This window comes from Lampetra fluviatilis, chromosome 23 (assembly GCF_964198595.1).
Source record: "Lampetra fluviatilis chromosome 23, kcLamFluv1.1, whole genome shotgun sequence".
Lineage (NCBI taxonomy): Eukaryota > Metazoa > Chordata > Hyperoartia > Petromyzontiformes > Petromyzontidae > Lampetra > Lampetra fluviatilis.
In genome coordinates this window covers 8,567,857-8,779,542 of record NC_136297.1, presented here as the reverse complement: position 1 = coordinate 8,779,542, position 211,686 = coordinate 8,567,857, and the positions used below count along the sequence as shown (strand labels likewise).

Sequence of the window (211,686 nt, the reverse complement as noted above, 5' to 3'; positions counted from 1 at the left end):
TGCCATCCGTTTAAGGAGCGCCGACTACCTTTTATGCTTAACTGGTCTGGCCCATAGTGTGTGGGGTCACATGGCCGAAATCGCACCGTTTGGTGGCTTGTCAACTCCCATAATCCGACCAAAAAAAATAGAAATGCAATGTATCCCACAAAATATCTCCACGTGATTAAAAAAAAATTACATTGCATAATTTTGCAGCGGCATTTATTCGGTATCAGTACGGTAAAAGAAAAGTCTTGGACCGGTTTCGACGACACACAGCGTCTCATCGGCAGAGTTCGGGTTTTCTTAGAATCAATGCTGGGGAACTTTCCAGACGTTTACACGGTGTCCTATAACGATGATAGTATTACTCTCTGGTTCTTTCGGTAAAGTCACAAAGGTAGAAAAATAAAACAAAAAATTATATATCACGACGTTTCGATCGCAACACAAGCGGTTGTCCTCAGGCGGAAAAAATAATCCAGTGAAACTGCTGAACTCCCACAATGTGGTTCAGCACAGTGACTTTACCGAAAGAACCAAATAGTATGGATTCATGCAGTCACGAAAGCTTCAAATCAAGAAAGAATAATATTCTTTGGGTCTTTCGGTAAAGTCACGTAGGTGGTTCAAAGAAAATTACAAAAAACTACGACGTTTCGATCACAACACAAGCGATCGTCATCAGGAGGAGAGAGGAGGAAAGATGCTTAATGTAGACTGTTTTATCGGGTGTAGTGCTAGGGTTATTAACGAAGTGGGTGGGGCTAGTAATGTTAATGTCAGAAATTCACATTTTTTTTCACATTCACATCACTAGCCCCGGCCACTTCTTTATGACCCTTTGGCTACACCCATTTCAAACCTTTTAAAAGTCTGCCTCAGCAGCAGACCATGCTTTCCCACCTGATGACGGACGCTTGTGTTGTGCCCGAAACGTCGTGATTTATTTTATTTTATACCTACGTGACTTTACCGAAGAAACCAAAGAGGAAAGAAATTAGCATGTTAATGTAAGATCGGAGAACGGCGTCCGTGACAAGTGCGCGGGTGGCTATGTTAATTTGAGAGATTAGCATGTTAATATAAGATCGCAGAACCACCGCGACACAGAGGTCGTCGTCCGTAGGTGACCACGTTGGCGCGATAAATTCAACCTGCTAATGTGAAATCGGAGAGCCGAAGCCACGGGGTGAACATCTGAAGGTGGCAGGAAGGGAACATCACAGCCAGTTTGACTTAAACTGGTTGATAACGTCCTTCCAATGATTGATAAGTTTGTATCCATCTTCTCGGTTGAAATTGTGTCTCTGTCGAAATATATGGATGGCTTCATGAACGAATATTTGTTGATAGCCAGTTGGTTTGCAAAGTACCTTCGTCTTAGAGAAATCAATTTCGTGTGAGCCCACCGCATTAAAACAATGATCAGCCACGGCCGAGGTATTGGTCCTCCAGTGCTTCAGATCTGCCTTGTGTTCACGAACATGGTCCGAGACATGTCGCATTGGGGAAACTAACATGATTCCTTGCCAAAGGTTTAAGTTTGGTGTTTGAACATCTTAACACCTCCTGTTTTATTGCCATAAAGGGTACAACCTATTCTTATATTCTTTGGGTCTTTCGGTGAAGTCACGTAGACAGGTTCAAAGAAAACCTATCTATACATGACTTTATCGAAAGACCCAAAGAATATTAATTCTTGCAGTCACGAAAGCTTTAATTCCTATTCTTGTATTTTGATACTGGCAAGGGAGGTCTAATAACGATGGTATTACTAACAGCAAAATACATATCGGGAACGTGTATGTATACTCCTTGGTTCTTTTGGTAAAGTCACGTAGGTAGAAAAATTTAATTAAAAATAATATATCACGACGTTTCGATCGCAACACAAGCGGTCGTCCTCAGGCGGAAAAAATAACCCAGCAGTGGAACTGCTGAACCAGGAAGAATCACAGCGATAGAGGAAGAATCACAGCGATAGAGAGCTGTGATTCTTGCTGGTTTAGCAGTTCCACAACTCTCTCGCTGTGATTCTTCCACTGCTGGATATTTTTTTCCGCCTGAGGACGACCGCTTGTGTTGCGATCGAAACATCGTGATATGTATTTTTAAATGTATTTTTCTATCTACGTGACTTTACCGAAAGAACCAAAGAGTATGGATTACTGCAGTCACGAAAGTTTCAAATCAAGATTGAACGTGTATGTTGAACTTCGTTCGTACCGTACGCAGCCGACCGTGCTTATCTATCGGAGGTTGGGAACATTATCTTAACACTGGCTGGAATTTTGATTTAAAGCTTTCGTGACGGCAGGGATTCATATTCTTGGTTCTTTCGGTAAAGTCACGTAGAAAGGAAATAATAAAATAAATATAAAACACTTGTTTTATATTGCCGGATCAAAATAAAAAATTGTTTTCTATTATTATTTTATTATTTCCTTTCTACGTGACTTTACCGAAAGAACCAAGAATATACTGGCTGGAATATTGCATCTTAAGCCATTCATTCCCACGTGCACCCAACCTCCAACAACGTTCAACGGCAGTAAACACGGTGGCAAGCCTCTCCATCCCACACCCCACACGATGGCAGTATGAGCAACCCAGTCCCACCTTGGCCCCGTGGTCCACCCATATACTGGAAGCGATCCACTGCTGGATGGAAACGGGTTCACCGGGGGTTATTCGAGCATACTTCACCACCGCACCGTGGTTTTGATTTATTTATTGAAAACATGCTTGATCAAAATAAAGTGCATGTTAATCGAGACCACGATACGCTGGCCTCTAAGTATATCAATATGCAACGAGCGGCATGAACAAATATTCTTACTCATGCTTCTGTACGCTAAAATTAGTGGATAATTGAATCGAATGGCAACGCAGGGATGTAACAAATTGTGGAGGTGTGAATCTTATAATACAACCCGGTCTAATCGAGCTACGCATAATGATGCGCTTATTCACGACTGCGTTAATTGTAAAGATTCGATTACTGTATATTCTACTAGAATATTATAAACTCATGCACGCAGATTCACCACCCAGAATACTGTGGTGAGACATAGCGAGGCCCTCACCAAATAGCCCCGCCTCCTCCACATAGCGCCGCCTCCCTCTTCAAACCACGCCTCCTTTTCTAATAACCACGCCAACATCGCTTTAACCCCCACCCGCAGAATATGCTAATTATATGCTAATCAGATGTAGATTAGGCTTCGTCGATCAGCTGCCCCCGGGGAGGGGGGGGAAGCGCGACGACTCATTGGTGCGTCGCAAACTGACGTCATCACGTTCGCCCCCGCCCCCTTAAACGCCCCGCCCCTCGCTTTGCCTCCATGAGCCAACCGCGGGGAAGGGGGCGGGGCGGTTGAGGCATGTCGGCCATCTTTGTCAGGGAGGGAGTTTAATGGATGTAGGGGAGGGGAGGGAGCGAGGGGATGGTGGTTGGTGACGTCGTTACTCGTCGACTAAAAACGGCGTCGGAAAGGAAGGACCCGCCAAAGAGAAACACACGGTAGAGGGGTAGGCGGGGCGGGGGGAGTAGGGGGGGGGCAACCCCGTAGTAAGATGGCCGCCGGAGTGTTCGGGTACCGAATCGAGAAAATGTCCGCCCCCCCATCACCTCCATCCCTCCTCCCCTCAATCCCCCGCCCCGCCCCTCGAGGCGCGCGCTCACCTCACCCCGCCCCTCGGCCCGGCTCCATTACGAGACCACGAAAACCAAACGCGTTTGTTTCCACCTCCACCAACACCACCACTCACAATTATAACAAACTTCACGGCAGGAAGCCGTCAAACCCCTTTTGAATAAGAAATGCGACAACAAATGTTCGAACAATCGTAGGAGGAGGCGGGGGAAGGAGGGAGGGGGGAGTTTCTGCGTTACCTCACGTAGCGTAAGCTGCGTGTTTCTGAACATACCGAAAAAAATAATTTTGCTCGACGAACAAACTGCATTCGATATGAATCCACAATAATAAAGGGGAGGAATGCGAGGGTAGAGAGAGATGGAGCGAGAGAGTTGTTAGATGAGCGAAGGCTTCGGGGCCGGTAGGCGGAGGGAGAGGCGCGCACGCGAAATGGACGCGCGCGGTGCCCGAGAGCCAAAAAGGAGTCGCGCAGATCGCGGGGAGCGCGAGATCCCCCGCCGCCTTCTGCTGCTCCACACAGACACACACAGCCACACACAACCACACACACCACACAGCCACTCAGCCACAAACATCCACTCAGTCACAGCCACCCACAACCACTCACCCACAAACATCCACACACAGCCACTCACAGCCACACACCCACAACCACCCACAGACATCCACTCACCCACACACACCACACAGCCACTCAGCCACAGCCACACACTCACCACCACCCACAGCCAACCACATCCACTCACCCACAGCCACCCACAACCACTCACTCACCCACAAACATCCACACACAGCCACTCAGCCACAGCCATACACTCACAACCACCGCCACACACAGCCACTCAACCACTCACCCACACTCACCCACTCACTCACCCACAGCCACTCATCCACATCCACTCACTCACCCCTCACTCACACACTCACACACAGCCACCCACTCACTCGCCCCCACTCACCACTCACCCACCCACATCCACCCACATCCACCCACATCCACACACATCCACTCATCCACAGCCACCCACTCACAACCACTCACCCACAGCCACCCACAACCACCCACATCCACCCACAGCCATCCACACCCACTCACCCACAGCAACCCACATCCACAGCCACCCAAATCCACCCTCAACCACATCCACACATCCACCCACTCACCCCACCCACAACCACTCACCCATCTACACCCACTCACCCATCCCCAATCACCCACTCACCCCCACTCACCCACATCCACTCACCCACAGCCACCCACTCACCCACACCCACTCACCCCATCCACACCCACTCACCCATCCCCAATCACCCACTCACCCCCACTCACTCACCCAAACCCACTCCCACCCACATCCACCCACTCACCCCATCCACCACGACTCACCCACCACCACCACTGACCACCACTCACCCACAGCCACCCATCCCACTCTCAACTCTAACACACCGTTAACCATCGATCCCAGCGACGATATTAAACGCCAGCACGAAGTGGGCAGACGCCACGTTTTCGTCACCCATTCGTTCTTGTTGTTGATGTCGTGGCGTCGTGAACAACGCGGATGAAGCCCTTGCTCGTGTTGTTTTACTTTATATTCTCCACGATGATGTGGTTTTTTTTAGTTTTGCATCGAGCTTACGTTAGGAGAGGGCATCCGTGCCCATAAACAATGGGACGCGCTCAAAGCGTGGGTTTTCAAGCAAGCCCGCTTGCTTCTTGCTGATGAGACACTGCAATGTCGAAACCGGGCCAGAGTTGCTTTTTATTTTACTGAACCGATGGGTGCTCAAGTTCGAGCGTTAAGTTGTATCACCCTAGTTTTTTTTAAAGTAATTTCTTCCACTCCATTTGACCCCACTTAGCCATTTGCCCGGCTATTTCACAACGGAGGTCCGCGAACACAGCAACACACAACAACAACACATCAAACGTTGCGAAGAACGGGATATTGAACGGTCTTTAAAGGAACACACGCGCGCGTGAATTATAAACAAAAAAATAAAAGTGCAAATATATTATGAGGCTAAGAGGTACCAGAAAAAAAATGTTGGTACAGGTGCGAGTAACATATATTGTCAACCCCTTATCAGTGCCCCACCTTATTACAGATCAATTCAGATCTTATTGGTCACCCAGTGCCCTTACGAATCTCAACGTTCATCCTACAAAGTACTATCATAATGGAGAAACACAAACAAATAAAACTAATTTTACACCATTGGTACCTCATTTGCCAGTAAAAAATATGATCATTGGTTTTTTACCCTTTTATCTGGCAACAAAACTGACACCTTTTTTACGAGGAGTCATGTTTGCATAGACCACAATACCTGCAGTCATAATGCAAACAAAAAACATAACTCTGATAATGTATGCACTGTCCTTGAAGTTGATTGGTCCACACCCGAGACAGCTTTTCTTAGAGCCTAGTCTCACATGGGTTGGACCAGATGACGCCACAAGGCGCATACATTATCAGAGCTATGTTTTTTGTTTGCATTATGACTGCAGGTATTGTGGTCTATGCAAACATGACTCCTCGTAATAAAGGTGTCAGTTTTGTTGCCAGATAAAAGGGTAAAAAAACAATTATCAAAACTAATTTTGTGCCCGTATTGAAATGCCTGTACGCTGTTTAGACCTAAAAACTCAATTTCCCTGTACACGAACACGGGTAAACCGTATAGATTGACAGGTATGACACTCAATCTCCAACAATTCCCCAAGTTCTGTGATCCTATATTTGGATGGTCTCCCAACTCCAATACCCTATTGGGAGCGAAAGGGATGGGACTGAGCTTGTAGATGGAGCAGCAAAAAGAGATTCCAGAAACGAACGCGGAAAAAACTTTCGAGCAAATACATTTTTTGCACGTAGGACATTATGCACTCTCAGAAGGTCCCGTGACTGATGGGATTGTGTAAAACAAATACTCGCGTGGTTTGTGCGGAGGGAATATGCAATGCAGGTGGCATTGTCAATGCGGGTGATATTATCGCCACTTTTGAACAAGTTAAAAACATGATCCTGATAAATAATAGATATATGGACCTCTGTTTTGCAGAGGTGGGACAAAGTCATTGTTATGCAAGTCCAAGTCGAGTCGCAAGTCATCAAATTCATGACTCGAGTCTGACTCGAGTCCAAGTCACATGACTCGAGTCCACATCTCATAGGTGGGACAAAGTCATTGTTATGCAAGTCCAAGTCGAGTCGCAAGTCATCAAATTCATGACTCGAGTCTGACTCGAGTCCAAGTCACATGACTCGAGTCCACACCTCTGCTGTTTTGTATATCCACACTAATGAAACATGAGTCTGTTGTCAGATTCGCCACACTAAGTTGATCACAGGCCGGTGCCATGCCATTTACACTTTTAAACAATGCCAAAGAGCTAACAAGACAGTCGACATTAAACGTGACTTTCATGGTGTATGTGAAGGTTATAATCAAGAGATTAATATATATGCTGTACTCTAGTCGCAGAACGCTGAAATGTGTGTGACCACTTTGAATGACTTGCACGGTGATGGGCAAAATAAAAAATAGGCTATGAAATGATCACAGCATGTGTGTGGATTTAAAGCTGATACGAAAAGGGATGACATTTTTCAAACAAAACAGAATGTACAGAACGCTCTAAAACCATTAGAAAGACGAGAAACGAAAGGGGGAGGGGGGAATGATGAAGATGCCATATGCAGTGGGAACATTCAAACAGCAAAAAAAGAGAGTTGATCATTGGCAATTCACAAGATGTAACCATAATGCACGTGTCACGACCTCGGGGAAGGAATAGTTGAGGGGAGCGAAGACAGAGGGCAGGGAAAAGGAAGTTTTAGAAGAAGGAAGGCTAGACTAGAGGCAGGATTAAGAACAGATGTGGGGCAGGTGAGCAGAAAGAAGAGAGAGCAAGAGAGAGAGAGATAACCGCATACAGGAGTGGTAGTAAGGAGTGAGACCAGTGTGGAACCATAGCGATAATTGGGGTCGCAGTGTGACACCCAGAGAGAGAGAGAGAGCTAGTGTGTGAGCGAATGAAACGGTGTTAAGAGAGCGAGTGAGATATATATATATTTTTTAAAACACATGTGAACGAGTGCAACATAAGAAATAAGGAAATGAGATGGGGATTGTGATGATGGTCGAAGTTGAGTGCATTCGCGAAGTGAGTGAGCGTGGCGAGAGTAGAGAGGGGCTCGGGCAGAGGGCGAGGGGAGACAGCGCAAATGATTTTGTTCGTGGTGTTGGGGAGAGCTTTGGCGTGAGACGTCGGCATCTGCAAACAAGAGCCTCACAGTACTCTTTGTGGTTCTTTCGGTAAAGTCACGTAGGTGAAAAAATAAAAAATAAGATTTTTTTTTTGAAATAACTAAATTAAATCACGACGTTTAGATTGCAACACAAGCAATCGTCATCAGGTGTGAAAATCACAGCTAGAAATGTTTTAACTAAAGTGAGTAAAAAAAAGTGAGTAAAAAAATCACACCTAGAAAAATTTAAACTAAAGTGAGTAAAAAAAAATTCTAGCTGTGATTTTCACACCTGATGATGATTGCTTGTGTTGCAATCGAAACGTCGTGATTTAATTTAGTTATTACAAAATGTTTTTTCTTATTTTTATTAGTATTTTTTTTTCACCTACGTGACTTTAGCGAAAGAACCAAAGAGTATGGATCCTTGCAGTCACGAAAACTTCAAATCTAGAAAGAGCCTCACAGCTTATCAGATTCCTCCAGTCTGAATAAAGATTCAGAAACCAAGTGGCGAATGTCTGGTAACTTTAAAGCGGTGATTTAGAAGGGCTGTTTGTTTAATTAAAGCAAAGCGGTGATTCTTGGTGAATCGGAAATATTTATTTCACGGATAAGAAACGAATATTACCTCCACATATCGGAGGTAATATTGGATCATTGCAGAATTCAGGTTCATGTTGAAGAAGCTGTAAATAGAGAAAGATTGCAGGGTTCCAGTTTGTCGCGATTGAGCCGCGTTCTTCAGTGCAAGGCCAGTGCGCCACTGGCGGTCCCTGATGGCCTTTAGTGCGGTCCCCGGTAAGACACAAATCTCAAAACACCCCCCCCCCCATCATCACCATCATCGTGCTGCTGTCAAAGCCCCAATGGTTTCAAGTGGTGTAACCGGCCTTCACGCTGATGATGTCTTATCAGGGAAAGTGGGCCCCCCCACCCTCTGAAAATGAGTGAAGGGCACTGGTATATAGTATTACTGGATGGTTGCAGATCGCAGGGTTCGTCTGTTGTTGGGCTGTATATGATCCTTGTGGTGGTACCCCGGGGTAAGAAATAATACATGGCCCAGGCAATTAAATGTTTATTTCTGGGACACTATTTTGTATTTTCCCAGGGGTGTACTCAACACCGTGACTAGGGTAACCAATCAATCCGAAATCAGTGCCACTCCGCGATGTGGAAACGCAGCGAGGACGGTTGCGATGAAACCCTGAACGCTCGTGGCACCGTGGTGGTGCATCGTAGTGTACAGCTCGTCGAGATGAGTCGATTGCCGCATCGCCGATCATCAACAAACTAAAAATTACTGCATCACGGACATTATGCGAGAGCCGGGGTACTGTGGTACCCCGGGGTACCGCCATAAGGTTCATATATTCAGTATCATCTGAGTGTTGCAGAACTTGGTCTCATCGTGGTGTGTACATTGACCGGATCTCATTCACACGTGTCTGAAGAATAAGGGTTATTTTTTAATGAAACTGGAAAAAGAGAGGATTGACTCAGACGCATTACGAAGCAGCGTTGGAAGCTTAGATTATCATTAAGTGGGCAACAACATCAACGCAAGGAAGTGAAGATTAATCCTGGAGGAATCCGATGAGCTATGAAGCTCTTTTTCATAGATGTCCAGTCGGGGGGGGGGGGGTCGACAAGTGACATGACAGATCATCATCATCGTCGTTACGTGACGCGAACCCATTGGGGTGTAGCAATCCCAAAGAGACTAGTACAGAAATTGTACGCAGATCTTCGTCGTTGAAATAATTTCACACCAGGACACGAATTACTTGAGTGAGGAGGAAGATGTTTCAGGTAAGTAGGATTTTCCCTCGGAATTAATCGCGACCGTTTTCAGTATGAAGAGATTCAGCTTCTGGACCAAATGGAATAGCTATGGACATCATCAAATAAGCTGGGTAAGTGATTGGGATAAAAATTAGCAAAATGATGCCTCAATAATTATTCTATTCCGAAAGTGAAACTAAACTGATTTGAAGAATTGCAAAGGTTATGCAACGCAGCTCAAATTTTGACGTAAAATTACGCGTTATATACGCCTTCTTTTATACTCGATATAACGGTTTCTGGGCAGAAACTTGATGGGTTTTATGACTTATTTTCAAGGGATCCAAATAATGGATAATCCCAGTGTGGATGAACAATGTTTGATAAATAATGTTGACCCGAAGAATCAACAACGGTTACGGCTCCTTTGAAAACAATGGGAAAAAACAGTCCCAAGCAATGATGCCGGGAGAAGGGGATGGACCTTCAAACATTAGACAGTGGTTTTAAATCAGTGCGTTGCATTATGCCCGAGCGATGAAATCGGAAGCTGTCTTGCACAGAAGTAGCGTCCCAAGACAGGCTGACAACGTGGGCATTTTGGCAAGGAACGGCTGAATATGTGTAAGACAGAATGAGAATACGTCTTACCACATTACACTCACGTTTGAGTTTGCAGTGAGGGAAAACCACCATGTGTAGTACAGTACAGTTTGTTCTCCCATAGCTTTTCATAACGCGAATTGGATATAATGCTATTAATATATTAGGGAACACATTTTTTTGATAACGCGGAGGCGAATAGATATAACGCGATCGAGCGAACGGAACTACGTTGCGCGAGTTGGAAATGAGCGGTTGTACGGCTGCCTTGGCGTAGCATCATCGCACAAGGCATTGGGATACTGCTGGATGCTTCGAGATGCTACCCACGCGCCTCAGTCTTTGCTCAGCCTGCGTACGCATCCCACGTGTTATCGCGGACTGTGCTGTACCCTATATTTTATATTATTAATTATAACGCGATGTTTCCACGATGCGGTGTTCTTCAGGAACGCAACTACTACCGCGTTATAGGAGAACAGACCGCCATCGGGGAAACATTGCACAATATTTTATTGTAGCCTGGAGGAATCGGGTGGCAGGACACCATCTCAAGGGCTCGTGTCGAGTGGACGGCAGGAGAACGATCACATCAGTCGTAGCTCACGCAAGCAGGTCAAATCTGTTGTTGCTGCTGCCTATCTCTGGTATTTACAGTACTGTAATGTGCAACCGCGTTAGGCCGATGAGGTTATGGTGAGGCAAAAACCTTCAACGATATGAAGTATAAAGTATATACACTGTGAAGGGGTTGGTGAAGGGCATGAGAGAAAAAAACCCTCAAGTGATACAAAAAACCCCATGACAGTACTGTATCTGTTGTGTCGGTTATCTTCCTGGAAAACCCCGCGTGAAATATTCCTCCTGTAATAAGAAAAGTCTTGCTTGTACTGCTATTAGCAGTACAAGCTTGTACTGCTATTAGCAGTACAAGTATTGTTGGTATGATCGTTAACCATTTTTCCTCCGGATATTGTTGGGGTTTGCGTGATTACATTCCCTCAACTCTCTGACCACGCAACCGGTTGCATTCAGCAAGCATACTTCGCATCTTCGTCCTCTTTTTGACAAGTCTATCAACCCACACTGACCACCGTGATGAGGTCCAGTCAACTCCCCATGACACAACGGTGCATGACGAGGCCTTCTTCACCAGCGGATTGAAAAGGGGATGCGGAATTGTTGTTCGAACAAGTCCCATCACGTGCACAGAAAGGATTTACAAAAAAGTAAATAGATAACGCAAGAATGGTCAGTTTAGAGGACAACACATCACGAGAGAAAGCTGTTTTTAGACGAAGAAGAAGAAAACAAGTGTGTATCATTGACCACATAACACGATTGACCAGAGTCTGGAAAATACAAATGAACAATAAATGCCAATTTGCCCAGCATTTTGTAAACTAAGAAGATGCGTTTGATTCAGCAGAAACTGGTGCAATCTCACACACCAAAGTCCATCCACGCCCTCGATATTTTTCAGCTTCTCCAAACGATCGTGATTGATCGGCAATCTCGCCGCTCAAAAACGGGAGACTTTTCAAGACACTTTTGAAGCCGGCGCCGTCTTACCCAAACAGATCCAGGAGGCTCAACCTCGCCATGCGCCACTTCCATGGCGACAAGCAGGAATCAATGAAAGTTGTAAAGATTCAGACGTTGTCTTTCCGACAGACCTGTTCTTCACCTGAGGACGGCTGCTTGCGTTGTGGCCGAAACGTCGTGATAATTGTATTTTATTATGTTTGATTTTTATTATTTTATTATTTCCCTTCTACGTGACTTTACCGAAAGAACCAAGAAGATGAATCCCTGCAGTCACGAAAGCTTAAATCGAAATTCTAAAGAGAAGACAAGTGGCATGTGTTGGGCATGTCCTAACAGGGTCAGCTGTAAATATGACAACACTTACTCTGCATGGGAAAATGGACAGGAAGAGGGTAAAGGGTGAATAAAATGGATCAGTTTGTGAGACAATGTAAGCAAAATAGGTTTTTTGGGGTGAGTTCGCGTAAATATAAATGTGTCGTTAAACCCGCCACGGCCAATTGGGAAGGTTTGTCACGTAAATAAACAAAAAAGCCAATTCGTTACTAGTTCAGCATACCAGTGTGTTGGAGAGCAAACACACAACATTGACAATTCGAGTTTAACACGTAGCAGGCTTTCGCGACCAGTATTATCTCCAGATAAAAAAGGCAAAGTTGTGATTATGTGTGTTTGTTCAAAATGTTTAGCGTACTTCCCAACATGCAACACACTTGAAATTTGCCATGTGGGTACTTTCCAGACTGTACACCATGCAACAATTTGACTTTTGTGTGTTTTTGGGGGGGGGGGAGCTCAATAATGCATTTTTTTTGCACGGCAAGTGAGCTGTGACGTCACATATGTCATGTGACCCGCGCGCGTGGAAGCGTAACGCATTGTCGTGTAGTGGTTAGCGCGCTGCGCTACGCTACGAACCCGGCGACTTGAGTTCGATTCCCGCCCACGGCCACCACCGGTGACGATTATTTCAACCGCTCCTGGGCCTCCCCTAGGTCCACTCAGTCTCAAACGAGTAACTGGTGTGGTGTGTGAACATCGCCACTGGGGAGACAAAGGCAGCCGGGCGTGGTGAATCCAAGTCCCGGGCGAAGCCGGGTAGTCAAGCTAGTTCATAATAAAGGCTTTTGGGTTCGATCGCACAAGTATAAATGTGTCGCAAACCTCCACCACCCGACACGGCCAATCAATAAAAAATGTGTCAAATCGCCCGAAGATGCTGGATGTAATTACCAGAGGTGTGGACTCGAGTCATGTGACTTGGACTCGAGTCAGACTCGAGTCATGAATTTGATGACTTGCGACTCGACTTGGACTTGCATAACAATGACTTTGTCCCACCTATGAGATGTGGACTCGAGTCATGTGACTTGGACTCGAGTCAGACTCGAGTCATGAATTTGATGACTTGCGACTCGACTTGGACTTGCATAACAATGACTTTGTCCCACCTCTGGTAATTACCAGCGAAACGTCGTACAACTCAAATTCTAAATGTTGTGGATTCACTCTTCAAACACACCGGTGGGCTGAAGAAGTAACCAATTGGCGTCTTGTTAACGTGACACATTTGTTGGAGGGTTGCGACCAGGGGCGGTTTCTTCATTAGGGCGATTGGGCGACGCACCACCAATGTCATTCAACCACAGTCACGCTAGCCGTCACTGTGCCTCTGGATATAGTCCAATCAGCGTCATGTCACGTTCTGTGGAGTACCGCCTCTTTTTGGGCGATTTCACTCCGGCTGAGAATCGCCCAGAGTGTTCCCATAGACTTACATTCAAAGATGTTTTTTTTTCGAACGGGGGGCGCTGCAATGCATTCTCTATGGCTTCCGGGAGGGCTCGCATTAACGTGCTTACGTCATCATACGTGAAGTATTGGAAAATGACGGCAGGAAACTCCTTGACGGGAACACACTTCTTTTATTAAATCTTGACTTGTAACAATACAACGCGTGGCCTCTCTTCTTCACAATGCGCTTCTCTTGACTCTGGATTCTGTGCTGCCGGCTCTCTGTGCCTCGTGTAGACTCCGCGCCTCGGCTACACTCCTCTCTCGCCTCGTGTAGACTCTGCGCCTCTGCTACACTCTCCACTCGCCTCGTGTAGACTTTGCATCTCTCTCTCTGGCTACACCGTATGCATACTCGGCTCGTGTAGACCTTCCTCTCTCGCTGGCTACACCGTATGCATACTCGGCTCGTGTAGACCGTTCTCTCTCGCTGGCTACACACTATACATTACTCAGCTCGTGTAGACCGTTCTCTCTCGCTGGCTACACACTTATACCTTACTCTCCTCTACTCTCCATTACTCTCCTCTCCGGGCTCTATCTCTGCACCTTCGTCTTCATTCTTAGATGGTTCCACTTCTGCCCCTGCTCCTCTGTGCATCACCTTATATACCCCTTCTTCCCGGGAGACGGAGCGGATGCGGACCTCAACGTCGGCACCGCTCCTCAGTTACCCAATCCCCACGCGCTATCCCTACGATCCGGTTCCGCTCAGCGCGTGTTTCCACTCCCCGACCAATCACACCGCGCTGCTACCCGATCACTCCCTCTGGGCGCGTCACCGGCACACAGCCAATCAGCAGCACTACCCCCACCCGCGCACTGACGCCTGCTCCTCCCCGTCAGCGCGCGTCACCACACACACACCCGTACATACGCGCTGGCACACGACATATACACCCAGCGCGTATCACCACTACATCACCCCCTCCCACATAGCTCGCAGCCGGCCCGGCTGCTAACAACAACCAACCGCGACGATAAAACGACAACCAACAAAAAAAGACCCCGTAACCCCCCGAGTGTGCCCCGTAACATAACACCACAACAACAACAACAAGAATAACTATGTACAGATTGACAATGAACCCGAAAAGTCAACAATAACACGATACGAGCAAATTCGAAACGAACGCGCCCCACGTCCCTGCGACTACACGCAGTGACGAGGCGCTCCAACTGCCCCGACTCCTCACGAGGCAGGTCATGCAAAGTAGCACGACCTGGCGCGAGTCCGTCTGGCTGGTCCATCGTATGGGGCGGGACACTGACGACCGTCCGGCGGTTCCGGCTGCTCCAGACGGCGCGGAACGGGCCTGAAAGGGCCGGCCCCGCCGCGGAGATCCGGCCGCCGGTGATCGGCAGCTGTCAGTTCCGAGACACCTGGGAGCAGATCAGGCGAAAATACGTGTGGATCAGGCAGAGACATTTCCCCCTCTGGGTCGCCGGTCACGTCACACGCCCGGCCATCACGACACAAGGGGAGGCCATATGGAGGCGAGAACGGTTTCAGTCGGGAGGGGTGAACGTACCACCGGCGCTTTCCCCACTTTATCTGAACGCACTGGGGCCGTGCAACGCGCACGACCTCCACGGGTCCCCTCCACGGTCTCAACAATTTAGGCGACGTAGCCAAGGGTGCCTGAGGGCAATGCAGCCAGGCACTGTCACCTGGTTTCCATTCGTGCATGGACACCTTCCGTGCCCGCAACCGTTCATTAGCAATTTGGCGAGCCCGCGAATTAAGCCGCGCGGCCTCCCTCGCCTCTGTCAGCTTGTGAATATTAAACTTAATATGTTCTGCCAAATTAGAATTAGTTCGTGGAGCGGACAGGCCAAGTTGCGTTTCTATTGGCGGGTCAGCTTCCCGACCGTACATCAAATAGAATGGGGAAAACCCCGTAGCTGCATGGGGAGCCATTCTATACGCGGCAAGGACTCCCGGGACCTGCAGGTCCCAATCTACATGTGCCTCGCACACCTGCTGGCACAGCATGGAAGTCAAGGTTTTGTGGAGTCTCTCCACCATCCCGTCAGTCTGCGGGTGGTACGGGGAGGTACGCACCTTCTTGGTACCCAACAGATCGCACACCTCTTGCAACAATTTACTCGAAAATTTTTTACCTTGGTCGGTCAGCAGGCGTTCGGGAGCCCCCTTGTCCAGGACATAGCCCTGGACGAAGGCATCCGTCACAGCCGCTGCCGACTGGTTAGCGAAAGGCCACGCCATAGGCCATCGGGTAAAGTATTCGACCCCCACTAACAAATATTTATTCCCTCTCGGCGTGACTGGGAAGGGCCCCAAAATATCGAGTGCAACGAGCTCGTTGGTACGCGAGACCTGAATAGATTGCAGCGGTGGATTAGCTGCCACGGCCGGTGGTTTACGCCTGGCGCACTCAACGCACCCCTTCAGAATATGCACCACATCACTTCCCATTCCCGGCCAGTAATAGTCACGCTGAAGCAGGGCAAGCGTCTTGTTAACTCCCAAGTGCAAGAGGCGTTCGTGTGCCGCCAAGACAACCCTCCCCCTCACAGCGGAAGGCACCACGAGTGCGTTCCGCCGGGACAAACTGTCCCATTTCAATAACACGCCCCGCTCAAGTACATAGGAGCCGGTACGCTCCTGGTCCCCCTCGGGACCCCCAACCTTGCGGCGCAATGCTAGCAGCGAGCTGTCCGCCATCTGGAGGCGGCCCCATTCGCTGAGCGACAGCGAGAGCAGCGAGTCCCGACCCTGAGAGGCAGTGGAATCATCCCCGATCGGTGCGCCCGCTGTCGCAGCCAGTGCCCCCATCTCCCCCGCAAGCGTCGGTTTACAGCGCGCCGATCCCGACAAACACGCGCATTCATCACAAGGCAACAACCGCGACAAGCAATCGGCATTCGTGTGTCGCAACCCCTTACGGTACGTAGTCGTAAACTGATAGTCCTGGAGGACTTCCAACCAACGCGACAACTGGCCCGAGGGCTGGGCGACCCTCAATGAATACTGCAGCGCCGCGTGGTCCGTTCTGACTGTAAAGTGACGACCATAAAGATATGGCCTAAACTGCTGCACAAAAAAAACAATGGCAAGCAGCTCGCGACGGGTGACACAGTAGCGCTGCTCCGCCGGAGACAACACCCTACTACCGTAGGCGACAACTCTTTCGACACCCCCAACGACTTGGGATAGCACCCCCCCAATGCCCGTGTTGCTAGCATCCGTGTCCAGCAAAAAGGGACTGGCAAAATCGGGATAACACAAGGGTGGGGCACCCACCAAGGCGTCCCGGAGGGAGCGAAACGCGGCCTCCTCCTCCGGTCCCCATTTGAACTTCACTCCCTTCGCCGTTAGAGCGTGCAAGGGTTTTGCAATAGTGGCGAAGTGCTCAACGAACCGCCGATAATAAGAAGCAAACCCGATGAAACTACGCACGTCGGAAACGGACGTAGGTGTCGGCCACGAACCGACACAATCCGTCTTCGCGGGATCGGTGGAGATCCCCGAAGAATCGACAATGTGACCCAAGTATCTAACGGACCTACGAAGGAGGTGACATTTGGCCGGTTTAAATTTCAACTTAGCCGATCGCATTCGCAAGAACACCCCTCTCAATCGCCGGAGGTGTTCCTCAAACGTTTTACTGAAAACAATGACATCGTCCATATAAATCAAGCATGTATCCCACTGCAAGCCCGACAAAACCAGCTCCATAAGTCGCTGAAACGTCGCTGGAGAGGAGTGAAGTCCCATGGGTAACCGGTTAAACTGGAACAGCCCCCCTGGAGTCCGAAATGCTGTCTTAGGTTTCGACTCTTCGTCGAGCGGCAACTGCCAAAACCCCGATAACAAATCAAGAGTCGAAAAATATCGCGCACCAGACAATGCATCGAGGGACTCATCCATCCTAGGGAGCGGATACGCGTCAGCCACAGAGATCTTATTCAGGCGACGGAAATCAACGCAGAATCGCAGGGACCCGTCCTGCTTCTTAACCAGCACAATAGGCGCTCCCCACGGGCTAGAGGAGGGCGAAATAATATCAGCTTCTAGCATATCGTTAACAGCCGACTGAACATGTTCCTTCTCCACGGGACTCAGTCGGAAGGGATTTAGCCTGACCGGCGCCGCATCGCCCGTTTCAATGTGATGGTGCAACAAATCCGTGCACCCAATGTCATACTTATGTTTACTGAATACATCAGAGAATTCAATGAGCAACTCGCGCAGCGCACCCAACTGCGCCGCCGACAAATCGTCCGAGGCGGCACATAACGAATGGACCCACTCAAGGTCTTCCCTTGGCTCAACGTTCCGCGCGGGGCTCGAGCCCACCTGCGCAACCAACCCATCATCCCCAGGGACCTGCGCCGCGTGAGCCAGCACGGTGCCCTGCGGAATGACAGCTGGTCGCGACCCCGCGTTCAAAACCATCACAAACGGATCCCTGTCAGCCCGCACCAAAGTGTGAGCCACCGATAAATCAAGACCCCCGACAGCCTTGTTAGAAGGACCCAAAAGCATACTCTGTCCCGAAGCCTCCCTCACCCATGGTTTCCGCAACCGGAGGGGAATCAACATCTGTGAACCCGGGGGCACTTGCACTGTCTGCGTCGCCACCGCTTGTATCGTAGCGCACGCCGTCCGAATGTCAGTAGGGCCCGTCAAAAATGAAATCCGGCGACCCGATGGCAGTTCAATGCATCGTTGATCGATAAGAATTTTAATGGGCATTTTAGCCAAAAAGTCAGTGCCCAAAAGACACGGAACTGCCAAAGAAGACGAAACGAAAACGGGTCCCGACAATTTGATATCTCCAATGCAAATGGACGCCCTAACCTGACCGATAATGCCCAACGATCCCCCATTAGCGGCGTAAAATGGCACATCCACTGGAAGCAGCGGACGACATTGGACCGGAAGAATATTATAAATGAGGTCCGATATAATAGTTGCCGATGCCCCCGTGTCCACTAACACCCTAATCTCAACCCCATCAATAGATCCCGTAACAACGGACGAACCCGCCGAAGCAGCCACAATTCTATGCCCCAATTCCGCCCATTCAATGTCTCCCTGGTCCCGGCCGAACCCCCCTCGCCGAACCGAATCCCCGAACCTTAACCGGCCCTCCTCCGCCGCAACGCGGCGTCCCATGTGTGCCGAATAAACAGGCCGAGCGTGTGAGGTGCCGCGACTTGCCGGGGATTGTAGAGATGACTTGGGCTCTCGGTCGTCGTCCAGCCGAGCTCCCATGGCGCGCTGCCGCGGAGCGCGGCACCCGGACGCCACGTGGCCCCGGAGGCCGCAGTTATAGCACGTGACGAGGGTCGGAGTAGATCTTGGTTGCTCCGACTTTCGGCCCGATCGCAGAGGCGACCGGGCCCCCGGCCTCCAGTCCCCTGGTCGTCCCGTGGCGAACGCCTCCTCTCGTGGGCTGACGACTTGGGGTTCGGCGACCACCAAACCCGGGGCTGCGACGACAGCAGCGTTGCAACCAACGCCTTGCTTCCGTTGCAGGGCCTCGTGCGCTTGAATACTCGTGGCGACTCTCAAAGAAGAAATATCAATCTCGTCAGCTGTGTTGATAGGGACCCCCAGGTCCTGCGCCAACTTGAGCAGCTGCTCCAAAACCATCGCGTCTTGGCCCTCCTCGTCCATCCGAGGGAACGCAGCATCAGCAAGAGCCAGCAACGCCGTGCGATAGGCCAGCGTGGTCTCCGTGGCCGCTTTCCGTCTTGCGTAGAACAGATGGCGGCACGTAGAGGGAGGCCCGTAGACCCTGGCCAACAAACCCAGCGCATCCTTCAGCGTGGAGCGGTCTGACTTCCGTGCAGCCCTGAAGGCCGCGAGCGCATCGTCGTCCAGCATGGCGGGCAATGCCCGCAGCGCCGTAGCATCGGACCACGCTGACATCTCTTGATGCGCCAAAAACCTTCGCTGAAATTGGCCCCAGTCTCCGCCTTCCGCCTTGAAGGCTGACAACGTGGGCAGGCGCTGCTGAAAAATGAAGTCATCCGCCTCGTGGTTCCTCTCCGCCTGTCCGTCGGTGTCTAAGATGGCGGCTCCAGCAGCAGACGTAAGATGGCGGACCCCCTCGCGCGCTGATGACGTCGATGCGCGCGCTTGGGAACCCACCACCACGTGGCGCTCGCCGTTCCCGCCAAAAGTAGGCCCAGGCGCAATGGCGGGAATCCCCCATTCGTTTTGGCGGGAATCTGCGGGGCGACCTTGTAAAATGTCCCCCACCGTCCCCGCTCCTCCCGACGAGCTGATCTCCGCCAAGATGGACGCGGCGGCGAGCAGCAGCTCCGCCAGTCGGGAGTGCGCCTCACGAAGCCCGGCGTCTGTCCCCGGTCGCTCGGCCGGCGCCGTCGACGGACCCTGCAGCGTGGGCAAGTCCTCTTCCTCACCCCCCGCCACCAGCGGCCCCGAGTCGTCCAGGTCTTCCTCGCGGTCAATCCCGTGGGTCCTACGGGTCTTCCTCGTCTCCATACTTGGAAGCCCGTTTCACTTCTGACGCCAGATGAAGTATTGGAAAATGACGGCAGGAAACTCCTTGACGGGAACACACTTCTTTTATTAAATCTTGACTTGTAACAATACAACGCGTGGCCTCTCTTCTTCACAATGCGCTTCTCTTGACTCTGGATTCTGTGCTGCCGGCTCTCTGTGCCTCGTGTAGACTCCGCGCCTCGGCTACACTCCTCTCTCGCCTCGTGTAGACTCTGCGCCTCTGCTACACTCTCCACTCGCCTCGTGTAGACTTTGCATCTCTCTCTCTGGCTACACCGTATGCATACTCGGCTCGTGTAGACCTTCCTCTCTCGCTGGCTACACCGTATGCATACTCGGCTCGTGTAGACCGTTCTCTCTCGCTGGCTACACACTATACATTACTCAGCTCGTGTAGACCGTTCTCTCTCGCTGGCTACACACTTATACCTTACTCTCCTCTACTCTCCATTACTCTCCTCTCCGGGCTCTATCTCTGCACCTTCGTCTTCATTCTTAGATGGTTCCACTTCTGCCCCTGCTCCTCTGTGCATCACCTTATATACCCCTTCTTCCCGGGAGACGGAGCGGATGCGGACCTCAATGTCGGCACCGCTCCTCAGTTACCCAATCCCCACGCGCTATCCCTACGATCCGGTTCCGCTCAGCGCGTGTTTCCACTCCCCGACCAATCACACCGCGCTGCTACCCGATCACTCCCTCTGGGCGCGTCACCGGCACACAGCCAATCAGCAGCACTACCCCCACCCGCGCACTGACGCCTGCTCCTCCCCGTCAGCGCGCGTCACCACACACACACCCGTACATACGCGCTGGCACACGACATATACACCCAGCGCGTATCACCACTACATACGTAAGCACCTTGCATCCAACAATATTATTTGTCGCCACCTAGTGGAATCTTTAATAAAAGAAACTTGAGTGGATTGTATTAAGTGAGTATAGAAACAAACAAGATGTATTGTAAGAGTCACTTTATTTTTCATTAATATTAAAGAAGTGAAGTTGCCTTTACATGCTTAAGCTGTTAATTTATCCTTTGCATGGGTGGACCTTATCCTTATAAATCATCCTGACATTTGCCCCCCTTGAGAGATTTTGCAGAAGCCGCCACTGGTTGCGACACATTTATACTTACGCGATCTAACCCAAAAGCCTTTATTATTGACAATTCGAGTACGACGCTTCGCCGGTAATTACAACCAGCATCATCTGGCGAAAGCCAGAGTTGTGGAGAAATCCTCCTCCTGTTTCGGTCTTAAATAGAGGGATAGATGTGATCTCGTCAATCAGGTGCAAAGACCAAGGGGGCGGGGGTTAATGTATTCATAGAAATAACAATGGATGTCCATTACCGGTTGGGTTTAACAATGTAAGCAGTTGGACAGACCTCTCACACACCTGGACCCCCTGTAGCACCAATGACTCTAAACACGGAAATGCAGAATTCCAAGCACATCAGCTAGAAATGTTTACACGTTGCAAGGTCTGAACATTCACCCAGTGTCATTAGAATAGCAATCGCGAGCTCGAGTGGTGTATAACTGCGTGGGAAAGCAAATTCCTCACTTGAGATCCAACTGAGAGCATGTGGGTGATGTGGTGTTATAGATATACAATCGGAGTCTGATGTTTTGTATGCAGATGAAGAGTCGGAGACTCTGCTGCTGAACCTGGAGCATGTCACAAAGAGATGGCGGCCTTAGCATCAGCCCCACCAAAACTAGGCATCTGCCTGAGTATTTTATGTCATCAAATACTCCAGCCCGTCAACGGTCCCATGAGTCATGGGGCAGTTGTGGAGAGTGGAGAATGTATCATACCTGGGCAGTGTGCTTATGGCCAGCTCCGGTTTGGCAGCAGATGTTTCAAAATCAGTCGAGCGTCATTATCTTTTCATCAGCTGCGAAATGCTGTGGAAATTACCTGATCTGTCACTCCATGTGAAGCATTGGGTCTTCTCGGCCACAGTTATGCCCTGCCTTCTCTATGCTTACGAAGAGTACATCCTTCTAATGGAACACCTGCGCCAGTTCGAATCATTCAGGCTCGCCTGCCTACGATCCATCCTGGATTTAATCCAGACTGGATTGTGCGAGGAACTTGCAGATCCTTGAAAGATCTGTACTGTACATCGTTCCTCCACGATAATCATATCGTCTGCTTTTCAAAATATCTTGATGTTGTGATTAACGTTGCTTATCTATATATTTTTGTATTAAATATTTTTTCCCTGGAAGCATATTTTGAATGAACAAGCACGAAATTGATATTTAAATTAATGCATACATCCCCCCCTCCCCTCTCTCGTCTTCGCATCTGACTGGCTCACATGTGACGACATCACGTGTGTCCCTCTATCTAAGACCGAAACAGGAGGAGGATTTCTCCACAACTCTGGCTGTCGCCTGATGAGGCTGGTTATAATTAACGGCGAAACGTCGGACTCGAATTGTATACGTTGTGGGTTTACTCTCCAACACACCGGCGTGCTGAACCAGCTTAAATAGTCGCTCCAAGCCTGGAGTGTGTCATTCAAACTCTGTCTACTCGACAGACCTGCTCTCCACCTGAGGACGGCTGCTTGCGTTGTGGCCGAAACGTCGTGAGAATTATTTGATTATATTTTATTATTTCCATTCTACGTAACTTTACCGAAAGAACCAAGAAGATGAATCCCTGCAGTCACGAAAGCTTTAAATCGAAATAGTAACTGATTGGCACGTTTTGTTTACGTGACAAACCTTACTAATTGGCTGTGTCGGGTGGTGGCGGGTTTAACGACACATTTATATTTACGCGATCTAACCCAAAAAAACACTATTTTGGATATTGGTCGTGAAAGCCTACTGCGTGTTAAACTGCTATAAGTTTACCTACCAATGTGCACATTTTATTGATATATTTTATTCATATTGATATTTCCAGTTGTGCATTAAAACGACGTATCCATTTATGTTTTGTAAAACGTGTTCCGTAGTAATTGACTGCAGGGTAGTTTATACGCCCACAACATTGTTGCAGTTCACGTAACGACTTAACGACTGCGTGTTTATGGAGCAGTCGATGGGGTTTTCTTCTCGCATCGATTGATCATTAATCAAACTTAGATTGATAAATGAGTTACTTACAGTTCAAAAGGGCTGAGCTCCAAAATTACTATTAATTATAATACATTTTAGTTTGGAGAACTATTTATCCTTAATTGATTTTCCCACCCACACTATTTTATGTGAATAAACTGGACAAGTTTAATCAAGATGAAATTTGAATGGAAACTGAACAACATTATCATCATCATCATCATTCTAACGCTGCCTAACTAAATAAAACTATCAAAAGTTTAAGCCGGATATTTTCAGCAATGACCCTTGGTTCAGCTGTTTTGCTAGGCCAACGCGTTCCTTCGGAGTGGGCAGGTAGGAACTTGGTTGGACAGCGCATTCGTGCACGACAGACAGACAAATATGCACGAGAGACAGACAAATAATCCCTGGTGGGCAGTGTGGAACCTATTGTTCCTACCTGTATAAATGGAAATTGGGTTCGGCTATATACCACATCCACCATGATGCCACCACATGAACAACCAACCACAGGCAACTAAATAACACAGTTACCGGTGCATGTTTGGAAACAAAAGTTTTTCAGTTTAATGTTTTATTGTGTAAAGAAAATCTGATAGTATTGTTTTCTCATTCCGGAAGCACATGATCGATGCAACAACAACAAAACCGAAAAGAACAAAAGACTAACTTAGTAAACAAAGGCACTGGTAAAATATATCTGAGAATAATGTGCTACAGTATTGAACACATTCACGTAAGGCATGATGATAGAAGTAGGCTCAGCTTACTTTGGATGAATACAAAATAAATCTATTATCAACATTGTTATTAAGTCTGCATAACTGTACATGCAAATACGCTACACAACGCGAGGCTTCAGATAAGATTCCTATTTGCTCCAGTTTCTTCACCGTAAACAAGGCCAAGCTGCCTCATTACTCTATACATCAAACCGCTGTTCGGGTTAGGGCTTAGACAACTCTTCACCCGAGTCCGAACGTGGTTCAGCTTCGTAGTAGAGCTTCTTTCTCAAATAGAAACCTGGGCCAAATATGAAGGTGGCTTCAGCCTCACCTCGATGGTGCCGTTAAGCTAAATGGAACGGCTTGGCACATGTGCAATTTTAGCCCGGCGCGAGCGAAGCTATTGTGGGGAGGAACGACAGAGCCAGGCCAGAGTCAACTTGGTTTCCACATCTACGGCCGAGCCCAGGAGATTTCATGGCAGATTTTGTGTGTTTGGCGTGTGACACCTGGTGGGTAATCTCAGATGTACCAGGATGCATCCGTGCACGCTACTCGTGGACACCCAAGTCTGGAATTTACAAAACGTTCCTGCTTGCCCCTAACTTAAGTTGCATCCACGAACAATGATTTATCCTTTTTCGATTTAAAGCTTTCGTGACTGCAGGGATTCATCTTCTTGGTTCTTTCGGTAAAGTCACATAGAAGGGAAGAAATAAAATAATAAAAATAAAACATAATAAAATTGTTTTATTATGTTTTATTTGTATTATTTTATTACTTCCCTTCTACGTGACTTTAACGAAAGAACCAAGAAGAATGATTTATCCGTCACAAAATTACGGGTGTCGATGTGCACGCAAAAATGTTGAAGCGTTTTACAAAGCCCAGACAGGGGGTCATTTCATCTCAACGACGGCATGGAGGTGTGTTCTTGGACACGTGGGAAACCTTGTGCCACTGCCACACCAAGGCTCCCTCGGCTGTTCCTAATTCTACCAAATGCTTTCTTCGTGGGCTATTCCACAATCTCCCGGGACAACGGCAGTTTTATGTGGACTGGACATAGGGTGGATCAATGGCAATCGACAACTGACCAGTCAATATCGAACAGCTCTCTAAGCTGGAAGAGAGCTGAACCAATTCATTCTGCAATGCACAATTTATGCCCCCCCCACCCCCCAAATATGATATGGACTGGGAACAGTGGAATGGTTGCCGGCTCGTCGAGTTGAAAACGGTTATAGGCGACGTGGCTAAGACGTACAACAATACAACAAACGGAACACGATCGCTCGTTAATAGGCTTTTCAAATTGACCACGGCAATGGCCAGACGCATCTGTATAACACTGAACAGGGGATGACCCAAATGTTGCATGCCACAAGTAGTTGCTCCTGAGCGAGTGCCCTGGTCTTTACAGAACCAGAATGTGGACGAGGGTGTCACCCATAGGGTGTTCTATCAATCAATGCACGCGGGTGATGCTCTTGCAACCCAACGCGACCCTGTCGCCCCGCGCCCGTACACATGCAAAGACGCCGCACAATACACAGGCATCGCGAGGCAAAACGTTAGCATCAAAGCCTCCGTACACTTTGAGAGCAATGTGTTTCAAAGAAAACTTTAAAAGAAAAAAAAAACATTCCTTTATCTACACTTGTTCGCAAGTGGAGGATTTCCGATGCTCGTGAAATCGTACCGTTGTTCATACACGTTAGAGTCCAATTCGGGCGTATTTTTTTAATGGAAACGGTTGTAATAGACTCTTGAAAGGGGCAGAAAAAAAGTTATACTCCAAAAATCAACGTCGTACACCGGCTAAAACAACGTGCCGAGTTAATGAGAACCCATCAGCTGGGAAGTGCAGGGAATGCCCATAAACAACACCTCCAGATGGACGACCGATTGCTCAACAGCAGCATCCGCCAATGTCGCGCGCACGCCATGAAGACGAACACTCTCAGCCGGGCAAGCCGCAGGGGCCAAAGAGCTTAAGGAAATCGTGTTGCGCGCTCTGAACGCTGCGCATTGCACGTTTAGGGAGTGCAATTTTAGCCCGTCCGCTGTACAGACATTTGGGGGCTGCGATGATTGCCCGCAAGAACGTGGGCAGTTAGCGCAAACAAAACGCGCATGGCCCCCCCCCCCTCGCATAGAACTCCACATGGCTATAGGCGAAGGGGTTCTGGACTCGGCAGCCACGGACGAGCGATGTTCTTGTGTTTAAGCCATCGCACACATGGGAGCCCACTCGCAGCAGCTTGAGTTAAAGCCTAAAAGGCAATTTTATATTTTGTCCGTCGCAATTTTTCCATGCTGTGGTGCTGCTTCAGAAGGTCGGACATTGCGGGGGGCTTCCTCAACAGAGTTTCCTCGGCAGCGCTGAAGCAATCCTCCCAATCCTCCAAATCCTGTAAGCGAGACAACAATAATAACCCACCCTGGGAAAGGTCGCTAAGCCCTTTTCGCACAAGAGGAAAACAAACCTGTTTAGCGCGACCAATTTAACTAAACGGTTCGTGTAAAGCCAAGTTTAAACTTTCAAAACGTCGCAATGTTTTAACCGCGCCTAAAAAAAGGTGGGTTTACGCTTTGAAAAGTTTTTTTGGTTAAAGCGTTTAATTTAATCCGGTGTATTGTCTGCCACGCCAAAATACGACTATGAAGCCATGTGGTAACAATGCATAGCCCTCCGCACCTTTGGAAACACAACAGTTAACCTTTCCACATCAGTCACTCAAGACGAGTATGTGTGTGTGTAAATGCTGTGCCCCACTTGACACATGCACCAAAGTTGCGCTGCAATGTGAACACGGGGGCACTGTTGATGCGGAAAGGGGTCCTGTGGCAGTGGCCAAATGCCAGCAAATCGTTCAGTTCCGGCTCTCACCGGCACGTGCGCCTTGACAATGCGACGCAGCCGTGGCAAGGTGAGAATTCCGCGTGTATATTTTTGTTCCTTTTTCGACGGTACAACGCATTAATTGCAAAAAAAATGAAATTAATTAAGACGTTTATAGTCGTATACATTAACGGCGGACGAACCCGTCACACTTTTTGCAGACAAAATTCCAATACGATCGTAAAAGTATGCCGACAGATTTCACAAGTGTGCAGTTAATACATTATCGTAAGCTAACGAATGGTGAGCACCTTCGTGTAGCTATGAAGCCATGCTTACAGGCAAAGAGAACCACATCCAAAAGAATCGTTCAGAAAACACTGCACACTGAGCGCCCCTTTCACTGCGTAACGAAGCGGTGGTTTTGTTTCGAATGGGACAATTTTAGTTGCAATATCAACTGGGTTCAGGAAACAAGCAGCAAAATCCCTGCAAACCGCAGTACACATCCTCGTATATCTCGATGTTCGCGCGCGGTCATACTGCAAACCAATCCGAGCCAGCGGCCATGCAGAGCCATCTCCTTTTAACCCTGTTTTGCAAACGCACCACGTGCCAGGATCTCTTCGTGTGCCTTCAACGGTGCGACGTGGCGGAAACCACTGCGCTAAAGTCTGTACGCGTATATTTTGTTTGGGCGTGATGACAGTCGACATGAACGAGGAGTGACCCCCTCAAAAGTCCAACAACAATGGGGGGGGGGGGTCACATCGGCCTGTAAAAGGCAGAGCGAGCTGCACGTTTCCACACATCCCGGCAGAAGAAAACCAGCAGCCGTGCGGCGACGTGTTCGTTCCCTTTGTGCATAACTACGAGAATTCCAGGTCTAGGTGTACCACGGTATCAGCCTCACAATCAACTGCTCAAGACTTAACACTAAACTGCTTTTTTTTTCAAAATTGTATTTTAACACATAAAGCCCACTGAGCGATGCAGATTTTTTGCAGAAGCGACCTGGCCAGGAAAAATGGCTCAACGAAGTGGCTTATCGTGTGGAAATGTATAGCAGCCAAATAATGGAAATGCATGTTGTTTCTAAATGTGGAGGGAAAAGCCCGGAGGACCTGGAGAACAATCCACGCGACCGTGGGGAGAACATTTAAACTCCAAATATACAGGCGTCAGAGTCGGGATCTAACCCATGACATCCTGCATACCAGGTAAGAGAGCGAACATCTCACCACCGCGAATTGAGATGACAGACAGTTGCAATGTGACGACACGTCCTCAAGTAAAGATTCATTTGAGCTGCAACCATTTTGTTGGTGGTATAGTTGAAGAACAAAACATGTCGTGACTGTAATCGACTTGTTTTGAACAATTGTTCAGTGATGAAATCAAATAGGCATTGTGCTTTCTAAGACTTTGAAGCTGCTGTGCATTTCGCCGAGGCCGAGTCCTGCTTGCTTCTGCACGGTGATACGTACGTATGTTGAACTTATTTCACACCTTTTTCTTGGTTCTTTCGGTAAAGTCACGTAGAATGGAAATAATAAAATAATAAAAATAGAACATAATCAAATAATTCTCACGACGTTTCGGCCACAACGCAAGCAGCCGTCCTCAGGTGAAGAACAGGTCTGTCAGAAAGACAGCGTCTGAATGAACACCACCAGGCTTGGCAGCGTATATTTAAGCTGGGTTGGAGGGGGAAGAGCGCCTTGACAAAGGCATTTGCATATCAAGAAGAATTTAGCATATTTATATGCTAAATTCCTCTTGATATGTCGTGAGAATTATTAAATGTTTTATTTTTATTATTTTATTATTTCCATTCTACGTGACTTTACTGAAAGAACCAAGAAGATGAATCCCTGCAGTCACGAAAGCTTTAAATCGAAATTTATTTCACACCGTACGTAGCCATACCGTGCTAATCGGAGGTGCGAGGGCAGGACAATGAGGATACCAAGCTAAGGAGGGCTACTCAGTACGTTGATGCTACCTGCAGATTAATGCAGGTTCCTGCAAACGCTTCCTTGTCGCTAGGCATGTAATGAGTCATCACCCCCCCTCCACCGCCACTAGATGATCGAATTAATTGTCATGGCTCAAGGTTGATAATTGCCATCTGACTTTCATAACCTTATATTCTTTAGGTCTTTCGGTAAAGTCACGTAGACAGGTTTGCAACACAAGACGACCGCTTGTGTTGCGATCTAAACATCGTGGTTTTAAAAAAATATATTTTACCGAAAGACCCAAAGAATATGAATTTCTGCAGTCATGAAAGCTTAAAGTCAAGATTTCATAACCTTATTTACATATCTTGTTGTTGTTCTTTGTTTTTTGTTCGCCCCATTAACCCGAATGTAAGACTGGCATATCATTTGCATAAACTGTAAATAATTCTAACACGCACAATGCAATGTATTTATCGCAAGGGTACGACTTGATTTTAATCGGGGAATTTATGCATCGTTACATGCCTCCTTTTCGCGTACAAAACTAAAATTAATGCTATATGCTGCAAACGCACATGGAGATTTTTTATTTAAAGTTTCAAACACGTTATGTACTTTTAAACCTTTTGCCAATCCTGATACGTATGTGAGTTACGGAGCAAAGTTTAATTCCAAACCGATAAATGTGCATACCAAGAGGAAATACATCCCGGAAAGAAGCAGCTCCTACATTGCACACCAGAAGGTCCCCCCTCATCGCCCTTAGACATTACAAAGCACTTCAATTGGTAGGAAAGGGGGGGAAAAACACACATTTGAAAATGCGAAGGAAGTCCAGATGTGTCGCTAAACCCGGAGCTGCTTCATGCCTGGCGAGTCACTTGGTAGCAGATTCCGATGATGAAACCAAACTTCACAGGGTAGCCAACACCGGTAGCAAAATTGGCAAAAATGAGAACATGAGAAGAGAACATGACCCCAAAACAGTTCAGGACAAAGCTTAAGGGGGGCCCCCTGCTGTAATGCAAATTTAAATTCGGGAAAATGTGCAGGGCAATTATAAAATTAGTTGGGACGATCATCCCCGAACGCGGTTTACGCCATCTCTCTCCCACAGTGCCGTGCACAAGGCTACTACTACCCCTGCTCTCTGCGCAGCCGATGGGAATATCAGGGGGGAGGATTGGTGGCATGGATAACACCATAACGATCAGTTCACGTCCACGGTAAGCCTGGCCACACACACACAATACTGGATTCACCTGGTGTCTTTATAATCTTCACCAACAACCAATTATAAAAAAACACAAGTGTTCTTGCCTGCATATGGACTGGGATGAACGTCTCCCAAAATGTACAAGGTGTCAAACCAAAACTGTCGTGTATTGCTACATCACAAAATGACAGCCCCCCGGGGGGCAGGTGCAACTGTGACAATTAACATACTTCATCATCGATTCCTATTATTACTTAAAGCATTAAGATATATTTATATATATATATTTTTAAACTTTTTACATTTATATACTAAATTACACATTTAAGAGAATTGCATAATAGTGTCAGAACTTGTGAACGGTTTGATGTGCAATCGCATGTGATGATGCAGCCAAAGACCTGCCGTGCGTGGTCACATGCCACACAGATTAACGCCACGGCGCAGCTGGGGGGGGGGGGGGCAGGGGGGGGGGGCTGGAGTTTCCGTGAGTGCGTTTGCGTCCCGAACCCGGGTGGCGCGCGAGACCCAAAAGAAAAACATTGCAGCTCACCGGAAACGACGAGGGGAATAACGTGAGTGCACCACTACCCCACACACACTCGCTCAACAGGGGCAGCCGACATCAACCGGAACTCCTTTTCCAAATAAGAATTTGGTTGGATATGGCAAACACTTGTTTGGCTGCTGCAGAACTTTAAGAGCAAAAATTGTAACTTGGGGGGGGGAGGGGAGGGGGGGCGGTTGCTCAAAGCAGAGGTTTGTGGGTAAGTGGCCTGTCTGGCCGTGTCACCATCGAAAGTTTTAGAGTCTCCAAAAGTCATACGCAATGAAAGAAGCAGTTTTTCTGATCTGGACTGTATCCTCCACGTTTGATCGTGCTTTATTGCTTGCAATGATGCGTACGACGCCCACTGAATGAAACGCCTCTGCCGAAAAGGATTGCCTTGCGTTCTGGACGTGGACCATGGCACGTGGGTAAAGGTTGCTTCCAATGAAATGGCAAATTAGAAAATTAAATACCATGCAACACACTTTTTTCTTAAACAAAAAAGCAAGTGAAAAAAAAACCCAAGTTAGCAATTCAGTTAATCGCAAAAATGTACAAGGATAGGACAAATTCACTTCTTTACGGGAATTTTTTTTTTAATTAAAGCGGCCGGATGAGGCAATTTGAAAAAGAAAAAAAAATCAAAGATCCAGTAAAAATGCAGGAACCGGGAGATTTAAGACATCATTGGTTTCACGCCATGGCCCAGGATTTGCCCACAAACCAGTCTCGCCTTGCGCCCTTGCGTGACACGCACCAACCAATCGATCCGGTGTAGTCATGCGGACTGACGCGAGGTGTTGGGGCGCGCGCGGTGTGGTGTGACGCGGGCACAGGAGCAGTGTTCATTTTGTAAGAGCATTTTATTTTTGGTCGTTTTCCGTGTCTAGTCGATGGCAACCTGTGGAGTTTTATTCAGGTCTAAGTCGGTGGATTTCATTGAATAATTCTCTTGGTCTAGTCGGCTCATGGTTTAATGTTGGCGTGAAGGCCGTGGCAATTTGTTCCACCCAATACTATGAGATCGCCCAATCATTCAAAATACACACATAGCCAATTACCATTTTTGGTCTTCCTTCTGCACTGCAGTCTCTCATAATGTTACTAAATTATCTGAGTCTGCGCCTTCATTCAGACTCGTTCATTTCGTCTCATCAAAGGCAGTCAAGCGATGGTCTTTAGTGGATGTAATCGCAGTCACCGTAGTCATGCTTGATGATTTTTCTCCACTCGTAGTCATCGGTTCACCCAAATAAAATACGCCTCCTTGACAAATATTTCCATCGATAATTTCGTTTCCAAGATGAAGACTGCATGGGGAGGGGGCCCAGACCCTGGCCAATTATACAGGAGTCGAGCCCTCTCCACTCGGTGCCCACCTGCCATCATGTTAACGCTCTGAGCAGTAAAGCAAAGGGTCCCGACTGTAGGACGAAAAAAAAACACAAATCCACACAAGTGCCCAGGGTCAGTTGTACACGTGTTCGCGTCGCGCTCTGCAAACCATTTTTTTTTGGCCGATGTGTGCAGCATTCTGGTAAAATAGTTCAAAACCAACAGTTCTTGGTTCGTAAAGTTGCATAAAGTCTTGTGTTTGGCGATCACGGAGCTCTGCAGACGACGCCTCCTCAATTCTACTGCGGCTGCTGTCTGTAATTCTGCTATGTCAAGGTCCACCACTGCGTCCCAGCAGCAGCACTGTGCCCGTCCAAGCGTTTCGTCTCGCTGAGGCTTAGCACTAAGGCGCACACGGAGGGGGGGGGGGAAAGCCACTGCGAGCCTTGTTTTCGCACACGCACAAAAAAAGAACAATTGCTTCGGAAGTGTGAATTCTGACACGCGGTACAGACATCGGTTACTGAGCCAGAATCCCACGGGAGCGTCTCTGGCTCTGGTCGTTTGCTCAGCGGCTGCAGCCGGCCTACCGCTCACATTTGCACTGTTTGCTGTTTTCATTAGGGGAAAGGCTTGCGCAATTGTTGAGGCTTCAATAGGAGTACAAAGATGCGCGCGTACAAGTACACAGTGACGTGCACACTTACACCGATACGTATTCGCAAATACATGTACACACATATACACGTAACACACGTAGGTATGTACAGACGCGATGAACACACACGCAGATGTGTGCGTAGACAAGTACGCCATACGTACACGCATACATACGTGCATGTATGTATGCAGTGCAACACAAACACATCTATGAACACATGTACACGCACACACAAACACCCACGGACAGCTCCTTTATACTGCACTGCATCCCGTCCACAAAAGGCGGCGATGGGTAAACTATGTACAGTCCACTTCCACGGGCTAAAAAGAAAGACCGCAAAATGCATATATTTTTACGCAAATGCCCTTCTGTTTTAAAGCTGCATTCCGCACACAGGCTTTGGTGCGTGTGCACGCACGCGCGCGTGCGTGTGTGTGTGCGTACGTCTCCGCATTAACACAGACGGGGCACCGGCAACATTAAGCACCGAGCTGCACCTGCCCCTCAGTGCTATCGGGGCCAGCACACGCGTCACGCTACTTACGCGGCGCTCGCGCCTCGAGTTTTAATTCATGGGGCAGCTGGGCGGCCTGGCGGCCTGGCAGCGGCGGCGCAAACGTCTCCCCCGTCAAGCCAAGGAGGTGACGCCACTAGACTCCGGTCAGGGAAATTACTAAAAGCTCCGCTGCACAACGTAAGGGTGGAAATCGTTAAGAACCCCGCGACGTCGTTCGAAAGTCTGGGCAATTTTCTGCCCGTGACAAAGTTCAAATGTTGTATTCGAAATGTACCCATAACTTAAGTTGTTTATCACAGGAACGCTCCCCTTCGTAGCTATGGTGACCCTGGTTTTTTTTAGCAAAACAAATGGTCACTATCATAGGCTCTAATCGGGTTAGGGATTTTTTTATTTCGAAGGAACGGTAATTTACGTTGCTAGTGGTGAAGCTCGAAAACTCCTCCATTAATGTTTAGCACTGGCAGGTTTCGTCATTTTAAAAGTTGAGTTTTGACGGGGTCTTGTTCCACCCTAAGCTTGAGTAGGACTTTACTGTACCTGGTGAATACTTACACATGAACTGTGTAAACAATCGTATTTGTATATTTTCAATAATTATAAAAATTATTAAAGAGACCATTTCCAGTCAGCTGCTGATGCCCCTTCACGAAGTCACCACCTTGTTTTTTCCAAGATCCCACGACCACAATTGTGAAATTCGGGTTTTAATCGCCTGCCCTGCCGTTAGAACACAGCCATTCGAGAAAACAACAACCTTAAGCAAACACAGGCTTCCCTTCAGCAAGGCACTTAAGCAGTTGAAAGTCTTGGCTGGAGACCCCTAACTGAAGAGTCGTCCTGTGTACCTCAGGAGACAGCCACCACCCATCACCACCACCTGTGCCAGGCCGGGCCTCATACGGAGTCCTGCATGCACATGCCAGCGCGCTCAGCCTCTGCGGGGAAGCGACACTCCACCCCGTTGGGCCGACACTCCGGTACGAGGCCGCCGCCCTCTCTGCCACCACACGGTCCCGGAGGAGGAAGCTCCTCCTCCTCCTCGCTGCCCTCGTCGCTGTCCACTCCGCTGCTCGCTCTGCTGCTGTCCTTCACTGCGCCACCCCCATCGTCCAAATCGCTACTGGCGTCTCCGCCGCCGCCGCCTTCTCCGTCGCCGTCCTCCCTCGTGCGACTGCGAGTCCGCAGCCCCTTCTCGGCGGGGCGCGCATCGGCTCCCACGCCGTTGTGGGCGGGAGGAGGCGGCGCGGAGAACGCGAGGGCGGCGACGGCGGCGGCGGCGGAGATGGGCGGCCTCGCGTAGCCACGGCGGTGCCCGCGGGGACCTGCGCCGTGCGGCAAGCTCGAGAGCGACGAGGCGCGCTGGCCACGCACGCCCCCCGCCAGCGCGCGACGGGGGGAGTCGCCGCCCCCCCCGCCGCCGCGCGGCGGAGACTCGGAGAACGTGATGATGCACGCGTCGGACGCCGACAGCGACGCCAGGAGGCTGTGGGCCTCCTCCTCCGCGGGCGAGCGCCCGATGCTGCCGTCCACCTGCGTGTGGATGTCGGGCGTCATGGGCAGCAGCGGCGGCAGCGGCGGCGGCGGAGGCTGCGGCGCGGCGTGGCCCCCGTCCGTGGGCGGGAACAGGTACGTCTTCATCTGGCCCTTGCCCTTCACGTTGACCGTGCCTCGGTAGTCGAACTGGTAGCCCATGTCGCACAGCACGTGGTAGCTTTCCTGGCTCACCTGCGGGGGGGCGGGGGGGGCACGCGACGTTGAAGAGGTTGGGAGAATGCACGAGGGCACAATGCGAAGGGTCCAACAGAGAGACGGTGCCATGCGGTCAGGAAACACGTGGGATTTATTGTAGACAAGTCTGACGGGGCGATGTATGGATGTGGAGAGATCGCCACCGACAGCGTTGAGGGTCCGTCAGACTCGCATTTCACCTCGTATCGCACTTATTTCTGTGCATTCAAACATTCAAAAACAAACATCTCTTGTGCACCGCCTCCCTATGCTTGCCCATATGTTCACTATCATATATTAGTGCTGGTCACACCACCGGCCGTTTATAAATGCAAAATCGGGAACGCAGTGGTCACTGTAGAATTACAAGATTGCTCGTGTCGGAAACGACCACAATCACATGATGCTGCTGCTGTAGTAGTTGCAGCAAGTGAGCGAGTCAGCGAGTGAGCGAGTCAGCGAGTGAGCGAGTCAGCGAGTGAACGAGTGAACGAGTCAGCGAGTGAACGAGTCAGCGAGTGAGCGAGTCAGCGAGTGAGCGAGTCAGCGAGTAACACAAAGTTGGAGGGGTGGGTGGCACCTGTATGCGGCAGTCGACGCCCGTCGAGTCCATGCGGCTGGCGATGTTCACCGTATCGCCCCAGATGTCGTAGAGCGGCTTGGTCGTGCCGATGACGCCGGCCGTGAGCGGCCCGTGGTTGAACCCGATCCGCAGGCGAAAGTTGAACCACAGCATGTCCTTGTTGAAGTCCTCTACAATGCTCATCATGTCGCGCGCAAACTCGAAGAGCGTGCGCAGGTGCGCGTGCGCATCACCCGCACGCGGCTCCGGCACGTTGAGTCCCGACGCCGCCATGTAGGTGGCGCCGATGGTCTTGATCTTCTCGATGCCCCCGTAGTGCTCGCGCGCCAGCAGCTGGTCCAGGTCGGACATGAGCTCGTGCAGCACGCGGTAGCACTCCTTGCCCCCCTCGTAGTTCTCCTCGTAGAACTCGCTGAAGTTGACGATGCTCGCGAAGATGACGCCCACGTCCTCGTGGTTCTTGGAGTAGTGCGGCTGCACCTTCAGCTGGTCGGCCACGTGCCCGGGGATGATGTTGTGCAGCAGCAGATCGGCCTGGTTCTTCATGTGCTGGATCTTGCGCTGGTGCAACTCCGCCTCGACGTTGCCGTGGTAGTTGAGGCGGTAGGCCACCTCGAACTCGCGGTTCAGGAACCAGATGAGCAGCACCAGCAGCAGGAGGTCAGCCGCCAGCTCCCAGCCCCGCACACTCCCACTGTTGCCGCCGTGCCCTCCCTGGGCGGCTGACAGCGCCGCGAGAGGCACGGACACCACGGGCGCGCTCACGTTCAGCGGCAGGGACTCATTGCTGCGATGGAGAGAATAACGTGGCAAAGCACAAAACCGTGAGACTTTTCCCTCCAGCCAGTGCAAACTGACCAGATCGGAGGTCAACCCCGATGGTTCTCCGCACAACGGGAGGCCTCTCCTCTCCTGCTACTCCAGTGAGCTGCAGTCTTCCCCCTACTGCTTTCAGTTTTTGTACTCCCCTTTGTTTTAACCCAGAATTATGACTCTCTTCTCTCCCTATTCTGTGCGATAATAACCAAAAGTCTCCTTTGCTACCTCTGCCAGTAGGCAGGCGCTTACTGTACTTCCATGTCAATAATTGGACCTAACACGTTGTCCTATCTTCCGAAATGAAATCCCACGTGACAAGACAGCCAACTGCGCGCGCGCCACGGTCCGCGTTGGCCGAACCGGCCTGCCCGCCAGAGGTCACAACCGGGTACCCGATACCCGTACCCTACCCGATACCCGGCTAACCGTACCCGTTTGCGACCATGGTGCGGCCGGGTACGGGTACGGGTAGGCCGTGAGTCACCGGTGAGTAACCGTTTGTCACTCATTTCCCAACATCTTGTCTCTTCTCACAATTCAAGTTCCTAGAATCAACCCACCCGCGCCTGCAACATGGCTTCATCCCAGAGGTCGCAATCGGGTACCCGATACCCTTACCCTACCCGAAACCTGGTTACCCGTACCCGGCCAGGTACGGGTACCCGTTTGCGACCCTGGTGCGGCCGGGTACGGGTACGGGTAGGCCGTGAGTCACTGGTGAGTAACCGTTTGTCACTCATTTCCCAACGTCTTGTCTCTTCTCACAATTCAAGTTCCTAGAATCAGCCCACCCGCGCCTGCAACATAGCTTCATCCCAGAGGTCGCAATCGGGTACCCTACCCGATACCCGGCCGGGTACGGGTAGCCGGGTATCGGGTAGGAACGGGTACCCGTTTGCGACCCTGGTGTGGCCGGGTACGGGTAAGGAATCAAAACCCTCTTCTTGGTTCTTTCGGTAAAGTTATGTAGAAGGGAAGTAATAAAATAATAAAAATAAAACATAATAAAATAATTCTCACGACGTTTCGGCCACAACGCAAGCAGCCGTCCTCAGGTGAAGACCTGAGGACGGCTGCTTGCTCATTCAGACGCTGTCTCCCCGACAAACCTGGTCTTCACCTGAGGACGGCTGCTTGCGTTGTGGCCGAAACGTCGTGAGAATTATTTTATTATGTTTTATTTTTATTCTTTATTTACTTCCCTTCTACGTGACTTTACCGAAAGAACCAAGAAGGTGAATCCCTGGAGTCACGAAAGCTTTAAATCGGAATCAAAACCCGTCTGCGACCTCTGCTGCCCACACGTCGTGCTCACCCGGCGCCCCAGGGCCTGTCCCCGCACACGGGCACGTAGATGAGCAGCAGCAGCAGCGCGGCCACCACCGTCGCCAGGCTGGAGCGCAGCCACGAGCTCAGCTGGCAGAAATTGAGGTAGTGAGTGACACCCACGATCATGACGCAGCAGAAGAACAGGCGAGCCTGCCGAGGGGGAGGGACGGAGGGGGGGGGGACAAGTCAGTTCCCTCACAACCCCCCGAAACGCTCATCAGCAGCTGCTCATTCACCCAGATCGCCCGTCTCTTCTTAAACGCCGTGCACACCCCCAGCTCGGACTACCTGAGAACGGGCCACTTGCAGGGCTTATTCTAGGCTTGGTCTTCCTCGGGCAGGTACCTTACCATGGACTTATTCTGCTAATTTACTCAAGGCTCGTCTCGTTACAGTAGGGCAGAAGTTGAAAGATACATATCCATGTTGGACGCACCATGGCTTTGTGTATGCCGAGATGGAAACCATTATTGCCAGCTTTAATGTGGTGCATCTTTGTCTCATGGCCATGAGGGTCGAAGGGTTCCACCACAGGTTTGGCATGGGGGCAAGGAACACGGGCGCAATCTGCTAATTTATGAAATGTTCATCTTCTTGGTTCTTTCGGTAAAGTCACGTAGAAGGTAAATAATAAAATAATAAAATTAAAACATCATAAAATAATTCTCACGACGTTTCGGCCACAACGTAAGCAGCCGTCCTCAGGTGAAGAACAGGTCTGTCGGAAAGACAACGTCTCATTCAGAAAGACAGCGTCTCATTCAGACGCTGTCTTTCCGACAGACCTGTTCTTCACCTGATGACGGCTGCTTGCATTGTGGCCGAAACGTCGTGAGAATTATTTTATTATCTTTCATTTTTATTATTTTATCATTTCCCTTCTACGTGACTTTACCGAAAGAACCAAGAAGATGAATCCCTGCAGTCACGAAAGCTTTAAATGGAAATTTATAAATGTTGTGAACTTGACGGATCCGACCATGGATAGCTGCGATACACAATGGTCTGTGGCAGCGAACATTGCCACGGAATCTTAAACGCGCACACGCAATATTCGACGGTTATTACGGAATAAAAAAAACGAGCTCTTTAAAAAAAAAACAGCAATGCCCAAGGAACAAAATCAAGACAGTAAATATCAATTAATGGTAAAAGCCAATACACTGGTAATGTAGAATAAAACTTCACTTCAAAATCAATGGCCCCATGTAATGAAATCATAAAAGTGAGTTGTGACCCGCCCCGAACCCCGCACACTACACCTATCAGAAAGAAAAAAAAACTGTCAACCTGGAGCCCTAGCAACCAGAGCAGGTCCTGCAGTGGCCGGGCATGATTGCGGTGCAGCGGCAATACCTCCCCACTTTCGGGCGCTCAGACCCAGATGAAGCCGTGCTCTGAGCGAGTGGGGGAAGCGCTCCAAGCATGCGCTGAGTACTCTCAGCAACCCCTTCTACGTTTTTTATCAAGTCAAAATAATTTTTTTTTCTCAAAATCAGCATTTAAAGCTGTGCTCATGTCCTACTAACATCCCTGAGCCGGAGGTAGAAATTCCACGCTGCTGTGACAGGGGTGAGTCTATACGTACGGCAATGGGCCCGTGTAATGGCTTTCCCACAAAGTCGCACTTAGTTTATTTACCCTGGAGGGACGGTGGCCTGATTCAACCGTCCAATCAGGATTCGTACTCGCAACCTTCAAACTGCGAGCCGCTCACTCTACCGCTGAGCCATTTGCCAATTAATGTGACTGCAATATATCACAGCAGCGTGGATTTTATTTACAAGTTCGCCAGTTCGGCAAACACCCATAACCATAACACATTCCTGCGGAGGGAGCTGGTAGGAACGTTGGGTTGCTCGGTCAATGGCCAGGGTCAACGGCGGCGTGGTGTATTCCGCAAATATGCCTGACTGTGAGGGTGGGCACTAGCCAGCGTGAGTAGGTTAAACGTTGAGTTTTATAAGGGCACCACGGGGTGACCAGCCCCTCCCCACCCAGCCCCACCCCCCACCCTCCCCACCCCACCCTCCCCACCCAGCCCCTCCCCACCCACCCCCTCTCCACCCTCCCCACCCAGCCCCTCCCCACCCAGCCCCACCCTCCACACCCAGCCCCTTCCTCCCCACCTAGCCCCTCCCTGCACAATGGACGGACGGACACAATAATCCCCTGTGGGCTGGTTTAACCAGGAGGTTCCTACCAGTATATACTGTGCCCGTGTTTTCAAGTTTACCATTTACTCCCCCCCCCCCACCTACTTTTCACTATAGGGTTGTACCACAGTCTGATTCTCATCAATCTGCCAATATTCTCCATCAATTGCATATGATGGCAGGGCACATGCAGCTGATAATTAGAACACATCTTGCAGCTGTGGTGAGATGTTAACTACCTCGCCTGGTATGGAGGAGGTTGTGGGTTCGATCCCAACCCTGACCTCTGTAAATTTGGAGTTTGCACGTCTCTCTCCGCGTGGTCGCGTGGATTTTTATTCGGGTCCTCCCGTTTTTCCTTCCACATTTAGAATCATGCGTTTAGAGTATTTGTCTGCAATAACATTTCCACATGACAAGCCACTTCATTGGGCTATCATTTATGGCCAGGTCGCTTCTGAAAATGTTCTATATAACTCAGCTGGCCTTACCTGGTAAAATAACGATATTCATTCAGACGCTGTCTTTCCGACAGACCTGTTCTTCACCTGAGGACGGCTGCTTGCGTTGTGGCCGAAACGTCGTGAGAATTATTTGATTATGTTTTATTTTTATTATTTTATTATTTCCCTTCTACGTGACTTTACCGAAAGAACCAAGAAGATGAATCCCTGCAGTCACGAAAGCTTTAAATCGAAAAATAACGATAGTTTAGAAGTTAAAAAAAAATTGTAAACACGGAAACCCGGATGTGGTGCTTGGGGCCTGTGTGCCGAGTTTTGGATTTCCCATTCTCAAGAGAGATGCGGAAGCCCACCGAGCTACCCCTGGTGGCCGACTCCCGCTACTGCAGCGCGAATTAACAAGGCTGCAGAGCAAAATGAATACGTGGATTATCAGAGGAAGGGACCCCCTTGCCGACGAACATCTGGCACTTCGCTCACCAGCATTGGCTCAAGCAAGGCTGACTGCTAATGAGAAACTACTGAAGGTTCAAATCGCTCCAGAGTTTGCTTGTATGCAACCAATTACAGTTGGCTATGTTCTGCGTGAAATAAGTTCAACATGCATATCATTATGCTGACAAAACACTCCCATGTGGACATTGTGATGTGAAAACACATACTTAAAAAATATATTACGTGGATACAGATTTGGAAAGGAGGCATAATGTCTGCTTATTTGTTTCATTAAAACAGTGATCCATTTATAGACATGTGACTGACTTTTAAAGATCCACTTGCTTTCTTCTCAACAGGAGAGTGAATCTTGTGAAAGCGACGGTAGAGGCTCTGAATTTAGACGTTGTTATCTGTACATGTAATTTCACCACATTATTTTAGTTGGACCGGCCTGGTCGCTCAGAGGTAGAGCGAGCGGTTCGCAATTGGAAGGTTGCAAGTTCAAATCATGCCCGGTGTGTGCCCAGCGCGTGCCCAGCGCGTGCCCAGCGCAATACGCACCGTGTGCCGTGGGTTGGACCGGCCTGGTCGCTCAGAGGTAGAGCGAGCGGCTCGCAATTGGAAGGTTGCAAGTTCAAATCATGCCCGGTGTGTGCCCAGCGCGTGCCCAACGCAATACGCACCGTGTGCCGTGAGTCCAGGTGGCAGGTGAAGTGCGTGAGCACCATGACGGCCGGCAGAGACACGTACAGCGCCCCGATCAGGTGGCGCGGGATCCAGCCAGACACAAACTCCATGACGAGCCGCGTGCACGTGAGGACGTGTTCCAGGAAGAACACCATCCTGTAGCAGCGGCGGCAGCAGGGAGCAGCGGCAATGGATCAGCGACACGGGCTTCGGGCAGAGGTCGCAAACGGGTTTTGATTCCTTACCCGTACCCGTACCCGGCCGCACCAGGGTCGCAAATGGGTACCTGTACCCGGCCAGGTACGGGTACCCGTTCCCATACCCTACCGGAAATGAGTGACAAACAGTTACTCACCAGTGACTCAAGGTCTACCCGTACCCGGCCGCACCAGGGTCGCAAACGGCTACCCGTACCCGTACCCGGCCAGGTACGGGTACCCGTTCCCTACCCGTACCCATACCCTACCCGAAATGAGTGACAAACAGTTACTCACCAGTGACTCAAGGTCTACCCGTACCCGGCCGCACCAGGGTCGCAAACGGCTACCCGTACCCGTACCCGGCCGCACCAGGGTCGCAAACGGCTACCCATACCCGTACCCGGCCGGGTACGGGTAGCCGGGTATCGGGTAGGGTATGGGTATCAGGTACCCGGTTGCGACCTCTGGCTTCGGGTAGGGCCAACCACCTCCCATAGTGCGTCATCATCACACTCCCACCCTGCGGCCTAAAATTAGGACTCTCAGAGCCGAGGTGTAAGATACGACGCGGATCTGTGCTTCTGTAACTTTACAAAGGCTCTTGACGACAGTCAACAATGGTAACATTTGTTTTTTGAACAGAAGCAGGAGAAATTAATCGACTTGTACCAATGAAAATATATTTTAACTTCTCATTTCTCTCTCTTTTATGGTGAAGCGTCAAACTCTGCACTATTCATCTTCTTGGTTCTTTCGGTAAAGTCACGTAGAAGGGAAGTAATAAAATAATAAAAATAAAACATAATAAAACAATTCTCACGAAGTTTCGGCCACAACGCAAGCAGCCATCCTCAGGCGAAGAATGAAACACCCCAAGCTTGGAGCGTATATTTAAGCTGGGTTAGAGGGGGGGGAGGTGGGAAGAAGAGCGCCTAAACAAAATCTGCACTATTGCCGGAGTGATTTCTCTTCTCTACAAGTCTTAATGAGCCTGACCCCCCTTCCATCTTATTGGCAGTCTTTCTCTTGGTCTTGTTCCGCTTGCTTTGTACTCTTTTTGGCAGCCTTTTCATCTGCTGTTCTCAAATAATGGGCCCAACAACCTGTCTTCTAGTCTTTAACCAGTTCCTAATCCCGACTTACCCATCCTGCTTTTTTCTCAACATCAAATTTGATGTAAAATATTTTTCTTTTATTCTAGAAAAACCACGAGTACTCTCGTCTCCTCTGCCGCCAATCTCCAAACATCAGTTTGATTCCATGCCACTACAATCCTAAACTGAACTATTTTTATTTTATCAGATAAGGCCCACTGAGCCATAACCTAACCACAAGTTGTTGATCACGTGGAAATGTATTGCAGCCAAATACTCTAAACACATGTTTATAAATGTGGAGGGAAAACCCGGACGACCCAGAGAAAATCTACACGACCACGGGGAGAACATGCAGACTGCAAATATACAAGCATCAGGGTTGGGATCAAACCGACAACCTCCTTCATACCAGGCGAGGTAGTTAACATCTCGCACCATGGTGCCCTTCATTTTTTACCACACCATAAATGGATAAGCCTACGATGAAATCGCATGAAATGCACCTGATACCATCTGATCTCAAAAGCTAAGCAGGAGTTGAGCCTTGTTAGTGCTTATATGGGTGTCCACCATGCAGGGCAGGAAGTGTTTATTTTCTTGTCCTTCGTCCGCACCTCCAAATAGCACGGTTAGCTACGTACGGTGCGAAAGGTGTTCAACATACATACACACCAACGTCATAGGCGGCTGCGAGGCTATATTGTGGGCAGGAGCCTGCGAGGCTATATTGTGGGCAGAAAAATCCAGTGTTGTACTGTGCTTAGATGTTTCCCCGCCTTCACTGGCCCGCATTGACCAGTGTGGTGATGCACGGTCAAGTAACCCCCAAGACCCGCATGGTCATGGGAGGCCTTAACCAAGAAATGGATTGACAAACGGGCTTGTCCTGATTGTAAGTGGCATGTTTTAATAGAGGTATGGTTTTTATTTCCCGTCTTACTAATTTTTCCGCGCAATTTTTTGTTCTCAAATAAACAATGCTAAATCAAGCCAAAAGAAAATTGGTAACGAAGTGAATAACAACAACACGGAGCCTTAGAAGATGAATTGACGCAGGAATTGAAGATCCTCAACGTTTATGTGTCCTAGAGCAGCCGACGGCACGCAGCGCGCACGAGGAAGCTGTGGTGGCGAGATGTTAACTATCTCACTCGGTATACAGGAGGTTGGGTTCGACCTTGATGCCTGTGTATATTTTGAGTTTGCATTTTCGCCCCATGGTCGAGTGGATTTTTCTCAAAGTCCTCTGGTTTTTCCCTCCACCTTTAGAATCAACGTGCGTTTAAAGTATTTGACCGCTGTAAATTTCCACGCGAAAAAGCCACTTCGTTGAGCTATCATTTGTGGCCAAGTCACCTTGTGAAAAAGAGCCGTGTACAAGTACAGCTCAGTGGGCCTTACCTGGTCAAATAAAAAATAGTCCAGTTTATAATACTGGTTCCTTGGGTTAGATCTCAGAAAAAAAAAAACCTGTATTATGGATATTGGTCACGAAAGCCTACATCTTTTCTTGGTTCTTTCGGTAAAGTCACGTAGAAGGGAAATAATAAAATAATAAATATTAAACATAATAAAATACTATCGTATTTTATACTATCATATTTTATGATGTCGTATTTTATTATGTCAATATTATTATGTGTTATTTTTATTATTTTATTATTTCCCTTCCACGTGACTTTACCGAAAGAACCAAGCAGATGAATCCCTGCAGTCACGAAAGCTTTAAATCGAAAGCCTACGCGTTAAAACAGTTTACAGTCGAGTAGTTTCATAGCGCTATGCGACCAGCATGGCGACGCTGACCGTATGGAGACGAGCAGGCAGAACAGTTGCAGGGTGAAGGCAACGGCGAAGGTGACCATGGGCAGCAGGGGCACCTCGGGCCACGGGGGCAGCACGAGGAGGCAGGCGAGGGAGGCCAGCACGAACACCAGCGACGACAGCAGCACGTCCAGCAGCGAGCTGAACGTGGGGTTGGCGAAGGTATCCACGTGCCGCCCGTTAGCCACCTGCAGGCGGGCACAAGCGGACAATGACCTCCCGTTATAGCCGCACAAGACGGTTACGGACTCTTGGCCACAAGCGCCGTGAATGAGCGCGTACTAATGGCTGGCGCGGTGAATGAGTAGGTGGTGTGGACAGCACAAAGCTCCCCTTTGCAGGGATTGCTGAGGAAAGTGCCGTTAACGAGAACCTATTTGGTGCAGATATTTATACGCCGCACCAGATAATAATTCAAGGCCGCGTAGACCTCAGATGGGATGGAACAGTGGCGGTGGTGGTTAGCAATGCGCTATGATCCCAGCCGCGGCTAACATCAGTGGCGAGTTGCGTCTCGGCTGGTTCTGCACTCCTCTGCACCAACCCACACTGAGCTGTGACCAATGACACTGACCAGTGTGATCAAGTGTGGTCGTACAACCCCCACGATAGACATGGTGAGCCCCTCATCCAGTCGTGGATTGACAAAGGGCTGAAATTTGTTTTATTATAGACTTGGGATGCCGCCACGGTGTAATGGTCAGCGTACTGGACTCGCAATCCAGAGGTCGTCAGTTCAATCTCCCGGCGCTGCAGTTGAAACAATGGGCAAGTTTTTTTGATCTCTCCCACCTCTGTCCAGCCACGAGTAAAATTGGGTTCACCACAGATAAGTCCATCGGCAGGTCACGTGCGGGTGGCCTAAAGTGTGGGTATGTGCACCTCTTCCAAGATGTGTGGCCAGTGTGGAAGAGTAGGCCAAAACACCCACTAGAGAGGGGGCTCTTTTCGAGATTTCTCGAAGCGGGAGGCCCTTCTGGCAGCAGGGACGCGAGCAAGAAACTGCAGGTGCTCGCTGTCTGAATACTCTTCTTCTTCCACCCGTTTGTCCCACTCATGTGGGGTCCCCTGTCCTTGCCAACCTTCTCCACACTGCCCTGTCCTGCGTCAGCTCTCTTTCCGCTCCTCAGGTCACCATGTCCGCACCACATCGCCCCACCTCTTCTTCTGCCTTCCTCTTCATCTCTTTCCTTCCACTTGCATCACTTGCACCTTCTGAACAACATAATTTTCCTGTTGTCTCTCCACATGACCGAACCACATGTGCCTTTTCTCTCTCATCTTCTCTGTGATGTCTACCACACATTGAGTCTTCCTCTCACTTCTTCATTTCTCACCCTGCCCTTCCTTGTTAAACCCAACATCCACCGCAACATCCTCATCTCTGTGACTGCAACAGCTTGGTCCTCCCTCTTTCTTTTGCCCCGTCACTCGACCCCATACAACAGCACCGGTCTCACACCGTCTTGTACTATACACTACACTATACACTACTATACACTCCACACTCTTCCCTTCAACCAAACTGGGACCCCCTCTTATCGCATACTACACCAGTCATCTGTCGCCATTTCAGCCATCCATCCCTTGTTCTTGTTCTCATCCATCAGCACACATCGTTGCATCCAGGTGCTAAAACGTGTTCGTCTTCATTAACTGGTCACTTCCAATTTGCAGTCTTCCTTCTGAATTATTTCCACTGAAATTTGCCACCATACACCGAGTTTTTGTCCGACTGATCCTCTTACCAATTCCCTTCAATCTTTTGCACCCAGATCTTCAAATCATCCTCCACTACCCCTCTGCTTTCACCGCATAGCACAATGTCGTCTGCATTGTGCTATCTCTCGTAGGTGCGTCCAGCACCAGGATGAAAAGGATGGGGGCTCAGGGCAGAACCTCGCTTCACTCCCGCTGTGACGTGAAAGCTCTCCGACACTCCACAGCTGGTTCGCAGGTGCATTTTCCCTCCTTCAAACATGATCCTGGATCTGAATACTAACGAAAACAATTTGTTTTATTTTACCAAGTAAGGTCCACCGAGTTACACAGCTCTTTTTGAGAAGCGACTTGGCCACAAATGATAGCTCGACGAAGTAGCTCATCATGTGGGCATTCATAGCGGCAAAACACTCTAAACGCACGTCGATTCTAAATGTGGAGGGAAAAACTGGAGGACAGGGAGAAAAATCCACGGGGGAGAACATGCAAACTCCAAATATACAGGTGTCAGGGTCGGGATCGAACCCATGGCCTCCCACCTACCGGGCGAGGGAGTAAACACCTCGCTACAGAGGCGAATATGCCCGTTGTTCTCACCTCCTCCTGGTAGCTGGCCCGGTACGCCTTCTCCAGGTTCTTGTCCAGGAACTGCAAGCTCAGCTTGTTGATGGGTGGCTTGAAGAAGTAGTCCTCCATAAGTCTGCATAGCGGGTGGATACAGACAAACGCGCGCGCACGCACACACACACGGGTGTCTTTCGGTGGCTGTGTCAAGATCAGGCTTGTCCAATCAGTCAATCGACGTTCTTTATGTAACCAGGACTGGCCTTTCATAATCATGATCTTATTGTGTCGTGCAGATGTGAGTATTATTATTACTGTTGTTCAAGCAAGGAGTGATTAAAAAAAAAAATTTGCTTATCGATGGCCGATTGTTCAACTTTTGGATTTAAGCGGTGATATCGGCACACATTTGTCTACTTTGTGAATTCTTTCACAGGGTCATTAACGGCATATATTTTTTACGGTGGCAACTGGAATGGAAAAATCTGATTAATGTTCAAGTGAACATTCTCATCTAGACTCTGCCCAAACTATTTCGCTTCAAGAAGTTTACTATATTCACGAAGGAGCTCTTCAACATTCGGGACAATTTTTTCCTATATCTCCGTTTACTCAGGAAAGTCTCACCGAGTCTCACTCTTTTTCAGGTACACTCCTGTAATGTTTTTCGCGTAAGCGGTTACCGTTGCTATGTCTCATGCCAATTATGTAATTTTCAGGTAAATTTTCCAGCATTTGGGATGTAGGGCAGTGAATTTTGCTGAACTGCCCACCACAGAGCCCCCCAGCCCAATGACAACTTGTTTGTGTGTGGTGGCTGGCCACTCTTCCAAGCACTAACCAGGTTCACACCTTGCTCGGCTTCCGAAATCTGCGTGAAATGGTCAGAGAACATCGACGATTTACTGTAGTTCTATGCTCCCAGATACAAGCTCTCCGAATTTCAGTGTGGAGTTTTTGTTTTTGTTTAGCAACGGTTGAGGTGTACCTGTAAATGGGTTCTGTGTCGAGCACACACTGCCCTTAATCCACCCTACCCTACCTTAATCTAAGTTGTCTTGTGGTTATTGTTGTTTGACTTGCATCCCACTGGGATATTTGCACAGGGTTGGTGTACGGTGATTTTTTCTGCAATATTTTGCTGTCTTTTCTTGGATTTTCTGTTTGCACACTTTAAGATGTTTTCTTGTTCATGTTTTTGTTTGTTGCGGTTGCACCCGATTCAAGAGCCGAATGGCTCACAGGGCTATACCTAATAAATTAACTTTGAACTTTAGTGGCGCACGCTCTGTAATCGAGCGCTGCGGAGGCGAGGATTGGCGGATCGCACAAACGACGTTGCCAAACTCCTTTCCCATGGGCGTTGAGGAAGTGCCATACGCTGGCTCTGTGTGGAACAGTGGTTCTCCCTCGCACGGATAGTTTTTCTCCGGGTGCTCCGGTTTCCTCCCATGTGTGAACACTAATTGATTGGCCGATAACACCTTAATATATAGACGACGGGAAGTGACTGCTCACGCGTGTTTTAAGTTGAGGTTATGATTGTTACAGAGGCTCCATTCATCGGCAAAATCTGTGGCTTACTATATCGCTGGATTACTTTTTTATATTCTCATCGATTTTCTCACCAGTTTTATTCCAAGTGTGCCATCGGCATAAAAGTGCTGCTGAAGTAAGCTATTGATTGATTAGTTGGGGGTGAGAGCCTGGGCTGGTCTATCGAGTGTGATCAACACGTGAATGTATCGTTCCCAGTGATTAGCAAGGTGTGCTCACTCCATCAGGACCGGTGACGTGAATACTCATGGGACCAAATTCTTCGGCCATTGTAATATAAACATTTATGGATTGTTAGCAATGTCGCCAGGAGACTGCAGTGGCTAAAGTCAATAACTATTGCAAGAAATAGCCATAAGCCTAGCCAGGCAGGCAAGAGACTAATCTCATGTGGAAAATAGTGGTGATGGTGAAGATAATGGTTGAGGTGGCGATAACAACAGTGGTGGTATAGATGGCGGTGACAGTTGATAGTGGCGGTGATAGAGATAGTGGCGGTGATAGAGATAGTGGTAGTGATAGTGGTATTGGCGGTGGTGATGGTGGCAGTGATCGAGACAGCCATGGCGGGTGATCGAGCCGTGGTGGTGGAAGCCACTGTTGTTGGCAGTGGTTGTGCGTGTCATACCGATCGCTCTTGATGACCTCCACGAAGTGAATGTCGCTCTGCCTCAGCAGGTGCTTGTAGCGCATGTTGATGGGCAGCAGGGGCGCGCGCTCCTTGCACATGCGCTCCTGCAGTGTCTCGACGAGCGACGTGCGGCTGTTTGCCAGTTTTCCCTCTTCCTTGACGGCCAGCAGCCCGTTGTGAACCTTGGGCGGACCCTTGCAGGGCGGCTGTGTGGCACACAGTGCAGCGCGGTAAGGCACGGCGTGCGATGGATCTACCGAGGTCGCAACGGAGAGGAATACGCCACAAGACAACCAATCTATGGGCCTTGTGGACCGATGTTTTCAAGGGCCACTTGTCAACAGTGTGTGGACTGACACACTTTGGGCTTGTGTAGGATGCACTGTTGGATGGGTGACGACTGTTGACAAAACAAGTGATGGAATGGCAGCCTCAGGAAAGAACACAACCGATAGAAATTTAACAGTGTGGTCCAGAGCGCAGCACAGGTTCGCAATGCCATAAATGCTCGTCACGTATGTTATGAAATGCTGTGTGTGATGCGACGTGTAAATAGTGTACTTTTTAGTTATCCAATTAAATATAATATTTGTGTATTTTAGTTTAAAATCAATAAATTACACAGGCTTAAAAGAAAACACACTTGAATTATTCATGGTTTTCAAAAGCCACTTGTCCATGCCAACATTTGCAAAAGTAAATTGATGTTAATATTAATTAATGTTTGAGTGCTGGTTTAATTATGGTTGTTTTTGCTCTAAGTCATATTTGATAGGTTTTTTTCCCTCCTCTGATTTATATTTGAGTCGGAAATGTACTTTATTTCGTTTGTTTTGCTTTTATCATTTTGGAGGACTCAGGTCAATCTTGCAAATGATACTCTCCTAGTCCCTTCAGTTCTTCCCTGGCTAAACAAAACAAACCTGGAAATTTGAACATAGATCAAATAGGAAAAAAAAATCAGGGGCATCGCATTTGTGAAAACAAGAGGAAGTGGACTTGTATGTCTGAATGTACGTATTTTGAACTTCTTTCGCACCATACGTAGCCAACCATGCTAATCGGTGGTGCGTGGGAAAGACAAAAAAACTAAACACAAGAATCAGTTTTAAAGACATTAGTTTTTAATCTATATTTAAAAAAGCGCAGTTCCAGTGGCGTCCTAATATCAGAAGGAAAAGCGTTCCAGACGGCAGCAGAAGCGCATCCGAAAGTGCGCGATGCAAGTGACCGTCTTTGTTCACTGGCCAGCCAAAAGCCGCTGCGAGGATGACCGGAGTTCGGGTGACGCATCACAGGAAGAGAGGATGGCTGACGAGCGAGACAAACGATGGAACGGCAGTCAAGAGAGCGAATAGTGGAGCAATAATATCAGGTTGTGTGTATCAATGAGATATATTGTGGCATCACGCAATGGTGGGAGGTGGTATGAGCGTAGGGAGGTCTTCTTTCACCCAGCATTGGGTTTATGACAAGTAAAACAAGTATAACCCGTAAAAACAAAGTTTTTCACTATAAATCCTTTATATGCGTGGCATCGGGGCGGCTAGAGTCCTCTCGTCCTCTGGCTTGAGATGGCTGCCACCTATGGGTCAGATGATTGTGTGCCAGCATTAACCAATTGGTAAATAAATATTTTGAAAAAATTCCCTAAACAGTGTAAAATTTTGGAAAAATTTTTTCACGAAAATTCATTGTCACACACAACGAGTCTGTGTGCAAAATGTCAGCTCGATTGGATCACGGGAAGTGGGTTAAAAAACGACCGAAAGATTTGCACGGTCCTAAGCAAGCAAGCGAACTTAATATAAAGGATTTTAAAAAAATGCGTGATTTTCGTCACAGCCACACTTAATTTTGTGCCAGAGCCGGTGTTTCAACCCAGAGACCACAGCAGTTCTGGCTCGATGTCCTGATGGCACTGACAAAAGATCAGCTTCCTCATGTTCCCAAACCGCCTATGACCAAATTCACGCAGAATTCTGAAGCTAAACAGGTGGTGAACCTGGTGAGTGCTTTGAAGGGTCGCCACCATGCACAAACAGGTTGTAATGGGGTTGTGGGCTACGTGGTGGGCAGTTCAGCAGATTTTAATGCTCTACCATAATTCTATGCATCCACATCCACGTTCCCTGCCTTCACCAATCTGCACTGACCAGCGTGGTAAAGTATGGTTAAGTAACTGCCACGATCCACACAACGCGGGGAGGCCCTGATCCACTCGTGAATTGATAAAGGGGCCTGTTTCTTGTACAGGACAAGTACCCTCAGCAGTTACCTGTGAAGATGCCACAGCATTTGTACAACTATACATTCGTTGCCCAGTAGATGGCGCGCTTGGAACACTGTGTGTGTTGCAGTGTGCAATAGTGATCCAGTCACGATATGGTCACCACAATCTTGGTCCGTTGTGGTGCCCACACGAGCGATTTGGTGATTCGTTTGCAGTTCTCTTACGCGATGAGAACTGAGAATATAAGCCAGATGTTCTGTCCTCAGTCTTAGGACAATTTTGAGCATGTCTGCAGGCAGGTATATAAACAAAAAAGTTAAATTTTTATTTTAAATTTTAACAGGTAAGGTCCACTGAGCTCAAAAGCTCATTTTCAGAATAGACCTGGCCACAAATGATAGCTCACCGAAGTGGATCGTCAAGCAGACATTGAGAGCGGCAGGCAAAGACTCTAAATGCACGCAGACGCTAAATGTGGAGGGAAAACCCAAAGGACCCGGAGAAAAATCCACACAACCACTGGGAAAACATGCAAACAAACTCCAAATATGGAGGCATCAGGGTCGGGATCCAACCCAAGGCCCTCCCCTGTGTACGAGCCAAGGGAGATAACATCTCGCCACCGTGGCATCCATGACCAAATCACCCAGAATGCACCCGGTCGTCAAATGTCTTGACAGCAATGCAAAGTCAAGCCTGGATGAGTGCGTTAACAGGCATCCACCCTGCACAACACAGGTAGTCGGGGAACTGCGGGCCTACGTGGGCCTACGTAACACGATTGGCTACGTACGGTGCAAAAGAAGTTCAACATACATACGGTCAGTGTAGGGCAGATTCCTTTGTTGTACTGCAGTTCTATGCTCCCACATAAAGCTCTCCGAAATTACCAAGCCGCGATGGAAAGCGTGGTGAAAGTAGTGTCAAATAACAGCCATGACCTTGCACAGCATCGGGAGGTCCTGATCTAGCAGTGGAGTGACAAAAAGGGGGCTGTACATGTATATTCAGACAAATACATGTCCTGTACAAACTAAATTCTCATTTGCATAAATGTATTTAGTTAGAGACTAGACAGAACATTGTACATCAAGACACAAAAACAAGACGATGATATTGAGAAATAAAATGTTTGAGTTCGAGGGAACAGATATCACAATGATCGTTATATCATGACATTTAATATCTTATTTAATTAAATGCTATCGCAGCAACCCTGCTGGATACATGTCTCCAAGATAAGATCTGATCCATATATGTTTTTGGGTTGGGTCACGTGGTGGTAGTTTTATACCAACATTCTTGCCATTAACTCTCTAACCACCTGAAAAGATATTCACGTTTCCAGAACTTTTATTGATACGAGGCCAAATGTACTGATCAAATTCTGATCAATAAATCACCTAACCTGTGGCTTCAGATTTTTATTGACTGAATTTAACATCAATATTCGATGACGTTTTGCTGTGAGCTCCATCAGGCAATGAGCCCGGGAGTCCATGTTTTACGTCAAGATAATTCTAAACCTGGCAACCCCTGATCAGTGCCTACCTTATTACAGACCAATTCAGACCTAATTAATCACCCCGTGCCCTTATAAATCTCAACGTTCCTCCTACAAAGCCCCATCACAAGGGAGAAACACGAACAAGTAGACAGTTTTTGTTTTGCTGGTATTGGAATGGCTGTACGCCGTATGGACCTGAAAACTCAATTTCTCTGTACAAAAATAAGGGTAAACCGTATGGGTTGACAGGTTTGTAATACCTGTTTGTTTTAGGTTGCTTCTTTATTTAAACACGGGGCAGTGAGATACTGCATTTGTACAGAGTGACAGCAGCAGCACCTTCACTCTGAGCCACAAGTGCAGTGGTGTTTCTTGATGCTCGATGCGCTCCGCATGGTCCCATTAGCTTTCACGATAATCGGTGACCTTACAAGGAATCGGGGCCCAAATAAGGCAGACGCAGGCCGGTGAGGGAGTGGAGGCGAGACCGGGAGACATGGAATGCAAGAGGGACAGTGTAAGATGGCCAAGTCCAAGGGGAATGACCCAGGAATATACGAAGACCATTGGAGCGAAGCAGAGTGCGCAGGGGAAGAAGTTGCGGAGCATCTTCTTGGTTCTTTCGGTAAAGTCACGTAGAAGGGAAATAATAAAATAATAAAATAAAACATAATAAAATAATTCTCACGACGTTTCGGCCACAACGCAAGCAGCCGTCCTCACCTAATTCTCACGATGTTTCGGCCACAACGCAAGCAGCCGTCCTCACTTCTACGTGACTTTACCGAAATAACCAAGAAGATGAATCCCTGCAGTCACGAAAGCTTTAAATCGAAAAGTTGCGGAGCCACAAACAGCAAGCACAGCGGTTTAACGAGAAGCAAAGGGGGGAAAAATACAAACATGTAAGAACGAACAGAAAGCAATGGGAAGTGCAGGAAAGTCGACACCAAATTGAATGCTATTGATAATTAAATCAGAATCAGAATATTTAATTCTACTGGAGGAATCCGATGAGCTATAAATCTCGTTTTCACAGATGTCCAGTAGGGCCGTGTAAGAACATTACAACAACAACAAACAAAAGAAAAACACGATAGCAGTGCAAAGTACAAGAAAGGTAAACAAATCACCCAAACAAAGAAAGAAATAACTTATTTTTAAGAAGCAACCGGTCCACAAATGATAGCTCAACAAAGTAGCCCATAATTTGGACATTTATAGCACTAAAATAATCTAAATAATCTCAACGCATGAATGTGAATGCAGCACAAAGTGGTGGAAATGTTGTCCGCTGCACATTGCCCATTTAAAATGTTTGAATATGCTTCAGCTAATGGACCTTCTTATAAGGTTGCTTGAAGTGTGACTGCCTCGAATATTACCTTTGTTTTTTTTCTAAACTCATGACAACAATGTATGTGGAAAATTGTATATACTGTATATATGTGTGTGCATAACAATGTATATAGTATATGGACATGATAGTGTAGACATCATCAATCCATCCATCACTCATCAACCATAATCTTCATCCATTAAATTAATCATCACCCATCAAAATCTTTGTTGACTGGAATGTTAAAATTACATTCAGATGTGCCAATGCTTTATTTAACTTTGAAAAATTAGACATGCAAAATCAGCCTCTGACCAAAACGCCAGGAATGCTCCCAGATTCTCGGCATATCTCGGAAGCCAAGCAAGATTGAGGGATTGAGTTGGGATCGTGTTTGGATGAGTGACCACAATGCACGAACAAGTTGTCAGAAGAGAGCTTGCAGGGATAGCTAGCGGGCAGTGCAGCGCAGTGCAGCAAAGTCCATTATGATACTCTAACGTATGTAATCACAGGTATCGGGGGGAAGGACAACAAACTAAACACAAAAAACTGTTTTAAAGAATTTATTTTTGATCTACCTTTATACTCCCCACGACTGTTTCCCCCACTTTCACCAACCTGCACTGCCCAGCGTGGTGAAGTACGGTCAAATAACCCCGGGGATTCGCATTGCGTGGGAAGGCCCTCTTCCAGCAGTGCACGGACAAAAAGGATGTGCATGTGCACATTAAAGACCGAGGGAATTTAGACCAAAACGTTCGTTAGGCATATGTGCCGGGCACTTCATTTGTCACGAGAGAGACAAGGAGATGATGTGGGGCTACCTCCGGGCCCAGTGCTCGGTCCTTGCTGGCCGCGGAGTCCTGGCACCCATTGTGCCCCCCCACCGCTTTCTCCTTGATCGCAGCACCACCACAGCCGCCCCCGCCGCCACCTCCACCGCTGCCGTCACCGCTGCTGCTTGAGAAGACACTGGGCGTACACGGCGCCTGTCGACATGACAGCATCAAATCAGAGGTGGCCGAGGTAGCCAGGTGGCTCTCAAGAGGATAATGCCGGGTCAGAGAACGGAGCCGGGCACGGCTGAAATGCTGATCCGGTAAGCCACCCGCGATTAAACAAGGATCTCAGGTTTGCAAGGTGAAGGTCCCAGTGCGGTCACCAATGTTATCATACAAAAACCCGTAATGTTAAATGCAGCTTTCGCTTAATTTGGCATATTTCCAGCTCTGAGGAGTTCAACATTTTCACTTATAATTACCATCTGGTGAATGCTTCTATAGCAGAGTACTTGTGAAAAGTGTCGTGCACCTGGTGTGGAAAAGAGGCAATTAAAAGGACCTCAGAAGTGGTCATCTTCAATTTCCCGAGGCTATCCTCTAGCATGGGGAGAAAAGACTGCTTTAATTGATAGATACATGGGAATGAGAAAAGTGGTTGGGAAGCACATGGCATTGCGCCACGAGTTGGAATCCCTCTATCGCAATTTAGAGATCAAACCACGTTCCTAAGAGTTTCGACACCACTTTTTTTTTACCACTGGGATGATTGGCCAATGTGTGGCGTGTGTGGAGAAATTTAAGTACAGTACCTGAAGTGAGCTCAGTGGACTAAAATTCGAAACGCAGCGTTTCCAGGTCAAAAATATATCCCCTCTAGTATGCAATAAGTGATGTCAAATAGCGCTGCCACAAAGGTTGCGGTGACGTTTGCGGTCCGTTTCAAAGTGGCCGAACGCGTTTGTGGCCATGGGCCGCATGAAATGAAGTCGCGGGCCGTTGTCCAGCCCAAGGAGCCGTGGTTTCCCCCCCATTTCTGCTCTGATGATGCTCGTTGCAATTATTGGCAAATCGTCATACTCAAATTGTAAATGTTGTGGTTTTACTCTCCAACACACCGGCGTGCTCAACCAGTAACGAATTGCCACGTTCTATTCACGTGACAAACCTTACTAATTGGCTGTGTCGGGTGATGGTGGGTTTAACGACACATTAATAATTACGCGCTCTAACCCCAAAAAAAACACCATTTCGGAAAGTATTGGTCGTGAAAGCCTACTGCGCGTTAAATTGCTCTAAGTTAACCTACCAATGTGCACTCAGCTGTAGGGGTCGGCACGGTTTGGCTCAAACCACCAAACCGCGGTTTGAACCGAACCAAATCGGTTTGGTTTGGCTCTGTTTGAACTGGTTCGGTTTGGTTTGGGGCTACGAAAACCGACTCGGTTTGGCTCGGACAGGGTGGAACCGGCTCAAACTAGTTTGGTTCAAGCCAACTTAAGAGGTTTGGTTTAGCTTAGTTTGGTTTGGTTTTGGTTTGGTTTGGTTCAGTCGTCGCTGGTTTGGTTTGGATTGCTCAATTTGAAACCAGTTTGAGTCGGTTCAAACCGTGCCGACCCCTACTCAGCTGTCAGCTGGGGAAGGGGGGAGGGGTCAGCACTCGCCTTGCTGCCGTGTGCGTTTGCGCCGTCAGAGTGCGGCCGGGGGGGTCGCGTGGCCGGCGCTGCCTCGGTCTGGGGGTCCTGGTCGGCTCCGGCGGCTGCTGCTGGTATTGTGGGGCCCACGGGGGCCCCGGCCGCCAGAGTCTGGCCGTCTTCCAGGAGGTGGCTTGAGGGCAGGGAGCCGCCCTAGAGGGAGAACGGACGACACCCGTGGCTTCTTAAAAAATGCGTCTTGTTAAACATTGAAAGGTGGTGGAAACTCTCCATTCTTATGACAGTGCAGAGGTCGCAAATGGGTTTTGATTCCTTACCCGTACCCGGCCGCACCAGGGTCGCAAACGGGTACCCGTACCCGGCCGTACCCGTACCCTATCCGTACCCGGCCGGGTACGGGTAGGGTACAGGTATCGGGTACCTGATTGCGACCTCTGGGATGAAGCCATGTTGCAGGCGCGGGTGAGTTGATTCTAGAAACTTGAATTGTGAGAAGAGACAAGACGTTGGGAAATGAGTGACAAACGATTACTCACCAGTGACTCACGGCCTACCCGTACCCGTACCCGGCCGCACCATGGTCGCAAACGGGTACCCATACCCGGCCGGGTACGGGTAGCCGGGTATCGGGTAGGGTACGGGTATCGGGTACCCGGTTGCGACCTCTGTGACAGTGACCAGTCTTTCATTGGCTCTCCGTCAAGTAGTGTTCATATTCTACCAAAGGGATCACAGGCTAAGTTTATCCGGCCAGGATTGTAACTTTTAATCTCACAATCATGCACACGCGTATTTATCCCATTTGCCAATTATTTAGTACTGTGAACAGGGCCGCTGCTTGATTTCTTCAACGTGAAACCCAAAAATGTAATAACTCTAATTATGTACGTGCCTTGGCACGTACATAATCAGTCAAGTAAGCCATTACAAGACTCTCATGACATCACTGGTTTAATATTTATCTGCTTTGGGTGTTCACCTTGTGTCACATGGATGGCATTTGCTAATAAACTAACTAAACATCGCCGTGTTTTGGCTACAATACATTATAATGTCATTGCAGTGGCATCACTACAGTGTTGTGATGGAATACATGAAGCCTGTGATTATTAAGTCTTTATTTCTCATTCAGCTTCATTCACGGAACCTGGGGTATGTTTCTACAAAACGTTATTGTATTTTTGGTTGCAATATTTTTAATAATAATGGTATTTATCCAGTAAGCGCTCACCAAAAGTTTTAAGACTCATTTTCAGTAGGACCCTGCATGGGGATATTTTTTGTCAATTCCACTAAAGAGTGTTTTGGCTTCATATGGGAGGAATCCAGAGTACCTGGAGAAAACTCACGCATACGAGCGGTTAACATCCACATCTCTGAATATATGGATGGACGAAATAATCCATTGTACTGTGATGCTCCGGCCACCTTTCAACCCAAGGCTACAACACCTGCTATTGCCACGTGGCCTCCTAAGCTAGGCTCAAACCTGCCTAGCTTCCCAAATCTGCCGAGATCGAGCGCACTCAAGAGTGACCTGGTGTGGGTATTATGTGTGCTGCGTTTCCGTGTCCATGTGTGTGGTTTGAGTGTGGTGTGCATTTGGTGTGAACGTGCCGTGTGGTATGCGTGTTGTGCCATTGCGGTGTGTATTTGTGCGTGCCGTACGCTGCGCGCAATGCGACCTGCGTGCCGTTGTTACTTGGTGTGTATGTGTGCATGGTATCCGTGTGTAGTGCACCTAGCCTGGCACAGGTGCCGTGGTGATGTCACCGCCACTCGGTGGCAAATTGCGGCTGTTGTGTATATGTATAGCGTGTGGTACAAGTCTAATCGTGTCATCATCACCTGCGATGTGTGGTGCATGTTTGTGTGTCTTTATGGTATCCGTGTTTTTGTAAGGAGCAGTGATGCAGCGGTTTGCGCATTTGCACTAAGAACCCAGCGACCCTAAGTTCAAATCCCGCTCGTGACAAAAACCAGGAGCGATTATTTGACTCAGTCTTAAATAAGTATCTGGTGCAGTCTGTAAACATCAGTCCTGAGGAGACAAAGGCGGCCAGGCATGGTGCTGGCCACCCAGCCTCTCGTCTACAGTAACCGGCATAAATAGATAATCGCTCACAGCACTTGCTCCAACAGTTTGTGAAAGGCTCTATGGGGGATCTTTGATATTTTATCTCTGGAGGGTATCCGTGTTTTTGTAGTGTGAAGTAAACTTCAAGCTAAACTATTTTTATTTGACCAGCTAAGGCCCACTGAGCTATATAGCTCTTTTTCAGAGGCGACCTGGCCACAAATGATAGCTCAGGCGTCAGGGTCGAGATCGAACCCACGACCTCCTGCATACCAGGCGAGGCAGATAACATCTCGCCACTGGGGCGCAGTGTACTCTTGCAAACACAAAGATCCCCGTGTAGCCATAACAAACTGTTGGAGCAAGTGCTGCTAGCGAAAAGCACCTCTGAAGGTCAGAACGTCACAGGAAGGGGTGGGTGGCCAGCACCACGCCCGGCCGTCTTTGTCTCCCGAGCGGCAATGTCTACACACCGCACCAGCTACTCATTTGAGGCGGAGTTGACCTAGGGGAGGCCCAGGATCAGTTCAGATAATCGTCACTGGTAGTGGCCGTGAGTGGGAATTGAACCCAGGTCGCCGCATTCGTAGTACAGCACGCTAATCGCTACACTACCACTCACCAAAGACAAAGATCCCCCGTATAACCTTAACAGACTGTTGGGCAGGTGCTGTTAGCGAGCACCTCCGAAGGCCGGCACGGCACACGAGGGGGCGAGTGGCCAAGACCACGCCCGACCGCCTTTGTCTCCCTAGCGGTGATGTTTACAAAACCACACCAGGTACTCATTTGAGGCCCAGGACCGGTTCAGATACTTGTTACTGGTGTTAGCCGTGAGCAGGAATCAAACTCGGGTCGCCAGGTTCGAATCACAGCGTGCGAACCGCTACACTACCACTCACCATACCCTGACACACAGACACACACGCGCGTGCCGTCATCACCTGGTGTGCATGCAGGGCAAGCGGCTCGTCTCCCCAGGGTGGGCTCCACGGGTAGAGCAGACAGCCCTGGCTGGAGGACAGCACCGGCTGGGAGCCCTCGCGCCAGCTCGGACGCGCGTCCTCATCCCGGTAGCCAGAGATGAGGAAAGTCTTCATCCCTGCACGCGCATGCGCGCACACAGGCATCGTCTAGTTGGCTAACGTACTCAGTTTGTACATGTTGTGGCTTGGCTCTCCAACACACCGGTGTGCTGTACTAGTGACGAATTGGCATGTTCTGTTTACGTGACAACCCTTACTAGTTGGCTGTGTCGGGTGGTGGCGGGTTTTAACGACATTCATATATTTACGTGATCTAACCCAAAAACCTCGATTATGAAGGCATCGTCTAGTTGGCTAACAAGCGAATACTGTGCGTGCCGGGCGGTGGTGGCTATGCACGTGGCCTGTGATCGAGCCAGCATTGTGGAGGCAGCGAGCGTTAGTGGAGGTACACAAATGTTGTAAAACTCCCTTCCTGTTAGCATTCGGGTGCCATACCCTGGCTTGCCAGGAGAATATGGTAAAAAGAAAACGTGGGCTTTATCTAATCTATCTGTATGGGATAGAGGATTGCCCCCTCGCACGTGTGAGTTTTCTCTGGGTGGTCCGGTTTCCTCCCGCATGTAAACACTTATTAGAATGGCCATGGTAATATATAGAGGACTGCAGAGCTTAACAAATTGTTCGTGTCGGTTCACCGCGTGGCTGCTGCCTGCTTATCTGTGGTTCTTTGCACTTGGGCTGGAACAATGCTACGAATTCCAATAACTCTGTGAGCAAGTCAAGTGGTTGCCCGATTGATACACTTGCCCCCACCAGAGGAATGTCGAATATCCGCCACTGGCTCAGGGCTGTAAACAGGAGATGAACACCTCCTCAACGTAGGCGGAAAATCACTTTGGTTCTGTACCAATTCACCACTCCACCTTCCACATTGGGGATCAGGATTCAATTGGAGAATCAATTAATGTTTTGTCCATTATTAACGCCACTCAACTAAGGAATTGCCGGTGCCACTGGTGGGCAGATGAAGTTTCCCCACCCAATGTGTCACTTAAAACCGCTTGGGTCGGAAAGGTATAACTGTTTGCGGCCCATGTGGGTACATTTTGCATCGTGCTTTAAATCGACTGGCTTGTGAACACATATGTGAGTTAATGATTGTCCGGGTGTGTTTCCATTCGGTGTCCATTATGTAACCATGTGAGAATCTTTGAGGCTTATATTTTGCCAGGAATACCTGATGCTCGTTTGTTCTGTATCGTCTGTGCAGTGATCACCTCCATTCATCATCATTATCATCAACAGCTATGCTTCATGCACTGCGAGCTGAAGGCAGCGCATGGCATTGTCGTGCACTGCAGCGCCTCTAGTGGCTCTAGGGTCCACATTAATTACCTACTATAATCACCCAGAAATGTCTGTCCGTCCCGCATGTGACGTCACTGCACATGAGGCCCACCCCCCTCATTAATATTCATGAGTGGGTGGATTTTTACACGAACGTAGAGGAAGGTCGAGCTGAATTAAATAATGTATTACGCAAAGTCGCTTCTAATATGACGTTTCTTTACAGAAAGTGACGGTAAAAACTAAATCTACGCAGCACAGTGCTACATCCGTGCGTGACGTCACTGCAAAAGAGCCCCCCCCCTTCATTAATATTCATGCCCGCATGGAAATTTACAGTAACGCACAAGAAGGTCGCGCACTCCACATGCCGCACCCCTCCCCAATAACCATTAGCGGGTGACGTCACTCCACATGGGGCAACCCCCCCCTCATTAATAATCATGAGCTGAACAATTTTTCTTTTGAATGTTTCAGATTTACTGCAATATACACACATCCTTGGACGGGAAATAAGCTAGTTGCATAGAACGTATAACAATCCAAAATAATACATTGCTAAATGCAAGATTGAATGCATTCGTGCATGCATGCATTGTGACGGTAAGAATCAATTTCAATTGACGTGGACCGATGCATTGTTACACTATGAATACACAGGTTCGTGGACGGATATTCAAGCCAGGCAGAGCTCTGTTTATGCCTCCTTCCACTAACTCCGCCAAGACGAAGCGATCTGCCAGGCTTAAATATCCCTCCACCAACAAGTGAATGCCACCAATACTGTACCTCGACTCACTCACACACCCCATGCTTTTTCATCGACCAATTTATACACGTACCCATTTAGCCACGTAAAGCACGCAAGGAACACTGCTCTCGTCAACACATCCGCCTACCTGCCGACCTTCCTGCCACTGCATTCACTCATCACACACACCTAACTATTCAAACAAACAAACCATTCATACACCCGCGTTAACGTGCACAAAGGCAAGACCCAGGAGATGGGCCGCCACACACACACACAGTTAGACCGGTAACAGGGCGGCACCACCGCTATTTAAAATAAGACCACACAAAGAAGCCTACACAGCATGCGCCAGGACAAGGACACTCAGTTACAGTAACAGGACACTGCCTGCAATTCCAGGCTGTACGAGCTCATTGCAAGCTATTGGAAGGACATTTTGTCTTGTTTCGGCAATAACATGCGGAGAAATGGCTTGTTTACCAAAGTCATCGCACGGCTGACTCTGTAAACTAAACACGCCATTAGTTAGGTGCTTTTACAGCGGCGAGGTCGCTGTACCAGCAAGAGACAGCACAGCGTCCAACGAGAGCCATGTGCTTGAAACGCTGTATGTCTAGAGCCTCACAAAAGTTGCGAGAAAGCGGTCAGATAATATAATTGGAGGAGGCATTGTGTTTGTCCAAGTCAGCAACAGTTAAAAAATATATCTGCAATAATCTCACACATATGGATATATATGGAAAGACGCGGGGATATGGGGGGGGGGGCTGCTAGCTGGCATAATTTGTTCGTGGGATGCAAAAAGAACCACAGCAAATGTAGAATCTGCATCCCGCGTGGAGGGCGCATGCCGCCCAGTGTTCCCAAGGCTTCTGCAAGCCAAGAGAGGTCACATCTGTAACGCTTGCCAAATGTTTTTGAATTATTCAGCCTTATTAGTACCTGTGACCATAAAAGGAGGCCACCGTCCAAGAGAGTCACGCTCGTGATGTGGATTTTTTTTTCTTCGTAAAACCTTATTTAGAATCACTCTCATTTATTCTTTATTTTCTTTGACGTATTTTCGTTAGGGCGGCCGGGGCATGCGAGATCTGTGTAGTCGCACGCGCGCGTCACGGGCGGTGGGGAATTTACGGGGGGTGAGATTGCTGCTGGGTGCGTCACCTGCACTTGCTCATCAACAACTGCGCTGCACTGCTGTCTTCTGCCGTTTAACACGTAGTTCTTTCACGACCAATATTATATCCATAATAAAGGGGGTCTTTTTTTTAGGTTAGAGCGCGTAAATATAAATGTGTCGTGAACCCACCACCAGCCGACACAGCCAATTTGTAAGGTTTGTCAAGTATACAAAACGTGCTAATTTAGTTATTACTTCAGCACACTGGTGTGTTGGAGAGGAAACCCGCAACATTTACGATTTGAACGCGACGTTTCACCGGCGATTACAACCACCTTTGTCAAACAGATTATTTTGCAAATCGCCTGATGAAGCTGGTTGTAATCACCAGCAAAACGTCGCGCTCAAACTGTCTCTTCTCCTATGCAAATGTTCCACTGGTGCAAGCCAATGCCAATGGGGAAGGAATACCTAGATAATGTTGGCTAAACTATTAGACCGCTCCCCCTACCCCCCTCAGGCCATTCTCCAGAAGAGTTTTTTTGGGGGGGTTTTGTTTTGTTAACGTGACAAACTTCACTTATTGGCTGTGTGAGGTGGTGGCGGGTTTAACGATACATTTATATTCGTGCGATCTAACACAAAAAACTTTTCTCATGGACATTGGCCGCGAAAGCCTAGGTGTCAAACTGACAACGCATTCTATCCGCACAACACACATGATATACTGAGAACCCACGTCCTTTATCACGGCGATGACAACTTTAGGTGGTGTTGCAGAGCAGATTAACATGCAGTGGGGTTTCCTGATGCCTGGGTAAGACCGACACTAATGCTGTGTGCTCTGCTCCAACTAGGAATGATGGAAACATCCGATGTGAAGCCGGTGCGAAAGACCCTATGACATGATTCACAAGAGCAGGCCCATTTGTATGCTGGTGTCATACACCCACATGGCATTTTTGAATATAAACCAGCTTAACTATTTTATTATAAGTTACTAAACATTCAGGTATCCCTGACAAAATATAAGCCTCAAAGAGTTCTCACATGGTTATATAATGGACACCGAATGGAAACACATTCGGACAATCATTAACAAACATCTGTGTTTACAGGCCAGTCGATTCAAGCACGATGCAAAATGCACGATGCAAAATGCACCCGCACGGGCTGCAAACAGTTATTGCTTTCCGAGCAAAGGGGGTTTTAAGTGACACATTGGGTGGGGAAACTTCATCTGCTGAGGCCTCCATCAGTCCACCAGTGGCACCAGCAATACCATAGTAGAGTGTACGGACGTGTCCGCTCGTGGTGGTGGTGGGGTAAAGTGTGTGAAGGCCCTCCCCACCCACGCCGGTTGCGAGCAAGCCCTTTGCGTGAGCAGGGTTGACCCCTGGCTGTAACCCTCACCGAGCATAAGGGCTGCAGGGAAATATGAAGGGCATCTGTCCCCCGGGGGATGATTAAGTGGGCGCCGACTCCTCGCCAGCGGGTGGCGGTCTCCGGCGAGCTCACTAGCTGGCCACTTAGACGTCGGGTGAGACATTTTTGTAAAAGGAGGCAATTGAACCCGGGTCACCGGCCTGTGTGTAATGGAAATCACGCGACGCATACAAGTACACCCGCATTCATGTACATGTACTCATAGTAGCATCATCATTAGCCACTGCTGGATGAAACCATCCCCATACCATGTTGGTCACAGGGGTTGTTTGACTATTCTTCAGAATGCTGGTCAGTACGAATCGATAAAGGAGGTCCAGGATTGGTTTAGACATAGCTCTCCAGTGATTTGAGGCAAAGCCGGATATCGGCACTAATCGCTACATCACCACTATTCCCTTGTGGAGTAAATGGAGTCAAATGTAAAATATTTAATTGGAATTGAACCCCTTGTGGGTCGACCAATTGTCCACTTAGCGAGCAATGAATTGTCTGCAATTAAGCGTTCACCTGCAGACAGTTTGCGAGCGCCTCTTTTAGTCTCGTATTTGTAGAAATGTTTTGTAAGGCATTACGTTGTGAACGTACACGTGATTTGTTGTGCAATTTCTTTTTCCTTAAATTTACGGCAAGATATTTACGTATCTTTTTCCTGAATTACAACAACAACGAGGAGCCTTGGTCCTCGCCTGCAGATTTAATAATATTGCCACCTCAAAATTGGCCTCTCACGTTAATATGACAAACGACACAACGCCACGACATGCTATTTATACGGCATTCAAAACGGAGGGGCCTAATAATATCTCCTTGCCGACAGCATAACAAAAACAAACACATTCCTGGGGAGGGAGCTGGTAGGAACGTTGGGTTGCTCGGTCAATGACCAGGGTCAACGGCGGCGTGGTGTATTCCGCAAATATGGCCGATTGTGAGGGCGGGCACAAGCTGGCGTGAGTAGGTTAAACTTTGAGTTTTATAAGGGCACCACGGGGTGACCAGCCCCTCCCCACCCAGCCCCACCCCCCACCCTCCCCACCCAGCCCCTCCCCACCCTCCCCTCTCCAGCCAGCCCCACCCCTCCCATTTTTGGATGCACGACGGACGGACACAATAATCCCCTGTGGGCTGGTGTAACCAGGTGGTTCCTACCAGTAAAACACGGGGTTTATAGCGCCCGTGGAAACTGAGCAAACACAATTAATGGCGGAAGAGAACCAGGCTTAACCCAATCCTGTGCCACCGTGTTCCCACACTCGCACACAATGTGGTACCCATGCCACGTGGAGCCATTCCTGGGCTCCCTGAGAACACGAGCTTCACTTTCAAAAAGTAAAAACCAAAAAAACAGGAAGCCCCATTGCAACAGCAGGCACCCAAACGTAATTTCGGAAGTGTGGGTAAGAACCGCAGATGGGCAGGGTGTAAGGGAGAGGTGTGGAGTGTGCGGCATGCGTGTGTGTGTGTGCGCACGCTACTTGCGTGAACAAAGCTACAGGCCCACTCAAAATCGTGTGCGTGCCTCAGTCTGAGGTACCTGCCTTCTCCTCTGCTGCACTTGTTGCCTAAAACAATCTTCTCCTTGGCTGCATGTACGGCTGGCTGTCTCACTGTTTAAATCCAAGCTAAAAAAATATATTCTTACCCACTGCATGCGATCGTTTACATTACACATCCCCGCTTGCAAAAAATACATTTGCACCACCAACCATTCACACAGGGCGCCGTCTTCCCCCTGTTCTCAGCACACTGGGTTTCTTCGCGACGAGGTTCAAAGATAATCAAGCTCCAGAGCCAGCGAGGGGCGAGAGGTGCGGACCTTGAGTGACACCTTCAACAGGCGGCCGCGCTGGTCAACACGCGCGAGCGATTAATAAATCACAACGCAACCGCAACACCCCATGAATTTTGCATGTGGAACGTGGAGGGTCCACCGATTCTCCGAGCCCAAGGACAAGATGTGGTTAGCAGCAGTAGTAGTAGTAAGCAGCACCACCGGATTTAAAAGTGGTTGCTCATTTTCCTCGCCCAAACAATGTTTGTTGTTTGTAACATATGCATGTACGTTGAACTTCTTTCGCACCATACGTAGCTAACCGTGCTAATCGGAGGTGCTTAAGAAGGACAACAAACTAAACACAAAATCTGTTTTAAAGAATTTAGTTTTCTAACTCTGATCTGCCCCGACTAGACATCTGCGAAAAAGAGCTTTTTAACGTATCAGATTCCTCCAGTATCAATCAATATTCTGATTCTAGATTAAAAAGTGGTTGCTCATTTGCCTAGCACAAGGTAGATCTCATCCGAATCCACAGTCACACAAATGAAGAGAAGATCAGGAGTAAAAAATGGCCTACACTCTATAAATGATATCACGGAGCCTTAATAATGCCTACTTATGAGAGTGGCGCATGACTGCTTGTGACCCAGTATACAAGAGGCAAGGGTTAGTGTATCACTCAGATATGTGAAACTCTAAAACCCAGTGGGGCTTGCAAGGCATCCAGGAAAAGCCAATAGATCAAGTGTATTTGTGAACCCATCTGTGTGGCCCTCTTGAGCATTACGAAGTCATGCGCTTGAGTTTTCTCTGGGTACCCTTGTTTCCCTCCAGATGCAAAAACGCTCCCGGCCAAACATCCCAATTGCAGAACCCGTCCCGAGTCTTGTGACTCGGTGAGACTTTCCTGGACGATTAAATTCAATAGATCTCCTTGTTATTACAATCATCTTTACTTTCCAGCAGAGTGCAAATGTTTAGTGGGCCCTGGATTTGAAAAGGCGAAGCAGGCAGGATTTGCACTGTCGAACACTCACAATGTGCCGTCAGGTTTCCCAGCCGACCAGGCAGCTGTGGCCGTGGCGGGTGTGCAGCGAGACGTGGACAAATAAACAACAGACGCCGCGACACCCAAAATAGGCGAGCGGCACATGGCGTGTTTGTGTGAACGTGCACGCTGGGGCTATTCTCACAATTCCCGGACCGCGGCACGGACAACGTGGACCCCTGAACCCTTACCACTCCCTGTTCTCTCCCCAGAGAGCTGGGCGTGGAGGGGAGAAGGGTACACACGCACGCACGTGTTCGCTCGTGCACACACACCGACAGTCGCACGCCCTCACGCACATGCAGGTGCAATTGCACTCGTATACAACCAAAAAAGACAAAGACCAAGATCCCCCACATAAGCCTTAACAGACTGTTGAGGCAAGTGCTTTTAGCAAGCACCTATGAAGGCCGGCAAGGTACATGAAGGGGTGGGTGGCCAGAACCACGCCCGACCACCTATGTCTCCTCAGTAGCGATGTTTTTACACACCACACCAGGTACTTATTTGAGGCTGAGTCGACCTAGTGGAGGCTCAGGACAGGTCCAGGTAATTGCCACTGGTGTTGGCCATGAGCGGGAATCGAACTCGGGTGCTGGGTTCATAGCGCAGCACTAAATGCTACACTACCGCTCCCCACTTATATACAACACCATAACACACATACAGACACGTTCGCAGAGGAAAGGATGCACACACAAGGGAATTAGCATGCATCTATGACCGAGTATGTGCATATGCACATGCACGTGAACATGTGCATGGACACATGCTCAGTAGCCCAGCCAATGGGCTACTGAGTATGCATCCCAGCTGCAACATCCCCAAAAGAATGTACTAACACTCCACAAGTGCAACATGAGCTCTGTGCTGGGTGGCGAGGGCTGGACAAAGGGGCACGTGGAGATGGAAGGAGTTGGGATGCAGTGAGTCCTGGGCCGTTTCCCCTCTCTCGAGGGCAGTGGGTTAGGGTGGTGTATTTATGCGTGCATGTGTATATGTGTGTATGTGTGCATAGTGGGGAGCGATAGTGTAGCGGTTAGCGTGCTGCGCTATGAACCCGGCGACACGAGTTCGATTCCGGCTCACGGCCAACACCAGTAACGATTATCTGAACCGGTCCTGGGCCTCCCCTAGGTCGACTCAGGCTTAAATGAGTACCTGGTGAGGTGTGTAAACATTGCCACCAGGGAGACAAAGGCGGTCCGGGCGTGGTGCTGGCCACCCACCCCCTCGTGTACCGTTCCGGCCTTCATAGGTACTCGCTAACAGCACTTGCCCCTACAGTCTGTTCAGGCTATATGGGGGATCTTTGATGTGTGCATGTGTGCATGTGTGTAGAGTGCAGTAGCACCGTGGTTCATGGACTACGAACCCAGCGACACAGCGACCTGTGTTCAATTCCCAGCCACGGCTGACAATAATGGTAGGGGGTGTCTGATCCGGCAAGGCTTCGGTGGTACGGCCATGTGATGCGAAGTGAAGAGTCATCGGTGGCCAAGACTGCCATGCGTATTGAGCCAGAGGGCCGCCGTCCACGCGGACGTCCGAAGAAGCGATGGATGGATCGAATAAAGGAAGACGTGAAGACGGTCAACGCATCCCCCGAAGATGCCCTGGACCAAGCCAAATGGAGAAGACAATGCCGAAAAGCGGACCCTGCGCCACAGCGGGAACAACGCTAGGAAGAAGAAGGTGTCTGATCCGGTCCTGGGCCGCAGCCTTTACCAACCCACACTGACCGGCATGGTCAAGTATAGTTAACACCACCCTCATTTCCAATATGGTGTGGGGATGCCTTCATTATTTTGAAGCTAGGGCCATGGCCAACACCAGTAGTGAATATCTGAACAAGTTCTGAACCCCCCCCCACCCCCGCTTGGGCTGACTCAACCTGAAAAGAGTATCTTGGTATGTTGGGTAAATACCAGCTCTGGGGGGTAACAAATGTGAAGGCCACTCCACCTCAACGTGCACCATGAAGGCCTTAATTTAATGTTCGCTAACAGCACTTTCCCTGGTGGTTTGACTTAGCTATACGGGAGTCTTTGTCTGTTTTGGGTGTGTGCGTGCACTTGTTTAAAGTGCCGCCCTTGATGAGTCGGCCCTGTGGCGTGCTCGCCCGTGCCTGTTCAGGGCAGGAGGATATGGGGGGGGGGGTTCTAATAGCCCCATCCGTCAAGGCGACGTACGCTAACCCCCAAGACTTTCATATACGCACTCACCGTCAAGGCAAGTGCAGCTTCCACTGTGCTTTTTTGCTTGCCTGGACTTTCGGGATGAGTTTTGGATTTTTGGGGGGGATTTCGCATTTTTGGAAGGAAAACTTTTTAGGAGAATTTTTTGGGATAATTTACATTACTTAATCGTCGCCCCTAAAACGCATCCACACAAACCATGCCAGATGCGGATACCTGATGCACAAATGCAAAATTAAAAACTCTCCAGCGTGCGACTGTGCTCATCCAGAACAGACCATACAACAAATAACGAAGCAATGCGCGACCCATAAACACGAAGGAGACATCACAGCGATACACTACTCTGCTGCTCCTAACGCGGTGGTCTGGCTTGACCACCTGAATGTGAAATTGCAGTTGAAGCTCTGTATCTACATAAGACATACGAAATAAGAACATTTTATAATTTAACGTGTGCCTCGTGTTGATAAAAGTGGTACCACTTGATGCCAGGTGATGCCACTTCTGGTGGGGAAAACAAGGAAGTGACATCATTTGCGAGATCTTACTTCCTGCGACATCATATTTACGGATCAATCACAAGTAATGATTTTGCTTTAACGCATCTTAAATTTCATATCAAGGCCCAATGTTCGGAGTGTTCAGATTAATCTGAAAATCTGTATCAATCGTTTGCGATGTTAGCCGTGGCCAGGAATTGAACTCAGAGGACACCAGGTTCATAGCTCAGTGCGTGAACCACTATGCCACGGTGCCACTGGCTAGCTTTGATTGTTATCGAGCACCCATTAAGATGTTAAACATCTTCTTGGTTCTTTCGGTATTATAAAACATAATAAAATAATACAATTCTCACGACGTTTCGGCCACAACCCGAGCAGCCGTCCTCAGGTGAAGAACAGGTCTGTCGGAAAGACGCTGGCCGAAACGTCGTGAGAATTGTATTATTTTATTATGTTTTATTTGTATTATTTTATTATCTCCATTCTACGTGACTTTACCGAAAGAACCAAGAAGATAAATCCCTGCAGTCACGAAAGAAGCTTTAAATCGAAATGTTAAACATCAGCACCGTGCCTGATGACCTCCGTCTCTCAAACACTTGTCCCCTCAGGTCACTCCCTTGAGTTCCAAAATGGTTCAACAAAATTAACTTGATTCTTGAACTTATAGATGCTCTGCCAAAACGGATAACTATATCATTGAAGGCCGGCCTAGTCAAACTAAAGGGTGCCCGGAGCCAATACAGACTACCCACGTTGTGCATGGCTGGCAATGGAACGGAGTGGCGGCAGCGTGCAGAGAGCATCAGGGTGCCGCTCCCAGCAACAATACACAAAGACAAAGATCCTCAGTATAGCCTTACCATACTGTTGTGGCAAGTGTTATTATTCACGTCTTTGTCTCCCCAGCGGCAATGTTTACACACCACACCAGGTACTAATTTGAGGCTGAGTTGACCTAAGGGAGAGAGACCCAGGACTGGTTCAGATAATCGTCACTGGTGTTGGTGGCCGTGAGTGTGAATCGAACTCGGGCCGCTGGGTTTGTAGCACAGGGCGCTAACCAGCTGCGCCACCACTCCCCACAACTCACGCGCGCACACACGGGCACACAAAGATACCCCGTGTCGGCTTAACAGACTGGAGGAAAACGCCTACACACACACATGCACGCACACACGCATGCATGCGCAAAAACCCCACCCCAATTCTTCAACCTCCTTGAATTCTCTTCCTTCTCTCACATGACCCAGCCGCCCACTCACCACACACCACAGTGGGCCACAACAGCCTCTCCTCCTTCTGTTACAGCCCAGACATAATACCCACTTGCCGCTAAGTTAATTCAGCACAAGAGCCATATTAATTGCTGGCTTTACAGCACATTATGGATTGAAGCCCTGTGGCCCTGCATTGTTGTATTGATGGGTGGAAATTGTACAATTGCAAGGGTGTAATTTATATATGGTGCAGGGATCAAAGTAGTGTGTTAACGTTAAAATGAACTCCGCAATTTTAACAGTCGATAACTTTTAAATTACCCATCGCTTAGTTCCCACCTCTTTGACAAAAATAATTGCCCAAATTAACCGATTACATAACCAAGATATTTTGCGTGTCATGAATGATGCACCGTGACTGTGGAATTATCTGCCAGTACATAAAGTGTCAATTAAGTGTATCAAATATTACTCAATAATTATAATTAGATAGTAGTCTGAAGCTAGGTCAATGAAGCAAAACAAACACTTGTGCATGTCCATCTCGGCGCAAGCAACACGCGTTGTATGGAGCAGCTTTGAGGGTTTCTCAAGATGTTTGCTAAATTCTCACAATCGCCGAGGAACCATAAACGAGTCGGAAGGCAGCAACAATTGCGCAAGTTCTGCAGTCCTCTAGATGTGAATATGTTTTTAGCACATTAATGAGTGTTTGCACGTGCTTCTGTTTTGTTCTGTTGAAGACCACCCCAGACTGTCAGTTAATAAAAGAATAATTTTATAAGGAATATGTTGCCAAAAATTTAACCGAGCCAATGACGCTGATATATAATTATATGTTTTAATAATATACAATGCCTTCACGCACATGGTATCTTCAAAAAAGAGCACGGACTACAAATAAGGACATTCAAAATGCTAGCAAAATCCAGAGGCCTTTTCCATAACCAATTGTCCATTGCCAAAGTAGTGTCTCTGATGGCTCATCCATACATCTCTTAATCTCCTAAACACATTGATAATACAATGTGAGATTTAGGATTTTTTTAATGTAAGGTATAGCTATAAAGCGATGTTGACGTGATGATAATCGTGCATTGGTGATGAATGAATGAGTGTACATACGAGTGACATCCTGTCTGCACCATAGTCCTCTCTCATCCTCTCTTCGCGCCTGCCGGCAGACGTGACCTTGGGAGTTTTGTCCGGTCGGGAATCCTGGGGATGTGCACCGCCCATCGGAGTCGTTCCCCTTGAATTATTATCCTCCACAGACTCCGCTCTGGCACGTGCTGGAGCCAACAGTTTGCATTATGTATCGCGTGTGCATTAAGACGCAATTATACAAATATTGGCCAGTGGAATGGGCAACCACACACAAGCACTTACGCGTACAATGCCGACAGGGATTCTACCTAGGTAATACTTGCACGCAACAACAAAGACAAAGATCCCCCATGTAGCCTTCACAGACTGTAGGGCCAAGTGCTGTTAGCGAGCACGTATGAAGGCCGGAACGGTACACGAGGCGGTTGGTGGCCAGCACCACGCCCGACCGCCTTCGTCTCCCCAGTGGCGATGTTTACACACCGCACCAAGTACTCATTCTGAGGCTGAGTCGACCTAGGGGAGGCCCATGACCGGTTCAGATAATCGTCACTGGTGCTGGCCGTGAGCAAGAATCGAACCCGGGTTGCCGGGTTCATAGCGCAGCGCGCTAACCGCTACACTAGCGCTCCCCACACAACAACGTGCACTGTAGGTTACGCAAACACGTATAGCCCGGTGGAAATACACTGCTGTATGAGAGCCTCTGCACGCAATGTTATTTGACCACTACCACTACCAACGGACAATTAAGAATAGCCCATAGTCTGACTGCGGTCACCAATCTGAAACCATGGTCTGCATCGTAACACCACTGCCCATGTTGGCCATTTTCTGGCAGAAACTTCATATTAATAAGGACGTTGCTCAATCTGTCCACTGGCTGTTCACCAAAGTTAGACATGAACGTATAACAACATAAAGCAGTTGAGCTTGATTCATGATCCATGTAGAGGACTCGCTTTATAAGACCCCTCTTTCCTCTCATCCGCGCTGTGTTCACCCGGCACACCGCAGGACAAAACACTTCTCTCGCTCTACTCTTTCTCTTTGCCCAAGACCTTGCAATAATCTTGCTCAAAGCAATAAACGTGTCAACTCTTATCGATGACGGCGATGATAGCGCTGTTTGTTGTCGGCCTCTTTATGTTTGAACCCTTTCGGGCCTGTGCTCAGCAACTGTATTTTAAAATATATACAAACATTGTGAACGAAACTCTTCACCATGCAAAGGAAGAAGACAACGACTACGCATCGTCACAGATAGAAATGCATTTCGGCAAGAAGACCCCTGCACAACGCGACCTCGCACGCCCCCCGTGGCTGCCGGCAACGTGGCGGGAGGGGGGGGCAGCCGCACGTGACATTGGGCATCGCTTGAGGTGAAACGGATACCCCGCCACCTCCCGCCCATCCCCCCCTCCCCCCCACTGACCACCATCGGCTCCCAAAAAAAAAGACACACGTGCCACGATCAGACCGCTTCACGAGCCACAAATATCTGCGGGCACAAACGCCGCATTAACCGAGCGGTGCTCGCGTGTGCCGCAACTCTCCAGGCCGGGGGGCAGCCAACGTTCTCGCGTGGCGCCACGGGGTACCGCGCCGTCTCTGCGGACGAGATGCCAGGCTCACGAAGGCAACTGGGAACATGGGGGGGGGCGGGAGAAGTGGGCGGGGGCCGCTTTGCAACTTCAGCATTAGGTTTGATGTGACCACCCGGGGGGGGGGGGACTATTTTTTAATGAATAAAAAATGCATTGACGTGACATCCCAATATAGAATCCTGAAAGAGAGTAATGCGTGAAAGCTCAACGAGAACTTTCCTCGATAAATCAATTGCATTTTAATGTTTATTATTCACTGGCTTTTGGGAATGTGCCAAGGTGTAACGGTGAGCACACTGGACTTGCAATTCAGAGGTCGCTAGTCCGACAGATTTCCCGGCGCAGAAGTTGAAACAGCGCAGCAAGATTTAAAAAAATTCTGGCCAGTGTGGATGAATAGGCAAAAATACCCTCTGGAGAGTAAAGTGCAAGGCAATCACGGAGGTGCCATGCATCATGGAGATTTGTAAACATTCAAAGAACACAAAAACTCAACTCATTCTTCCAAAACACTGCTTGAAAATATTACGTTTCAGGCATTGGCCCTTATTCACAGCAGCTCAAAAGAAAGGCCCAAGAGGGTTGGCCGCTAATGGGGCTTGATGAGAATTACATTTTAATTCCAGATCTTTACATTAAGAATTTTGTATTTCAATCCTCAATACACTTTGCACCAAATGCATGAGCCAATGGGTGGCTTTGCAGGTCTGAGATGTCCCCTGCAAACGATGGAAGTGAACATCGAGTTGCAATAATTCTACGACCAACTAACTATGGTCACTTCCGTAACCAAGACATTTGTAAAAAGTCGACGTAATAATACTGTTAATAAAATAGGTATGTATAGCCATTTGTTAATCCACCACTGGATGAAGGCTTCGCATGCCGTGCGCCAGTCATTGGGGTTGTTTGACCATACTTCACTACTCTGGTCAATGTGGTTTAGTGTGGAAGGCCCAGGGTCCGGTTGAGATATAAATCACCACTTACGTTTGCTGTGGCTAAGCGAAGCTTAGTCTGCTAACCACTGCACCACCACTCCACGTTTTGCCAAAAATACGTTGTGTGTATAAAACCTCGTGTAAAAGACCGTGAACAAGAGCATCCGCGTGTTCCCACAGCACTGCAGCTAAAAATAGAAAGTGAAGCACATTCGAAATCAACTGGGTAAGCTTGCTGTTCCGGCTACGCCAATAAATGTCTACAACTGTTAAGACCGAAAACCAAATATACACTTCATTGTTGACACAGCATGGGCTGTGTTTGCCTGTGCACGGCTTGCTTACAGAGAACGACAACGCTTGCTTTGTGAAATGTGATATCAAGCGAAATGGCCCATGTGACACCAACAGCAAGGGTGCATTTTGCCTGTGGAGTGACATCGCCGGATACCACAATGTTGTGGGTGCAGTACCGGCCCTAGAGGGGCACGGTGTGCGCTGAATAATAGCGCTGGATGGCACCACGCTTTAAGTGCAGTGCCGACCCTACAGGACAGGGTGTGTGGGTGCCGACCGAAGGATCGGGTTGTGTGAGGTCATGGCACTCTGGTTGACCCGGGAGGACACGTGACCGGTTAAGTTGACAAAGGGGCCCCAAGAGGGGTCTAGGGGGTGGTCACGTGATTGGGACCCAGATCCTTCCCGAGGATTCTGGAAGGTGGACGTGGCCAAGGACGGAGCCGGACACGCCACAGAGAGAATATAAGCCGGGTCGCGAGAGGGACCAAGGTTGTTGTTCATCCTGGAAGAAACCCTTCGTCTACGATCTCCGTTCAACGAGTCTCCAACACGTGGTCCCGGGCCCAAGTCATTGGTCCCGGTCTGTAGTAGCAGTTACGTAGTAACTAGTGTAGTTAGCCGGGTGGTCACCACCTTAGGTTGTTATTCTGTTAAGGGGAAGTTACCCCGTGTGTGGGAACTGAATAAATGTGTTGCCTCCAAAGTCTGCAGCCAGGATCAATCGATGACAATCCTATTACCTGCAGATATTTAACAGATGAGATACGTTGCACCGTTAATTCCTCCCGTTTGATAATACTTCTCTTGTCCGTATGCATCTGTGCAGATAGGTTGTTTTTTGCGATTAAGTCATAGTCCCCACATACTGCTCGTATCAATGCGGATAGAAGGAACTGCGACCCACTACTCTGTAGAGTAACATTGGTATAAACGCTTGTTACAATATGAACAGCGCATAGAAAACACGTACTATTTTACGCACTGTTTACAAAGTGTGTTCACAAATTCACACTTAGAAACACGATGATTGACAGAGGGGTGTACATTTTTTCGATAGTCGCTTTAAATAGAGGTACTGCAGGTAAGTATTTTTCAGTTTTAAAGGCATAATTTAACAAGACAACACTTGCCACCATCCTTCAAACCCATTGGTGAAAAAGAGCCAAGTTTTTGTTTAGATAATAATATGTTTACGCGAGAGCCGGGGGCTTATGGGACCCCAGGGTCCCGCCATAAGGTTCAATTAGTGTGGACGAAAAACAAAACATCCCCCCCAGGGCCTTTGCTTGTAGGCACCGTGGCCAGATTTTGAGCATTAGCCAATCATATTAAATGATTCACAAGTTCATGCTTGAATTCTTGATGGGGCAAGATGCCTTGGGGGAAGACATGGGCTAAGATAAAATGTCAGGTATCACGAAATATGGGCACACATGGCCATAAAGGATGCCAACTCTCTGGGCTCACACACTGGTGCATCTTATCCTAATCTCCCTAGAGAAACAAAATGTCGTCATCAGTGGGCTCTCACCTGGTTATTAAGAGAATAAGTGAATGTCAGTTTAACACATAGGCTTTTGCGACCAATATCATCGATAATAAAGGTTGAATAAGTGAATGTATGAGAGCATTCATTAATATCCACATACGTAGACACGGAGTGACATTTGTACAAAATTACGCGCACAAACGAAATTGACTTGCTGTTGAAGTGCCTGTCAATAGATGAAGACGTTGGTACGAAATGAAGACTTACGTGCTCTGTTACGAAATCTGTCCATGTTTTTCAGCTATTGGACCTGTGCAAAGACTGCTCACAGCCAGCAGAACAACGTGGTGTGGACTGCAAGAGACCGCCTGCCTTGAGCAGTTCAGCATTACTTTCGAGCAGAGTTTTCTCCATACACTTCAACCACATTCAAGGGAACGACTTACTGATAATCACGATATCCGTATGCTATATTCCAATTACCTGTTACATTACACGGGGGATTTCAATAGCGTCCAATTTACAACTGCAAACATCAAAGCGTCGGTGCGCAAGTTTGCCTGTCAACAAGTTCACGGCCTTTCCACTACATAAGCCGCAGCCACAAACTTTCCTGTGCTGCAACCAAGTGCTTACAACTTACTTTAGATGTTTTTTTACATTTTTATTTCCCCATCTCCAAAATTTATAACATTGTGCACAATGCGGCCCATTCAGGCCTCCGCATTCCGTGAGAGAAATCAGATAAATGTAGTGGCAGGCCAAGAGGGGAGCGAGAGGGAGAGCAACGCGCACCACGAACAGACGTGATTTCTGTCCCATTCATTCCCGAAGCATTTCTCTTGAAATTATTTTAATTCAGGAATGAAGTCGCACAAGGTGGCCAGGGTGATGTCTCCCTCCCAGCAGCTGTTTGCGAAAAGGTTGCGTTGACCATGCATAGAGTGGACTGTATGTATGTTGAACTTCTTTCGCACCGTACGTAGCCAACCGCACTCATTATAACAGCATCCGTGACACGCTATTGAATAGCTTGCACGCTCGGCAATTCATAAACTGCCTCTATCTGTGAAGATGCTGTTGAGTTGTAACAGTTAGCAAACTGGACTAGCAATCCAGCGGTTGCTTGTTCGATTTGATTTCCCCGCACGGTAGTTGAAACAGTGAGAAAGATTCCTTAATAACCCATATCTTTGTCCGCCCAGCAGTAGCGATATGTTAACCTCCTCGCCTGGTATGTAGGAGGTTGTGGGTTCGATCCCGACCCTGACGCCTGTATATTTGGAGTCTGTATGTTCTCTCCGTGGTGTCGCGTAGATTCTTCTCCGGGTACTCCGGTTTTTCCCTCCAGATTTAGCAACATGCGTTTAGAGTATTTGGCTGCTATGTATTTCCACGTGATGAGCCACTTTGTTGCGCTATCCTTTGTGGCCAGGTTGCTTCTGCAAAGAGCTGTATAGCTCAATGGGCCTTACTTGGTAAAGTAAAAAATAGCTTATAGTTTTTTAGTTTAGAGTATAAATGGGTGTGCCAGTTAATAGATCGGTAGGCCACAATACCTCTGTGGGCGTCAGAATGGCAGGGTGGTTTCACACAGCACTAACAAGGTGACGACGCTTGAGCGTTCTTCCCTCGCAGTGGATGAGCCTTCTCTGGTCATTCCATTTTCATTGTGGAAGTGGCCAAACATCTTGAAATGCAGGAAAGCTTTCTAAAGTCTCGAGACTTGGCAAGAAGAAAATAAATAAATCGCCAAAGGAGGGGAAAACAATGTCCAGCGGTAGTGCATTTTTTATTTTGTCGCAGAGGTTCGCGGTCCAAGCCCTGCGGCCGCCCTGTTTAATCCCGCGGGTTTTATTAACCGTTAAATACGTGCCATTTACTTAACAGCGGATCTTAAGGATCCCGTGATGTCATTCAAAACGAGTAGGGCCGTTGTGTGCTGGCATCATGGTCCAAATTTGACAGTTGTGAAAAAAACGACCGACAAATTACTCAATTGTGATTACACATTGGCAATATCACTTTACTGGCAAACTAATGGCCACTAGCAGGACCAGGTACCCATGTAACTTCGTGGCAGCAGAAGACAACTGCCACCATGGGTGCCCTTTCAAACGTCTGATATGAGATGCGATGCAAGTCGCTTGTCCCGTGTAAAGCCCTCCTCTAGATGCCCTGGCGTAAAGGGCACACTATATACATGAAAAAAAAACGAATTATTATTAACATCACCATTATCGTGAAAACGGAGTGGCCATTTCATTTATTTATTCTCATTACAAGCAAGTAAATGTAAACGTGTGTTTAAAGACCCCGGGGCTCATATGTCCACCCACCACCGCCTGTGTTGGAATTCCTCTCTTCCATAGCCATGCCACTGGTGGGTATGAAACCTGACACTGCATCGTGCACACACGGGCGCTACATTACTGAGTCTCCCTACAGACATAAATACCATCCGTCTAATTGAAGCGGACGCGTGCGTGTGGGCGTGCATGGCACGCGTGGCGTACAGTGAGAATCTTCATAATCTCTCACGATGGGAACGTTTCCTCTTCAGTCTTTGTTTTGCTCCTCCCCTCGGGGGGAGGGGGGGCCCTGGTGATTTAGGGGTATAAAGAAAGCTTAACGAACTGTAATCATATTTTAAAAAAGTGCCCTCATTAAATGGGATAAATGTTGTGAATGTTACAACCGCGCCTTACTGATTCCCTACACGGGGCTTGCAGGACCCACACGCTTGTTATTTACACGATTCAGCAGCGCAACATTCCAACCTCGCTCGAAATCAACACAACGGCCATGCGCTCATACACAAATCATACGAAAGAAAAGGTAAACTAACGTGAATCATGACACCACCGTAATGCTACTGATATAATTAAACTACGTAATCATTTGCTGGCCATTGCCAATCCACTGCTGGCTGAAGGCCTACCCATGGCCTGGGATTTGTTTGATCGTATCTCACCACACTGGTCGGTGCGGGGTGGTGAAGTAAGCCCATGACTACCTCAAATATCTCATCCAAATATCTCAACATCCTGATGTTAGCTGTTGTCAGGAAAATAACTGAAGTTGCTGGGTTCGTCATGCAGTCACTCACCACTGCGTCGCTGCTCCCTCTACGACTTATATACAGCACACACACACGTATTCTCTGTTTTTAAATGTTACTTTTTCCACGTTATAAAAAAAATCAAGGGGCCTCAGGCAACACCAAGCCAGCATCATCCGAGAAGCCCCGATGGAGAAGAAACGTGTGGCCGAGTAGTGGAGAGGAATCTTACCACTCGAGGATTGGGGGCTGCTCAGCCATCAACGGAAGCACCCCAACACCATGGCCAACGAAGACGAAGCAGCTGTCATCGGTTGACATCGCAGACAACGCAAAGAAATGTCCATTCATCTCTCACAGCCATCAGCTGCGAACAAACTGTCGGAGGATGGCCCCAGATGGCGAGGCAGAACTACTTCTGTAGTCACGTCAATGGGGCCGCTTTATCGACACCTACAGTATAGGCCTCGCACGCTATTCTCAAAATTCCCAATACAACTCTACGGCATGAGACTCCATTCATACGGCTCCATTGATGCTTTGAACCACGTGGTTTATGACACTTTCTCCACCTAGCTCCAACCGCGTTGCGCAAACTGGGAAACCGACCGAGGCGAAGGAATCGGCTCTGCTGCAGCGGTGACAGAACACACACGGACCTCCTCCAAACGTAGCATTGGACCAGCACTGCAAAGCGTATTGAGAATTAGTAGACAGCCTGCTATTAGCACGGTTGCCAAAGTAGGGTGCAAAAGAAGTTCAACATACGTACATATATACCGTCTACAATGGTCCTTAAGCAGATGGGGCCAACGCCAATAAGGTGACGCACTGTGATAACACCCGGGGTTCTTTCCAGCGAGCAATGCGAATGAATTACTCGGAAGGCGACGGGGCGTGCGTCTCGGTGAGCTTGCGCGTGAACGATAAGAGGCGTGCGTGCCGCCTTTCGCCGAGTAAACTGCAATGCGCCAGCGCTGACCAGCAGGGAACCACTCCACTACAATCCCAGGGATTTCTTAACACCCGACATTGTGCTCAAACAATGTGGTGGTGTGTGTGTGCGCGTGTGCATGCGGGTGAGCAACAGTGTAGCGGTTAGCACGCTGCGCTACGAACTCGGCGACCAGAGTTCAATTCCTGCTCACAACCACCAAAAACAATGGCGAATATCTGAACCAGTCCCGTGCTTCCCCTGGGTCGACTCAGCCTCAACTGAATCTACCTGGTGCAATGTGTAAACATCATCACTGGGGAGACAGGTTGCCGGGCATGGTGTTTGCTTTCATAGGTGCTCGCTAACAGCACTTGCCCTACCAGTCGGTTAAGGCTATACACAGGATCCTTGTTGTGTGCATGCGTGTACGTATGCATGATCTTGTGGGTACATATGCCAAGGGTTACAGTTGTCTGGATATTCATGCGCAGAGGTGCTCAATTTCTCGTCGGTATTTTTTTCGTCAAGTTTTTTTTCCTTCTCGAACGATCCATGCACAATGCCGTACATTGAATCGTGAGTTCAACAATCAATATTTACGATTTAGCAAATATTAAAACGGTTGGCCGACTCGAGCTCGCAACTTTTTAAAGCCTCTCCAATCGATATAAATTGCGGGAGAAATCAGTTTTACGAGAACCTTTGTGGCAAACATGACTCATCGTGGCTTTTGGAAAAGCAGCAATTTGAAATAGACGACCAATGAGTAGAGTGTATGCGGTTAGGGGCAAGCATATACCACGAGTGACAGATAAATAATGTGTTAAAGATGTGCTCAGAAAGTGTGGATTGTAAGGTGCCGCATTGAACTGGTTAAGCAGTTAAAGGCAAGCTCAAGTACCTGCCTCCTCTAATGAGCACCGAGGCAGTGTTGACGCTCCCCACGTAGCATACACATGAAGACCAGTCACTTCTTCATTAGGTTGGCAGGTTGGCAGGGTGGCAGTGATATAAACACTTGTGCCTCACGGAAAAAAGATTCTGGGTTCGGTCGACTCGGGGTGCCTTTCTATGCCCTGAATGGGATTCCTCCAAGTTCTCCGGGTTTCCTCCCATAGCTTAAAAACAAAAACACACACAACGTAGCTGGCTATTGGCGAAACATCCCAATGCTCAAAAATTGTACCCGCAAATTATTCAAGTGCGATCGCACCACAGCAACATCGTGCCCCACTGCGAAAACCTGGCAGGACCCTCTTGAAAAAAAGCCTTCAGGCTTGTTCAAGCTTCCCTGGGTAAAACACGCAGAGTCATTTCTTTTTTAAAACCAACCCCCACGACTGTCTTTCCCAAGTGGCGCAGCCTCACCAGGTGGTTCTCATTTTAGCTACCCCACAGATACGATGGACTGAGTCACTACGGCCAATGGCACCCACAATGTGGTACTGGGATCCCTGGATAACCATAGAAAGGCCTTGGGTGACACAACAGTTGATTCATTCCCGTAGAGGACAATGTTTAGTTTTGGGATTCCACTTTGTTCGCGTGCCTTCAAAAATAGACTGCGTTGTTTGTGAACCTGATGGCTCCGACTGTAATTGCTGTTATTTTTCACAAGTTTTCAGACGGTTTACAGAAAAGTGCTATTTTAAAACTGGTGCGAGATGATAATAACGCTGACACTCACAATGAACTAAAAGCCAGAGTGCCGACAGGCAAGGCGAGGCTGTGATATTTATACTTCAAGTGACAACATTTAGAATTAACGATGGCTGTTAAAACGTCTTACAGTGATCCCTCGTTTATCACGGTTAATGGTGACCGGAACCCCTCGCGATAAGTGAAAATCCGCGAAGTAGGATTGGCCCCCTAGGAATTTCCGTATATGTGTGTGTGGGTACCAGAATGTTTAAGATATGTATATTTATACTTTATATATATATTTTACTTAAATCTATTTAATTATAAAACCTTAATATTATACATTCACTCTCTCTCTCTCTCATACGATACGTATTATGGTGTTCTACACTCACCAATGACAGTAGTATCTTGAGAAATGACTCCAGTAATGACGACGACGACGATGACAATGACGATGACAATGACGACGATGACAGACCTGTGCAGTTCGATGAATGTGATGATGAACGATGATGATGGTGTTACTGCACAGGTATAATGAGGCTATTAAATCAGTTCGAAAAATCCGCGATGCACTGAGGCCGCGAAACTTGAACCGCGAAGTGGCGAGGGATTACTGTATTAGGTATTTACAAGGCGCATCATGATGCCCCGGTTTTCTAAGTATAATCCTTTCTTACACTACTCAGTTTAAGAATCTATATTTATGATTTTGTAAATGTTAATACATGTTAATACTTTTACATGTTACAGTAATTAGGGCTAACTGAGCAAACTCAATTTTAAAAATGAGACCAAAGAATTTTTTATTTAATTTAAACGAGATATTAAAGACAAGATGACAGAACCGGTTATTGAATTGAACTGTGACCTCAAAGTAATTGTTACATGACTAACATAAATACGGCACTGTGCCGACATAATGTTTTATTCAAATACAATTCTGAAATGAAGAATGTATTTGTATGCAAGATAGTATTATTAAATTAATTGTAAAACATGAATAGAATTAAATATTTCATGAAGCGTTATGCACAACTCAAATAAAAACTTCAGTGTTCTCAATGGCCTGTTAGTTGGTTTAAAGGTCATGAAAGTTATTTACTCAAGATTGGTTGACTGACTATCAAGGAATTCAGGAGGATGCTGCTGGGGCAGAGGTCGCAAACGGGTTTTGATTCCTTACCCGTACCCGGCCGCACCAGGGTCGCAAATGGGTACCCGCACCCTACCCGAAATGAGTGACAAACGGTGACTCACCAGTGACTCAAGGCCTACCTGTACCCGGCCGCACCAGGGTCTCAAACGGCTACCCGTACCCGGCCGGGTACGGGTAGCCGGGTATCGGGTAGGGTACGGGTATCGGGTATCCGGTTGCGACCTCTGTGCTGGGGACAAATACACATCAAAGTTGTATTTACACATGTATGCAAGGAAACCTGAATGACCAGCAAAAACCCATGTGTACAAGGTCAAAACACTGGAGACTCCACAAATATAATCATTCTAAACTAAACTATGAGCTTTTTTTAATTTAACCAGGTAAGGCCCACTGAGCTATGAAGCTCTTTTTCAGAAGCGACCTGGCCATGTGGATATTTACAGCAGCCAAATACTCTAAACCCGGAGGACCCGGAGAAAAATCCACGCGACCATGGGGAGAAAACACGCAAACTCCAAATATACAGACGTTAGGGTCAGGATCGAACCCACCTCCTCCTGAATACCAGGTGAGGTAGTTAACATCTCGCCACTGCAGTGCCCCATTCAATCCTATCTGTAACCTATATGCTGTACCTCCACCTACAAACACCTGAGTGTCTAACACCCTTTTCATTTTTTTGAGACAAAAAGAGGTACACGTAGATTAAAGATGAATGCGCAAAGCAAAGATCTAATTAAAACTGTTGAGAAGAGCAAGTGACCTTGAGCAGGACACGTCATGGCTAAAAGTGATGATGGTCAACAACTGTGGCACAGCAGCAGCAGCAGCCAAGGGAATGAAACGAATCTGAAAGGATGTCCACCCGGAAGACCGAGCGATGAAATCAGCTCATATGGAGGTGTTAATTGAATTGTTACATTTCAGAACCCAGACATAGAGCGGCAACCGGGCGTGGTATGAGGCCGTCATCCAGCAACGGGACTAATCACGACTGAAAATAACAACGATGATGAAACACGGGCTGGAGTGGAAGTCCGACAAGAGGCAGCTTTGGGGCCGAGCCATCGGTGGCCGCGCTATCAGATCGCGTCACGTGCAGCCACTCCTCGAGCTCCCGTGGCCACAGGAAGGTGTGCGTGCCGAGGGTCAGGGCCGTCCCCACGTCACGGCCTCTCCTTACGCTCGGACAGTGACGCGCATCCAGGCATCTGCTGACCCTTATCTCTCTCGCGCATCTGCCGCGCAGAGATAAGCACAGCACAAAGCCTTTCTTTCGTCTTAAAGTTTTTTCTTTTAAACATCATGACAGCGAGCGACGTGACAACTTGTGGATGGTGAAATATAAAATGAGGGGTGGTTTTCAGGTGACGTGTGTTGAACATGCGCGCGTGGCATGCGAGTGCACGTGTGCGTGCGTGTTTTGCTTGGTTCAAAGTGCACCTGGCCTGGCACAGGCGCTGTGGTGACGTCACCACCACTTCGTGGCGAATGACAGGCGTTATATCGTTGTTGTTTGCTCGGTTATTCTCGATATTTGCTCGCTTAAGTTAATATTTAAGTTTCTAATTTAAATAGCAACTTAACATGGTTCATGCAAATTAGCATATTGCTGCTGATGTTTATGAATTCAAAAACATACTTTTAAGTTGAACGTTTAAAATAATGTAGGGTATAATCACATTTTAATGGACATTTTCTAAATTGTTACGACGCCCTCCATATGGCAATCTCATCTACCCTGGAACATTTTGCTCGTTCGATTTTAATCATTTACTTTTGCTATAATAAACTTACGTGCACACTTTAGCCATGCATGAATGAATACACACACGTTCACAAAGCCACAGGAATACATACATGTGCGCTCACACACACACAAAGCACGAGTATTTTTCAACAAGAGGGCGACGTGTATTCGGGATGTACCGCGCATTGTTCGGCACGGTGTGTGAAGAAGCTCCCAGTGCGGAGGGGAATGTTGAGAATATTCGCACTTTGACAGCACGCGGTACAACCCGAAAACAAGTTGGAAAGGTCTGCAGCACCACCACGAAATCATAAAGAGGAGGTTGTGCTTTCCTCAAAATCTCACGTGGCAAAGCCGCATGCCAGCCTTGTTCTTTTCGGTTATGGGCGCCTAAGAGAGGCATTGGCAAACGGCGCGCGAGTGAGACGCAGTCAACTTCTGCGCCCTTGCTCGCAGGGGAAATTGCTGCACGGTCAGTTTCACGAGCTCACAAAACGTGCATTTTAATTGATTGATCTGACTTTAGAAATCGTGATGTTATGACAGGTGATGTCACTCGAGCGCACACAAGCTTGAGAGAGAGGAATTGTTTACAAACAGCAGCCCTTTCAAGGATTTGGAGCGTGCCGTGGCCCACAATCGACCAGGGAAAGTGCCCAAGTGTCAAAATGTTTCTACATCCCGTTATATTGCAATCAGATACGTTTCTGTTCCAAGTCGGCTTTATTGAGCAAGACACCTGGTTGCATCCAACCGTAAGAACCGTGTAGAAGGAAACACGTGGCCTCTTAAATGTTTCCCGTTCTCGAAAAAAAACAACCAAGAGTGATTTTATTCTTGATTTGAAGCTTTCGTGACTGCGGGAATCCATACTCTTTGGTTCTACGTGACTTTACCGAAAGCACCAAAGAGTATGGTGATTTTGTTGAGTCACTAGCACATGCACACAGACACACACACATGAATATTACCGTACTGCAGTGCATGCTGCATGCGCAATGGACAAACATAAGCGAGCATACATGCATAATAAACACTGCATGCGCGTATACTTATACACATTATTCACGAGACAAGAAGGTAATGTCAGTGCAATGAAGAACAGTTTCTGATTGTGAACATTTTACGTACATGTGCACACGGTAAATACTCGCACATACATACATAAAGTACATAACATATGGATATATATACAGGACATACAGTACGAGAAATATAATCTGGTTCTCATTGTACTCAATATACAAGCAAAACACACGTCCATAATAAAGGTTTTTGGGTTAGATCGCGTTATTTATTAATGTGTCGTGACCCTCCACCACCCGACACGGCCAAACAGTAAAAAAAGTGCCACGTTTACAAAGTACAAAATAATTCACTTATGAATAATATTGGTTCGCGAAAGCCTACGTGTAAAAAAAAAACTACACGTTGCATCTTTGTTAAGAGTTGTCAGGGTAAGTACTGTTCTCGTGCACCCAATTAAGACAAACAGCACGCCGAGGCCAAGTGTATATATGCGTACTGTGCAATACACACGTCTTTTCGCAGTCCCGGTGAACAATAGAGATATTTTAGTACCATGACAGGTGGGCTTCATTTGTTTGCCAGTGGCTCGAAAGTGTTTTTTTTTGCCATTGGGCCGCTATGCGCCTGTCCCAGGGAAGTGGAGCAAAAAAACCACAGAATTCCCCTTGTAAATAAACTACAACCGGCAGCCAAGGTCCAGCCACTTAATGGAGTCTCGCATCCGAGGGGCGCGTGCTCAGGCATCCCGCGTCGCACAAAACATCCAAATATTTACGGACGGCGCACGGGGGGGGGGGGCGGGGGTGGTCGCAAAAACATTACTTCCTTTCGTGGGCCTCGGTGGAAAGACGCCAGAACCAAAACTATGCAGTCGTGGCAATTCTAGATTACGACATAGGGATGTTCCACCGTCAATCTTCGCGCACAACACCGCTGGCGTTCGGCGTGTGCGACATGAAGAGAGTTGGCGGGTCCTCGAAATGCCGTGCTAATCCAGGGGGTGAGTTTGCCCCCCGGTATATATCCGTTTTTTTAATAAATAAAAACCATGTTATTTGCATGAGGATCAGAATTAGCCAATTCACAACTTGCAATTATTATTGTGATTGCTTTTTAATATTATTTCAACGCAAAAAAAGCCTTCATGAAGGGCAAAATAGCACGACACTCAGTGAAAAATCGCAAATAAACTGCAAAGCAAGTTCATTTCTGCACAGTGGAGTACGGAAAAGTGGGGATGCCTGCCTGGCGCATGATGACATTTTATGCGTGGTGCGGAGACGCAGCTGACTACAATGCGGCAAATGGGGGGGGGGGTTGTTTTTTCATGCTGTTCAATTCTTGAGCTTCCAGAGAAGAGATTTTAAATTTCTTCCTCTATATTTCCCCCTAAATTTTTATGGAATCCCAATAAAAACCCCATTGTATATATACGGAGTACGTGCATCCGCCACCTATTTTTGCAGGACACTGCTGTACAGCGGCCGATGGGAGAGGCTATAAAACGTATACAGCCTGGTGAGAATTACTTTTTATTTTAAGGGGCACCTGCCAATGTAGAAAACTGCCGGAGACAGACCAGCTTCAAAGAATTTAGCGCGTACCACTGGGATTTAAAACAGCCAAGCCGGTTACAAAAATCAACAATTATTTGGTGATACTGCATTGCCAGTGGGTGCCACAAAAAGCCTTATTATTATCATTGAAATGAATAAGCATATAATAGGCAACGTTTTAGGCAACGGTCCTTCTTCATGTGCTGTGAAGAAAGGGCATTGCCCCACACGTCACCTTTCATATACTTTTTCTTGTTAAGGACGTGTTATTGAGGAATGTGGAGTGTTTTAAATACTTTTTTTATCTGTGACATGCGACCCAACTGCTATGCTGTCTGACAATACATCCCTGCTGAGCAAGAACCACCACTTCCTACAGAGACATTATTTATTTTCCCCTGCTGGTCACCCATTTAACCATTGATCTGTCCCAAAACGGTTTACCTTTGATCTGTCCCAACACTGTTTAAAAACGTTCATCTGTCCCAACACCGATTCAAATATGACAAAGGCGCTACAGCTACAGGTTGCTATAACCTTGCTCGGGAGATTATTGCGAGACGGTGGATTATTCCATTGCACACGAGTGGTTCCGTGGCAACGGTTGCACTAAACCAGTTTATTTTCTTTCATGCAAACCCACAAAATAATGCCCCTAGAGAGAGAGGGAGGGAGGCTCGCTGACCGCCTTGGCTTGCGCGGCTTGCTCTTGCCGGCAGACACGTTGTACAGTACCGGGGTCGGGGGCTCAGCCCTGCAAGTGGCAGCGAAGGCTCCCAAAACAGGATATGGGTGTGGTGCGGACCCCACCGTTATCACACGATGCCTCGCAAAGGCACGATCATCACTCGCTCCGTGGGGGGTTCTAAGCATTCCACGGCAATGCCCAAGGCTCAGGGAGTCAAACGAAGACGCCCCAACAAAAGACTGGGTTCTGTCTTGAACATTAGCATCATTATTATTATCAGCGGCCATGACCAAACCATTGCTGGATAAAGGCTGTCCCCATCTCTCTTGCAGTCACACAATATTACTTGCAGATGAGCCGATTTCATTGCTCCATCTCCACGGCGAACGTTCTCTTGGACACGCTTCCCTCCCTTGGCTGACACTGTTGTTTAGACTCAACAAATCGATGTATTGTTTTTTTCATTAATTTCAGTTCATTTATTAGGTATAGTCTTGTGAGCCATGCGGCTCTTGACTCGGGTGCAACCACGACAAACAAAAACATGAACAAGAAACATCTTAAAGTGACTACACGCAACAGAAAAATCCAGGAAATAACAGCAAAGTCTTCCCGCTAGTAAGAACTAACTGACAAAAGACTTCCTCAGGGGAAGGCCCATGACAGGTCAAATCTCTGTGTGATCCACCATGCCCGCCCCCCCCCGCCATGTCTGTGGCCATTGCACCAGGGATTAGGCTACACTTTATAAGTTGAGCCTGTCCTATTGTCGGGTGGAGGTGAGTGTATGACAGATTAACATTCACGCGACCTAAACCCGACAAACCTCATCATGAATAATATTGGTCGCGAAAGCAATTTTACTTTTTGCCAGCAGCACAAAATTGCATGGGCGACTCTGAACCAAACATAAACATTTTGAGGGTGTCCGGACACCCAAGACACTCAGGGTGGCTGCGCGACTGCATTGTGCATTGCACTACAGGGCACGTGGTTACAAGAGCGCTGCACCCGGCAGAGACACGAGCCGATTGGCACACCCGCACCTCTCCTCCCCTCACCCGCCCCTTCTCTGCCGGAGTGAACCTGGCCATGGCCGAGAAGCGTGCCGCCGCTGTGCGCCGCGTTGGGTGTCAGGCGACCCCCCTTCGCCGTGGAGAGGGAAGAAGGCGAGCGCATGCACGCCGCGGCGCCACTACGCTGGAGGCCCTTTGATGTGAAGAGGCAGCGGGCTTGGCAGCCGTGCCCGCTGAGGGAACGGCCCAGGAATGCCAGGAAACCCTGGCCACATCGCCCATATTGTTCTGTTTACCGATCGCAATCGCAGGCAGCAAATACAAAGCCTCAGGGGCGAATCTGGGAAAGCACGGGACCTCCACTGGGAGCCTGGAAAAAAAGAGGCTCGGATGTGGGTTATAGTCTGTTATACGGGAGTACATTTCAGCCATTTGGTCTTTATTAATGATAATAAAACAATAATGGAGGCAGCTGGATGGCTCAGGAGACCAATGCACATGTCAACGAACTTGAGTTAGATGCTGGGCTGAAGCCACAGACTGAATACGTTTCTCTCTGCAACAGTTTTTTATGGCTTTTACCTGGTAAGTTATACTAAAAACCCAGACTGAAATGTGGGATTTCGGAAAAAGCATTATTTCTATTTTGTATGCATCATTTAAAAAACACAAGATCTGGAAGATTCAAAAATATAGAATTACACTTAAGTAATTCGATGCCCAAGTCAGAGGATATAAAAGAGCATTTAAAGGAACACCGAAACGAACACTTCCTTCCACAACTTGATCAGGGACTAATTAGATTAATTTTAATTGCCGAACCAAAATAATACATGCGCTTGACATTCCACTTCTCTGTAAAGAGCTTTTTCTTTGTAAAAACCTAATCTACTATTACACACTTTAGGTATCCAAATCACTGCAATGCACTTGTGTTAAGCCAAACAATCTCTGCAACATGTTTTCTTATTCTGCTCAAGTGTCGGCGGGCGAGGAAACGACTTCCTATGGTTGTATCTGGATGATGATGCAATCGCTTCGAAAAGACGAGCGAATGCCCAAACACGCTAATTACTGAAAATACAACGGCGAGGACGGCACCTGGAACGTCGTGATGAAGAGCCCGGGGGCACAAGCGTGAGCAAGCACGATTGGTCGGCCAAGAGGATGTAAGCACGGCTCTAATAAACAAAAAACAACTTAAGTTGTTTATTTATAATGAACCGCTTTCATAACAAAATAGTTGCACATACACCAATAAATGCACTTTCAATTAGCCATATTGTGCACATTGCAGTGATTAGGTACGTATTTAAATGCACAGTACACACCATCTTAATCGGCCATGATCTAACCACGGGTGGATGAAGGACATCCCGCACGCTGTCACCTTCTCTCATGGTCTTGCGATACAATAAGAAGCCCTCTAGCACCTGCACACGAGGCGATTTTATTGCTCCATCTCCACGGCTGATGTTTATCTCGGTTGCATTTCCCCCTTCAGTCTCGACCACCAGCCACCATTCCTTCTAGTAACGGGTCCTGCCCGAGCAAACTTATTTTATTTCACAATATGATGTCTTTATTTTGCATATGTTCTCAAATCCAAGGTTGTCCTTTTCTTCTCTTCCCCTGTAACTCGAAGCATGCCAATCTGCACAGTTACATTGCTTTTCATGAAGTTCAGTTTTCCAAAGGAACTTCAATGTGATCTTATCTGCCTCTTATTTGTTAATTGTATTCCGATCTACCTTCAACAACTATCCTGGGTATAAATATTCTGATGTGTTTTCCGTTTTCATCACCTCTGACAAGATGTTAATTCCCTCACCTGCTATGTAGGTAGTCGTGGGTTTAATCCTGACACTGACGCCTGCATATTTGGAGTTTGCATATTTTCCCCGTGGTTGTGTGGATTTTTCTCTGGGTCCTTCGGTTTTTCCCTCCACATCAAGAAACGTGCTTTTAGAGTATTTGGCTGATAAAAAATCCACATGATAAGCCACCTTGTTGAGCTATCATTTGTGGTCGGGCCGCTTCTGAAAAAGAGCAATATAGCCCAGTGGGCCTTACCTGCTAAAATACAAAAACATTAGTTTTAGTTTAGTTTATGTGTTTGCGAATTAACTGCACAATGCTTGTTAAAATATTTGGCGAAACAAAACGATGAAATTAAAATGGTTAGAACATTAGCTATTTCACATTATCTGGTGGACGGTCATAACAAGCTATGGAAGTCAACTACAGACAATGATCTTGTTCTCTTTCATTCCCTACCATCTTCGTTTCAAGATGATGACACCGAAGCTATTTCCAGAATAATGGGAGAACCTAATAAGAAGGCTGCACAGTGGGCTTCAAGATAAATATGTAACATACAACAGTAGACATGACGAGTGAGTAAATTCAGCACGTATACACACACATATTAAGTGCTAATGCATACGGTTAATGATTTTTGTCTTTTTTTAAGAAAAGGTCAAAACAATATATTTGATGACGCTGTTTTTAAACTACAGGTTACATACTACACATTCCTGTATACTGTCTATAATTTTTCAAAAATACTACTGGGAAGACATTGCTGCAATGTCTACTATAGCTACATAAACGCAAGTCTCCCGCTTGTACAATAATGAATAATAACATTATCCATTTACCACCACAAACGCACACACTCGTCACTAAATATAAACAGCTCTAAGCCCAAAACACCTCTAAAGCCACGTGGGTCCAAGCTTTTCAAATTAATTTAACGTGAAGAAGCTTCACGACTGATACAAGACTGCTTACGCACAAGTGACACGTGTAACCTACAGGGTGCTCATAATGGAATCATCCATTATCAGAGAATAACAAATGGTGACAACGGTTTTAGCTAGGTTGGAAAAAAAGCGATGTGCACACACACCAGAGGTCGCAACCGGGTACCCGATACCCGTACCCTACCCGATACCCGGCTACCCGTACCCGGCCGGGTACGGGTACGGGTAGGCCGTGAGTCACTGGTGAGTAACCGTTTGTCACTCATTTCGGGTAGGGTACGGGTACGGGTAGGGAACGGCTACCCGTACCCGGCCGGGTACGGGTACGGGTACCCATTTGCGACCCTGGTGCGGCCGGGTACGGGTAAGGAATCAAAACCCGTTTGCGACCTCTGACACACACACACGCTTGTAGCAAGAAGGTTTAATCGTACGAGATTCATCCCTCTAAACCTCCACGCGTCTGCTGTGGTATTGGCGACGGACGTCATATCAAGATTCTAGCGTCCCGACATCTCTGGCACGATTATTATAAATGCTTCGCTCACGAATACATGTCGGTTTACAAAAGTAAAGTATGTCAGGAATGCTGAAAAGATATCTGGGATGCAGTTCAAACTTGCCGTCCATTTTTGATTCTTTAACGATAGATGATACATCTTGATTTAAAGCTTTCGTGACTGCAGGGATTCATATTCTTGGTTCTTTCGGTAAAGTTTTTCCCTTCTACGTGACTTTACCGAAAGAACCAATAATATGATAGATGATACCTTTACGGACACTTCCATGAAAATCAAATATTAATTACAAAAAATATCACGAGTTTGTTACGGAAACATTACCGATGGATTACACTTACTGATCCACGAAAGGCGAGAAGAGAACTGGGTGCACCAGAGAGCAAGTGGCGTGATTCTTCTAGAATGCGAATTGTGGTGGCAAGCGAGATTACAAGTTGAGTGCGTTACACTCGGAAGGCACACGGCAGAGGTCGCAAACGGGTTTTGATTCCTTACCCGTACCCGGCCGCACCAGGGTCGCAAACGGGTACCCGTACCCGGCCGTACCCGTACCCTACCCCTACGCGGCCGGGAATCGGGTAGGGTACGGGTATCGGGTACCTGATTGCAACCTCTGGGATGAAGCCATGTTGCAGGCGCGGGTGGATTGATTCTAGGAACTTGAATTGTGAGAAGAGACAAGACGTTGGGAAATGAGTGACAAACGGTTACTCACCAGTGACTCACGGCCTACCCGTACCCGGACGCACCAGGGTCGCAAACGGGTACCCGTACCCGGCCGGGTACCCGTACCCGGCCGGGTACGGGTAGCCGGGTATCGGGTAGGGTACGGGTATCGGGTACCCGGTTGCGACCTCTGGCACACGGCCAGTGTCGTGCCGAAGCCCGCTACACGGTGTAACACAGCCAATCGCAAAAACACGGTCATGGAAATGACACAACGGCTCGTTGTTATTAATAATCGGGTTATTCAAAATGCTCTTTAACATTTTAATTCCACACTCCAGCGTTACCAAAATAGTCATCGTGGCTTAACGAGAGCGTGACCTATGGCAGGGCGAGAAAGCATTTACATCCAACATTAAGTATGAGATGCATAATTGCTGCAATGCACGTAATTACAGAACAACGGCCATTCCCAAACGCAAAGAAAGCCTGCATAATCGCAATTGCATTGCCCATTACCAATTAGTCCACACTCTGTAATGACACAATTACAGTCGCTCTCGTGAAAATACTCGGAATAATTACTCCGTGAATTGTAACGTCTGGCTGCAATTGACTCGCGCGCTTCACAGAAGCGGATTCTTAGGCTTCCAGAGACCGACAAAATGCTCAACAATCACAGAGCTGAACTAGACATTGAATCAAGGAGGACTAGCAGGGTGCATGTCCAAATGTGCAAATGTACTGGTCCGAGATACTACGTTGACACACGTAGAGTCCTGACCCCGGAGTCAGAAAATTATATTGGTGGTAGTTTAGTTTGTAATGCTAACCGTAACCGGGCAAGGGGGGTGTTTGCCGGGCGGTGTCATATTGCGATACCATGTTTCGTACCCCCGTGGTTCAAATAATGTATAGTATTCTTTCCCCGTGGTCTCAATTATACGTGTTCAAATACCTATCTCGCACTGGCACCACCAAACGAACAAAGGCTGCGAGCCGATGCCCATGAACAGGGTTACTGGTGGTGGTGGTGATCATCATGAGTGAACGACTGAGGAGCTGCACACGTGGTGGACGATCCGTGCTCAACCAAATGCACGGACCGAAATCCAACCAATCAAACGGAAGTGAGCGGAGAGTCAAGAGACACACGGCCGCTTTTACGACCCATTTTGGAGGACAACAATCCGCCAATGACCTCGAGCACAGGAAACGCGCGCGTGACACCGATTGACAGGCGTCACCAGCAACACAATCTTGCGCTGTCTTCCAACTGCATTTCACAGCGTGTTTTTTTTTATTGCGAACGGCCATTTTAAGAAAAACACAACACAGCCCGATGAACTTGAATCGTTGAAGGGGGGAGGGATTGTATCCTGTACTGTATTTGCACAAAACGTCCGTGTTTTAATCTTCATGTGAATCCTGCTCTTCCACCCACCCACCCCCAGCACAGCTGGTCTAACTGAAGAGTAATAGCTCAAGCCAACCATCATGGGAAACATAGACGACAACAACTGACATGTCCTGCCACTTTTGATCAAGCACAGATCCTCATAAACTATTTGCAATTGTTTTTTAAAATAGTCATCCCGTACAGACAACAAATAGCTTAGTGTTGCCTGTCCTGGAAAGAAAGACCTACCAGGTGCAATTGGCTGAATTTTTTAAAATGTTATTTTATATTTGGCTTTTAAAAAAAGAATATGCCAACACGCGGCAGCCAGATTACAAAGCAACGTGCGATTCCGCTTTCAGAAGCCCCTTTTGCAATAGCCGAGCGACTCTGAGCCAACCAAAAACGAGGCCTGCTTTGCGTGTGCACTGGAGTTTTCCAAGCAACTCTTCAGTAATTTCTCTTAGCTGCTCTGCAGGGATCCCCACTTACTTGAGGAAGCAAAAAATGTGTTTCGCTTGCTCCAAGGCCTGTTTCTGTACGGCCAACGGGATATGGTCAGTTTGTGAGAAAATCTACATTTTAGGATGGGTTGTTTTGCTGCAAACCAGTCATTGGTAACACGACTGATGAGAAAATATTATTATTTCCTTGCTTTGGGAGTGCAAGATTTAAGCCCAGCAACCTAAGCAGTACCGATTCATTCCATGGACACAGACACAGCCCTCTCTTTCAAGGCAACAGCCTTTGTCAGGATTTCACCATTTAGTAAGGGCTTCAAAGAGGACATCTCTCCTTGTCTTTACTGTACAGGCATTCACGGCAGTTAATCGAGCACTGCACATTGGACTTGAACCAGCGTCACTGGATGTACAAACACGGAGCTCTTGATGAGAACAGTGGCTCAAAGCATCCGAGCGTTCACCTAAGGTCAACAGCTTTTTTTGTTCCTTACTAGCCTCAGCAACTTCAGGAAGGGCCACCTGCCTGTGTTGAGTTGATGGTTTTACTCTGAAACACTGGTTACATAGTTTTAAAGAATTGGAAGCATGCAAACTTTACCAGATTGTAAATTCATTTGTATGGCACTCAACTAAGCACATAGTTCGGAAGGAGGCTACAGAAATAAATGAAAGAAACACACGGAGTTTCAACTGCCTTAACTAGCATTTAAACCTCATATTTGAGTCAGGGCCTCAGTGGCAATGGCTTAGATCCTTACACGGGCATCGTGTAAAGAAGTCGCCCAGCTACCACTGTTTTCAATCAAGTTTTGTGTGTCTGTTTGTTATGACTCATTCAACCTACTTTATGTATATGCATTTGTATTTTATGTTCGCCCTAAACACTTCATGTTTTTATTTATTTGTGCTGCGTACATAACTTTCATAAACAATAAATAATTTCAGTTTTATGATGGGATTTTATACATTCGAATATGTATGTGTATGAATATTAAGCAACGGTTTTCCCACATCAATCAATACCGGCTTCTAGTATTTGAACTATTGTGGCTATTCCAAGCCTACGATTAGCCTCCATCCTAGCTCAGCAAAGAGACTTCTCACTCTGTCAAGTGCATTAGGAGAGAACAATCACCAATTGTTTCCATTTTATTACCTGCGGTTTAGGATATTGGGCCATGACACCTGCACACAATAACCTACACTTGAGAATGACGTCACATGGGCTATTAATATCCAAATTACATCAGGCAAACCCATGCAGCGTGAAAGAACATGTTATATTCGAACCATGAAACCCTTGCATTCCATCAAATCGCATTCAAACAAATAACTTATTCTCTTGCCGTTCCCATGAACGTCGAATTCTCCACTCATGTCGAGGACTTGGGTCTAACCGACCCACCGTTTCATCTCATCTATACTGTGTTCAAAGACCACACTGCAGGTCACAACACGTCTCTCTGTCCGCTTATTTCCTCGCACTGTTCGACTTTGAAATACCTTCCCATAGCCTCTTATGTTACAACTTTGCTCAATCCACATTCACTCTTATCTACTACAATTCGGTAACACCTATTTGTTGCTGGCTGCATGCCTTTTTGGGGCATTTGGGCTTATGATCAGCCACCACAATGAAAAAGAAACCTTGCATGAACATCTTCTTGGTTTTTTCGGTAAAGTCACATAGAAGGAAAATAATACAATAATAAAAATAAAACACAATAAAATAATTCTCACGACGTTTCGCCCACACTGTCTTTCCGACAGACCTGTTCTTCACCTGAAGACGGCTGCTTGCGTTGTGGCCGAAACGTCGTGATATTTATTTTATTGTGTTTTATTTTTATTATTTCCCTTCTACGTGACTTTACCGAAAGAACCAAGAAGATGAATCCCTGCAGTCACGAAAGCTTTAAATCGAAACTTGCATGAACAGTTGAGATTGAAAGCTACAAATACAGGCAAGCGATCGACCGTGAGAATGAAAGCAAAAGTAGGACGAGGGCCATGGCGCCAGCCCTTACCTTTCAGCTGCTCTGCGAGCACCGCATTGGGGCCGATGCGCTCGAAGAGCCGCCCGTCCTCCATGGTGTAGCGCTCGTCCAGGCACAGCGCCGTGGCCTCCGACACGTGCACCTTGCCCGCGACGCCCAGCTGCTCCATCATGTTGGCGAGGTTCACGTCGTTGGAGAGCACGTCGAACTTGAAGCGCTTCATGCCCAGGATGCCGCACAGCACGGTGCCCGTGTGCACGCCCACACGCATGTCCACCGTCTCGCGGTTGTCGCGGCAGAACTGCTCGATGGCGGCAATCATCCCGAGGCCCATCTCAACGCAGCAAGCGGCGTGGTCGGTTCGCGGCTCGGGGCAGCCCGCCACGCAGTAGTAGCAGTCCCCGAGCGTGCTGATCTTCTCGCAGCCCGTCACCTCGCACAGCTTGTCGAACCGGCCGAACAGATCATTGAGGAGGCGCACGAGCGTCGCCGCCGACTTGTTGGCGCTCATCTTGGTGAAGCCGACGATGTCAGCGAAGAGCACGCTCACCTCGCTCATGCGCTTCATGGTGAATGGGCGGAAGGGCAGCTGCTCCCGCGGAATAGAGCCCTTCTTCTTCTTGCGAGGACCGGGGTTGCTAGCGGTTGTCGGCGCCGACGCCGAGGAATTTGCTGCTGCTGCCGCTGCAGAAGCGGCGGCGACCGGGCAGCCGGGGGCGACACAGCGCCGGGGTGACACCTCGGAGTCGTCGTCCCCCTGCTGCCGCAGTAGTTCATCAGCAATCATGCGAGGCATCACGGCGTGAATCATCTTCTCCTTGAGCGCCTTCTCTACCTCCAGCTCCTTGCCGTGGATGATGGACTGGCCCACCTTGAGGAAGGTGCTGCGCGAGCGCACCTGCGACATAATGAAGATGTGGATACCTATGGCGTGGATGCACAAGTGCAAGAACGCCTTCCCCACCACCGTGACTGCCAGCACCTCCGTGTGGGCCCGTGACAGCCAACCTTCACTGACGTTGGGGAGCAGCAGCCCCGTGCTCCAGAGCTGCCCGACCACCTCAAACAGCACCGAGTAGGAGAGCCCGAGCAGCGCGCACGCATACAACGGCAGTGGCATGGCCGTGTACAGCAGCAGCAGCACCTCGACGCACACCGCGAAGCTGCCCACGGGCGTCAGGTCCGGCGGCAGGAACGGACGGGTGGGCACGAGCGCCGCCGCCATCGCCAGGGAGGCACCAGCCAGAGCCACGAAGAGGAGCACGGCGAGCGCTTCGCGCACGGCGCGCCGCCGCTCATACGCACGCAAGAAGGTGAGCGCCATCAGCCCGGCGCACAGCAGCAAGAAGGAGAGCGCGGGGGCGAGGCGCGCCGCCCTGCGTGCGTCCCAGTCCAACGCGTACGTAAGGGCACGAAGGAGGCACGCGGCCGACGCGTAGGCCAGGGCATAGCGGAAGCGACGGCGAGTCTGCGGGTAGCAGCGTTGCTCGCACGCCGCCTCCAGCTCCAGGGAGTCGAACTTGGGGTTCCACCAGCTGGCGGCGGCACGCTCAAACAGCTGGGGCAGGCGGTGGCGTCGGTGGCGTCGGTGGAGGCGCCCTCCGGGTCGCGAGGCCGAGTCGCCCGAGCAGCAGCTGCTGACCCTGGCGCGGGTCAGCCTCACAGAGACGCCGCCATGGCCCCGCGTGTCGTACAGGACCTCACTGCCCAGCGTGGCCATTGTTGTCTCCACGCGCACACACACAAACACAGTGTGATAAAACACAACGCACCTAAATGCTCTAATACCTGCAGTGAATAACCACATTGCAATGTATTTTATACAGTGTACAATTAAGGTGCAGCCCTGCAATGATTTGCTCATGTCACGACCGGTGGAAAGGCTTTCACGAGAGGGAGCCACAGAGAAACCCTCTAAAGAGTATTTGGAAAAGTTTCCCATGCTGGGGAGACGTCTCGAAAGATGTGCGACTTTGTACATTTACTTTATCACCAGATACGTGACCTGCCAAAAGCCAAACGACCGTGGCGTAGCCCCATTCATACTGCTGGGTGTCAAGTGGTAGAGGGAGATGTAATAAACTTTTCCTAAATTTTCAACCAGTGATCTCCGGATTGCAAAATCTGTGTGTGCTAACCATTACTCCGTGGCGGAATCAACAGTGTACATATTACACCTCTATGATACCGCACGATTAAATGCTGGGTCATGCAGCGAGAATATTTTTTGTTGACATTGTTGTGAATGTAGCAGCCTCCAGTGGCTGGAGTGATTAAGTTAACTCAATTTACTGCTGGATGAGGTCCTCCCATGCGGTGCGGTCGTGGGGGCTTAAGACGCATAGAAGTTCAGTGCAACATTGGATTTTGTTGCACTGTCCTCCGATGTCCTCCACGGAGACGCTATGAACGGTGTTGTCAAATTTAACGTGTAAACTCTATTCGCATTTAGGCACAACATAAAGCATATAATTACAATCGTTACAATGCCAGCCACTGTTGTAACTAGCTGGAGAACTTGTGAACGGCAAAGGTTTCGGGAAAAGGCTATGCTTTAAATTAAAAACAATCAGCAAACAAATATAATTAAGTAAACACCATATCCACTCCAGTATGTATATAATTCCACGACGGTATACTCTGTGACGCGGTCAACAGGTTTTTAGGGGATATTTATTTTCAAAACACGGTTTCACAACTATTATATTAAGTTAAAATGCCCCACCCCTTATAATGCACTAATATTGTGCGCGATTGTGCTCCGAGTCGATACGTTAATTAATTGGAGCTCCAATTTATTTGTCCATTTTTTTATCGTTCTCACAACTTTTTGACCACCACCCGATCGCACAGCGCGTCACACGCGCGTAGAATAGTAATTTAAAGGGAAAATGCGACGAAGCAAGCGTGCCATTTCACGCGAATAGAATTCAAATTAAATGGCAATGCGAACAAGCGACGACATTAAAACGTAAATACATTTTCAATACAATAAAAAAACTTTACAAAAATTGTAATGCCAAACATCGGGGTTAAAAGAGTTCCACAATGTAACGTTTTATTTAAATTATTTAACGTATTGTATTTAGCGCCTTAACTTTGTCATCAAAGCGATTATTACCATCATCATCATCGTAATAATTACCATTAATATGATTTCATTATCATTCGTTACCACCGCCTTAAACACTCAACATCGCCTTCCCGAGCCACCCCGCCCTCGGCTGGTTGCTCTGGCCGGGTCAGAGAGCTCCTCGGGCCGCAGCTCCGCTAGTCGAGCACGGGGGGCTCGCGGGGGGGGGAGGGGGGTGAAGGCCTCAACTGCGCTCGCTCGCAATAAATGTCGCGTTCAAAGCCGAGCAAACAACGTCGCTACGTCAAATCGCCACGGCGGAGCGAGGAAACCACCCCACCACCACCGCCACCACCGCCACATCATCATCTAGGCTCCAATGCCTCTTCACTTAAACGTTCGCGTTAAGTCGCCGTCCGAAAGAGACGACGCAAAGTTCGACATCAGAGCGCGCAGTCCTCCCTGCTTCTCCCCGTCTCTCTCTCCTCATCTCTCTCCTCATCCTTCATGCTCGGCATCAGCCCCGGTATCTCTCCCTCTCTGTCTGTCTCTCGCTCTCTCCTCATTTATAAATTCGCACAACTTTGTTCCAAGCGGCGTCCTGTTATAATTGTTAAGATTGCTCTCGATGTCCGCGCGGTGGTTAAGTGAGTAAATGTTGTTTTATTCTTCTTCTCTCTCTCTTACCTGAGGGCGCGAGGGGTTTGCGCCGAGCGCGGCTCCCCGCTACGTGTAGTCCATGGGCATTCCTCCTCCTCGCCTTGCCCTCTCTCGCCTTCACCTACTCCCCCCTCTATTTTACCCTCCTCCTCCCCTTGTTGTTGTTTAGTATCTTTACAATTTAATCTTCCAGGCTCGTGACCCGTCGCAGTTGGTCCGTCTTCGCTTTCCACCCCCCTCCTTCTCCTCCTTCTCTTCACCCACCCAGCCCCCGGGGGCCTCTCTTGCCGCTCCTCGCCTCGTCCCCCACGACCCCCACCGCCGCCGCCGGCGCGCGCGATGCTGCGGCACTGACCCCCACCCCCTCCACCCCCTCTACCCACCCCGCCCCTCACCCTCCACCCACCCCGCCCCTCTCCCCCTCCACCCACCCCGCCCCTCCCCTCCCCTCCTCCACCCACCCCCTCCCCTCCACTCCCCTCCACCCACCCCCGCCCCTCCCCTCCTCCACCCACCACCTCCTCCACCCACCCCCTCCACCACCTCCTTTACCCACCCCTGCCCCCAACCCCCCACCCTCCACCCCAACCCTCCACCCCCTCCACCCACCACCCCCACCCTCCATCCTACACCCCCTCCACCCACCACCCCCACCCTCCACCCACCACCCCCTTCACCCACCACCCCCTCCACCACAAACCGTCTGCCGCATGCACCGATCCCACCACATTCGCTCAAACCTTATTTTTGTTTCTCACACACCGCGTCAACCCGCACGGTTTATACCCCGTACTCTTGGTACAGCCAAATTGAGTTTAAAGGTCCATACGGCGTACAGCCGTTTCAATAGGGGCAAGGGGCCGTCCATAAATGACGTTACGCACCTAGAGAGGGGGGTCAGACATTTGTGACGATGTGTGACGAGGGGGGGGGGTGAGAAATGTGACGTCACATCAAAATGCGCAACTTTAAATAAATATAGAATTGTTATAACAACACTCCTACAACATCAGACTGCAGCGCCACATTAAATACGCACATCAATGAAGCATGTTTTATTTTCAAAATGGAAATATGGTTTTGGGGGGGGCAGAGCTTTGTGACATCATATTTGAGGGGGGTTTGACTTTTGTGACCATGTGCGACGAGGGGGGGGGTCAAAATCGTCCAAAATCGCGTGACGTCATTTATGGACGGCCCCCCAAAAAAAATATTTGTTTGTGTTTCTTCCTTGTGATGGGACTTTGTAAGATGAACGTTGAGATTTATAAGGGCACGTGGTGACCAATAAGGTCTGAATTGGTCTATAATAAGGTCTGGCACTGATAAGGGGGTTGACAGGTATGGGATAAGGATAATGTTTGCACTTAGGGGCCGTCCATAAATGACGTCACGCGATTTTTGACGATTTTTGACCCCCCCCCCCCTCAAAATAATACATGCTTCAAATCGCATTAAACTATTGTCTTTGTAGGGCGTATTTAATGTGGCGCTGCACTCTGATGTTGTAGGAGAAAACATTTATTAAAAAGTCTGTTTAATTAAGTAGAACGTGTTGTCTATATTTATTTAAAGTTGCGCATTTTGATGTGACGTCACCTTTCTCAAACCCCCCCCCCCCCTCGTCACAAATGTCTGATCCCCCCCAGGTGCGTGACGTCATTTATGGGCAGCCCCTTTATATACTGCCCGTCGTCGTTACCGTGTTACGGGGTGGGGGTGCTGTGTCGTTTCGGTCTTTGTGTGTTTCAGGTTATTTGTGGGGGTTTTGTTGTTGTTAGGTCATTGGCAGAGTTGTGTTTTCCGCATCCGATTGAGTCGTTAATTATTGTTTATACACTTCAAGATCTGGACTCTGAAAGGGGAGAAAGAAAGGCCAAGTTTCCGACTCAAGCGAGCGCAGGGAAGTTTCCAGCCCTGCCTGCATACACCGGTGGTGGAAATTCCACATTGCTATGACGGGGTTACGTTGAACATGACAACCACAACACAGTACACGCATTCCTGACATTCCAGACGACATCCCTCTTGAGTATAGTTATAATAAGCCGCGTAGTAAGCATATCACTTTGTTAAATCACAGGCTGTAATTACCGTGTTAGGCTATGGCAATCACCCGGAATGTGCCTTTCCTTTTCATATCTCGGAAGCTAAGCGGGGTTTAGCCTGGCCAGTGCTTGGATGGGCGGCCACCGCTCATGGGAACACATTTTAGAGACTGTTGCGTTGTTACTTTGTTAGCAGAGGGCAGTGCAAAAAAAATGCCATTGTTGTACTGCACTTCCTATGGCCCCGCGTATATGCTGTCCGCCTTCACCAACCGGTGCTGCCCAGCGTGGTGAAGTATGGTCAAACAACCCTTACGATCTGGACGGCGTGGATAGACCCTCATCCAGCAGTGGATTGACGAGAGTAATGGTCATTGACGCATAATTACTTCATAATAGTTTGATGCACATTATTTCACCAGAATGCCGAACATTAGCATCGCATCATTGGTATAATGTACGGTTATTATTATTCTTATATACTGCGTGTGTACAACACTGTCATGCGGTATGCATGCAGCATGGTTTTCTGTTCGATGTCCAGACATTGAATTTGAGTGTTTTGCTCCTGTATTAAGGAACGGAACACACCCGCGAGAATCACGTCCACCGTGGAGATGGAGCGACGGAATCAGCTCGTGTTTGGTGGATCGGTGCATCGCGTGGTCGTGAGAGATTGCGGCGACTTGGAGGAGGCCTTCATCCAGCAGTGGATTGACCAAGGCCGATGGTGATGAATGCATGCAAGTTAATTGCTGATGCGCGTGGAGTGTATGCACAATGATTAATTGGAACAGACTGTGCAATGTGCATTCATTTTTGCACTTTAAAATTGAACGACCGCATTCTGCCCGCGTCTCTATAAACGCCTTCGGTGTTACCTATTTCTATATTTAGCTCCTCACAATACAAACCATCCTTATATTATTATTATTGTAGCCCTGCCCAACATCAACAGAGAGCCGCCCGCCCCCCCCTACAGAATCTGCATGCAGTCACGAGGGACTCAAGTCCCGACAAAGCATCTTCATCAAATAGTGGAGAACAAGGAGGCTTGAACGTGACAGTGGCGTTTGGAATATTAATATTTTAAAAATACACATTTGTCCCGGGGCTAAGGCGATGCCCGCCATCCCCATGACTGTGACTTTCTCTCGAGAGAGTAGTGTCAACAGACACGCGCTTCCATGGCCGGGTGCAGTTGTTCAAGTGTTCTGAACAATTTGTGCACGTGGACAGCACGTGGGTCAATCCGCTGATGAATGGAGACCTCTCCCACGGCTGGTCAATCCGGGTTGGTGAAGGTGGGATAGGGGCGGGTGGGTCAGTGCGTGCTAAACGATGTTGATCCACTCTGCCTTCTTCTGCCCACCACGCATGTATGCTGAACTTCTTTCGCACCGTACGTTGCCAACCGTGCGAATCGGAGGCGCGGAAGGTGTGGGGGGATATATAACAAACTAAACACAAAACAGCAGTTCCAACAAAATTAGTTTTCAATCCGGATGATTTAAAAGTGCATCGCTTCAGTTGCTTCCTAATATCGGAAAGGAAAAACGTTCCAGACGGCCGCAGAAGCATCTGAACGCGCGCGATGCGGCGACCACCGTCTTTGTTCAATGGCTAGCAGCGAAAATCCGGTGCTGTGAGGATGATCGGAGTTCGCGTGATGGTTTATGCTCCTTGACGAGATGAGCAAGATAGTGTTGTTCATTCGTGGCAAAAACCACTTTGTGTGTAAATGAGCGCGCAACCTTATTAATGCATTCGTTCGGCAACCGCAAGCCATTTTCACGTGACCCACGAAAGCAGCCCTTTGTCAACCTGCCGGTGAACGGTGGTCACCCGTTCAAGCACTGCACAGCCTCGAAATCTGCTGAGCCTCAGAAGATCTGACGAGATCGGGAATATCCTGGACGATGTGCGACTCCGGTGCTCCGAGCCGTCACTCGTTGTTGCTGCCCTGCCTGCCCCTGAGGCAGAGGTCGCAACCGGGTACCCGATACCCGTACCCTACCCGATACCCGGCTACCCGTACCCGGCCGGGTACGGGTAGCCGTTTGCGACCCTGGTGCGGCCGGGTACGGGTAGACCGTGAGTCAATGGTGAGTAACCGTTTGTCACTCATTTCCCAACGTCTTGTGTCTCTTCTCACAATTCAAGTTCCTAGAGTCAACCCACCCGCGCCTGCAACATGGCTTCATCCCAGAGGTCGCAATCAGGTACCCGATACCCGTACCCGTTTGCGACCCTGGTGCGGCCGGGTACGGGTAAGGAATCAAAACCCGTTTGCGACCTCTGCCCTGAGGCTTGGGCTGTGTCGTATGCTGCAGCTGTCTCTCTCTCCCCTTTCTTTCTCTCTCTGTCTGTCTGTCTCTCAACTTTGCCTACCTTCGCCACCATCCAAATTCTTCCCGAATGTAGGTTGTGTATTTTGTTTTTGCTAAATGTCTTGAGATGCGTTTATATTTAGATGCTATCTAACACGATATTGTTTTTGTTGAATACAATATAATGTACATCCTGTAACGTGCACGTGTTTTGTTATGAATCGTCTGGTGATGATTTTAAGCAAATAAAGTTTACGGCTTACAGAGTCAAAGAATACATGTCAAATTGTCGTTGCGAAAGATGAATGAGGTGATTTGCCAGCACAGAAGAATCCTTCCCCCACTGGACATATGTAAATAAATAGGTTTATAGCTCATCGGATTCCTCCAGTGTAAATAAAGATTGTTAATTCCGAGCTGACAGAGAATGAGTGACGATGTTGCCAGTAATCTGACGAGAGTCGCAACGCCCCGTGTTGACTCTGCCATTGTTCAGTGGCACAGGGTGACCCATCGTGGAAGATAATCGGTACATGTTTTATTGGGGTGTGCGAACATAAAAACGACACGGGGTGTTAAATCATGTTTATTTTTAAGGCAAGGTTCTGCACGCGATTGCCTGTGCGGTGCAAGATATGAATGATGGCTTTTTGGTATAAGTGGGTGTGGAATGGTCTTTTTTTTCTCTCCAAAATAATGAAATACGGTCGAGTAATGGTCAGTGAAGATGCATTCTTCGCGGGATAGGTTTGAGTGTAGCCAGGTTTTGGTTTCCAGTAAAACACCGATTTTTACATAATGAAAAAAATTATGCTGTTGTCCCACTATGTTTTCCCCTTAAACTCGTGTTAGAATCATATTCTGCATCATCCGCATTTGAAGTTCTTGGGAAGACACGTAGCAAAACTTGCGCCCGGTGTCTATAACTTTATACAAATATGATTACACATCTACCAGATTATAAGAGGCACTCCCCAATGCTTGATTTCAAATACAGGGGGATGGGGGTGCGGTGCATCTTATAATCTGGAGAATGTCGGTAATTATAATTATTTCAGTTTAATTTATTAGGTGTAGCCCTGTGAGTCATGCGGCTCTTGACTCGGGTGCAACCGCAACAAAAAAAACACGAACAAAAAACATCTGTAAGTGACTAGGCGCAAAAGAAAAATCCAGGAAAAAACAGCAAAGTTTTCCAGAAAAAAACACCGCAGATCAACGCTGTGTGCAAAAATCCCAGTGGGATGCAAGTCAAACAATAACAACCATAAGACAATTTAGATTAAAGTTATCAGGCTAACTCTGTACTACAACAAACAAATATGGCTAAACCATACGTTTTCGAAATCACCAAAATAAAGCTATAAAAACAATGTAACAGTGATTATAGGAACTGTTATTCAAATTTAACAATAAAGGATAAATGTTCTGTTCACTCTGTGGGCGATAGATCAAAAATTACGTTAAAACCTGCAACTTCTGAGCGCCCCCTTGCGGTCACGTATCCTGCTTAGAGAAACGAGACATTCAGCTAAAGTTGATAATCGATCTTGATTTGAAGCTTTCGTGACTGCAGGAATCCATACTCTTTGGTTCTTTCGATAAAGTCACGTGGGTAGAAAAATAATAGATCACGACGTTTCGATCGCAACACAAGCAATCACTTCAGCAGTTTTTTCTTGCCGTGGTTGTCCCACCTGCTGACGATTGTGTTGCGATCGAAACGTCGTGATCGATTATTTTTCTACCCACGTGACTTTACCGAAGGAACCAAAGAGTATTGATCAATATTTAATTTATATTATTATTTCTATTATTTTTATTATAAAGTTTTACCTACGTGACTTTACCGAAAAAAAACTAAGAGTATTGATCATCGATTATATCCGGCTGCTTCCAACAATGAATCTGGCAGTCCCGAGTCGATTCGGCACAACCGCCCCAAAGGCTGTGGGGCCGTCCATAAATGACGTCACGCACCTGGGGTGGGGGGGGGTCAGACATTTGTAACGATGTGTGACAAAGGGGGGGGGGATTGAGAAATGTGACGTCACATCAAAATGCGCAACTTTAAATAAATATAGACAACACGTTCAATTTAATTAAATATACTTTTTGATAAAATTTTCTCCTACGACATCAGAGTGCAGCGCCACATTTAATACGCACTACAACGACAATAGTTTAAAGAGATTTGAAGTATGTTTAATTTTTTTTGGGGGGGCAGAGCTTTGTGACGTCATATTTGAGGGTGGTCTGACTTTTTGTGACGCCGTGTGACGACGGGGGGGGGGGGTCAAAAAATCGTCCAAAATCGCGTGACGTCATTTATGGACGGCCCCTGTGACCCAGTTCGCTAATCGGCACCACCAGGTAGCGTGAGAAAAAAGTATCTACGTTTGATTTCAGTGTTAAATATTATCTATAGAGTACAGTATACACTACATACATACAACTTAATCAATGGAAATACTGCACGTATACACATCACCCCATGCAGTCTTCGAGATTGGGGTGGTAAGTACGGTACGGTAAATTGCCGCAACTTTTAAAAGTAGGTTATATATTTTTTGTTACCTATATGCAGAGGTGTGGACTCGAGTCATGTGACTTGGACTCGAGTCAGACTCGAGTCATGAATTTGATGACTTGCGACTCGACTTGGACTTGCATAACAATGACTTTGTCCCACCTCTGCCTATATGCATGTTTATTTATGCCAGTTTCATATATAGTTAAATTTTGACTTAAAACTTTCGTGACTGCAGGAATTCATATTCTTGGTTCTTTCGGTAAAGTCACGTGGATAGAAAATCAAAATTAAAAGCAAAAAACCCACGACGTTTCACACAAGCGGTCTTGTTCATGTGGAAATAAAATAAAATAAAGACTGCTTGTGTGGCGATCGAAACGTCGTGGGCTTTTTGCTTTTAACTTTAGTTTTATATCTACGTGGCTTTACCGAAAGAACCAAGAATATTCACATAGTTAACAAATTGAAAACACAAAAAATAAAAACGACGCCTAAAAACACGTCATGCGAGAATGTGCAAAAATAAGCTATTTTAAAGACTAATGATGTAACATTTATCCGGCGTTTTTTGGAAAATCCTGCACCCCCCCCCCCCGAATAATCGATGATCCACTCTCAATGCAATTCTTACCATCCTGAGCCATTTGCTGAAGCCTTTCTCTAAACTACCATCAATCGCACACTCTAAAAAAGACAAAGCGCGGCCATAAGCATTGCCAAACCTCCACTTGTGCGCATCTTTTTTTTCTTTTGTTGGAATCATCATAAAACGTGTGGTGACATTTCAAGTCAAGTTGAACCAGACCAGCCACTTATAACCTGCTGTTCATGGCCAAACATCTGAGTGATTCGCCGCTCCTGCTGAAGCTGTCTGAGCAGCACTCAATCAGAACACCGCCCTCGGCAACATTAGAAGTCTCCTTAGATAACTTTGCGCGTGTGTTCAAATAAAGCAACTGGCATTCGCCACTAATCGGTGATGTCACTGCATCAATTGTGCCAGGCTTGGCATTCAGAGACGCACTTTGAGGCTAAAGGCTTAATATAGATAACACGACACCACTGATATGGATTTATCTAAGAGGACTGCTAGGCACAGCAGACACTGTCAAATCGTTTTCATCCACCCGATGCGCTGCTGCTCATTCTTATAAATATGAACTCTATTCTTGGTTCTTTCGGTAAAGTCACGTAGAAGGGAAACAATAAAATTATAAAACAATAAAATTCTCACGACGTTTCGATTGCAACACAAGCAATCGTCATCAGGTGTGAAAACCACAGCAAGACAATTTGAAGTGTGGTTTTCACACCTGATGATTGCTTGTGTTGCAATCGAAACGTCGTGATAATTTTGTTTTATATTTTTATTATTTCCCTTCTACGTGACTTTATCGAAAGAACCAAGAATATGAATCCCTGCAGTCACGAAAGCTTTAAATAAAAAAAATGAACTCTGCTTACCGTTGTTGCTGGAGGGCGCCTGCTTCCAAATGCCCAGTCGCATCTTCAACAAGCCTCCTCCACAGAGGCCGTTCTTGACATCATTCGTATCAGACGTCGGCAAGTTCAATCACACCTTCAAAACACTTTGCACCACATCAGCCCATCTCTTTTATATCCTATTTCGCCCCCTCTCTCCAGCAAAACAGAAGCTTCTTTGGCGAGGGGCATGTTGGCTCTATAATCCAAACACATCGTGGCCGAAGCGCAGCCCATTAACGGGACTGTCTCGATCTTTCAAGGATCTCTGCATTCCTCACAATCCAGTTCAGAGGATGGATCAACTCGAAGCTAGTCTAAATGTTTCAAAGTAGGCATGTTTATGGAAAGGGACGACGCTTCACAAGCACAGAAATGGCACGATTGTTCCCAAGACCTGTGGAAGCTTCATGTGGAGTGACATGGCAGGCAGCTTCTGCACGGCACTGTGCAGCTCATGAAAAAATGCCAGTCAACCCATTCCGTGAATGCGCAGGTTTGGGAACGCATCCATCCTCTCGGCAGCCACTCATAGTGTAGAACCGAGGGTTACAGTGTTTGATGACAAAGCACCCGCGCCGGTGTTTCATACGGTGAGACTGATGGGAAAGCTCCCGGTTTTTCAGCAGCCTCCAATTCTCGTAGTGAACAGCAATTACTTGATCAGGATACATGTGACTAACCAGTGGGGAGCCATCCATAGACCACACCCATAGATCAGTCAAAATAACCCCCATTCTTATCGTGGTGCCAGATGGTACCACTATGGTATGTTGCGAGCAACATTTGGGAACACATTCCTGTGGAGGGAGCTGGTAGGAACGTTGGGTTGCTCGGTCAATTGCGGCGTGGTGTATTCCGCAAATATGCCCGACTGAGGGCGGGCACAAGCTGGCGTGAGTAGGTTAAACGTTGAGTTTTATAAGGGCACTACGGGGTGACCAGCCCCTCCCCACTCAGCCCTCTCCACCCAGCCCCTCCCTGCACGACGGACGGACACAATAATCCCCTGTGGGCTGGTGTAACCAGGAGGTTCCTACCAGTAAAAGGCTAACGTTGAGTTGGCCGACTACCTCTATGTCGTACTCGCATCCACCAGTGGCAAACAGAGGGTCTGGTGCGGTGTGAATTTAAGGTTAAGAGTAAGCGTTGTTTAACTTCATTACAACCACGCACAGCAAAATGAATAGAGTCAAGCGCATGACATTCACTCATCTCTTATTCAGAGGTTAATTCAAGACACATGTTAACAGTTACTGCAACTTTAATAGTTTTGTTTATTGCTGGTCGATTGACGTTGAGACTTCTAAGCAATTGTCTAATAAAAACTCAATCAAGCAGTCTCTTCTTTCAACCACCGATAAACTGTTGCTCAAAGTCAAGTGCATTGCTTGTTTTACAAGGTAGAAATTACAGTAGATATTCCCGGCTGCTTTTGACATGGAATTGGACATACCTTCTCAGACCATTTATGGCAGGCAAGAAAGCATCAACAGAATCCACATAACTTTATTGAAATCATGCCAAACATCAATCTACTTCTGCCAGCAAACAGCAACACAGGCATAAACACACTTCCAACAAGTAACAATAAAAAAAAACTGAAGAGCAGGGTGGCGAAGGACAGTGCTTCATGAAGGGAGGGCATCCTGGGGCGAATGAAGTTTAATGTCCATACCTAGGCACAGGGAGGTACAACAGGGTGGCAGTCAGGAAAGGCACCAGAATTTTGTACATATGCATGCATGTACGCCTAATGAGTTTAATGATTTACCCCCCCCCCCCACCTCGTGACTGAACAATGTTTCATGATTAGTCACGATTCAATTCAGGGTCATGATTCAAGAATCCACATTGTTGTGACTGTAGGAGCCTCCGGTGGCTGGAGGGATGAAGTGAACCCATTACATACAAAATATGCACATGTACAGCCCGTTTTGTCAAGCCACTGCTGGATGACGGTATCCCTACGTCATCAGTCATATTGGGTTGTTTCTTCATACTTGACCACTCTGTTCAGTGCACACCGATGGAGTTGGGGGGAGATACAGAACAATGTATTTTGCCACACTGTCCTCTCCTGCTCACAATCCCTACTACACCTGTTTTGTGCAAAGTGCTCACTCATCCAAGTATTATCCAGGCTCAACCCGATTTAGCGTCCAACATCTGACAGGATTGGGCATATTCCTCGTTATTTGATCATCAGCACATACCGAAAGACATCAATGTTTACACGTAATAATGATGCATATATAATTATCTGAAGAATCAATATTATATCTATGATGCATAATTACACCTGTGGCATGCATATCGTATAACATGCATCCTTGCCGTCCAGTGATTGGTACTTGCAACCATTTTTGTTAAACCGCTTTACTTTTGTAAGGTGCGCTGTTCTTAATTTTTGTATATTGTGTCGCAAATCTAATTGGTGTACGCCGTTACTCACTTCTGGAATTCCCACTCACGATTGTCGAGGGGACAGACCTGCCGGGTTTTAAGCCAGCGTGAGATGCAGTGGAAGTGGAATGCATGCTGAAAAAACCAACACAGACAACAACGACCGTCACCCAGCAATCTCCACATTGTATATTTTAATTTGCCAAGGTTGATACAGCTAACCAACATTAAGCAAACCTATTCATTTCAATTTAAAGCTTTCGTGACTGCAGGGATTCATCTTCTTGGTTATTTCGGTAAAGTCACGTAGAATGTAAATAATAAAATAATTAAAATAAAACAGAATGAAATAATTCTCACGACGTTTCGGCCACAACCAAAGTAGCCGTCCTCAGGTGGAGAACAGATCTATCGAGAAGACTAACCTATTCACTTTTCAAGTGATCGCCAAATTATTTGCAAATTGATAACCAAAAAAAAACCTAAATTAGACAAACAAATTGTCAGCAGTTATCAAGGTAAGCTTCCATAAGCCAGTTAGATGCCGAGAAAAGAAGCTTACATTGCAGACGCCCCAAGCCACTGTACATTCCTCCGAGGTGGCTGATGCTTGGTTCGCCTGACACTCGATGCCTGTGGTGCAACAAAAAAGGGAATATTCAGAGGACAACATCTTTCCATTACTGCTCAATTTTATTTCATAAATCAAGGTTTTATTCGTTCATGGAAATAAAGTTTCTCAAAAATTTAAACTTTCCAAGAAATAGTGACATCACTTACTATCAACCCAGTGAACCAAGAAAGTGGCCTGAAACCCAGTTTCCTGGAATAGGACTTCAAAGCCATTGATCCCAAAATACAACTTTGCATTCCCAAGACTTTTCTGTGGGACTCTTCTTTAATTCAAGACATCTGGAATGAGGGCATTCAGGACCCCCCACCCCACCCCGCAATGTAAAATGCAATCTCCAACTCCAACTTTGTTTCTGAAAAGCCATTGCTCAAACCTTAAGTCTTTTCCACAATGCATCTTTTAAGGCAGCACTGTTGATGAATGAGGTTGCGTTTTTTTATTATTAATAGTGTGGTACAGTGGCTAACAGACACTCATCTACGATTTTAGAAACCTGAATTTAATTCCTGACCATAACAAACATAATTTTGGCAAGTAACATCTCAACAAGTCGGGGGCTCCCCTTTCACCAACACATACTGATATCAGTATGGTGAAGTATGGAGCAAGAAGCCTCATTACCAAAAAGGAAAATGGGATACCTTAATCCAGCCGTAGATTGACTAAGGGCTGTACAGTATTGATATTATGAAACGGAAGAGCAAGTGAAGTTGGCATAATATAGGTAGCAGGCCCCAGATAACCTAATAGCAGCGCTTACAGAGGTCCATGATGTGGTTGCGGCAGATGGCACAGTTATCCACAACAATATCCCACGCCCACAGGGCCACGGCATTCCACTGCAAACACACAGGGGGAGAACATAACAAGTACATGAGAACATGTGGTGTGGGCTATCTGCCTCAGGAACACTCTTTGACGCCATAATGCCATGATAAACACTTCCACTTCGACAGTGAGCATCTAGGTTGACACGACGCAAATTACTATTACGGTAATGTTTAAAAGCGATGCACTATGCCCCATCATTTACTGCTAAGATAAAACACGGATGTGATCATCCATTGACTTACTGGGGGAAAGGTTGAATCCTTGCACCGTCCATTAAGATGGAATACGCAACGGACTCAAGTGGGAAAATAGCTGCTGTGACATCAAAACGGACGTAGAAGCGGTTAAGGGAATGAATTTAGGACACGAGTGAGGGGAGCTCTGGAGAAGGGTAGTGATGAGAAGGGAAAGGTAAGCTGATGGAAACCAGGGAGTGAGCCAGATAAGAGCAGCTGATGATAGAACTTGTCAAGAATGACATGAGTGAAAACAGCTGCGTTGGACAGGGAATTTGTAAGGTGAGGAAAGTAAGGGGAGTACCTCTGTAGAGGTATTGGTCCTTAAGTCCTTCAGGAAGTTAAAAAGTCATGAACGTGTAACATTTCGCGGCGAAACCCCCTCAGAAAGGGGGCCTGCTGAAAGTACTATGGCTCACAGCTCTACCATCGTAGGGATGAATGATCAGAGCGGAAAAGGTGGGGTGGAGTGGTGGCGCAGGGGGAATTCATCATCACCAGCCGTGGTCAATCCTCTGCTGGATGAGAAGGCCTCCCCAAGCCGTAGCCACTGTTTCAGGCTCCTGCGAGGTAACAATCCGCCATGCCGCCTAAACGCTAACTTCAATTTTTAATCGCTCCATCTTCTCGATGGAAGTTGCTAAGTCCTCTCGGACGCGTTCCATCCCAGCCGCCACCACCATCAACAACAACGCCATCATTACCACCACCACGAACAACGCCTTCACCACCACCATCAACGCCATCACCACCAACAACAACGCCATCATCATCACCACCACCACCAACAACAACGCCATCATCACCACCAACAACAACGCAATCACCACCACCACCACCAACAACAACGCCGCCACCACTACCACCACCGCCGCAACGTCCGAGCGTGACGTCACCGGAGCGCCATAACGATGCGAACGCCGGCAATGTCATAAATATAATCTCGATGTAGACTTGACGAATCCGATGAGCTATGAACCACTTTTTTCACAGATGTCCACAGCAAGGGTCGGGTCAGAAAGTTACAACAAAAACAAACAACACAACGAAAGGAGTGCAAAGTATAGGGAGATCCCAAGCAAGTCACTGAAAGCCTCGTTCGTCTTCATCTCTCCTCAAACGAATTCCCGGCGGTGACACCGCCGACCGCAGCTGCGGGACCTCACCTTCTTGACCTCGAAGCGCTTTTTGCCACCGCCGCCAGCGGTGGTCGAAGCGCATGGCGTATCCACCTCCATTGCGGCCGCCATGACTCGCTCGCGCTGGCCGGATATGACGTCTGCGAGCAACTTCCGTTTCCTCCTTCTCCTCCTCCCCCCCCCGTAACCCGGATGTTCAGCACCGATGGCGGTGACGTCACCAGCGAAGTTTGTGACCTCTCAAATCTCCGCCCTCACTATAAGCCCCTCCCACTTTTCCCCCTCTGCCCCCCCCACCCTCTCGCCCTCCGCCTCCTCTGTCCTCCCACCCCCACCTGCTCTTCGCCCCTGCCCCTCCCCCCTGCCCTCTGTCACCTCCTCCACCGCAACTGGCCCCTCCCCCACCGCCCCTGCCCCCACCGCCCCTGGCCCCTCCCTCCCTCCTCGCCCCTCCCCCCGCCCACTTTACCAACATGGCGGCAGAGGTCTCGAACCTCCGGTGCCAGATCAGAGGGAGTTTTTACCTCCGGATTGAATGTTTTCTTTAACGCAGCAAAAATTGTATCACTCGTTGGACCAAAGTACAGAACGAAACTACTTTTGAAAGAAAGTGCGCGAAGAAACGTGGAGAGGAGATTGTGACGTGCACGCTTGAAGTTAAACGTTGAGATGAAGATGAGCACGTGGACTCAGAGAACATGCGAGGGTTAATGACATTCAAACTGTAAAGGAATGCAAGTGTTCCTTTCACAACAAATGCGACATTTTTTGTTTGAAGAAATGTCATTGGGCTTGGCCAGAAGGGACGATGTCCGATGGTTCAGATCAATGACGGAATCAGGCCAAGGATGTTTGGTACAGTTTGTAGAACTTCTTTCGCGCCGTACGTAGCCGACCGCGCTCATCAGGTGTGGGGTGGGAAAGGTCAACAAACACAACAAACAATTCTAAACAAATGGGTTGTCAAGCTAGGTTATTTTAAAGTGCATATAGAGCACACCTGTCAAACCCCTTATCAGTGCCCTACCGTATTACAGACCAATTCAGACCTGATTGGTCACCCCGTGCCCCTCATTAATATCAACGTTCACCCGACAAATCCCATCACAAGGAGAGAAACACAAATAGAAAATCACCACGACTACATTCACCACCAGTACACTCACCACTACATACATGCCAACCCCCTTATCAGTGCTCTACCTTTTTACAGACCAATTCAGAACGTATTGGTCACCCCGTGCCCTTTATAAACATCAACGTTCATCCAGTTTTAAAAAGAAATGACCTAATAGTTTTGTGTGTGTACTCATACCTGTCAACCCCTTATCAGTGCCTACCTTATTACAGACCAATTCAGAACTTACTGGTCACCCCGTGCCCCTTTATAAACATCAACGTTCATCCTACAAAGCCCATCACAAGGGAGAAACAGACAAAAATAGTTTTACTAAGAAATGACCTAATAGTTTTGTGTGTAAACTCATATCTGTCAACCCCTTATCAGTGCCTACCTTATTACAGACCAATTCAGACCTGATTGGTTACCCTGTGCCCCTTATAAATATAAACGTTCATCCTACAAAGTTCTATCACAAGGAGAGAAACACCAACACATAGACACATATCCCCCCCCCCCCCATATTTAAACGGCTGTACGCCGTATTGACCTGAAAACTGAATTCCCCTGTACAAGAATACGGGGTAAACCATATGGGATTGACACGGTATGCGATAGCTCCCAGTGGCTTTCTAATATCGGAAGGAGAAGAGCGTTCCAGACGGCCGCAGAAGCGCATCTGAAAGCGCCGCGCGATGCCGGTGGCCGCCGTCGTCTTTGTTCGATGACGAGCAGCCAAAAGCCACCGCGTGATGGTTGTTGGTGGATTTATGCTCCTTGACGAGGTCAGCCGAGGTGTTGTGGTTTCATTTGTGGCAAGCACATTGTTGTGCAATGAGTGTCGACCGTATTGTGACGTGAAGGTCCGATTGCGCAGGTAGTAATGTCATTAAAACCCTAAAACGCACGATGCATAGGCCTTAAGTAACAACAGTGTTTTTATTGTGGGGAAAAGTCACTTTTCACCTCTGTTGTAGAAAATTAGCAACACGACAGAGCCTAAATACGAATCAAAACGTTTGTGAGATGAATACTGATTATTCATGGAATTACATATGTCGGAAAACAAGATACTTGTACTGTATGTGCAATGACACAATGCAGGTTACAACTGCTGTATATCCAGCAATTAGCAGAGCGTGATTGCCAACCATCCCACTGATTATCGACACAGCCACCTCGGTGCCATCACAAAGCCTCTTTTGTCAGGCCTGGTGCATTTTCAGCGTGCCTTCATTTAATATTATGGCATCAACATACCTGTCAACCCATACGGTTTACCCGTATTATTGAAAAGGGAAATTGAGTTTTCAGGCCAATACCTTGTACAGCCGTTTCAATACGGGCAAAAAAAAGTTTTTGGTTTATTTGTTTGTGTTTCTCCCTTGTGATAGAAATTTGTAGCATGAACGTTCAGATTTATAAGGAAACCGGGTGACCAATAAGGTCTGAATTGGTCTGTAATAAGGTAGGCACTGATCAGGGGTTGATAGGTATGCATCAATGAATTATTTTCCAGTGCCAGTGCAGGCTCCATGACACGGAGTTTACCTGAGACAACGTTTTCCTAGCTCATCAAAGTCGCAAAAAGAACCTAAGAAAGTAAATAAACTTAAAATAGTCAAAAATGTCACGACAAGATGTGACAAGAGTTAAATAAAACGGATAAAAAAAATCCTCGTGTATATATTGAATATCTAAAAATAATCTACATTTTCCATTTCCAGAAAGTTGATAGTTTTAGCAACATTGTCATAAGGAAAACCAAAAAGTCACAAGATAGTGCAACAAAATCGCAAAGCTGGCACTGGGTGAGACACGGTAATGCTACTTTTCTGGGAGGGCTCAACGAGGTCACACGGTGAGCTATCGAAGGCCCTCCTTCCGTCAGCCTGGCCCACTTTCATAAAAGCCACACCCAGTCAATAACTATACCCGTCCTTTGCTCCGATCATGACGTCGAGGCCAAACTAATTTCAAACCGGGACAAAAACCGCAATTTTCGTCAACGTTTCCGAACACCAGACCCGCTTTATTGAAACTGGGATGTTTAGTATCTTTAACACGCCGGAGCTACTTTACAATCTCACAGCAGGACAAGCAAATTCCACACCCCTCGGTGATGGGGAAATATATTCGTATCGCGCCCGGACAAACATTCTGTTTTTCTCTGTGGCCAGCAATAAAAAGTGCCCAGCCTGAAGTGCAAAGCTCAGCACCCCTCCTCACCACAGCCGACGAGGCAATCTGGACTGTAGATCTACGACATCTAACATGTTGATCGCGCACCTGTTTCACTACCATGTGGAAGGTTGTTAAGCTTCGTGTTTACCCTGTTGTCTCACATTTTGGCAGTCTCCAAACTTGACGGCTATGTATATAAGCGTGGGAACTTTAGTGAACAAATATTCACAGGTTGCTGCTAGTTGCTCTCATACATCTACGTCACCCGGTATATAGGAGATTGGGGGTTCGACTCCAACTCTGTGTCTGTATATTTGGAGTTTGAATGCTCTCTCCCCGTGGTCACGTGGATTTTTCTCCAGGTACTCCGGTGTTTCCCTCCAGATTTAGCACTTTGTTGCGCTATCATTTGTGGCCAGGTTGCTTCTGAAAAGAGCTTCATAGCTCAGTGGGCCTTACCTGGTAAAATAATAAAAGATAGTTTCTAGTTTACATAAAGAGTCTCAGAAACTTCAGTAACCTGCACTGATTCTGCTTTAAACTATTTCAAGAACTCTTTCATATTTTTCTAAAATTCTACCAGCTAGGACGACGCTCTTCCCGACTCCTGCAGAGGCCATCTCAGTCCTTGGCTGTCCTACGCTGATACAGGGTCATGACCCTGAGCTTTCGAAGCATCTTCCACAACATCCTCTCGAAGTTCATGTCATGGTTGACATAGAAGATAAGCTGCTGGATTGGATCGAAGTAGTGGTCGGGAAAACTGTTGTAGTTGCTGGTGATGAATCCGTATGCAGAAACCTGCAATTGAAGACCCTAATTATGACTTGAATTAATTATTGGATATGCTATTAGCAGATCCAATTATCCATGCACTTTATTTTTGTATCCGTGCTAATAAATTCAAATACATAACAGGATGAATTTTTCATAACCTCTGAGTTTACCACTCTTATTTGAAGGTGAGCACGGATAACAGGATGCATTGTCTTATGGATAACAGGAAGATCCACAAATCAATTTGAGTAGGCAATAGGAGGGTGAATAATAATGTCAAAATGACTCTCGGTTCAATTCCCACATCACATGGACCCCAATGCAGAGAATTCTCAATGGGTGCAGTGGACAGTACTTCAAAATGGATATGTAAAATCCTATTTTATAATTTGGCAAATTCCGCTCTTGTCTGCTGGTTTAATTCCAATGTTTGACAATTATCTTTGCATATAGAGTACATTAATTATGGTCGCTTGAGTATTAGCAGGCACTGCAGTCTCCCTTGCAAACGAGATAATACATATTCTTGGTTCTTTCGGTAAAGTCACGTAGAAAGGTAATAATAAAATAATAAAAATAAAACAATAATATTCTCACGACGTTTCGATTGCAACACAAGCAATCATCACCAGGTGTGAAACCCACAGCAATAAAATATTTTATTTTATTATTTCTCTTCTACGTGACTTCACCGAACGAACCAAGAATATTAATCCCTGCAGTCACGAAAGCTTTAAATCGAGAAAAAATACATGTCCGTAACATCTCAAGTTAAAATAGGGGCATCAGTCTTTAATAGAGTCTACACCAAATTCCCTTCCTGTAATTAGACTACAGTTAGGTTAAAGCTTAGAGCTTTACCAAGTAAGAAAAATCCTGAATATGCATGATTGTCCTCGAAAGTATTTAATTAGTGATAAGAACTGGACGTTCCTAATTCTAGATTTGAAGTTTTCGTGACTGCAACGATTCATAATTTGGGTTTTTTCGGTAAAGTCACGTAGGTAAAAATTTTAAATAAATAAAATCACGTTTCGGAGGCAACACAAGCTTCCGTCTGTATCAAGTGATACAGTAATTTTGCTGTGACGGTTCCACCTGAAGACGGAAGCTTGTGTTGCCTCCGAAACGTCGTGATTTAATTTATTTTTTTACCTACGTGACTTTACCGAAAAAACCAAAGAGAACGGACGTTCCTAGTCTGCAACGAGACAACAAAGCTCCATACCGGCTCTACCAGGGAGGGCACCAGCAACAATTTGATAAATGTGACCAGTGCGCTCAGGTTATTGTCCTGAACTAGCAACTAAACCTTCATATTATAGCAGGACCTGGATCAGGAAGCTCCTTTCACTGGAAATCCGAGCTGTTAGCCTGATGATGCTTGATGTATTCTTCAGCAAAAACGTCGTACCAATTTAAACAATTTTTTTATTTATTTGAAACTAAAATGTAAACAAAAAGGTCATACCAATTTAAATATTGTGAAATTACTCTCCAAAAACAACACTTGGATGCTGAGGCAGTAATAAATGTTGCACGTTTGTTCACGTGGCACTTTTATTAATTGTCTGTGTCAGATAGAGGAGAGATTACGACGCACTCTTTCCATGACTTGACTCATAAAACCGTAATAATGAAGCTTTCAACCTTAAGGTGGAAAGCGTTGAAAAGGTCGTAAACGTGTGCTTGGTGATGCGGTGTTGGTAGGTGGGAACCAGCCTTAACCGCCGTACCTGATCGCAGGTGTGCAGGGCAGTGAGCAGAGCAATGGCTCCAGTACTTGGTCTGTAAAGTTCCTTGAATCGAGTTTGTAAAATTGTGGATGGGAGGAAGCTGTGGTCCATGGGCAGGGGTGTGCATGTTGTTCATAGTTAACATTAACAAACCACGCGACTTAATTAAAAGTAAGCCGTTGTGCGCTGGTGTTACGGTACACATTTTAACTGCACATGCAACTCCAACATATACATTCCATACATAACCACAGCTATAGAGCATAGCATACAATAAAACACGAGCGCACTTTGTGTATTCAAAAGTCATTAAATTAAGTTTTTAAACCCATTACTGTATCTTATTTATATCAATGTATCGCATTCATATTTATCGTCTGTGCCTTTTTACATTACTATACGTCGTGGATTTTTAGCTTTAAATTTAGATTTTTGTTTTTTATCTACGTGACTTTACCGAAATAACCAAGAATATGAATATTACGATACAGTTTTGCATTTCAAGATACATCTGGAAACTCATCACAATGTTTACATCACATACGGCTTTCAAAATCATCATGGGAAGGGCAACAGTGCTATAGTAGCAATCAATTCAACTTGTAACCCGCCACACAGTATTCGCTCACAGTCGAAGAGAGTGAAAGACAGAATGACTTTAGAGGCACAAGGAAGACCACATATACAAGCGGGAAAGCGCAGCCAGTGAGACGGCGCCAAACCCCCCCCCCCCCTGATGCTCTGCGGTCCTCCATCTATTAAGATGTTATCAGCCAATTAATAAGCGGTGAGTCAGTAGCGCACTGCGCAATGGAGTTGATCGCGGACAGGAATTACACAGGAAGCTGATGTGGAGGGACACTTAGAAGCATTAGTCGAGAGTAAAGAGTGGTGGGGTGGAGTGGTAGCATTGTGCTATAAATCCAGTAAAATTTTTGTTCGATTCCCAGCCATGGCTAACATCAGTGGTAGGCGATATTTGAACTGGTCCAGGGTCCCCTCCCCCCTTCAATCTGCACTGATCAATGTGGAGTTGGGTAAAAAAAAAAACATGTCCGACATGGCACAGGGAGGCCTTAAACAAACGGTCGATTGTCAAAGGGCTGCGATTAATATAAAAATAACATCCGTGCTACTGTAACGGGTGACGGAGTTGGAATGTTAACGAAGAAACCAGAATATGAACGCCTCGCATTTGAATACAGATGCGTGCAGTGGATTCGAGGTGTTTCATAGAATGGTGGGGCAAGCAACTTGGCAGTTCGGAATTGAACTGTGCAACAAAGTGCGATGGGTGTAATCAGGCAACGGAGGTTTCGACGAGCGGGACACGTGTGTAGGATGGAGGAGGGCAGATTGCCTAGACAGGTATTGGAGAGAACACCCAGAGGTCGTGAACCATGGGCAAAACCTAACGCCAGTTGGTGGGAGAGAGTAAGAGAGAGGACTTTGAGGGTCACTTGTTGACTTGACAGAAAATATGGGATCTGCGAGAAGGAGATGAGTGATGGCAAGGTGTGGTGTCATCATCAGCATTGGCCATGATTATGTTAAGACCCTAACTTACATTAAAATAATCTATTAAATAAATATAATTGACCCCTTTTATGATTAAGAAGAAGAAGAGAGCCATACACTTACTTGTTTTTCAGGTATCGCAGAAAATCAGGATGGAGCATTTTAACTTTCTTTTTTACATCTTCTGTCCCAAAATACGTGGGAGGACTGCAAGAGTGAAAACACCGAGGTGTGAATTCTTTGTGAATATAAATTGCACAATGATCGTCCGGCGACAGACATAATGCGAGGCTCTGGCACCCGATAAAGACAACTGCAGCAAGCCACGGGACATTTCACCCAATAATTGCATTCTCTGATCCAGGTCTGAGGTGTAGCAAAGTCACATCTTAAATAGTAATTTCCAATAAGGAGCAATAGGACAGGTAATCCAAGAACAAAATTGACACCGATAAACCACGGAAGATATACATGTATACGTGACACGAAAACCATTATAGGCTGTGTTAGGCCAGATATCAACACGGTTTGTTGGTCATATATAAGATTTACTTTTATTGGAGCTCTTGAGCATGACAGGAATGGTCGTGGCCTATGGCCCAACTTAAAGGGTGCAAATTCTCTGCGTGTAATTGCGTTGCATTCTTTGAAGGTTGTACAGGTATGTAATGATGATCAACAGTGATTCTTGAGTCAGTGAGAGCTCATCGTCGTGTGGAAGAATCGCTTACGGAGAGAGTCTATTTGTATATTCGCTGTTTTAGCAACCTGTTTGCTGGTGCTAAGGTCAGGGGTCGGTGGTAACCTGTAGCTCTGGAGCTGCATGCGACGCTTGAAGGATTGCTCCGTGATGTTATTTACATACAATTGCGACTCTTGATGAGTTTTTTTACTGAATTCGCAAAAAAGTTCTCATCTTGTTATGTTGGTTGCTGACCCCTGTTCTAGGTGGACAACCAAGGCGAGTGGGTTATTTACATTTATAAAGATAGATTAATGTTGTTTTCTTATAGAACACATCCACGCTGTCGCAGAGGAAAAACATTCTGTCATGTTACATGTTTACATCCGTGTTGCCATCAGAAACCATGCGACCCCCCCCCCCACATCTAGCCAATCAGAGAAAAAATATATAGATCTAAAGTGACTTTATTACAGAGTAAGGAGCTCGCGAACCACACGCGAACTTGAATTCCTCTTTGTTGCGGTCCGTGTGGAATGGAGAAACCCACGGTTAACAATGACAGTGTAAAGTTGCACTGTTTAACTACAGATTTAATGTACTGGGCTGACTCTACTTATTGTATTGAAGTGGAACTCAAGCAAATATTTACCTTCAGCCTATAGAACAACACTTTTCCTAAAACTAACGCGATCATATATCACGGCGACCTTCATAAGCGGCGGAGCTTTCACCTCCAAGCATTGAAACTCTGGTTAAACATGCCAGTATTGACGCCAGCCTCAACCGGACTAAGTGACCGAGGTCAAAATGCGAGAACCCATTTAAACCTACGGCGAGCCAAAGTCACGTGAGGCCAAAAGGACATGCAGTATCTTGTACCTAAATTTCGATATAAAGCTTTCGTGACTGCAGGGATTCATCTTCTTGGTTCTTTCGGTAAAGTCACGTAGAAGGGAGATAATAAAATAATAAAATAAAACATAATAAAATAATACAATTCTCACGACGTTTCGGTCAGCGTCTTTCCGACAGACCTGTTCTTCACCTGAGGACGGCTGCTCGCGTTGTGGCCGAAACGTCGTGAGAATTATTTTATTATGTTTTATTTTTATTATTTCGCTACAAGTTCAGCACATCGATCTGCTATCCCAACAAAAACTCCATTATGGATAATTTATTTCTAGATTTGAAGCTTTCGTGACTGCAAGGATTCATACTCTTAGTTCTTTCGGTAAAGTCACGTAGGTAAAAAATGAAATAAAAATTTATAAAAAATCTACATTACAAAGGCTCAGTTCCAGCAGCAGTACTGACCATCTCACAACTCCTCCTCTCCCGCGGCCCTTCCTGGCTGTGACAGTTTCACCTGAAGACGGAAGCTTGTGTTGCCTCCAAAACGTCGTGATTTTATTGTTTTAATTTTTTTATTAATTTTAATTTCATTTTTTACCTACGTGACTTTACCGAAAGAACTAAGAGTACTGTATTATGGATCATGTTGGTCGTGAAAGCCAACGTGTTCAACTGGATGGAGGGCTCTGTTGGCATGGTTCAGATGTGCCAGCGTAAAAAATTAACCCGTAAAAACAAAGTTTTTCACTATAAATCCTTTATATGCGTGGCATCGGGGCGGCTAGAGTCCTCTCGTCCTCTGGCTTGAGATGGCTGCCACCTATGGGTCAGATGATTGTCTGGCAGCATTAAGCAATTGGGAATTAAATATTTATTTATTTTTCCCTAAACCGTGTAAAATTTTGGAAACATTTTTTCACGAAAATGCATTGTCACGCACAACGAGTCTGTGTGCAAAATGTCAGCTCGATTGGAGCACGGGAAGTGGGTTAAAAACGACCGAAAGATTTGCACGGTCCTAAGCAAGCAAGCAAGCACGCAAGTGAACTTAATATAAAGGATTTAAAAATTAGAGTAGTCGCAGCAGTGTCGTGATCCACCCACCTCTGGTATTTCTTAGGGCCCTTGGACACGCTCACACCCTTCACAGCGGCCGTCACCATGTAATAATCCTGATGCCCGCACGGCACAAACACGTACCTGGTTTCCTGAGGAACACAGATCGGGGGTTGGCACAGAGAGTTTGGGGGCTCAGAATCAAGTTATATCGTTGAAAGCAGATGAGGACTCGATAGACCACAATATAAGATCTCATTTGCAAAATCACAGATGAAATGCAGCGATCAAACAAAACATAAATCAGGGCCAAAAGCAACTGTATCACGTGAGATATAGAAAATACGATGCAGAAATAAATGTATATTAAAGAATGATCATAGTACAATTAAATGATCATAGTACAATTACATTTAAGTTAGAGACCACACTGTTTAATGTTTGTGTAACTGAAATATAAATGTACGTTCTAGTGTAAATCGGCTCGGGCGGATTATTTTTATACTGAACCATCGTACAATTACATTTAAGCTACAGAAACTTTCAATACGTATGCACTAATGTGTAAACAAACAAGCATATACATTTACACATAGGCTTTATATATAATGTTATCTTGATAGAATTTATATTGCGCCTTGTTCAAAGCGCCTTACACAAAAACACATTCCTGCGGAGGGAGCTGGTAGGAACGTTGGGTTGCTCGGTCAATGGCCAGGGTCAACGACAGCGTGGTGTATTCCGCAAATATGCCCGACTGTGAGGGCGGGCACAAGCCGGCGTGAGTAGGTTAAACGTTGAGTTTTATAAGGGCACCACGGGGTGACCAGCCCCTCCCCACCAAGCCCCACCCCTCCCACCCCCCACCCTGCCCCACTTTCCCCACCCAGTCCCTCCCCACCCTCCCCACCCAGCCCCTCCCTGCACAACGGACACAATAATCCCATGTGGGCTGGTGTAACCTGGCGGTTCCTACCAGTATCAACATATTAATGTAATGGTGGAGATGAGATGAATGAAATTGATAAGAGGAAACAATGGGCAATTCGGTGATGCGCGAATTCAGTAAAAGCGAAATGTATGACAGGAAATGATGAATGGATTGAATGAATGGGGCATGAGTAAAAGCCACGTAATGAGATTATGAAGAGAGAACAGTAACGGTGGCGGTTATGAGGGGGGTACTAAGGGGTCGTGGGGTAAACTTGGGAGCAAAAACTCACTGATTATAATCAGATTGTTTCATTTATCTCCACCATTGCCGAACCGAGCTTGGGCTGGACCCCCTGTGGAAACGAGCTTCGTAACTCATCGGACTCTTTCAGCTGAACCATTTCCCATTCCGATGATGTACGTGAGAGTTACGATGACGACGGAGAGTTTTTCCTCCGATTCCGGAAGAAATCAGAAGTAAGAGGCCTTGCGGGAGAGAGCGTGGCACAGTTTGGCACCGGCTATCATAGAGTGCGGTCGTGTCGTCACAGTTCTCTGCGATGAGTACAATGTCCTTAAAAGCAGCGTGCTACGCCTCTATAAATAAAATTAGTGCTAACCACTTATGCATTCCGAGATTCAGCGATAAGCGGGACCCCCACCCTGCAACTTGCGGATGTCTCGGAACGGGAAAGGGTTAAATAAGATGTCTGATATTCTTAGGTTTTTTCAGTAAAGTCACGTAGGTAAAAAATTCAAATTAATAAAAGTAAAATAAAATAAAAATCACGACGTTTCGGAGGCAACACAAGCTTCCGTCTGATGTCTATTGCCCTGTAAATCGCTCACGTGCATGAACCGGGCGACTGTGTGGCCAGGAGGGGGGAAGAGTTACCTTTGACCACGGCGGGTGTTTGAACCCGAAATGCTTGTATGCGGCCATCGAGTTTGCCAAGGTGTTTGTCGAAAAAAAGTAGAACGAGGTTCTTGTTCCGACGTCTTTTTCAAAATTAGCTGTTATGGCGCCGTTCACCCTGATGCACACACACACACAGTCACCCGGACGCATCGTGCACGCAGCAGTACAACGCCGCGTACCCGACTCGCAGCGGACGCACGCACAGGCGGATGTCGTGCAAAGGCCAGGGGTTTTGAAGATGGAAACAGAATGATCCGTACAACCGTCCACAAATTCTGCATTGGGTGCGGGCGGTTAATTCGATATCCGTTGGTCGGAAATGTGAACTTGTACCGTACGACTCATGATCATCCGCTGGTGGCACAATAAAAGGGTACGTTAAAATAAAATGTCTTACATGCACGCTGCTAGTCTTCTAAGTGCCCAATTACTTCAAGAAACAATTTAAAAAAATACAATGGTGCATTCCCTGTCTTCAACCACATTCTATGTAGGTAAACATTTAATAGCCTAGTTTATGTGCACTTTGTATTGTGTGTGTTTTTGTATTACCCATTTACTCTTTCATTGAGGCCTTAGTTTTTGTGAGTTTGGATCACTGCATGGATTTTCACGGAGTCGAAGCTCACTTCGTCGTTTGCAGAGGGCTTCTGTTTTATCACGGTTGCTGAGCACAGGCCCAAAGGCTCAGCGCATTGAGCAACAAGCAACAAACAGCACCATTGGAATATCTTAACAATAAAAAAATATATATATATAACAGCAAAGCCCCGCGTGTTTGTGTGTCTGTTCAAAGGTGGTCATTCAAAGGTGGTCATTCAAAGCTGGTCAGGCGTGGTGCTGGCCACCCACCCCCCGTCGTGTACCGTGCTGGCCTTTATAGGTGCTCACTAACAGCACTTGCCCCAAAAGTCTGTTGAGGCTATATGGAGGGGATCTTTGTCTGTTCAAGAGCACCACGCGGAGACCGATGAGCCCTGCCGACAGTACCTCTTGATTGACTGCCGCTGACCACCGATCGCGTTCGCGTGCGCCGATCGGTTCACAGTTCATATGATTGCTTTTTTCATTGCTTTCATGGCTTTATTTTGGTGATTTCGAAAAGTGTATTGGTTTAGCCATGTTTGTTTGTTGTAGTACAGAGTTAGACTGATTGCCTTAATCTAAATTGTCTTATGGTTGTTGTTGTTGTTTGACTTGCATCCCACTGGGATTTTTGCAGACAGCGTTGGTGTACGGTGTTTTTTTCTGCGATATTTTGCTGTCTTTTCTTGGATTTTCTGTTTGCACTTAGTCACATGTTTTTGTTGCGGTTGCACCCGATTCAAGAGCCGAATGGCTCACAGGGCTATACCTAATAAATGAACTTGAACCGTTGCTCGAGATTGAACTGGATCCGACCGTCGATCCAATGAATTCCATAGAAACAATTACCGATCAACGATCAACGACCCTAACCGCGACGACGCTCGAACATCGCTCACAGCGGCTCCTACCTGAACACGTGGTCATGAGCGTCGATCTCCTCGCCCTTGCCCGAGCCGGCAAGGATGCCTCCGTTCCCCACGACGGCGCAGCGCACGCACGCCGTCGGCCCGCGTTCTCGCGTCGTCACGTCGAACATCTCACGGTGCTCGGGCCGCCCCAGGGCCTCCTTTGCCTCCTCCAAGTCTGCGTGATCGAAACGGGCGGGGGGGGGGGGAAGCAGGCGAGACGGCGGCCATATATAGTTGACCTTTCGATTTAAAGCTTTCGTGACTGCAGGGATTCATCTTCTTGGTTCTTTCGGTAAAGTCACGTAGAAGGGAAATAATAAAAGAATAAAAATAAAATTTATTTTATTATGTTAACTTTTTATTATTTTATTATTTCCCTTCTACGTGACTTTACCGAAAGAACCAAGAAGATAGTTGACCTTGTTTTAAAGGTCACGCTGTATAGCCCACCGTGCTAAATCGTGCACCTCCGATTAGCACGATGGTTGGCTATGTACGGTGCGAAAGAAGTTCAACATACGTACGTGCGAAGGGGGCAGCGTACGAAAACTCAGGGTGGGCACAACACGGTCAGTGTTCCAGCCCCCTAGCTTCGGGGGCTGGAAGGTGGTACAGCTGGCACCAGAAATATAACTATATTTATTAAACAGGAATGATGCGTTGGCTGGGTGGCTCAGAGGTCAGATCGCTGAACTTGGCACCGCTCAGAACCTGGGTTTGAATTTGGCGTTTTTAGCCGACAGTGAACTCAAAAGTATCGCGAGTTGGTGCTCTCAGGCCGGTCACCAATGACTGCACACAAACAAAAACGCCATCATGTTAAGTACATTTTTAACACCGAGAATTCGAAAAAAGATCAGATTGCCAGGTGACAAACAGTCCTGTGTAACATCGCATATGGGAAAGTACTTCATCCCATAGAATATCACTTGAAGGGCTCAGAGAAGTCGTTCTGTGGTAGCTACTCCGGCTGGCAATTGTCTAACGTGGGAGCGATGCCCCCCCCACCCCTCAACCTCTCTCTGAGAGTCCTGATCGGGCAACGTCTTCTCACGACACGACGGCGACAGCGCAAATGGAAGGAGAGAAAGAAAAAAAACCGACGAAACAATCAACGCAACAGACGAAACATTTGCAACGGCTCGCTCTTACCAGTCCAGTTCATCCCTTTCCAGCCGTAGGGAGTGCGGTAATTGCTCAGGCGCTCGAATTCACCGGCGGTGATGTGGTCGCTCCACAGAAGCACGGGAAGGTCGAATCGGAATACGGACTTGAGGGTTTGGTCTGCAGCAGTCACCCCGCGCAGGCTGCGTCCGCAGTTCTAAGTCAATAAAATCCACAATAGGTTACGCTGGCATCCACAAGGGAGATAGTATCTGAATAAGGGCTAAGAGAGAGCACCTTTTATCCACACCACAGTGGAGGGGGGGGTGGAGATTCTCCTTTCTGTATTACACTTTCAATAGTGCTGTTTGTTGCTGGCCACGTAGCGTTCTGGGCTTGTAGGCCTATGCTCAGCAACTGTATTGAAAAAATTAATCCTTAACTTGAACGGAGTCTCATGACTCCTCTGCAAGAGGGTCTCGCTTCGAAGGTTTATCCAATTTCCGAATTGAGCTTTTTTTTCTTCCATGCCGGTGTCCTAATGCACATTGTGATGTTGGCATGATCCACCAACTTCCAAGCCATGAACTCTGAGATGCACCTCCAGTCACTGTACGCACGTGACAATACACAGCGCGTAGTACCCACAATCAACCAAGACAGTGCAGAGTGCATTTTGCACGATGTTGCTGTACTGCTCCCGACTCTTGCTGGATCTCAGAAGCTAAGCAGGTTCGAGCCTGGATAAGTGCTGGGATGGGTTACCACCATGCGCAAAACACGGGTGGCATAAGGAGCTGTGGGGGCAACGGTGTGGTCAGTAAAGAGCGGTGCATCTACGTCCCTCACCTTCACCAGCCTGCGCTGGCCACCGTGGTCAAGTACAATCCCCCATCTCATGACTGACACGGTGTGGGGAGGCCCTCATCCAGCAGTGGATTGACCAGCGGCCTGTACTGACGCTTGCTCTCGGCTGCTGGCTCCTTTGCACTCGAACCCGTTATTCATGGCCGTGGTCGTCAGCGATCACGCATTGACGCGTGTAGTCCGTAACTCTTTCCAATATCGTTTGACCTCGGAGGTATTCAATTAGCGGTCGTAATAATAAAAACGTAACGTTGCAAGCTGCGTTGTGACGTGTGACATGATGTGTGACAACACGATGCACCGGTAAAATACATCTTTGTCTTGAAAGGGAAACGCTTTTAGTGCAATTTTTTGTCGTCAATTTTCGGAACTTTTCTTTGATCAATTCGACCGGCTTTCTCTAGGGTACGTCTCCAATAATAACAACAACAACGCAACTACATGACACTTCACCTTCCTTACAGATCCTTCTGTCTTCCATCATCACGATAGCTGTCGCGTCCCCGTTACCATCATTCCTCACCCCTCACCACCCGACCTCAAGTCACGGCCGGCGTTGCGGAGGGAATCCGACCGGCAGCAAGCTCCGCACGGCGTAGCCGCCGTGACGACCGCCCCTCCTCGTTAGCCGACGAGCTCACCGCCGCGAATTTGTTCGCCTCCAGACGGTAATCGTCGTCGTCGTCGCCGCCGCTCTTCCCCTTCGCGCGGAGCCACTCCTTGACCGTCGCGTCGACGCTCTCGCCGCGGTCCGGGTCCCACGCCGTCGGGGTCGTCGCCGCCGCCGCCGTCGCCGCCGCCGCGGGCTCCGCGGTTGAGGGGGCAACCGCCGCCGCCGCCGGCGCGTCCGTGCCCGTTGGTTTTGGCGGGAGAATCCGACCCCAGGTCACGAGGGGCGCCAGGTAACAACTGCGTCGTGGAAAAAAACATCGTTTGTGAGGAGCGAGTCAACGAGACGACGCCGCGCGTCTTCAAAACGCAGCCTTCGGGTTGGAAGAACGTGAGACGGGCGTAGCGATGTGAACCCGATAAATACTCTTTGGTTCTTTCGGTAAAGTCACGTAGTTGGAAATAAAATAAAATAAATCTCGACGTTTCGATCGCAACACAAGCGGTCGTCATCAGGTAAAGGAGTCAGCCTCTAAAGGCAAACTGTTTATAAGGGATTTGGGGATGAGCGTAGCCCAAGTGCACCACCAACAACAGCAGAAGCACGAGCGGTGCACGAGTGCCAATGAAGCAGCAATGCCAATGCAGCAACAATGCCAATGCAGCAACAATGCCAATGCAGCAGCAATGCCAATGCAGCAGCAATGCCAATGCAGCAACAATGCCAATGCAGCAGCAATGCCAATGCAGCAACAATGCCAATGCAGCAACAATGCCAATGCAGCAACAATGCCAATGCAGCAGCAATGCCAATGCAGCAACAATGCCAATGCAGCAGCAATGCCAATGCAGCAGCAATGCCAATGCAGCAGCAATGCCAATGCAGCAGCAATGCCAATGCAGCAGCAATGCCAATGAAGCAGCAATGCCAATGCAGCAGCAATGCCAATGCAGCAGCAATGCCAATGCAGCAGCAATGCCAATGCAGCAACAATGCCAATGCAGCAACAATGCCAATGCAGCAGCAATGCCAATGCAGCAGCAATGCCAATGCAGCAGCAATGCCAATGCAGCAACAATGCCAATGCAGCAGCAATGCCAATGTAGCAGCAATGCCAATGCAGCAGCAATGCCAATGCAGCAGCAATGCCAATGCAGCAGCAATGCCAATGTAGCAGCAATGCCAATGCAGCAGCAATGCCAATGCAGCAGCAATGCCAATGCAGCAACAATGCCAATGCAGCAGCAATGCCAATGCAGCAGCAATGCCAATGTAGCAGCAATGCCAATGCAGCAGCAATGCCAATGCAGCAGCAATGCCAATGCAGCAACAATGCCAATGCAGCAACAATGCCAATGCAGCAACAATGCCAATGCAGCAACAATGCCAATGCAGCAGCAATGCCAATGAAGCAACAATGCCAATGCAGCAACAATGCCAATGCAGCAGCAATGCCAATGCAGCAGCAATGCCAATGCAGCAACAATGCCAATGCAGCAGCAATGCCAATGCAGCAGCAATGCCAATGTAGCAGCAATGCCAATGCAGCAGTAATGCCAATGCAGCAGCAATGCCAATGTAGCAGCAATGCCAATGCAGCAGTAATGCCAATGCAGCAGCAATGCCAAACGCTGGGGATGCGAGGGGGGGGAATTAACTCGGAAAAACAGACTAATACCCGGCAGATATGATGGAACAACCATAAACTGTTAAGGTTTTACCTGGTTAATTACATCCTTCCAATGATTTCTCAATTTGTATCCAGCTTCGCGGTTGAAGTTATGTCTATCTATGTTCATATATCTGGATGGCTTCATGAACAAACCTTTGAAAGTAGCCCCTAGGTTTGCCGAGAACCTTGGTCTCGGAAAAAAACAATATCATGCGAGCCCACAGCGTGAAAACAATGGTCAGCCACGGCAGAGGTATTGGTTCTGCCGTGTTTCAGATCTGCCTTGTGTTCGCGAACAACCGGATAAATATTCGGCGTGCAACAATCCACCAGCTCATCGATTACGATCGCCAAGATCACCGATCACGATGAGCGCGCATCGAATCTCTCGGGTGAGAATCAATTGTTTATATCCTGCGCAAATGAATATATTCCGGACGCTACATTGAGTCCAATGCTGCGAACAAAACTGTTCAAAGGAGACGGAAAAAAAAGAAAAACACTCCAATGGAGATGGTTAAAAAGGAGACGAGATCAACGATTTATGAATTTTGGCGGTGGGGGGGGGGGCGTGGGGGCTGGTGGAGGGCATTGAAGTTGACACGAGAGCACATGGCGATCCATCTCTAGACACTCCACCGATGTCCAATGTACGCCGCGTACTTTGTACTTAACAAAGTGACTTAATGCTGGGAAAGTGAAGGCCCCTCCGTCGAAATAGTTGATGACTTTGTTCATATTGGTGGGAGACGTAAAGGGCTCTGAAATGCAATGTCGTTTAAGGGGCCGTCCATAAATGACGTCACGCGATTTTGGACGATTTTTTACCCCCCCTCCCTCGTCACACGGCGTCACAAAAAGTCAGACCCCCCCCTCAAATATGACGTCACAAAGCTCTGCCCCCCCCCCCCTCCCAAATAAAACATGCTTCAAATCGCTTTAAACTATTGTCATTGTAGTGCGTATTTAATGTGCCGCTGCACTCTGATGTTGTAGGAGAAAACATTTATTAAAAAGTATATTTAATTAAGTAGAACGTGTTGTTTATATTTATTTAAAGTTGCGCATTTTGATGTGATGTCTCATTTCTCAAACCTCCCCTTGTCACACATCGTCACAAATGTCTGACCCCCCCCCCCCCCCTAGGTGCGTGACGTCATTTATAGCCCCATGTGGGGCTATCTGTAAACGGATCATCCTGTATATGGGACAAAAATGCATGCAGTGAAGCATTTCACATGCATCATGCTCTATTAGAAAAACAAAGTTTTGCTGGCTGGCTCCATTTCCAGTGTGGTGAAGTATCATCAAACAAACCCCACGTCTGAGAAGGTACGGGGAGCATTCATCTAGTAATGTATTGGCAAAGGGCTGTACGTCACCGTAACTGTGTTAAGTACATACGTTTCGCTGTGTTTATTTTTCCCATACATTTCACTGCGACCATTGCTATTATCTTCGTTGAGTTGTTACAGCTTGGTATGCTGCTTTTTGTTCCATGGTGATGGTTCTCACTTTGTTACCAGGATGACAGTTAAACAAAAGCCGTAAACATTTTCAATGGGCTCTCACCTGGTCTATCAATCAATAGTGTCAACGCAAATTGCCCTTCTCATTGCCCACACCACGTATGCAATAGCATAAGCAATGTAGGGGAGTCAGACAAGGCGAAACGCTTTAGCTAAAGTTATATTTCACGTTTCACGCCATACACAGAAGATGTACGCAGTGTTCAATTGCCGCGTGTCGGTGTGTCACAGCTGAGAGGCGGTGGTGCGAGTGGTTCGCTTTCCCCTACTCAAATTCCAGCCCACTGAGTTCCATTCCTGGCCAAGGGTATTTACATCGGTGGCACGGGGGGAACGTGACGCCGCTCACGTCCTCCGTTGGGTCAAACAGCGCGTAAACGGGTGCCTGGTGCGTTGTGCGGTGGGGACTCAAACCACGTGTGGCCCATATTCTTAGTTCTTTCGGTAAAGTCACGTAGAAGGGAAATAATTAAATAATATAAACATAAATCAATAAAAATTCTCACGACGTTTCGACTGCAACACAAGCAATCATCATCAGGTGTGAAATCCACGGCAACAAAACCACGTGTGGCCCGCCAACGGTGTTCGAAATCCGCAGTCGGCCCTCTCGCCGAGGGAGAGGTTTTCGCACCCCCGTGGTGTGAACTCACCGTGATCGTGCCACCCACTCGCTGTGCCCTCGTCCGCAGGACTCGGTCCAGCTCTGGTCCTGCGCGATGTAGAACACCAGCAGCAGCAGCACGAGCACGCACACCACCACGAAGGCACGCAGCCACGCGTTCCTCATCACGGTTGCGGCCCGACCCGTGGTGGATGGCGCGTCCTTCACAAGGACCAAGAGAGCGTTCGACGTCGGCGCAGACATCACAGGCGGCGTGAACTTCCCCGCTCCCGGGTCCGCTCTAACGGACACGTCCGCTGTAGACGAACTCTGCACGGTGGATATTTGGTGCTGCTGCTGCTGATGCTGTCACGTCCGTGAAGATGTGACAGCCAGCTGGATCAGCGGTAGAGCGGGCGGGCTCGCATTCAGAAAGTTATACGAGTTCAAATCCCGGTTGGGGGGTTGACTCAGCCCGTTATCCGTACAGAGGTCACTACCGTGAGTACCACTTTGTTGGGAACTCAACAGATTCAGTTCAGTTCATCTATTAGGAAGAGCCCTGTGAGCCATTCGGCTCTTGAATCGGGTGCAACCGCAACAAACAAAAACATGCACAAGAAACATCTTAAAGTGACTACACGCAACAGAAAAATCCAGGAAAAAACAGCAAAGTCTTCCAGAAAAAGGTGGATGTTTAATGAATAGACTTGCCCCGGCCAGAGGAATGTAGAATTTACAGCATTGCTTCAGAGCTATAAACAGGATATGAACACCATCGCAATGCTCATTTGAGCAGCCTATATATGTGACTTTTGACAGGTGCTGTATAAAGTAATTACTTCATGCTGTCATATTAACCAAGAACAATTTAATTGGAAATTAAAACGGAACTATTTTTGTTCCATTAGTAGAGAAAAAAAGACAATTTTAACATCCGCTAGAATTATAAAACTTTGAGCAACGACGAGGCTTTAATATTCAAGATAAAAACATGTGTTTTTTTATGAAAGACAATCCATACAAACGAAACAACAGAACATTGCATTTACGTGTTAGTCTCAGGTACGCGTACTTCGTACAAATAACTACTCCAGTGGCTAGCTCTCATAAACCCAACACACACTCGCTCACTCATATATCTTGCACCCTCACCTTTTACTGTATTTTTCGAAACGTGAAGAACCTAACACGGTACTCTTCGAAAGAAAGCGATGACTGGACGGGGATCCCTTTGACGTCGGTTTTGCAGCATTCCGTAGTAACAAAAAAAAACTGGCCACAAATTCTTTCCAATTCAATTATCGCTATTCAACTGAACACCTATCACAAGCCTCGCTTTGAATGCGTTGTTGCCAGTGGAGGTGCGTCGTGTGTGCGGGCACTGCTGACGAAGGTTGTATTGAGTCACCTGTAGACGCCATTCATATAAGGCGGGTACAAAGTTCATTGTGCAATAGATCAGTGTGTCCTTATTTACATTTCTGTATCACATTCATTTGACTGTACACTGTTAACTCGTTACAAAACCAAACCCAACTTAATGTCGCATTCATTGTGTTTATAACGACACCTGTTTCTTTACCTGATGGTAGTAATTTGAAAATGAACATTCAAAGCCACTAGTTACCTCTAAACACAAAGTCTTACCTCTGAAGATCTTTAAAGACAAACGTCTTCATAGGTAACTGTTCAATACCTGGGATAATTATTCACCAGAATGAAAATTCATTCAGACGCTGTCTTCCCGACAGACCTGTTCTTCACCTGAGGACGGCTGCTTGCGTTGTGGCCGAAACGTCGTGAGAATTATTTTATTATGTTTTATTTTTATTATTTTATTATTTCCCTTCTACGTGACTTTACCGAAAGAACCAAGAAGATGAATCCCTGCAGTCACGAAAGCTTTAAATCGAAATTCACCAGTCTGTTAGGCTATGCGCTCACCTGTGGTATAACTGTTTAGTTACCTGGCTTGGCAGCTCAGCAATTGGGGTATTACTACGGAGAAAAGATTTAAAGTAAGGTGGTGTAAGTAAAATTATCTTAACAGCACCAAGAAGACGGAGTGCAAAGATATCGGTGTATCCCTCGCATTTAAAACGAGGAGCAGTTAATTCTAGATTTGAAGCTTTCGTGACTGCAAGGATTCATATTCTTAGGTTTTTCGGTAAAGTCACGTAGGTTGCCTCCGACACGTCGTGATTTATTTATTTATTTTACTTTTATTAATTTTATTGTTTTACCTACGTGACTTTACCGAAAAAACCTAAGAATATGAGGTGCAGTTATTTAGTGAACGCATTCGTTAAGGTGGGAGACCAAGGGATGAGACGTGATGGTATGACACGCAACATCACGTAAAGACACAACCAGACACAGGGCTGCGATCGCAACAGTCAATCACAATGCCAGACAAAATAATGACAATAGTAATTGTATGTATGTTGAACTTCTTTCGCACCATACGGAGCCAACCGCGCTAATCGGAGGTGTAGTTAATAATTGAGTACATTTACACAATTACACACGCGGGAACGCTTTATTAGGATGAGCAGAGAGACACAAAGCCACATAGACACAAACAAACATCAGGAAAGCAGACAACAACACTTAACATGCCGATAAACCGCAAGGCAGACACAGTGTGACACACTGGAATATAAATACCGCATTGGTTTTCCATTCACAGGAGCGAAAAAACAAACTTAGTCGCTTTGATATGGTTGGCATTTTATTATGAGTATTCTTCGTATGAAGTGAGGAACGTTCCGTTCCTTGAAACAAAATTTAAAAAACTCAACACATTTGTCAATAACAGTGGCCTTAAAATAAATATATAACAGGCGACGTTTCATGCAATGGCCCTTCTTCATAGCACTCATTATGTGACATAAACACGGGCCCATTGCCCAAACTTCACCTATTATATCCTTTTAGTTTCACATTTTAAAGCCGCAGCGTTATTGACGAACGCGTGGAGTGTTTTTTTTCTATTGTTTGTTAACGCACGTGCTTGTGCACCAATGGCAGAGCAGCGGCAGCATCACCAGATCTATTAGTTCCTTAACACTTCAAAGGCTTCACTTGAAGAGCCGAGTCCATTGAATGCACCGTGATGCCGTGCTTTCCATATAACAGATGGTTTTACTGGTAGGAACCACCTGGTTCCACCAGCCCACAGGGGATTATTGTGTCCGTCCGTCCGTCGTGAATCCAAAAATGGGAGGGGTCGGGCTGGGTGGAGAGGGGAGGGTGGGGAGAGTGGGGCTGGGTGGGGAGGGACTGGGTGGGAGGGGTGGGGCTGGGTGGGGAGGGGCTGGTGAGCCCGTGGTGCCCTTATACAACTGAACGTTTAACCTACTCACGCCGGCTTGTGCCCGCCCTCACAGTCGGCCATATTTTCGGAATACACCACGCCGCCGTTGATCCTGGCCATTGACCGAGCAACCCAACGTTCCTACCAGCTCCCTCCGCAGGAATGTGTTTTTGTGGGTTAGATTGCGTAAATATCAACGTCGTTAAACCCACGTGGTGTGTTTACTCTCCAACACACAACAGGGTGTAATATGGGACCTTTCTTGCCAATATCGAAATATAACAATAGGTTTGACTCTTTGGCAAAAAAACAGGTCAGTTTAACATGGAGGCTTTCGCGACCAATATCATCCATAACACAGGTTTGTTTTTGGGTTAGATCGCGTAAAGATATAAATGTGTCGTTAAACCCGCCACCACCCGACACAGCCAACTACTAAGGGTTGTCGCGTAAACAGAACGTGGCCAATTCGTCATGAGTACAGCACGTTTTGTCTACGTGACAACCCTCACTAATTAGCTGTGTTGGGTGGTGGCGGTGGTGGGGTTTAACGACACATTTATATTTACGCAATCTAACCCAAGAAAACCACTCTTATGGATAATATTGGTCGAGAGACCATCCTCGACTACGTGTTAAACTCATTCCGTGCTTTGTTTTTTTTTTCTCCACGGTAGTTTCCTGATGAGAAGGTTCAGCGACTGAATGGAACGCATCACGTACAGCTAAATTCTCATGCCCTGTGTCCTAAAGGCCTCGACGCTACCGAATACAGGGTAATGGACATCATATTTTAAAAATCCTTTTCACAAAAAACATTTTGTTGGAAGGACATGCAGTGCAGTAAAAAGCATTCTATTCTATTTATCATTGATATATTTTCTGTCCAACAGATTTTCCGAAGAAATGTTTCGCAAGTAAAACTTGAACAATATAGACGAACAAAAGGCTCACCCAGCTACTGAGAATAAAATGTTAAACAAACAACAATACACAACAGCAAGCACTGACACAGAATGGCAGACGCACACAATTAGAGGGACACACACACAGCGGTGTTGTCACGTTCTGACTCGGCCCTAATGGACATCTGTGAAAAAATAGCTTTTATTGCTAATCGGATTCCTCCACTATACATAAAGATTCTGATTCTGACAACCCGTTGACATGGACCTGAACACAGACCACACAAACATTGTACTCTTAGATTCTTTCGGTAAAGTCACGTAGGTAAAAATAATAAAATAGAATAATAATAAATGAAAATAACTAAATTAAATCACGACGTTTTGGAAGCAACACAAGCCTCCGTCATCAGGTGCAACTGCTCCATCCTTGCAGCCACGAAAGCTTCAAATCTAGAACACAAATATTGGTTTCACACACAGCACCGATGCAACACCAAAGGTAAACATTCCCCAGGTGGTCGCCTTGTCGAGGCTGTTGAGGCAAGTGCGATTCGTGAGCAATCGTGAAGGCCAGAAGGGCTGGTGAGGGCGAGTGGTGTGGATAGCAACCACCTCTGTCCCCCCCCCCCCCACCTGGTGATGTTTGCACACCGAACTATAGTTCTAGCTATATCCTGTCACTTGCCGAAAGTTATATATCTGAATTATATTTTACTTTTAAGTGAAAATTTATGTTTTTGTTAGGGCTTATACATATTGTACCGTATTAATGTACTGTAAAATGTTGCCTACATTTGTTCAGTTGTGTTCTAAAATAGTTTTAGACGCAACCCATGTCGCCCATGCAAAAGAGGCGACGATGTTTCACTCACGTCAATGGGATTAGGGGCCGTCCATAAATGACGTCACGCGATTTTGGACGATTTTTGACCCCCCCCCCCCCTTTCGTCACACGGCGTCACAAAAAGTCAGACCCCCCCTCAAATATGACGTCACAAAGCTCTGCCCCCCCCCCCCCCCAAATAAAACATGCTTCAAATCGCTTTAAACTATTATCGTTGTAGTGCGTATTTAATGTGACGCTGCACTCTGATGTTGTAGGAGAAACATTTATTAAAAAGTCGATTCAATTAAGTAGAACGTGTTGTCTAAATTTATTTCAAGTTGCGCAATTTGATGTGACGTCACATTTCTCAAACCCTCCCCCCATTCACACATCGTCACAAATGTCTGACCCCCCCCCTCCCGAGGTGCGTGACGTCATTTATGGACGGCCCCTTAGTTCATCTCCGGTGGTGAGATGTTATCATCCTCGCCTGCTCTGCAGAAGGTCAGGGATGTGATCCCGACCCTGGCGCCAGTCGAGTTGAAGTTCGCGTGTTCTCCCCGTGGTCGCGTGGATTTTTTTATTCGGGTCCTCTGCTTTTTTCCCCTCCACACTTAGAAACATGCGTTTAGACTATTTAGATTATTTTGCTGCCGTAAATGTTCAAATGATGGGCTACTTTGTTGAGCTATCATTTGAGGCCGGGTCGTTTTTGAAAAATAAGTTTAATACTTCAGTGGAATTTGCCTGGTAGGATGGAGATGGTTTAGTTTTATTCGTATGTGGTTGGGTGATTTGTTCACTTTTCTTGTACTTTACACTCCTATTCATGATTTCTATACTGGGTGCCGTTGTCACGACTGACATCTGTGAAAAAAAGCGGATTCCTCCAGTCTAAATACACATCCATATTCTAAAATAAAGGGTACAACTCATTTGATGCCGAGCCAACCTAGGGGGAGATCCTAACCAGTTCAGATTATCACTCACCACGTACGTTTGGCACGGCCGAGAATCAGACCGCAGTGCGTCTCTTCGCTGATATAAAAAAAACAGCGGTGGCTTAACTGGCAAAAAGGTCCCATACATGTAACTGTTCAACCCGATCTATTAATGTTCTGATACTTTGTATCGCCTTTGTACTGTCCTGTGGTCCTAACACTGGTGGGACGAGGCCATAAAGAAGGCCGTATCTGGTGTAGGCCAATCAGTGCCAAAGACAGTGCGTGGGTTATCAGAGCATGCTTGTTTGCACGATTTGCCACAAGTATCTGGGGTTAATGCAGATTCGATGGCCTTGGAATAGGTATTGTGTTTGAACATCTTAACACCTGCTTTATTGGCAATAATGGTAAAGCTTATTCTTATTAAAATAATACAAATATAAAGCAATACAATTCTCAAGACGTTTCGACTGCAACACAAGCAATCGTCAGGTGTGAAATCCACAGCAAGAAAATTTGAAAAAAGTGGCGGTTTTCTTGCTGTGGATTTCACACCTGCCCAAGTGAAAGTATTTCTCATGCAAGCCATCAGCCGCACGGCCTTCTGGGAGTGCATTCCCAGAAGGCCGTGTGGCCAATGGGTTCTGTGAAAAATACTGCAGCTAAAGGATTGTGTGGAGTAAGAAATACTTTAACTTTTTAACGTGGAGGGACGGATAAGTCAAGGAGATAGTCTGCTATTTATGATTTATATTCTTTGCAACATTAATGATTACGTCGAGTTACTTACTACCTTAAGCGGGAGTCCCGGATTTGAACTCTGATCTCGACACGGACAGTTCGGTGCCGAAACAGGCTTTAAACACCCGAGGCGCCTGTAAAAATCCCACCACTTACCGTATATATCTATCCAAATAAACCTTTAAGATCGCCGATTTAACAAAATAATTCAACTCGTATTCGTCTGCCTTCTTTAAACTTTAAAAAACTGCAGCGAAAAAAACGACAAGTACGAAGAAGTTTGCAAAATTTAGAGTTTTTAATTGACGTTTTCTTGTCTTTTTGCATTCACAAGAAGCAAGAAGAGCAAAGAACGCCACGACATTAAACCGCGAACGAGCGACGTTGGCGAAATTCCTTCCAAAGTCCAATCCAAGTTTCCAGCACAGCCACTGCTCCTAGATTCCGGGGGTGCACTCATCAGACAACACATTCCTCCTGCGGAGGGAGCTGGTCGGAACGTTGGGTTGCTCGGTCAATGGCCAGGGTCAACGGCGGCGTGGTGTATTCCGCAAACATGCCCGACTGTGATGGCGGGCACAAGCCGCGTGAGTAGGTTAAACGTTGAGTTTTATAAGGGCACCACGGGGTGACCAGCCCCTCCCCACCCAGCCCCACCCCTCCCAACCCCCACCCAGCCCCTCCCCACCCTCCCCTCTCCACCCAGCCCCACCCCTCCCATTTTTAGATGCACGACGGACGGACGGACACAATAATCCCCTGTGGGCTGGTGTAACCAGGAGGTTCCTACCAGTATTATCCTCCGCAACGATGAGGCTGTCTGGATCGCCGATCCCTGGGAAGAGAGGTGACTTCGCCTGTCGAGTATTTCTCTCCGCGCCGTGTCTCAAATGTCCCTCTCCTCTTTAACGAGGTTTGCTTTGCTGCCTCCGCCCACCTTCGTCAACAACAACTGTGGTGTAAACAGAATGCTGTGTTTCTTCCACGGCAGTGAACTCGCAAAATAATTTAGCAACTTTCGCAAAAAGGGGGACCATAATTCAGTGCAGGAGCTCGGTGACCTAAAATGGGCACAAGAGATTACCGGCCCGATACTGTTTGCTAAACCTGGGTAAATTTAAAGTTTAGCGATTTCAGATATGGCACTCGGGGTGGAACAATGCATAAATTCATCGGTTTATATCGTTTCTTAAGCTCCCAATATACAGGCATCAAACCGTGTCGGAATAAATATATTTCGGCTCGTATATGTTGCACGCGATGAGTTCACGTCACCCCTGTAGCCACGAGGGGAGCACCCATTTACCACAAAGTTAAAATAAATAATTCTTAAAACGAGGCGGAGGGATGTTAATCGTTCAATCCATTACAAGGAACGAGCGCAACACGTTTGTTAAAAACCACTGCTTGATGAAAGCCTCCCCACGCCGCGTGGGTCGTGGTGCTTATTTGGCCAAACTTCACCGCCCTAATCAAGTGACAGACCCATCTCAAAAGCCGTTGACCTCCATTTCACACCACGACGGCGCAACTTCCCCGGCTCACCTTCAAGCCGAGACTTTGAATCTCACCTCGCTGCCGCCTGCCTTTCAACCAAAGCCTCCACCGACGTCATCCACCGAGGTGCGAAGCCGGCACAAGCGGCCTAACACTGTTTTTCGAACGACGCGGCCGCTACTTTAACCACCCGCTGTGAAGCAGGCGGTGGCCGCGTTTCGCCGTCAACGCGCCCGGCGCGGTGTTAACGGGAGCGGGCGGCTGCAGGAGCCGGACCGTGCGCCTCTCTACGCAAAACAACAGCAGGCAAAGGCGCCGCGCCGCTCTCTGGCCCGGTCACTTGGCGACGATGTCCTCGATGTGGCGCCGCTCCTTGGGGCAAGAGGAGGAGAGCACGAGGGGCTCGGCCTCTGTGATCACGATGTCGTCTTCCACGCGCACGCCCAGGCCCCGAAAGCGTGCGGGCACAGACTCGTCCGCGCGGGGAATGTACAGGCCTAGGCCGGGGGTGGGGGGGGGGCGGGGAGTGGGGGGGGAACACCGGGGACGTTAGTTAGCCCGACGGCGCTCCGATGTCTTCTTCTTGGTTCTTTCGGTAAAGTCACGTAGAAGGGAAATAATAAAATAATAAAAATAAAACATAACAAAATAATTCTCACGACGTATCGGCCACAACGCAAGCAGCCGTCCTCAGGTGAAGAACAGGTCTGACGGCTGCTTGCGTTGTGGCCGAGACGTCGTGAGAATCATTTTATTATGTTTTATTTTTATTATTCTATTATTTCCCTTCTACGTGACTTTACCGAAAGAACCAAGAAGATGAATCCCTGCAGTCACGAAAGCGCTCCGATACTTTTTGGGGTTTTTACTGCACCCGTTTGTCTGGCACGGTGTCTGACGTTTCGCCGCAAGCGCTTGCGAGCTTTTTCCGGAACTGAAATGTCGGACAACGCGCGGTGCAACCCAGCAACGCAATGGAGAGAGCTATGGAGCAGACACTGCACAAAATAATAACCTGCATATGTTTGTGACGTAGTGCAGCAGTGAGCGCATTGCACTACGATCCCGGCGAATGCCGTGAACCTGGTTCAATTCCCCACTGACCAGACCCGACTCTCCCCTAGGTCAACCCGACCTTAAATGAGTACTCGGTGTGGTGAAAACATCAGCACTGGGAAGTCAAAGGCGGGCGGCCCCTCGTGCGCTGTGCTGGCCTTCGTGGGTGCTCACTTACAGCACTTGCCCCAACAGCCTGTTAAAGGCTACACAGGGGATATCTGCCTTTGTCGGGGAGAGTTGGAGGAGGGACTTGCCAGGTTCGATGGTGATGGCCATGCCAGGCTGCAGGGCGATGCTGCGCGACACGTCCGGAGTATCGTGCACGTCCATGCCCAGGTAGTGGCCTACGTGGTGTGGGCAGTACTGCCGTGCCGCCTGTAAATACACACGCTCACGCTCGGGTGGTGCTCTCGATTTTTCTGAAGAATGTGAAAATCAGACGATCCAAAAAAAGTCTACATGACCCAGCCAACGCAGCCTTGCCTGCCGGAGGAGCTCACCGATGGGACTTTGTCCAGATATTTCAAAAATATGTGAGCTCCTCACACAATCCAGTCTGGTTAAACCCAGGATGGATCGTAGGAAGGCCAGCCTAAATGTTTCTAACCGGCGAAGATGTTCCATTAGGGGGGGGTCCACGTTTCGCAAGCATAGAGAAGGGAGGGAATAACCGTGGCCGAGAAGACCTGAAGCTTCATGTGGAGCGACAGACCAGGTAGCTTCCACACAGCGTTATGCAGCCGATGAAAAGATAATTCCGCTCGACTGATTCGGTGTGAGACCTCTGCTGTCAAACCGAAGCTGGTTCATGAGCATGCTGCCCAGGTATGGGAAACTCTCCACTATCTCCACAACTGCCCTATCACCAATTTGGAGTTGTGGGAGTGGAGTGTCCGCCGATGGTAAGTCCCCACCTCTTCGTGGCAAGCTCCAGGTTCAGCAGCAGCACCTCTAACTCTTCCTTTCGAGTGAGCAGCAATTACCAGATCATCGGCATACATAACATGGTTTAGCAATAGGCAGCCATTCCTTGACCGCACCCGGGCATCGATCAGCCTCCCATTGTATCTGTAACAGATGGAAATTCCTCCGGTACAGCTATTGAAGGCTTCCCGAACTACATGGTCGAAATAGATGTTAAATAATGTGGGAGCCAGAGGACATCCCTGTCGCACCCCAAAGTGAACAGGGAATGGCTCCGACTCCCGGCCACGTAGTTTTACTCGGGCCCGCTCACCATCATGAAGGTCCTTAATGATCGTGAGCAGCGGGTCAGGGACTCCAAAAGCACGAAGAACAACCCAGAGCCCAGGCCTACTGATGGTATCCTAGGCCTTGACCAGGTCAATAAAGCAGAGATGTAGATCTTGTTGGAATTCTCTACATCTCTGCTGTAGCAGACGGACAGAAAATATGGCATTTGTGCAGGACCGCCCTTTCCTGAAACCGCATTGGGGCTCCGCAAGCCTCTCCTCAGCGTGCCTGGCAAGGCGAGGTTGAATAATCCTTGCCAGGACCTTTCCCGGCACACTGAGGAGTGAAATACCCCTGTAGTTGTTACAGTCTGTGCGGCCACCCTTTTCATGTACACACACACAAGCCACTGGGCTCAAACCTCCGCGATAACCGCCCGGCAACGTCGGCGACTGGACCCAGCGCCGCGATGATTCACGGCGACTGCTGTGCGGTGAAGAGGACGGCGTGGAGTCATAGATGGTTAATACGCCATCCGCAGCAGTAACCGGGGCGGCCTGCCAGATCAGAACCGTGAACCCCCTGCGCGACGAGCGGCGAGCGCTTGCCTTGGCGGCGGCGCCGGGGGAGAGGCCGCCGTCGAGGATGCCGAGCCCCTGGAGCCGTTGGCCGAGCTGGAGCAGCATGAGGGAGTAGAGGCCCTCCATGGTGGAGCCCGCGCGGCACCCGCGCAGGCACAGCTTCTGCACGTCCAGGACGGCCTCATACAACTCCGCCTGGGGTCCCGAGAAGCTGGTGGGGGGGGAGGGGGGGTGCAAAAACGAGCAGCCGGGTAACTGAGGCATCGATTGGCAATAGATTCTCAACTCAGGACAACGCATCGCACGTATCATTTGTGGGTGCTTTTTATTTATTTTGTATTCCCCTTCGTTAAGCCCTCGGGTTTTTGTTCGCGGAGTTTCCGTTGCCCCCTTCCTGGACTGTGACCGGTGCTTTGTACTGAGCTCGTGTTGAGTCGCAATTAAAAACAAAAATTTACAAATATGGACCATGACACTGACACACAATGGCCGACTCGTTTCAAATGCCGCAAGCGAATCTTCAACGTTCACTGCGAAGCAGTCATAGCGTACATTTTACGTATAATACACCCCCAGTGATAATCATATGCATTACACATTCTATGCAAGTGATAAGCTCTTACAGCTAGGCTAATGACGCAATTTAGAACGCGCGAGACGGAAAAACAAGAAGCAATATAAACGAGCTGGTAAAAAACGAGAAACACAAATTGATTCTTAAATATTTTTTTTTTACATTCCACAGAATCACTGGTGGGGGTTTGGCGGGGGGGGTTGGTGTCACAAGTGTTTGTAAGAGCACTGCTGCTGCTGCTGCTGGTGTGAACGCTGCTGCGTCGTACCAGCCCGACACGGGCCAGGTGCGGGTGACGTCACTCGCGTAGCCGTGGAGCTCACAGCCTCCATCCAACAGCACCATCTCTCCATCCTGCACAGCGTCATGCAAAGACAAAGATCCCCCGTCTCACCTCAACACCTCCGGTGGGCTAAAGAAGTGAATTATTTTGTCCTTTGAAAAACGTGACACGTTTTTTACTGTTTGGCCGTGTCGGGTTGGTGGAGGGTTACGACACATTTATAAATAACGCGATCTGACCCAAAAACCTATATTATGAATAATGTTGGTCGCGAAAGCCTACGTGTTAAACTCAACACCTCTGATTAGCAAAATTGGCTACATAAGGCATGAAAGAGGTTCAACAGACATACATAGGCTGTCGGGGGAAGTGCTGTTAGCGAGCACCTATCAAGGGCGGCACGGCACACGAGGGGGTGGGTGGTCAGCACCACGCCTGGCCGCCTTTGTCTCCTCGGTAGCGATTTTTACACATCGCACCAGGTACCTATTTGATGTTGAATTGACGTAGGGGAAACCCGGGACCGATTCAAATATTTGTCGCCGATATTGTGTGTGAACATGAATCGAACTCGGGTCGCCGGGTTCGTAGTGCAGCCTGCTAACCGTTACACTACTGCTGCCCATCACACACACACGCACACGTGCCTATTTGCAAGTGTGCATGTGGGTGCCCATCGGGTGTGCAGTCACCTGTATAATCTGGTTGTTCTTCACGTAGTGCAGGATGTTGGCGCGGTTCCCTCCAGCCACCACGGGGGGGTACGCGAGGATCTCAGCTCCAAGGGCCCGGCACTCAAACTCAAACTGCACCGTGCACGCACAACGCAACACAACGGCGCTGAAACGATTCATCCTGAATCAAGCGAATCCATGCTCATGATTCGGGATATTGATTTTATTCTATAAGCGATTCTTAATTGTCTCCTGTCGACTATCTCGACGAATCAGATAACACTGGCGAACAGTGGCACTAATTTTCCCAAAATATTATTGTGTTATATCAAGATTAGTCAAGTGAATGGACCGATAATCGGCAGAGTAATTGATTGCTTCAACAAACTGCACTACTGTCATTGTTTTTCTTTTAGTATCATTTTGTAATTTTTGTCCGGGTTATTCGGCAACATTTTCCATGAGCATTCAGCATATAGCTTGCACAAAATCACATTTAACTGAATGTTACGGGCATAATTTGGATTTATGTATCGTAAGGGTTAATAGATCATTGATGCCTAGTTGCATGAAAACTAATCATGGCGGGTCATTTCTCATTTCCTTTTTTATGACCAAGTGTTTCTGCTGTGGAAAGCTGGGATGATGAGCCCATTAAGTCAATTAATCGATCAGAAATATGAAGGAGGTCGTGGGTTCGATCTCGACCCTGACGCCTGTATATCTGGAGTTTGCTCCGGGTCCTCCGGTTTTTCCCTCCACATTTAGAAACGTGAGTTTAGAGTATTTGGCTGCTGCTATAATTTGCCACGTGATAAGCCACTTCATTGGGCTATCATTTGTGGCCAGGTCGCTTCTGAAAAAGACCTGTAAGCCCAGTGGACCTTACTTGGTAAATAATTTAGTTCATAGTTTGTAGTTCTGACACTCTCTGTGAACGATGAGGAAGGCATCGGAGCACCTTGGCGTAGAGGAATGCCTCGTCCACAGGCGGGGAGCTCGCTCGCATCGTCTCCACCATCGCCTGCAGCACCGCACCATGGGGCCACAGAGTCAACTCAGTCACTCGTAGGGTTATTTACTCACATGGTCAGTCACTAGCCCACTCACTCACTCTTCATAGTACCACTCACACTCACTGGGATGGGTCACACACTCGCTCACTCACTGGGTCACTCACTCCGTAGCGTCATCCACTCACTCACTGGGTCTATGTCTCACAGGGTGACTCCATTCACTCACGGGGTCACTCAATTGCTCTCGTGCACCTGTTACAAGGTTACTCACGCACACTGGGTCTCTCACTCAACGCGTCAAACACTCACTCACTGGGTCACTCAATCACCCACACCGATACTCACTCACTAGCCCATTTACCCCCTCGCTTACCGTCACAGCTCACACCCCGCCCTCACCTGCGCCGTGATCTCCGCAGCAGCCCTCATGACGCGCACCTCCGCCTGCGACTTGACGAGGCGTAGCGCGGCCACGTGTTTACGCAGCGAGTGCACGCGGCCCTGCGCCGCCGCTGGCGCCAGCATTGGCCCCACGTGCCGCTCGTGCATCTCCGGGTGCGGGGGGTCCCCGTGCGGGTAGTACCACCACGCGGGGGGTTCGCCGGCATGCGCCAACACGCGTGCCAACTCCTGCAGCGGGAAGGCCTCGTCCACGCCCGTGAGGGCCACCGCACCGTCCGGGCCTGAGCGCGGCCCGTCCCAAAGCTCCCGCGTCGCGTCGCGCGGAGGCACCAGCAGCACGGCCTTGTGGGTAGCCGCAGTCGCCCCACCTAGGCAAAAGTTTTTTGGTTTTGATCGCTTGCTCGCGTGATTCACTCTCTCGTGCAGCTGCTCCAAGGATTGTTTTTTTAGCTGAGATTCCCTCACAAGCAGTGGCATAACTATCATACGTGCTGGCCATACAAATGCACCAGGGCCCAATGGACCGGGGGAGCCGAGGCACCGAGCTATGAAGAGGGAAAGAAAGTAAGAGGTACCGCCTTGTAATTCTCTTCACCGGGGCCCATGCCAACCACTCTACTCCACTGCCCGCAACAGAGACAAATCGTCTGAAATGACTCTCGGAGGGGTTGATGAAAGAAGCATGTCAAAAAACAAATGTCGCTCATTGAATGAACATAGGCAGTGTGTTTTGAGCTTTGTGAAATATCACAATCCTTTAACGTTCTGGAGCGCTGCATGTGCGCCATCTAGTGACCTCAAGGGGTATAACTGCTGCACCTTTACCGTAGGGAAGACTTGATGCTCCAGAATTTCTACATTAAAACGCGCAGTGCATGATGGGAGTCAGGACTGCAAAGAGCTACGTCACAGCACACAATGCATTATGGGAGTTGGGCAGGTGAAGCCACAGTGAGCCAGCATTCACCGGGTAACTTCAAACCCAGTATCGCGGCACTCGATCCAGGAGCTGCCATCTCAAGTGAATGAATTGGCAGCTGCTATCTGTGAATAAGCAGAATGAATTCACAGGAGAAGACTTCAACTCCGGCACTGCTATTAATTGATGCTGTTTTGCTATAAAACAGCACCCAATTGTTTTTAATGTCGTGCTTTGCACGCCGAGGATTTAGGCACCTCGTCTGGGCAGCAGCAGCAGCAAGCTGTCGGGTTCCTGGAAGCCGGTAAGGTACAGCAGGTCGCTGTGCTGGTGGAAGGGGTAGGGGATGTCGTTGGTCATGATGCACGTCGGGTTGGAAGGCACCAGGACGACGCTGCCTGGCGACTCCGCCTGCACTGCTGCCATCAGCCGGTGCCGCCGCAGAGCAAACTCCTCGCGCGTGAACCCTGGCATCACCTCCCCTGCAAGCGTTAACCGTCGCCCCCATTGTGAGCGGTAGCACAATATGCACATGGTACAATACGAGCAGCAGCAGGAATTACAGAGTCCATTGAAAAAGTTAGTCATTAATTTATTTTGTCTGTAACATTTCAACAAGTCTCAATCTAACGTGGGTTCCCCTTCAAAGTACAGGCCCAGGAAAAGCTCCATGGCTCGAATTAGAGCCGTTCTGAGTTCACCCTGGGGTGCGACAGTGATGTCCTCTGATTCTAGGATTATGAAACATATTTTTTGAATGTGTGTATGTACAGGTGTCTGCATTTTGTGCATGTGTGCATATATGGTACCTGGTTGGAGGAGATGAGGGTGCGTGTGAGGTGCCGGCTGGCCCAGGTATCGTCCCGTCAGCTGTGGGCTGGAGGCTCCCTCAGGCTGTCCGCTCGTCACGCTCCGACAGAACCACCGCGTCTGCGGAAGCCAGGCCCTCAGATTCCGCACTGCATCTGTAACCGAACGTGGCGGCCAGCAGCGATTCGTCAGGCTCAGGCAGACAGGGGGCTATGCAACAATACATAAAGTAGAGCTCCCGGAAGTATGTATGGGTTGCACTGCGTGTTGCTCCGCAGGATGTCCAACGTTTTGCTCCATGTGCTGGGAATTCAGTTCCTGAGATTTGGTGTCAGTTGGTTAGCTGCTCCTGCATATTGTCTTATGATGCTCCACACCTTACTGATAAAGACTTGATAAAATAACACCCACTCTCGATACGCCATTACATATGGGTATAATGATTATACTCTTTGGTTTTGTCGGTAAAGTCACGTAGGTATAAAATAAAATAAATCGCGACGTTTCGGGCGCAACACAAGCGTCCCACCTGATGACGGACGCTTGTGTTGCGCCCAAAACGTCGTGATTTATTTTATTTTATACCTACGTGACTTTACCCCGAAAGAACCAAAGAGTATGGATTCCTGCAGTCACGAAAGCTTCAAATAAAGATATGATTATTATATTTGTTCCATTGTAAATGCATTTCACAATTGTATTTGTTCGTGCTTTCTTTGCTGCACTTCCAGTACGAAGATTACTGAAGTTATGCAACTGCAGTCCACATCGACCAGCCTGACCTCAAGTCTTTTCATCGTTGCAACTTTACAGTCTACAACGCTTATAGGCGGCAGGATTGGGCGCCGCGGTGGAGAGGTGTTAACTACCCCCCCCCCCCCCACCGGTATACAGGAGGTCGTGGGTTCGATCCCGATCCCGACCCTGACATCGACAAGCTGACAAATGATCTGCAGATGACACGTAGCAACATCACTCCTCCAGAGAAAAGTTTGTCAGGACACGCCTGAAAAAGTTTTAAGACTCAATGTACTGTAGCTTTCTTGGGTAAACCGTAAAAAGGCAGATGTCAGTTACACAATAATTGCTTAATACGGTAAATTAATTAGCTGTTAAAATGATTACATCATATCAATCACCGTGACGTCAATTACTCTGGAAAGATTTACAAACCACCAGTCTTGTAAATGCGTGCAGAGCGCAGCCCTGCAATTGCTCACTCATGTCACTGCTGGCAGTAGGGCCTACAAAAAAAAGCCATCTAAAAAGGTAATTCAGGCGCCCTTTTCATTGCTGACTAGACTCCTTAAAAATGTAAATGAATCCCAAGTTAAATTGTGAATATTATTATTTAATTGTCATAAAATATTAGGGGCCGTCCATAAATTACGTCACGCACCTGGGGGGGGGGGGGGGGTCAGACATGTGACGAGGGTGGGGTTTGAGAAATGTGACGTCACATCAAAATGCGCAACTTTAAATAAATATAGACAACACGTTCTGCTTAATTAAATAGACTTTTAATACATATTTTATCCTACAAAATCAGAGTGCAGCGCCACATTAAATACGCACTACAATGACAATAATTTAAAGCGATTTGCAGCATTTTTTATTTTGGGGGAGGGGGGCAGAGCTTTGTGACGTCATATTTGAGGAGGGGGGGGGTCTGACTTTTTTTGACGCCGCGTGACAAAGAGAGGGGGGGGGGGTCAAAAATCGTCCAAAATAGCGGGACGTCATTTATGGACGGCCCCTTTAAAAAACAGAGCAAAGATATACTTTTTAAACGGACTGTAGAGTATACAAATACAACACAACAAGCGAACGCCGCTCCTTCCCATATCTGTCCCCTCCACATACAAAAAACAAAACAAATAAAAAGGTAAATATTTTCTACACATATTCTTAGGTTTTTTCGGTAAAGTCACGTAGGTAAAAAAATTCAAATTAATAAAAGTAAAATAAAAATCACGACGTTTCGGAGGCAACACAAGCCTCCGTCTTCAGGTGGAACCGTCACAGCACGATAGCTGTATCCGAAACGTCGTGATTTTTATTTTATTTTTTGTATTTTACTTTTATTAATTTTAATTTTTTACCTACGTGACTTTACCGAAAAAACCTAAGCATATGAATCCTTGCAGTCACGAAAGCTTCAAATCTAGAATTTTCTACACATCCCATCAGGCACCCCGCGCGCACGTGCCGACACACGTGCCGGGCTTGTTAACATCCGGGTCACGGGGTCACGGCTCGTCAACTCAACGGGGTCACGACCCTCACCGTTGGCGCGGCGCGCGCTCAGCGCGGCCCGGCACGGGAAGGCGAGCGCCATGGCGGGCTTGGCGGAGAGGGTTGGCGGCGAGTTGACAGTGCGGCGATACAGCAACGACGACGAAAAGTGTTTGGGAGAGGGGACCCCCCACAAGGCGGAGCGAGGAGAAAACCGCGAGATGGGGGGGCGAGAGAGGTAGAGGAAGAGCAAGCCCGGTACCGGTCACGTGACGCGAGCCCGGCCCCTCGGGGGTCATGACCTTCACATGCCCCGCCCACCGCCAACTTAAGCTCCGCCCAGCTTCCCCCCCCCCCCCACCGCTGTAAGCCCCTCCCCCCCGCCCACAAGCATTAAAAGGTTCCCACCCATCATGGGACCTCCTTTGCCAGTACCAAAATATACTAATAGGGTTTTCCCCCTTTTTTTGGCAACAAAACTGACACCTTTTGCAAGGAATCATGCTTACATTAACCACAATACTTGCAGTCAAATGCAAAAAAAAGCTGTTTCTGGTGTGGACCAATCAGTTTCAAAGACAATGCATAAATTATCAGAGTATTGTTTTTTGTTTGCATTTGACTGCCAGTATTGTGGTTAATGTAAGCGTGATTCCTTGCAAAAGGTGTTAGTTTTGTTGCCAGAAAAAAGTGGAAAACCCCTATTAGTATAGGTTCCCACCCCTTGGTGTAGTTACGCCCCTTGTGTGATCACGCCCACACTTCACACCACCCCCCCCCCTCTATTCTGTGGATAAAAAAGCCCCTCGTTCCCCTGCTCGGGTTCCCACCTCTGTGGTACAAAATACGGGACATGTCATGGGGAATTTGAATATTGCGCAATGCCATTAAAAAGAACGACGTGGAAATCAGTGGCTCTCAACCTTTACTGCAGCCTTGGCACCCCCCTTTGGTTCTCAATCGTAAAAAATATATTGATAAATACATAGCTTTCATTAATTTGTATTTCGATGATTTACCTTCTAAAATCAGCTGGCCATGTCCCTCTCCACCCTCACAGTTGGGGCATCTCGCACCCTCAGGTGAAGAGCCACTGGTGTAAATGCATTGAGTTGTGTGACAGTCGGACGCGATTGACAAAAGCTGGGGCCTTTTAATGTCCATGAAAGTCTTACGGATCTCCAAGGATAACCATCTGAAAAGGACGAACCTGGGTAAACCAGCGCAGATGGCAACCCGAGCCCCCTGTCCATGCTCGGGGAATGCTTGGCATGGACTGGATCACTTTTCCCTTCGAGGGCCAGAGGAATTCAAGGTACCTGTCCCATCAACCACACATTCACGCACGCCTTGGTGACTTGTCACTGGACGAGGCCCTTGCAATGACAGACAAGACTGCACTTCAGTTAGAAGCATAGAATTGCCACTTTGAAAATGTTCCCCTCTCCAGAACCCAATTAAGGGTGGTGAGGATGCTTAGTGACGGATCAAGGTCTTCGGAGCCGTATCGCAGTGGTTGGTCTCATGTGGCCACGGTCCGTGTGAAATGAAGGCACAGGTCACATCTAACCCACAATTGTAAAGGAGCCCAGTGGGTGGAAGATAGGTCTCCTGGCTGCAGCAGCAGCTTGGACGTTGCCGAGGCGATATGGGGAGCTGAGACCCTTGAGTTTGTGTCTCATGGTAGACGCTACCACAAAGCGTATTGGCGTGAACTCCCTCCCCCCTACACGACTTGGTTATAAGATTGATACTGGTAGGAACCTCCTGGTTACACCAGCCCACAGGGGATTATTGTGTCCGTCCGTCGTGCATCCAAAAATGGGAGGGGTGGGGCTGGTCACCCCGTGGTGCCCTTATAAAACTCAACGTTTAACCTACTCACGCCGGCTTGTGCCCGCCCACAGTCAGGCATATTTGCGGAATACACCACGCCGCCGTTGACCCTGGCCATTGACCGAGCAACCCAACGTTCCTACCAGCTCCCTCCGCAGGAATGTGTTTTTTGGATTGTGTTTAAGTGAACAGCGGTGCATTTTTTTAATGAAAGCCACATCAACACGAATCATGAAGGGTGGCCATGTGGCTTAGAGATCAGAGCACCCGAGCCGGCGCTGCTAAGATGATGGTTTCAAATCTGGGCAACCTTCCGTCATTTAACCTAAGTTTTCAAGCGTTGTCGATTGTCCCAGTCTGGTCAACCATGGTCTAAAAAAAATCCTCACAAATGTTGGTTTCACACCAAACTTAAATTGCATCTCTTAGAATACAAAATAACAGCTTTCGAGACAATTCTCCCTCTACTATTCATCGCAATGGAATTTTTTTTAATTCTTCCAGTACCAAAAAATGGCTTCTACAGGCAGCCCAAAATCTATTTTCAATGAAGTCGGTTTTAATTGGCTTGACGCATCATTGTATGTACTTCCTTCCAAAGTTGTCGCTTTTACGCAAAGTAAATTGGTTGTCGACGTCAACTGCGCACAAATGTACCCTGGGTTCATCACAGCCAGCCTCAATGCAGTCCCGGTGCCACCGAGTGGTGGGTGCCCCAGCCGAAGCACCAGACAGCACAAGAACAACAAGCTGCAGGCTGCAAAGATGACCAGCCAGATGTGCCAGTGTGTACAGCTTAGTTTCAACATTACACATTGCAGTGAAAAAGACTGCGTGCCTCTGGAACTTTGCTGCACTGGCTCGGCACAACCCTTGCGTGGCTGTGGAACGAACATTGGATGATACCGCATGCAGTCGCAATTGAGTTTGGCCATAACGTGTGCGTTCCGTGCATGTCGGGGCAGCCTGTTCCTTGCGGTCAGCTTGCACGAAATGTATTGAAACAGCTGGCATTTGGCAAGGTGCCCCATCCCCCCCCCCACAGAAACATGCTTCGAAGTGGTACGAGTCATGGCCACAGTCCGTGTAAAATGAAATCGCAGGCTGGATGCATCACCACTGCATTAACTCAAAAATTGTCACGATGATGTATATGTCTTTTCAACTCCATTATATACCATTACATCTATTTAACTTTTTTCACACCGTACATATCCAACCGTGCTCATCGGAGGTGCAGGGGGAAGGACAAACTAAAACACAAAGCAGTTCTAAATAAAGTTTTAAATCTAAAATTTAAAGTGCGTCAACTCCAGTGACTTCCTAAGATTGGAAGAGCGCTCAAGACGGCTGCATAAATGGATCTGAAAGCACATTATGCAGTGACTTTGTTTGATGGTTAGCCAAAAGCTGTTGGACAACTTGGGTTCATGTCACAGTTTGCACTCCTTTGACGAGATCTGTAAAGTATTGTTCGTTTCTGGAAAGCGCTGTGCTGTTGTTTTTATCAACAGGCTGGGTGCGATTAAGACATTTGATTGTGTATTTTCCATTCGTTCCACGAAAACGGAGCAATCGGCCAAGCTCAAAAAACCTTCAATATACTAGTCATTCATTGTCTTGCGGCATATACTAGTTTGATGTGGTTTAGTCAAAGTGGTGTACGAATACTGGCAAATGTGAAAAAATATATCGGCAAAGAATAATTTAAGTTACATTTATTGGTCAATGGTGGAATTTAAACATCATATTGATAACAATACTGCACTAAAACAGCATTTCACAAAGCAACCTACAAACGCATGAGGGAGCAAGGGGTGGAGTTTGCAGCTTTTACACACACACAGCCTATCACAGCAACAAGCGTCACAGACCAAAACTCCGCTAATGACACTATGCGTCACCCACTTAACACTCAAACCTACGGGAGCACGGAACAACGTAGGGAGCAGACATATGCACAGAAGAGGCAATTGCGCCAATCGATTAATTCAAAGGAGGGGTTGCTGGGTGGGTGCGAGGGAGGTTTGGTGATGCATTGTGGGATGCTTGTGTAAGTTTACGACAACGTGCATTGTTTTATAACCACCAAGAAGAGAAAAGTGGTTGTCAGATGCAGCCCTCTCCTGCTCAGGGCTTTAGGTGTAAATGCTGAAAATGCATTGCCTACTAAGATATATCTTGCTCCTCGGATTTAATAGATTTTATTTATGACATTTTGAAAGTCGCTGAGCACATTGAATTAATTGATTGGCAAGATAGGTAACATTGATGGCTTAAGTTATTCTGTACTTCACTTAACACCCGTCAGTGGTGGCATAAAGGGGATAAACATGAACGGTGCGCAAACGAGATGTGGGGAGAATTGGCCAAACACACAAAAAACGGCAGCAAAATCATAGCGATCCTTTTTTCGTTATATATTCGTTTCTTTTTTTGTACAGAATCTTAACATGTTACCACAATCAATTTAAATATTACTTTCATTTTTCTTTTACAACCTTAAAAGTACATGAAGAAATAAGCAACATAACGGTCATTATTTCCACGTAATTACAAAACAACCCACCGAAAGTGTTGCACAAAGTTTACGGTAAATCGGGTGAAGATTTCTTAAAATCATTCCAACGCGCAGCACCGTTCCAAGACCTCACCAAAGCTGGACGACGCTCACATCTTGGAACAGAACAAATGTCCATGAAAACGGACCAACCTCACACACAGATCACGTGTTTCAGAAGTGGCGAAGAGCATACTGATGTTACCTCAAAGTCGTGATCCTATAAATCGCCGCAATTTAGATGTATCGCTATGGGTGGAATCTCTGTACAACACGTGTATATAGTAACATGGCGGGCAGCTTCAGCGGCAGGGCTTGGGGGTTTAACGGGACGCACCGAGCGGTACCGTGGGGACAAAGGGGGTGGTTTGTCAATACGTGACCTTTAAAAAGAAAAAAAAAAGACAACGAAGCCGTTTCTCGCTGCACACCTCGAGAGCTGCGCCGGGAGACATGCAAAATGAAGCACCGCCCCCTTTAATGTGTAATTATCTTTAACGACACAAGCACACAGCCTCTCCCCGCTCCTTCCGCACCATCTCCCCTTCCTTTACTTCACCCCCCCCCCCACCCCCCCCGGTGCCAATACGTTCCCGTTAACCGAATCCCACCCCCCCGCAAGGGGTGCAGCGTTGCGCGCTCGGGCGAGCTGCGTTTTTACTTTGTGGAAAGGATGAGGGCCACGATGAGACCGTAGAGACCCAGCACTTCGGCAAAAATGAGGATGAGGATCATGCCGACAAAGAGTCGCGGCTGCTGGGCCGTGCCACGCACACCCGCGTCGCCAACGATGCCGATGGCGAAGCCGGCCGCCAGCCCGCTCAGCCCCACGCTCAACCCCGCACCCAGGTGCATGAAGCTCCTGCAGAGTGGCACACCAGGGGTGAGTGAGGAGGAACACAGGCAACATAGGTAAGCAGTGATACTCAGGGCACAGGGTCAAGCACATGGGAGACACGTTACCACTCAATAGTTATACCCCGCCACCCATCGGAGGCACCATGTGGCAGGGACCCCCCCCTCCCACACCCCCTTGGAATCAATGTGGAGGTGCTCAGTGGAGTTTTACATCACGACTCCAGGATATGGCAGCAGCTTTGGGAGACCTTCAACCAGCAGTGGATTGATGAATCAATTAATATAAAATACTTATGATCACAATGCACAAAATTGCATAAGAATCAGACATTTTTAATTTGCACTGGTCCACACGACTCCACCAGCCAAGAGTGCTGCATTCACCACAATGAAAAAGGATTTGAACATTTTAATTTATGACCAAATTGTGAAAATTCGTCGAATCGAGGAATGTGAATCACTTCATCTCGAGCATAATTGCCTACCAGCGACCAGCGCAAAAATGTTTCTCTACACCCAAAGTGTTATTTTATTTGAACGTGGTGACAAGACTTGACGGTTTACCCACAGCACACCATGACAATCCATAATGAATTTGTAGGATAGGCCGTTTGTTGTTTTCAAGAGCCGAAGGGATGCCTTGAAGACACTTCAGCTTGAAGTGTGGCAATCGGCACTAACGAAAACCATTGATCCTTACAATGCCAACTCGCAGCCCTGATTGAGGTGACCGACTGGCGAATCAGCCACCATTTGAAGCCTTCATCCAAAATCGGGTGAATGTGATAAGATGGAGCAAGGCAAGAATCACTCTTCACCACGTACTGCACCGCCCTCTACTTTCATTTACGTCCAATGGAAATCATATTCTAGGGTGACAGAATGGCAGATCAATACACCTTTCACGGGCCACAGAATCATTGATTTTTACTACATCTACTCCACTGTAGGTGATACAATGCCCAGGTCTGCAAGGAGCCACCTCAATGTTCTAATATCCCATCTTTAAAAAAATCATTTCGAGCAGACAAGAACAATCCTTGTCAGTCTTGTGTCGGTTGGCTTACGAATTTTTCTGGAGCTCAATGCAATGGATAAATTTAGCTTCGATCCATCTGGAGTTTCAATCATTTTAGACATGCCGAACCACAACTATAAACAGATGACATGACAAACCTATCACTTCCATGCAATCAAATTATGAGATTGGCCAAAATGCCCTTCATTTCTGTTTATGCACTGGAGAGGAAAACCAATCAGCAGGCTGCCAATGAGAAAGATTCATGATTTAATCTATACGCACACTTTTGAACGCCGTACAATCATCTTTTGTATTTAGTAAAGGTCTGGCAAACACTTCCAGTGCACATCGCATGTCAATAGTAAGTCAACCTTCACTCTGGGGGCAGGTCGTTTTTCTCCTCTGTCGTCCCATCCGTTTAACTACTTCCCTCCAGCCATCTGCGTCCTCGACTCCCTGTCCAAGATTAGGCTCAAGACTTTCACTCTTCTCCTCTGCCCTATGACTGCTGCCGCTTTTTCAAAATATTAATTTCCGCTCCCCATATTTTCTCCCCTTGATTTTGTAAAGGACCGTGAGAACGCGGTTGTATTTTGACGCTCGACAATTCAACGTCGCACTGGACAACTTTGAATTGTATGACGCATCGGGATCCTTGGATTAAATTTCGCCTTACAAATGTAAATCATTATTGCAAGATCAAAACTAGTTGCGTAATGCCCGGCACCATCGTGTGCTCCTGTTCTGTGATGTTTTTTTATATTATTAATACCGAATACATCAAATGCCCCATTTCACGTTCTATAAAACAAATACAAATTAAGCGCATTTACATACATTTCCCGAGAACCGAATGTTATACAGACCGACAAAAATATATTTAAATATTGTGGTCCTGTATCATCCTGTGCAAATGCGTTTGTAAAGCAAAGTTTCCCCATTTGTGATGCCATTCTTTTTAGAAGAAATGAAAGTGGAACTGATCAATGTCAAGCAGAAACTATAACTTCCAGCACCGTCCAGGATCTGTAAAGCATAATGCAATGAATGTAGTGGACAGTGGAATTTGTCCAAACACCCTCTGCCTCCCACAAGAGAGTTCCATTTACACCCGTTTCTTCCCACACACAAACACCTCAAAGGACCTGGGGCGGCCTATTGGGGAATGGGAAAAAATTCAGTTTGAGGATTGGGTTTACAATTGCATGTAATATAAAGCCTACAATGGAAATGTGTGCACTCTATTTGAGGCGCTATGGGTCAACCCTATTACCTGCGTTTATAAGAGCAAGCAGTTGTACGTATATTACAAATAATAAGACTGCCACCACTTATGGTCTGTTAAAGGCTTATGTAACAGCAATAAACAGCACTGACAAAAATATGTTATGCCAAATGAACCTGGGCCACAGATAATATGCAGAAGGGAAATGGGTACAAGGTTGAGAGGAATTTCACAGTTTTAGCGTTAAAACTATGAAATGCCGAGTGGTATAATGGTTGGCACAATGTAGTTGCTACGATGCAGCTCACCGATTCCATTGATCTTTCGGTACAGCAGTTGAAGCAATAAGCCAGCTAGCCAAATGGCTCTGCCTCTGTCCACCAAGCAGTATAAATGGGTACACTCCACTTAAGTCGATTGGCAGGTCACTTGTGATGGGGCAAGGTGTGGGTGGGTACTCTCAACTGTTCCAACATGCCTGGTGGAAGAGTAGGCAAAATACCCTTGAGTCGAGGTCCTTCCAAGAGCAGTTGCACGAGGAAGCGATTACAGGGCTCCCACCTTTCATTACCTTTAACCATTAGCAATGGAACATCAATATTATGAGGCCCACACTGGACCATCGCGATCAGTAACTTTTCACGCACCGTGGCAATTCAGGCACGACTACCCACCCCCCAAGGCACAGGGTGCCCTGCGCACGCAACGCTCACTTGAAGAGGGTGATGTTTTCGGTGAGGCCGTTGGCAATGAGCACGGCCACCACGAGCCCGTAGATGGCGATGATACCCGCCATGACGACAGGGATGATGGACTTCATAATGAGCTCCGGCCGCATCACCGACATGGCGGCGATGCCCGTGCCGCTCTTGGCCGTGCCGTACGCAGCGCCCAGCGCTGCAGGAACACGCAATTCGCGCCATCAGTCACGACATGGTTGGGGGGCAGGGGGGGAACCGACTGACAGAGGCAAAAGCAACCGAATGTAGATAATCGAGAACAAAAAGGATGAAAAACCATGCATTCTGTAACTGTCCAAAATGTGGTTTGACAATCTCCCATAAAACCCCCTCCCCCCCCAGCAGGGTGAATGGGCACACTATGGTTAGTCGATCAGCAGGTGACGTATGGTTTAACAAAATGTGGGTACTCCAAACGCTTCCAAGACGTCTGGCCCTTTTGAAGGAGAAGTCCACCGATCTTCTATCCCGCACTTCATGCAGTCAATCGTCGTTTGTAGTTAAGCGAGACTACAATCAACATCTAGTGTAGTAATCACAAGGACTGCAGCAAAACCATTTCAAGTGAAGTAGGGGAAATCCATAAAAATGTTGAGAAATCCATGTCACACGATCCATCAGTCAACTCTACAAAATAGCCGCGTTGCAAGGGTTCACTTTGAACACTCAACTCAACAAAACGGTGGGTCTGAAAGTGATCAACAATCCGAGGTCTTACGTTCTGTTGGGAGCATTCTTAACAGCTACCCCCCCCGAACCCAACAAGATAAGGAATGAATTGGCCCGCCTGCATCATGTGCAAAATCAGCAGACCGGGGAATGCAGCCGCCCTGCTGGTGCTGCACACACCCGTCTTTGACTCCATCGAACATTGAACCGTCTGCGTGGGTGTGCGTGCAGATGACATCGCCACGCGGCTGTTGGATATGCCTGCCTGCACAAGTCGCACGGCCGCAGGGTGCAAAATTGGCACCACGATGCAGAATTTAACAATGCGACGGAAGACGAAAGGAGGCGCAGGATTAAGCGTCATCCTCAATCCAGTGCGGCAAAAACAACAGTGCCGCTCCCCAAGTGTTTGACTCTACAACGAGGAGCCCGGGGTAATTAAGCACACACAGAGCGGTGCTCCCCGCTAGATTTACCAGGGTGCTTAATAGCGCTGTGCTGCCTTTTTTTGCAAGGATCACGTTTTATGGCCGATGCTCATATCATACAGCAAATCAAAATAAAACAATCACGCGTGGCCTTGGACGAGTTTGGCTCCCGAACGACACACTATTGAAAATCTACCCAAGGCTGTTATCTACGCTTCTTGGAAGGATTTTATGAAGAAACATACGAGATTGTGCGCTTTTTAAAAACACAGCATTGTTTCTAAGAGCTTTGAAACGACCGAATATTGGATTTCTCCAGGATAAATATAGATTCTGATATGATATGGGTTATTTTAGACCGTCAAGTGGCATAGTTGGATATAAAGCTCATTATCCAGGCCAATTCTTATGAAAGAGATGCTACATTTCAAATGGGTGAGGTTCCACGAGTCGATGGGCTGATGCTGCACAGCACTGGAAAGGAAAGCACAGCACGAACTCGAGCTGAAAGATTCATGAAACAGGTAATGTAGGACAAATAAATGTTCTATTCTTGCACAGTGGACATCGAGGCTCCATATCCAAGCAATGCAATAACGTCAAGCTCCAGGCAAGCAAACCTGGAATTTAGCTACCGTGCTTATGTTGCGGTATGTTGCACGCCAATGGAACAATCATTTATTAACCTTTTTTCCCCAGGCATTATGTAATGCGCAGTGGAAATTAACCATGGTAATTCCTTGCCAAAATGTCACTAATTACGAGTATTGTTTTAACATAATATTGCATGCCTTGCGCGGGTAATTGACATTTATGCAGTGCGGTGACATTTAATTGTCCAAGAGACTTTCGGTTTTTTATTAAAGAGTTAACGCTGTAAAGCAATTTTTAAATAAACATTTAAATTTCGTAATTTATACCGAAAGTGAAAACATTAGCCAAAAGGTAAACATTGCCAGATTTATAAAAAGCAAGACAACATGTAATTGGCGTGTATGTAGCGAGGGGTCTGGCCTGCAAGCAATACAATCAGCTGTCGGCAACTGGGCCCAGCAGTGCTGGGAACATATCTCCTGTACAAGTACACCGTTCGCCTGCCAAGAAAATCATTATTTAGAAACACGTAGAAAAAACACACACTGCCAAGTGAATTACTAATGTAACCGTGGTCCGGCGGCATTGCCTGTAACTTATGGTGCGTCGTAACTCATAACTGCCGAAGAATGGTGCCTCGGCACCAGTAAAGCGTGCAGCGATCAGTCGGACACGCACGCCATTTGCCCGATAACCGAAATGAGCTCCCCTTAACGTAGTCCGCAGAACGCACTGCCAATTAATCACTAACACAATGCAAAAAGTATCACACACTGGTTAGGTGCTAATTAAGACTTCTACGGCAAAAAAACCCAAGGTGGGTGCAGGTGTGATAAATTGGTGCAAGCAGCCGCAAAGCATGTGTGACCCAAGCTGCCAAATACATTTCACAAAACTGGCCTGGTGGGTGTAAGCTGGCAACCGTCCTTGGACTGGTGAAAAGCTTAATATAGCTTGGGTTTGTGTTACCTTCAGCGTTGCGGTCGACAATACTGCGTCAAATGTGTAAGCAACCTTTGCCTCGACGCAGACCAATGTTACATGTTCTCATGTTGTTCATTTTTTAACTAAGAAAAAGGTCTACAAGACGACTTCATTGCCAGCCTATTACACCCAGGGAAGTCAAATGTCATACAAAAGACTGCAGGGACTAATGCCACACCCAGCAATGGATTCCAGGGATTCTTATCTGCTCTACCTCAAAAAAAGTCTCAAATGCTGCACACGAACAATGTGACGGTCAATGTATGGACAGGACCATTTGGCTTTCCCCAACAAGATCTAGTATGAATAAAGCCTCTAACCAAATCAAACCCTGTCATAAGTGAATATCTGCCTGAACTGCTGCTACAGGGGATACATTGAGCTTACATCGACTAGATGAAATAAAGGGCACATCACGTTATGTACATTCAAGCAGCAAGAGAATTAAGTGGAATCTCAAGACAAGCGTTTCACTACATTGGCATTCCAGGTTGCGAGTGGCAAGAGCTCATTCATCAAATCGGAAGGCGAATAAAAAACAAAATGTTGCCGTAAAGAAATTCAGCTGCCCCATTTAACCAGTCTACTGTGGCAGGTTTTTTTCGTGTCCCTTGACTTCTAGATGCATAGCTTCCATTTATAATTACTAACCGTGTAAAAATACCACTAGTTATCTTCAATGCAACCATCTTAACTTTTGAATTGGGATAACTAGGCATGTAATTATTACCCTTATAAAGTGACGATTTCTGCAATTGTTGATCATATTCAAAAAATAGCTGGTCGACTTCAGTGGGAGGAGCCTCCCATTGTCACTCATTCGCATGCAGGACGACTCGCAGTGACAAAGGCGGTCGCGTGATTTCATACACTGTTAAGGCACCATTGATTCACTCGTATGGAAGCACTCATTTGTCAAGAGACACATCGAGCATTTCATCAGGAGGAAACGCTACAAGCCTCCAGTGCATTTTTATTTTCTCTGCAAAACGTACTTGGCCAAAAGCGTGTTTAAAATTCCAGTAATAGGTGACCCAGCTGAATGGACTTTGAAAACGTACAATGGACATGACAGTATAAGCAATAACGGCCATGAGACGTGACACGCAGGATGATATAAACTTTGTGCCTCTCAGTGGATTACAAATGTAAAGCCAATTTTTAAAAATGAATAAGTCCCACCATTTCAAATTCCCTTTGCACAGCCGACGAAACTAAAACGGAATTTAATTTCGTTAAAACTATTTAAAAACCATGAAATTTAAAATTGAAATCGCTAAAGCATCAATTACTTTCATCTCGATTTACAATTAGAAAATAATTAAAGGATGAGTTACATCGGCATTGATTGTGCGTTCTCTGTATTTCGGGTCACTGGTGAATAAGTCTTGAGAGTCACCGCTGCACGTGAAGTTGGGAATCGGGAAATGGCACAGAGCACTTCCGTTGGTGCAAACTATTCACTCCCACCAGGCATCAACAGTGTCCCTTACACAAGCCATCCTCTCCTTGGTTTGATCTTCTCAAGTGAAATTAAAATGCAACGTAGAGCATAAACGCCCACGGAACGTCACCGGCCATGAAACCCCGCTTGCAAATTATCCACTGTGGTATCGATTAAATGCCCTTTGAGCAGGAAACTGGAAAAATCCAGACTGTATCGTCACTAGCCACGGCAGATCGCTCGGCAAGGACGCGGGGAAAGCACCAGCAACAACGAGAACAAACCTGAACACCATCTTCGCCGAGCCGGGCTGCAGTGAGCTATATCTGGCTCGAGCTAGTCATGTGTCCGTGTCAACACCCTGTGCACATTAACCCCTATTAAAAAACAAACAAAAAACCAGTCAAGATTCCTGCAACTATGGAAGGTGCATGCAATTGTTGGTTGTGACAATACACGAACGAGGGGGGGGAAGAGCACTTGTTAATAGTACGGGGCACAATGGCGAGGAGGCTTCTTGATGGGATGAAGGCCACACTGCGTGGGAATGTGCGCATTCCCTTTACAAGCGGATGAAAACAATTCTCCCACAATACACAAGAAGCCCCGAGCATTTTAACATTAAAAATGAAAATAATTAAGTAAATAACCACGGGGGGGGGGCTCACTATAAAGTAAAGGAGTGAATAAACAAGGATCATCAATTCCGTGGTCTGGATGGAGATCTACAATGCAAAAAGACAACGGATGACCTAGCGGAGTTTGCAGCAATGGAGAGCCCATTGAATGTTTTGTTCGCTCCCCTATTGAATAAAGGACACGAACGTTGAAGAGCATAATGGTTCTGCTTTGCAGTTTCGGTCATCTGTGCGGGGGAGAAAGCGGCAACAACAATCAAGATGGCTGAGAGGCTGCGTGGCTCTGGGCTTGCCAAGAGATCAGCACTGTCCACTTCTTAAATCTGATGACAAGGACACTTTTCTTGACCAACACAGCAGCCGGTTAAAAACGCTTTGGCAAGTGAGGCAATATTCTACATTGCGGTGGGCGTCGTAAGTTTAATTTTACCCAAAGCCTAGATGCACCATTAACGTTACACATCAGGGAAGTTGGGTCCATTTTGTGCACTGTCCAAGGAGGTCGGGGGTTTTATGGCTGTAAAAATGTAAAACTCGAGTCACTCCCACAAGACACTGCACGAGGCGCAAGTTATTCACGTGGGAGACTTAAAACTTACAATCTTGGTATTTTGGACAAGCTGTGCAAATCAAAAATCTAACTTAAGGCAACAATGAACAAAATCAGCCCATGGGCCAATCTTACGTTCATCAACAGAAACGCATTTTAAACACTCAAATCAATTTAAGAAAAATTGGTTTCACACGTAAACATCCACCTCTCTGCGCACACGGGGTATAAATGAAATGATAAACAGCATCCTTGGATGCCAACACCGCATCAATATTCATAATCCAAACGCATCCTTTCCAGCGCAACGGTTATGAGATTAGTGACGGCAAGTGGACACTCCTTTTTTTACAACAGCGCCGTGACCAGTAGTCACGAGATGGCTTTTTTTTTAAAGTCTCAGACTTTAGAGCTGGGGATTTTTTTTTTACCTGAAGCAGGAGAATCACGCCCACGCTCGGTCACCTGATCCTGACTACGTGGCACCAATGTCGCATACAAACGGAAAACAAACTCTCGTGCAGGCCTGCCGCTCCAATTTTATTTTAAATATTTATTATGTTGGACGAACGCATTGAAAGATGCATCCGTCTCATTTTCTTTACTGCCCAGGCCCACTGCAGTCTCTCCCCTCACTTACAAATTATGCACTGCGGGTAATTTATGATTACATTAAAAAAATAGGGGGGGTGCCTGGCCCATGTTGCTGCCAAAGATAGCATACATGTCCCTTCGGCAATAAAATCCCATTTATTAACATGTAAAAAGAGTATTTAGATCATATATATTTTCAAGCCATGGAAGATAGTTTTCAATGTTTTTTTGAAAATAGAACAATTTCATAGAGTTCCACTTGAATGGTTTAGTCAAAATTAGCTACACTGGGCAATTGACGGAGATGGGATTCACAACGCTGTACCTTTCCTTGTGTTGAGGCATGGCCTATCCAGCATAACCGACATCGAAATGTCACCAGATCCAGGTCATTGAGGTCATCACACCTCACCAGTAATTTCTGCTGGCATGGCCAATGGCTATTTTCACACGGAGCATAAACATAGCACAATCGACTTGACTGACCCTTTAACATAAATCTAGGTTACTGTATCACGTTCGCAAAAATCTTATACATTTCAAGCTTTAAACTCACCTTAAAGGAGGAAGTTTATGTTTAAAATAATTCGGCCACAACACAAGCTACTTATTTTCAGTCTATGGTCATCCCAGGATCGGGTCAGTTCTCGGCAACAATGGCAGGCATGGTTTGGCTTTCTGGGATAGACATCCAGTGAGATGATCACTACCACACCTACCCCAGAGATGAATGTATATACAATCAATACAAATTTAAGAGAATGCGTTGGCAGTGAACAAGCGCTCGCCATGTTTGTCACGACACTCCTTTGCGAAGATGTTGGCTGTGTAAATCTTTGGGTCAGTACGGACTGGTGTATACTGGGAGCACATCACGGTAAAATGGCTTTTTTTGCTGCCCCATCCCTTGGCCCTCCCTGCCTTCGCAGTGTCACGTGATGACTTGGCGTGCCATGGTGGTTACCCATCCAAGCACCAACGAAGCTCAACCCGGTTAAGCTTCCGTTTCGAGTTGGTCACATGTCGAACCACCACTTACTTGTCTTGTAATGCACCAACACAAGCGGGCTGGGGGGGAGGAGGGCAATGACCCTCATTCAAACGGTAAGACAGAAACGCATTCTTATTATGTCCACCTTGCCTACGTGACTTTGCCAAAAAAACCCAAAGAGTATGGATCCTTGCAGTCACGAAAGCTTCAAATCTAGAATACAACAATATATTTAGCGAAAAAAACCGTGGCTAGTTTTTATCTTTTAACCTGGCTCTAAACCAGTCATGATAGGGGGTGGTGAATGATTACTCTGTCACATGGGGCCCTGGCAGTCAGCTGACTGCATCTTCCGCCCCGCGTCTCGCCTCGCCTTTTGTCTGCCAGGCAGCAGAGGTGGGGAGGAGGAGGGGGGAGGGAATTCATCTTGTCCTTCTTTACACAGCAGCCACCACCACTCGAATACTCACAACCCCGGGGTACCTTCTGATCGGGGCTCACACCACATGAGGGGGGGGGGTATCCCAGTAGTCGATGTCACAGCTCTCAACCATATGATCGTCACGTCATTGTCAATCCGCTGATGGATTATGGCCTTCCCCCCTGGTGAAACGCAATGGTTATTATATTCCACGTACGTGCTATTTTTTTTTGCGCGAAATTTTTTTGCTACAGTTTTTTGTTATCAACGCAGATCATCATTTCGTCCAAATGGGGGGGGGGCGGCTCAGCTAGATATTAATGAAGGCTAAGAGGATGGTGGTTGGTTGGTGTTGGTGCCTGTCTGTACATTATGTCTTCCACACACGCACACATTGCTCCTGGGCTCCTACCATCATCATCACCACGACACGCGTTACGCCCAGCGCCACACAAGGCTCTCTCTCTCGCAGTCAATGGCGCCAGATGTTTCACGAACAAATCGCACACCGCAGCAAACCTCCGGCATTGATGATTCTCGCCCGGCCAAAACCACAGGTTTGATCATTATCCACCATCAGCCACACCACTCATCGTCACCGTGACTGTACACATTTTTATCCCTCTTTAGCCCGCATTCGTGCCGCGACGCACCCCAATTGTCCAACGCCTTCCATTTACATTAAAAACGGCGACCAGCCCACAACGAGATTTGTCCAAATTATCTTAATCAAGGGCGTTTCGTTAATTAAATATTACAATTAACGCGGGTTGGAGGGAGGGGGGGGTATCTCCCATCGGCCGGTGCTACTACCTCTTCCTCCTCCTCCTCACCACCACCACATTCAGACGTTCGCAAGGTCAGCTCCGCGTGAGCCTCAATTACAAACACCAACATCGCACGCGACTTCAACACAAAAAAAATCCACCCTCCCCGACGTTTAATTTGAAACGCCGATGTCGGTGGAGGCTTGTGTCGACTGCACACACCCCCCACCCCCTCTCTCCCCATCGTATTTAACACCGTGGACTCGAGGCGACATGTTTTAAAATTGCCAAGACGTCTTTAAATCGGTCACGGAGAGAGCGAGCGGAGAGAGAAGCCCTCCCCCTCCACACCGCCAGAGAGAGAAGAGAGAAGATGGCGCCCCCCCCGGCTGCCGCATCCGCCACAAGGTGACGAGGGGAGGATGATGGTGGTGGTGAGGGAGGGGAACCGCGGGGAGGACGGCTTCGAAATCTCCACCGCAGACACGCGCCACTACCACCACCACTACCAGCGCATGCCATTGGCTGCACGAGCAAAACCCCCACCACCACCACCTTCCCCAGCGTGATCGCCGGGTTAACAACGACGACGCCGCATCAACGTTAGCGAATGTAAAATGACCGATCTCCCCTCCCTCCTCCCCGGCTCTCCTCTCGCTCTCTCCTCTCACCGCTGAACACCATGGCGGCGGAGGCGCCCATGACGCCGAAGAACGGCGAGTATTCTGGCGAGGACGACATCTTGCTTGTCCTTGTTGTTTCTGCGTCGAGGTTGACGGTTTGGCGTGTGGTACGTGGCGTGTGTGAGCGAGTGAGTGAGAGCTTTAATAGTCGAGCCGCCCCGCGAGTCTCGCTTTAGTCCAACTTGAGGTGGGTGCTGATTGTGGGGGGGGCAGCTCTGGAAGTGAGAGGGGCGTCACGATGCGCTCGCTCTTATATATGTGGAGCGGCGGTCATGTGACAAGTGACGTCACGGACCGTACCATTCTCGTCCCCCCCCCCCGCCCGCCCGCCTTCCAACAGCCAATCAAAACTCTCCCCCCCCCCCCAACATCGCAGAGTTGGACTTTTCCTTCTTTCATGCGGCTTGGGCCAATGTCAATGCAGAGAGCTCCGACTGCAATTTCACATTCAGGTGGTCAGACCGAGCGAGGCAGGCGGGCGACCTCGGCAGGGAGTAGCCGCGGAGTGGCCTGTCACCGGCTGTGATATCTCTCTGTCTCTCTCTCGTTCGCATTTGGGATTTTTGCACACAGCGTTGGTGTACGGTGTTTTTTCTGCAATATTGTGCTGTCTTTTCTTGGATTTTCTGTTTGCACAAAGTCACACATTCACTTTAAGATGTTTTTTTGTTCATGTTTTTTGTTTATTGCGGTTGCAATATTCACTTTAAGATGTTTTCTTGTTCATGTTTTTTGTTTGTTGCGGTTGCACCCGATTCAAGAGCCGAATGGCTCACAGGGCTATACCTAATAAATGAATTTGAATTTGTGGATCGCGCTCTCATTACGTTGTGCGGTCGGTCTGTTCTGGGTGACCGCAGTTTGCATTTTTCTTCCGTCCATTTGTGCATCAGATATCAGCACCTGCTGCTGCTGCCGTGGGCGGGTGCGGTTTGAGGGTGGCCCCAGGTTCCGGATCAAGGCACCGAGGGCTTTAGGGGCTGCAAGCCCAGGGGCCTCCGTCAGCTGGAGGGCCTCCAGAGATTTCAGTGAAAAGTTATTTCACTTGTGAATGCTGAATTTTTGTTGTTAGCCTTGTAAAAAATGTTTTACTTTGTTTTCCTTTTGAAAATATTACTGGGGGCCTCACAATACCTGTGGCCCTGGGTGGCCCATGAGCTTCGTGGAAGATCTTGCGCGTTGGATCAAACCCAAAGAGGTGGTTACGGTTGGTGAAGCGGTAATCTGCAAACCGGTAACCGATTTCACAAGTCAAACTGGTAACCGTTTTAAGCATCTATTTCAATAACCGTTTTCAGAATCAATTACCGGGGTTCCGAAATGGGTTCAGCATCGTAATCAATGGACGCGTACAAACGGATTCGGCGTGCTAAGTTATCGCGTGGTTCATTATTTTGCCCTCCACTTTAAATTGAACGGTGCAACAATGGATGTTTTTGTTCACGTAACTGGCTGCGGAAGGGCCTCCGTTAAAGGTGGGCTCTCTAGATGGTATTTGGCCAACACTTCCACGTTGATCAGGCATCGACTGTCGTGTGCGCATTTATTCTGCTGGGTGGCGGGAAGGGGTTAAATGCCGTGCGATTGTCCCATTACTTGCAGCTACTGCGCCGGGAAATGGAATCGAACCGACGACGACCTCTGGATTGCAAGCCCAGCGTGAAAACCCCGTAGCCCACTATGCGCCACCGCTCCGCTCATTACACGAGTAATGTATGCTGTTGTAAATCTGTAATGGTGTGTAGGACTGTACTTTAGCATTGGCGGATTCAGCCTATCATTTATTGGCAGTAGATGTTAGTGCCATTTGGAGGTTAAAGGATGGCAGCCCATCTACGATACGTGCTCGGGCAAAGCTCATCACACGCGGTGCCATTCATTATGCGCATTTCCTGTACGCAACATATGCTTTGCTTGCAATAAACATGTTTAATGAATAAACGAATGGGTCAAATTGTACACCTATTACAATGTACATGTACCTGTGCAGCCCCTTTTGTCATAATCAGAATCTTTATTTATCCTGAAGAATCCCGATGAGCTATGAAGTTTTTTTTTTACAGATGTCCATGTTTGACAAAGTGGCGAGTGGTATCTGAAACCGCTTCTGGGTTCTGCTTCACCAGGGTGGTGTAGTATGGACAAATAACTCCCAAAACTGACACAGTGTGGGTGGCCTTTATCCAGAAGTTGATTGCCAAAGGGTGGTAAATAGATTATGCAGCATCCCATTAAACAAATGACACATTTAAACACATTCCTGCGGAGGGAGCTGGTAGGAACGTTGGGTTGCTCGGTCAATTGCCAGGGTCAACGGCGGCGTGGTGTATTTCGCAAATATGCCCGACTGTGAGGGCGGGCACAAGCCGGCGTGAGTAGGTTAAACGTTGAGTTTTATAAGGGCACCACGGGATGACCAGCCCCTCCCCACCCAGCCCCACCCCTCCCACCCCCTACCCAGCCCCACCCTCTTCACCCAGCCCCTCCCCACCCAGCCCCTCCCTGCACGACGGACGGACACAATAATCGCCTGTTGGCTGGTGTAACCAGGAGGTTCCTACCAGCATAAAATGTGTAAAGCAATGATGCTTGAAGTCTGTATTAACTGGCTTTGAAAGATGTAATTGGGCTATTCTGGGAATGTTCTTAGAAGAGAGCAATAACCTTGGAAAAGATAATCACGCTAGTAAAGTGTGATGGGAAGACGTGCTGGGGAAGGCTACACAAATTGGAAGACATCATTAGAGATACGATGCCACCGGATGTAGCGCTTGAAAAAATGGAGCAAGACTGGAGGAAGTGGGAGGGTTTCCCAATCCGACCAGGCAGGGATCTGCTAAATAAATTAATCGTATTATTCTCAGCCAAAGGGTCCCATTATTACACAATTTCCTGTTGACTGGAAGACCCGGCCTCGTCGTCTCCCTGGACCCGTGGGGTCAACTCTTCCCCCAGGCACGCGGAGACCGTCATGTGCCACGCTTGTGACGCCACTCTCAGTCGGTAAATAATAGTTAACGAGAAGAGGAGCCAGATGGAACCGCCGGTGACCCGACCATTTCTTGTTGTTTCTTATGAGTTGCCATTTCGCTTGGTTCAATAAACGACACTGAATAGAGGATCCGATGGTGCTTGTTCAATACATTTTACCGTACCCGTACGTATTAATATGGGTGGAGCAGCGGTTAGCGGACCGCACTGTGAACCAGACTATCTGAGTTTGAATCAGGGCAACAGCTAATATCAGTTGTGAGTGTTGTCTCAAGCGGCCCCAGTTGTCCCCTTCACCAACCCGCACTGACCAGCATGGTGAAGTATGGTCAAAAACCACGACCGACGAAACAGCGTGCGGAGGCATGCCCCCCAGCAGTCAGGGATCTCAGTTGAATTGTGGACTAAATTAGATAATGGAGGCAGCACAACGTTATGATGCAAAGGCCAAAGTGATAGCTGGACAGTGTTTTAGTTATCAAATAAATACAAAATTTTTGTCTTTATCCGCGTACTGCAGTCTCTAATGAGATCAAATCTTAGTCTGTCTAAATTCAACTGTCTCTTCATTGGCAGTGGTGCTTTGGTCATTGGTGGAGAATCATGGTCATCGTCATGCTTGATGGTTTTCGTCCACTCGTAGTGATCTTGTGCTAAAAAAAATATCTTTAAAAAACACATAACGCGTTGATTAACGAACGTTTACATCACTAAGTTTCGTTCGCAACAATTAGCACTGTGGCAGAGATCACAGGGTCGCTGGTGTCACCGTGCGCCAACAGTTTTAGAGGCGACAGAGGGGAGGGGAAGAGGCCTTTACAACTTGGGGGGGTGGGGGGGTGACATGCCGAGCTTATCAGGTCGAACGCACGCTCAGTTCTCCCGGGTGAGTGAGGCGGTCTCGTCACTACCATCACACCCGTGTGCGGAAGAGCCCAGTGAAATCTACTCTGGGTACACGCTTACCAGACGCAGGCAGATCTCGCCAGCACACAGCACCTGCCCTGGTGCATAACTGTTACAAGGGGCTGATTAGAGCAATGGGATTCCAAATCAGCATGGAAGATCGATCGAACAACGTTTTGTGAACAACATTGAATACAAGAAAAAAAAACTGGAAAAACTAGAAATTTACAAGCGTAACAATTCTGGCTTCTGAGCCAAGAATGCGATTTTAATAGTGGACAGGCTGACAGTGACGTCAAATCTAACACGAGTACCAGCTAGTTCGACTCAATCTTAAGGGTGTACCTGGGGCAGTGCGTGTTAATCAGTACTGGGAAGACAAAGGCGGTCAAGCATGATGCTGACCTCACTGTCATTTCATTATGCCCTACATGCACTTGCCACTACTCTACAGTGTATGCAGGCTGATAGTAAGGTTTTTGGATTTGTTTTCTTTTTAGCACAGTGGACTAATAGATAACAAACATACTTTGTGTATAAAACTCACGTAATATACACTGGTACGCGTGCTAAATTATAGCCAAACAACACCCACGACCGACAGTGTGGAGAGGCCTTCACCCAGTGGTGGATTGGCAAAGCGCTTGAAACAACTATTGATTTCACACGAAACATTAAGGTGCTGTAATACTGCAACTGCATAGCGCCAATCTGAAAGTTCAAAAGCGTAATTTATTCGATGAAATGCAACGCACCGGAACCCGTAAAGAGGCCCCGTGGAAACTGGCTCCCGCTGGCAGTGTCCCCATCCCAGCCCAGCTGACCCGCACAAACCAGTCGGGCCTTATGGTGGTCCTCACAACACGACGCCAAAAAACCAGCCATTTCACACGCACATAGCCTCTCTCCCCTCCCTCCCTCCTCCACTTCCCATCGACCAATCCACTCTGTTGGCCCTCACCACACACACACACTGCTGCGTACCGGTGGCAGCTGGCCGCCTTTGCTGGTTTTACTCGAGGTATCGGGTGGGACGGGGGGGGGGTCATTGGAATGATGTCGTGGGGTCTTCGAACTGCCACTGGCCTGCCTAAACACAACTTCAAGCCGTCCACTTGTGCAATGCGTAAGGTTTGAGTATGTAGCTGGCTCACGGCTTTTGCGAGTCCATGCGAATATCAGATTTTAAAAAGTGTTGTTCATATTTGGGCAATATTTTTTTTTCACTCCCATGGGAGGTATGTAAGGGCTCACGATCAAAAGCAGCTTGAATGATCACGTGATTTATTGTCTTTAATTTTAAACGGCTGCACGATGAGTCAAAATTGATTACGTGACATTGTTAGCCAACAAAATAAAAACAATCTAATGTTAGTTTTTTTTGATCGCACATGAATTGGTTATGTTAGCCGTTATTGTTTTTGAAACAAAATGTAACATTTTCCTTAAAAACACCAGGAGTTACACTACGCCTGGTGTTGTTGTTTTTTGTAAGACCTTTCGCTGTTGTTAAGTGCAATTCAACCACACCTCCAATGTGGTGGACACATCCTGTGAATTGTCTGCAATTGCCAGAGCAATCCGCATTATTATTTTTGCCAATAAAGTTAACCTTTCGGTGACATTCTGCTACGGACATCCAGGAACCCATGGGTGGCTCTGATTGCAGACTGACATTTTTGGCATTCACCCACGGGCCGATAGATTCATTGCTTAAAACGTAAATACTGTATTTTTTTTTAAATCCTTCACATTTTAAGTGTTTGGGTGGCTGTCATAATGAACTTTCTGTTCCAAACTCATTCATGACTGTTAACAAGAGGCCATCCACTGTAAGCACTGCAGGCTTTTGTTTTATTTCATTAATGGATGACCTTCAGCAAGGAATACTTGTTCTTAACCACAAAGCAACTCCCTTTTGACTGACTTGCTAAAACTTGTTCGATGCACACAGGCTGACATTCTTTGCTGAAATGTATTAATGGTATCAGTATTTTACTATTCTCAGGACAATGTGGAAACACCAAGTCTTGATCTTATGCATAAGACCCTGGTCGTAATTTCAAACCTTAAGACACGGTAAAGGCAAAGGTGCAGCCCTGCAATGACTTGATAATGCCAATGCTGGCAGAAGGGCCTCTTTTCAAGAGTGCCATTCTAGAGGGAATTTAGCCTACTCTTCCAAGTAGGCCAAATTCTGGCTGTCGCCTGATGATGCTGGTTATAATAACTGGAAAAATGTCGTACACAGATTATAATTGTTGTAGATTTACTCTCCAACACACCGGTATGCTGTACTAGTAACGATTTGGCATATTCTAGTTACGTGACAAACCTTACTAATTGGCTGTGTCAGTTGGTGGCGGGTTTAACGACGTAATAATATGAACACAATCTAACCCCAATAAACCCTGTATTATGGGTCTTCCAAGCTGGTCAGATATCTCTGGAGAGGTGGGTGTACCCACGTTTCACGCCACCACACGCGACGTGCCGAACGACAAGCTATGGTTGTTCCCATTTATGCTGCTGGCTGGACAGAGGTTTTGGGGATTCAAGAAACTTTCCCATTGTTTGAATTGCTGTGTAAGTCCAGTGTAGTAACCGTTACACCGCTGCAGCATCCTGAGACATGATGACTTAAAACATGTGTATTTTATAAAACAGGATATTACCCATGAAAAGCTAACGTTATCATGATACCACACTACGAAACATGCGATTAGATTATTGAAATTACTTGGGGTTGGCTGCTATAAGTTTCCACGTGATAAACCATTGTGTTGAGCTATCACTCATTTGTGGCCAGGTCGCTTCTGAAAAATAAGTTATTAGCTCAGTGAGCTTTACCCGGTAAAATAAAAAAAAACATTTTAGTTTAATTTGTATATGTTTAGTGATTTGCTTACTTTTCCCTATACTTTGCACTCCTATGCTGTTTGTGTATTGTTTGCTGTAACGTTCTGACCCGCCCCTATGATCTCCATCTGTGTATATCATATTAGACTAACACAGTACACACGCTCTTCATGACGCGCAGTATTGAATAAGCATGAATCCGTCATTGTGTAGTGAGCTACTGCCGACACACGTCGAGTCGAAGGCTTCTTAGTTATTAAGAGCACACAGGGCGATACACTTCGTAACGCGGCTACACCGAGGCTGTCCAAATACGCAGCCCCTCTCTGTTCATGCGCTACGCTGGCTGGCTGACGAGCGTAGCGACGGAGCTGCTCTTGCAAAAGAACAGCCACGTGGTCGAAGATGAAGAAATGACGACAGCAGCGACGCAACCAGGACCCAGACCCCACACGAACAACCCCGAAGCTCTGTTTCGGTGCTCCTTATATCTGCCTGGCGTGGCCAAGCTCTACCTCTGGTCACGCCCCCTTTTCTAGAACCTACTAGACCCTTCGGGATGGTTCCCGGAGCTTCTCGACTGACTCCACCCTTCACCTTTACCCGAAATACGCCCCTTCATAATAAGGCATTATGTAATGCAGCTATAACCGTAGTTACCACATTCAGGCCGGCAGGTGTCACCCTGTCATTACAATTGTATATCAGGTGCATCACGTGGTTGGCATATGCTCAGGTGCAAAGAATGAAACGGTGACCCCCTTTCCAACTGCCTCCCTCTTCGTAGCCCGGCTCCTTGGCCCCAGCTGGGCTGCGGGGGATGGGGTGGGGGGGTTGTGCAGTTGCACCGCCTGCACGCTCGAAAGCGATGCCACTGCTGCATTCCTCTGCTGAAAATCCTGGCCAACGCCCTTGCTCTGCGTTGGGGGATACTCTCTGATGAGACGTTGCAACCCCGAGATATTGTGAAACCACGGGAACATAACTCGTGACGCACCTGAGAGGGAGAGGGTGGCTCCAGCAAAAGCACTGCACCATGGGAAATGGCTTCTGCTTGCTTCGATGTACTTTGGCCTATACTGGAGTGAGATGTCAGGATGCTTCTGTTGTGTAATGGTCATAAGGGCCGTCCATAAATGACGTCACGCACCTAGGGGGGGGGGGGGGTCAGACATTTGTGACGATGTGTGACGAGGGGGGGGGGGGTGAGAAATGTGACGTCACATCAAAATGCGCAACTTTAAATAAATATAGATAACACGTTCTACTTAATTAAATATACTTTTTAATAAATGTTTTCTCCTACAACATCAGAGTGCAGCGCCACATTAAATACGCACTACAATGACAATAGTTTAAAGCGATTTGAAGCATGTTTTATTTGGGGGGGGGGGCAGAGCTTTGTGACGTCATATTTGAGGGGGGGTCTGACTTTTTGTGACGCCGTGTGACTAGGGGGGGGGGTCAAAAATCGTCCAAAATCGCGTGACGTCATTTATGGACGGCCCCTTTCAAGACTTCCCGTCAGCGTGGAAGAGTAGGCCAAATCCCCTCTTCTAGAGGGGCTCTGTAGAGCTCTCTCTAAAGGAGGCGAATTGTCAAACCACGACATCCGCTGGACTGCATGGTGGCCAGAGAAGGAAGTACAGCAAGTTGGTTCAGGTACCCTTTTTCTGCACAACCTTTGAATGTTATCCCTCCTGTGGGATTCCTTTCAGGTCCAGTACTCCGCTCTCCTCCACTCACACACAAAAGACTCATTGATATGGAATTGGGTAAACGTCTCAATTCGGGGCTCTAATTGAGGTTTTAGTGCGATTTTAATTTTACAATAAATTTATTTTTTAAAATACTCTGCGATCTTCTAATGATGTATGTTGAACTTCTTTCGTGCCGTACGTAGCTTAGAGTTCCCTCGATTTGTGATGTCTCATTGGACTGGCATGGACAGAGGCTTGCCCGTGTTGTGAGGACACATTTTATCATAAACATCCACAATGCCCTCCTCGCCCGATGCCCCGGTGAATTGTCAGTGAGTTTATTTCGGGTAAGGCTCATTGAGCTTTGAAGTAATTACAAACTACTAACCCATTGCAGTTTAAATCACATTTCATGGGACCTCCATGTCACTCGCTTTCCACAAAAAACGGACGTAAAAAAACAGTGCCCATTAACTTGAATGTGCGTTTCATTGAATGTGCGATTCATGCTGTGCTACTTTCATGTAAACCAGCGAGTGCAAAGGGTTAACCTTTATGACGAGAATTGAGGGAAGAGTTTATTGGTCATTTTTAGCTGGCAAGGGCAGTTTGGTCGACTATCACCGCATTAATAGACTTCTACGGGATTTCTCAGAAAATACCGATTGTTGCCAATTCTGGCTTTCGTCCCACTGTGTGTGATTGTTCATTAATTGTCGCAACAAAGACACAGATTTGACATAAGTTTATCTTCATTTGGGAATAGTTTCTTTGTGTGTGTACGCACACACCACATACGAAAATTCACTGAAGAAACATTGTGAAACAAACCTCCTTCAATTTACTTGGCATGTTGAAAACAATGTTTTGGAGAAGTAAAAAAAATCGGAATTAAAATTATGGCTCTGTCACAAAACTTTTTGTGGAAGTGCAGTGATGAGCACATGGCACTCTGAAGCCACATATCTATCCAAGTTAATTCACTCACAGTGGCTAACATCCGTGGAGTGATAGCCGAACCTGGAATTCCTGCCCCCTCCACCAATCGATACTAGCCAGCGTGGTGAAGTATGGTCAAACAATCCCCAGAACCAGGATAGGGAGGCCTTCATCCAGCAGTGGATTGACACATGTTTGTAAATTATTATTGCTATTTTACTAAATAAAAAAGGATTACAAGATCTTGAACTATGACTTCATGAATACCAACAACAGCAACAACCGCCATTCACCACGAAGTGATGGTGACGTCGCCACGGCGATTGTGCCAGGCTATGTGCACTTTAAGGCCACGTGAAGTGTCGAACGCCCGCTGGCAGGAGGTCACGAGACAGACCCAGCAGGCGCCATGGGTCGACTGACCGAGATGACTGGCAGATGAATAGGTACACTTGGATGACAAGCAGATAAACATCCGTGCAACGTACATCGCGGCACGAAGTTGAGATGTTCGTGCAGTAATTTGAGGTTACAAAGTCTTTACGTCAGCCACTGTCATGCTGTGCTGTTTGTCGTCGGTAAGTGTATCAACGTGTTGAGAAAACAGCTCTGGAATGGACTCGTTTGGGCTTTACCCAGCCCTTGAACCGGCGGTTGATTGATTATTTGCGAAGGGCAACATTGGCGTCTGGCAACGCTTACTTGAGCACCAGGTAAAAAAAAACATCACTCTGTGGCCGGCGGTCTCCGGCCAACCCGGTTCGAGGTGGCCACAGCTTGTGCCGTCATCTCGTCCCCAGCGAGAGGGAACAAGACCTGCAGCACCCCAACCCGGCTGACGAGGCCGACGCGGGCCCGTCCTTGACGTCGTGGTTTTGATTTCCTTCATCCTTCCCATCTGCGGTGCCACCGGTCAAAACCAGAGCCGGCGAAGAGGCAGGATAGAGGAAAAAGGGATTTGAGGAACAGGGAAGGAAAAGCAGACGGTGGGAGGAAGATATATCTTTTATAATGCAACAAAAACGGTTCGTTTTTTGCCGTATATATATATACTTTTGTTACCTTTCTTGAGTTTTGTTACATTGTATTGCTCTTTCTCCCTCTTTCACACGCAAATGCAAAAAAAATACACCATAAAATGCACCTTTAAGAGCTCACACAGCAAGGTGAAATTTAATCTCATCAATCTCATCAGTGCTGCGTGAGCTCTGAACGGTGCGTTCCACGGTCACTTTTGTGGACATATCCGTGTGTTCCCCAAAAAGTACCAACAAACATTCTGGGTTCAAATCCGTGTTCTCCCTTCACATATAAAAGCAGGCTGTCGGCAGCAGGGCGAGTGGCCACGCGTTCAGCTCTGCCAGAGTTGGTGGTGGTTTAGACAAGGCTGAGAGCATTGTACGGGCAATGTGGTGGTCACGGGACATGCATGGTAAGGCATAATAATCAGATGGGCCTTCCTGCTGTTCGTACGTAGCACACACACACCTTTGTGCGTGTCTTTACGCCTATCTCCACTAGACAGAAAAAGTCGTGATTGTGGCTCATGGGATCGGTTCTCCCATCATGCCTTGCACGTCACATGGTATATCACAATACTGTGGTGTACAATACACACAGCCTTGTTTTAGCCCACCAAGATAAGAATAAGAGCCATCATTTTTTTAGATATCGGCAGAACAATTAAACAACCCTATACCGGTTTCATCATAGTCAGGAATCTTTAGGACTCTGTCGCCAATATTGCCTCTTGCTGGCTCGTGCCTCTGGGGCTTTAAGTGGACAGGTCCTCGCTGTTAACCTGTGGGGATCGATTTTGCGGTGCCTTAAGGGTGACAACGAACCGATTCTAAAGCCTTCCGTAGATGGCGAGAAAACGTATCACGTATCTGGCTGGCAAAGTTTCTCATTTTTTTTTTTACAAGCAGTGTGAGAATTGCCTTATCGGGACCCTCCCGTTGTTTCGCTCACCGCGATTTGCTGAAGCCGAAGCTCCGGCCGGTGTGTTGGAAATTCTGAACGAATTCGGGTGCAGGCCGTGAGAGTTTTCCATTCCAAAACACGGTGGAAAGCACGCACCACACTCGTTGACTTGCTCCGTGCTCTTTCGGGATGGGTCAACTGCCCACGCGTGATGTCGCTTCTGCCCGCTGTGTTCCCCCAAAAGTGGCAACAGTTAGGCATCAAATGAGCTTTTAAATGCGCGACTTACAGTATTCCTCTACCAGGCGGAACGCGGGTTAATGAATGACAGCCGTTTTCCCAAGCTCTCTCTCACACATACACACGCAAGCGAATGCCTCTCATGAGTACAGCCCGAGTACTGGTGTCTCCGTTTAAGCTGGACATGGTGATGGTAAAACAGTAAAGGGAAGGAATTTAATGTACATAGATGCCCCCCCCCCCAACACTATCACAGCGCCGGGCCCCCATTAAACTTAATCCGGCCCTGACTCGCCATTGAACCAACGAACTACTCATCTCAAACGTATGGCCCAGTCGCATCCACCTCCGATATAACCCCTGCAGCACTCCGCTCTCTCTCTCTGATGACTTTGCAACCCAGTTTTTTCCCCAATTCGTTCAATTATTGTGGCCACAAGTGCACGCCGCAATGACGCCGGCAGGCATCGACGACGACGGCGTATTTGCTTGTTGTGGCTACATGACTCACGGGGTGCCCGGCTCCGTCGCGGGATGGAAGAGAAGGAACGGTGTGTGCCTGTTGTTGGTTGACAGGGTGGGAGGGGCGGGCAGTGTAGTAATAAATCACACGTAAATTGGGGGGCGTTGACATGGCACCGGCGGAGTTTACGCGGTTCGGAACCGGCGGGTCACCCCCGGTTATTACCGCCAGATGGATTAGCCATAAAATATGCGCCGTCTGCCTCGGAGTGGATGCTGTCGAGGCTGTGACATCATTCGAAAAGAGGAGGCCGTTGTGTGTGTGTTTGTGTTAGCGTCGTGGTGAAAATTTTAAAAGCGACCCGCAAATTACTCGATTCGGATTAAACTAATGCAGGCTGCACAATAAGAATGGCGAGAACAGTCAACAATTTTGTCAAAATTTGTGATTCATTTCAACGTGAATTTCCATTACGCATGGGTCTAAGTTACGCGCCTCAAAGTAAGTGGTCATTTGCATCTAAGTTTCATGGGACGTGATTACGTGTAACTGCATGGCATTACCTTCGTAATTTTAATTTCGCCATGAAGTGCCTCCATTCATCTGAACATGACCCTTGAACCCTTGCTAGTTTCAAAGGCAAGAAAATGTCACGTGACAAGTGATCACGCAACAAAAGCATAGATGGGAATTGAACACACGATCTTTGGGTTACGCGACCAATGAATTTCCACTTGGCCATCACGCCTTCTTCTGTTGAGAATCTTTTATAATTTCACTAAAAATTTCAACAGGTGATTTTTGGGGGGGGGATTTTTTATTTTTTGGTATTGAAAACAATATTCCAAGTGATTTAGAGAGAAGTTAAACAACATTTGGCGTGGATTCAGCAAATAGCTGAATAATTTAATCTCATGCCCATATGAAAATAACTAAAAACACTGACAATACATAACCATCAGGTTAATGAGTTGAAGTGTCCAACACACGGCGTTCACTTAACACGTTATTTATGGATTGTTGAAGTCATTAACACGAGGCTCCATTGCTTGCGTGAGGCTCCATTTCTTGAGCAAGCCATTGAGTCCATGCATTCCTATCAAAGATGTGACCTTTCAACTCTCGTAGTTCCAAGGTCAATAAAAGATGACAAAGCAAGAAAATGTCACACCAGAGGCATGGATGGGAATCGAACCCACGATCTTTGGTTTACGAGACCAACGCCTTACCACTTGGCCACCACGCCTTCTGCTTGGTGTAACCTTTTACAATTTTTAGGCATTTAGTGTTTTGGATTTGGAAACCTATACCCTCCCAACGGATTAAGAAACAAATAAATCGACATTATCAGTGGATGCTTTGAATTATAATACACCTGACACTGACCTGAAATGTATGCTCTGAAGCTCATGAAGTTAGACTATATTGGTCAATTGACAAAATCAGCATAAATGGAGATGCAGGGGATTGAACCCAGGGCCTCAAACATGCAAAGCAAGCACTCTACCACTGAGTGACATCCCAACCTTTGACCTAGCTTATAATCCTGAAAATGCAGATGTGATATGAACTTGCCCTGACACAACCATACCAATTTCACGTAACAAGTATAATCTGAGTTTGAAGAAAAACTGAAAATAGCTGAATAATGTGATCTCATGCCCATGTGAAAATAACTAAAAACACTGACAATACAAAACCATCAGGTATATGAGTTGAAGAGTACAACACACGGCGTTACATAAATACACAGTTCATGAATTGTTGAGGTAATTAACGTGAGGCTCCATTGCTTGCGTGAGGCTCCATTGCTTGAGCAAGCCATTGAGTCTATGCCTTCTTATCAAAAACATGACCTTTGAACTCTCGTAGTTCAAACTCTTGTAGTTCAAAGGTCAATCAAATGTGACAAAGCAAGAACATTTCACACCAGCGGCATGGATGGGAATCGCACCCACGATCTTTGGTTTACGAGACCAACGCCTTACCACGTGGCCACACACCTTCTTCTGTTGGTAATTTGTTGTTTTCGGTATTGAAAACGATATCATTCCAAGTGATTTTAGAGAGAAGTTAAACAACATTTAGCGTGGATTCTGGCTGTCATACTGGACTTGACATTGAACTGAAAAGTATCCTCTGAAGCATATACAGTAAAACTAAACTTGTCACTTGACAAAAAGCAAAAGTAGTGGAGATGCTGGGGATTGAACCCAGGACCTCGTACATGCAAAGCAAGCGCTCTACCACTGAGCTACATCCCCAACTGTAGGGATTGTGATTAATCCTGAAAATGAACAATGAAGCTCTGACTTGAACGTATCCTCACGCAGCCATAAAAATTTGAGATGACAACAGGTTGACTTGAATTTAAAGAAAACCATTGACAGTCGCTGAATAGTTTAATCTCGTGCCCATGTGAAAACAACTATTACAATAAAAATCCATGAAGCATATGTTTGATTGTGAAATACATGGTGTTCCATTCATACACAATTTATGCATTTTAAGGTCATTCACACGAGGCTCCATTGCTTGAGTAAAGATCGTATCCTTGAGCGCGCCATTAATTTCCTCCAATCGTCTTAAAAACCTCAACTTTAAACTCTCGTAGTTCCAATGCCAAGAAAATATGACAATACAAGAAGAGTTCCAACGACTGAGGCTTGGATGGGACGACCGAACCCACTATATTTGGTTTACGAGACCAACGCCTTACCACTTGGCCACCGCACCTTCTTCTATTAAGAAATTTCATGAAAGTTGTTTTATTAAAAATATAAAACTGCCATTGTCAGGAAGAAATTATCATTGCGTTTGATATTGACAACGATATGCTTCCAAGTGATTACGATTGAAGTAAAACGCAATAACCTTTTATTTTCGTAAACATTCGGGTCGTGAACTGTTCATGCCATATAAGCAAGCTTATTTGGCCTGCTTGATTGTCTACTTACTGAAAACCAGTGGCTGCTTGACATCTTATGAAAATGATCCTGGCCCTAAAGGCATGACATTCTTTTGGGCAACTTTCCCTTGTCCCCAGACACGTTTGGGTCTGATATCACACCACCTGCTCACAGTCTATTTTAAGGAAGGGCTTCTCAAACCCCATGGTCCACGATAGTGCATGTTTACCAATCCTCAGGTGTAATTCATTATGTTTGTATTTAAATGTATACAATTGGCAAACACAAAGCAGTGGTGGGTGGTGAGCACCGGAGTTGTAGAAGGCCTGTTTTAAGGGAAAATAAACGTCGCTCTAACACAGCAAATAGAGGGTTTAATAGTTGAATAGTGATTCGGCTGTTATCGTACGCACAGCTGTTTGGTGCATCCGTTCACAAGCAGACTGTGGGGGGAGGGTGGAGGGCAGATGGAGTATTGGGGAACAGAAAAAAAACAATCACTGTGGAAACGAAACGCGCGGGACAGCGTCCTGTATCACCACATGATCCGCTAAAACAACTGTGGAACGCTGTGGGTGATGTGGTAAAAGTATCATCGACACAGATTGGTGGGGGATACAAGTGGGAATAATCAAGACAATTCTAATGGAGCCCGGTCCTTCTTGGGCATGGAAGGGTTTGCCAGCATGCTAAGATGAATTACAAGTATCCATCTTCTTGGTTCTTTCGGTAAAGTCACGTAGAATGGAAATAATAAAATAATAAGGATTTATCATAATAATATTATCTTTATTATTTTATTATTTCCATTCTACGTGACTTTACCGAAAAAACCAAGAAGATGAATCCCTGCAGTCACGAAAGCTTTAAATCGAAATACAAACACACGGATTTTCTGGCATATACAGTGCAGCTTTTGCTATATATAGATGCACACCCATCGCGTCTCTTCTGCCCGTGTGCATGGAACACCGCTTGCTCCGCGCACCGGTCTCTGCACGCTCACGCCGCGTGCGTGTCAATCATCCGGCCGATTAATCGCGCAGCAGGTTAGGTAAATGCAGCGAATACCGCAGCAAGAGGATGAAGCGGGCGCCATACATCATCGGGCACCGCTCAGACCATTAACGCTGATGCCTGCTGAATGCTTAATGCAGAGACGATGGTTCAAAACACGGTTGAAGGTTTTGGTCGCACTCTGCGATATTGCTCGAACGGTCCCAAGGCTTTGCCGAGCGAGGAAGAGCTAAAAATACGAAGTGGTGATTACGCTATATATTATTTTAGGGCTCTACCGTACGCGTGTATTTTATGCGGCGCGAGCACGATTCAATTATTCACTGCTGGGGAAGCCCTACAATTTGCGCTCGTGTGTCAATATAAATTATACAATGGGAGGTAAGATTTGCGCAATCGTGCACTATGACCCCAGTAATCAGGGCTATCTCAGCCATGGCTTAGAATCAGTGAGTGGCGAGCGATATCTAAAACCGGTCCTGGCAAGCCGATTCATGAACCCGCCTAGACCAGCGTGGTTAAGCACCGTATGGTTAAAAAACTCCCAATGAATTGACACGGCGTGGTGAGCCTTCATCTAGCAGTATTCTGGAATTGTACATGAAGTATATTTATTTAAGGGCTATTTCTAACCACTGATTTTCACGATTGTTTTTTTTTATCGTAGATTGATCATTTCATTGACACGTCTCATTCTCTCTATGCGTTTGCGCTGCCATGAACGTTAACCCGCTTGCGAGGCTGCATTATGTTGCAAATACTCTAGAATATTCTTCATGACCGTGGATGATTTATTCGAAAACAACTGCTTAGCGTGACCGACACGTTGCACACGGACATCTGAACAGAAATACTTGAAACACCTGTTGTAAAAAAGGAACAGTTTGCCAAGATAGCAATTAACCTAGAAATAAATTGCAAGCGACAAAGATACAAAACAAACGTGTTACATTGAAAAGCATACGCAAATTACGTGGATGACTAATCACAAGAAAAGTGAGCGGAGTTAGGAAGAAGTGAGGTGTCAAATGAGTGCCAAATAATTATGAAATGGGCAAACACATTGCTGCGGAGGGAGCTGGTAGGAACGTTGGGTTGCTCGGTCAATGGCCAGGGTCAACGGCGGCGTGGTGTATTCCGCACATATGCCCGACTGTGAGGGCGGGCACAAGCCGGCGTGAGTAGGTTAAACGTTGAGTTTTATAAGGGACCACGGGGTGACCAGCCCCTCCCCACCCAGCCCCACCCCACCCTCCCCACCCAACCCCTCCCTGCACGACAGATGGACGGACACAATAATCCCCTGTGGGCTGGTGTAACCAGGAGGTTCCTACCAGTACTAAAACGTTGAATGAATGCACACTAGATGTTCACAGGGGAGAAGAAATTAATCATAGAACATCCATAGGACAGGAATTATAGCTTCATGGCTGCAGGAAAATGCATTAAAATAGAACGTTCTTCATTTATCAGTGGGTAATGAATAACTGAAAGTGGTTATGATATGTTCACTTGATTTATGGGATCCTGAGAGCAATGTACAAAGTACTATTTTTGCATTCATCAGAATATAAAACAAAATATTGCAACACTATAATCTTGTTTTTCGTGGTGTGTAGTCTGCAGAACATCATGTGTAGATATGAAGCAAGTTTAAACCTGTCATTTATTGCATATTTTCAATCATCAAACAACGGTTGTCTCATACTGCATTTATATTGACTTGAGACCATGTGCCAAATATGAAATAGCTCCTATTTTATGAAGCTATGCTATTGATTAAACTGCAGCACAGTAAAATCCGTGATTGCTATAGTGATGGTTGGTGTAACTGAAGCACAGCGGGGGGGGGGGGGGAAAGGCAACACACACACACGTGTGACTTCTTCGAGAGTAGAACATCCGTAAAGATGAGTGTACATAGAGCATTCCTCGTGGATTATAGTATGCACTACAAAACACAACGGACAAAAGAGAAACCTCATGACATTTTGGGTACATTTGCATTTTGAAAAAAAAATTCTTGGAAGACATTAGAAAAATACTCTCTGGTTCTTTCGGTAAAGTCACGTAGGTATAAAATAAAATTAAATCACAATTCCTGCAGTCACGAAAGCTTCAAACATTAGAAAAACATTTAGTGTAATTCATAAAACATCACAAACGACTCGATGTTTTTCTGGAGTTATAGACAACATCCCATTTATTTGAGTGCTTCTTTTGCACAACTCGTCATCAAGAATGGCCCCATTTACAAACACGAACATACACGAGTTTACCCCCCTTCAAATGAAGCCTAGATTTCAAATTTGTGGTTTCCTTAAAGGGAAAAAAAAATATTCTGAGAATCAATAGCATAGAATCAATAGCAAGTCTGTTTCTGGATGCACACAGCCTGCTATTAGGAGCCCAATGCTCAGAGTTTGTGCACATTAATTGTGGTATGGTATGTGTTTTGAATATATACTGTCCACTGCACACAACTGGTTTACTGACATTACAGAATGTACAAAATGAATCCCGCTATACAGCACATGCATCTTTTTTTAAAATAGTCAACAAAGAACACTTCACACTTACTTTTAATTAGCGGGGATTAAAAACACCAGATTAAGAGAGACTAAATTATTCACTATGAGATCATATGACCATTGTGTGCAGCATACACAAATTCCTCATACGCATGCCTAAAAAGTAATGATTAATTCATATCCTAATCGAGTGACATTCTGCTCACGTTACTCTGTTCAGCAGCCAAGGGGAGGCACTTTTTCTGGCCAGGTAGGCATGATGCTAATGAATTAAACTAAACGTTTTATTTCGTAAGGCCCACCGAGCTATTTAGCTCTTTTTTCAGAAGCGACCTGGCCACAAATGATAGTTCTACGAAGTGGCTTATCACATGCAAATGCATTGCAGCCAAATACTCTAAAACACGTTTCTAAATATGGAGGGAAAAAAACGGAGGACCCGGAGAAAAATCCAGGCGACCACGGGGAAAACACGCAAGCTCCAAATATACAGCAGGCATCGGGATCAAACCCACGATATCCTGTATACCAGGCCAGGTAGTTAACATCTCACAACCACAGCGCCAAGAGGAATGCCGTAAGGAAACTTATATTGGTGCTGCCTAAATCCATACAAAATTGCACTTATATACGAATGAGCCCTCATCGAATGATTACTTCTGAACAAAAAATTGTATCCTGTCAACTTTAGAAAATGTTCAACTTATTGCACTTGCGGTACAGGAGGAGGGTTTGGGAAATGACATTTAAGTGGCATACATGTAGACAAGCTTAGCTCACAACATCCCAGAGACTCTGCAGGGTAAATCCGTCACGCAGCTTCTCCACTGCAAGACCGAGATCTTCGTTGAATATGGGATCCCTATCTTGTTGCTGTAAACCAAAGTGACACGATACATGTTGGAACCACTTCTGGTGTCTGTGGAACGACAGCCCTATTCCAGACGTCTTGTAAATCCACTTGAATGCATTTGTCCCAGCTTTGTATTATTGGTTCAGTCTGTGTATATCCAGCAAATAAGTCGAATGAGCTCTAAAATAGGCTTCACTGCATTGTGCAACATTTAATATACATTTTTTTTCACAATTACTGTGTAGACTAATGACACTACATATTAAAAAGGGATGCCAAAATGAATTGAATGGAAGATGACTGGTGACTCAGGAGAATGATGTATTATACTGAGCCAATATCACAGAAAGCCTGTGATGAAATCCTTAGCTCTCAGCTGAAATAAAATACAATTCTCAAGTGCAGCAAGCTGAATGACCTCATTTAAGTTGCCAAGGACTACACATGTTACGGGAAAAAATATTGATTGTTCTATATGGATGGTAAATGCCAAAAATGGGTGAATTTTGATTGCGTAATTTTATTGACCATCTTGTTTGGCGTACCTTGTTTCCATCGGCAAAGTAGGCCTGCGAACAACACATGGAAACGGGTATGTAACGCATAACTGGCATTCCTCGTGGTATGGTTAGTAATTAGTACTATGTACCCCATTAACAACAATGTAACATACAAAAAAGCATATAAAGGGCCAATTTGAACCAAAATAGTGATATTTTCGTTTCTAATTGAATAATATGATTTTCAACGATTCTTCTTCTTACCTATAAAAGACATTTTTTGTCTGTCCGTCTGTGTGTGTGGCCGAAACTTGCAAAGGATTTGGCTCGCAAACCGTGGGGTTTACGTTGTTAAAAAGTAGCCAGGCATCACGCCATAAGCCCCGTGCCGAGCCAGCACTATTCCCATTTCGCGCCCGTCACCTTTAAAGTAGTGTAATAAACTATTTAGTGCTGTTATTTGTTATTCATTTATTAGCTAGCGCATGTTCGACCCTACCAACTGACACGCGTTCGGTGATGGGGAGGACCCCTACCAAGTCACACGCGTTCGGTGGGGGTGAGGGGAGATTATCTTTCGTGTACACTGCGCAAGGTAACACACATTTACAGCTCTCTTCAAACATTCATTACCATGACTGTTTACTCATTACAAATTGCCTTTTATCGGTAAGACATTTAATGACAGGGATTAAGCAATGTTTTACCCGAAGTAACACGATTTTTCTCCCCGTCTACCACTACCTTTGGCTTTCACGACCACGTCTTTATGTGAGCCCATGACACTTATGCACACGTTTTCTCTTTGAAAATAGGTACATTTCTAAATATCACTGTCCTGCTGACAAAATCCAGGTTTGAGGGGAAGAATAGCCTTTTTCTGTACTCTTGAGGCATAAGCAGCCACGCAATATCACTTACTGCATAAATATACTCAATTACGTCTTCATTCTATCATATTTACACTTGCCCCCTCAGTTCAGGGGTTGAGCAGTGACGTGATGTCAATTACGCTTGATTGGTGCGCATCTGCTCATAGTTACAGGTAGGTTAGGTTCATTTTGTATTTCGTTGACTTTCATAATTTGCCGCTCTTGCTCGCGGCAAATGTTTGCACCAAAATGGCGGAACACCCTCGCAATCGCTCCTTATTACTTAGTATACACGCGTGCATTTCCCCTCTCCCTTGCTTCTTTCGCTATGCGTGTGCACGTCCATGTGTGCGTGTGAGTCCATATATGTGTGTGCGTTGTGTCTGTGCGAGTCCGTGTGTGTGTGCATCAATGTGTGTGAGAGTCAATGTGTGTGTGTGACAGTCGCTGTGTTTGTTTGTGTACGTCCATGTGTGTGTGTGCGGTATGTGTTTAAGTCGATATGTGTGTTTCAGTCGATGTGTGTGTGTGTACGTCGAAATGTGTGTGTGTGTACGTCGAAATGTGTGTGTGTGTACGTCGAAATGTGTGTGTGTGTACGTCGAAATGTGTGTCTGCGTGAGTCCATGTGCGTTTGTAAGTCGACGTGTGTGTGTGTAAGTCGATGTTTTGTGTGTGGGTCGATGTCTGTGTGTGAGTCGATGTGTGTGTGTGAGAGTAGATGTGTGTGTGTGAGTCGATGTGTGTGTGTAAGTCTGTGTCTGCGTGAGTTCATGTGCATTTTTAAGTCGACATGTGTGTGTGTGTAAGTCGATGTGTGTGTGTGAGTCGATGTCTGTGTGTGAGTTGATGTGTGTGCGTGGGTCCATGTGTGTGTGTAAGTCCATGTGTGTGTGTCTTAGTCAATGTGTGTGTGTAAGTCCATATGTGTGTGTGTAGGTCAATGTGTGTGTGACTATGTATGTGTGTGAGTCGATGTGTGTGTGTAAGTCTATGTGTGTGTGTGTGTGAGTCGATGTGTTTGTGTAATTACATGTGTGTGTGTGTAAGTAGATGTTTGTGTGTTTGAGTCCAAATGTGTGTGTGTGTGGAAGTCGATGTATTTGTGTGTGTGGGTCGATGTCTGTGTGTAAGTCGATGTGTGTGTGTCTTTTTCGCCCGGGCAACGCCGGGTACTTCCCGCTAGTAACCTTATAAATTATTTTTAAAACCTGAGGTTTGTCAAGGCATTGTGTCCAACTGAATTGTCTGAGATTGAAACGCGGCTTAAATATTTTTCAAAAAGCACTCAATAAGATTTTCTCTGTTTATTCACACATTTTTTTCCCAGCTCACAATAATATCCAATGGCCAATTTGGAGGATAACTTTTGTTTATCAAGCCATCAGGTAGTGTCAATTCTTATTTAGTGAAAGTCCTTCTGTTGAATATATCAGTCCTCGGCACAATTGTGGCAGTATGGTATTTTTTACGCATTTCACGGACAACCACTAAGGCCTGGGCATCAGATCGTAACGTGGGTGGAGTGGAGCGTTAATTTAGTCATCATTTTTCATTTTTGTCAAGGTCGCAGTCTATTACCATTTTTGGTCTTTTTCCGTGCACTGCAGTCTCTAATAACATAACTAAATTATCTTAGTGTGTCTAAATTCGGACTAATTTAATCTCGTCAGCCAATCACACTTTGGTCTTTTGGCGGGCTGTCATTGTCGCCATACCTGATGATTTTCATCCACATCGTCATCATTGACTAAAATAAAAATCTTATTTTCGTCACTAATTTTATTTTAAAAATTTACATTGGTGGGGTGCAAGTTTGTACCACGAAGGCGTCGCTTGGCTCATCCTGTTGAATTTCCACGTCATCCAAGGCATTCTCCACTGTCACTTCATCAAGTGGCTGGGGCTGCAGAAATACAAATACCCACAATATAATTACATAATAGTACAGGCATGTGGTGAAAAATCACACAACTATGCTAAACTATTTTTTTCCAGCTATATAGCTCTTTAACAGAAGCAACCTGGCCACAAATGATAGCTCAACCAAATGGCTTATCATGTGGAAATTTATAGCAGCCAAATATTTTAAATGCATGTTGATGCTAAATGTGGAGGGACAAAGCAGAGGACCCAAAGAAAAATCCGTGCAACCACGGGGAGAAGATGCAAACTCCAAATATACAGCAGGCGTCAGGGTTGAGATGGAGCCCACGACCTCCTGTATACATTGCAAGGTAGTTAACATCTCGCCACCACCATGTCCTCAGAGGAGGCCAATTTTACAAGATATGTAAAATTGGCTGTTTTACATGAACATAAAGTGTGCTGATAATTGTCATTTCTGCCAGTCGTTTAGTAGCAAAGTATCGCTTTTTGGTGGCCAGGAGCCATATATTTTACTTTATCACGTGGAATTTCACACAGCTCTACACAATGTGAGATCATGTGATTAAACAAGCAGAAGACACACAGCCATGAATATTTAAAATTACTCACATATGCTACTTAACAATAGTAATTACTCATGTATCATGGCCAACCCATCACAGATCAGGAGGCCAATTTTGTATTTAAAATTTGCCAGTAAATACATTTAAATGTACTCTTTGGTTCTTTCGGTAAAGTCACGTAGAAAGAAGATGAATTGAATCGAGTACGACGTTTCGATTGCAACACAAGCAATCGTCGTCAGGTAGAACTAAATTTGAGAGAGAGACAAAACACAGACACGGAGACACACAGACACACAAGCAATTGAAACGTCGTACTCTATTATTTAATTAATTTTCTTTCAACGTCACTTTACCGAAAGAACCTAAGAGTAATTCCTGCAGTCACGAAAGCTTCAAATCACATTGAATTTTTTTTTATTAATGTAAAATCATTTACATTTTTTCACGAAACAATATACCCATTAATCACCTTACAGAGAGATGAGTCCGTGAGTGTTTGGCCGAGAACCAAACCTTGGAGAAACCCACTATACCTCTGTGTATGTAGGAATTCAACATTATAAACCTCAGTGGGGAACCTTTTTTCTGCCAAAGGCCATTTGGATATTCATAACATCATTCGCGGGCCATACAAAATTATCAAGTTAAAAATTAGCCTGTTATATTTGGTCAAACATTTAATTAACTCATCCCTGTGATGGCTGAACTACAGCAAAATAGGCAACCTTGCAATAGAACCGAGGTATATATAGGGACTCTATATACCTGCGATTCGTGATACATTTTTGGGTTAGATCATGTAGCTATGATGCAAAAATTACAGCCATGATCAATCCACTGTTGGATGAAGGCCTCTCCCAAGTAATTCCCATCTCTTATGGGCCATGAAATGTAACAATACACCTAGCACCTACAAACAAGCCAAATAATTCACTCCATATCCGTACGTTACTATCTCTTCCCCGTTACTCCATTGTTATTTAATAATACTCGGGGATCATTATACTAAAGCTATCCATATCACTTAGCCTCTGTATTACTGCAGGACCCCTACACACATCCCTGCACCGTAGCCCGTGTGATGTGTGAGATCACGTGAGAAGGATCCTTGTCCATACCCTGTCCTCGATCTCAAACTGCACCCCGAAAATGGGGCTGGCGGAGTAGACACGGTGCAGCGACTGGATCTCTTTCACTGCCTCCTGTAGCTTCTCGAGGGGGTCGATACGGAAACCCAGCACGTAGCCACCACTCTGCATGCAACCCGTGTAAATTTTTATCACATCAGTGACAAAAATAGCAAATTATTCCAGAATGTGATGAGACAAAATTAACTCGTTTGAATGAAGACACGGACTAAGATGATTAAGTAATGTTATTTGAAAATGAAGTGCACTGAGGAAAATCAAAAATTGTATTTGATAAACAAGTATGTAAAAGAACTGACCATGATCACTTACAAACTGATCTGACATTGGGGAGAGGGAAATTACGTGTCGCTCATTCCAAAAACTAATAACTCAGAGTGGACTAAATATTTGGCTGCGTTTGCCAACTAGACTCAGACTTGGCCAAACATCTACAGGTTGTCAGACTACACTATGATGACTAAACTAAAAATGCTAAATTAACACTGCATGCAAAGCATGCAAAGGACAGACATGGTTTATCACCACCGTTGTTCTCATCAACATACGCATTTATATGTACACGAAGGCCTTAGGTTAAAAGCATTGTATTTGGAATAGCTAAGTAATTTGGATTACTAGATATAAAGGGCATCCCGGTTAATGTCATTATTAGAGCTAATAGTTCAAAGTTAACCTTCTGGTCCTGTTGCACACAGGTAGTTGTCACCCACGTATATTGATTGGGGTTGTTCATAAAACATATTTTTGATACCAGCAAACTCACAAACCGTGAGCAAGAATACAAACCATGCTCCAATAAAAGATACCTGAAAGCTAAAAATGTGCTCATGGAGGCGACATGGCCCACACATATGCAGCTTGTTGCAGAGGTTTGCCATTGGAACCAAAGGCCACCCTGTTTAATACTGTGGGGATAATCATGAAATGTGCCGTCTGCTTTACGGTGAACGTTAAATATTCCGTGACGTTATTCGAAAAAGAGGCCAAGTACGCTGGCATAATGGCCCAGATTTTCCACCTTTGAAAAACGAAAAGACGCAGAAAAGTAAATCAAGTATGATTAAGCGATATAGAAACTATTTTTTCTTATATGTATTTACCTGTTGTGATGTTTCTATTACCAATGCAAGGCCAAACTTGGAATCTCTTATCTTCACTGAACGCTGCAATAAAAATGAAAAGAACTGTAATACACACATTGTCAAAAACTGTGTTTTACTGTACACACAAAATCATGTGATTTTCAATGTAGATATAATGTTAACAATAATAATGCATTAAAATGGATGCATCAGATATTTTATTGTGGAATACATACTAGATTGCCACTGTACAATCCAATCTTTCTCTGCATTTTTCCTCTGCCTCCCTGCCTGTTTTTTTATTTTCTCCCCAACTTTATTTTCATTCCTATACACGTATTGGCCTAACCCTCAAGAAATATTGCTCCTTAATGCCACAGCGTCCTGTCTGTCCCGGGCCTCGTCTGCCACCGGAACTACCCTGGGACTCCATGGTTACCGCCCCAGCTGCCCCTAGGACCCATTGGTCCTGGACACACCCTTCATTGCTCCGTGACTTGTTGGTCATTGGGCCCCGGTGTCCTGAGGACGTCCGGGGACTTGTTGGGCCCCAGTTGCTTCGTCCCTTTCTACTTGGCCTCATTGACTCTGGTCCGTGCTGTGGTGTTGCTCTCTCTGCCCTTCCCTGGGTGGCCCTGGCGTCAACCTCCTCTTCTCATTATTCCTTCTTCCCGAATGTCCCTCACTTCTATAAAGTGTTTTGAGATGCTCTACAAATTGGAAATGTTATTTACCATGTAAAACACACTACTCACAATTTGCAGGTATGGAATGCTGACGTTGAAGCTGTCATTCATGTTGGCATGCCACACCAGACGTACGTTACTTATAAAGAAGGTGCCCAGGTTTCCCTGCAAATAATTCATCCAAACTTTAGTGTATAGTCTTCATAACCCGTCAAAAAAAGCCATCTGCTACTGAAGCTAAAATACATTTCCATGATGCATTTATCTAAGTACATACTGGTGGAGTGGTGACACCGTTGTAAGCGCACTGCGCTTTGAACCCGGCAACCTTCGTTCAAATCTTGGCCATAACTCTCATCAGTTGCGAGTGATATCTCAACTAATCCAGGGACTCCTCTTCACCAACCCAAACTGACCAGTGTGGTGACGTATGGTCAAACTACCTCCATAAGTAATGCAGTAGAGGGAAGCATACATCCAGGAGTGGATGGACAAAGTTACGCATATTAATATTCTACAATTATATTTTAAATAACAACAGTACCCTTTTATCACCAACAATATTACAATTGTGCTATTAAAGTTAAACCATGCAGACAAATAAAACGTATTCATTTTACACTACATACTGGACATCTGTGATATACTGGACATATGTGAAAAAGAGCTTTACAGTATAATTACAAATTCTGATATTTTACACTTGAAATAGTGCCATACAGATGAAGTTTAGAGGCCTTTTATGCACCAATGTTTTAAGATTAATTAGATTTAGGCCTAGCACACCAGCCAGCAGTTGACACACAAACCTGGTCGCTTGACAGGTTCCAAACGCCGTTGATCTTGTCATAAACCTGTTCCTGCGGTAGAAGCCGCAGCTGCCTGTTACTGATCAGCGCACCACGAAGCTTCAGGTCGCGGTACATCTTAGATGTCTCGTATGCCCTGTTCAGAGCAATAAGCAGTTAATGAAGTTGCATTTGTAACAGGTGAATAATAGCATAATTTATTTTTTATTTAGGACAGCCTCACCGAGTCTCAAGACTTTTCCCAGAGGGTTAGGTACCGAGATGTTTGGCTAATTCCACTTAAAGAAATGTTTTACATATATATGAAAAGGCCATCAACAAATAGGATGACATGTCAAAACTCGAGGAAGACGGAGGGTGCTCATTGTGGATGTCTCTAAGTTAACTTTCATTTCGGAAACACTGAAGGGCCTGCAGAAAATCCTGACATATGATGGGTTAACAATGAAAAGGTCCAGATAGGCAAGTTTACAAAAAACACTTGGTATACTTCCATCTCCTGGCCACTTTGCAGCGCAGTAGGTTTGCCAATATCACAAAAATACATGACATACAAAACCCTTGCCTCCAAAGTGGAGAGTTGGCTTTGTTGCTCAAGAAATGTTAAAAATAGAAGAGGCAAAATGTCAGCACTACAACTTGTCGACTCTGCTATGAATATGAAATGCAAGTTGCCAACCTGTGTACAGCCATTACGGAGGTGAACAGACGGGGGCTTCCGGGCACCAGGTTGGTGAAGATGAATTCAAAGCGCGTGTTGTTGCACTTGGTCAGGATGTACAGGGCCTCAGTCTGCCCGCGCAATTTCTGTCCACCAATACACAAGCCACGATTTAATTTAATTTTTGAATGTTGCTGTGGAGCATTCAAGATGAACCAATAAAATTAGGTTTCTTTTAAACAATTAAACCCATTACATTTTAACTTAAAATTTGCAACTGGTCTACTAAAGCTATGGAGTGACCGTTATAACGGTCATTTTCCAGATATAGCCAGGAATTTTTAACCTCTGCAATAAACCGGACTGGTTTACGTGTATGTTTTCTATGTTCCCAATACAAGAGAGGAAATAAGAAAATTGAAACCCACCGAATTTGCTGTTCGTGTTGTGATGCTTATCACACAGTTGTAGCCAATAGCTGTGAAAACAATGAACAATACAGTGATAATCTTCATAACTAACTGAAAGCCCATTGCTATTGATGACCCATATTGTTATATTATCATGGATACTGTACAAAGTTAACATTAATTTTAAAAGTCTTGAGATAACTCAAGTTCATTAACTGGCAAGGTCGTTCAGTGCTAGAGGAAGCCACTTACAATCACTTTGAAGTTCAAATCCTGGGTGGAGATAACAGCCTATCATCTCTTCGGGGTTGATAAAATAAGTACCACTTTGTAGGGAAGTTAACAGTGGTTACCCTATGGAAGGAATAACCTCTGCCATAGGAATGTAGAATGTTTACCATTGGCTCAGGGCTGTAAACCGGAGATTAGCATTGCGTTAATGCCCATATGAGCAAAAGAATCACCCACTTTTAAAAAACAAAACTGCTCTTACACAGTTGAATAACGAAACTGCCATGCACTTACATAGGTTCACTCTTGGCAGTGATTGCGAGTGCCAAATTAGCCTCAAGTTTGTAACCAACAACCGACCTGCAACAAGAAAAGTGCACATTCACACCAAATAATGTTTAAATTGAAAAACATAACACGTCAGAAAGTTCATACGTGTAGCGTGTAGTATGTCCCGCTAAAACATCATTGACAACAATATGGCCTAATGGCATGCCAGGACAGTTAGTTGGTGCTTATCTAGACATTTTAATTCCCTGCAAACTGATGATGGGAGTGGCACTCACCACGATCCCCATTATTCCCCTTGGTGTCTTCAATTGAGTCCAGAGAATCAATGAGCAGTTCTCCTGCACGCATTCTCATCTGCCTGCCCAAGGATACAACAAAGTCCATGCTCAGTCAATGTAAACATGTCACAACACAGCGAAAAGCACAATTACCACGGACAGTCAGCTGATGGATGCAACGGCGAAGCTCTGAGTTGATTTAACAGTACACTGCGCTGATACTATATTTTAAAGTCGTGTAAATTTGGTATAGTGGTTATTGTGGAGTATGGTCAAGTAACTCACAATACCCACAAGGCACGGGCATGTATTCATCCAGCAGTGGATTGACAAAAGTGCTCAATATAGCCAAGTGACTGCCCTGCTAAAGTAATTCAATTTTATAACCGGATCATTTATAATGAAATAAAACGTGTACATTCACGAGTGCAGTAACTCAAACCCCAATTTTTTTTAAGTCACGTTTAAAAAGGAAAGCATTAAGTCTTTCTTATGGACATGGTAATAAATCACTGTACTCCATAATACAGGTTTTTTGGGGGGTTACATCACGTAAAATAAATGTGTCGTTAAACCCGCCACCACTCGACACAGGCAATTAGGTTTGTTACTTAAACAGAACGTGCCAATTTGTTACTATCACAAGCACACCGGTGTGTTGGAGAGCAAATCCACAACATTTACAATCTGAGTACGACGTTTCGCCAGTAATTGCAACCGCCATCATCAGGCGATAGCCAGATTTGTGGAGAAATCTTCCTGTTTCGCTCCTTAAATTGAGGGATAGATGTGATGTCGTCACTGTCGCCTTATGATGCCGGTTGTAATTACTGGCGAAACGTCGTACACTCAGATTGCAAATGTTGTGGATTTACTCTCCCAACACACAACCGGTGTGCTGTACTAGTAACGAATTGGCACGTTCTGTTTCCGTGACACAAACATTACTCATAGGCTGTGTCGGGTTTAACGACACACATTAAAATTTTGATTTAAAGCTTTCGTGACTGCAGGGATTCATATTCTTGGTTCTTTCGGTGAAGTCACGTAGAAGGGAAGTAATACAATAAGATAAATATTAAACAATAAAAAAAATCCCATCGTTCCCCTTAGTGTCTTTTTTATTGTTTTATATTAATATTATTTTATTATTCTCCTTCAACGTGACTTTACCGAAAGAACCAAGAATATGACACACATGTATATTTACGCGATTTATCGCTCGCGAAAGCCTATTTCATGTTAAACGCTGCACTGTGCGCGCGAGTTGAGCGGCCCGTAACCATGGCAACACGCGACAGGCCCCAAGCCTAACGCTAAACGTTGCAGCGACGCGGCGCTTTGCGGGAAATAAAACAACCGGCAGTGGCCAATGAAGCCGGCCTCGCCGAAGAGCCTGCGGGGAGGAAGGGGAGGGAGGTGAGGAGAGGGTGCCCGCTCCGTTGCTCTCACTGCGGGGAGACATCGAAGCGAATGTCGCGGTCTTCCCACAGCGCGTCCAAGGAGGCCGCCATCGCGGTCAGCCCGACGCTCCCGTCTCGCCAACGCTTCCCCGACGAGGACCAATCGCAGCGCAAGGCTCGCGTCACGTGAGGCATCCGGGGCCAATGGGGCGAGCGGAGTAAAGATGCGTGGTGGTGGGTGCCAGGTTGGGGGGGGCTGGGCGTGGCCGTAAATGACGCCACGCGATTTTGGACGATTTTTGACCCCTCCCCCTCGTCACACGACGTCACAAAAAGTCAGACCCCACCCCCCTCAAATATGACGTCACAAAGCTCTGCCCCCCCCCCCCACAAAACCATATTTCCATTTTGAAAATAAAACATGCTTCAAATCGCTTTAAACTATTGTCATTGTAGTGCGTATTTAATGCGGCGCTGCACTCTGATGTTGTAGGAGTGTTGTTATAACAATTAGTGTTGTTATAACAATTCTATATTTATTTTAAGTTGCGCATTTTGATGTGACGTCACATTTCTCAACCCCCCCCCCGTCACACATCGTCACAAATGTCTGTCCCCCCCCCCCTAGGTGCGTGACGTCATTTATGGACGGCCCCTTACTGAATTGTACCTCCAAAAGGTAAAATAGTCCACACCGTGTCAACCCACACGGTCTACCGCAGTCTTGTACGGGGGAATTGAATCAAACAATAACTGTCTATTTGTTTGTGTTTCTCCTTTGTAGGAGGATGAGTTTATAAAGGGGCACGGGGTGACCAAAATGGTCTGAATTGATCTGTAATAAGTTAGTCACTGATAAGGGATTGACAGCTATGTGTAGACACTAAAAACTATGAGTTAATAAAAAAAAAAAATTTGTTGTCTCTGTTTCTCCCTTGTGATGGGACTTTGTAAGATGAACGTTGAGATTTAAAAATTAACCCGTAAAAACAAAGTTTTGCACTATAAATCCTTTATATGCGTGGCGGCTAGAGTCCTCTCGTCCTCTGGCTTGAGATTGCTGCCACCTATGGGTCAGATGATTGCCTGCCACCATTAAGAAATTGGTAATTACATATAAAAACAATTTCCTAAAAAGTGTAAAATTTAGGAAAATTTTTTCACGAAAATTAATTGTCACGCATAACGAGTCTGTGTGCAAAATGTCAGCTCGATTGGATCACGGGAAGTGGGTAAAAAAACGACCGAAAGATTTGCACGGTCGTAAGCACGCAAGCAAGCAAGCAAGTTAACTTAATATAAAGGATTTAATAAAGGGTACGGGGTGACCAACAAGGTCTGAATTGGTCTGTAATAAGAGAGGCACTGGTAAGGGGTTGACAGGTATTGCTTTATATGCAGCCCATGTTCAAGTTGGATGAGAGCCTCAACTCGGTGTGCGAGTCATAAAAGGGGTGGTTATTTGACCATACAGTAATTGACGACGCTGGTCAGTGTGGGTTTAGTTAACGAGGGGAGCATAGACGTTGGCCCAAAGTGCAGTACAATTGATGTCGCTGTATTGCCCTTTACTGACAATGTTGCCCCTCGGTACTAACCAGGCTCAATTCCGCTGTGCTTCCGATATCTGCCACTGATGCCGACTATCCACAAATATTATACACTATTATGCATTGGACTATGTATGTTAATAGAAATTCAAACATTCATGTTCGCCAATATCTTCGTATTTTATTGCAATATTGTCCAGTTTATGCATTTGCATCGAACAAAAAAGATGTCAAAACTGCATCTCAATGCGCTTGGAGGCCATTGCTCAAAATTAGTTTAAAAAAATATATACTTTAAATCAGGGGCGCCTATCACACATGTATTTCATAATTTAAGTTAAAAGGCACTTCATGCACAAGACGAATTAATGTTTCTGAAGCACAGCATTTCTTCAATCATTGTCAAAAACTTCAAACGTTTAAAATTACTTCCGCACACACTTTCAACACAATTTCAGTTTTCAAATGAGAAAATATGGCACTAGGTTAACACCTAAATGTTTCATTTAGTAAATTCTGTAAAAGTATATTTTCGTTTATACAACACATACAGCATAAAATATTCAAATCGGCACGGATGTTGGAAGTATTGCCCATTTGGTACAAACATTATACTCATTTATCCAGAAAAGCCACACTTCAGTCCAATTACTTTGTTTATCAGGAGGGTCCTGCCTTGGGTGTTTTTTTTTATTTTCAGCCAATTTATGAATTAAATCTTAACTTAAAGCTTTCGTGACTGCAGGAATTCATACGCTTTGGGTCTATCGGTAAAGGCACGTAGATAAATATTTTTTTTTAAATCACGACGTTTCGATCGCAACACAAGCAATCGTCTTCAGGTGAAAAAATACAGCAGGCGGACTGCTGAGGCAGGAAGAAATATAGCGAGAGAAGATGATTGCTTGTGTTGCGATCGAAACGTCGTGATTTTGTCTTATTTTATTATTTTTCTATCTACGTGACTTTACCGAAAGACCCAAAGAATATAATTTATGAATTCTTTATACATGTGGGAGGAAACCGGAGCACCCGGAGAAAACTCACACATGCGAAGGGGCAACACTCTATCCCCACCGAGATGGAGATTAGTCCACTTGCTGTACTGCCTTTTTCTGGCGAGCCAAGGTATGGCACCTCGACCCCCACAGGGAGTTTAATAACATGTATGGTCCACCTACCCTAGCATTCACAGTGATGGATTACAAGCAGGCGCCGCCATAATCCTGATAATTGACATGAGACAATTTTAAATGTATTGTGGATTATTAGACAACTTGTTATCTCAGTGGTGGACACACATACAAGCGGGCTAATTTTCTTGCACTCAACTCAATAGTTGTTATCCACATGGCCATTTCAAAAGTTGATCAAGAAGAATGTGTTCTGCTTTCCTGGCATAAATTGCAAGTTTTAAAACAGTTAACCATGCTTAAAACTGTACCTGTGTGAACTTTACACACACAGTTGCAATATGAAAGGGATTTTGAAAACGGATTTCGTTACATTTAAATAGTAGGTACCACTGGGCTATCAATATAAAACACATTTACGATACTGGGAGCGTGGTAAGTTTATGTTTCAGAGTAATAATAATCACCACTATAACTTACAAGCCTGTATTCATCTACACACCATGTTCCCTTTAGGGGTGTATTGCCCATACTTCACCACGTTGAGCAGTGCAGGCTGATGACGAGTTCAAATATTATTTCCCATTCACGTTAGCCAAGGACAAAATCGAATTTAGGTAGAGATACGCATTCAGGGTTACTCGTGCAGTGCGCTATGTGTGCATAACCAGAGGTGGTGCAGTCACACCCTCTCGTGGGAAATGTGATAAGTGCATGCTGTTTCATATACACTCAGTGACAGTCTGACAGCACAAGACATAAGCAAAGTGTTTCATATCAAATTAAGCAAAAGTTTCATGAAAACAGATGCACCAAACACTGCATCAGCTCAAACTCAGATTATAATAAACATAACGTTTGCAATTCTAAATACACTACCAAAATTGTAACTACACTATTAACATAATTAGATCACACTAAATTTCGATTTAAGGCTTTCGTGACTGATATGCATATTCTTTTGTCAAGGCGCTCTTTTCCCCCCTTCCAAACCAGCTTATATATATGCTCCAAGCACGTGTGTTGTTTCATTCAGACGCTGTCGCCTCGACAGACCTGGTTTTTACCTGAGGACGGCTGCTTGCGTTGTGGCCGAAACGTTGTGAGAATTTTTTATTATGTTTTATTTTTATTATTTTATTACTTCCCTTCTACGTGACTTTACCGAAAGAACCAAGAAGATAGATCACACTATTTTGATATATGTAGCTTGTCCAATATGTAATGATTAGAGTAATGTGACACACCCGAATAAGTTCTGCTTAGGTCCAAGTTAATGGTTAGAGTAATGCGACACAACCGGAATAAGTTCTGCTTAGGGACCCGATGCGCTAGCACCACCCCTAACTCACTCTCACCTTTGGACTTGTCAGGATGCAGAGGCAGTAAGCTTTGTGTCAATTGCCTCAATCGTGACAGCAATTTCAGTGCGCTCTCAATCTTTACACGTACTGAAATTAATCATCATGTTTATAGGTTGTTTTCCATGCTAATATTTCCAACGCAAACCTTGTTTAGTTCTACTGAAGCATGTAATTATGCATCACGTGCTCATATTAACAAGGGTACAACCGTGCAGAGGCAGGTCCAAGTCAGACAAAAAAACATTTTACTTCCCCAGCCATCATACATCTGTTGTGAAAAAAGATAGCGTATTTAATCTCAATGGACTTTCATCCACCTGTCATGGTTTGAGAAACTATAGTTTAAAGCAATTTTCACATCTTATACATCGATATTAACACATCTCCCATTGCTGTCTAAATGTGCATACATATGTAGTAGGAAATTACCAAATCACCCGGAATCCACCCAACCTCATCACATCTCAGGAGCTAAGCAGGCTTGAGCCTGGATAGTGCTTGGATGGATGATCACCAGGCATGCCAGTTTGCCAAAGGTGGCTGTGGAGCTACGTGGTGGTCTGCAGAGGGCAATGCAACGAAAACCCACTGTTCTTTTGTATCGTACTTACATGCCCCCCACCCCTCCCCACACCTATGTTCCCCACGTTTACCAATCCGCACTGACCAGCGTGGTGAAATATGGCTAAAACAACTCCCACAACTGACATGGCATGTGTGTGTTTAATTTAACATCAGAAATAGGGGAGCCAAAGCTACTCCTTTGTGTGCCATGCCAATACAAACGGGTACATCGATCATGACGACAATTCACAATTACTCGATGGAATATCAGTGTTATATGTGAAAATTATAACAATAAGTTACAGACCTTTGTCAATTCAGTTATTTTCAGACAGATCCTGGCTAAGTTCTAAATTATTTTGCCACCAGTGTACATGGACAGGAAATTAACCTGGGTGACCGGGGATTGTGATGGAATGTGACATCATAATTTCCCACTTACAAACACACACAGCATTTGCAATACTCTGCAAACAGGGAGGTCATGATAATGAATGGTAATCAGTCGTACTCAGAGCCGATGGATATGCAGATCTCTCCAGGGTGAATGTAGGTGGAATGGTACCATTGGTTGGTGTCCACAATCACTGCAATGGAAAAATAGGTAAATGTAAGGAATCGAAATTACTTTCTCACGCCACTGCTGGGGGATGGAGCTCTAGAACTTTCCTCTTATGCATATTTTGGTATACTCTCACACTGGTCAGATGCCTTGAAAGAGATGTGAATACCAACCCTTTACCCCACCACACGTGACCTGCCGATCGACTGTGGTGACCCCATATATACTGTCGGGTGGGCAGATGTGGCGGGGATATAATAAATTGCCCATGACTTCAACTGTCGCGCCAGGAGGTTGAACCCGGTGAGCTTTGTGTTGCAAGTCCATTGTGCAAACCATTATACCACAATAATGAAAATAATTAGTTTATCTAGGAAGTACAATATTGAAGCATTACAAGCAGGTACGAAAGTGTGCTCCATGCAACTAAACATTAAATGGAATGATTGTTTTTTTAAAGATCTGTATAATTATTCTCCCTAACATTGAGGATGATGACCGCTAGGACTCCTAGGAATCGGGGTAGTCCAGCCATCAGCAAATTGCATCATGAACAAAGAAAGAATTTTACATCAATCACTTCTAACAGTCATTTTGACCCCTTTGGTAAGGTCAAATACGAAGGTGTTTATTAAACCAGCACCTTTTGATGTATTAACAAGTCAAACCTAACCTCTTGATGAATATTTAACATCAACAGTTCATTCAAAATCACAGAATACATTGCAGTCTACAAGGAAGGGGAACAAAGAGCTCACTGAGACCAAATCTACGTGATCAGCTGCAGCAAAACTCTCCTTGTGCCTGCAAAGCATCACAGCAGAGTCACGCAGAGCGGGAAAATGTAAATGCGGTGACAAATGTGGCCGCTCATGAGGGTTTCTGTCATGTGGCTTTGTCCAAATGTGCCAAATTTAAAGATTACCTGCAAAAATGTCTCATTCGGGATTACACAATCAATGATTGCGCCCTATTGGTGGACTAATGCCCACTTGCATGAGTCACATTGTGCCGCACCGGGACAGCTGCCATTGGGGGTGCCCTTCGTATGTTTGATACGAGATGCGATGTGCTTTGAGTTGGTGGGGCATTTAAGCGCCATATAAATGCAAAGATAATTTGTTACGGCAATATTACGATATATATCATACTTTAACACACGGAATTATCGATGCTTATTATATTTATCTTCAAATATTTTATTTCCTCACAAAATGTCTGTTGAATAACAGACTCGATAATTAAATTTGCCAATAAATAACTAGTATCAAATTAAATCATTGCTTCGCTAAATGTTTATTTCCAAGTAATTGACAATATGGCAATCGTACTATGTAATCATTTTTGTAGTTCTTGTATTTATTTCTTGTGCAGCAATATTTGCCTTATAAGCATTATGGGTATGAAGTAGATATTATTTGAAACCGATGGCAGGCAAAATGTTGAACGAAATGCATTTTAAGACTTTCAGAAATCGTTTTTCGAGGAGCAAAGTACAACAATACAATTGCAAAGAGCGATTGAAAAGTTAAAAGAAACGGATATTTTGATAATCGCCATATTCTTCTTGGTTCTTTCGGTAAAGTCACGTAGAATTGAAATAATAAAATAATAAAAATAAAACATAATAAAATAATTCTCACGACGTTTCGGCCACAACGCAAGTGTCGTGAGAATTATTTTATTATGTTTTATTTTTATTATTTTATTATTTCCATTCTACGTGACTTTACCGAAAGAACCAAGAAGATGAATCCCTGCAGTCACGAAAGCTTTAAATCGAAATCGCCAAATTATGATATCTAATGTTGTACCATATCGTAAAATCATAGTGGCAACCCTACTGCTCATGCACATGCCATACGTACGTATGTCTCCCTTCTGAAGTGTTGCTTGCAGGGGATGGCAAACCTCTTCACACTCCGGGGGTGGCAACAGGTCCCATGTTTTCATTCCTGAGATCTGAGCCTGCCAAGACGGACGCTGCACTTTGTCCAGCTGATTATGAGAGAGAAAAAAACGTAAACTACTTTGTTATTAAATAATACATTCCACAGCGAAAGGGTTTTAGGTCACACGGTGAAGAAAAAAACCCCATCCAGTTGCGAGCATCTCTGATTGCACAGTGCTTCAGTGTAATCGATCAGGCTTCATATTTAACTCGCCATCAGATGTAGTGCCAATGACTAAATCACCCAGAAGATAAACAATTTTGTTAGATCTCAGAGGCTAAGCAGGCTTGAGTAAGAGTTGGAAAACAGGAGTTTTTAGCAGCTTCGGGGCGACGTTGGCAGTAGAGGGCAGTGCAGAAAAATGCATTGTTGTAATGCTATGTCCACAATCTCTGCCCTCACAAACCCACACGGTGTGGGGAGGCTCATACCATGTGGGTTTGTGAAATGACCAAGAGCTGTACAAGTACACATAGACATTGGCAGGGGGGAGTTGCTGCAGTGGTTCAGTGGTTCCCGCACTGGGCTCTGGACCTGGGCACCTGATAATTCAATTCCCCACAACAGATAACACCAGTGACAAATTATATGTACATGTACTGACTCTGGAGACCCCCACACCCCCTGTGTTGGCACATTGAGCAATGGGCGTACGTGAATGTGGCTTCCCTGGCCGGCCCAACCCATGAACACCCAGTCAAGCGTGCTGCTCTCCGAGTTGGCAGGGAGGAAGGCTGGCCGCTGGTAGTAGCTTCGCAGGATGGGAGTCAGCTCATCGCTGCAGCTGCTCCTGTGGTGAAAACACAAAATCCCATGTGCACAATTCAATATGAACCCATACAAAACTTCTCAAATCCCAAGGTGTAATGTAAAACCTATTTGAACAATGAAATTCATGATAACTATACAAATTGTTATTTTCAGACCTTTGTCAGTCTACTGCTAGATGAAAACCTTTCCATGCTGTTGCTTTCGATGGGGGTTGTTTGACCATACATCATCATGCTGGCCAAAGCAAGTTAGTGGAGGGGGAGGGTAGCGCCCAGAATTGCTTCAGATATCACTCGCCACTGATGTTCGCCGCGTCAACACATTACAGTGTGTCAACCATTACACCACAGCAGCATCCTTAATATTGTATGAACTATAAAGCAGTACTACAAGCCACCAAATATTCCAAGCATAACTTTGCACAAGATGACCACTATAAAAACCTCATGTTATAAGTTACAAGAGGTATTTTATTTATTTTATTTACTAACTCTTCACCTTAGACCCGAGCGAAAGAATCGATGTGTGTGATGTAGAGCTTTGTGCTTTCATCCATCAACACCGACAAGGTGTGCCGCCACACTTACCATCCCACGTACCAACTGGGGCCGCCATCCTTCAGGGTCGCTCTCTCCTCTGTCATGTTGAACACGTCGGCCAGAGAGGTGAAACCCGACGAATACGAGAAAAACTGACACTCCTGCACAGTCTTCCGCAGCGCTTCGCTGTGGTTCAAGTACATCAACTGGAAGAACGTGAAATTGAAGTCAGCGAGTGCTTTCCAGCCGCTTGTGGCCCCGCGCACAAGCAGCGGCCGACCTGTGTAGGCGAACGTCCTCAAAAACTCCTGCGGCGACAGCTGGTCGCAGGCCAGCACGGGCACCTGCTCCATGTCCGCACACAGGCTGGGGCAGTGAGAGGGCGGGCGGCTGATCTCGGTCGCCACCAGCCCCATGTCCATGAGGCAGGGCTCGGAGAACAGCGAGTCGCCCTTGGCCACGGCCAACACGATCGAGGCAGCCAGGGCTGCCACGGCGCACAGTCTCGCCGGGGTAAGGGCACAGTAGAGGCGGGTGGCCCACGTCCATCTTCCGGCTCGGTGGCCGGATCCGTCTCTTAGGTGCTTTTTGCACGGTCGGCGCCTAGGCTTGCTCAGGCACTGCATTAACGCGTCCCTTGCCTCGCGTGGAGTTAAGCCGCCGTCGACGGCGCTCTGGTAGAGCTCTAGGAACTTAGCTGTGAGTGCTTCCACGGAGCGGGCATCTTGCAAGTTGTTCTCATCCGTCGTACCCATTGCTCGCTGCCGGGAGAGTGCAAACACGACGGGAAGGGCGTGGGTGTGAGATAAAAGTCATTGGCGAGTTCGTGTTTTGGCTTGTTGCATGGATGCCATGTTACGACTTGGCAACCCCAGCACACTCCTGATTTATAGTGGACTTAAAAACGCAATTTTGGTATATCTGCTAAGCAGTCAGAGGGCAGTGTAATGTACTTTGTGTTGTGAAGTGGTTGCAAAGTGGTTGGTGCACTATGCTGTGAACATGGCTCCCTACATGATTCCTGGCTATGGCTAACATAAGTGGGGAGGGATATCTGAAGCGTTTTTGGGGACAACCCCTTTCACCAACCTGCACTGACCAGCGTGGTCAAGAATGGTTGAACCTCCAGGATCGACACGGCGTGGGGAGGGCTTCATCCAGCAGTAGGTTAACAAACGTCTGTAAATGTAAATGATAAAGTTTTAGTACACAGTATTCATTAATTCATGCAATGTAATTCAATGTCAATGCTATTTTCAATATTTATTTAGGCGAGCGATAGTTTGTAACTCCTCTTATGTCAGGTAGACTTTGGCACACATACTATAATAAAATAAGTCATCACAGCATTGCAACCAATACGCCAGTAATTGGGTTAAGAACTGCACACATCACATCTGAACTCAAGATTTTGACCAAATCACCAAGAATATTCGCCCGCTCTCATCAGATCTCCAAAGCTAAGCAAAGTTGAGCCTGGACCACCATGCATCTGAGTGACCACCATGCTTAGAGTTGTTATTGTGGGCCAACGCTATCAGCAGATGGCACTGCAGCAATATCCATTGGTACTGTGCTGAACTTCTATGCTCCCGCGACCTTACGCTCACAAACCCGCAGGGCCCCCTCGTCCAGCAGCGGATTGACAACACGGCACTGATTCTAGATTTGAAGCTTTCGTGACTGCAAGGATTCATATTCTTAGGTTTTAAAAACACACAAGTAGCTCCGATGCCTAGAGCTGGCTGGTAAACAGTGCGAGCGTTCATACTGGCCGGACACACAACACACTCCCCTCTCTCTCTCACGCCTTGCAAGACGCGATCACTAAATCACGTCTCGCGTGTTTGTCCGGCAAAGTTTGTTAAAGGCAGTGAAGATGGGGGGTGGGTTAAAGTAAGCGTAACTCGTAGTTCATGAACTGACCGCACAAGTGACCAGGATAACCCGCGTGGCCGGTGCGAGAGATCTCGACTGCCGCTGAGCCTCTGCTGGGCGAGAAGTTTCCTCTTCTCTCTACAAGCGACAGCGACGAAATTCCAGCACGGGTGGAGGTAGCAAAGTGGCAGCAGCAGCAGCAGCGTCCAGACCGGGGCGGTACGGAGGCCGGGGTGAAAGAGGGCGGGGCGAGGGCGGTAGGGGGCGGGGCGAGGGCGGTAGGGGCGGGGCGAGGGCGGTAGGGGGCGGGGCGAAGGCGGTAGGGGGCGGGGCGGACTGTGGAGAGGCGGGGCCACGCGTATATGGCCACGCCCTTCACAGCTGGAAACCAAGTCCACCTCGGCTGATAACACCCCGGGTGACAACAACATAACCTACTGAACTTATAGTTTTTTTTTATTTTACCAGGTAAGGGGCCGTCCATTAATGACGTAACGCGATTTTGGACTATTTTTTACCCCCCCCCTTGTCACACTGCGTCACAAAAAGTCAGACCCCCCCTCAAATATGACGTCACAAAGCTCTGCCCCCCCCGCCTCCCAAAATAAAACATGCTTCAAATCGCTTTAAACTATTGTCATTGTAGTGTGTAGTTAATGTGGCACTGCACTCTTATGTTGTAGGAGAAAACATTTATTAAAAAGTATATTTAATTAAGTAGAACGTGTTGTCTATATTTATTTAAAGTTGCGCATTTTGATGTGACGTCACATTTCTCCCCCCCCCCCTCGTCACACATCGTCACAAATGTCTGACCCACCCTAGGTGCGTGACGTCATTTATGGACAGCCCCGACGACCCAATGAGCTATTTCGCTCTTTTGTGACAACAAATATCTATAATAAAAATACTGAACAATTTTATTTTTATTTTACCAGGTAAGGCGCACTGAGCAATTTAGCTATTTTTCAGAAGCGATCTGGCCACAAATGATAGCCCAACAAAGTGGCTTATCGTATGGAAATGTATCGTAGACAAATACTCTAAACGCACGTTTCTAAATAGTGTAGGGGAAAACCGGAGGACCCGGAGAAAAAAAATCCCACGTGGCCACGGGAAGAGAGACATGCAAACTCCAAATATACAGGCGTCAGGGTCGGGATCGAACCCACGCATTCCTGTGTACCAGGTAGGGCAGTTAACATCTCACCACTGTGACATTGAAGATCCCTGGATTTAATCTACCACAATCCTAAACTGCATCCGTACAAACCATGGTAGATGCGGATACCTGATGCACAAATGGAAAATTAAAAACTCCCCAATCTGTGACTGTAGTCATCCAGAACGGACCGTAACGTATAATGATGCAATTCGCGATCCACAAATACGAATGAGACATCACAGCGATACATTCCGCTGCTCCTGTGATGGGGTTATCTGGCTTGCCCACCTGAATGTGAAATCGTAGTTGTTGCCCTGCATCTACATCAGGAGCCATACGAAAAGAGAAGATTGAACACTTATTAAATGACAAAAGTTTTAAGATTATTTGTATTTGTTTCACGGCTAGTTTACGAGGGAGAACTATGGTGAACGAGCACAAGCAGCAACGCCACGGTGGTGAGATGTTAACTACCTCGCCTGGTATGCAGGAAGTCGTGGGTTCGATCCCAACCGTGACTCTTGCTGTATATTTGGAGTTTGCGTGTCTCTCTCGCCGTGGTCACGTGGATTTTTCTCCGAGTCCTCCGGTTTTCCCCTCCAAATGTAGAAACATGCATTTGGAGTATTTGGCTGCAATAAATTTCCACCTGATAAGCCACTTCGTTGATCTATCATTTGTGATAGCCATGTCGCTTCAGAAAAAAAGCTATATAGCTCAGTGGGCCTCACTTGGTCAAATTTAAATAGTGTAGTTTAGCAGCAATATAAATAAAAGATGAAAACATAAAATATTGCAATGACCGAGCATAGAGGGGTCCTGAATGAATATTGCACAACTATCAAACCGTAACGGTTGTAAACGAAACACGAGAATAAAACAATTGTCGAACTTTTCATGACGGAATTTAACATCCACATAAGACATTTAACTCAGACTGCTTTGAGCTTGGTCTACTCGGAAATCGAGTGGGCTGCATCATCAAGGAATAATTTATTGTATTTGTAATTTAGACCTAGACGTTATGTTGATTATTTCAAACATCTTCACGCCACGCCTCTTAAAATACAAGTCACCCAC

At 46.8% G+C, this 211,686-nt stretch overlaps 7 protein-coding genes and 2 non-coding genes across 15 annotated transcripts; all 9 read right to left on the bottom strand.

Moving 5' to 3' along the window:
* Nucleotides 1–26,889: 26,889 nt before the first annotated feature.
* Nucleotides 26,890–100,971, bottom strand: ADCY9 (adenylate cyclase 9). 2 transcript variants are annotated; one of them, XM_078867086.1, is made up of 12 exons: nucleotides 100,709–100,971; nucleotides 96,979–98,674; nucleotides 59,386–59,543; nucleotides 56,374–56,556; nucleotides 54,755–54,919; nucleotides 48,846–49,054; nucleotides 46,694–46,796; nucleotides 44,357–44,562; nucleotides 41,250–41,409; nucleotides 37,495–37,658; nucleotides 35,358–36,147; nucleotides 26,890–34,774 (listed from the first exon to the last, which is right to left on the bottom strand). In XM_078867086.1, exons 2-12 carry the CDS (start codon nucleotides 98,666–98,668, stop codon nucleotides 33,944–33,946), a joined length of 4,659 nt encoding a protein of 1,552 aa, XP_078723212.1. In that variant the 5' UTR covers nucleotides 98,669–98,674; nucleotides 100,709–100,971; the 3' UTR covers nucleotides 26,890–33,943. The 2 variants fall into 2 exon arrangements, with proteins under 2 accessions (XP_078723212.1, XP_078723213.1); XM_078867087.1 differs by having other exon boundaries at nucleotides 37,495–37,595.
* A 9,596-nt stretch (nucleotides 100,972–110,567) lies between these two features.
* Nucleotides 110,568–114,501, bottom strand: RBX1 (ring-box 1). The gene is made up of 5 exons (XM_078867085.1): nucleotides 114,348–114,501; nucleotides 112,875–112,953; nucleotides 112,043–112,113; nucleotides 111,530–111,615; nucleotides 110,568–110,752 (listed from the first exon to the last, which is right to left on the bottom strand). The coding sequence occupies exons 1-5, from the start codon at nucleotides 114,429–114,431 to the stop codon at nucleotides 110,740–110,742; spliced, it is 333 nt and encodes a 110-aa protein (XP_078723211.1). The 5' UTR covers nucleotides 114,432–114,501; the 3' UTR covers nucleotides 110,568–110,739.
* Nucleotides 114,502–118,020: 3,519 nt separating this feature from the next.
* Nucleotides 118,021–134,168, bottom strand: LOC144940870 (alpha-N-acetylgalactosaminide alpha-2,6-sialyltransferase 2-like). The gene is made up of 9 exons (XM_078867363.1): nucleotides 134,032–134,168; nucleotides 130,209–130,515; nucleotides 128,749–128,917; nucleotides 127,597–127,771; nucleotides 126,077–126,215; nucleotides 124,297–124,400; nucleotides 121,779–121,862; nucleotides 120,138–120,237; nucleotides 118,021–118,425 (listed from the first exon to the last, which is right to left on the bottom strand). The coding sequence occupies exons 1-9, from the start codon at nucleotides 134,166–134,168 to the stop codon at nucleotides 118,246–118,248; spliced, it is 1,395 nt and encodes a 464-aa protein (XP_078723489.1). The 3' UTR covers nucleotides 118,021–118,245.
* Nucleotides 134,169–141,454: 7,286 nt separating this feature from the next.
* Nucleotides 141,455–152,266, bottom strand: XPNPEP3 (X-prolyl aminopeptidase 3). Of its 3 annotated transcripts, XM_078867083.1 has the most exons (10): nucleotides 152,016–152,266; nucleotides 149,729–149,884; nucleotides 149,177–149,401; nucleotides 147,998–148,368; nucleotides 147,544–147,606; nucleotides 146,601–146,714; nucleotides 145,894–145,979; nucleotides 145,079–145,262; nucleotides 143,531–143,651; nucleotides 141,455–142,714 (listed from the first exon to the last, which is right to left on the bottom strand). In XM_078867083.1, exons 1-10 carry the CDS (start codon nucleotides 152,065–152,067, stop codon nucleotides 142,554–142,556), a joined length of 1,533 nt encoding a protein of 510 aa, XP_078723209.1. In that variant the 5' UTR covers nucleotides 152,068–152,266; the 3' UTR covers nucleotides 141,455–142,553. The 3 variants fall into 3 exon arrangements, with proteins under 3 accessions (XP_078723209.1, XP_078723207.1, XP_078723208.1); XM_078867081.1 differs by lacking the exons at nucleotides 141,455–142,714; nucleotides 143,531–143,651 and having other exon boundaries at nucleotides 144,489–145,262; XM_078867082.1 differs by lacking the exons at nucleotides 141,455–142,714; nucleotides 143,531–143,651; nucleotides 149,177–149,401 and having other exon boundaries at nucleotides 144,489–145,262.
* Nucleotides 152,267–155,503: 3,237 nt separating this feature from the next.
* On the bottom strand, nucleotides 155,504–169,194 carry ATP6V0C (ATPase H+ transporting V0 subunit c). The gene is made up of 3 exons (XM_078867080.1): nucleotides 168,956–169,194; nucleotides 160,178–160,361; nucleotides 155,504–157,222 (listed from the first exon to the last, which is right to left on the bottom strand). The coding sequence occupies exons 1-3, from the start codon at nucleotides 169,023–169,025 to the stop codon at nucleotides 157,018–157,020; spliced, it is 459 nt and encodes a 152-aa protein (XP_078723206.1). The 5' UTR covers nucleotides 169,026–169,194; the 3' UTR covers nucleotides 155,504–157,017.
* Nucleotides 169,195–182,162: 12,968 nt separating this feature from the next.
* TRNAT-CGU (transfer RNA threonine (anticodon CGU)) lies at nucleotides 182,163–182,234 on the bottom strand. Its single transcript has one exon. It is a non-coding gene; the product is annotated as a tRNA-Thr (tRNA).
* Nucleotides 182,235–183,180: 946 nt separating this feature from the next.
* TRNAA-UGC (transfer RNA alanine (anticodon UGC)) lies at nucleotides 183,181–183,252 on the bottom strand. The gene has a single exon. It is a non-coding gene; the product is annotated as a tRNA-Ala (tRNA).
* A 3,834-nt stretch (nucleotides 183,253–187,086) lies between these two features.
* LOC144940719 (BBSome complex member BBS5) lies at nucleotides 187,087–199,301 on the bottom strand. 2 transcript variants are annotated; one of them, XM_078867078.1, is made up of 12 exons: nucleotides 199,178–199,301; nucleotides 197,723–197,805; nucleotides 197,451–197,516; nucleotides 196,944–196,993; nucleotides 196,534–196,661; nucleotides 195,855–195,990; nucleotides 195,115–195,210; nucleotides 194,378–194,440; nucleotides 193,245–193,379; nucleotides 191,493–191,576; nucleotides 188,844–188,867; nucleotides 187,087–188,318 (listed from the first exon to the last, which is right to left on the bottom strand). In XM_078867078.1, exons 1-12 carry the CDS (start codon nucleotides 199,237–199,239, stop codon nucleotides 188,217–188,219), a joined length of 1,029 nt encoding a protein of 342 aa, XP_078723204.1. In that variant the 5' UTR covers nucleotides 199,240–199,301; the 3' UTR covers nucleotides 187,087–188,216. The 2 variants fall into 2 exon arrangements, with proteins under 2 accessions (XP_078723204.1, XP_078723205.1); XM_078867079.1 differs by having other exon boundaries at nucleotides 197,723–197,801; nucleotides 199,178–199,248.
* Nucleotides 199,302–200,864: 1,563 nt separating this feature from the next.
* LOC144940911 (bifunctional arginine demethylase and lysyl-hydroxylase PSR-like) lies at nucleotides 200,865–209,600 on the bottom strand. Of its 3 annotated transcripts, none has more exons than XM_078867414.1 (6): nucleotides 209,490–209,600; nucleotides 208,653–208,742; nucleotides 207,612–208,324; nucleotides 206,908–207,043; nucleotides 206,170–206,299; nucleotides 200,865–204,326 (listed from the first exon to the last, which is right to left on the bottom strand). In XM_078867414.1, the coding sequence occupies exons 3-6, from the start codon at nucleotides 208,316–208,318 to the stop codon at nucleotides 204,241–204,243; spliced, it is 1,059 nt and encodes a 352-aa protein (XP_078723540.1). In that variant the 5' UTR covers nucleotides 208,319–208,324; nucleotides 208,653–208,742; nucleotides 209,490–209,600; the 3' UTR covers nucleotides 200,865–204,240. The 3 variants fall into 3 exon arrangements, with proteins under 3 accessions (XP_078723540.1, XP_078723542.1, XP_078723541.1); XM_078867416.1 differs by having other exon boundaries at nucleotides 207,624–208,324; XM_078867415.1 differs by having other exon boundaries at nucleotides 208,663–208,742.
* Between the last annotated feature and the right edge of the window lie 2,086 nt (nucleotides 209,601–211,686).

What these genes read in the sequence shown, in the direction of transcription:
- LOC144940911 (XM_078867414.1), bottom strand. Translation starts at nt 208,318, where the DNA reads ATGGGTACGACGGATGAGAACAACTTGCAAGATGCCCGCTCCGTGGAA. An exon ending in GCCAGGGAAGCCACATTCAC is followed by an intron (nt 206,300 to 206,907) that starts GTACGCCCATTG and finishes TCTCATAATCAG; the next exon opens with CTGGACAAAGTGCAGCGTCC. An exon ending in ACTTCAGAAGGGAGACATAC is followed by an intron (nt 204,327 to 206,169) that starts GTACGTATGGCA and finishes TTTCCATTGCAG; the next exon opens with TGATTGTGGACACCAACCAA.
- LOC144940719 (XM_078867078.1), bottom strand. Translation starts at nt 199,239, where the DNA reads ATGGCGGCCTCCTTGGACGCGCTGTGGGAAGACCGCGACATTCGCTTC. An exon ending in GGGGAATAATGGGGATCGTG is followed by an intron (nt 197,517 to 197,722) that starts GTGAGTGCCACT and finishes TTCTTGTTGCAG; the next exon opens with GTCGGTTGTTGGTTACAAAC. An exon ending in TAATAGAAACATCACAACAG is followed by an intron (nt 193,380 to 194,377) that starts GTAAATACATAT and finishes GGTTGCATGCAG; the next exon opens with AGTGGTGGCTACGTGCTGGG.
- ADCY9 (XM_078867086.1), bottom strand. Translation starts at nt 98,668, where the DNA reads ATGGCCACGCTGGGCAGTGAGGTCCTGTACGACACGCGGGGCCATGGC. An exon ending in TTGCCCTGCATGCACACCAG is followed by an intron (nt 56,557 to 59,385) that starts GTGATGACGGCA and finishes TTCTCCCTCTAG; the next exon opens with GGCGGCTCCCTGCCCTCAAG. An exon ending in ACCGAGCACTGGGCCCGGAG is followed by an intron (nt 49,055 to 54,754) that starts GTAGCCCCACAT and finishes TGTGCCACACAG; the next exon opens with CCGCCCTGCAAGGGTCCGCC.
- XPNPEP3 (XM_078867081.1), bottom strand. Translation starts at nt 152,067, where the DNA reads ATGGCGCTCGCCTTCCCGTGCCGGGCCGCGCTGAGCGCGCGCCGCGCC. An exon ending in GAGCGCGCGCCGCGCCAACG is followed by an intron (nt 149,885 to 152,015) that starts GTGAGGGTCGTG and finishes GTTCGGTTACAG; the next exon opens with ATGCAGTGCGGAATCTGAGG. An exon ending in AGAACAACCAGATTATACAG is followed by an intron (nt 145,980 to 146,600) that starts GTGACTGCACAC and finishes GACGCTGTGCAG; the next exon opens with GATGGAGAGATGGTGCTGTT.
- RBX1 (XM_078867085.1), bottom strand. Translation starts at nt 114,431, where the DNA reads ATGGCGGCCGCAATGGAGGTGGATACGCCATGCGCTTCGACCACCGCT. An exon ending in CAACCACATCATGGACCTCT is followed by an intron (nt 112,114 to 112,874) that starts GTAAGCGCTGCT and finishes GTTGCACCACAG; the next exon opens with GCATCGAGTGTCAGGCGAAC. An exon ending in TGGCTTGGGGCGTCTGCAAT is followed by an intron (nt 111,616 to 112,042) that starts GTAAGCTTCTTT and finishes TGGTTTTTTCAG; the next exon opens with CATGCATTCCACTTCCACTG.
- ATP6V0C (XM_078867080.1), bottom strand. Translation starts at nt 169,025, where the DNA reads ATGTCGTCCTCGCCAGAATACTCGCCGTTCTTCGGCGTCATGGGCGCC. An exon ending in CGCCGCCATGGTGTTCAGCG is followed by an intron (nt 160,362 to 168,955) that starts GTGAGAGGAGAG and finishes GTGTTCCTGCAG; the next exon opens with CGCTGGGCGCTGCGTACGGC. An exon ending in GAAAACATCACCCTCTTCAA is followed by an intron (nt 157,223 to 160,177) that starts GTGAGCGTTGCG and finishes GCCACTCTGCAG; the next exon opens with GAGCTTCATGCACCTGGGTG.
- LOC144940870 (XM_078867363.1), bottom strand. Translation starts at nt 134,168, where the DNA reads ATGAGGAACGCGTGGCTGCGTGCCTTCGTGGTGGTGTGCGTGCTCGTG. An exon ending in GCTCATGACCACGTGTTCAG is followed by an intron (nt 126,216 to 127,596) that starts GTAGGAGCCGCT and finishes TGTGTGCATCAG; the next exon opens with GGTGAACGGCGCCATAACAG. An exon ending in AACACCCGCCGTGGTCAAAG is followed by an intron (nt 124,401 to 126,076) that starts GTAACTCTTCCC and finishes TGTGTTCCTCAG; the next exon opens with GAAACCAGGTACGTGTTTGT.